The sequence below is a fragment of the Nyctereutes procyonoides genome, unplaced genomic scaffold, assembly GCF_905146905.1.
Source record: "Nyctereutes procyonoides isolate TBG_1078 unplaced genomic scaffold, NYPRO_anot_genome, whole genome shotgun sequence".
NCBI classification, from domain to species: domain Eukaryota; kingdom Metazoa; phylum Chordata; class Mammalia; order Carnivora; family Canidae; genus Nyctereutes; species Nyctereutes procyonoides.
The window spans coordinates 38459152-38747509 of NW_026575049.1; the positions used below are offsets into that span (position 1 = coordinate 38459152).

General features: G+C 44.2%; 1 protein-coding gene across 5 annotated transcripts; it reads right to left on the reverse strand.

The window, feature by feature from the left end:
- Positions 1–63074: 63074 nt before the first annotated feature.
- NCK2 (NCK adaptor protein 2) lies at positions 63075–213043 on the reverse strand. 5 transcript variants are annotated; one of them, XM_055328101.1, is made up of 6 exons: positions 212867–213043; positions 211831–211968; positions 136362–136547; positions 102068–102306; positions 81524–82245; positions 63075–64493 (listed from the first exon to the last, which is right to left on the reverse strand). In XM_055328101.1, exons 4-6 carry the CDS (start codon positions 102291–102293, stop codon positions 64299–64301), a joined length of 1143 nt encoding a protein of 380 aa, XP_055184076.1. In that variant the 5' UTR covers positions 102294–102306; positions 136362–136547; positions 211831–211968; positions 212867–213043; the 3' UTR covers positions 63075–64298. The 5 variants fall into 5 exon arrangements, with proteins under 5 accessions (XP_055184076.1, XP_055184071.1, XP_055184073.1 ...); XM_055328096.1 differs by having other exon boundaries at positions 102068–102309; positions 212867–213042; XM_055328098.1 differs by lacking the exon at positions 212867–213043 and adding an exon at positions 212256–212274 and having other exon boundaries at positions 102068–102309.
- Positions 213044–288358: the final 75315 nt, after the last annotated feature.

Here is a 288358-nt window from a genome sequence, read left to right on the forward strand (position 1 = left end):
ACCTTTAGAAATAACAAGGTGCTTCTTACATTTAAAACTGGCCTCAAATGCCAAAGCATAATCCCCGTCCCCCAATCCAATAAAGTCCCCTCCCTTTACCGATTCCATTTAGATTTTCCAAGTAACAAACAATGGAGAGTTGGCTTTGTCACACCCTAGATAGTGAGATTATTCCTTTGTTGTGAGGGATCTGGTTTACTAAAGGTGGGAGCATAGTTTCCCACTAGCTGTTAGGTGTCCTTGCTTTCCGTCCGAGGCTTGAGTTTTTTTGATTCTTTGCTTTCCTTGGGAGACCGTATTCTGCTCCCTTATCATCAAGGCGCCTAAAAACAGGTATCTACCTAGAACCTCACAAAAGAGGGGAAAGCATGGTTTGGCAGGCACTCCTCAGACACGTAACCCTTGTGCTCCACAACCACCTGCTTATTTAAGAAAAGTAATGTGAGGAACATAGACTCCCTTTATCTCTTGGCAGCCTCAACTGTGAAGCACTTTATTTTTCCTTTAATCTTTCAGCAGGGGCTGTTTCTGCTCTAAGTGTTGCCAAATTAGATTACAGCACAAACATTTCTATTTTTAGAACACCACAAAGTCTTCCATGTGAGTCAAGCAGTATATAAAAACTTTTGTTTAATTTGTCATTTATAGATTTCCATGCTCTTCTGTAAATATTACTTGACTTTTGTAACATTATTTCTTATTAAAAGTCATGTGTGTTCTAAGTAAAATATATGGAGTTTTTACCATGTTAAAATTAAGAAAATTAATTCTTCCGTAAGCTTACTACCTCTAATGGTGTATTCTGTTTTGTTTTGTTTTGCCTAAATATAACACACATGTCTCCTTTTTGCTAAGCTGTTATCATACCATGTTGGCAGTTTTGTAATATCTACTTTAGCTTACTTGATCCTCAGAGTGGCCTTGGGAGGAGGCAGAGAAGATATTATTAACTCCAGGTCATTAGAATTAGCTCACCCATGGTAACATTCCATGATGGTTCCTGTCAGTCCTAGAAACTCTTCTTTCTAGAGCCTAGTCCAGCACCTCTATGGGGACACTCAGGGGTGATGGCCAATTATTGTCTAAATTGTGCTACAAATACATAAGGATAAAATAGATTAATGGAGGAGAAGGGAAAAATTATTCCTAAATATTAATTGGATGAAATAGAATTTATGGAGAGCTCTCATCTTTAAAGAGGTGACTGCTGTCACCTACATTTCATTTTCATCCAGACTGGAAAATGACACTAGTCGGAAGTGTATTAAAAACAAATCTCCAATAAACACATTGTGGTGTGTGTACACAGTGGAATACTATAGTCTAATGAGAACAAATGTTCTAGAAGTACAGACAGCACAATGAATTAGTGCATTCATAAACATAGCATTGTGTGAAAAAAGCTAAGCACAAAAGAATGCATTTATGTAAAGTGCAAAAATAGGTGAAGCAAAGCTGTGGTGTTAGAGGTCAGGAGAGGGGTTACCACTGGGGCCTGTGACCAGATGGGACATAGGCAGGATTCTGGTAGCACTGGTAACATTTTGCTGCTGCTGCTGCTTCTTCTTTCTTTTTCTTCTTCTTCTTCTTCTTCTTCTTCTTCTTCTTCTTCTTCTTCTTCTTCTTGGCTATGGGAAACTTTGCTTTTTAATCATGTTATTGAGGCAAGATTGACGTACAAAAAGCTGTACATATTTAATATATACAACTCAATGATCTTCGAGATAAGTATACACCTGTGAGGCTATAAACCACTGCAATCCATGCCTTAAACATATCCATCACCTCCAAAAGATTTTTCCAGTCCCCTTTGGGTGTATGTACACATGATAAGAATGCATAAGATCTACCCACTCAGTAAATGCTTACATATTCAAAACACTATTATTAACCATAGGCACTGTGTTGTACAGTAGACGTCTACAACATTTTTGTTTTGTACACCTGAGACTTCGTACCCTTTGATTAACACCTCACCACATCCCCCCAACCCAGCCCCTGGCAACCACCATTCTACGTCCGACTTTTTTAGATTTCATGACCATGTAGTATTTGTCTCTCTGAGTCTAGTTTGTTCCACTTAGAATAATGTCTCCCAGGTTCATTCCTGTTGAAGCAAAAGGCTGAATTTCCTTCTCTTTTTTTAAAGCTGAATAATATTCAGTGTACTATATTATTACATTTTCTTTGTCCATTCATCCATCGATACTTAGGTTGCTTCCATGTCCTGGCTGTTGTGAATAATGCTGCTGTGAACAAGGGGGTGAGATATCTCTTGAGATCCTGATTTTGATTCCTTTGAATAAATACTCAGAAGTGGGATTACTGATCATATAGTATTTCTATTCTCAATATTCTGAGGAAGCTTCATACTGTTTTCTGCAGTGCCTGTATCAGTTTACATTCCCACTAACAATATACAAGGATTTCCTTTTCTCCACATCCTCACTGACACTTAACTTTTTTTTTTTTTAAATAATTGCCATCCTAACTGGTGTGAGGAAATTCCTTACTGTGGTTTAGATTTATTTGTATTGCCCTATTGATGAGTGATGCTGAACACCTTTCCATATACCTGTTGGCAATTTGTATGTCTTCTTGGATAAATATCTGTTAAGTTTCTTCAGTCATTTTTACAATTTGGTTATTTGGAATTTTTTGTTATTGAGTTGTGGGGGGTTCCCTATATATTTTGATTTATGGCTTGCAAATATTCTCCCCCATTCTGTAGGTTATATTGCATTTTGTTGATTTTTTTCCCCCCTGCACAGAACCTTTTTAGTTTGATGCAGTTCCACTTCTCTATTTTTGCTTTTGTTGCCTGTGTTTTGGTGTCATATCTAAGAAATTGCTACCAAAACCAATGTCAAGGAACTTTTCCCCTATGTTTTCATATCAGAGTTTTATGGTTTCAGGTCTTACATTAAGTCATTAATCCATTTTGAGTCCATTTGCGGTATGAAATAAGACATTAAATAAGGCTATAATTCCATTCTTTGGTATATGGGTTTTTCAAATAATTTCCCAAACACCACTTATTGAGGAGACTACCTTTTCCCCATTGTGTATTTTTGGTACCTATGACCTTTGTTATCAGTTGAGTAAAGACATTGAGACTAAAGAGAATTGCAAAGAATCTGTGTAATGTTGTTTCATGATATGGAAGAGATTTAATAAAGGGAAATGTCGTTTAACTAAAATGTGACTTTTTAAAATATTTTATTTATTTATTCAGGAGAGACAGAGAGAGAGAGAGGCAGAGACACAGGCAGAGGAAGAAGCAGGCCCCATGCAGGGAGCTGACGTGGGACTCGATCCCGGGTCTCCAGGACTACGCCCTGGGCCGAAGGCAGGTGCCAAACTGCTGAGCCATCCAGGGATCCCCAAAATGTGACTTTTTGATATTTCTCATTATCCAGTTAATTGACAACGTATGATGAGACTCCTGACTATGTCCACCATGTTGCTAGAAATTCACAGATTCAAATAAGCCGTCAACCTTCCTGTGGGATTTTCCTTTATGGGCAAATGGCAGCTCCTTAGATGTGGGCTGGCACAGTTTGTCTCTTGATCTGAATAAACACTGGTGTGTTTTGGAAATCCTTTGAGCTGCATACACTTACCATAAGCACATATTTCTGTGTATTCCATGTCACCAAAGAGTTTTTAAAAGCCTGTTGCTTTTAAAAAGGGATCCCTGGGTGGCTCAGCGGTTTAGCACTGCCTTCAGCCCAGAGCCTGATCCTGGAGTCCGAGGATCAAGTCCCGCATCCGGCTCCCTGCATGGAGCCTGCTTCTCCCTCTGCCTGGGTCTCTGCCTCTTTCTCTCTCTCTGTGTGTGTGTCTCTCATTAATAAATAAAATTTAAAAAAATAATAAAAGCCTGTTGCCAGCACTGGAGCAGGGGGGACTGGAGCTGGGGGTGGTGGGCCGCCTCGGTCTCTGGAGCTCCCCCTCCCGCTGGCCAGGCCACGGCGGCGGGTTCTCCCCGGGAACTGCAGAGGGCCTTGCGGGCCCACGCGCTTCTGCCCACCCTGCAGGGTGGCAGCCGGGCCAGTTCATCTCTCGGGGCCCTGGGCGTTAGGCCGCTGATGGGGGCGGAGGCTGAACCTCGTCTCGCCCTCCTCCTGGCCTGCCTGGCCTCAGAAGGGCAACGCAGGCCGTTCCTCGGAGACCCCTGTCGCCGTCCTAAGCCCGTCCGCCCGCGGGACCCAGAGAACCTGCCCCATGGCTTGGCTCCTGAGCTCGCAGGCCCGGGCCTTCTCCTTTCGTCCCTCCCCTGGCAGCGCCAAGCCTGTCAGGGCTGGTGGCCCGAAGGCAGAGGAGGGAACCCAGGCTCTGGCTTCCCCGAGGCGCGGCCCTGGGCCCGGGGAGCTCTGGTCGGCCGCGCCCGCCTTGGGGTTTGGTCCAGCCGGCCAAGCGCTCCGGGCCGGCGGCTCGCTGCTGGGGGACGCATCTGGTCTCAGATTTGCTAAGGGCTGCCCGGGGAGGGGCCAGCTGAGGTCATCGGAGAGAGGCCATCGGAGAGCTGCTCCGAGCGAGGGCCTTGCCTTGGGTCTTCAGCCGGTTTGAACCAGTGAGGAAGACTCAATGCGGCTCTAGCGTTTCTGTGAAAATTCTGTGAAAAGTGACAGTGGGGGCAGCCGAGCCAGACAGACCGGGGATCGGATCCTGGCTCTGCCCCCGGAAAGGCCGGTGCCCCGCGGCAAGTCACTCACCTCTGAGCCTGTTTCCCCAACTCTAAAATAGGGATAGGAAGCCCTACTTGGGGTGACGAGAAGAGCTGATGTACGTAAGAGGGGCCCATGCAGAGGGCAGACGTTGGCACAGAGTGGGCAGTTCATCAATTATCCCTAGAAGACTTTTCCCACTGGGCCTTCATCCATTTAGCAAGTACTTAGAAGCCAGACCCCCTGCTGGACACTGGGGACGCAGGGGACACGACGATGGAGATAGGCCATGTCCGGCCTCCTGGAGCTTCTGGCTGTGAAGGAAACAGATCCAGTGAAGAGACAGAGAAGGAGATGCAGGGTGGGTGGGGGCCTCTGGAGCCGTGGACGTGATTCTAAGACAAAGGGTAAGTTAGTCATGTGGAGAGTTGAGGGGTGTGGAGGGAATACACGGGTGACATCGGGAATAGAAAAGTGCTTGGCATTTGCGGGGAAGAGAGAGGAGGGCAGAGGGGCTGCAGAGGAGGGGCAGGCAACAGAGGGGTCACAGGGTTAGGCTGGAGCCAAGTAACAGGGGAGATGGGGCCTTTGCAGGCCATCCTGAGTCTGATTTTATGCGAAGAGCAAAGGGAGGCTACTGATGGCTTTCAATGGGGCACGTGGACTTGACTTACCTTCGAGAAAGATCATGTTGGACACGACGTGGGGAACAGACTGGGCAGCAAATGGGAGGGACATTGTAATCTGCCCAGGAGAAATGATGGTGACTAAGGAGAATCAGGGTGAAGGAGAGAAAGGAAAAGACATGAGCAGAGGGAAGAGAGATCTGGAAGCAGCACTACCAGGACAGATGGCTCCGAGGTCGTGGGGATGAGCAGGAGGCTGGGGGAGCCAGGGTCTGAAACAGGGAAGGGCGGCAGGTATGGGGCAACGGTGGAAGGACAAGCGCCAACATCAAGCCCAAAGTTAGACATCCAGGCTTGGAGCTCAGGAGGCAGGGTCGGACTTAGAAAGAGAAATTTGGAGATGGGGGTGCCTGGGTGGCTTAGCCAGTGAAGTATCAGACTCTTGGTTTCAGCTCAGGTCATGATCTCCCAGATGGGAGATAGAGCTGAGCAGGGGGTCAGCCTCCTCTCTGCCTCTCCTCACCACTGCACCCCCACCCCCCAAGCCTTCTCTGTCTCTCTGTCTCTCTCTCATAAGTAAATATATCTAAAAAAAAAAAAAAAAAGAAATTTTGGGACGGTTACCATATAGGGCTGTGAAGCCTGCCTACTGAATGAACCTGGTTTAGGGAGAGCTGACAGAGGAAAATGATAGGTCTCCTTTCATCCCGGAGGCTCTCTCCATCTGGAGTTAAGCCAAAGGGGGAGCCAGCAAAGAAGCCTGAGAAGGGGTGCCCATGGAGGAGGAAACCCAGGCTGTGTGCTGCCTTGGGGAGCCCCAGGGGCGAGTGGTAGGTGCCCGGGAGGTAGCCAGCGGTGTCCTCATGCGGTAGCCTAGAGGTCGCTGGTGAACTTGTCATGCGCCTTGCAGCGGTTGTGGCTGTGGTTGTAGCCACTGAGGCTGATGACGCATCTGGCTGGTGAAGCAGGATGCTGAAGTTCCACTACTGAATAGAAGCTACTTGAATTCTTAAGGTAGGAGAGTAAAGCTGTAGTGTGGTCGGCTTGAAACTGGGTTTGCAGCTGCTAGGGAGGCCTGGCACCTTCAGTTTTGCTTGGTGCACACCACTGCCTCTGTGGGGACCCGTGTGGGTTCCTGACCCTTCCAGGAGGCTGGAGCCCTCCTCCCACCACTGCCACCCCACTATTTCCCTCATCTTCCAACCCAGTCCACCCACCAGCTATGTGAGCAGCTCGAGAGCACAGTCACTCGCCCCTGGGCTCTAGCAGATGATGCTCCAACGGTTCACATTCAGAAAGTGTCCCCTTGCCAGGACGTGGTGGCAGCAGACACTGTAAATACAGGATGTGGGATGCTTACTGAATGCTAGCCTTTCTGTTTTACTGCCAAAGGAACATTTTTCTGGAAGCCATCGACCCTTTGGGTGGAACCGAAAGAAGGGAGGGACACGGCTTAGTTGTTTGCAGCAAATTTTTCCAGGTGGTGTGAAAGAAGTATTTATCAGGGCTGGAAGTGAAGACAGGGAAGAAAGGGCAGAGCTGTGATGTGACAGGAAATGTTTGTAAATGGGGGGCAGAGAGGGAAGTCAGTCAACTTGAAGGTGTCTTCCAATCTAGAGGGTCATGCTTGTAGATTCCATGTTTCTAAATAATGGAAAGTGTGATCACAAGGGCCAAAGGACAGTTGTGCATTCACTCATCCGATTGGTCTTTACTGAGGATCTCCAATGGAGAGGAAAACTTAAAAGGGAGTAAAGAAAGCCAACAATGTTTAAAGATATTGTTGAGAAATCTAAAGCCCACTACATTGTTTTAGAAGATGAGTTTAAATAAAACAGATGAGAGGCAGAGAGGCTGCATCTATAGGTTTTCTTTGAGTCACATGTCATGAAGAGTCCTGAGCAAGTATGACCTAAGTGTGCTAGATGTTCATTTCTCTTCTGCATAAAAGAGGTCAGGGTGGAGCATATAGCCTGTCCAGGACTATTTGGTGGCTCCACGAATCTGTCAGGGTTTTGTTCTATTGTATCCAGGCCTGTCCCCATCCTCCTGGTCCTTAAACTCCAGCTACTTTGGTCAAGGTAGTCTAAGAAGAAAGAGTAACACGTTGGCCCCACTGTAAAGAAATTTCCTGAAAGTCCCATAGGCACTTCTGATTGCATCTGATTAGCTAGAAAATCCATATATGGCCTCATGTAGTGGCAAGGGAGTCTGGGATTGTCTTTTGTTTGGGCTATAATGTGAATTTTGTTTTTTGAGAGAAAGGAAGAAAGGCTATGTTTGCCCCAGAGGCTAATGTATAAAAATCAGATATACAAAACACGTAACAGAGGTGATGATTCAATTTACAGATGATATTTGGTTTTATTTCAGTAGCAAAAAGAACATGGCTAAGCATCGGAGGCCCTCCACGGTAGTGCCCCAACCGCCCTGTCCACACTGTTTTCCACGACACTTCTGAGCAGCCCGATCCTTGTGTTAACCTGGTAACCCTAAGAGGTTCAGAGCCTTCATTTACTTTGTTGCAGTTTGAATTTTAATGCACACACTGGGGATTTTGTGAAGCCACTTTGTTAAATGAATGGGCAAAGAAAGAGCAATCTCCAGGAGGGAAGCTTGTGTGCGCGCGCACACACACACACACACACACACACACACACACAGACACACGTACATGCCTGTGCCCAAATGTAAATGACTGTGCCAGAAGGGGAGTCCACTGTGCACAGATTAGAGACGGGCTGAAGAGCCAGTGGACTGGAAACACAGCAGGTAGAAAAACATGGCTCATTAGCTGGTGCAATAGCTCCCCCAGTGAGTGAGGTTCTCAAGGGCTTGCCCCATCCTGGGGAAGAGTGGCTTCCAGAGGTGGCCTCACACACCAGTGGAGTAACTGGTCTTCTAATTACCTCCAGAGAGGGTTTCCAGCCTCACATCTTTATGTTCATCCAGAATTCTTCACAGATGCATTTCTTTGACCGTGGAAGTCTGGTGTGTTTGTAAACACATAAAAAGAACTGTCACTCTTAGTGCGGGGGCTTTTACTGGATCCCAAATGTCTCTCACAGGATTCTATGACGTCAGTTCCCTAAATTATATTGACATGGGTAGGTGGATGTATGTGTGTGCCTGTATTTAAAGGAGGAAACCCAGACTTCACTTTCAACAGATTTTCAAAGAGGTCTATGCCCCTATGATGTTGTGATTTATAATAAGAAATCTATATTTGGTCTCGGTCCACATGCCTGGCACAGGGCTCCTGAGTTCCTTGGGATCTCAAGTGGGAAGAGCTATAAAAAGTGTCTTTTGTTATGCTAATGAGGTGACTTTTGGAGAACCCCTACCTTACCTAAGGTTGGAGGCTCCTTGCTAAGGGAGCCACCAGGTGATCAGAAGGTCGGAGCCCGCAGTCCCCACCCCTGCCCAGCCTCCCCCAATATACAGAGAAAGGCTGGGGATTAAATTTCATCACCAGGTGGCCAATGATTTAATTAATCATGCCTATGTGATGAAACTTCTGTAAGAAAACCAAAAGGACTGAGTTAGGGGAGCTTCTAGGTTGCTAAATATGTGGAGAATCAGAGACAGTGGTGTGCTCAGAGAGCAGGGGAGCACCATGCCCCTTCCCACATACCTTGCTCCATATTTCTCTTTCATCTGGCTGTTCCTGAGTTATATCCTTTTGTGATAAACTGGTGATCTAGTAAGTAAGATGTTTCTCTGAGTTCTGTGAGCCACTCTACCAAATTAATTGAACTTTAGGAGGGGGTCATTGGAACCTCTGATCTATAGCTGGTCATTCAGGAGCACGGTAACACCTGGACTTGTGATTGATTGGCATCTAAAGTAGGTGGGGAGCAGTCTTGTGGGACTGAGGTCTTAACCTGAGGGATCCGATGCTGTCTCCAGGTAGATAGTGTCAGAATCAAATTAAATTGCAGGTTGCCAGCTGTCATCACAGAGAATGGCTGGGGGTGGGAAGGAAAACCATATGTTGGTGTTGGGTACAGAGACCAGGCAGCAGCAGGTCCCAACCGCCTTGCTTGGTGTCCCTCATGGAAGAGCCATAAGGGGCAAGTCTCCGGATCCAGTTCCATGCAGCCGCATGCATAACCATGCTGCCACCACCAGCACACGGTGTCACCAATGACAGATGCACAGAATTCTGTGTGGATGAATGAAGGTGATTTTGGAGGGTCTTCACTCTGCTCTTAGTGGAGCTAAGCTCCGACCTCTTAGCATAGAGCTGGGGGTGGAGGAGTAAAATAAGAACTTAGCCAAATGTTTTAAACAGCGGTCACTTAAAAACTCTCCTAATTGATTTTCATTGAGCCGGCCCTTACTATTGACTGGAGACTTGGATTTAAATGTGTGGCTTTTTGTAAGCCATTAGCCATGTGAAATGACTCCGGGTCAACTTACAGCTGAATAAAAGCTTGTATTTCAAGTGCTATTTAATAATTTGGTTATATGGAAAATTTTCAAGAGCCAGGAGGTCTGCAGGGGAGGAGAGCCTGGGCCTGCATGAGATTAAGTTAAATACACTTTGACTTTTATTGACATGGTATCCACATGGCACGGATAATACCATTGAATGCTGTGTGACCCAGGACTTTATTAAAATATGTTAACTTTACAGTATAAAAAGCCACTCTCCTGTCAATGGGCCTGCTTCCTTCAAATTTCCACAGTCCAGGAAAGGGTCCAAGAGCTATACCGAACAGATCATAGGGATTAGAAATGGGAAAAACATGTAAGACATGATATTAGAATTTATGTGTCATTCGTATGGCCATTTGTAAATATTTAGTGAATACCTATCTCAGGAAAAATTCAAAACTTGTAAATAAGGAATGGTGACAACATGTACTTTCAGTGTCACTCTGAGGCATTAACAGGCCTACCCAAGGAATTTCTCAGCCTCCAGGAGCATAAACCTCTGTTTGCCGTGGCTACTTACTGATTAGAGCTCAGACACTGCAAAGTGACTTGGCAATTTCTGCCCACTAGAGAAGCCGTGGTTTGGTCGTCCTATAGAACATTAACCAGTGATCTGTCTAAACCAACGTTCTGATTCTGGCATTCTGTTTTTCAAAATTCCTACCCAGACCCAATTCCTTAACTTGCTTTCTGAACCAGCATTATTAAATATCTCTCCCCTCATTAATGATCTAATAGATTGGGGAGGCATCATATTTTTGACTTTTTGAACTTTGCATTCTGTGCTGTGAAAAGTGTACGTGAACATAAATGACAATTCCTGCCCTCCAAGCCCATCCACTGGGAAAGGATAGAGGAAGTACTATAGGAAATCAAAAGAGAAGAATGAATGAGAGCCAGAAACTTGGGGAAACCTTTAGGAAAGCCAGAGGGTGCTTTGGCAGAGCCTGTGCAGTGAGGAGCGGTGGCGGCCTGCCACAGCCTTGTCCTTGGGGGAAATTTCATTTTATCCCTCTTACTTTTATCTCTCCACTTAATTTTCCCTTCACCATTTTAAATCCCAGAGGCTCTCCTCCTTACTCACCCTCACCTTCTGCACAGCAAAGAGGCTAGACAGGGAGCAAATGCTGCGTTTTGGGGCAAATACCCCATTGTGCAATGGACTGGGGCTCATTTTAAAGGAAAAAGCTCTGGGGGTCAGCAGCTGAGGAAAGAGGCTGGGGCGTCGGGTGAACTACATTTACTTAACAGGGTTTCATGGTGTTGGATATTCCCTCTAATAGACAATTTAAAATAGCATCAGGATTTAGGTGGCACTTATGCAGCTGGTATAACACAGCCCAACATCTCTATCTACAGGCAGCCAAGGGGTCTCAAGACACTGGTCTGATCCTTTGGATGAAGGGAATGGGAATCACTCTTCCAGGATGCAGGGACCATGGGAGCCCCCCACCCCACCCCAAGAAAGATGCTGTGCTCAGCAGTCCCTGCTAGCCCTGCCTGGTGAATGCAGGCCCCCAAAGCGGGTGACACCTTTCCCCCCATTACAATCCAGTCAGGCTCCTCATCCGTCTGATCAAGCCAGGTCCCTGAGTGCGGCTCAGCAGCCAGAGATTGTTCTCCTCGGCCTATGGATGAACAAACCGAAGCTGGGTTTGGGGGGGAGGGGGCGGTAGCAGGAACCAGGTCCAGGACTGAAGGTCAGTTGTGGGGCCCAGTAAACACTCAATAACTGGAAGGGACAGGCTCACTTTGCGCCCTCCCCTGCCACTGGGGATGCACTGCTTCGGTCCCCGGCCTCAGAGGGGTGTTTCAGAAGGAGTTCTGCTCAGGAAGCTAAGTGGCATCTGGTCAGGAGCCCCAAACAAATTTTCTCTTGATCTCCATTCCCAGAAGCAAACAGGAGGAGCTTTATTAACGCAGCAGAGGGGTGCCCATCCTCGGTGAGAAGCTCTTCACCAGCCTGAGCTCTGATGACCCTTTCCTTGATCCCCTGGGTCTCTCATCGCTCGCCTCCTGTGTCTTCCCTGGGCCTGAGACTTCCCAGGCCGTGTCAGGACTCGCAGGAGCGCACCGCAGCCTCCAGCCCCAGTGGAGACTTCCAGGCTCAGGCCGTAAGAAGCCCCTGCCCACAGCAGTGTGCCCGGAGCCCAGCCATGGACATGTTCCCAGGGTGGCGAGGACATGGGGGGGAGGCTGGAGAGAGCGGATGCCCACGTGGTCCAGGCTGCAAGCACATCGGGCTAAGGGCACACTAGCAACCAAAAGGCAATTTCGGAAGAATTGATGTTTGTCGCTGGGGTGTCTCAGGCTCTGTGAGGACATAGACCATGGCTTCCTTCTTTAAAATCTGTGGCAGGGGCAGCCCAGGTGGCTCAGCAGTTTAGCGCCGCCTGCAGCCCAGGTATGATCCTGGAGACCCGCAATCAAGTCCCGTGTCGGGCTCCCTGCATGGGGCCTGCTTCTCCCTCTGCCTATGTCTCTGCCTGCCTCTCTCTGTGACTCTCATGAATAAATAAATAAAATATTGATAAAAATAATATGTGCGGCAGAAGCCATCGCCCTGCCCCTGCCATCTGTCATGCTCACAGGTGGCCGTGCTCCCCAGGGCCCGCAGCCTCATTCCTCTGCCTGAGCAAGCAGAGGCGGGCGGTGGGAGCAGCCCTCACCCAGTGATTGTGGGATCTTGCCATCAGCACCCCCGCAGAGTCCCTGTCAGGACCCTGGCATCCTCCCCTGACTTCGGAGTTTCTTCCAGAATTTCCAGGTCCCCAGAGTAGTAACTGGCTATACTCTCCTTTCCTGGAGCCTTCCTTTCTCTCTCTCTCCCTCTCTCTCTCCCTTTCCATCTGCCATCAAGCGGGAAGTACCCTTGTGCTCTGGTTCTCTCTCAGGTCCGCCTGGGACAGCACCAAGCTGAGGCCCTGGGGGCCCTGAGGGGAACCCCTCCCCTAGATCCAGGCAAAGCCCGCCCCCTGCTGCAAGCAGGCAGGACGAAAAAGAAGGCAGAGAATATCCACATCTCCATTATTCTGCTGTTCTCACATAACCCGTCACATGGATCAAAGCCTGGGATCTAGTAGGGCCACCCTGCTAGCGGGGAGTTGGGAGCTGGATTTTGACCAACAGTAGTAACAGTTCATATGCAGGAGGGACCTACGGACATGCCAGGCCCGGGCTCACGCGGGCAACAACTGGAAGCCCCGCGCCCAGAATCCAAGGCTTCTGCTCTTCTGCTGCCCCGAGTGACTGAGCAAGGATCGGGGAAGAGAGCCGGGCACAGGGTGCCATGGGGCCCCAGGGGCCCAGGGACTGACGAGCTGCCACCCTTGTCAACCGGGGAAATTGTGTTTCCCTCAAACAGGGACAGGGCTTGTCTAGTCTCTGCTTCCTCAGCAGAAGTGATATTGAGGGGGTTTGTACCAAAGCGCCACCAGCGTTCTCCTGTGTCACTGAAAATGAAAGCGAAGCTCAGAGTCTTCACCTGGGCCTCCTCTCCCTGGTCTCAGGGGAGCTTCACCGCGGAGATTCAGAGAGGGGGGTCCCGTCCCAGTGTCTTAGCATCTGAGCTGCTTGTTGTCCGTCCATCCATTCGTCTCTAACCCCCTATTTCTGTCTCTTGCCATCTGTTCCTCTTCCTCCTGTCCTTTTGTCATTCTCTCTCTTCTGATGTTCTCCCTATGTCTTTCCTCTTTTATTTTTTTAAGATTTATTTATTTATTTGAGAGAGAGAGAGACTGAGAGCACAAGGAGGAGGGGCAGAGGGAGAGAGGATATGAAGCAGACGCTGTGCTGAGCATAGAGGCCAACACCGGGCTCAATCTCATAACCCTGAGATAGTGACCTGAGCCGAAAGCAGGATTCAGATGCTTAACCGACTGAGCCACCCAGGGACACCCCCCCCTCCGCCCCGCCCCACCATACTGCCCTGGAAGTCAGATATTTTAAAAATGGTATCAACTCTTAAAAAAACAGTCCTGAAGTGACATTTCCTTTTAACCAGGTTGCTGTTCTTTCTAAGGCTTGTTTTGTTTGGAAACCCAGTAAAAAATGTTAAGAATCGGGGCCTCCCCTAGGCAGACCTGTGTGGAGCTCCCAGGTACTTCCCCACAGAGATGGGTGGGCCTTGAGAACCCCTCCTCCGTGAAATTTGCTTCGTTCTCAAGGCTCCACCATCGTGTCAGTATTTAGTACATGTAGGCAAATTCTGAAACACATGGTCTCCACGGTGCAGTGGCCTAACACAATCAAGTTTTCTTTCTCACAAGCAGGTTGGTGGCAATGGGGACTGGGGTAGGGGGTCCTCTGCTCCATGCAGTCCTGCAGAAACCCAGGCTCCTACCAGCTATGGCTCCCTCTCTTCTAGAGCTATGAACTGCCCCCGGGTCTCCCACAAGTGCTCAGTAGACAGGAAAGGAGCCTGCTCATGCTGCTCCTTACCTCACCTGCCTTGCCTGACCGGAGTCTGGGCAGGAGGCCCCCTGGAACTGCTAGGGAGCACGAGCCACCAAGGAGGAGAATGAGGTGGCACTGGGTAAGCACTGTGCTTGGTGACAAAGACACCTTGGGCTGCCGTAAACCATGAACTCTAAGGGCCACTGGAAGCTCATCCACTCGCACATTGTCTGGCTGGAAGGAAGGAGGAAAGTTGGGTAGGTAGGTAGCCACAAGTCATCTTGCCTAACCCTGTAAATCCAGAAGTCATGGATGGATCCTCAATGTCAACCCCAGCTCAGTGTTACACACACACGTGGACGCCTGGCATGATGCCGCCTCCATCCCACCAAGAATTGAAACGTGGGCTGTCAGACTCGGCTAGTTAACTCACTTTACTGTTTGGGCCAAAAGGCTCTCACTAAACAAACTCCACTCTCCCATGGAACAAATGGCTGCACTTTCCCACTTGGAAACACGTTTTTGTTAAACTTCCTTTTTATAGAAACACTGAAAGCCCTACTATATCCCGAAATGGCTCAGCAGAGGGTGTTACGATATAAACGTTATCTTCCTCTCAAATTGACAGAGGCTCATTATCTTTAAATTGCTTCAAGCGCCACCAAGATTAGCAATCTTCCGGCGTCTGTGTTGATTCAGAAAGATGTGGCCTCTGAAGTCACAAGACACCCCATTGCCTCCAAATCTGTAGGGTCCCTGGGAGCCTCTAATCAGCTGACATTAGCCCCTGACCTACTTGGAATTGGGACGGGTAACAACCGTGTATGGTCTTGTAGAAATCGGCCTGGATTATAGGATTAGCGGGCGCTGCTGGAGGCAAGGGGCCCTTGGCTGTAAGGGACACCGCGGGGCCAAGGGGCCCTTGGCTGTAAGGGACACCGCGGGGCAGGTGTTTTCAAGCTTTTGTCAAAGAACAATCCCGCCAGGGACCTGCGGCTTGGGTCAAAGAGGCATTTTTGACGTTTCAAGACTCACAACGAGGCCAATTGGAGAGAAAAGGCAAGGCAATAAAAAAGAGAAGGATTGACTTCAGGAGAGGAGGTCAGGAGGGAAAGTTGGTTTGAAAGGCAGATCAGACAGCAGAAGGGGGAGGCGCGGAGGCCGCGCTGCGCTTCTCCGGCTTCTCTGAAGCTTTGGCACCTTGGCCTGACACCACTGCTTTGTCGCTAAGACCCAGAACCGGGACCGATCCCCACGGTTCCGCGCCGTCCCTGCAGATCAGAACTATCCCAGCCCCTGCGTCCCTCTGACGACAGTCCCTGTGTTTCTAACGACGCTGCTCGCTTTTCTCTACTGTCTAAAATGTAAGCAGCAGCAAATACCTTCCCTGTGCTTTGTTCAACCTGCCTTTTGTTCGTCGGGGGGGGGGGGGGGCTGGTGTGTTGAGATGTGTATTCGGATATTAGTCAGGGGTCTCCAGAAAGAACCGGACGGTTATGTACTATTGGAGGTAGATAGATGCCCACGCACTGATGAACTATGCACCTGTCCATAATGACGTACATTCTCAGGCCCCACCCGGACCTGCTGCATCAGACACTCTCGAGGTGGCCTGCAGACCTGTGTTTCCATCACTCCCCAGGTGACTGTGATGCCCGAGAGAGTCTGACAAGCATTGGCATGGGGACCAAAAGGCTTTCAGGGTGGCTTCCTGACTCTTGGAGCATTACGTAATAGGACCTCATACTGACGGCTATAGTTCTGTGCAATTTATTAAGGGCTCCCATATATATTTGATCCTGTTGGTGATTACATAACATAAAGATGATCTTTGCAAACGAAGAAGTAAAATTAAAATGACCTGGTTCCTCCTACCATTGTCATGCATCCTAATACAACCATCTCCTCAGTCCCTCCCCTCCCCCTTCTTGCCTTCCCTCCCTCCTTCCAATCACTCAGTCCCTCCGGTAGATGCAGTGTTGGGAAGCTCAGATTCCCTTTCGCCAAGGAAGGTCATATTCTCCCAGGTACCAGGAGACCCCCCTTGGCCGCCAGCCCTCTTTGGGACCCTCTTAGCCTGAAGGCAGCCTTCCCTGTCCAAGGTCACAACTCCTTCTCAAAGGCAGCCCATATCCCATATCCAGTGCCTGACTCACATGAGGGTATGAGTCTGGCCCAGCCCGTCCTCCCCGTGCAGGGCCATCTTGCTCAGAGCCCCTGGTGGCACTCTGGCTTGTGTCCCCTCCGGTCAACAGATGTTGATCCTGGTACACACACCCCTGAGCGTCCTGCACACTCTCCCCTACCTCAGAGTGGGCATCCCAGGGAACCCAAATGGGCCATTTCCTGTCATGTTCCTGGGCCCTGACCTGACACCAATTGCTCCTAATGACAGGCACGTCTTGGAGCTGCTAGTGTGCCACGCTCTACTCATACTCCCACACACGCTAAAAACCTTCTAGAAATCTGAGCTCTGCTTGGCAGACATCAAGGCAGCAGAGACTGAGGAATGCCTCAGAAGCTTACTCCAAAACACTGGTGGATTATGCAAAGTCTCTCTTCAGCAGAGACACTTGAGATGTATCCGGGTATCTTGAATCTGTTTCCCGGTTGCCCTTTGCAAATTTTTTAGGCATGCAAAGCTTTTGTTTCCCCTTGAAAATCTTCCCTTGGGGGCACCTGGGTGGTTGGGTCTCTTAAGCATCTGCCTTCTGCTCAGGTCATGATCCCTGGGTCCTGGGATTGAGCCCCACTTTGGGCTCCCTGATCAGTAGAGAGCCTGCTTCTCCCTCTCCCTCTCGCTCAGGCTCTCTCTCTCACTCTGTCTTAACTAAAGTATATAAAAAAAAAAAAAAGAAAGAAAATCTTCCCTTGACCCTCTGAAGTGTGCCATTTCTGAAGGGCCACGACTTGCATTGTTTCAGCCTTTCCCGCAACAGGCCAGGGGCACAACACAGCACAGACCTTTCCAGCTACCTATTATGAAGCTGTCCATAGGGAAACTGAGGGTTCCCCTCCCCACCATCGATTGCCTTTCCACGGAGCATGGGTCATCCTACCGGAGCCAAGCAGAAGTTGCTGCCTCCAGCACAGAGGAGTCAACTGTGTGTGGACTCATTCATATCTTCTTTTTCCCTTCCTGACAAAAAAAAAAAAAAAAAAAAAGATTTAAGACATGACACCCTTGGTGCCATATCTGACAGTTTTTCCTTTTTTTTTTTCCTAGAAAATAGATGAAGCTATTGTCTCCATGAAGCAAGTACTAATTAGCATGGCTGTAGTATTGCCTTTCTTTTTCCCGAAAATCATCATTTATTGAGAGAGGGGCAGACAAGTTAGAGTCGAGGGGAAAACATCAACCAGACCAAAGTGATGGCATGAGAGCAAAACGAAGTGAGTCCCGGCTTTCTACACCTGCAAAGTGATTTCACACTGCAGGAGGGGGTGACCTGCTGCCTACAGGAGCCAGAACTGGCATTTACCTTGGCAGGAAAGCTTTGGCTTTACAAGTGTCCATGAAGGAAGGACCATATCTAACCTAACTCATTTTGCCAAAAAAAAGCAGTGTTCTTACTCTTGGGGCGGACCCCTCCCTTTACAGATGATCCTGCTGAGGACCAGAGAGGGCAGGGGCCCCATCCAACATCACCAAGCCTTTGTAATCCAGGCTTCTGTTTTTGTTTTTCCCCTCTTTCAGAATTATTCTTAGCCAGGTATGCCCATATTGCTTATTTGGAAATGTATTTATGAATTTTACATTCTTGGTTTCAGAGATAGCTGAATTATTCAGAAAAAAAAATTGGCTGAACATCAAGGTTTTCCCCTGCTACACAGTTAACTTTTCATCAAAGCGTTATTTGAAAGTGTTTGAACTTAGTTTTAAAGCATTTTTTACATTCCCCAGTTATTTACCTTAAAATTTTTAAATTTTTGTTAAAGATTTATTTATTTATTCATGAGAGACACAGAGAGACAGAGGGAGAGACACAGGCAGAGGGAGAAGCAGGCTTCTCACAGGAAGCCCAATTCAGGACTCGATTCCAGATCCTAGGATCCCACCCAGGCTTCCCTGCCTTAAAATTTTTAAATATATCTTTTAAAGTGTGAGAAGAGTTATACAACAAGAAATTTACCACTTTAGTTATTTTATATGTACAGTTCAAGGGTAGTAAGTACATTCACATGGTTGTACAACCATCACCGCCATACAGGTAATGCTCTCAAGAACTTCTTCATCCTCCCAAATTCAAACTCACTTAAGAACTCCACAACCTCCTCCTGCCTCCCCTGGTGACCACCATTCAATGCTCTATCTCTATTAATATGACTATTCTTGGTCGCTCATTTAAATGGAATACTAAAATATGTTTCTTTCTGTGTCTAGCTTATTTCACTTAGCATAAAGTTTTTAAAGCTCATCCATATTGTAGCATGTGTCTGAATTCCACTCCTTTGTAAGGCTGAATAATATTCCATAGTATGTGTATATCCCATTTTTTCACCCATTCATCCATGCCTGGAGACTTGAGTTGCTACCACCTTCTGTTTATTGAGAATAATGCTGCTGTGAACATGGGTGTGCAACTATATCTAGGAGTTTAAGGGTGATTTTTAAAATTAAAATTTATTTATATTTATTTTTTAAAGATTAATTTATTTGAGAGAGAAAGAGCCTGTGAGTGGGGGAGAGGCAAAGAATTCTCAAGCAGACTCCCCACTGAGTTCAGAGCCCCCACATGGGGCTCAGTCACATGACCCATGAGATCATGACCTGAGCTGAAATCAAGAGTCTGACACTCAACCGATTGAGCCACCCAGGTGTCCCAAATTTATTTTTAGAAATAATGAAGTTGCCTTTCTACTGGTGAAGCTTACAACATTTGAACCAAGCTCTTACCATTTTATGGTCTGTTACTATTATATTTAGGCTACTTGGGTACCTTTGCAAACAGACTGGCTCTTTTTTTCATCTGGTTAGAGTGCATAATGATCAAGTGGGCAGCGCTGACGGAAAAGTGGTACAACTCTTCTAGAACATTTCCTCACCAGACTAGGGCTTCCTTGTTTCCCTGCTGTAGTTCTGCTGCAGTTCTGCTGCCTAACAGAAGAAGCTTTCAATTCATACTTGTTAGATTGATAAATGAAGAAACCAGATATTTTTCAACAATTTATTGTATTGACTTATTCATTTTTAACACTTTTATTTTTATTTTTTAATTTTTTCAAAAAATATTTTATTTATTTATTCATAAGAGACACAGAGACAGAGGCAGAGACACAAGCAGAGACACAGGCAGAGGAAGAAGCAGACTTCCCACGGGGAGCTGATGTGGGATCACACCCTGAGCCAAAGGCAGGTGTTCAACCACTGTGCTACCCAGGCATCCCTAACACATTTATTTTTAATCAAACTTTCCTTCAATGTATATCCAGTGATAGAGATTATTTTCTGTCCAACCATTAGATGGGATCATTAGATGGGATCAAGAAGAAATCCTTCCAGAGCTGTTAGTTTGTGAATAAATAGGTAAAGGCACTCCTTGAAAAAGAGAGAAGTCTCCCACTTTGCAATGCTGTTTGGCTCTCAAAGGAGCCTTTTTATTTTTTTTTTTTGCCCCAATAACAGGGATACCTTGTTGCTGTACTAGAGATATTCAAAAATATAAACTCTGATCTCTCAGCTACACCTCAAGTTTACAACACTTCAAAAGATTGTCAAACATGGATGTATCAGATGATCACAATTGTGAAACGCTGTGTAACAAACAACCACACATCTTGCAGCATACAACAGTAAGCATTCACTTAGCTTGTGAACCTCAGAGGTGACTGGGACTTGGCTGATCTAGGCTGAGTTTGGTTGGGCCAGTCTGCTTCTAACCATGAGTCTAATGAGGCATGGTTTCTCCTTGAGGTTTGGGCTCAGCTCTGCTCAATGCATGTCCATTCTGCGACCCCGGTGAAAAGGAAAGGAGCCATCTAAGGGAAGCACTTCTCATGGTTGGGCAGAGGCACAAGACAGCAAGTGGAAACTTCAAGGCTTCCAAAAGCCTGGGTTCAGAATAAATACACCATCACTTCTGTTTCAATTAACTGGCTAAAGCAAGTCACATGGCCAAAGTTAGGGAGGAGAATATGTTCTACATTTTAGGGGGAAAACTGTAAAGTCACGTGTCCAAGATCTGGGTACAGAGAGGGCAGAACGATTGCAGTCAATAACGCACCTTCTTAACTCAGCTATAGAAAAATAGCCAAGAATAACATGGCCTCTCCAAAAGAAGTGACCTGCCGACACCCTAGCATTTCAACATTCAAGTACGCTCAAACTGTGCAGACAGTGAAGGCTCAAGTCAGACTCTGCTAAAATCTGGTGGCAGAATAGAAAAGTAAGAATGACAATACCTTCTCCTTCAAGTGTGCTCCTTTGAGTTATTTACATGCCAGGCCTCGTGGCAGGAGCCATGGCTACTACTCTCCATATTCAGGCAGAAATCATCACTGTCTCAGAGTCTTTCCAAAACAGTTCTCTGACTACTGCAAAAGAAAATCTTCCTCTTTCTGTGAGAAAAAAAGGAAAGGTATGTCTTGCATGTGATTCCCTCCATGCAAAAATAATTAGTGCTAGATGTCATTTTGATTCCATTGCTCACCCAGCAGCTACCAGTGAGCACATGGATTAGTCAAAAGGTAACAGCGAGGTCCCTTCCAGATGCTGGCCCTGGAAATCAGGTATGATGCCAGGTAATTAGAGCAACATTCCTATAGGCTTCTCTAACTGTGGCAAGGCAGTTGCCATCAAAAACTTGACACACTGGAACAAAGTCTCAGTGGGGCTGTGCTCCTTTGAGATGCTCCAAGTTCTCATGAACATTTCTGACCACACTGTGGTCTACAACAGGCAAATTTGCAATGGGGCCATTGGGTCAGCCCAATTCTACCTACTGTCCAGTTCTGGTAAAAACAGGAAGTGTCAGAGACAGAGATGAAGAGAGAAACGAAGGGCTCCCTTGCATAGCTGGTCTGTTTCTGAATGATTCAGACGTGTGCATTTTTCACATCATGAAAGCCTTCCCTAGAGTTCCTTCTCTTTGATTAAGATCGAAGTGATCTCTTTTGTGAGGATGACTCAGGGAAGCTTGGCTCCTCTGGGAGGAAGCAGAGTTTACGTGAAAGAGATGATGGAGGTTGTAAAGATTTGATGAAAGTGGACAACAGAAGAAAACAGGCAGAGAGGCCTATCTGTGGATTGGTCTAGAAATGGTTGGAGAGAAACTAGGACTTACTAAATCTTATTAAATATACTACATTGCTAATCCCATGTGGTGCAGACTATAGATAGACTTGTCCATTCTACAGAAATGCATCACTGAAGATAGATAAATACTGAGACATGAGTCAGGTATATCATGGGTGTCCATGGAATGAATGTCCTGGAATTAATGAAGCCTGGTGACACCACCAAGGAGAGGATATGGTGTGCAGGGATTAGAGTTCCCTCTGAAGAAGAGACTTAGACATCGCATCTCTCCCAAATTTAGAGATAGAAGTGGCAGCCACAGCAGGTCACCTTGCCATAGGTGTTCTTGGGTTCATGAAGAAAATCTTTCGTGAATCGTCTTAGTTACGCAGAATTTCCTACATTCAGGATCTTGTTGACTGCATTGTCCTGGTGTCTTCTCATGTGTTCCACTTTTCTCTATATTTCCAGTAAATGTAGAGCTATAGGCTTGATTAGATTATGACTCAGTTCTTCTGGCAAGAATTCCTCATGAGTGCTGCTGTGTATTTCACATTGCACCTCATGAAGAGGTTACTGCGCTTCTGGTGATGTCGTGTTGATCAATGGGCTGTCAGCCTGCCCTACCTAATAAGAAGTTTCTCATTAATCCATCATCTAAGTGTTCTAGCACCTCTGGGGATTATCGCATAGATTCACTATTTTATGAAGGATAGTGTGTCTTTTCTGAACTGGCCTCAGCCTTGAGCCATGATCCCTGATTCTATCAAGTTCTCTCAAGTTTATGGATGTCTGTGGGTAGGGTTGGGGTTGGGGAGGAACAAACACAACAGAAGGAGGCCCTTATGATCAATGATATATTCCTTTCCAATTGTCAATCACTCTATGTTATTCAGAGGACCTTTTTAAAGTCCAGTGGCTTTCATAAGTGGTGAGGCCCAGTATCCCTACTGTTCTTAATGCAAAAAGATACTTCAGTGACCTGGACTCAGACCCAGGTTACATACCTCTGTGAGCTAGTCTGCTGGGTAATTTTAATTCATGATGTTATTGGACTCCCTGCTCCATGCTCCTGAACTGGGTCTTCTCAATAGAAAGGCAAGGTATCACTTCACTATACACCCCAGAGTTTATTGTCATCTTTGCAATAGCAGGTGATCCCAAATGAAACCTGTGAACTCTGTCAGTTACTCTTCTTTTCCCGTCTTATCTGTATGGAATGTGTAAATAGATTGGTTTAGGGGAGAATCTGGTAAAGACAGAGCCCCAGATCTGGGTGGTTTAGCATTTTAAAAGTTTATTTTTCACTTGTAGTGCACATCTGAAGTGGGCTGGTAGGGAACCTTGGCTCATACAGTCACATGGGGACCTAGGCTGACAGAGACCCTACTGTTTTAATCCTGCACCATCTGGAAGCTCAATATTCATGGAAAAGAGAGTTCTAGAGGTTCTTGAACCAGAGTCAAAATCTTTGACTGGAAGCAGCTTAAGTCACCTCTGCTCTCAACCCATTGGCCAAAACTCTCATCACTGGTCCCACCTAGTAGTTTAATCTTCCTAGTGTGTGGAATAAGAAGAGAACCAGATGTGGGTGGGTATGAAACATACCCACCACTGAATGTTAGAAATTTGTAGAATAAGGTCCACTATCATTGAAATTTGCACATTGCGATTTGTTAGATGTAACAGTTTCCAGGATTTTGCACGTTCTTTTATTTATTTGTTTGAAAAAATCTTCCATAACTTTACTACTTGCCAGACATGTATTCCAGACACCAGAAATAGAGCAGTAAACAAATAAGACAAATCTCTCCCTTTATGGTACTTACCTTCCCAGGTTGGCGGAAAACAGTAAGTGACTAAACAAATGAGTATACATCACAGTGTCAGGCAGTGATAAGTGCTGTGACTCCAAGTAAAGCAAGGTCACATCTAGAGAGGTAAGAAGTTGGGTACTGCTTCAGTGTAGGCTTCTCTCAGGAGTGGACCTTTAAACAGGGAACAGCATGGAGGCCAGACATGGCAGCACAGTACGGGCATGGAGAAAACATGCATACTGCCAGGTGTGGAAGTGGAGTGAATGGGTTCAAGAACAGCAGGTTGGGTTTGGGGGAGGCAGGATGGGAACAGTAAGTGCGGGTACACATTCCATTCCAGTTATGGAATCAATAAGTCACGGGGAGGAAAGGTGCAGCATAGGGGGTCCAGTAAATGGTACTATAGTAGCATCGTCAGGTGACAGATGGGAGCTACACTCATGGTGAACATAGCATAAGGTGGCAACCATGCTCTCACGCTGAAGCAGCTTAGGCTTTGTGAACAGGGCGCATTTCAAGAGCACGGCAAGAGTACCAGACAGAAACAAACTGCCCAGCAGACTGGAGCCCTGAACACTTGGCAAGATCCTGTAAATTCAATTTGGCTATCTGTAAGCTAGATTGTGTTTTAATCCTAGAAGTGCTGACCTTAGAATTTGAAAAAAAAAATTAACACATTTAAATTTAGGAATAATCTGGGTTATTCTCCCTGCTACTGAAAGCTCTGGGTAATGCCTAAAAACAGAGCCCACATTCTAGAACATATTAACTCTGTTTATCACCTTTGTCTTTACCTGAAGGCAAAAAATAAAATCTGTGTTCCAGTTGTCCTCAAAAAAAAAAAAAAAAAAAAAAAAGACATAGTGGAATCACTATGCCTTACACTTGAAACTAATATACCATCGTGGTCAGCTAAACTACAAAAAGAAGAAGAAGAAGAAGACGATGAAAGAAGAGCAAGTCAGATGCTCTGGTGGAAACACAACAAAGCAGGCAAGAGCTATCTGGATAAGGCTGGAGCAAGTGGCCAGGGACTGGGTCACAGGGAGAATTTTGGATTATATTTTAAGTGTGATGAGAAGCCATGAGGGGATCTGAGCAGGGCCATGACCTCATATAATTTTTACTTCTGAAGGATCCTTCTGATTTTCTGGGGGGCAAGCTCATTGGTGGGAAAGAAGGACATCGGGTGGAAGGTTCTGGGGTGAGCTCCGGAGACAGAGGGCTACGATGACCAAGACTATGAGGAGGCGAGTGGCTGGATTCAGCACACATTTTCAAGGTAGGGTTTGACAGGCCATGCATCCTCAGAGGTCAGTGATGGTCGCTCTCTCTGTGCCAGCACAGTCAGGCACTGAGAAGCTGAGTGATATGATAAAAAGTGGGAGCCCTGCAGTCAGGCAGACCATGTCAGCACTTCCACTCCATGAATTGCCAGCTGTCCTTGGGATAGGTTGCTTAAACTTGGGAGCCTCTGAAATGGAGGTGATGATACCCATCTTCCAGGGTTGTTGTGAGGGTTACAAGTAGAATATGAAAGTGTTTCCATGTTGCTTACTATTTACTTTGGAACATTCCACCATGGTAGTTTTAATCGACTCCCGATTTGTATTTTAAATGCATCTGAAAGGCCCTGACCAGGACCCCGCATCCAGCAGAGGTTGTGACCTGCACTTCCATTCTTCTATTCAAGTATGTACATGAGAACTTGTTTAAAATTAGCTTGAGAGATATCAGAAATAATTTCACTACTGAAATTAGTGGTGACTAGAAATGATATAAGAACAAGGTGAACCCAGCAGCCTAGCACGTTCTGGAATGGTGACTTCAACTCCCGATGTTCTAGCCTCTGCCATTTCATGGAGGATTCCCCTGCCATATCGAATTCTAAGATGGGAAGGTCCAGGCCCTGATATATCACCACATCTGCCTTCAGGAAACCCTTTGTGTAAGAGTTGTCAGAGGGCCCAGAGCACAGGGAAACGTGGACTTCCCCAAACTTGTGCCAAGAGCTCATCTGACTCCTCTGGGCTTTCTAATGAGGAACATTTCAGGAGTCAGTCTGATAATTGCCCTCATTATAACCTTCCGCCCAGTGGAAAAGATGAGGTGGGGCTGATTCAAAAACGCTGCCCTGTTCCTCCCACCCATCTTTGATCACCACAGTCTCCCTAGATCAACTGAAAACACCAGCAAGAATAAAAACACAACTTGACCCTGTGGATGGGCACTTTGGCCAGATCAGTTCTTCACAGGAGCTTAAGCCAGGGCCTGGCATACAGGAGGCACTCAATAATAGTGGGTGTTATTATTTTATAGGTGAGAAATCTAAGGCCCAAAGGTCACCAATCAGTGAGTGGCAGAGCTGGGAAAAAGGCTGAGCCCTGCTTGGTCCAGAAAATTCAGCCTTATTCACCCTACTACACAGCCTCAGAGAAGACAACGGCTGTTCGTGGAGGCCCCCAAGGGCCAGAGTAACCTGCCGAGTTACTCTCATGCTGCAGGTAATTGGGAGCCATCAACAGTTGGGTGAGAAGTAACTACAGATGTGAAATTTGTAAAACTCCTCTGATTGAACAGAGTCCTGGATAGATTTTAGTGGATAGAAACTAGGGACAAGGAAACCAGCTAAGATTCTCCTTAAATAGAAAACCAAACTTGGACGTGAATGATAGCAAGGGGCAAGCCTAACGACAGTGTGCCAGCATGCAGAGGAAGGCATAGCAGAACATGGTAGCTTCTTGTGGAATGAGAAGTGTGAGATGATCCTGAGCTCCTGTCGGCTCACTGGAAGACGACGGCAACATTGGCAAAGGTGACACTTGCTCCCAGGGTCTGAGAAATGTAAGACTGGGAATCTGTTTCTCAATTAAGCCGCTTGTTAGTTGGGTCATCCAAGCTTGAAGACATCTAGGAAGGTCTTACAAGGGTAACCCAACAAGGGGTTGGGATCATGGGGAGATGAGGTTGGGGGCTGTTCTTTTGGAAAGTATGTGTGTTGGAGGGGGGCAGTGTGTATTGGTAGAGGAATGCAAGTGTGTGTGAGAGTGTGCACATGTGAGTGTGTATGTTGGGTGGGGTGTCTGGACAAAAGACTTGATCCACATAGCAGGTGCATGATGATATCCAGAAGTGAATATCACACTCCATCGCTGTCAGTTATTGGGTAGCCGAACTTCTAAGAAAAGTATCTTGTAGTTGGACCCCTCTATTCCAAATATGTCACCTTCGCAGCTACAAGAAAAATAAAGTCCCCACATCTGCCTAGTGTGACGGGGATTTGCCCTGCAAGTAGCCATACATTCCTTGCCACAGTCAATGAATGATTTGAGGTGGGCAAGCATAACGGGGTTAAGCTTCTCGATCTTGACTTTCTGGTGTTCTCTGGGGTGAGCAGCAAGGGGCGGGGTGAGGCATCAAAACTAGAGGTGGCCTGATGTGAGCTTCTTCCAGAAGACCAGAAACTGGCTGTCAAACTATCGACAAGAAGCAAGAGAAGCTTTAGATATCATTTTGAAAGGTTTGACAAATGCCAATTATATCTTCAAGAGCTTAACTATAGTTGGTGGGGGAAGGAGAGGGTTTTTGGTTTTTTTTCAAATACAAGGAAATTTTTAGTTGAGAGGAGAAGGTGTGTTACTAAGAGTTACACTTAACCCATCTAACTGTCATTTCCTGAGAACTTCTAAAGCTTTCGGCTTTCAGGTTGGAGAGATGCAACATACTGATCTCAGGAGGAAAATCTGATTCAGGCTAGATTGAATCTAAGTTTATTCCAGTAACTAAGAGTCAGGGGCATTTTGAAATATCACATTTGCATCACTGACTGCATAAACAACTTTCTAATTGCCCTATTGTTTCTGAGCAGGCTTTTACATTTCTGATCCAATCTACTTTTAAATAAAATATTATGATTTTTAAGCTATTCTGTCTTTCATTGTCTTAAAAAGATCTTTATTCCATCAAATGGAGCTTGGGTGGAGATTTTTTCCCCCCTCCAGGCTGATTTCACTTCTCTAAGGTCATCAGAGAAAATCTTTGTTTCTGAAAGCTGCCTTCAAAATGCTGGCCCTGAGGGCGACAGTGGTGTCAGCAAGATCAAAGAATCGCATTCTCTCGGTCTGCAGTGGCATTTTTGCCAGTTTAGCAAAGCACAGTCTCGGGGTGTCGGGAGAGCCAAACTTGGCTCCTTGGGCCTTGGGCACATCTCCCTCACCCTGGATGTCACTGCACTCTTCTGTAAGAAAGGCAGGTGGCGGGTCAGGTGATGGACGGGATCCATTTCAGCTGTGAAACTTCCAGAATGCCCAGTTAGTGCCCAAGATGGTTCTTGAACAGACCTTATGATACCACCTTCCACCCCAATGCCTTTGGCTTTTTTTTAATGGAAGAGATCAGCTTCCATTGATCGCTCTGTATGACAAGCTGAAAACCTTTTTTAATGATCTCAGGATCCTTAATTTTCCCTTAATTCTCTATTATGGATCAATCGTTCCTGAATTTATCTAGAATTACTAAATTGGTAGGAAACTGCAGGTGTCCCCATCTGCTATTTTACCTTATAGAGGAGGCCCCTGTAGGTGTGGTTGCCTAGAGGCAAAGGCACTGCCCCTTTGTTCTCTGTTTGCTCCTTGCTGGTCTCGACATCTGGGCCAAAAACCAGGGTTACCCCACCCTGGTGCAAGAGGCTGGGGTCTCTCTATGCTCTATCTTCCACCTCTTGGAATAATGAAGTCTCAAACTGTTCCTCCAGCTTCATCACGTGCTGTTAACTATCTGTCCCCAAGCTGCCTCCCTCAAGGCTCCAGAGAATTCTAGGACTGGAGGGCAGATGTGATTTCTGACCACCTCCCAACCTGGAAGGTAAGCTTCAGAGGACAGTGTGGGGGCCTGGTTGCTCCCAACACTGCCTCCTGACTGCCTAGCACTTAGTCTGGCACACAAGCAGTCACTCAATGAATGCTCTAGAATAATGGATGAAGGAGGCGTGAGCACTCCCACCATTACGTGTCTTTCTCAAGCAACCTTCCTAATCTCCTTAGCATGTCTCCAAGTCCAAGGAATAAGTAATGGCTACGGTACTTCTGTGGCCACCAAGTAAATCTGTCCTTTCTGCTCCTTGTCTATGCCATCTCCATCCTCAAAGTGAGGACAGGCCACAGCGGTAGCTTAAGAATGTAAAGGCATCGGAGCCCCTCAGGCTGAATCCAGTCAAAGCTAGTACCTCCAGGCTTTCTAATTTCCTTTGGAGCAAATCAGTGTGTGGAGAAATTCCTCCTTGTCCTTCTACAGCCTCTTAAACCTTGCACACTTGGCCCCAGCTCCAATGGAGCTGGTCATCTGGAGTTGCCTTGTATTTGAATTATTAGTCTCCCCAAATCCACAGCCTTATTCTTGCAGTTGTTTTTAAGGACTCATGACCTGGATGTTGCTTTTCAGTGACATCCTCGCAGAACTTCAGAGATCAGGAGTTTTCTGTAACAGGTACTCCCTCTGGTGACATCAGTGGATTGCCTTGTTCTGTGGAGGGGTCGAGGGCAGGTGCCTCAAGATGGGTCACTTAGCTATGAAGACTATTTTGAGTTAAAAAGGCAACTGAAACCCAGCAAATTCAGGAAAATCTCTTTACCTCCCTCCACAACTGCCTAAAAGGAATAGAGATAGAGGACCTGTTCCGGGTAGGGAGATATCCCCACAGATCACTCCATCAGACTGTGAACGAGGTGTGGGAGACAGGGAGGAGGAACCTAGCAAGGCCTGTCTGATCAAGGTCCTCTGTGTCCCCTTGTTTCTGAGGGCGCCCAGCAAACACACGGTTTACCACACATTTACACATTTTCATCTCTCTGCTGAATTGCATTCCTTCCCTTTGAAGTCCCAGACTCCTGCCCTCCTTCTCCTTAGTTCAGGATGACATCAATGCCTCATTTTTACCTGTCTCTGGAGTTTCCACGTCTGTGTGGATGCCTAATATGTACGAAATTAAAATTTAGTTTTCTCTAATTATCTGTCTCTGTCAGTTTGATTCTTAGTCTGGCTAGAAGGACATTGAGGGGACCAGGGAATCCTTGCTCCCAACATCTGTGAGAACATCAGCTGCCAGCAGCAGGCATGGCACAGGCCCCAAGGGCAGTAGGAAGGGGGGCAGGCCGAACAGACACTGGCCAGCTCAGCCATATGGGCCTTCTTCCTCTTTTGGAAGGGGAAGAAACCAAGACCTATTGTTTTGGCCACATGCTCCTCAGGAGTATAAACCTGTGGGTCAGAAAGGAGGCGAGGGTGGGATGAAGTCTAAACAGTGGGTCCAGCTGTTGGTTTCAGGAAGTCACAAGGCTTTTTTATTCCTCCCTGCAGTTTGGTAGATGCTAGGTTCTTGGTCAGTGGCCATCCCCTCACCTGGCAAGTCTCTCTTCCAGATAAAAGAAACCTCTGTAATTCCTGGAAGTGAGATCACAGAAAAGGCTCTGGAAAAATCATGGCAGACCCAAAGAATTGTGCCCAGCTCACTATGGATTCGGGCCTTGACCAGATACAGCACGAAGCCGGGGCTTCTCAAGGGGAGCCAGTATTCCCAGGCCCCATGTTCGCAGAAAAAAGGAGATCATAAAAAGCTAGATAATGTGTTTTTAAAAACCAATCTCCCCACAGAAAAACACTTTCATATTGAAGGTGTGGCTGTTTGATGAGCAGATAGAGCACAGTGGTTGAGGGCATGGAGCCTCAGCCCCCAGCCCTCCTCCCTGCCCCTGGGAGCCCCTCAAGGGCTGGGGTGGTCACCCCACCCACACGAGCCCGAGCTAGAGCACCCCTTCCCAGAGTTCCAGTCGCGATTTGCTCTAAGACCACTTCTTTTGAAATAAAATTTTTTTCCGACATTAATTTTAGGCTCTTCACTCCAATACATGTTAAAGCCTGTCAGATAGTAGCAGGGTCACTCGGTTTTCCCCATCTCTCTATTTCCCTATCCTGCTTTCCTGAAGATTTGCTTAAAAACAACAGAAGTGGGGCGCTGGATTGGTTAAGCATCTGCTTTCAGCTCAGGTCATGATCTGGGGTCCTGGGATCCAGTCCCGTGTCAGGCTCCCTGCTCAGTGGAGAGCCTGCCTCTCTTTCTCCCTCTGTTAATTGCCCTGCTTGTATTCTCCCTCTCACAAATAAATAAATAAAATATTTAAAGACAACAACAACAAAACCCCAACAACAACAACTAAAGTAGGAGAAAGTAGTAAAATGAGCCTGAGACAGGGTGTGAAGCAGAAGGGACCTGGCGAGCCTGGGTGGGTCACCATGGTAGAGTTGACCATAGACCCTTGAGGCGATGTGGGAGCCCCTGTGTGAACAGTGGACATCCCCCATGCTTCAAAGCTCTGGGCAGTGGGGAAACTGTGTCCTGCTCCCCTGTTTCTCAGTGGGGAAAGCCAGTCAGTGTTTGCCACCAGGCCTGAACTGGAGCTCAGAACTGCTGGCCATGACTGGGCCTCTTCTGGCTGCTTGGAAGTCTTGCCTTGCCAAGGGAAAACCTTTAAGTCTGTCCATTGCACTTTGGTTCTAGAAAACAAAGAGCAGGAAGGGCTGGCTTAGGGCCTATAGGCTGTCCTTCCCTTTCCAGGCCACACCTGGACACCTCTATCTACACTGCCACTAAATAACTTCCTCCTGCTGATCGCATGTTTCTCTCCAAACAACCCTGGGAGGCTCAGGCAGGCCTTCTCCCTCTTGTTTCAAAAGGAAAGCTAGAATATAAATTGATCAGGAACTTGGTCTTGTAGGATTTCCGGGTGGTGAGGGCGTCTTGGTAAAAAAGGTAGAAAGCAGTGGTGGGAAATGGGGAGCATGTTTGGGTGACCTCTGTGCCCTCTAGGCAGCCATGAGTTTCTGCTCTTTGCCTAACTACATGCTAGGCCTGATGCCCAAAGAACCGTTCAGACACCCTTGGCTTTCTGTGGGCTAGTACTCCGCATAGCCAGGAAATCAGGCCGCGATCCAGAGATGTCGAGGTAAGGAAAGAGGTGAACAGCAGTCCTTGGTGTTGGCTGTGAGCTCACTGCTCTGAGCTGAGCCCACAGATGACCTACTGCTGGGTCCCTGCCTCTGCAGCAACCACCAGAGCAGATGACAGTGACTGGGTGGAGTTCCAGGGGCTTGGTCCGAGGGAGAACCATGGTTCCCCTGATGAGGCCCCAGTGAAGACACCAACACAGGCCTCTCTCCTCAGCAGGGCTAGGAAATGGAGGTCACTGTTAAAAAACAAAATTCAACTGAGTGATTGGGATATCTAATTGGCTTTCTTAACAATTCCTGAATCAGGCGGCATCCCACCTAGCAGGGGAGCTCCTCTGAGCTAAATGAAAGAAAGGTTTTTAAAGACAAAGAGAGGACATTAAAAAAAAAAAAAAAAAAAAAGAGGAAGAGGAAGGAGAAGAAAGGAATTTATTAGCAAGGAGTTCCTTGTTTAGGCAAGGTTGTCCTCCTAAGGGGAGAAGATGGGCCTATCAGCAAATTTCCCAGTATTGATCGGGAAATTCCATGTCAACTGGTTAAAGGTTACATTCCCTGAGAGCTTGACAACACTGGTAGGTTAGGTATTAAGTAAGTCTTGGTTTTCTGACTGGGGGCCTTAATCTAAGTGATGTCATTTGGGGCCTGCGATTTTCTTTTTGACACCACTAAATAAGTATCTGAGTAATGAAGGGGGCGATTTTGTCATATTCAAACATGCACCCCTAATAGGGCTCAGACCTGGGTCTGTCCAATTTTCAACGCCTGTTCAGTTTCCTGCATCATGCTGAAAACAATTCAGTTACCTCTGCTGCAACAGAAACTGATTGCCTCCTCCATGTGAGACAATCCTGGGTAGCCACAGTCCAGGAGACACAGGGAGTAGTTCAGGCAGAGACAAATCCCAAGTCTCCTCTTAAGAGAGGGTGCTAAATGCATATGTGCCGAGAAGCAGCAGGGCGTGCGGTGTTATTGAGGAAACAGAGATCACAAGATACTTTCTGAAAAGGAAAGAACAAAACAAATGTATGTATTTGATGAACCACATCTTGATAAAATGCCAAGGCCTAGAGGATTCTGTGATGAGTAAGAGTTCTCACCCTTGAGATTTCTTGTTTTAGAGGCTGTATTAGCCAGGGTTCTCCAGAGAAGCAGACCCAGTAGGATACACAGAGATACATAGATTGAGATTTGTTGTAGGAAGTGGTTCACACAGTTGTGGAGGCTGTGAAGCCCCACAGTCTGCTGCCTGCGAGCTGGAGAACCGGGAAAGCCGGTGGTGTAACTCAGCCCAAGTCTGATAGCCTGGGTACCAGGGGCTAGTAGTGTAGGTCCTGGGCCGATCGGAAGCACCCAAAACTGGAGTGCCGATGTCCGAAGACAGGAGGTGATGGACATCCAGCTCAGATAGCAAATTTGCCCTTTCTCCAACTTTTTGTCCTATTCAGGCCCTCAAGGATTGGATGATGCCCATCCACAGGTGTTGGTGACGGCAATCTTTTTTTATTCATCTACAAATTCAAATCCTAATCTCTTCTGGAAATGCTCTCACAGACACACCCAGAAAGAATATCTTCCAGCTAAGGGGGCTTCCTTAGCAAAGTCAAGTTGACACAAAATTAACCACCATAGAGAGGAAGTCAGAATTGAACCCAAACATTTTCAAACAGTGGAGCAAGGCTGGAAGCCAGTTTCCTTTCTTGCACCGACACTGCTGCTTGCTGATCTAGTGCTAGGCTGTCCCATACGGTAGCCACTGCCATGTGTGGCTCTGTGGCCAGCCTGGGCTTCCATATGTCATAAGTGTCAAGTACATACTGGATTTCAAAGACTTACTTTAAAAAAAAAAGCTATCTCAAAAAAAAAAAAGCTATCTCATTAATTTTTTTTATATTGAATACATCTTTAAGTAAAATATTTTGTTGATTTAAATAAAATATGTTATTAAAGTTAATTACAATTATATGTGGCTATTAGGAAATTTTGAATTCTATCTGTGGCTTACATTTTTTTCTACTAAACCAGCACTGGCCTAGAAGGAAACCTAAGATTCCCTTTCACAATTTTTCTTAAACCAAGACCCCAGGAAGAGCCCTGAGGAGCTTCCAGAATTGTCTTTTTTGGACTCCCCATGCTGAACCTTCAGGCTCTCTTGAGTCTCCAGAATCAGAGACCACCCAAGAAGATGCCACTTGAGTCAAAAATATTCCTCCCACAGGGACTCCTCTAAAAAGGGCTTTGGGAAGTGGACTCCAAAAATGACCTGCAGAGATTCTGCACGGAGAGCTCCTCACCCATAAACAGAGTCTAGGCACATCTTCCAATTGGCTGCTTCTCTTTGTGCTCTGTCGTATAATATGCAAAACCACGTGAGTAAACTTGATGCATGCTGGACCAGCCCAGGTTACCTTTTCCATGTTGCAAGAATGTTCAGAGCCTTTATGTATTAATAGATATTGCGACTACCTAAGAGTCAAATATATTTTTTAAAGATTTATTTATTTATTAGAGAGAGAGTGCATGCATGAGTGGCGGGAGGGGTAGAGGGAGAGAATCTTCAAGTAGGCTTCCCACTGAGCATGGAGCCCAACTCCAGACTTGATCTCACCACCCATGAGGTCACGACCTGAGCGGAAACCCAGAATTGGACCCTTAAGTGACTGAGCCACTCAGGCACCCTTAAGAGTGCCAACATTTTATGTGACTCTTTCTAACTCTACTGAGGACAACACTTTATGTGACTCTTTCTAACTCTACTGAGGACAGAGTCCCCACACCTTGTTTGAGCATCCGCAAACATGCATCAGAGAGGCTGTGTGGGCTCCGTGACTTCTGGCACCACCCGCATCCTCTCCTTCCCTGGAAGTGGCCAGGGTTACCAGGCACACCACTCTGGGTCTGAGAGAAAACCACAGCTGCCTCTAGCTTCTAGAATACTTTGCTCACTGGCATTTGGCAAAATGGTGCTTGATTTAATAGCGAGAGGAATTTGCTGTTATTCAACCAGGTAGGACCATTTTTCTCTGCCTGGTTTTGATATTCTGTCCCCCAGGCCTCAGGAGAACTTAATTGTCCTCTGATTTATATGATCACAGGAGATTTAAAAATATATATGTAATTTGTGTACTGGGAGTAAGCAAGAGAGCTTTATATCAATGCCTAATTCATTCGCCTCTGCGGAAAAATATAATCAATTTCTAACAGATAGCTTGGAAGATTTACAAACTGTTGGATTAAGGACCTTACTCAATAATCATCATTTCTATTATTTCATATCCAAGCTCTAACCTGCCCAGAGTGTGGGGCAGTGGAGGATAGAGCCTGTCTGTGGCCTGGTGGCAGTAAGCCACTGCAGGCTGGGGTTGAGGGACGGCTGGAAGGGGGCCAAGAAGCTCATTTACCTCAATCCATCTTGCTAACATTGGCTGCTATTATGTTCTATCCCAGTCCCTTTCCTCCACCTCACCCCTGAAACTCTGAGGCCCCTCCTAGTTCAGACCACAGCTAAACTTCCAGCTCCTGCCATTGGCTTCCCACATCTGGCTTACTTAAAAAAAAAAAAAAAAAAAAAAAAATCACCTATAGGTTGGTCTTGCCATCCCAGGTATTTTCTTTCTCTTAATTCAATCTCCCTGGCTTCATCACTTAACATTTTTCATAAACAGAACAGCAACACTGTGCCAGGCATGGGCTTAATGGGGGCCAGAAAATCGAGCTCCTACAGGGTCTGCATATACAAAATTGATGTGAATTTTATCTTATTTTATTTTACTTAATTCAATTAATTAACATATAGTGTATTATTAGTTTCAGGGGTAGAATTTAGTGATTCATCAGTTGCATAGAACGCCCAGTGCTTATCACGTCACGTGCCCTCCTTAATGCTCACCACCCATCACCCCATCCCCCCCACCTCTCCTTCAGTGACCCTCAGTTTGTTTTCCAGAGTTAATGACTTGGGTTTTTAAAAAAAAAAGTAAAAAAAAAAGAAGTCCTGGCCTTATCTGGTATAATTCTTTAATCCTTTTTGTTCTTTTATCTTCATAACAATGAAATTAATGTTTGATCCTGATTCGTGGAGGACCATGTCTGCCAGCTGTCTTTCCTTTGGAATGCTCCCTTATTATCCTCATGTTGGCAGTGCCCCTGTTCTCCAGAGGACTTGCTTTCTGCTCTCTTCCAAATACTGGAAACTCCTTGGTGGCTGGTTGCAGGGCAGGGCCATCGCTGGATGCCAGAGCCTTCTCTGCCTCTGCTAACACAGCAGAGACCCAGTTTCAGCTGACAATCTCATATTGCGGGACAGGAAACAAAAGAGCAATTCAGTCCTTGTGAAAACATGCCAGATTTCCATGCAACGATTTTCCTTCTTGAAATCACTTTTTGTGTTTCCATCACAGAAATGAATTCAAAGGAAAATGAGTAATTGCTGGTCTACTCGGAATCACTGGGCCTCCGCAAGTAAGTGCATTCCTGCGTGAATCTATTAATTTCCATTTCCAGGGCTTTCAGATGTAAAACAAATGTTTGATGTAATATGCACCAGTACTCTGCTATAATTAAACAACCTCTTACTGTCTAAATTGGCGAAGCACTTCATCGATCAGTATAAATTTGGTACTTAGGCTTTCACATTTTCTTGATACATGAGGAAATGGCCACAAGGCTTCTGTAAGATTTCTTGGATGCTGTTCTCCCCCAGGTTCCAATAATAGAAACGACTGCTTCTTGGTGGCCTCACTGTACTGTTCATGTCCTGTGATGGCTCAGTGCACATAAAGGGGAGTAAAGGGGGAGGAGTCTCCAATTGGAATCAGATACAAGGGCACCTGGATGGCTCAATGATTGAGCATGATTCCAGGGTCCTGGGATCAAGTCCTGCATCAGGCTAGGTCTCTGCCTCTGTGTGTCTCTCATGAATAAATAAATACAATCTTAAAAAAAAAAAAGGAATAAAATACAATTTACCCTTAAATAGCAGAGGGGTTTAGGGATGTTGATCCCCAGCAGTCAAAAATCCATGTATGGGGCGCTTGCGTGGATTAGATGGTTAAGCCTCGGACTCTTGATTTTGGCTCATGATCTCAGGGTCATGAGATAGAGCCTCACGTTGGGCTCCATGCTGGGTATGCTTCATATTCTCTCTCCTGCATCCTTTGCCCCTTTGCTTTCTGTCTCTCAAAAAAAAAAAAAAAAATCCATGCATAACTTTTGACTCTCTCAAAACTTAACTACTAATAGCCTACAGTTGATTAGAAGCCTTACTGGTCACATAAACAGTTAACACATAGTTTGTGTGTTATATGTATTACAATACTGTATTCTTACAATAAAGTAAGCTAGAGAAAAGAAAATGTTATTAGCGGTATCATAAGGAAAATACGCTTACAGTATTCTACTGTATTTACTGAAAAAAAATCTGCGTCTATGTCGACCTGTGTTGTTCAAGGATCGGCCGCATGTTTCAATCCAGGACCATTTCTCGGGGTTCTATGCAACAGCATTCTGAGCACAATGCACTGAGCACCTTGTGTGTACCAGGACTCAGTCACTGTTCAAGAAGGGGCCTCCCGAAGGTCTCCCGACGGCTTCTATCCTCTGCTTTCTTCCTCCGCAACGTGGGGAGGTGGGCTCCCTGCCGGGTCTGACAGCAGCAGGCGCCCCGGTTGCCGTTGCCGCAGCCTTCGTGGCCCGGGGCTTGGGGCTGGCTGGCTGCGCCACCCGGAGCCGGGCGAGGCCGGGCCCGGGCAGGGGGCTGGGGGGTCCCCGCCCACGGCAGCCGCCACATCCCCCCGCGTTCCTTCCCGAGGCTCGGCTGCCGACGGAGAGTGCGCTCGAGCTGGCTGAGGCCGAACAGGGTGTCCCAAGGGCCCTGCCTGGCGACCCCGGGAGGAGCTCCCCGGGCTCTCTCAAAGCCGCTCCGCAGAAGCAGGTCACATTCCCGGCCACCGGGGAGGGGCTGCAAGGTGAGCAACAGCCCCACACCCCTGCTCCCGGCACACACCAGCTGAAGTCGGGGCTCCGCCTCTGCCTTTCTGGCCACTTGGCTCTTTCCAAACTTAACCTCCCCCTTTGCTTCGGGACGGAGATCCTAAGTGATGTCTCGAGTCCTGCTTGCCAGGATTCGGGGCGGGCGGGGGGGGGGGGGCGGAGGACGGGGCTTTCACTTGCGCGCCCCTGCAGCCTGGGAGGGCACTGGGACACCGCCCGACCTGCTTTGGGAGACACGCGGAGGAGCCGGCGTCTGGCTTCCTCAGTTTACCCCTCCTGACTCCATCCACTTTTTTTTTTTAAAGATTTTATTTATTTATTCGAGAGAGAGAGAGAGAGAGAGGCAGAGGGAGAAGCAGGCTCCATGCACGGAGCCTGATGTGGGACTCGATCCCGGGTCTCCAGGATCACACCCTTGGCCAAAGGCGGCACTAAACCACTGAGCCACCAGGGCTGCCCACTCCATCCACTTTTATCTTCATAGTTGGCATAATCCCCCAGAGCTCTGGAAACCTATTTCTACTGGCTGAGAACCAGCTGGAACCAGCCACCTGCTGACAAATTTCAACCCCAGGACTGTTTTGTCTTGAGCGCTGGTCTTTGCCGAGGTCCTATTTTCTGCCGGGTGCCTCCCCGCCCCTCCACCCTCCACCCTCCACCCTCCACCTTCCACCCTCCACGAGGGACCATTTTATGAGGCGTCTCCGCCACCGAAGGCCACGGGTCGTTGCTCCAGGAATAAGCAGCTCCCTAGTCTGAGCCAATCGGGGAGCCCCTCTTGAATCTCTGGGCTGTAACCCAAGACAGTTGCATCAAATTTAGTGGTTGAAGCCATAAAAAAATATCCCAGGAGCTCTCAGAGGCCGTGATTTCTGTCACGTGGACAGCACTGACCACAGTGAGTGAAAAGGAAGCGGAGGGAAGCAGGAAGGGCATCCCCAGGAGAGGCGGTGCTGGGGCCCTGGGCACCCGGCCTCCAGTTTCTCTTACTTCCCGGCCCTGCCAGTCTCTCAGCGCCGGGGGTTGGCTCTGTACCTCAGGAGCGTTGTCTTTCTCCCTCTTTCGCCTCAGATTGAGGTGGTCTCTGTCCTCTGACACAGGGAGTCCGAATTAATTCATATTTATTGAGTGGTTTAAGGGGGACTGTCTGATTCTCTTTAGCGTACACACATACTGCTACTACTTCTAGCACACATGCACACGCGTGCATTCTTGTGCATGCACACATGCTTCCTGAGCCTGCCGGCTCTTAAGGCTCCAGCCCTGTTACTCTGCTCCCCTTCCTCACAAAGCCTCAGAAGAACTGTCTGTACTTCCCTCCCCACCTCCTCTCTCCCATCCAGTGTCCTCCACCCCACTGCTGGCCTTTATATGATGTGGCCCACTTAAGGTCATCTCTCAGCCCCTCTCTTGACCTCTCTGCAGCACTGAACACCACTGATCATTTCCACCTGCCTGGAATTTTCTTCGCTTTGCCTGCAGGCGCTGGGTTAGTGTGACTTCCCTCCTGCATCACCATTGTCCTTGCCCAGCATCCCTTTTGGTTCCTCCTCATATTCTTGACATCTTAATGTTTGTGCTGTTTGATGGCCCCTTTGCAATTATCTACCTCCTTTGTCCTTCATCTGCTTTTCTCTATGGCAGGAGACCTGGCTGGGAAGGCTGTTTGCTCAGATGACTACATCACCTGGCTTTTGCTGCACATGACCAACTGGAGGCTGTGCTGGCAGCCCAAGCAGGAGCCTTGAGTGTTGTCTCCAGCAGCAGCTTCTTTCCATTCTGTGTCCACCTCCTGGGGGCTTGATGGACTCAGGGCCCATCAGGTAAGCCCAGCCCCCAGGTTCTGGTAACCACCTCCACTTTATGTCCTAGATGACATGACTGTCTATATAAAAAATATGATGGAATCTAAAGATCAGCTATGAGAATTAATGAGTTTAGCAAGATTGCAGCATACAATATCAAGATACAGAAATCAGTTACCTATCTATATACTAGCAACAATCGGAAATGAAATAAGATCCATATGACTTAATGTCACATAAAAATATAAAAAGTGTAGGGACAAATCTGACAAAACATGTGAAAGGCCCCACACTGGAAACCACAAACCTTTATTGAAATTAAAGAGACTTAAACTGATGAAGATATATACCTTATTCATAGGCTGGAAGACTCACTTTTCCACCAAATGGATCTATAGATTAAAAACACATAGGGAAAGGCACCTGACAGGCTCAGTTAGAGGACCGTGAGACCCTTGATTTCAGGGTCATGGGTTTGAGCCCCACATTGGGTAGAGAGATTACAAAAACAAACAAACAAACAAACAAAACAACTTTATAAATAAACAAATTTAAAAAAACACATAGGGAATAGAGTCAATATTATTGTAATAACATTATATGGTGACAGATGGTGACCATGTTTATGGTAGTGAACATCGCATAATGGATAAATTGTCAATTCACTAGATTAGGCACCTGAAACTCATATATCATTGTATGTCAAAAAAAATAAAAGAACAGCCTCAAATCAAAATCCAAGTAGACCTTTTTTTTGTGGTAGAAATTAACAAGCTGATTCTAAAATCTATATGGAAATGCAAAGAACCTAGAATAGATGATAACATTGAACAAAGTTGGAGGATAGATGCTACTCGATTTCTAGAATTATTATAAAACCATAATAATCAAGACAGTCTGTTACCAGCATAAACACTGATAAATAGAACAGAGTTTAAAAATAGACCCACATATACACATATATAGACAACTGAGTTTTGACAAAGGTCCAAAGAGAATTCAAGGAAGAAAGGGTAGTCATCTAAACCAACAGTACTGGAACTATTAGATATTAATATATACAAAAAATAAACTTTGATTCATAACTTGTACCATATATAAAAGTCAACCCAAAGTAGATGATAGTCTGAAATGTATGACTATAAAACTTCTGGAAGAAAGCAAGACGAAAATCTTTGTGACTTTGGGTTAGGCTGAGATTTCTCAGTTACAACACCAAAAATAATGATCCATAAAAGAAAAAGTTAATCTTTGCTCTTTGAATGACACTGTTAATAGAATAAAAAGACAGATCACAGGCTGGGAGAAGATAATTGCCAATCATATCAGAAAAAGACTATTAGAATAAAGGATTCAAAAGCTCAATAATAAAACAAATAGCCTGGTTTTGGGGCAAAAGTTTGAACAGATACTTTACCAAAGAAGATATTTGGATGGCGAAGAAGCACAGGAAAACATGTTCCATATCATAGTCATCAGAGAAATGCATATGAAAACCACTGTGGGCTAACACTACACGCCTATCAGAATGTCTACAATGTAAGAGATGGGCCTCGCCAGCTGTGAGGCTGTGGAGCAACTGGTGGGGCTGCAGAATCGTACAACTACTTTGGAAAATCCACTTACCATATGACCCAGCCTTGCCAGTCTAAGCATATACCCATACAAAGGTCTGTACACCAATGTCAGACAGCGGCTTTGCCTGACATAGTCAAAGACTGGAAGCAATTCAAACGTTCACCAACAGGTAAAGGATAAATTTTGGTATGTCCATGTGATGGAACACTACTCTGTGCTAAAAGGGAATGAACTATGGATACATGCAACGAGCTGGATGAATCACTAAATAAATATCGACTAAAATAAACCAGAGAAGAGAGCACACGTGGTGTGATTCTATAAAATGCAAGGGGTGGAAAAGAGGTGAGTGTTTACTTGGAGGAGGGGTGGGAGGGAGAAAATACAAAGGGGCAGGGGTAATCTATTCATGAGCTTGATTTGGTGATGCTTTTGTGGGTGTGTTCACATGTCCACACATTAAATTGTACACTTACAAATATTTGCAGTTTATGGTATATCAATGATACCTCAATAAAACTGTTGTAAAAACGACGAAGTCAGGCCATATTTGCCCTCTGCATCAAATCCTGCATTTCACATGCCCTGAAACCCAAGATCCTTGCCGTGGCTTCACAGACTATGGCTTTCCCCATCTTCATCTCTCTCTGCTCTCGACACACTGAGTGCCTGTTCTTCACACAACTGTTCAAAGATAGCAGGCAGGTTTCCACATTAGGGCCTTCATGTCTGCTATACATCTGTTACCCAAATTTGTTACCTGAATTTCTACATAGCTGGGTCCTTACTTAAGCCTTTGTTAGAATATCACCTTGTCAATGAGACCCACTCTGACCACATTATTTAACTCCCCACAATCCTGAGTCCCTTTCCCTGCTCTGTTTTTTTCCTAGCACTGACCACCTTTTAATAAAATAGACATTTTACTCACTTACTCCATTTTTGATTTAATTTGTCAATTTGTCAACTCTTGCTAGAATATAAGCTCCATGAATGCAGAGGAGTTTTGCTGTTCCCACCCCACCCTGATGGATCTCAAGACTTAAAACAGGATCTGGCATATAGCAGATTCTCATAAATATTTGTTCAATGAATGAATGAGTAATACATGGATAACATTTGCTCATGACAGAGGTAACTTACATAAGTACAGTTATAAAATCGAGTCAGAATATGTTGACAAAGTTTTGACTTTCATGTCCAGAAAGTGCTTCATAATTTTACATGATCGTGTTTTGAGCAGTAGTATTCTCGATCAGTAATAATGCTCCCCAAAATGCTCACTGACTGTGAATGATTGCAAATACAGCTTGCTAACGTCTCCCAAGTCAAATCTATAAATAAAGACTCCCCCTTAATGGCTTTTCTCATAACACGCTGAGTTAGAAAAGCAGCAATTACGGATATTCCAAGAATGAATAAACTCATTTTTTGCACGTATTACCCTTTGAGACAATAGAGTCAGCTTGAGAAATTGAGTGCAATAGGCCACTTACTTGCTTCAGTCAAATCTGGTTTAGCTCTACTGAAATTTCATCTTCACACAGACAAGGGCACTGTTCAGATGCCAACGAGCTTTTAGGTAAAAAGTCTTTAATTTCATGACACAAAAATGCACATGTTATTCTTTCTGATTTGATGTTTCAAGTTCAGAATGCCTACCAGTTTCTGCACAAGAATTGTCTACAGCAATTGTTCTCAAAGTTTGATTGCTATTAGAAATGCAATTTTCTAGACCTCAATCAGACCGACAAGTCAGACACCTTGGGGGTGGGATCCAGAATTCTACAAACCTTCTAGGGGATTCTGATGGCTGCCAAAGCAGAACCAGGACCACTGGTGTTCTACACAATAGTGAGGTTTGGAAACAAATTCACTATGATGCTTTTACTGCCTGAGCTAGAATTAGTGCCCTGAAAGAAATCAGCAAAAAATTCCTTATTTTTAACTTGCTTTTTCCTCCATTTTATTTTTTTTAAAACAGACAACTTTTCAGGAGGCACTTTAAAATTTAGATAATTAAAAACACTATTCATTTCCAGTAATCAGCAGAGATTCATCAAGAACAGAATAATATAGATGCATTTTTTAAATCGGTTAACACAATAGATTTACTCTCCAGTGGTAAAAATGAAGCGCGCGCACATACACATACATGCAGTGTTTTTACTGATGTATTGTGGAGGAAAAGAAGCCAGATGCAAAATAATACAGTATAATTTCATTTATATAATGTCAAAAAACAGGTTAAACTAAACTGTACTGTTCAAGGATTTGCACTCGGGTGGTAAAAACTATAGAGATCGAGAGGGGTATTGAGGTCAGAATAGCGGTTGCCTCTGGAGGGAAGGAGGGTGTTTTGATGGAGAAGAGAGTTACAGGCAGGGCTTCTGGGGTAAAAGCAATGCTCTGTTTGCTGACCTGGGTGGCAGTTATGTGGGTATTTGCTTTATAAATATATTAAACTGTACATGGACTTTTTTATGCATTTTGAATGGGCATATTATATTTCACAATTCAAAACTGTCTTAAAAAGAAAGGAAAGTAAAAGAGTTGTACTGCTGTAGCCCCTTTGGCTTCAGGAATTAATGTTGCCAATACAGGTGGAGGGCTTGTGGGTTTCCCTGATCCAGTTCTGTCTACTTCCCTTCCCCCGCAGGAATTGTTCTGAATTTGTTATTAATCACTGGGACTCATTTTATCCATTTCTGTTACATATGTGTAAATGTACATATAAAGCTTTAACTATTGTGTATCACTGTGTTGCCTGTTTTTAAACTTCATATAAATCATCTTGCACTAAATATATTCCACTGCAACTTTTTTTTTAATTCAAATTGCAAATTCGTTGGATTCTTCTGACTGTGGTCATTCATTATTATTTGTTTAGCTAGTGCATTCATTATCTGTGGATGTTCAGTTGTTTATAGTTTTTGTTATTTATTATAAATGGTGTTGTTATGAGACATTCTTGTGCATATGTCACAAAATTCCATCTATATGTATGGAAGATGATATTGTTTTACAATTAAATAAACTATGGAAATATGTGTACATAGGCATATAGAGACAAATATGTAGAATATATATATATATGTGTGTATATATATATATATGGAATTTCCTGCTGTGTGTTTAATGGTGGATTTCTCAGCCGTATACTATGGTTACATTGACCTTGGTTAGATATTGCTGGTTGGTTCCCTAGGAGGTCGCACCAGTTGACCTTCCTCCCAGCAGCACAAGGTGACTCACAGCCCTGACACACCAGGACTGTCTTACGGGTCTGAAACAGAATCAAAATTTGGTTCTAATCTGCATTCCCCTGTTCCCTGACCGGATGACCATCCTTTTATATGGCCATTATGTTTCCTCTTGTGTAATTGCCTCTGTATATGTGCACCCTTTTTAAATTGAGTGTTTCTCTTTTCCTTTTGTAAGTTCTTATTGTTGAGAAAGTGTTGAGCATATATTCTCCCAGTTCATGACCTGACCTTATTTTTCTCTCTGGATTGTGTCTTCTGAGAAATGGAAATCCTGGTTTCTAGTGGAGTTGTCTTTGTTTATTATTTCCTTCAAGATTTCTGCTTTTTGTGTCTTATTTGTAATTTTTTTCCATGTCAAATGCATAAAAATATTGTTTTATAGCATCCTCTAAAAGCTTGGCTTTTATACTGATATTTGTCCTGTCATGTGAATGGGGCTGAGGGTCCGCAGCTGTGGGCTGGCTTGAAGTGCCACCAATTGTCCCTTTCTTTACAGACCATCACTCAGTATTTACTTCTGGACCAAATCGCTAAATATGATGCAGTTATACTGCTCTTTATCAGTTTTTCAGGTGTAGACATTTTCTACCAACTTCCTAGTATGAGGGATTAAATGTAGCTTTTTGACATGAACTTCTATCTCCTCTCCTTCACCTCCCAGAACTTTCTACATTGTTCTTCCCACCACTTTCCCCTTTTTTACTGGGGAAGGAATTCTTAATAGTTGATTGTTAGCTCTGGCATATCCTACAGTTTTCTTATCTCTTCTCTCCATTTCTAGAAGATTTCCTCAACATTATTACACAGCCCTTCTAATAAATCTAGTACTAAGGCCATCTTATTTGTCATTTCCAAGAAGTTGTTCTGTTCTGTTTTGTCACTGTTCATGTTTCATAGCATCCTGTTCTTGCCAGGGATACATTGTGTTCTGAAAGCAGGATCATGTAGCAGTCAGAGATGCGGGAGGGAATGCCAGAAGGGGACTGGGCTGGGGAACCTGGGAATTCAGGTGAGTAAACAGTCCAGACAAACATTGCCCCAGAGAGACATACTGCCACCCAATTATGTCTTTTTAAATGTTCTAATAGACATACTTTAAAAAGTGCAATGAAGGAAGTTGGAATTCATTTTGGTAAGGTATTTTATTTAACCCAAGATATTATTGTTTCAACATCTTATAGATTTAAAAACTTATTAATGAGATATTTCACATCATTTTTTTTGGTGTGTCTTCACAATTTGATACGTATTTAACACTTAGGTATGTCGTCATTTGGGCGTGCCATGTTTCAAGTTCTCGGCTACACGGCGCTAGTGGTGACTGTTGGTAGATCACGTCCACAGGGAGCTGGGTCAAGCCAGTAGGCTCATTTCAAAGCTGCCTTGACTCCCTCAAGAACTTCCTCTCCAGCCTGCCTCCTGTCTTTCTGGAACTTGCTCCTAGCACTCTGGCTCCCCTGGATGGCAGTCCCTAGAGCACTGCTCCATCCCAGACCCCAGTCTCGGCCAGGCCTCACTGGCACTTGCCCTCCTCTGCATTATCGCCTTTTCTGGACATCACCTGTGTTACTTCATTTGCTCCCACTTTCAACCCTTTGAAAGTGCTGGTATACCCCAGGGCTCACTTCTTGTCCTTCTCCCTCTACCAGGGCCTGTCACCCTTGGGCTCCATTTCATACCTCTAGCTTTGCCATATCAGCCTTGATACCCAGGGCAGTTGCCCAGCTGACTGGCCTTTTCATGTGGCTCAAAATGCTGCAGCCTTAAGGTGTCATGATGGGCTGGAAGGAGCTCATCCCTGGTATGGGGAGCACTGGATCCAACTGGCAATTAGCTCTGGGTGGGGTGTGAACTCCCAGGTGGCCAGCTCTGGTCATGACTGGCTCAAGAACTGGAGCAGGCCTGGGGCCTGGGCTCTGGCCTTTGCTCTGGTAGAGAGAAGGAAAGACTAGGAAAAATGCAGTAGGGGCCAGCAGGAGGCTGAAGAGATGCCGCTAGTGCTCATGGGGGCAGAGGCATGGACTAAGAGCCAGGGTTTGCAGGAAGCTCTGCCTGCCCCAGACCCCTGACGAATGGACCAGGCAGGTGTGCTTGATGAGTCAGCTCTGGGCCCCTGCTGCCCTCCCGATGACTTCCAGCTCACACAATAGCCCGATTGTGTCACTGCATTTAGCCATGGCTTGGGTTGCAACCCAGGGACTCAGCCCAGGGACCTCTAGGGACAGAGAGAAACAGCTATGAGAGAGGTCTTTGTGCAAACGCATCTTGCAGGAAGGAGCCCAGGGGTCACAGAGAGCATGGCTGTGGCTGAGGAAGGACAATGCTGGACAAGAGGAGACAGTCTCAGCAACTCTTTCGGACTGATGGCCTGTGGGTGTCAGAAAGTGGCAAGAGGAAAGCTTATCAAATCGGTATGGAATTGCTATGCATTTTAAGTGGGTTTTCAGAAAAAAGACTCTGGAAGTCTGAAGTCTAAGGAAGGTTAGTGAGGTCTCAAGATTCTGCAATGATTTCTAACCAAGTGAATCATTAGAATGCATTTGTCTTTTTTTATTTTTCTGTTGTCATCACATGCAAGGACCTATTTGACACTGTTTGTAAACAAAAATGAAGGGTAGCTTGGCTCTCTTGACACTGACAGCTCCAGTCTCCCCTGAAAAAAAAAATAGTTTAACCCATTTTGCAGAAGGTGAAATTTCTGAATGGTTATTCTCGACCATGCTTAGACATGGGACATATGGAGGCATCTGCTGCTTTCTGTGAAACAGGAAGTTAAAATGCTCAGAGATGTGGGGCTAAGACCAATGGAGCCAAATCCTTTGTCCAAGATGCCAAACAGTGGTGTCTTTTCATGGGCATCAGCTTACAAAGAGTGCTCTCTAGGCGTCAGCCTCTTGTCTTCTGGAGGACATAGGTGGGGGCAAGATTTTTAAGCTCAACATTGTGTTGAAATACTAACACACCAGCCTACAGGCTTTAAGTTGTGATTGTCCCAAGGATATCATTGGTTTCTCTACCTCCAATTGATTCATTAGTGCTGGGTCTTCAGCCCCATTTGGATTCCCACCTGATTCTTTATGGAAAAACTGGGTGAATCTCACCTAGACTTCTTTGCTCCTGTGTGGACTCCTCACATTCTTTCATTGTGGCCTTTGTTGCTGGTGTCCACTAAGTTGGCCTCACTGCATCTATAGAGACACCTTTTCCTCAGCTTGTGTGTCCTCTAGTGGGCTCAGAGGGAAACCCAGTATGAGGGTGGGACCATTTTCAGAGAGACCGGGTACTCTCTTTTTCCTTGCCTTCCCCATCCCCCTGCCCACACGGCTGCACATTCAATCATTCTGTCAGGGACCCTCATGCAAATTCACTTCTACTTCATCAACATTCACAGAAAAGTCCGAATCTAAATGATAACTTAAATATGAGACCTCCATTCTTTAATGAAAACTTAAATCCTGGGGGAAACTCTGTAAGGTGTGATAAGATACCTAACTTAGGCTCTTTTTACCTTGCAGTTTGGCAGGTGTCCCAAAGCCTGAGAACAAGATGGCAGGTGCCACCTCCTAAGGCAATATTATAGGCGCCATATCCTAAAACTAAGCACATGGAGTTAGTGGAATCAGTTCTGCCAGCATCACCCATCAACACCTGAGAGTGAGTAGGTTTTGGTGGGAGAGGTTGAGGGTGAGGAATGTTTAGGAGAGTGTTGCTGCTCACCCCCTGGGAAAGTGCTCCTCCTTCACCTCAGGCAATGGGATTTGGAGTTCATGAGGACCACTTGGAAATCTGGAGTTCATGAAACCCGGAGCTTGGGAAGAAGAGGGAGTTTTAATAGCTACCTGTTAAGCTTAAAGGCCCCAGCCGTTCTTTCCTGGGATTGGAGTAGACAGAACAGACTGCTTTGGGAGCAATGTGTACCTGTGTGAAGAACAAAGCAGATAGGTTCTGGAAAACAGTTCATAACTTTGCAGAAAGGAGCCAGCTTGGAGCTGTCGTAAAGGGGATCCCACCTCAGAGGACTGCCTGGGAGGTAAGGAAGCCTCCACAGAGGAAGCTCAGAGACTCAGGTAGAGTCAGAGAGAGCCAGCAGAGGACACATGTCTCGGTGGGGAGATTCCAAGAATTCACCAACTCACTCTTCAAGGATCTAAGCCAGAGGTTGTACATCCATACACACTCTAATCAGAACTGGACTTCTTGCCCTGACCCCACCTTTCTGTCTCATTCTAGATCCTTCAGTCAGGAGGAGATGAGGGGTAGTGCAGTGAGGAATAGGGAAGAGTCCACCATACTGTCTTCTACTCCATGGGCTTCCAGTCAGGTGCACCCAAGCTGGGGGAGTTTTCAAATGGACATTTCAGAAACACATTGGAGGGGCACCTGGGTGGTTCAGAGTTGAGTGGCTGCCTTTGGCTCAGGTTGTGGTCCTGGGATTCTGGGACCGAGTCCCATGTTTCTCCCTCAGCCTATGTCTCTGCCTCTCTCTGTGTCTCTCATTAATACATTAAAACAACACACACACACACACACACATTGGAGGGGAATTTTCAATTATTGAAACAAGACTGGTTTTGTGACTGAAAGGGCCAGAAATACCGTAAGACCTGCTCAAGAGTTCATGCATAGACAGGAAAGATGCAAAGAATAAGTTTGAAGGAATAATGGAAGAATAGAGTAGTTTTCTGCTTGCCCCAAATGGATCCGGCTACAGATAGCACAGTTGAATATAATTACTAAGAGTTAATATACAGACAGCAATTAAAAATATTTAGGTACAAGTCTATGGTACTCCTGCCATTAGAGGTCCATTCCACTTGAGATTTCCACTCACTGGCTCACTGGCTCATCCGCATATGTTTAGGACATCGTGTTTTACTAAAACTCTTACCTCTAAGCATCAGGATCACACTCTGCATGGTAGCTCATGCAGGATCTGGGACCATGTGCAAGAAGAGCAGTCTTCCACTTCCCATCTCACGCTTGCTTCCAGCAGACTCCATGCTCACCCCACAGCGGGGCCACCTATACCACACAGCTTCCTGCCCGACCTTTCTCTGTCTGGATACCACATACTCGAATTTTTGTGGTGATAAATGTGCATATAATGCAACTCCACCTTTATTTCATATATTTTTATATACTCTTATCACATAGGCAAGCTATCCTTTATTGTGAGAAGCTTGGGAACATGCCAGTAAAGACATAGGAAGAAAGCTCCCATAACCTCCGCCCCTTGTACTCTACCCTCAGGCAACTGACTTTTGTCTTTCATTAATTGGCCTATGCCACAGTTTCTAGATATATCAGTTTTGGGTATTATGAGATTTCTGCTAAGATGGATGAGAATCCAGTTTGCTTGCACTACATTCCACCTCCTCTTCTGATCCTTTCAGTACCTCACATCCTTCTTTTTGTTTCTCTGTAGGTCAACTTTGTGACTTTAAACAACTTCCACTTTTAAATACTATCTATCAACTACTGACAGGCTCTCCTGTGCTTTCCTTCATGCTCTCTTTTCCTCTTCTCCTATCTACTTTGTTATCTGGAATTTTATGTGTACACTGTCAAGGTGGACAACATTCCCATGATGTCAATAGCTGCATCATTTCCACACTTTTTCCTATTAATAACTGTGACATTCTTTCAGACCCGAGATTAATTTTGTTCACTTTAAAATGCTTGTTGAATTCTCCCTGTTTCCTTCAGTCGTTAGTTCTATTTTGGGGCTTTAGCATTTCTCCTCATATTTCCTTTAGTATTGATCATTATCGGTTTGGTCACCTGCTTGTCTATGCCAGTTTTGTTTACCAGAGCCTCCCTCAGGTGAAAAGTAGGCTACTTATGTACATCATTAGTTAACATTAGTTATCACAGGTAATGTTAGTCATTGCCATGTAACTTACCATTCCAGGGTTGGGACACAGTCACCAGGTAGCCCCATATCCGCTCATACACAATCCTATACAACTTCTATTCTGCAACTGTGCCTTGAGCACCAACAGATAATCTTCACAGTAGTGGAAACCTCTGGGGCAGGTCCTCTAGAATCAGGATATGCTGAGACTATGGTCTGGCTTGGGCTAATCTTGAGTACAACCAAGAAAGGCAATTAGAAACATCCAGGAAAGAACTTGACTCTATAAAAGTAGGCACAGATCACTAGAGAAGATGGAACCTGAAAGTCTCATCAGGACTTACTTAGCTCAGAATATGGCATATACTCTCTCAGCTCCATGCCATCAGTTTGTGTGTCTGGAATTAGTACTTCATTAAATATTTATTGAGCATGTAGTTTATGATAAACACTGTCTTAGTCTGTTCAGGCTGCTATTACAAAATACCATAGATTGGGAGGCTTATAAACAACCAAAATTTTTTTTTTATCACAGTTATGGAGGCTGGAAAGTCCCAAGAGGTAGGTGCCAACAGATTCAGTATCTAGTGGGAGCCCTCATCTTAGTTAATAGATGGCTGTTCTCTCGCTGTGTCCTCATACGGTAGAAGGGCAAGGGAGCTTTCTGGGGTCTCTTTATAAGGGCACTAATCCCATTTGTGAGGGCCCTACCTTCCAAATGCTTCACCTTCAATATCATCCCACTGGGGGCTAGAACTTTAACATATGAATTTGGGGGGATGCAATCCTTCAGTGTCTAGCAGACTGTGCTAATCTCTGGAGTCACAAAAACAAAGAGGACACATTCTTCACACAAGAAGCTCACCATCTCAGGAGAAAAGAAGAACGGACCCGTTATAGTACAGTGTGGTGAGTACTGCAGTGAAGATAAGCACAGATCCATGTGAGACCACACATGGTGGGTCCAAACCAAGAAGGAGACAAGCCTCTTGAATAGGTGATTTCAGAATGGAATCTTGGAGACATTCTTAGGTACGAGAGGGTGGCAACTAGGAATAGATGAATGGTCCAGGCAGAGGGAAGGGCAGGCACAAAGGCTTTGAGGCAAGAGAGAGCACAGCAAGACTAGATCTGAAGATAGCATGTATGGATGGAAGGTTGGCGGCTGAGGAAGAGGGAGCAGAGCATGAAGGGATGAGAATCTGGGAAATGGAGCCAGGACGTGTGTCCCCAGCGCTCTGGTAATCCATTGCTACAAAACAAGCCACCTGAAACAATGGCTTAGAACAATGACAATCATTTACGTTACTCATAAATCTGCAGTTTGAGCAGAGCTCACCACAGAGGGCTGGTCTCTGTTCCACATGGAGATCAACTACTTGGCTCAGCTAAGGGTGGAGGGATCTGCATCCAAGATCCCTCCTTATGTAAGTGCCAGCCAGCGCTGGTGGTTGGCTGGGAGTCTGGCCAGTGCTGAGGGCCAGAAACCTTGGTTCCTTTCCATGGGGGCCTCTTCATGGGCCTGGTCTCCCTCGTGGCATAGTGGCTGTGTGCCCAAGGTAAGCATCTCAAGACAAAGAGCCAGTGGAAGCTGTACTGCTTTTTGTGACCTTGCCTCTGAAATCATGTAGCATCGTTCTGCTTACTCTATCAATTGAGACAGCATGAAAGGCATTCAGTTTCAAGGGGAGGAGACTTAGCCCCCATCTTTTGATGGCTGAGTGGTAAACTTCCATAAAAGCAGGTGGGACGAGCTATTTTTAGAAATGCAATCTCCCACCTGCAGTAACTGTATGCATGGCAGTGCTGGGGGCTTGCTAGTAGTGGAAAGGATATCCACTAGGAGATGGTTCAAGTGAGCAAAGAGCAGCCTGGGGAGATGGAGATGTATTCCAGAGTCTCCTAGGTTCTGGAAGTCAGGAAGGGAGGCTCAGTAATTAGGGAGCAGCAGTGGCCATGACTACCTTGCCAACTGGACACTGGGGTTTGGATTGGGGGTTTGGTCCGTGTGTCTCAGCTCTCAGGTCCCTCCCTGGTGCCAGTTCTAGGCCATGCTGTGCAGGGCTGCCTGGGGAGTTGCTGGTGTGTGCTGTCACCACATCAGTCGGGGCTGTGGTTTCTGTGGTCCCAGGGAAGGCTAGGGTGCCACTCACAGAGGCCTACTCTTGTTACCAGCTGATAATAACTTGTTAACCTTGCTGCCCACAGAGATAAGCCTTCCCCAGACATCTCAGCTGAGAGAGAGATTTTCTCCTGGGACAGAATGAGAAAGAAGGTCTGGTCCACTTTCAAAACATGGAAACACCTCATAGTGGTCTGCAGAGGAGGTAGAGGACCCTGACCTCCAGTGCCTGGCCACCCGTTCAGTGGGGGAACAAGAACATTTGAGATAACATTCTAGAATGCTCAGGAACATTCAAGATGCTTCTGAGAAAGTGCTTATTTTCAAGTCCACATACCTTCAATGGTCAGCAACAATAGGACAGAAAATAACACTACTCAGCTTGCTTGTGAAAGACAAGAGTACCTACTGGTGACCAATGGTCACCTATCTGTGTCTTGTTCTTTGAGTAGCACATACCTTCCTCTCTCCCAACCTTGGGATACATCTGTGCTCTTCCACCTGCAAGATGACTCCTTCAATTCACTCCCACCAGCAATGAGCAGGAAGTCATTTCTGGGCTCAGAAGTGTGGCCTTGGCTTTGGCCCAATTATCCTAGTGTTGAAACCCAGCTGGTTGGCCAGCAGAATCCCACCATCTCTGAGACCTTTGAAAGTGCATGAGGACCACTGAGATGGACTCACAAAAGGAAATTGTACCTGGCATCAGCACTGAAGTTGTCAGGCCTGGCTGTCACAGGCTTTTTCTTCATGCTGGCAAGATGAATCTTCAAAAACTCAAGAGTCCCTCACATGGCATGCCTCATGTGAAAGGTGGCTCATCCCGGCCATCTGTTAGAAGAAGCCTATGGCTACAGACACTGCTGATCAAACACTCTTCCCATGTTACTCCTACAATCTGAGGAGTAGTGTTATTGAGCCTCAGTGTTATTGTCTGTAAATGCAGTGGGTTTGACCATCTGTGTCAGTGCAAGCCTTTGAAATACATTTTTGTAAGAGCAAGAATTGGCCAAGGTCATCCAGATGAATCCAGCTTCTTGACTTTCTTCTCTTCGGTGATGTTTCCTTCCTCTCCTTCTTGGTCATTCACTGCAATTGACAAGTCCTATTTGGCAACCACAACTGATTATCCTTCCAATTTGGTTACTTAATCTTTCAATATCACATAGACCTCTGAGTCCATGGATGCGTAGGGGTCTTTCTTCCTTCATCACTTTCTCTTTACTCTCCCCTTTATCCAGTGTAGATCATGTGGTTTTGCTTTATAACTATAGGAGAAGATATTTTATCCAATGTCATTTGTTCTGGCAATCAGTAATTTAAGTAAAAAAGCATTTCAAAAGTAAAAATATTAAGTTAAAATTGGGCAGGCCAAAAAAATAACACCTACACCTTGAACAAGTTATTGTGGCTTACAACAGATAGATGGGCATTCATTCACCAGTCTTTGGAGTTAGGCCCATGCCTTTCCTTTGAGAACGGGTCTGCAGATGGGAATTCTGTACTGCTTCTCTTGTATAAGTCACTGTAAAGCCTCCACTACAATTTTGTTTGGTTTTCTTTATAATGGAGTGAACACCAATCAACACCTGAGAAGTGACCTGAGTGCAACTGTGTTTTTACAACAGTGTTTAAGCCTGGAATAAACAGGTGCTAAAACATCTGTGAGCCTCAAACAAATAAAACCACTTCTTGTTACATAGAAGAAAACAGTGGACAGAGTCAGTGCTCAGGAGTGGCATTTGTCTGCCTCCAGTGCTCACCATCTGGTGGGGTCCAAGTGTGTAAGGTCAATAAAACCCTTGTACTCTTTGAAAGCTATTCCTCAGCACTTCTTCTCTCCTCGAACCCTAATCCCTCAGTCTCCTTAGGCATCTTTTTTTTTTTAAGTTTTATTTATTTATGATAGTCACACACACAGAGAGAGAGAGGCAGAGACATAGGCAGAGGGAGAAGCAGGCTCCATGCACCGGGAGCCCGACGTGGGATTCGATCCCGGGTCTCCAGGATCGCGCCCTGGGCCAAAGGCAGGCGCCAAACCGCTATGCCACCCAGGGATCCCTCCTTAGGCATCTTTATCAGCTGATGGCCTTGCCTCCATCCCTGGAGTGATCTTAGAGCCAGGCAAGGCCATTAGAGACTCAATTTAGGGGCTAGATGTCTATTTAAGAGTTGTGGCCTTAGAAGAAGGACGTATTTGACAAGAATCCCTTCTAGAATGGGGATTCTCACTACAGAGATTAACTGCATCTGACAGAATGGAAGCAATTGCAGGCCTTCCTGCAGAGGGAAACAGCAGCAGGTTAGGCTGGGGACCATCTACGGGAAGGGGATGACAAAACCACAGGCAAAGTCCACACGCCCCTCCCCTGAGGGTCACAGTAAGAATTCCATCACTGTCTGGGCTGGGACCTCTCTGATCATAAAAAATCCCTGCAGCTGAGAAGGTAATCCCAGAAACCTCTTAGGAAATTTTGGCCAACATCATTGGGGATGGCTATGATTGCTTTTTTTGTTTGTTTGTTGTTTTCAAAAGATTTTATTTATTTATTCATGAGGGACACAGAGAGAGGGGCAGAGACATAGAAAGAGAAGCAGGTTCCCTGCAGGGAGCCTGATGCAGAACTTGATCCTAGGACCCTGGGATCACTACCTGAGCCAAAGGCAGACACTCAAACACTGAGCCACCCAGGTGTCCCTACTTTTGTAGGTAAATATTTCTTTAAATTCTAGAAATGTTTGCTGGGATGAAGCTACAACATTGACATTTTTGAGGTAAGAAAATCTGTGTGTATTTGGTAACTTATGTATTTATAAAATTTAAGAGAATTTGGCCTATTAACTTAAAAAGTCTAAATGAATTTAGACTTCTGAATTTAGGTTGGACTCTCAGTACCTGTACAAACAGCAATGGAACATTTAAGAGAGCTTAAGATTCACTGTGTTTGTAAGCTGAATTTATTAGATTTCCAAGGATTACTTAAGTACTTGGAAAGGTTTGTTTATTAATTAGATCACTGAAGTCCTTAAACAGGAAATTGAATTAATGGACATATAAATGCAATTTAAAATGCTTAAAGGAAAAAAAATAAAATGCTTAAAGGAGTTTAACTTCATGTTAATATGGACAGACACATTAATCAAACTAATTAAAAGGATTGCTTCGTGTTTGGTTTATAAATAAAACAAAATTTGTAAACTGAATTAAGAAACTTAAGGAAGAACCAGGGTTTGGTAACTGTATTTTGTTTTTTTAAACTCAAGTAACTTCCTTTCAGATACTCTTTCCTATAGATTCAAACACCATTTTTTGAGGGCACAAAAAAATCTTCCACTGATGGCCTCATACTTCATGGGGAGACAGAAGCCATTGGACAGACATCCCATTACTGTGTGATCACCAAATCCACAAGCCATCTGTGTCCACTATTCCCTCTTCCTTCCAGGTAACAACAGAGTCTTGTTCCTTCTGTCATTGCTCAGTTCTCTTTTGCTCTCCTGTCCCTCCCACTTCTGCGTGTCCCCTTTCCCACACCATCAGCTTTGCACTAGCACGTAAACAAGCTACCAGAGGGACCAACATGCACTCATTGGTTAGACCAAGAGCTACATATATGAATGGAAGAGGATGGGTGTCTAAGAGGTACAGAGACAGAGCTATTTTGAATCCAACTATACCAGGCAGGTTGGGTAGCCTGTCTCCACCCTGAGGGATTCAATTCATTTATTAAAGTCATAGGCAAGAGGGGAGTGGTAACTGTTGGAACAGGATTGCATTCTTTATTGCTAACTTGGCTGATTTTAAATGTTAATTATTTTCAAAAAAATGTTAATTATTTTCTAGAATCAATTTCCTTTTAAGACTAATCTCCAGTCTCACAATCTCTTGCTTTTAGATTTCATTCTTTTTTCAAAATTAGGGTAAACTGTACTCTCTGCATTGCACCTATGAATTAAGATACATAAAAATTAACCTTTCAAAATAGTATAAAGTAAGTTGAATGTATTTGTTAGTGCCAGAAGATGTGTGGGTCTGAGGACGCAGACACTCAAGTTTAAGCTTACACATGCAGTTATGAACGTGAAACTCAGCTATAATGATGTGTCATTTTCCTCTAATCTTTACAAAAATGTCACAGTAATCATACCCATTAGTATGACTACTATTGAAAAACCAAAAACAGCAACTGTTAGCAAGAATGTGGACAAATAGAAAGTCTTGTGCATTGTTGGTGCGGCTATAAAGTGGTGCATCCATTATGGTAAACATTATGGTGGTTTCCCTAAAAATTGAAAATAGAATTACCTGAGCACCTGGGTGGCTCAGTGGTTGAGTGTCTGCCTTTGGCTCAGGTCATGATCCGGGGGTCCTGGGATCGAGTCCCGAATCGGACTCCCCACGGGGAGGCTGCTTCTCCCTCTGCCTGTGTCTCTACCTCTCTCTCATGAGTAAATAAATAAATAAAGAGAAAATAGAATTATCATATGATCCAGGAGTTCTACTTCTGAGTATGCATCCAAAAGAATTAACAGCAGAGACTTAAAGAAATATGTGTATGTCCATGTTCATAGCATTATTCAAAATAGCCAAAGGTGGAAGCAACCTAAATGTCCACTGACAGATGAACGCATAAAATATAGCATATACATACAATGGAATATTATTCAGCCTTAAAAAAGGAAGGAAATTCTGATACAGGCTACAATATGAATAAACCTTGAGGACATTATGCTAAGTAAAATAAGCTATCAGCAAAAGACAGATGCTGTATGATTCTACTTATAGGAGATGTCCAGATTAATCAAATTCATAGAGTTAGAAAGTAGAATGATGGTTGTCAGAGGCTGAGCGGAGAGGGAATGGGGCTCAATGGGGACAGAGTTTCAGTTTCAGAAGATGAAAGAATTCTGGAGATGGATGGTAGTTATGGTTGCACAACAATGTGAATGTACTCAATGCCACTGACTGTACAATTAAAATTTATAAAGATAGTAATTTTTTTAAAAAAAGGTTTATTTTTTAAAAGATTTTATTTATCCATTTGAGAGACAGAGAAATTGTGTGATCGCATGAACAGGGGGTGGGAAAAGCAGACTCCCCACTGAGCAGGGAGCCCGACAACGTGGGGCTCAATCCCAGGACTTCAGGATCATGACTCGAGCCAAAGGCAGACACTTAGTTGATTGAGCCAGCCAGGCACCCAGCCCAAAGATTTATTTATTTATTTTAGAGAGTCAAAGAGATAGCACGCACGTGCAAGCAAGGGGGAGGAAGGAAAGAGTGAATCTCTACCGAGCATAGAGCCCAATGTGGGGCTGGATCTCATGATCCATGAGAGCACAATCTTAGCCCAAATCAAGTTAGACACTTAAACAACTGAGCCATCCAGGTGCTCCAAGATAGTAAATTTTGTTATGTGTATTTTACCACAATTTTTTAAAAAGTCACAATAGGTCACAGGGCACATTTGGTGTCCAATTTAAGGTATTTTCCAGAAATTCTATGGTAGATTAGACAGATAAGAAAATAAGAAACAACAGTTCTACCGAATGAGACCCTGACTCAATTTCAGACACCATATGACCTTTTTCAGACAGGGAGACACAAGAGCCTGAGAAACACAGGTTTCCTTCTGTGGTTTACATGTGCAAACTCAGGATAAATCAAAATACCACTGGGTCTTAGAATATACTCTTTATAGCTAACGTTTGATTACGTCAAGGCTTCCTTCTAGTGTTTTAAGATGGTTTGTTTTAATTCTTATTAAACTAGAAAGAAGGATGTTATTTCCCCTTATAGGGTCTCTTTTTCTGTTGTTAATCAACCAACAAATATTTGTTAAGCATCTACTATGTATACGGAGCATAGTATTAAGCACTTTGAGAAGAATTTTTAGGTTGAACTGTATGAAATTGCCACTATTCAGTCAGTTATGACCTGGAAAAAGAGGCAGTTTCACGTGGTTCAACCTAAACTGAGTTGTTGATAGTCTGAGGGGAGAGAAAAAGATACGGATGCCAGAGAGGTTGGCCAGCAACAGCCAGCACAACAACAACCAGGAAAACCACTATGGCCCCAGACCCGGATAAATGCTGTAGGTCTCCTGGAGGGGAGGCAACAGGGTAGAGGGAATGGGGGAAGGGGCTGAAACAGTGGGGTCTGATGGACAGAGGAAGTTACTCATTTACCAAAATGGCCTCCTGACAGGTGAGCGGACTCAGGGAGACACGCGTGCCTGGGTTCCGTGTGGAGTTAGGAGCAGTGGTGAGGAAGCACTGAGGAGCTGAGGCTGGAAGGGGAGTGGGAGTATGTCAGCAGTCTAGTCTGGATTTCATCATCTCCGTTGGACAGGAGGGAGCTGCTGAACACTTGGGTGCTAAGATGGAAGCAGAGGTTCAGGAAGAGAGATGGTTGAGTGATGACATTAGGTGAAGACAGTGGGCAGAAGTTGCCATTTAGTATAGCAGGTGCTGTGAGAAAATAGACCAAATTCTTGGTGGTTGAGAATAGCACGTGGTGTACTAGGGGCAGATGACGACCTCACAGAGGAAGCAGATGCTGTGGGGTTGAGTGAGGTGGGGCTACACCAGAAGGGCAGGAACAAGAGATATCGGTGAGGAGGGGATGTTCCTATCATGGATGAAGTAAAACTGGCTTAACTAAATCCCACAAAGTGACAGAGCTTCATTTAGAATTTTGGAAGAAAAAATTGTGACTTGTGAACCATATCCAGCCAAGCAACCATTCTTTTCCACGGGCAACAGGAAGGCGTTTTTAGACATGAAAGGTTGCAAAGCACATTGTTCTTTTCTCTTAGGTTGATTCATTCAGTGCCATTAAACAAATACTTACTGAGTACCCAGTATGTGCCAAGCAGTGGGCTATTCTGGTTACACTAGGTAGCGAGGCAAATATCCCTGCCCTTGTGGAATTGAATTCTAGCTGTGAGGTCATTCCTTATTACTCTTTACTATTCACACCACTGGAAAGGAACTGCTTGTCTTTGTAGAAATGAATACCGCTGGCATCTGAATCCCATCTGTGACTAGATGGGAGTTCGAGGTAGAAATCCTTTGAATACGGTGCCTCTGTGGTTCTACAAGCTGATGTGGCCTGGAATCTAGGGTTACAGTAGTAGGCTTCGTTTAGAAAATAACTTGGCATATTAATCGATTTCCTCCTTTTCATTAAGATCATTTAACAAGCTGTACAAAGGTTCTAGCTATGTTATAGTATTATGCAAAGCAGTTCACCTTATCTACATGTATAATAATGTCTGACAACTATAATATCATCCTTAAATGGCTGTGTACAAAGTGCAGCTCTGTGCCAGGTTTCTGAGGCCATGAAGGTACCGAGGTCTCAAAACTTTGATGTCACACTGCTGGAGAGGGGCAGGCTTACTTCGAGGACAGATGCCAAAAGGGTTTGATGCCCATGAAGATCAGACCATTGCCTCTTTGGACTTGCAGTTTCCCCAGGCCATGACGTCTTCTTGGAAAGCCAGATGCCCTCATCCATCAGCGGGAGCTAGAGTACAAATCTTGAGTCCTCTGGTTCCTCACTTTGGCTGCAGAACCTGGTCCCCAAGCTGAAGAGTTGGCCCAATGCCCACTCCCTGGGGAGGAGGCCATGCATTTTAAAAATCTGTCAAAGTGAGCTTCTGTACCAGCTGTCAGCCTCATCCATCTTCAGTAATAACTTACTGTCAAGTAACAAGATCCTCCAAGGATACAGTGAGTCTTTCCAGTTAGCTTGCATGGCTAGGAGCTGTGATATGAGAAACCTACATGGAGGTTGAGGCGAAGAAAGATTATTCCTTAAAAAAGGACCACTCTAGTCATTCAAGGTCTGATATTTCTCTCTATATGATCCAAAAAAAGGACGTGCTATAGAAGGTGTGTGTTGTCAATAACGTGAGCACAAGGAGGTGGGAGCAGGTGGTTTTTCCAAAGGTTTCAAGTAGACTAGAACAGTATCCAAAGTGTAGGCCCGAAACCATCTACATCAGAATCTCCACGGAGCATGTTAAAAATGCAGATGCCTGCCCCTTGCTCCCTTCAAATTAGAATCTGATGGTTGAGTAACTGCATGAAAGGACATTTCTGAATGGTTGGAACGATAAGCCCTCTAGGTCTGAGTGAGCTGTATTTAGAACAGCAATGGCCAGTTTCCTCAGAGCAGTGGGGTTACCTTAATGTCGTCTTTAAGGATTGATGTTTGCACTGCCCCTAAATTCATGTTAACATTTAATCCACAATGTGATAGCATTTGGAGGCGAGGTCTTTGGGAGGGAATTAGGTGACGAGAGTGGTACTCTCCTCACAAATGGAACTATCCCCCTTATGAGGCCAGTGAGATAGTTGGCTCTCTCTCTACCATTTGAGGAGACAACATGGTGGGTCAGATGTCTGCAACCCAGAAGAGGGCTCTCGTCAGAATCTGATCACACTGGCGCCCCAATCATGACCTCCAGTCTCCAGAACTGTGAAAAATAAATCTGTTGTTTATGAGACATTTGGTTTATAGCATTTTGTTATAGCAGCTTGAGCTAAGACAGGAGGCAGAGGTTTTCTGGACATTGGTTGGCCTATGCAACATTTGCCCAGTACTCAATGGCTCTTACTTACGTTGTCGGCTCAGGCTAAGAAACAGAAGAAACGTGGAGGGTGTTCTGTCCTGCTCCCCCCCCCCCCGCCCCCCACTCCTGCTAAGAAGACAAAGATTTTTGCTCCTCAAGGGAGGATTTTTTTTTTTTTTTAGGGATGCAAATTTGTCAACTACCTGAGGTAAGAATGTAAGGGGAGTATGGTGCTCAGTATGGTCAAGTATGGTTTGGGGCCTGGGGCTTCTAATGAAAGATAGGTCACATATTTAGAATGAGGAGTTTCTTGGAACACACGTCCTTGCATACTTGAAGAGTCTAAGTTCTAAAAAGTGGGGCTGGGTTGGCACGGACATCTCCGGTCCAGACCACATGGAGCCAGACCTCTGCAGTGAAGAGGAAGCCTGTGGCTGGTGGGGGCATCAGAGTTCCAACAGATGAGGAAACATGTTAAGTAGATTATGTGACATCCAGTTGGCCTGACCAGCACCGATTAGCATTGTGTAGCATGCCCTACAAAGTTGGTCAAGTGCTCCACCCCAGAGAATCCTCATAAAGTCCCATGAATCTCAAAAATGGCGATGAGCCCCGTTTGCCTGTAGACAAATACACTCCGAGAAGCTGGCTAATTCTCTTGAAGGGACAGAGCTAATGAGGATAACCAGGCGCTCCTACCACACTTGGCTTTGGCAGCAGCTCCCAAGTCTGGAAGAGGGATACTGCTTCGGGGCGGGGGAGGGGGGGTGACAGCACCCCTGAAAGGTGTCAGGCCTGAAAGTACACAAATGGTAATTACATGAATGACACACCTATGGCTGAGTTCTAGTGAGAAAGTGGCCAAGATGAGACCTGTATTTACTGAAAAGTTTTATTTCAGAAGAATACTTTCAAGCTTTTCTATGCTCTCATAGTTTTAAACTTTGGTCTAAAATTAATTTGGCATTCTGGTATCGGGTGGTGGAAACGGTAGAAAAGGAGTTTATAAACCACTTCACATATAGAAACCAAAGACAAAATTGTACTGGCACCGAAAATACTTTGTTTGGAAATGTCAGAGTTTCAGTAGACCTAAAGAGTCTAATTATAATTTAAGACTATAATTTGTGATGCACTTTGGGAGAAAACATGGCCAGTTTTAGCTCCTGAGAAACATGATTTAATAGCATCTGGTACACGTCACGTGTGCGGGCTTGGTAGTTCAGGGTCGTAACTCAGCAGGGCTGTTTCTGAAAAATGAAGGCACATTTAATGCAAACAAATGAGCAGAGTCACACAACTATAAAATGACTGACCTTTATTGTCCTTTGCTATCTGTGCAGGGTCAAGGGAATGGCAAGACGAGATCTGCCCAGGAAATCTCGGACACGTAGGAAGGTTATGGCAGAAGGGCCACCTGGACGGAGCGTCTGCGGTCCACACTCCAAACCCCGTGGGACCCTGCCTTGACTGCCTTCCCTACTGTCAAGAGGCTCACACTGGGGGCTGTCAATTCACCCTCCACTGGATGCTGTAACTTTTATAAATACGAATCCTGATCTGCCCCACACAGCTGGAGGACTTCCCATGGTGGTTTGGGACAAGATCGGGAATGACGGTCAGTTTTAACTATAATCCTTAGAGAAGTTGCTGAAGCCAAAATTGTGTCCTTTAATCACTTGTTTCCTTCTTAATTGCTACGTGTAAATCCAAGTCTTTCAGCTATCCAGACACTCATTATTTAGAGGGATTCTAACATGAAGTCAAAATGGAACACACAATAGTAACAATCTGAAAATGTCCAAAGGCCTTGTAATTTCGAGGGAGAAGGTATAGATGTGCTTTGTCTAAAGTAATGATCCACGTCACTCACCTGGATATATAGTCTGATGTAACTGGGTATCCCAAGTCCAGGTACCAGGCCCCAGACTTCTAATTTGTATCAAAGGCAACAAAGAGATACCATGAACTCAGAGAGAACCAGAATGGTAGGTTAAGTGCAAACAATCACCAAATATCTTCTTTCTCCTGGAGGCCCCTGTGGGCTGGTGCTGGGAGGGGGTGGCACCAAAGTCGGCTCTCTGGGTTCACAGCCCGGCCCTACCACGCACGTACCAGCCACATGAACTTGTGCATTTATTTTGTGCATTTTCTCCATCTATATAAGGGGCATGAGAGCAGGACCACCTCACAGGGTTGTGATGAGGAGTAAGTGAGCACGCTGTGTCAGGCATACGTGGCGCACTAAATATACATTCCCTGTCACGGGCCCACGAACCACAAATCCTGTGATGTGACTTCGTTTCCAGTGCCTGGCATGTTGCCACTGTTTGAGGTTCACTTACCAATCGAGCAAATGAAAGTTAGGACATAGGTGAAGAGAGAAAAGCTGGTGCTGAGCAGTGTGACTGACAAAAGTTTAGTACAACACTTTTGAACAAATAATGTCCAAAGAGTAATGTTACGACCAAGCTTGAGATTCTGCTTTCTCTTGGAGTTTCACTAATTAAAATTTATTATTTCAGCATACAAAATACGTGGTGGTAGAAAAAGAAAACACGCAAATAATAAATTTGTTAAACTCCTCTCTAAAAATTGTTTCCCCGTAGGCACTGAATGTCCAGTAAACGCTAGAGCAATTAGTCTCCCGTAAGGGAGTCTGAGTTTTACCAAAGATAAATACACACACAGTCTTGTCATAATACTTTTTTTTTTATTACAATATCCAAAAAACTGAGTATGCAAGTTTAGGAGGTCTCAAGACCCCTTCTTCAGTTGTAGGAATGTGCCATCTCAAGACTGTAATATTTAAACTATAAAGAAGTTCAAATGTAAAGAAAAAAGAAAATGCAGTTTCTTCATAAACATTCTGTGTGTCTCTTGCTACCAATCACAATATTCTCTTGTAAACCCTGAAAAATTCCCTGTAAAGCAAATAATATATATAATATATATATTATATATGTATAATATAATATATATATATATATATATATGGTGTGGCTGCGTGTGTGTGTGTAAAGTGTACGGTAGCTCCCCTTCCCCAAAGATCAGCTGTTTTCCTTAATCATCTGTATTAGTGTCAACAAATGGCTACGGATACATATTACTTTGAGAATTAAATACATAATTGTGAAATTTAAACAAGCCAAAGGGCGAGAGGAAAAAGCACTATGCGGATGGCACATCTGGGGGTAAATGACCACAACGTCTGTCTTTCTGAGTCACGGGTCTCGCTTCTGCAGACTGACTTTCAAGGAAATCCTTTTATTGCAAGCATAGCCCCGAAGGCACTGGACTTTCCCCACTACTCTCTCATCTGGTGGTTCTGGTATTGCTACCAGCAGGCGCGTCCACTCCCTGGACAGTCTGGGAGCCAGGTGAGGGCAGAGGGCACAGAGCGCGGCTGCCAGGCCCAGGGCCGGGGGCCTCTGCAGAGCTCCCGCCCCCGCTTTCTGAGCTGTCCTGGAGTTCTTAGTTGACCACGGCAGCCGCAGTGCGTTCAAGCTGTGCCCGGTGTGTCTTTTTAACCTTTTTAACGAGGGGTTGTGTCTGCACGAACCATGTGAACAGGCTAAGGCTGTTCTCAGCGGAGCAGGAATGAAGTGAACCAACCTCCCCTCTTCCACCTGCCGTTCTCTAAGCCCGGGCGGGAGTGGGGGGCGGGCCGGAAAGTGGGTGTCAGGGCCCGGCCAGGCAAAGGGGAGGCGCGCGGCAAACAGACCGCCCCGACGCACAGGTCAACGAGGCAAAGGAAGCCAAGGACCGACGAGGCGCCGGTCGCAGCGAGGCCGCTGCAGGAGGGCCCGGGCCCAGCTGAGCGCGGCTTCCTCCTGGATCGCGGATCGCGGATCGTGGCTCCGGCTCCGGGGAGCGAGTGTGGCACCGAGGCCCGCAGGCGGCAGGGGCCGGGGCCGTCACTGCAGCGCTCGGACGAGGTAGAGCTTCTCCCCGTGCTCACTGGTGAAGATGGGCGCCTTTTTGTAGTGTTCCACCAACTCGTCCATGGTGTGAAACCGCCGCTGCCCGATGCAGTAGACATTGTCCACGAGCTGCACCTTGAAATGTTTGTTCTTCCCTGATGCTTTCAGAGACACGGAGAAGTCACTGGGCTGGGGAGGAGAGAGAACACGAGTCAGCAGGGCCGTGCGCAGGGCACGCGGGGAAGTGCACGGACGTGCACACTCGCCCGAGGCCGCCCCAGGTTCCGCGTGTCCTGCATCCAAGAAAAATTGCCCCTTGCTTAGGACAGCTTCTGTGCCCCATGTATCTTAGTTATTCGAACACTGGGGACTCCACGGCATGTAGGATACTGGTGTTAACCTGATGCTGAAGAAACTTAAATTTTTAAATTTCCCAACCTACTCCGGATCAACTGGTAGTTTTAAAAAAGTGATTTGCATATAGGCAGCAGCTAGAAATTTCCCTTGTTCTATTAGAAATGAAGCCATCAAAAATTTCCTAACTCTAAGCTATTTAAAAATAAATACTTTAAGAGCAGTTGAAAACTCTGGCTGCATGTTAAACATGGTTTGAAATATCCCAGGGGGGCAGCTGTACCATGGTTTAAGCACAGATTCTGTTGAGAAGTGTCTGAATTTGTGATTACGTCCATGCCTACTTCTATTTGAATAAACTTTAATATCATTATTTTTATTAAAATTGGTCCTGCTCCTTCTGAGGCACTGACAAGCCAGCAGAGTTGATGCGGAGGTGAAAGGAGGCTGGCCCCACTCAGTGGCTCCAGAAGAAAAGCCAACCTCACGCCGTGGCTCTTCAGGGTGTGCCACCAGGCCCCTGCCTGACAGATCTAATCAATGAGACAGAAAGTGTGTCCCACCTCCAGTTCCATTCTCACTCCTGTTCCTGTTGTTCTTTGAACCATCTTGTCTCTCACCTTGGGTGACCATTCCTGCAAGGCTCAGCTGAAAGGTTTTCCACCTGAAGAAGCCACCTCATCCTCTCTTTCAATCAAGATAAGTTCTTCCCCTCCCTGGCTTGCCATATTGCAGGGGGCTAACAGCTTCCAGTGGCAGGAGCAGAGTGTAGTCTAGTAACTGCTCTGTAATAAATACTTTACACGTATGTCCTATCCCTTCACTATGCATTAGGCCAGCCAGACCACATCCTCTCCACTGCTATATTCCACAGACAGCCGTACAAATGGTGGGAGCCCACTACAGTTCTTAACTGAATTCCTAAAGCAGGTTCAGCACTTCTCAACATCCAGCAACTTCCTGCTGCTGAGGACCCATCCAGCTTTGCGTCCTGCCCATGGGTACAAAATTAACAAGGATTTCAGCCACTGTCTATAGGCTGACTTTACAAACATTTAATCCAAAGTGTGCAAATCTCACAAAACAAGTAAAAATTCCATAAAACCAATGACATCCCAGGGAAATGGGTATCTGAGGACATTTAACTCTGTAAAAGCACGGTGGGGCTCACCCACCAGTCATTGCTGCCATGCAAGAATCAAGAGACAACTGTATTCAGTTTGTATTTATGTATCCCTCTGTCCCAAACAGACCAAAGAGAAACAAATCTTTGAGGGAAAAGCCTCCATCTTATATCCAGACTAACCCCAGGACCTGATGCCCTGGAGGAGACCCTGGAAGCACTGGTGGGATGAACTTTTGGGGGGACACAGAAAGATTGATCTCTGATTCAACCTCAGGCTACGTATGATTTTCAGAATCATGGCCACAAGAGGGTCAAGGGGTGGGGAGGAGGACATGGAACTTAAAAATTATTTCCTCCACTAGACTTCTCAGAAACACATCATCACAAACCCTCATGTCACAGATGACCTGCCCTAATAACATAATGTTCTAAACAGCACAAAACATCATTCTGGGTAATTTTAAGTAATCATGTGACTGCTCAATTCTCAAATCATGACTGTTTTCACAGGACTGAACAAGATGGATATAACCTAACCTTGGGATCCTCCATATTATTATCCAAGTTGGTTGCTGTGCATGGCTCTGAAAAAAGAACCAGGTTAAACAGGTACTGCCTGACAGGTCCTCCACACAGAAGCAAGGCCTGGAGCACTGGCATCACTGTTGCTGTCACAACAGTTACTGGTCCTAGTGCATGAGGACGCCTCAACCATGTGTAATCGTACATAGAAGTTATGAACACTCAACTCTCTCCTGAGGGCTTCAGGTTTTCCTTAAAACAGTGTTTAGTTTCAAGCTTCTATTACATTTTATAAATATATAAGTTCTGTGCTAGAAGCTTGTGCCTTTTAGATAAAGACAGAAGGCGATCTGATCTCACTGTTCTAGTTTAGCACAAGCCAGGCACTGTGCTAGTTTTATAGAGACTTTAATCAATTCACAGATTAAGCAGCATCATAGTGGAGGTAGTATGCGAGTCAGGGTAAGTACATGATATACCCAATTTTAATTAAGCCAAATGATCAAAAGATGACTTTCTGAACAGGGAAATGTGCTTTTAATTTAAGCTCCTTAATTTAACATCATGGTGCACCATGTATATTTGTGTGTTACACTACACCGATGCAGTGAAGGTAATTTTTAATTTCATGGGCTCTTAAGCAGAAACCTTAAAAGTTAAGGATGTAGAACGAACCAAATTTATGTCAAGCAGGAATGCTGAATGCTTGGGGAATTCTCGATTCATCCTGAGTAGATTTTCCAATCTATATACTAAAATGTGGATACGTGTTATCACTAACAAGTACTAAGTGAAGCCTGAAGATGAGCTAGACCAGTGGTTCTCAAGATGTGCTCCCAAGACCAGTACCAGCAGCAGCATCACCTGGGAACTCGTCAGAAAAAGTAAATTCTCAGGCCTCGCCCCAGACCTGATGAATTAGAAACTCTAGAGTAGGGCCCAGCCATCTGTGTTTTAACCCCGACCATCTGTGTTTCATTGAGCCATCCAGGGGATGCTGATAAAGTCTGAGAACAGAAACGAAACCTGGGCCAACTACCAGCAGTGTTTTCAAATGTTCAGAGTCATGAGAAAAAGATACAAACATGACTGATGGGCTAAGTAGCCCCTTGGAGAGAGCTCTGCGGCCACCCTCACTTCCAGGTGTGGATGCCTTTCGGATTCTGTCCTAAGGAATCTGGCCCTGTTTGACGTTCCCCTGTGGAACTGCCTCAATGAACAGCTAGGATGCTGGTGGACAGAATCTCTTTGCCTCCCTTAAATTGGGCCAGTTCCCTGGGTCTGACAGAGATGGAGCAGCTCCAGACCCAAAACAACTCTGCCTCCAGAGAAAGAGCATGAGCCAGGGGAAGATGCTTTGGGGAGGCGATGCCACCAGCCTTACCCACATCTTGTCCATTTTCTGACTTAAGGGAGTCGGATGAAAAAGAACCATTCCACACTCCCCTCGACTAGTAGCAGTGTGCTGATACTATGACTGCACTCTAACTTGAAGCTGGTCAAAGAACCTTAACGGGGTTTTGTTTGAATACCTACACTGAGAAAGAGGACCCGAAGAGACTCCAGCCCCCCCTTCTCTCTCCACACAGGTTTTTGTTTTAGAGTGTTACTGACCTGAAGACACAGGCCCATGTGAGGTAGTTAATAAGCTTTCCATGCTGGGGCCCAGAGCTGAAGTCTGTTGAGTGTCCTTCACTAGGAGGCCAATATGCCACAGTGATTCTAAGGTGGAAAGTGTGCTGGCCTGGGGGACTCTTCATGGTTGGTGGGGGTCCAAGCCAGTACTGTTTTTGCATCACAAAGAAGTTGAAGATGGCATTCTTTTTTTTTTTTTTAAAGATTTTATTTATTTATTTATTCATGAGAGAGAGAGAGAGAGAGAGGAGAGAGAGAGGCAGAGACACAGACAGAGGGAGAAGCAAGTCCCCCGACGTGGGACTTGATCCCAGGACTCCAGGATCATGCCCTGGGCCGAAGGCAGGCACTAAACCTCCTAGCCACCCAGGGATCCCCGAAGATGGCATTCTTAAGAACTCTGCAATTTCATTGCAGGGATGTGCCCTAGAGGAGCATGCACATGTGTCCTAGGGTACAGGTTTAGGAATGTCCAAGCATTATTTATAATGACACTGAAGTGCAAACATTCTTCACATCCACCAACAGGAAAATGGATAAACAGATGAGGTATATACTTCCTCAAACAATGACACAGATGCATCAACATGGACTAAATAAATCCCACAGAGTATGGACCAAAATAAGGAAGAAAAGAATAGCTACAGCAGGGTACCATTTATAGAATTCAAAAGCAAGCAAAGCTAAAATATACTGTTTAAGGATACACACATAGGCTTAAATAACCAAGAAAATGATTATCATAAAATTAGAGGTAGCAATTACCTTTAGTGGGAGGTGTGGTACAATCAGGAGGCTAATCTGGGAGTGGGCAGTAGCTTCTAGAGTACCGGCAATGTCCTATTTCCTGACCTGGACCTGCTTGAACATGTACTTCTTAATAGACATTTCCTGTGGGGTATATGTCACTATGAAAAATGTTTTAAAGGTGCTAAATTTGAAAATAGGAGACTTGGCTTGGCAATCCACTAGTCATGTGACACTGGCATTTATCACTTCAAATACCTCTTCTACCCTCTTGCTGACCTCTCCTCCTCCTCATCCACTCTTTTGGGACACCACTTGCATGTATGTTAAATCACTTGGGTCCTATAAATCTCAGTTCAGCCTTCTATAACCAAACACCATAAACTGGGCGATTTAAAGACAAATTTACTTCTCACAGTTTTGGAGGTGGGGAAGTCTAGATCAAGTAGCTGGTGGATTTGGTATCTGATGAAGGCCTGCTTCCTGCTTCATAGAGAACAATCTTCTCATGGTGTCTTCAAACAGCAGAAGGGGCAAGAGAGCTCTCCAAGGTCTCTTTTATAATGGCACTAATCCCATTCACGAGGGCTAATCCCATGCACCCACCTAATATGATCACATTGGGTACTGGGCCTCAGCGTGTGAACTGGCCGAGGACGAGGCAAGACATGCATTCAATCCATAGCAAAACTTCTTATGCTCTTTCTGTATTTTCTGTCCTTTTTTGTGTGTATCCTAAAATCTCTAATTCCTCTGGGCTACCTTCCCATTTACTAATCCTTTCTTTAGCTGCATTTAATTTACAGTTAAACCCATCAAGTTCTTTATTTCAGTTACTGTATTTTTTAGTCTTATAATTCTCACTTTTGTTCCTTTATATTGCTTCTAATTCTCTACTCAAATTCATCTGGCTGAATTTCTTGAACCTACTAATCCATATATCTTAAAGACCACATTTACACATTTACAGTCTGGGCTTCTATGAGTCTGTTTCTATTCTCTCCCTCCCCCCCTTTGTTTTTGTTAATTCGGTCTTGTCTTTGGTATTTTAAATTTCAGGTTTGCCTTTGCGTCTAGTATGTAGACTTTGGGGAGTCCATACTAAAGGCCTGGATTTTCTTCTGGGGCCTTGCCTCCTTGGTGGCTCTGACCTCCAATTTTTACCCCCAGTACTGTAGGTTCCTGAAAGACTACTTACTTCTTGGTTGCTTTTGACTGTTTCAAGGTTTCACCAGCTTTTTGAGCTGTTTTTGGCAGAAGTGTTAGTCTATGAGAAATTAGTCCACCATGACCAGAAGTGGAAATTGGTCAGGTAACACTGGACAAGTTGTCATTTGTTCAGACTCCAAGTCTCTATTACAGTTACACTACTGAGAAGCAGGACAGCTGGCTGTATTATGGGCTCTGGAAGCAGGCTTCATGGTTTCATATTCTGGTTCCTTTACTAACTAGTGTTGTGACCTTGAACAGATTTCCTGATGGTTTTCTGTCTCAATTTTCTCAACCACAAAACAGTGATAATTCCTGAAATTGGGAAGAGACTGGAACAGTTTAATGAACTAGAGTAATGTCAGGAGTACAACATTTGGGAAGATATTAAGCAAACACTCATTTAGGGCTTTTCCTTAAATTCCTTTTATGAAACTTTATAAAGATAGCAATCAGCATCTTGTCAATTTTTAAAAAGATTTCTTTTGACTAGAATTTCTTGAGAACACTTAACTTTCCAAACTAACTAGAAGAGGTCTACTTCCTATTGCAGAAGCACCACATTTTGCTCCACTCGTGGTCACAGTGTCATCTCTACTTGTTGACAACTGTCTCTCCTACTAGGCTCCAAGCTCCTTAAGGAAGAGGCTCATTTCTATCTCATTTTTATATATGTAGGAGAAAAGATGTATCTGATATGTAATAAGCGCTTGATAGATGGACACCGAACAATGTGCCACCAAGTGTCTTTGAGGTCTCCTCCTGATTTCCAGCAGAGGGAAAATAAACATTACCAACATGATGTTTGCTACTTGTTTGCTCTTTCTTTAAACAACCAATGGTAAAACTGTGTCTCTTGAACTTTGTCATCTTCTATTGTCGCCTTTCTTTCTATCCAAAAATACTTATTATTTGTCTACTGCTGTGTCACAAATCACCCCTAAATTCAGTGGTTTAACCAACAAACACTTATAATTGCAGGTTCTGTGGTTCAGGAATTTGGGAGTACCTTAAGCCTTGAGTTGAAACCACTCAGCTCCTGTTGGGTTGTAGTCAAGACATCGTCTGAAGTCACAACTAGGGATTCAGGAATTGCTTCCAAGAACCAGGTTTGTTCACATGAACCACTCAGTAGGCCTCTGTTCCTGGTCTTATGGGCCTCTCCACAGGGCTACTGAGTCTTCACAAGCTGGCAGGTGACTCCCTCATGATCAAGTGATCCAAGAGAGAGCAATGCCAGAATGTCTTTCACAATCCAGTCTTGGAAATCACCTAACATCACTTCTACCACATTCTGCTCAATAGAAGTGAGTCATTAAGTGAAGCCTCTCCTGAAGGGGAGGCAGTTGGGCTCTACCCTTTGAGAAGGGCATCAAAGAATTTGCAGACAACTTTTTAAGCTATCACAGTCACCATATTTGTTAAACTTTCTCTGGCTGCTCTAAATCTAACTAGACTAAGTCCTGAAGCTTCTCTTCCATTTTGAAACACCTACTTTCAATTCCTATTGCTGAGCTTCCTCCCACTATCCACATTTTCTTCTCTTTTCTTCTCCAAAGGCTATACTTATTGGTATCATTTCTCTTCACTGAACACTGTGTAACTTTTCAAATTTTCTAACATGAGACCATGACTTCTTGTACTCTCTTTCTCTGTTCCTTAAAGGAATGATTTTTCTATTCTCATAGCTTTTGAACTGGAGATTATGAAGAATTATCAATTGGGATAACCTGTTCATTCTACTCCTCCTTCCCTTTTCTTTCTTTTTTTTTTTCCTCCTTCCCCTTTTAAGGAAGTCATTTTCCAAGTGGAATGGGAGGACAAATAATAGATTGGCAGACAATCAACCTTTCTCAGGGCTTTTACTAATACATCATTTTTTTTTAATACATCATTTTGTTTAGGTTTTAGATCTTCTATTTGAATGTAATCCCTCTAAGTATAAGAACTTGATTTAACCCTGCATGTCCACACTGGGATCAGAGTAGGTGTTCAATGAATGTACTAACTTATGAATCTCCCACTCGGACCGTCTCTTCCATTGTTCATTCCTTTAGGTAATTCTGACATCTTTGCAATTTCTGTTCACAAGTGACACTTTTAAAAGAGAAAATCAAAGAACACCCTCTCTGATAGTATTTCTATAGCTTCACCTACTTGATCCACTGTTATAAATTCTGCTGTAAAGCACCTTTGCATTTTTAAAAACAGATGACTTGGTTAAATATTTCTCTCCTTCCTCAAGATTTAATCATTATCTTCTCATTGATGGGGGAAAATGGATGCCGAGAACAGTCTGTAATGTCCTTTATTTCTTCTTCTATCCCTGATAGCTTAAGTATTAATATGATTATCTTCTAAGCACATGGCTGGGAAGAAATAACAGGAGAGGGTTTGACCTTGCTCCCAGGCACTCCTGATTCTTCAAACTTCTACTTATCTTTCACTTTGAAGAGTAGAAATGTCGTTTGTGTGGTTTGCCCAGCATCCCGGGTAGACTGGATGGATTTCCAGTCTTGCAGGTTTTTGAACATCAACTATTTATGCATATGTATTTTTTCTTTTAAAAACATATTTTATTTAAATTCATTTTGCCAACATATACAATTTATGCATATATTTAACACTCCCTCTACTTCCAAATAGAGGTCACCTTGTTGGTTTCTTGTCAGTAGCTGAATCATTCTTTCCTTTTGTTTGGTAAAATGGATGTCTCTCTTTTTTACTTAAGGAAGGGGCTCTTTGTCTAGAAGTAGTTCCTTTAACCAAAAAAAAAAAAAAAAAAAAAAATCTGAGAACCAATGATCAGAGGCAAATTGTATTCCACTGATCAATACTCTCTCTGTTCTTATCTCAAAAATGCTGCTTCTTGGTTTTATCATTCTTAGATCACCTGCCCTAGTTGTCCAATAGGCCTTCTTTTAATCAAAATTGACTCACTGTCTATACTTAGGCCACTAGCTGTCAGCTGATACTATTCTCTTTGTTTCTACATCAGATCTCTTCACTGGCATTTTCTCTTCTTCTACATATGTGTCTTTGAACTATTTCTTCCACAGGCCTAAAGCCAATTCATATATGACATCATCAAATATTATCATTCTTATTATTTTCTGAAATGAACTTTTTTATGTAACTCACTTGTCAACCACAGAACAGTCCCATCTATTAATCTTCAAATGACAGTGTTTACTGTCCATTTCCAAATTGGTAGGTGCATGTGTGTTTATGCCTCCCTGCCTTCCAAAATGCATTTCCTAAAGTTAAATGTAAATACCTCACAGGCTAGTCTTCAGAATACCTTTTTGCCATGGCATGCCCAGTGCAAATGATCAATAATAAATGATAGTAATTCAATTCAGAATCTTACCATAAAACATGGTGCTGTTCAAAAGGGCTGGAACCAATTTTATATGCCACAGTTCAGTGGTTCCCAAATCTCAATATCTGAATTGCTGGGAGACCTTCCTCACACTGAGGATGCAGAGTGCCACCCCAGAGACTCAGATTCAGCAGGTCTGGGGAGAGGCCTGATAATCTGCATTTCTAGCAAGTTCTGGTGACACTGATGCTTGTCCAACAACCACACTTTGAGAATTACTTCCATGAGGCTAAGGAAAATTTTACATGTGTCTTTTCCCATTTGCTTGCAGAACTAGTTAGATTTGTTTCTGTAATATTTCCAGTGACTATAATCTAGTGGGAACTTTCAAAAAAGGTGAAACAAGGGATGCCTGGGTGGCTCAGTGGTTGAGCATCTGCCTTCGGCTCAGGTTGTGATCCCAGGTCCCGGGATCAAGTGCTGCATTGGGCTTCCCACAGGGAGCCTGCTTCTCCCTCTACCTATGTCTCTGCCTCTATCTGTCTCTCATGAATAAATAAAAATAAAATCCCTTAAAAAATGAAACAATACAGTAAGGAAGAAGGGGGTGAGCAGGCCGTTCGCATACAATTCCACTCATAGTTACTACCTGCGGACCTAATTCATAATGAACTGCTTTCTGTGTTATACACTTTGCGGGGGTAACTATATTGTTACTCTACCTGGCTCTTGCCATGCTACAGAGGCTATGGGGAGGAGTTGCTTAGTAATAGTGCCACATGAAACATCCCCAAACAAGCAAATAGTGAAGCTGAGAGTAAGAGATTACGTGCTGATGCAAATCAAAACCACAGTGAGCTGTCACTTCGCACCCATTAGGATGGTTTTCGTGAAAAACAAAACCCCCCAAAAAACAGAAAGTAACAACTGTCAGCGTAGATGTAGAGAGACTCTGTGCATCACTGGTAGGAATGTGCTATGTGCAGCCGCTGTGGCAAACTGACAGCAGGTCCCCCCCAAATTAACCAGTGATTACCATTTGACCCATCCACTTCTGGGTATACACCTAAAAACAGATGGCAGGGACTCGAAAAGATATTTGCACAACTATATTCACAGCAGCATTACGCACAACGGCCAAAAGGTGGAAGCAACCCAAGTATCCACAAACAGAAGAATGGATAAGCAAAATACAGTCTATACATATAACAGACTCTCTTTCAGCTTTGAAAAAGGAAGGACATCCTGTCATATGCTATAATATGAATGAACCTTGAGGACATTATGCTACATGATATAAGATAGACTACAAAAAAACCCATATAAGGTTCTCAGAGTAGTCAGATTCACGGACAGAGAAAGCAGAAGAAAGTCACCAGGGGCTGGGGGAAGAGGGAAATGAATGGGTAGTGCTTAGTGGCTATACAATCCCAATTAGGGAAACTGAAAGTTATGGAGATGGATGGTCGTGATTGTTGCACAACAGTGTGAATGCTTGTAATGCCACTGAACTTAAAAAGATAGTTAAAACAGTAAATTTTATATGATGTACATTTTGCCACTATAAAAAACATCTCTTAAGTAAGGTTTCTGTGCTGGTCTAAAAAGCTTTGTGAAGTTCTGGTGGAAACAGGAATGTGACAGAGGGAGCCAAGGCATCAGGACGGGCAAGGACATGTGTTCTTCCTGCCATGGAAGCTAACATGCAGTAGTCTGAGGGCGTGGGGTGCAGTCTCAAGCTGCAGGGGATGCTGAGGGGGGTGGAGAGGCCACAGGGTCCAGTGCACTGCCTCCTAGTGAGGGCACAGTGGTGGTACACCGAACTCGACATTTCCTTTAGATCATCTCCAACACCTGGTGACCCTAGTTAACAGCTTCTCCTGGGAGCAGGGGGATGGGGTAGTGGGAGACATGGCTCGGATACAGTTCCTGAACTAAAAACGGTTGCTTTCCTTTGGCTTGTGGTCAGGTGACAACGATTCCCTAAAGTTTACTTTTTTTCTATGAATCACTTTTTCTCAACCTCCCAAAAATGATACCGTGATACTGCCTGGCTTAGGCTGGGACCCCCACTGGGCTCTCTTGGAATATTTCAACATTGGTGGTATTAGTAAGATACCCTTGAAATCACACGTGCCGGGCAAGTGCTTATCTTGCACACATCTTAAAACTAACGTATCCACTTCTTATGGAATTCCTTCTATAGGTTGCAAAGGAATGGTTTTCAAGGGACACCTGGCAAAGACTCCTGGCCGGCAGTATAGGGTACTCAGTTTAAGAAGAAAAGACATGTGAGCTTGCCTTCCAGGTGTTTCCTTACATACAAGAATATCATGTTTATGTTTACCAAGTGTCAACCAGAGCCAAATTTAAACACTTCTCCATCTGTCCCGGCTCCTTGGCATCTGTCACTCCGTAATCTTGAAGGCTGGAGATGGAACTCATAATCGTCCTTCCCTAGCTCAGAAACCACATCTTCAGCAGGAAGCACCCCGCTGGACTGGCCAGTGTACACCTGCTGGGGCCTGCAGCCTCACCTGCCCCTCAGTCTGTGTCTATGCACGCATGGGTTGTGAAAAACAAAACAGAAATGCACAGTTCAAAAAGATCCTAATAATTCCTATGATTTTCTTTCATTGCTAATTTAGGGGAGCAATCGTTGGATTACTGGGAAGGTAAGCCTAACTTCTTTCTACCTCTTGTAGAAACCAAACAGAAGTCTCAGTCTAGAAGACAACCACATTTAGTCATTTCTGTAGCCACAGCTAAATTTTGAAATTGGGTTTAAAAAAAAATACCCAAAAAAACCCAGAGGCCTACACTGGTACTGCACATGTTTGCCATATAAGCCTTTCTAATAGATTAAGTGCTAAAAAACTTCCCTGACCCAGTTTTTAAAAATTGCCATTACACCTTTAAATGTTTTTGGGGAAAACCATTTCTTAGTACTTGTGATTTTCTATGAGAGCAAATATTTAGATAAGTGGTAGCTCATGATCCAAGAGATTTTTATGAAAATTTTCTGAATATGGTCATGGATAAATTATTTACTTGGACATATTTTTTTGTATTGCTTTCAAAGACTTGTTCTTCTGTTGCCAGTGGTTACTGGATGAGCATTTCTTTCCTCATTGTGTTTGCAGACCTGAAGACAGGGTGTCTGGACCCCTCTCGTGGCAGCAAAAAAGAAGCCAGAGGCACGGTTCTGATTCAAGCTCAACAGTGCATTTAGCACAAGCCCCAGGAGAACAGAGGCAAAGAGAGAGAACTTAGGAATCTCCAGCATGCTGCACTGGTTGGCTGCTGATTCCCTTACTCAATCTATCATGCACATTCTGGATAGTCAATTCATCAGTTAATACAAATACTATTTCTTGGAGTCCCACCAAGATAGTAGGATTCAATGGCCAACAACATGCCACAACATGCACGCTCTACGCTGACGCGGCCTTTGAAGGGGGCAACATAGCCAGGTTCAGGAGGAATGCTACCCTAGCACCAGACTGCCCAATGCCCCCAGGAGCATGTGGGGAGCACGTAGCCCAGGCCTGCCTGTCAGAAAAGGCTTTGTAGGCACAAAGGTGGCTGGAATGAGACTTGAAAGATGTGTGCACATTACATTGGTGAGGGGTGCAGTGGAGGGGAGCTGTATTCTAGAATTTTCTAGACCTGTACAAAGGTCTGGAGGAAGAGACAGCCCAGTCCAAGAACCCAATAGCAGGAACAAAGGTGCTAGGACCTGGAGAGACACGAGGCACAAAGAGCAGGGAGGCCACTCAGCAACTCTCAGTGACACGATGGGAAGTGGGCCCTTGCAGCTTCGCCTCCCAGGTTCATTCAGGTCAGGGTCAGCATCAGGAACTCTATGGGTGGGGCCTGACAGTCTCTATTTTACCAGGGCCTCAAGGAGATGCTGGCACAGAGCAGATTTTGAGCATCACTGATCTACAGCGACAAAGGGATATGACCCAAAAACAGAGTTTTGGCACACACGCACACACGCGCGCACACACACACACACACACACACACACACAAAGATGATTTCTAAAAGAAATAGAATTCAGAAACTGTAACAAGGAACTATACTAATTTTTTTCTTCTGCCTCTCCCTGGCCAAATAATCTTAATGGATTTTTCTTAAAAAAGAGTGAGGACTGGAACATATGACTGTTAGTGTGGCCAACACGTACATTAACATTATCTTTAGCGAGGTAGTTGGTCTCCATCAGAAACGAATGAACAGAAATTAGTATCCACATCCTACTGTGGAACATAAAACATGTGAGGCAAAAGGAGATCTCTCTGGACTTTTAAAGTCCTGCAGGGGAAAAGATGGAGACTGTACAGCTAGCCCCTTGGCAGACTGCACCCCAGGTGAAAGCTGTCTCTATCCGAATGATCTTTTCAAGGACGAGGAGGGCAGAGCAACTGAAAAATTAAAATATTGCCAACTTCGACTGCTTACCAGAAACCTCGTTGCTGGTTATTCTTAACTGTGAGCATAGCTTTCCCACCATATCCACAAAATAAATGTGGGCAAATATATAAGCAGGTATGATGAGCACAAAGAGGGCAGGTAAGAACTTCGAATTTTCTAAATTTAATGAGCTAGGGGTTTGCAGGTGTAGGCAGGATAAGAGAATATGGAGAGTGAGAAATGGTGCTTCACCTCGCGTTTGCTAAGGATAAATGACAATTATAGAGTGGGGAGGAAGGGAGAGAAGATGGTAGAAAACACAGAGGGTAGATATTGAGATTCAGGACAGGAAAGAGAGCCCAAACAGGATCATGGGGTTCGTCCGGTCATTCCTTGAAAACACATGCCTGCCAGATACCTCCCCAAAATACCCAGGACATCACTGACACTGGATAGTACAGGATGCGGCAATATTTGTGTTTGTTTTTCCAAAATATGCACTTCTCCTGCAAAAGCACACATGTCCTAAGGCTCAGCGCTGGGTATATTTTTATTTTTCAAAACAAAAAAATACTGAGTATTTTTAAATGCAGGATAATGTCAAGCAAGAGCCTAGCTTATTTACATTGGAATCACTCAGGATATCTTAACAAGATATATCTTGAAGCGGGGCTCTAAAAATGCTACTGTGCTTATTCAGAAGTCAGGCGTCCCGTGGTAACCTCGATCAGAGGACGGTCCCAGGCCCAAAGATGGCAAGAGAGAAAGAGGAAGTGAAATGAAGATGCCCCTGAGTCCTGCAGGAATGCAGACCCCCTCAGCAACCTTTCTGGCCCTAGCATGAGACGATATGCTGCAAGATTACAGCTGCTAGATTGAGGGCTCCCATCGGTCCGGTGGTTGCTTTGAAAGCCAGGCTCTCATCCCAGAAATGGCATCTTCAGAGATGAATAGGAAAAGAGACAAAGAAGGAGAGCAAAGGACAGGAGAGCACTGGCAAGAGGCAGAGGCAGTCAGTGGATGGTGGAAAATGAAAACGGAATGGATCTGTCTGCCTGTCCATCTACATAGTTCCGCAATGACCTGGATGTGAGTGAGAAAAGCAGACTTAGGTCTGCTGTTGGAAGAAATAGAGCAACATGCCTTGGAGACTCCAAGAGCATCCCTTTGGCACAAGGCAGGCATCCCAACAGCAGAACAGCAGAGTTTACGTGTAATGGCACAAGCCACTGAGAGGCAGCTGTGCATATGGTCAGGTCACATGGTGCTCTTTGGCTGAGCTAGTGCTAGCGAGGGTGCAGAGCTGATGCAGGTCCTCCTGTCTCCATTCCCCTAGAGTCACACCATGAGTGTGTCATAGCTTGATTTTCTGAGTTAAAATCCAAAAAATTTGTAACGGGTCCTATCAAAGTAGTTAAAATAGAATGTAAACAATTAATGTTTCAATTATTTAGAAAGTCAGTATATTCTGTAATAATCTGAGACAAACAAGACCCTGGAGCTTATTCAAGGGTTAAGATGGAACCCAAATAACATAAACTCAGGTGTACCCCAGAGATACTTTAGACCACCGCAAAAAAACCCAAATCAAGTCAAATGAATTCTTTGGTTTCCCAGCGCATATACAGGTTATGTTTACACTATCCTGCAGTCCGCTAAGTGTGCGATAGCATTATGTCTAAAAAAATGACGTACCTGCCTCAATTAAAAAATACTTTATTGCTAAAAAATGCTAACCATCACCTGAGCTTTCAGGGAGTCAAAAATCACTGATCACAGATCACTGTAACAAATACAAACATAATGAAAAGTTTCAAATACCTAGAGAATGACCAAAATGGGACAGGGACCCGAAGTGAGCAAATACTGGAGGAAAATGGTGCCAATTAGACTGGAAACAGTATCTGTGAACCTCAATAAAGAGAAGCACAATGAAAAGAGGTATGTCTGTATCTCTCCCCATCCAAAAGGATTTGGTCTCTGAGTCCAGAGAGTGATCCCAGCTGGGTGTGTTTTTCCTACAGAAAAGCAGTAGTAGATCTACTCCAAGGCCAGCAATCTGGAGGGTGCTTTACTTACCTACCCTGTCCTCAAGCCCTAGACAGGAAGAACAGTGAATGGGGCTGAGGCGTACACGCTGTGGGGATTGCTTTAGCCCCTCTCCATTCTAGAAGTATCTTCAAATTCAAAATCAAAATTTGTTTCAAATTTTTAAGTAGTCTCTACACCCAGTGTGTGGCTTGCTTGAACCCACAACCCCACAATCAAGAGTCGCACAGTTCACCAACTGGGCCAGTCAGGCACCCTTAAAATTTAAAATTTCTAAATCAAGATTATACTTTCTAGTGCTGGATTACATTTATCCCCTAAGTACTCTGGACCAATCACCTTATGCTATAATTGGTTTTCCAGTGATTTCTCTACGTTTCTGCTCAAAAGAGTTAAAAGCGTGGCATACTGCATTCTCCTAAGCCTCCAGCAGCACGATCTAAAGGAAGCTATGCACAGAACTTACATCACGTGAGACCGATTCAATCTGATGTCCTGCCAGAAATGATAAGCTCTGGCGGCTGGATAAGAAAATCTCAGCATTCAGATTTCAGATGTAGTTAATACCCAGGTCTGGTGCGCTAGCCCCAGCACGTCTAAGGCAGCCGCCAACTCTGTGACTTGCTGACACCGTGAGGGGTCTGGTTTCTACCACCAGGATGCTTCTCCTGTGTCTAAGAAGAGCAGATCACAGCTGCCTTTCTCTCAGAAGAGGAAAAACATTTCTTGTGGCCTGGAATTGCTCTCAGATCAGTCTGCAAGAGTCTTGAATATGCACTTATTGTGGTATCAACCTTCCCAGAGGATATCAATTATGGTGCAGATCACATATTTACCAGTCTTACAGTATGCATTTAAAAAATTAAACTGAAACCTGCCAGAACCAATACAACGTAACCACCATGGATTCTATCTGCAGAAGTCATGTTTTTTTTGGGGGGGGGTGGGGGTGGGGGGTGGGGATCTTATTATATGGAAGGCATATCTGCAAAGAGATCAACAAAATCCATAACGTACCCATGGAAAGGTTACCGTGCGTGACAACTGGCTCAATTCTTCCAGACAGGCTCAGCATACCCAAAAATTCAAACCCCCAATCCGCCTATCCCTGGAAAAGGATCTGCTGCAAGTCAGGCGGCCTCATACGTCTGATTCAGTTCACACACACACAAACTCATCTCTTTCAAGCCCTGCCTTTTTCTTTTCGATTCTGTTCATAAGTGCTTTAAAAGCTTCTTGGAGATGAACTCCCTGATGCCGCCTGCGGTCGGTCGCCGTGCCCTTAGGATCGTCTGGTTCCAAAAGAAAAACAAACCGACCAACAAAAGGCTGTGTCAGAACCAGGTGCCCCTCCCGCTGTGACCAAGAGACATGCCTGGGACCTAGAGAGGAAACAAAGTCAACCGCAGGAAGTGGGGTCACTCACAGAATGGGAAACCTGGAGAGAAACTGATGTCGGAGTGTGTAGAACATCGAGGGGGGAAAACCCAGGGGAGCGGCACAACCGCCTTCGGCAGCTGCAGGACCACGCTACCTGCCGTCCCACCTGCCAGAGTAGGTCCCCAGGTGGGTTCCTACACCCACAGGGGACCGCAGCCCATCACAGTCCGTGACAGCAACCCCAAGCAGGCTTACGGGCCGTGGGATTCCTCTAGCTGACCTGGAGCCGCAAATACGTGGGGCTCTGTGAACAGGAGCTGCCAACATCCTCCGGCTACCTGCCGTGTGCGTGGCGAGGGAACGGAGAGCAGCAGCGCGCCTGCCCTTGCACACCCCCCCCCCCACGCACACGCACACACGCAGCCCGCTCGGCCCAGGCCCCCCGCAGGCACTCACCGAAGACTCGCTGTCCCGAATGAGGAAGTCGCCCTCCACGCCCCGCTCGTTGAGCGCGCACTCGGCCTGGTGCCGGGTCACGTTGCCGTAGTACCACTCGCGGCCCGCGAAGCGTCCGCTGCACGCGGGGCCCGCGTAGCTGATCTGCGGCGCGTGGCCGGGGTGCAGCGCCGGCCCGTCGCTCAGGACCACCACGTAGTTTTTGGGGACCAGGCCGACCTGCCCCCGGGCGTTTTTGCACTTCCACCACTCGGGGTCGTTCTCGGGCTTCTCGATCACCTCCATGGTCTCGCCCTTCTCGAAGTTGAGCTCCTCCTCGGTGACGGAGCTGAAGGGGTAGAGCGTCTGCACCACGTGCAGCACCCGGGCGCCCTGGCCGTTGCTCAGGGACGCGCCCTTCCGCAGGCTCAGGAACCTGGGGGACTCGGCGGCTGCTTCGTCCATCTCCTCCAGGACGTAGTTGGAGGGAAACCAGCCGATCTGCCCGTTGTAGCTGCCTCGCCACCAGCCGTCGCTGCACTTCTCCATGACGGTGACGCGCGACCCCTTCACCAGGGACAGCTCGTCCTCCCTCTCGGCCACGTAGGCGAACTTGACGAAGGCGGGGATGTTGAGGTCGTAGATGCGGTCGGCGCCGCCCCCGTTGGCCGGGTACTCGGCGTCCGTGCTGGGCGTCGGGGACGCGTCGCGCGCGCTCGTCTTCCTCTTGGTCTTGCCGAGGCCTGCGGAGACACAGCGGGGCTGAGCGCTCAGGGCCGCCCTCCCCGCCCTGCCCCTCCCCCACTTCGGAGGTGCACTGCCAGGGCACCGGCGCCCCCCAAGGGTGGCACTCCTGGAGGACTCCCGCGCCCCTCGGAGAGGAGCGCACCTGCACGTGCAGGCTCAGCCCGGAGGTCTTCCGCCTTCTTGCAGGGGCGGGCGGATGGACTGATGGACTCAGACCTGTCCAAGGCCAGCCCGGGGGCCACTCCGGGGACACCCGCGACCCTCCGCTGGCTACAAACCAACACCCTCCCCTCCTTTATTCTCTTCCTGTGCTTCTGTCCTTCCAAAACGGGGGGGGGGGGGACACACACTCACTTCCCACATGTTGCAATGAGCCAATTGGAAGCAATCAGCTGATCTGTTAGGTCGAAGGCAGAATTTTTTTGTATTGTGCCTCAAAACCCACTAGTGGATCATAAAATCAATTTACTAGGTTGTGACCATCTTGTCTGTGTGTGTGTGTGTGTGTTGTCCTGGTTTTATTTAAGTTAGTAAGATAGAAAAACCTCCCAAGTGCATCAAGCGGTGTGTGTTGCTTCAGTTATGTAAGGGAGCCAGTGCTGAGCTGCAGTGTGAGACTTATTTCTTCCTGTGTGGGGGGAAACCAGCGTGAAAAGCCCTAAGGTAAAAATGTTGCAGCCTGGGTGGAATGCAGAGAATTCTGGAGCCTTCTTGAGAGGGGAGCCTAGGGGAGAAGGCACATCAGCGCTCAGAGCTGTGGCGTGCCACTAGACCAGTAGGGCGGGCCATGCTGCCCAGCTTTTCCTTAGATGGCTGCCTGCCCGCCAGCTCCACACAAGCTCCTAACTTGGTCAATGTGCAGGTTTTGATGGTACGGAGACTGGCCATTTGCAGATTCCCCACCCTTGCAAAATGACACCAAAGCACTTTTATGGTAGCTTATCTTATTTCTTCAAATAAAATACCTCTCTCTCATTTTATTTCTTCAAATGGAGTAAAGACAGAATGATCCCAAGAATTACCTTTGCTTCTACTCCTTTGTTGAGGGGGCAAGGAGTTCAAGGGGGAACAAAACGTTGCCTTGTGATCATCCTTGACTGTGGAGTGCTGTGCACTGCCTTCTAGAGCAGACCCATCCCTGGCCTAAGACTCTGCTCCCCTTGGATACGTGCCCAGCTCAGCACCACCAGTGTGGCTCCGTACACTAAAAGGCACTTGGATAGCAGACATGAGGGGACAGCACACAGGTGTGAAGTGACTGTTCACAAGGTTTTCAAGTGAACATACCAATTCTTCAAATGAATGGCTTCTGTGTTTTTATAATACACATTTTATTCAAGCATATAGGAAATGGGAAAGTAGACCAGGATACTAAACCAAGTTAAAATTTTAGACTTCTTCTTACAAGTTAACTCACTTTACATAAAAACACAAACCTCTAAATCTTTGAACGAATCCTTTCATGCGATTTCAAACCTACGTTAGTTTAGCTATGCGTGAGAGCACTGTGGTGATTCACTAGCTTCAGAATCCAGAAGGCAGACCGTACATGAAAATACACTTCTGTCCTGAAGGCTCAGGCACCAGGGTATTCTAAGCCTCATCAAGGAGTCGGCATGCTAACGTAACAGGCAGAGGACAATTTCTACTGGTAACAAGACTTCAAGAAATAACACAAATAACTTTTTTAAAAGATTTATTTATTTATTTTAGGAGACAGAAGGCACGTGGGAGAGGAGGGGCAGAGGAAGATAATCTTTCAAGCTGACTCCCTGCTGAGCATGGAACCCAGTGTGGGGGCTCCACCTCATGACCCTGAGATCATGACCTGAGCCAAAACCAAGAGTCAGACGCTTAACCCACTGAGCCCCTCAGGCACTACTACAAATAACCTAATAGACCTTTTCAAGTTTGTGAGTAACGAAAGTTACTTGAGAAAATACCTACAGAAGAGCAGGATTTAGACTACTCATGGGCACAGAAAGATGTCAAGATCAGCAGAAAAGACAGTAGACCTTAGACCTCATAAAACTTTGTTGAAGACACTTCACAACTGACTTACGAATATGCCACTTTGCCGACTCTTCAAGCACAAAATTACATTTGCCACTGAGTTTTTACACCGGGCACTTTTCTAGACTTTGGGGGAGACCAAGAAAAACAAAGTAGGCACATTCCTTGCCTGTATGGAACTTAAATTTCTCTGTCAAGACGGGAACATTCCACATAGCAACCACACCACAGAAAATTCACCTGTTTTGCTTGAATGGGACCCAAATAGTCTTTGAGGCAACTCTGTAAAGGGAGGGGGTCATGGAATACAGCAGAACAACTGAATCCCAAGGAGGCCACTCATTAGCTATATGCTCTTGGGCAAGTTACTCAATTTGCATCTTAGCTCTCTTACCCATAAAATGTGGACAACTGTGGCACTGTTATCAGTGTGCTAGGGCTGCCAGGACAAAGTACCATAAACTTCAGGGCTTCAACAACAGAAATTTATATTCTCATAGTCCTGGGGGCTGGAAGTCAAAAAAGATCAAGGTGTGGGCAGGGCTGGTCCCTCCTGAGGCCTCCCTCACTAGCTGGCACATGGCTGCCTTCTTGCTGTGTCTTCACACGGGCTTCCTTTCATTGTAGGTCTGTGTCCTAATTTCCTCTTCTTATAGGACATCAGTCACATTGGATTAAGACCCACCCTAAAGACCTCATTGTAACTCAATTACCTCTTTAAAGAGACCTTTACCAGGTCCAGTCACACACTGACTTCCTGGGGGTTAAGACTTCGACATACGCATTCTAGGGGACATAATTCAGATTGTAATATAAAACAGGAAGCACTCTATGAATAGCTATTACTACTCTGTCCAAGTCAGGCCTTTGAATTTCTTTTTTCTCAGACAGGTATTTTACCAGCAGAGGGCCAAAGTCCTTTCAACAGTCTTGGCAACAATGTTACCAGTGCCAGATGGCCACCAAAATAGAAAGCTTGCCTGTCAAGCTTTTGGCACCTGAGAAACATTATTCCAAGGGAGCAAAGTCACATGTAGCTGCTGATGCAGTGAAATTCAAGAGACAGGTGTCTGGGGATAGGAAGGAACTTGACTGTACTGACATTCATGTGATCTGAACACAACAGTCCTGTGACAAAGTGAGCACCTCCCTATTTCTGCAGATGGGGAAACTGAGGCTGAGGAGGTCAGGGAACTGGCTTAACATATACACAGCCAGTAAAGTGGCAAAGACTTGGCACACCAATAAAGGCCTATTTAATCCAGAAGAGTCAAGAAATGCAGTTCCATGAAGAGGCTGATACGTAGCAGGCTTTCCATGGCTAACACATCATGATTTGTACCATGATTACTTTTTAAATCTTATTTTATGTATTTGACAGCAAGTAAGAGAGCACAAGCAGCGGCAGAGGCAGAGGGAGAAGCAGACTCTCCGCTGTGCAGGGAGACCAGTGCAGGGCTCGATCCCAGGACCACGACATGAGCCGAAGGCAGATGCCTAACTGACTGAGCCACCCAGGCGCCCCTGGGTCATGGTTTCTATGAGAAATGTATGAGGACCATGGAGTGTCAAAAGTCCATCCTCACTTTCCATTCCAACCCTCCAAAGCAGTGAGGAATGCTTCCTCTAATCCTAGGGAATGGAAATGGCCCGTGTCTCCAGGCGGAAGTGGGGCTGGGGTTCAGGGAGTGAAGATCTGGGATAAGAAATGTATCAGGAGTGAGCATGAGGCCACACGGCCACTGCCATGTGGCAACTATGAGATCTCGAAGGCTCCCAGGGTCATCTCTGAATGCAGAACATGCAGATACTTCACGGGTGTATCAGAGGATGGCCGTGCTGCTGTATCTGCCAGCCCCAAGCCCCACGCCACCCCGAAACATCCAGGCTCCAAGCAACGTTTCTAATTTCAAGGCAAATGTGTTATCCCTTCGAGGGAAGCAGGTAGGGTGGGAATTCCACAGTCCCCCCTCCATTCTCTGGGGCTATTTTCCCCACACATCTGTTCCATTACTTCTTCTTTCATTAAAGTCATACCACCTACATCTCCCAGTTGTAGCAAAAGCTCCTTGAACTCCAATGTGTGTTTTTGATTTTCTAACAAAGATACCATGATTTTTTTTTTTCTTTCTCTTAAAAGTTTACATATTTCCCCAGCAGGAGAGGCAAATCCTCACACTCTTTTGCAGAGTCTCAGGCAATTTTTACCTACTATAAATGAACAGTAACTAACCAAATGTGGCAGATCGGAAGCCCTCGTTAACCAGTGTTTCTGCTCACACTCTCTCCCTGCCATGTTTTGGAAGACACACTTTCCCATGGGGCCTGCTCACCAGGGCCCAATCGTGAATTCCTGGAGCAGCCTGGGTTGTAGACAGGAAGAGCCCAAAAGCAGCACCCTGCCCATCCTCACCACAACCCTCCCGCCTGCCACACTCCTCCCCACCCACCCCTCTTAGGTAGGGGAGCTGGAAATGTGCAGGATACCAGGCAGTTCCAGACCCTGCCAGGTGAGACCTGAAGCATGGGGGAGTACTGGTGTGTTATCAGCAAGATCTGGCATGACTTCAAATGATGGGTGGCTCTTCTTTCCGTTGTCAATCATAAATTCCAACTGCACAGAATTTATCTGGTGCATAGCGTTTTGGTTGGAGGTTTTGCTGCACTGTGCTCTGCATGAACCGTATTATGGATGATAATATCTAGAATGGGATCATCAGAACATCTCTACAATTGCTGGCATGCTGTATTAGGTGATGTTAACATTTTTTTGCAAGGTAATGACTCTCTACAGCTTGTTCAATAATGTATAACCTGCAACACCTTTGCACAATGAAAGAACAAAGAACTGAAATCACTGTTAAAAAAGGAAAAAGATGGTGTCTCACGTGGCACGTGCTCCAGAGTGACCAGATTTTAACTTCTACAGTAAAGATTAGGCTCTCAGAACAACTGTGGTCTGCTCCCTCCCTGCCCCCCCCTGCCTAGTCGCTCAATCTCCCCCTGCTCCTGCCCCCACCCAGCAGCTTCAGAGCTCTTCTTGCTCCACCAGGGGTCCTGGGCAGGTCGGTGCTGGACAAGGTGCTCCACATATCAAGATGGGTAAAACCCTTGGAGAGAGCCTGAACACTGGCCGGGGCTCCGGGTCAGTTAGCAACCCGGCTGGACAAAAGGGCATGGAACCCTGAGCACGGGGCTGCCTCGGATGGATTGGTTTTATAGCTAAGGAAGGATGTGAACGAGCTCCTTGACAGAGCTGCCTCCACAGCTGTCATGTTAAAGACCAGGCACAATTTATTCAATGAGCTTTATCTGCATCTAAAAATAGTAATAAAAATATTATTTGAAGTGGCAAATAGGGGAGTTGGATCTAAACATAAACCACACTTTTTAGCTTTTGTGATGATTTTCTTGCACTAAACCCCAGATCTCTGTTCCTGAGTTACAATTTCATTGACAATGAGCACATTTTAACTTTCTTGAATAAAATTACATACATTAAAGGCGGGGTTCTAATAAAAGCTTAAATATGTCATACATTATTAATGTTGGTGATTTTCAAGTCAAAATCTTTTAAATACTCCTTTTAAGATAAAGAGATGTTATAACAGATGACTTCAAAATATGCTGTAACTGTCACCTGCCAGCTGGAGATCTGGAGACGTAAAGACAAAATGTCAAACAAATTTGATAGTTCAGAAATATATTCAAGTCAATTCATTTAAATGGTGTGCACTCAAGTTTTAGGGGGTCTATGGAAGAGACATTTTATTTTTGTTACTTATCGGATCCGCAACATAAACCAGATTTAACTAGAAAGTTTCTTTGTACCTAGAATGCCATTTACAATAAGACTGGAGGTCAATAATTTGTGGGGATTTCCCCCATTAGGGTTAGGACCTATTATAAGAGTGAACTAAAAATTATGAAGGGTTTTTATCATTAAATGCTAAGGAGCTCTGACAAGGTTTAAGGTATAAAGTGTCCAAAGTAACTTTTCATAGAAGGTGAGGATCTATTAAATGTTTGGCTTCTAATAGCTTCCTGTGCTGTTATGTATGCATTCAATTTGTGTCTAGTGTTCTAGCTATACCAGATTAGCTTTCGCCATTCAAAGAGTAGCCAGTGTTGAAATTTATGATCAAAATATTTGATATATAAAGGGGAAAAAACCCTCAAATTTATTAAACTTCTGATGTTTTGAAGGGTGACCATTTAAAAATCAACGCAGTGGTCATCTGTTGTTACTTTAAATTGTTCAGTATCCTTTATCCCTTCTCTTATTCAATAGAACTCCTCTTCTTGTGGCTTCTGCAGAGCCATCCCCACCTCATGGTGCCATCTTTGGAAGACCCAGGACTCACATCTGCTGCAATTACAAGGGGGTACCAGCTCTCGCCATCTGGAGCTGCCCAAGTTTGTAGAAGTCTGTAAGAATGAAGGCCAGAGCAGGGATAAGGCCCAGAATGAGAGAAAGAACCCCTGGATCCAACCATACTTCCCAGTGATGTGAGCCAACTGATTCCCTTTTGAAATTTTCCTCTTCTTTTGTTCTTTTTTTTTTCACCTTGTCTACTTTTTGGTTTGTCTTTGTCACTTCAATTAAGAGTGCTGAAAAATACAACTGCCCATCCCCTGCTCTCACTCCTTTCCCAACCTACCTTCTTCAGTATGCCAAGCTGTCGACTCCCACTTAGCAAAGTGGTATATTTGGGTGAGTAAGTCAAAGAGAATACAGTTGTAGACTGGGAGCACCCAGGTTTGGGTATGGGAGTGGAGGTGGGATGGTGGAGATGGGGACCGGCATCTCTACCGTGTCAGGGTTAGCTGCCGGGCTGGTGTGCCTGCTTCCTAAGCCCAGAGAATCCTGGGCTGAAAATACTTAACTGTAAGAAATCACGAGAAATCTGTGACACTGGTGGCCATAGACATCGGGCTTAACAGGCCCACACAACTGAACCTCCATCTGATGAAGGCCAGCATATCTGACTTAGGATGAATGAATTCAGTGTGGCCAGTATCTTAGGCATGGGCTATCAGAGAAACCCCAAGGGCAGCTCAAGAGAGGGGGACAGGCTCTCCAGTGCAGCTTATTTCAGACAAGGCCAAATCTAAGTCAAAATAGACTGAAGCATAAATGCTCTCACTCAGCTGTTTCAGTTAGCATCTGTCCCTTTTGTCATACAGAGGCTCAAACATGTCACCAACTGCTGATCACGGATGAGCTCGGGAGAGAAGAGGCAGGGTGGGGGCAGAGGAGACAGACTGCCCGGGGCTGTGAGCAAGGCGTGAAGGTTGGGGCCATGCTCTGGAAAACGAGCAGGATGTGGGCCCAGAGGGCTGGGCCGGGCTGGAGTGAAGAGATGAACAGTTGAGGCGGGCAGAACTGTGTTGGGCAAAGCAAAAAGCTTATCAACTCCATTCTCTTCTTAGTGTCCCACTGGCAGAAAAAATTCCACCTGGCCATTAGGGATTGGATATGCTGAAAGAAGGGGAAACCCTAGGTCTCTAACCACTTCTGGGACAAAGGACTAAATGCATCCTTGGTGGCTTTTGTCTCTTTTTGGGCAACAGCTTCATTTGCAAAAACTCCCAGCTTCACTGTCACTGCTGTTGGGTGCCACAGTTCCACCCTTCTGTAAGGTTTGACAATAGGAGAGAATATAACCTTCTGACAGCTGGGCTGTGCTAGAAGCAAAGGAGGCTGCACTAGAGTTGGCCAGGGAACTTTCTTCCTCTAGTTGATGGAATGTAGCTTTTAAAAATGAAAACCAAGGTTTTTTCCAGACGCTTAGTCAGTCTGCATGGCCAGACCACAGGCAATATGACCCACGGGCTCGTGGACAGGACTCAGGGTCGGTGAGTAAGTAACTTCCCATGGGCCTTTCCCCCTCAGTAAAGCAAGGGCTGATCACAAACACCTGCTCAGCAGTAAGATCTGTAAACACTAAAATAATGTCACGTCACCCTTACACCCTCCTTATAGTGCTCACCCACCTCGATTTCAGTGCCCACCTCACTGTGCTGAGAAAGACGGTGTTTAGTTATTTTGTGGCCTCAGGGCCTGATATTCAGTGTTTGCTCAGCTAATAAGCTCCACTTCCCATCTCCCCACCAGTACTCCGTATGTACTGGTAAGTCGATGATACACTCCCATGTTGCCAGGAGTGTTAACACATTACTGAGAAGCAGGCCATGATCACAACGAGCAAGCTTCCCAACGTGTAGATGGAAGGGGGCTGTTACACCCGAGGTAAACCCCCACCGGCCTGGGTAGGGCTTGCCAGCTGAGGGAGAAACAGAGTTACTACCGGCCATCCCTCCACCCCGGTGCTCTCTCTTCCAATGGGCGGCCATCCCAGGAGCCAGCTTAGAGACAGGTGCCAGAGCAAAGGGCCTAGCATCACCCGGGGCCACGCGTCCAGGGCTCTGAACTGGAATTTCCATCTTTGGGCATAAGCAAGCCTGCCCATGTGTGAGCAGCCAGGCAAATAACATGATGGAACACTGAAGCCTGAAAAAACAAATCACTTAGAGCATAGGATTTTCTATCAAATGTGAAAGTCGGATGGTAACACAGATGCCCATGAAAAGAGTTTTTAAAAATTTTAATTATAATTTTTAATTAAAAATACATATGTAGTACCTCTCAACACATACTCCCGACCCATTAGCACGAGCATTTCTGAATATGCAAAGGGATGTACGAGACGTGGCATGGCTCAGCTGCGGCAGGCTGCCACGTTACTGAGAGCGTCAATCCCCTGGCAGAAACCCGGCACACATGCAACTTTTTAGGACCGTACCTGCTAATAAGTAAAATGAAGTATGATAAATAAATGCAAACGAGTAAAGGGACGGCGCATTCGTGGGGGAACACGAAGGTGGCAAGTGGCTGGCAAAGATACTGAGCCATACTTCACACCGCCTTCCAAGCCTGGCTCTCACACCAACTAGCTTTCAACCTCTAGCATCTACATTCTACAGCATCGCGCTATCCTCGGTTTCTTCATCTGTAATACGAGGGTATCGGCGGCCCCTGTGGGCGGGTAGGAGGGCCCAGTACCTGGGGAGGCACATGAAGCACACGTAGCGTCTAAGACATCACAAGACACCAAGCAATGGCTGTCACTGTGTTTATTGCTATTATTAAACATCTGTTTCCCTTCCTGGTTGAGGACAAAGGAACAAGTGGAGAAGAGCAGAGGTGGTGCTTTCTCAACAGCGGTGTACACATACCTGGTTTTTTCCTAAAATGCTCTGTGGGGACCAGGCCTCACACTCGCTCCTGCTCTCCAGGTCAGGAGCAGCTATGTCATGAGGGCCCCCGTGATCAGTCAGAGAGAGGATGTGCAATCAGTGCAAAATGAACCTTCGCAGAGGGTGAAAAAGGAGCCCCGTTTTCTAAGTAGGGATGAGCAGAAAGGCTCAGCAACTCACATGCCACTCTGGACAGGACAGGCACCAGTTACTAACATGCCAGGTGGTACCTGGCTGTGCTCCAAGAAGAGATCTTTGAGGCTCTTGGGCTCTGGCTTCCAGGCCCTCCCTCATTTCTGGCTTCCATCTCAGTGCCCCACCTGAACCTGGAGAGACCTGGCTTTGCTGTGAAGGAGCCTCACAACCTTGGGCAACTTGTTTGATTTGCCTGATTTTCGTAGAAAAGCTTAGGCCAGGCTATCTCAAGCCTCAGGCTGGTGTTCAAGCCCAAAATCTACAACAAACGCCACTTTTTAAACTTAATTATATGCACTAGGATAAGAAAAAATAAACCCACAGAAGAACCACAAGGGGTTCAAATGGTCACCACAGCATTTTTCTTACCACCTCGGGTTAAGCATTACGGATTTAGCCAAGTTAAATTACCAGCGTAAGAGCAACCACAGTTTTACTACTAGTTCATGCTCCTCTTATAAACACCCCAATTTTCTAAGTCAGACAATCAACTGTGTTGCTCCTTGAGAAACCCAAAATACAAAATCAAGCGAGATTCCCTGCAAACATCCACCACAGACTGTTTGGCTCTGAGGAAACACGTTGTCCCCAGCCTTAAAAGCGGATGAAGAGCTGCCCTCCAGGTGGCTTCCCAGCTGCAAGAACCAGTGGGGTGACCGGGGGTGTTTGCGGAGTCTGTGAGTTCACTGCAGAGTGGAGGAGGCGTGGAGAGAGGGCATCAACAGCATGGAGGGCTGCCCGAAGCCCACCAATTACACTCCAGCCTCGTGTGGGTCAGGCAGGAGCCCTACAGGTGCCCACCTGCCCCCTGGGGTGGGGCGGGGGAGGTCAGCAGGAGAAGGCACCAGGAGGAGGTGAGCCTGGGCCTTGCCGGGATCCAAGGGGCTCAGCATCAAGCACTGCAGTACATGGGAGTAAACAAATACCCTCTTCTGCACTCCATGCCTGCCCCCAGGGGACAGACTCAAAAATGTAAGAGAGAAGGAACACTTGAGACATATGGAGAGGATCTAAAAAAGAGAGCGTGCCATATGGGGAAACACAGTTGGAAACATGCTTAAGAAGATTTTACTTTAATTCCTCGGCATTTTTAGTTCATGTTTCTCCGTTCTGAAATTTAAGGCTCCCACACGAAGAACTCTATAGTCAAGAAGGAGTTCTCTATGTTCTTTAGAAAACCCAAAGCAGAAAAATGGTCATTTTAACAAGGAGCAAATGAGACGTCGGTTTCTGGGAACTACTTCACCTGTGTTCCTGTCCTGCCTCAGGACACGAGGGGGCAACGGCTGGCCCAGGAGACAGAGCAGTGTGACTCTCACACACCTGCCTGGGGCCTACACATGCCAATGCTGCTCCTGATTTTCTGGGGGTACAGACCCCTCCTCATTTCCCATCCCCTCTCCTGGTTTTTCTCTCGTTAGCGTTCTTTTTTCACAATCTGTCTCAGCTCTAATTAGCCTCCCACTAATCTGTTGTGAGTTGTTTTACATTTTTGGTTCTAAATACTTGGACGCTTATGAGATACAAAAACAAATCCAAGTTTATTTTGGGTCACTGGCACCACATTTGCCATAGAAGCTTCCATATTATGTGGGCAATACGTTTGGCAGGTCACTTTGGGAACGAGCTCACAAGACAGAATCCTAAAGAATTCCAAATTATGAGAGTTAGAGGTGACTTAGGTTCATAACTGGTAGATTATGCACCAGAGACCAGAGAGGTAAACCTGATGTGTTAACTGTAACTCTGAAAACCCAGACTCCATGTTTTATTACCATGAGGGGATGATAATTGGCTGGAGGCATCCAATGTTCAAAATCCAAAGGAGCTACTACGTGACAGGGATTCAGGAGCGCACCTGTCATGATGAGCACTGGGTGACATGTGGAAGTGCTCAATCACTATACTGCACACCAGAAATGAATACAACACTGGATTTTAGCTATACCAAGATTTAAAAAAAAAAGCAAAAGGAGTTACCCTGATCTTTTCATGTGTTATATACAAACTTTTCATGGGGAATGGTTTGGCTTTGCATTTTCTCGAAATGAAGAACTAGTTCCTCATGACATACAGACATAGCTTAGGAACCATGTTTCAGTGACTTCCAGGAACGTTAACAGTGATTTTCTTTACTCTTGAAGAACATTCCATCCAGGAAACACACTACTTCTATGACAGATGTGCCATAAAGAATCAGCTTCTCCTCTTGCAGGGTTGATAGGATATCCAGAACTCGGTGAGCGTCCCCGCCACCGACCAGCCAGGAAGTAGATGTCAAAACTCACTTGGCCAATCTCCTTTCCAGCATGTGCTGGGACCAGGAATATAAACCTTGGAGAAAGAGCTCGCCACCTCTGGACTAACAGCAGGGTGATAGCTAGTATTAGTGATGGCAAGAAGCCACCCACGCCATGTGATTTTGATTACAGACGTGTCTCAATTCTGAGAAAACAGACACACATGATTACAGACCCAGGGACGGGTTGTGGCTGAGGAGGTCAGGGGTGATTTGTATTTTCTCATATTTTCCAGGCTTTTTAAAATAAGTATGTGGCGTCAAATGGTAGTTGTAGAAAGTCTCGGCATCTCCGAGGTCACAGGGGCGAGGAATACCTGCGTCCAGTGAGATCGTGAGTGGCCAGGACGGCTGAAACGTGCGTGCGCAGCGTCGGCGGCACGGGCCTGCTGCTGGCCAACCGCTCCCGAAATAAAAATCAACGTACAGACAGGAGACACGTTCCCGTGACATTCTGCCTCTAAATCATTTTAGTTAATGGCTCTTGCTCACCTCGACATGAAGGAACTGGGCAGAATTACTACGTGACTCCCTGGGGGTCAGGGAGAAAACGGTGCTCACCGAAGGGAGCTGGTCCCGAGCACTTGAGGCCGGAGCAGGAGCCGCAGGAAGCCCCAGGGCCGGGCGGGTGGGGCCGGGGAGAGGGGACTGCACGGGCACCGACGCCAGGCACGCGCGCGTGTCCCCCCAACCCTGCCCGATCGGAATCCCCCATTCTAGCAGCCGACGGACAACAACAGAGCTGGGAGTCAGGCAGACGTGGTTTCAGTTCCAACCCCGTCCCTCACGGCAGGCTCCTGGGCATGTCGCTTAACTTTTCAGTGTCCGTGTTTTCACAGGGGAAACCAGGACGTCATCACGTCCCTCTTCGGGTTATCGTGAAAATGAAAACAGAAACGCGTGCAGGCACCTAGCGAGGTACCAGGGTACAGCGAGGCACTCAGAGGGAGATGGTTACTACGGTCCACTCGCTGGAAGCACGCACACAAAATCCATTTGGGATCCCGGTTTGAATTTTTTGCGGCATTCGCTTTTGGTTTGGCTGCAGGGTGTGGGGTGGCACTTCTTTGTAGGGACTGTTGGGAGCCGGGGGAATGTTGGCTCAGGGAGCCTGCAGGCTTGGGCCAGCTATCACAGGGCCTCCCGTGGGCCCTCTCGTCATGGCAGAGCTGTGGTGACAGCTTTCCAAAGGGGATCAGAGGCCTGGGACCAGTCCTTGAGACAACATAAATGCTGAAAGCCTATCTGAGGTCCCTACTACATTGGCTGCAGACATGTCAGGTCTCCACTGTGGGCCCTACATAAAAATATCAATATATTAGTCCAAAACTAAAATGCACTTAAAAATAGAAAGCACTGGGACGCTTGGGTGGCTCAGCGGTTGAGTGTCTGCCTTTGGCTCAGGTCGTGGTCCTGGGATCAAGTCCCATATTGGGCTCCCTGTAGGAAGCCTGCTTCTCCCTCGCCTATGTTGCTGCTTTTTTTTTTTCTCTCTCTCCCTGTGTCTCTCATGCATAAATAAAATCTTTAAAATAAAATAAAAAAAGGAAGCATGTTATCCCAAACATCTGGATTTTGTCTCCTGATGTGGACATTCATGCCTGAAGCACGCTACTGAATGCTTCCATGGATGTCCTGCCAACACCTCAAACTCTCAAAAGGGTGTTGCCTTCACGGCCCCATTTCTCTTTCTACTGCCTGAATTCTCTACTGGACATTCATTCAGGCTCAGAACCCTGGAGTTGTCTGTGGCTAATACTACTACTTCTAGCTGCTCCATACCCAGTTAACAGAGAGTCCTGGGGTTTTCCTGCAAAATCCCCCTCCGCAGCTCAGCTCAGGACTTATGACCTCACTCCTGGGATGCTCTGAAGCCTCATTCCCAGCCTCCTGTGGACAGATAGACCCTTGCCAGTCTTTTCCTGAGGACCAGGACCAGGTTGCTTCCTGTATGCCCTGATGGTTTTCTGTGTGCACCATATATAAACTCTTGGGGGTTCCCTTTTCAAATGGTTGCAGGCCTGGTGTTCAGGGCCTGCTGTGTGGGGCACTCGGATCCCTCAGGGAAGCTCTCCCTCACTCCAGTCCAGCTTGCTCCCTGAACGTCCTCCAACACAATGTGGCTCCAGCCTCCAAATCTTGTGGCTTATGTTCTCCCTTTGCTCATCTGAAGCTCCAGCTGCTCTCCCAAGGGTCCACTCAGCCTGGGTATTCTTTACCCAGTGACTTCATTCAATTCTCAGCAGGAGAGAAGGAGTCACTCATCCCATTTTACAGATGACGCATTTGAGGCTCAGAAAATTCAGCAGTTTGGCAAAGACGGGATCTGAACGTAGTGGAGTCTCTCTCCTAACCACTATTCATCCTGCCTTGTGAAGGGTAGGACAGAGGCCCTCACTGCACAAACCAGCCCAGTTTCCAACGAGACAGGCAGAGACAGTGCCACTGCTCAACTGAGAACTGCTTATTTGTGCCTGCTTATTTGTGTCATGTTCCCAGTTGTCACAAGCTTCAGAAAGTCAGGGACTAAACTTTGTCCTGTCTTCATATCCCACTGGATGAAATGATGTCCAGCCAGGCTCCCCCTCCTGATCCAGACAGACCCTGTTACACCACACTGATCCCCACAGCGTGTTTACATCCCTCTTTCAAAGGCTTTGTTATTGTTTTCAAAGGTCATCCAGCAGGGGATGAGGCTGAGGGCTCAGAAGGGATCTTCCAGGGACAGACAAGGAAGGGACAGCCCAGACTCACCTTGGCTCCCGCCTCCACAGGCTGTGGCGTTCGTTACTGCTCAGTTTTAACTGACCACCAGGCCTGGCTCAAGCCTGCCGAGCACATTTATAAGCACAATCCTATGGCCTCTAAACAGAAATTCCTTCATATTCCACACAATCCCAGAGGCGGCGAGCCCAGGAGATCCCTTGCGACCATCACTCTCCCTGCCTCCAACAGAAAAGCATTCACTGAACTGGCTCAAAACAGTCCGGGCTGATCCAGTAAGCAGCAGGGATTTCCTTACTCGCAAGCTAGTGATAAGGAGAAGACTCTGGATAATCACAGAAGTATTCTGGGAAACTATTCTTATGAAGAATCAGTTGGACACATTTCCACCCAGTGTTATCCTCATGTTTTAGGTCCAATGGCAGCAGGTGCTCAGTGATACTCTGATCTCTGAAAGGCTGATGCAGAATGTAGGGTAAACAGATGCCTAGACGAAGGTGGAGGAACCTGAGTTATATCTCCTCTGCTACGAGCCTACTTCAGAGCCCTGGGGTGGCACCTAAGCCACTCGTTTGTCCATTCATTTGAATGTAAAGTTACAACAACAGCACAAAAATATTCTTTTCCCTGAGACATTGGACAGCCGCTTCCCTGTCTATATGATGTTCCACCAACCTAAATACTCTGTGTACGTTGCTACTTACAGACATTCTCCTCCATAACCGGGATACAGCCATCAAATCAGGAAGTTAACATCAGTACGTTATTACTACCTGATTCTCTGAGCCCGTTTAAGTTTTGCTGGTAAGTTTTTCATCTCTAAATTCAAGGACTTGGTACCAGTAAAATCTCCTCTAACATTCTGACTGCCTGTCTCTGTTAACAGAATTCTATCAAATGCCTACCACTAAACCAGGATATTGGACTAGGTATAGAAAAAACAAAACCCCAAGTTTGTGTTGAAGTCCCATTTCCGTCACACACCAGGACCAGTAGTGTGTTCCTGTGGAAGTCACTTAGCCACTGAAGTAAATCCCAGTGACTCTGCCTCTGAACCTTGGGAATTTCACCCATGGGAACCACCTCCTCCCTAGCTGGAAGCATTAGCTCAAAAGGTCACAGGGACTATTTTACAGATCGTTAGCATCAGGGAGTCTCCCTCTGCTCCCAGGTCTGGCTTGGAATCAGAGGTGGGAGTCCTGGTGCTAATCCCTGGCAGGCTGTTAACTGGCCTCAGGTGTGGTCACAGTGAGACAAATGCTACAGAAACAACAGCAGGGGGTGGGTGGCTTCTGGCTCCAGACACCCAGGAAGGTGGTCAGCAAAGGACCGTGCGCCTTGGAAAAAACTCTCTCGAGGAGCTTATGAATAGCTTGTAAGTGGAGCTACATCGTTTTCCGTAACCCGAGTCAGCACGTGGACTCAAGTGAGCTACTGAGAAGGGAGCTAACCTCAGGGGGCTTTGTGGGTCCCCAGGGCTGTCACGAAGTTGTAACAAAAACTGCTCTTCGGTATTCTGAAGGAAAATCTTTGAAAAATACCTCCCTGGAAGCAGCTTCCCTCATCTTAAAAGATGTGGCTCAGTAAACACCTAACCTGCGTGACTTAATAAATCAGGCTGCAATGTCAAGGCCAGACTGTAGACCAGGAATGCTCTTCACCGCTGAGCCAAGAGCTGCACGGTTTGAGCCCTTCAAAATATCAACTGGGCTTTGCCAGCAGAAAGAGTTCTTAACAATTGCCCCTTGTTATCTGCGGGAAAGTTCTCTTTGACTATTCATGATCATAAGTTGAATATGAGAGGAGATCCAGTATATAAATGTTTTGCTCATGTGCAAATAAGAGCCCATATTGTTTTATTCGATTATAAATTATTAGAGAAAAAGAAAGAACGTTAATCCTTTCCTAACAGAGATCTTTTTGTCAAAGGTACTGCTTTCTAGAAGTTACTGTAACAAAGTATTGCATGTGACTAAACTGAATTTTCCACTGACTTCAACAGAGCAACTGAGTATAAGAAAGCAGGAGGGAGCCCCACAGAGTTGCGATTCTCTGCTTTGGAGACCGAAACACATTCATAACACTGTGACTTTGCTGGGGAGTCCAGTGCTATTTTACTCCAAGCCAGGCATCTGCCAGGGAAATCCTACTCTGGATTTAGAATCAGGTGGATTTCCATAGTGTAAAAATCACAAATGTGCAGGACACCATGAGTAGCTACTGGAAGGTCGACACATTGCCCTGTGGGTTTTAACATAATTTCCACTTCTAATACGCAGCAGAGAGCATTCCTGCTGGCTGCATAACCAACTAAAGTGACACTGTAATCGTGACAGCATGCTGGGGACAATCAGTTAAGCAGGGAGCCACAAACACTTGGCTCCAATCTTTGTAGCCACAAGGACGGTGGGAGGCAGGCTGGGCTGCACAAAGTTTTCTCACCTTCCTTGATGACAATGATGCTGTGTCAGGCCCGGCTGTGGGGGACTAAGAAGTCACGCCACTGTGGTGATTTCTCGCCAGGGGTGCCTGCCTTCAAGAGGGCAATGGAAAGCTCACGCTGGAATACCAAGGTCTCCCTTTTTGCAAGAAAAGCAAGCTCTGGGTCAGCGTGGTGAGCACAAAATAAAAAGATACACAAAAACATGGGGGAGGCACTGCCCCACAGATACGGATGGTGAAAACAACTGTATTCGAGCTTTTAGCCGCTGGAAAGGTCAGCACAACGCTTCCGCCTGAACTGTGCGTGGGGCCTGGCGGCGGAGGCACACCTGGCGGCTGCCAGGACGGGGCCTGGGCGCTCAGCAGCTCTCAGGGCGCGACGAGGGCCCAGAGGGAGAAAGTTAAAGAAAAGCAAACTTTGATTCTATTTAAGGAAGAGCTTTCGAGCAATCTGTGTTCTCTGAAAATGGAACTGGCTGACTGTTGAGGCAGAAGTGTTCTGGCGGAGCTGGTGGCCATCTGGGAGGGGGGCCAGAGAGCCCAGGGCCCCACGGCACCCAGCACCCGGAGGGCTCCCCTGGGCTGAGGGCCCACAGCACCCCCGGCACCCGGGGGCTCCCCTGGGCTGAGGGCCCACAGTATACCCGGCACCCGGGGAGACTCCCCTGGGCTGAGGGCCCACAGTACCTCCAGCACCTGGCACCTGGAAGGCTCCCCTGGGCTGAGGGCCTACAGTATGCCCGGCACCTGGAACCCAGAGAGGCTCCCCTAAGCCTAGAGCCCACAGTACACCCGGCACCCAGCATCTAGCACCCGGAGAGGCTCCCCTAGGCTAAGAGCTCACAGTACCCCTGGCACCCAGCACCTGGCACCCAGAGAGGGTTCCCTAAGTCTAGAGCCCACAGTATCCCTGGTACCCAGCACCCGGAGAGGCTCCCCTAAGGCTGAGAGCCCACAGTACCCCCAGAAACCAGCACTGGACACCCAGAGAGGCTCCCCTAAGGCTAGAGCCCACAGCACCCCTGGCACCCAGCACCTGGAGAGGCTCCCCTAAGGCTGAGAGCCCACAGTACCCCTGGCACCCAGCACCTAGAGAGGCTCCCCTAATGCTGAGAGCCCACAGTACCCCAGCACACTGGGCAGATTACAGCTCAGGAAAAAGTAAACACCGAGTGAGACACCTGGTTAATATTTTCAATTTGAGGCTTTGTCTTTTCTCTTTCTACCAAGTAAAGGAGGGAAAAAAAGACAAGGTATTCAAGAGAATTTCTAGATGGTTCAGAGCAGAGTGCTTGCTTTGTCTCATTTCCCTTCTGATCAACTCATTCAATTTCTCAGTATTTCATTCTTTGCTATGGTATCAAGAATACATTTAAAATGGACAAGAAATAAAATAAAACTAGTCAAGAATCTGTAGTCTCTCCCAAAAAAAGGCACTTGGGTGGGCAAGAGGCTGATACTGGAAGAAAATAAATAAAAGTAAGCTCAGGTATTTATCTGTTCACATACCTGTGTTTCTACAACAGTCAATTAAGAGTTATAGGTAAAGGACAATAATGTTTCTTTCAAGTGACTTGCTTGGAGGAAAAATAAAATGACAGGGGTATCAGGTTAGTGGAAAAAGAATCAGACTGCTCATGCAAAATGAAATTTCTACATCAGCCTCAGAATCTGCAAAGGCTGGTGTGATTCATACTCAGGCCTGTGTCTCATTTCTCTTTCCCCATCGCCCTGACATCAAAACACTACCCAATAAATGAAGTCTTTAAATGGGTCTGAAGAGAGACGTAATAGACTTTTCAAGATTGCATGAAATGTAAGACAAATATTTGGCAACACCCACTTCATTCGGTGTATCATTTTCTTTCCAGTTTTCCCACCTGCTTCCCTCCCACCCAACGTGGAACAAATTCTCCTGTTAAAAATAAAATGGAAAAAGTCAAGTAAATGTAACACAGGTGATAATATTGACTTATTTCATAGCAAACTCTTAAGTGATAATCAGCATCTCAGGTACAGCCCACACGATACTCATAGAAGGAGGCAACACTCACGTTTATAAACGGCAGCGTGGCTCATCCTGCAACAGCAAGGCCCTCACAGTTACTTCCCCGCATAATCTGAAGCAGTGATTACTATAAGTAGGTCGGATATGCAAGAGGGGACACCATTAACTTTAGATGATCCAAGGTGGCCTGTCTCACATTGGGATACTGGGTGTGCGGGAAGAAAACCGGGTGACAAACCCACTGCACTGAACTCCCAACAGTCCCCACCTGTGTGACCGCCAACAGCCCCTGATGTCACACTGGTGCACGCCTGTGGCCACTTGAGCAAACACTGGCCAGGACCATGGGATGGACGTCATCAATCGAGGAGAGGGGAAAAAAATCCACCTGGCTCAAAGTGCTTGTCACTCCTTCCCACTCTATGCATGAAGGCCAGGTGGACAGGGTTGTGGAAGACACAGAAGGCCTGGGCAGGGAGGAGGGTGATGCAGGCCGTGCGGCAGACACTTTTGGAGGTGGTGACTCCACTTTGGGAACAGACTACTGATGCCAGGAGACAGAAAACATGGGCAGGGATCCCCAACATGCAGAAGTATCAACTTACATAAGACTCCAGACTCTTAAGATCTCTAGGAAATGACAAGCATGGTATTTCTCCATCTTGGTCTCTTCATTTCCAGAGATCAAAAATAAAAAGACAACTAGAAAGATGGCAACTTAGAACAGACCTTAAAAAAAAAAAAAAAAAAGACACACACACTCACACACGAACTAAAAAGATGAACACTCGCCCCTCCAAAAATACAAGGCTTCCTCACCTTCGTAACAGGAAGTGGTTCAGCTCTAACCTGGGTCCGAGGGCAGGGGCACACTCACCTAGTGTGTCCTTCAGATTCTTCACGAGGGAGCCTTTCTTCAGGCTGTTCTTCCTCTCCACATAGTTGGACGGCACGTAGCCCGTCCTGTTGGCCGCGTTCCTCACCCGCCACCACGTCTTGGAGTCATCCAGTAGCCATAGGCGCTCGTTTTTCTTGATGTCCAGCTCCTGGTCCTGTTGGGCAGTGTAGTCCCACTTTGCTATCACAATAACTTCCTCTGTCATCTTTCATGGAGTCCTTCTGCCAGCAAAACATTTGGAGATGCTCATTAGAGAACCAACCAAACACTTCATCCTGTGCATCAACTTGAAAAATTATGCATTGACAGTTTTTATTACAACTTGGCAACCGGTTTTCCTCCTGGGTCTTGAAATAACCTCAAAATGACCTTCTTTCAACAAGCTTTAGCGTTTTGTTTAGAAACAGCAACCTAGTAAAAACAGATCCTCATTTTGTACACTGGGAAATCTGCATGCTGTGCCAAAACCAGAAACAAACTTTCAAAAAAATTCTAAGTAACAATGTCATAATTAAATGTGTTCACTTGATTAAGTAACAGCAGCTCCTTGTAGCTGCTATGTTTGTATCCACCGTCTCAAGATATGCTGAGTTTTATGAACGCATTTAACGGACACACACACCCAAACTGTTCTTATAAATTAAAACTAAAATAAATCTAGTATCCCGGTTCAGCTCCTGAAACAGAAAAAGGAAATTAGCGGAAGCAATGGTGAAATCTGAATAATGTCTAGTTAACAGTAACATATACCAAGGTTCAACTCTTAGTTTTGACAACAGTACCATGGCCGTGTGACACGTTAACACCACAGGTTAAACTGAGTAAAGGAGATATGGGAATGCTCTGTACTATCTTTGCAACTTTTCTATACTATAAAATTACTCTTGAGGGGTGCCTGGATGGTTCAGTATTGGTTAGGCATCTGCCTTCAGCTCAGGTCCTGGGATTGAGCCCCACATTGGGCTCCCTGCTCAGTGGGGAGTCTGCTTCTCCCTCTCCCTCTGCCCCTTTCCCTGCTCCTTCTCTCTCTCCCCCAAATAAATAAAATCTTTTTAAAAATAAAATAAAATTACTCTTGAATCCTGCACAGTGTTTAAAACAGCTTCATTCACACTTGGAACAATTTGGAAGTGATCAAGATGTTCTTCAGGAGGTGAATGGATAAACTGTGGTACATCCAGGTACTGGAGTATTACTCAGTGATAAAAAGGAAATAAGCTATCAAGCCAGAAAAAGGGATGGAGAAACCTTACTTAAATTCTCTTCCCAGACTAGGCCTCAACACCTGTAGTTCCACATTTGTCTCTGCGTGTCCCAATTTTAGCAGGAATCCTGCTGGGCTGGTTTAGCCAGAACGCTCTACTCTTGCCCAGGCCATGTGCCCAGTTGCCTGGCCTGCCTTCCGGGAGAATCCCGTCAGGTCAGTTTAGTCAGAGTCCCTCCTTTACCCGATGTTTGCTCTCAGTGACTGCATTCTGTGGCCTACCTTACTCCTTGGCTATAAACTCCCATTTTTCCTTCTTCTATTTAGAATTGAGCCCAAATGCAACCCCACCATAGTAACGCCTCTCAGTTAAGTCTGCTTTACCCTCCTTTAAACGATGTCATGAATAATTTTTTTCTTTAACAATGCCAACTATATGACATTCTGGAAAAAGCAAAACTACGGAGACAGTAAAAAGATCAGTGGTTGCCAGGGGCAGGGGAGGAGGGTGGGATGAACAGGTGGGGCATAAGATTTTTAAAGTAGTGAAACTGCTCTGGATGATACTTTAATAGTGGATACACATCATTACACATTTGTTGAGACCCATAAAATATCAAGAGTGAACCATATATAAAATCATCCCAAAATATCAAGTTTATTAAAACAAGAAATAAATATAGTATATTATACATCTAGTTAAGTCACTTTTGGAAGTAATATATAGCAAAGGCGTATCTGAATGACTAAACTGAATACAGTTATCAACAATGTCAGCAGCTCCATACTTTTTAGGTGCAAGATGGCTCAGTATTTTTTCCAGCAGAAAAATTCAATATCCAGTCCTTCAACTGAGTCGGTTTCCTTAAAACCTGAAAGGAAGGGATAGTGGAAAGACTCTTGACTAACACCCTCTTTCTTCCCCTCTGACAGAGACGATTTCTCACTACTTTCTAGGGATGACTTCAGGATTATAGAGGGAACCAATGCACGCTGATGCCATGGAAGCATGAATACCATTTTTAAATAACATGACACTTTCTACTAGATGCTAAAGAGACTTATAAATAATACATGTTCTGTTTCTTGAATTAACTTCCAACTGTAGAGATAACAAACCTTTTGGGAAGGAGGAAATATTTAATAAACCTCATGCATAATGTATGCAACATCTAAGAGGACAGAGTTTATACAATGCTCATTTCCAAACTGTAGACCATTTTGTTACATACTATTGGAGATCTCCAGTCCATTCTATGTATCTCTCTCTTTCCAGACTTTTCTGTTAGGGTTAAACTTTTCAAAGTCATAAAGGCCATTTTTCTTTTCTTTTTTTAATAATAATGAGAGCAGTAATAGGACTGGGGCTCAGAGAATATTCCATTTGAATACCAGGTTTATTTCTTTATTACAGAGTTTTCAAGACTTTTTAATAAGACCAGCCCATCGCATAAGACCAATCGGAGCAATTTATTACTTTCCTGCGTGACTTAACTGCATGAACAGTTGTTAGGTAAGGAGCTAGCTGGGCAGGGTGTACTTCAGAGTACGTCATGTGGGAACATCATGTGGGAGCTTAAACAAATATGGTGCCTAGGCTCTACCACAGACCAAATATATCACAATCTTAAGGAGTGAGGTCTGAGCAGCAGGTGTTCACAGTTCATCTTTCTGGTAGGCCTTAGGAGGGAAAAACCAAGTAAGGGGGATCTGAGTCACAGAATGCCACCTCAGGATGCTTTCCTTGGGTCCTTAGACCTTGGATTATAATGAAAATTTTGTGTGTGTCTTGGGTACCTGACACATATCAACCTGTTTAATCTCCAGAACATTCACCTTTCAGGGAGGTGTTATCTTTTAGGAAACTGAGGATCACAGAGATTAAGCGATGAGCTGAATGACAGAATCAGGATTTGGGCCCAGATCTGTTGACTCCCAAATCTATGCTTATGTGTCCACTTCTGTGGGTGCCTAGGTGAGGGTCTACTGTGTGATCTATATTTTGATGGGCTTATTCCAACCTAAGAAATTTAGGATTCTAGGCCAGGTTTAAATAAAAAGTTCCCTTGCACCTAGGAAATGACAGCTATGGGTTTCAAACCTATTCTAACTGATTTGTGACAGCTTTTCATCAATATAAAAACTTCACAAGGCCAGCCAGTCAATACCTGCCTCATTCCAGTGAAGTCTGCCAATCAACAGGTGCTTCACCTCAGTGCTTCAGAGGGCTAGCCAATCAACAACTGCCTCACCCCAATGGAGTCCACCAATCAACAACTGCTTCACTCCAGTGCTTCTGAATGCCAGCCCCACTAGAAAGAAGCTGAAAAGGGAGTAAAAGTAAGGGGATGGAAGGAGGTGATGCTGAACTGGGTCTAGGGCAGTGAGCGTAGAGAAAGGTGAGGAAAGCAGGATGGGGGGGGGGAGAGAAAAGAGACTGATTTTCATCTTAGAAAATGGGTGAGACTGGGGGGGGGGAGTGGGGCAGTGGAGTCAGAGGTGAGCTCGCCAGGCCTGAAAGGTGTTAAGAACCAGAGGACAGGAACACATCACTAAGGAAAAGAATTAATAATAAATGACTCCAGTAAGTCATTTAAAGTAAAAAGTAAATAGAATATATATCTCTGATATCTTTAAGTTTTTTTTATTACAGTTAAACATACAGTGTAATAGTTTCAGATGTATGATACAGTGATTCAATACGTCCATACAAAACACTATGCTCACAAAAAGTGCCCTCCTTGATCCCCATCCCCTATTTCACCCATCCCCCCATCCACCTCCCCTCTGGTGACCATCTGTTTGTTCTCTACAGTTAAGAGTCTGTTTCTTGCTTTATCTCTTTTGTCTCCTTGTTCGTTTTGTGAAATCATTTGGTATTTGTCTTTCTCTGTCTTTCACTTAGCATTATACTCTTTTGATCCAGCCATGTCATCGCAAATGGCAAGATTTCACTCTTTTTTTGTGGCTGAATAATGTTCCATGGTGTATATATACACCACATCTTCCTTACCCATTCACCAGTTGATGGACCCTTGGGCTGCTCCTGTAAGTTGGCTACTGTAAATAATGTTGCTATAAACCTAGGGGTGCATGTATCCCTCTGAATTAATGTTTCTGTACTCTTTGGGTAAATACCCAGTAGTGTTATTGCTAGATCCCAGAATAGTTCTATTTTTAAGTTTTTGAGGACCCTCCATACTCTTTTCCACAGTGGCTACACCAGTTTCCGTTCCCACTAACAGTGCACGAGTGTTCCTCAGGATATCCTCTGGTTTTGCTTTGTTTTGTTTTAAGCCATTTCAATGTGAAATTGAGTGCCCTTCCCCCACCCAACACATCACCCTAGATCTTCCTTCTCTTTGCCAACACAGGTTGGAAAAGCCACCTGGAGGCCCATCTGGAGGGAATGGCAAGAGTTCGGATTCTACCTCTTTTTCTCAGGGGCCCAACAGGAGGACACATTAGTTTCAGTGAAGGGCCAGGTACTACAGCATGTGGGGATACATTGGAATAGAAAGAGATGCAGCTGAATCAAGATTATTCCATAATAAAATTAAATTTAATCTCCTAATAGCGAAAAGCCTTCACAGAAGAAAGTATGAAAAAGTACACTCTAACTGCTGAATGTTAAGTAAGAGACAGTGTTCTTATTTAATCTAAGAATCACAGAGGTCAGATCCCAAGAATAATGCACGTTTATCACTCCAGCCTAGGTGGTTCAAGAAAAATCTCATCTTTGCCTTTGTTAACTACAGCTAATTATGTTATCATGTAGGTCGAACCCAGAGAAAAAAGAGTCACATACTTGATATTATACAGCCAGATCCTATCTTAAATGTCACATGGCCATTCTAGAATGAAGCTTAGCAAGAACCTCATGTTATACTGTATAAGAGAAACCCTCAAAGAACCTAGCAAATGAAGATACTTTTTCAAGATTTAAGTGGGAGAAGATTAAAAAAAAAAAAGTCTAAAATAGCTAAAAAAGTTTCTTGGCGTAAAAGTTTTCACTAATTCCTAAAATAAATTGATCCTATTCTAGGACCCTATTTTCTTTCTAAAAACGATCCTGTTAACTGCATCCTCCTGGGTTATGGCGGGGTTACACACTATTCATAATAGCCCAGGTTCCTCCAACACCCAAAAATGATCATAGATGTTTCCGAAGAGGTCTCCAGGACCAAGGTGAGTCATGATAACAAAGACATGAGTCAAGGGGCTGTGATGCTAAGCTTAGCCGAACCATGTGTAGGTCCACCTCAGACTTCAGCTTATTCTGTAAAATGGGAATAACAGCACTTCCCGTGCCTCATGAGATACTCTTGATGCTCAGGAGAAACACAATAATGTAGTGTTTGAGAGGGTGAGGTTTGGCGTCAGACAGACATGGGCTGGGGTCCCACTATGCCACATTACCCCAGCTACTTCATGTGCAACATGGAATAATAACAGCACCTCACTTGGAAGCTTGCGAAGAAAGCCATAAACACACCACCGAGCAGAGAAAAGATTCAAGGATAGGAGCCACAGGATACAGAAGATGTATTTATCTACAATAGGATATTTCTCAGCCATAGAAAAGAATGAGATCTTGCCATCTGCGACAACATGGATGGGCCCAGGGGGTATTAAGCTAAGTAAAATAAGTCAGGGAAAGACAAAAAACATATGATTTTGTGAAATCTATAAAACAAAACAAAAAAATCCAGACTCTTGAATACAGAGATCAAACTGGTGGTTGCCAGCGGGGACATCAGTGGGGAAATGAACAAAATAGATCAAGGGGATTAAGTGGTACAAACTTTCAGTTATAAAATAAACAAGTCAACGTTTAAGTACAGCATGGGAAATACAGTCGATAATACTCTAATACTGTTTTATGGTGACAGATGGTGACTACTTCTCATGGTGAGCACTGAGTAATATACAGAACCATCAAATCACAATGTTGTACCCCAGAAATGAACAGAACATTGTAGGTTAATTATACTTCAAAAAAAATGAGAATTACAGTCATGATTAAAATCTTCTGTACACTGCAGCATACTTTACAAAGGTAAGGTGGGGCTGTGTTCTAATGACTCCTTCCTTCAGTCAAGATTCACTACGCACTTCCAACACAGTAGACGTTCTTCCAAGGCATCAGGGCTCCTTGCTGAGTAAGACAAATCTAGGTGTCTGCTCTCTTGTGATTTCAGCTCTGATTCAAGGAGCACCTCCGCAGAGACACATCCCCTGGCCTCCCCATCTAAAGCAGGATCACTGTTGGGGCATCTCCTCTCCAGGAGTCAGTTAGTGGACAATTTACTGCTTTACTTCCTCAAGAGCACCACCTGAGATTGCCTGTTTGCCCATTTCCTGTCTGGGAGGTCCCACTGTGTGACAGGAGCTTAAATTTAGGCTTCAGCCACCTGGTTTGATGGGGAGCTCAAAGATAAGGCAGGCTGATGATTCCAGGTTAAAAATACATCTGCCTCATGGGATGTTTGGGTGGCAGAGTAGGCTGGTTGAGCATCCAACTCTTGGCTTCAGCTCGGGTCATGATCTCGGGTTGTGAGATGGAGCCCTGAGTCAGGCTTTACCCTCAGGGCAGATACTACTTGGGATTCTCTCTCTCCTCCCTCTGCCCTTCCCCCCCATATTATCTTTCTCTATATATAAAAGCAAAATAAATCTTAAAAAAAATTAAAAGCAATATATATATACATCTGCCTCATTTACCCTTCTACCAACAAACCAATTTAGCCCACTGCAGAAACGACCAGAGTCATAGAACTTTAAAAAAAACTTCCAATCCCCCTTTGCAATGTAAACCTTACACAGACAGAATAGGATTCCTTGAACTTAAGTCAAAAAACATAGATAAATAAGTAGACAGGCCAGAAAGGTGTGACTTTTTACCTCTTGAATATTGGAATTTCAGAAAAATACATATGTGCAACACATGGATACAGACCTATCGAAATCCATGTGTCTACGGGCAAAATAACTGGTCTAGAGAGTAATCATGTAGGAAAAGACACCAAGACTACATGAAAAAAATTACTGCCTCCCTACCTTTATGTTCAACATATAGTCTGACTCAAATAATACAACCAGCTTCACTATGGGTATAAAGTTGTTTTTTTTTTTAATATTTCATGCCTTCAACACAGTCAACCAATTATTATAGAGATTCACTCAACTATAGGCTTTTGGCAGATGGGGTAAGAGAATAGCATCCCCCCAAAGGTATCCCGAACCTAACATCTACAAACCTGCAAATGTGCTAGATTATGTGGCAGAGGGTAACCGAGGGTGCTCATTGGCTCATTTTGAGAGGGGGAGATTATTCTGGATTATCTGGGTGGGCCCAATGCAATCATAAGGGTCCCTATCAGCAGGAGAGAGAGGCGGAACAGCCAGAAATGTGGAGATACTGCAGTGTTTCATTTGAAAACACAACTCTTCCTTGTAAGCCGAAGGAAGAGGACCTCTTTAGAAGCTGGAGAAAGCAAGGAACAGATTTTCTCCCCTAGAGCCTCCAGAAGGAACATAGCCTTGTTGAAACCCAGATGTTAGCCCTGTGAGCTCAGGTATCAGATTTCTGACTTCCAGAAATGTTTAAGTGGCTAAACCTGGACTGTGTTAAGCCACTGAGTTTGTGGCAGGTTGCTATAGCAGCCAATAGGACAGCCGTGCAATGAGTAGTTATGTGAAGGTTGGTCCAAAAAGGGAACAAAGGGAACGCCGTCATATGTTCCAGAGCCTTCCTCCGTTGGTGTCTACCGGCAACTATTTAAAAATAGTACATTTGCATTAAGAAGATCTACTCAAAGAAACTGCCCCAGAAAGCAACCAAAATACCTTCTAACTTCCTTATTAAAGTTTCAAGTTGGGTTGTAGCTAAAAGACTTGCCGGATGCCAACTCATTTGACAGGAGTTGGCGGGAACCTGTGGTCTCCTGTGGGGGAAGAGAAAGGCCAGTTGGTGGCTTTTTCCAAGCAAGATCACTAATTACAGCTAATATGCTTCAACTTTAAGTAGGACAAAATATGGAATCTGGTGGCTGTTCCAACTCTCGGTAATTAAGCCACGACAAGAGTCAAGGTCTTACTACTTCCCCAAGGCACAAAAATGCATCACATGTAAAAGAGAAAATAAACAGGAGTGCTAGGCTCACTGCACCTTTTTGCCACAGAGGAGGAGAGATGCCAGTGTAAGCTGCCAACTGAGTGCTTGAGGGGTGCACGGCTGTACCTGAGCAACCACATTCACCTGGTCCCCCCATGACACCGTTTTGTCAGTACTAGCTTGGCCGGCAGTTACAGTGACCATCTGAAATACGAGTTCTCTACAGATAAAGCCAATGAATGATAATCCTGGGGTATAATTAAATAACTTGTCCAAATCCACAGAGCTGTAAAGGGCCTAGGCAGGAAGCTGAAGCCCCTGGAACAGTCTAACAACAAAGCCCAAGCTTTATATCCATTATGCCCTACAACCTGGGAGCGATTCCTGGTAGAATGTTGCAGCATGGCTGAAGAAGGAAATGCCGAAGGTCAATGCTGATAAAAGAGTCTTGAATTTTGAGTTCTTTTTGATGATGTGGTAAGTGAGAGTCCTCTGGGAGAAACAGACAGCAGGAGCTCCCAGTCTTCCAGGTGCGACCTGGGAAGGCCTTGTGGGCTTTTTAATATCCCAGTGGAGGAGGGGTAAAGGAAGACTGGACCAGCGGCAAGGGACGTTCCCCGATTCCAAAACACAAAGCTGAAGAGTTCTGTTCCCCTCCTGATGCAGGAGCAGGCCCATCAATCGGTACTGTCATTACCCTGAGCAGACTGCCACCACCTGCAGCTGCTCCTGCTAAGTGTGGCTGAACGGCACTGGGCATAGGCTTCCGAGGCACAAAGAGCCTGGTGGCTCCATAGGTTATTTTGGAGAGGATTTTTTAATGATTTGTTTGCTCATTTTATTGGATGATAGTCAAAGCCTGTAACCTGTAAAGTCTCTTCATCTTTGAATTTGCAAAGGTTTCCTTTGTGATATTCCTCTCCGGCTAGAGAAGGCCAGGGTGTGAAATCCAGTCTTACCATCAACCAGGCGGGTGATGTTGGGGAACGTTGCCTAACCTCTCTGACCTCCACAGCTGTGCTTGTCGGTGGGCTTGGGGCTTCTGTGAGGATGAGATGAAATAATCCACAGGAAGTAGCCCCTACCTGGTCCGTGCAGGGTAAATGTTAGACATTTTTGCTTCCCTAGTACCATGTGATGCCAAATCACAAGACTTGCTAGACTTCAATGTAGCTTTTACAGGGATTAAAAAATTTATTGCTCTGGATTATGAGAGTGTCATTTAAAAAGAATGAGAGAATTTAAAATAACAATAAAACCAATGCTCTAGGGTAGTGTCATAAAATTGAGATGCCATAGCACCAATGATCTTATTTTAGAAGTCTTACCAAGAGGTCCCAATGGGTCTTGGGTACACCCCAGTTCCCGCTATGGCTAATAGGAATGATATCTGCCTGCGTTCAGCCTAGGGAGAATTTTCATGTGCCCACAGCACTTACTACAATACATTTTATAGACAAGTAGACATAGCCAAGATATTTCTAAAACGTAAATTTAAAGTATTTTTGATGTTTATTCCAGAGAGCCAAGGTGAAAAAATACCCAAGAGTGGGGGGGATTGTTGGATTTTCTTCTTCTTTAAGGCCTGCTCTTTCCTGGTGCTCCTGGCCCCTTTCCCACCCCTGGGGCTCTGCAATGGAGTTTGCTTCCCACTGCTGGCTCCAGAGCTCTTGTTCCCAGGCCTCTGTTCCTCGGGGTGCTGGCTCTGTTGCACATTGGCACTTAGCCCTGCTGATGGCACCCTCATGAGCCAGAGAAGCATTTACCACTTTTTAAAAACTGATACAGTATTAGCAGAAGCTCAAGCACACAATATGCCACACAATTTCTTTTTTAAAATTGTGGTAAAATACACCTAACATTAAAGTTACCATTTTAACTAATTTTAAGGATACACTTTAGTAGCATTAAGTACGTTTACACCGTTGTGCAACCTCCACCTCCAGAACTTTTTCACCTTCTAAATTTAAAACCAGGTATCCATTATACACGAAGTTCCTATCCCTCCCTACCTCACCCCACCCGAAGCCAGGAACCACCTTTCTTTCGGCTTCTATGAATGTGACTACTGGTGTAAGTAGAATCATACAGTGTCCTTCTGTGCCCAGCTTACTTCACTCAGCATCAGATCCTCAAGGTTCATCTACATTGTAGCACATGTCAGAGTTTCCTTCCTTTTTAAGCCTGAAAAATATTCCATTCTGTATACAGACCACATTTTGTTTATCTATTCATCCATCGAATGGCCATAGTAGTTTACTTCCGTCTCTTAATTATTATGGATAACACAGCTGTGAATGTGGATGTGCAAATACTTCCCTAAGATTCTGTTTTCAATCCTTTAGGGTACATACCCCAAAGTGGATGGGATCATTCTATTTTAATTTTTTTGAGGAACCTCCATACTGTTTTCCATAATAGCTGGCACTATTTTACATTCCCACCAGCAGTTTACATGAGGGTTCCAACTTCTCCACAGCCTCAACAGGCATTTGTTATATTTGTTTTTTTGATAGTAGCCATCCTACTGGGTGTGAGGTACACATAATTTCTTGAGGGAACCTTCTTTGTACTAGATCCTTTGAACAGGATTTGTTAGTGGATGGCAATTCTCAAAAAAGAGAAAGTTTTATACTTTATAATGCATCTCGGGTTTTCTGTTATATCCCCTCCCCATCTTTTTTTTTTCTTTTTAAGTGAACGTTATTAATTTATCTCTATGACAAAGATCAGACTCTTCCCCAAATTGAATCATATTAAGAAAAATACTTCAAAATGTGAATCTGCCCAAGTTCATCACCAAGCAGCTAACTTTGCTATGTGAATTCCAAAGACTAGACTAGTAAGTCAATTGGACTCATTAGTGCCTAGGAAATTTCCCAGAGGAAATATAATACTGGGAGCTCTGTTGCTTCAGTAGAATCTGGGAAATGCTATTTTTTATGGTATTTTTATCCATAATTTACCACTCAGGCCCCAAGAGTATCCATGTTGCTAACGTTTGCTAACCGTTCTCAGCTTATGAGTGTCCTAGACATTCGTAATGCTGAGAAGCAAGTTATGAATGTTAAGGCCTGAGTACATCATTTTGGAGACTCACTGTCAATGCAATAAGCCAATTTCATTTTACAGTATTAATTGTAAAACACAGAATTCCAAACACCTGCACTTCACTTGGAACCAACAGACACTACCTTACACTGACCTAGAAGACATCACAGTAACAGGGTCATGAGACAAAGGAGAACAATGGAAAAATACTGCCCCCTCCCCACCAAAAGGGCAAACTCATAGAAGCAGAGCAGGAAAGTGGTTGTCAGTCACTGGGAAGGCCTGAGAAATGGGGAGTGGTTAGGAGAAAGGATATAGGCTTTTAACTGAGATGAATATGCTCTGACATCTCCTCTAAAACACAGTGACTACAGTTGATAACACTGTATTGGATAACTGAAATTTGCTAAGAGAAAACTTATTTTTTTAAAGATTTTATTTATTCATTCATGAGAGACACAGAGAGAGGCAGAGACACAGAGGGAGAAGCAGGCTCCTTGCAGGGAGCCTGATGCAGGACTCAATCCCAGGACCTCAGGATCACATCCTGGGCTGAAGTCAGGCACTCAACACTGAACCACCCAGGTTCTCCAAGAAGACAGAAACTAAATGTTCTAACCAAAACAATAAGTAAATGATGTGATGGATCACATCTAGGTGGGAAGAACCCTTCCACCATGTATACAGTAAGTCACCATGATGCATACTTTATATCTTACAATTTTATTTGCCAATTACACCTCAATAAAGCTGAAATGAAAAAAAGAAAAAAGAGAAATACTCATCTATGAAAATGGACATTGATCGCTTTGGTGAAATGCGACCCTCCTTCACCATGCTGAGAGAGCGTGAAGCATTTTCAGACAACGCATACCCACTGCTCCCAAAGTAGACACATTGCCACCAGTCTCCATTTTTAGGAGTTTATTAGGCATTGCTAATTTCTTCCCCAGAAAAGTGATTTTTAACTGTCATAATTTCAGTATCTATTTCATAAACCTATCAAAATGTAAATGTCATGAGCGTCCTTGGTTTACTAATGAATTCAGCTACACTAATCAATACTTGACCTTCTTCCTGACCACCTTATTATTCAAAATCCTCTGCCTAATTCTGAAACAAACACGAGTGAAACAAGAAGCACAGTGATTTCGAAAACACTCCATATTATCAAGGTCTCATAATGTTCAAATATAATTAAGCTGCCAAAGTTATTTTAGTTCTTCAGGTATACAAGGCTTATGCCCACATTCCTAAGTATTCTCTGCTTTCAATTTTCCTATTTAATGGGGAAAGAAAAATTACAGAAAGCCCCTCCATACCTGGCCACGGGATGGGGACCCTCACTCTTCATGCTGAGGACCAAGCCTGGCCCAGGACAGGGACCCAGTACACGAGAGGAGACCAGGCTACTCTGGGTTTACTCACTACACAGTTGTGCCTACAAATGGTTTCATAAAGATAAACACTGATGTTTATTCCAAATGTGCAACTCTTTTAAGGATGTATTTCCCATTAAGAAAACAGAAGGAGGAAATAAGATTTTCTAATGTCCATGCCTGACTTTTTGAAATAAATTTTATTTTTTAGAACAGCTTCTGCTTCCCCTACTATGAACATATTACATTAGGATGGTATATTTGGACAATTAATAAACCAATATTGGTACATTATTAACCAGAGTCCATATTTTATTTGGATGTCCTTGGCTTTTTATCTAGTTATCATTCTTCTTTAAAATCTGCAAGCCTGCCCAGAAGACCACATTATTCAGTTCTCATGTCTCCCCAGGCTCCTCTTGGCAGTTGCAATTTCTTAGATGTGGCTCATCTTCATGACCTTTCCAGTTTTGAGGGATACTTGTCAGATCTTCTGTAGAATGTCCCTCAGCTGGGATGCACCTGGCGTGTTTCTCCTCATACGAGTGGTGTTAGGGGTTTGGGGAGGAACAGCACAGAGGCAGAGTGCCGTTTTCATCACGTGACATCAAGGACAGTTACTATGCACCTGACTCATCACTGGCGACGCTGACCTGGCTCAGGTGTGTGTGTGTCTGTCAGGTTTCCCCACTCCTGCGTCATTCTGTCCCTTCTCCATGCTGGGCTGTTTGGAAGGACACACGGGGGTGGGGCTTCCACTCTGTCTCCCTCAGAGAGGGGGGTCCACGGACATTATCTGGCACCCACACAGGAGATTTGTCTCTTCCCGTTTTATTTATTTTTCTTCCCGTTTTAAAATGTATTCACTTATTTATATCAATGTAGACTTATATTTATTTTATATTTTGGGCCACAATCCAGTATTATTTATTCTGTGGCTCAAACTGTTCTAACTTTGGCTGTTGGGAACTCTTACAGCTGGCTCCGAGTTCCTTTGACACTCCACCATCGTTGTGAGTGTGTGCGTGTGTATGAGAGAGAGAGAGAGAGAGAGAGAGAGAGAGAGAGAGAGAGAGAGAACATGTGTAGTGTGAGTACATCCTTATGTTCTGGCCTCACCAGATACTCTAGGTTGTCCCTGTACATCTCCTGCCTCAGCTCCAGAATCAAGATTTCTGACCTGAGAGTAACCAGCAGGACCTGCATCCCACTGCATGTGCATTTTGCACATGAGCATTCTCCTGTGCTGCCTCTAGCCCAGCTCCTGGGTTACAGTATCGTCCAAGAAAGTAAGGCAGCCACTCTGTGGGACTCCTGCTCTCGGGCTCTGGGCCTTCCCGCCTGTGCAGCAGTGCTGTTAGGAATGCCTCTCCTGCTTCCCACATGCCCTCACTGCGGCTGCAGCCAGTTACCACCTTCCCCCGCCGCCTCCCCCAGTAAGCAGACCTCCCCGACCCCACCTGTAGGCCGCTGCACATACCTCACACTACCACAAGCACAATTATGTCCCTCCTTGGTTTAGGTGAGTCAAAACTCGGTGATGTATGTCAGGAGCACCTCAGGAGATCTCAGCTGCTGTAAACCAGGGGTGTGACATGGCCACCCAAAGTCGCAAGGGGGCATTTAGAAAAGCCTGGTAGCACCCAGCCGCTGCTGCCCCAGGGCAGTGGAATGTGCTGCCGCCCAGTCCCACTGTATACTTCTGATCGCCGGCCCAAGTGAGCCCTGGGTGCTTCCCAGCAGCTCGCTCCACACCCCAGGTGAACTCCCCACCCCCGTAAGGGGTCTCACTCAGATCGTCCCTCTCCCTCCACTAATGTCCCCCACCCCTTCTGCAGTCTCAGGTGATGAATGACCTTGGCTCTTATTTCACGGAGAGAAACAGAAGCAGTCAGAAGGAGACGCCTACCTGTGACTACGAACACACCACTGTCCCTTTGGTTCCCGAGGCAAGCACCTGGGCCCCCTCCTGAGGCCTGCCCTCCTCTGTGCCCTGGATGCCACCCCCCTGTGCCTCTAGTGAGCTCCCACTATACTGTGTCATAAATACTCCTCTCCTTTCTGGATCATCTTACCTGCACGCTGACAGCTGACACTGTCCATCAGCCCTTTCTTGAACACACCCCTCACTTGGCTTCCAGCCAATCACGGCCTTGCTTTTCTTCCTCCCCGACTACCTCTTCTCAGTCTCCTGCTGCCCGCTCCTTTGTTTCTGACACAGGGATGCAGCAGTAGCTGGCTGTCTGCGAGCCCCTACTCTGTCTGCTTGCTGCCTGGAGGCTTCCATCCATCCTCCTGGCTCTGAGCGCTATCTCCATGCATGTCGCTTCCAAAAGTTAAGTCTTCACTTGTGTTTGATGTTTTTTATATAGATTTATTTATTTTATTTTATTATTTTATTTATATATTATATTATATTATATTATATTATATTATATTATTATATTATATTATATTATATTATATTATATTATATTATATTAATTTGTGAGGGACACAGAGAGCAAGGCAGAGACACAGGCAGAGGCAGAAGCAGGCTCCCCACAAGGAGCCTGATGCGGGACTTGATCCCAGGACCCCAGGATCACGCCGGGATCACACCCTGAGCCAAAGGCAGACGCTTAACCACCGAGCCACTCAGGTGCCCCTTCACCCCTGCTCTAAGCCCTAAATGCCAGAATGTTCCAGCCAAGTGCCTACTGAATGCGTCCACCTGAATGTCTAATGTGGTTCTCAAACTGCACAAGCCCAAGGACAACTCTTCATTCTCCCCAAGTCAACAACAATGAAACCCTCCTGTTTCCCAACATCTTCCCTTCTGAGTAAATGACATAAAAGATATCCATTCATCCAGTCACTCGTCAAGTCAAAAATGTTGGAGCCATCCTACAGCCTCTTCTCCCATACCACCCACCCAACTCAGCAGACACCGAGGGCTCACTTTCAAAAAATGTCTCCAACCCACCCACTCCTCGTCCCCTCCACTGCCCTGCTCAAGCCAGCAGCCCCTCTGGCCTGGACTGTCTGACTTTCTCCTAAATGGTCTCTCTGGGTCCACCCCTCCCCCCAACCCCACTGTTTCCCTAAGTGGCCTTGCAAGGCCTATACACAACACATGGCGATCTTTGTAACTCCTTTGTCCAAACCTCACTACAGCTTCTCATCACATTAAAACAGAATCCGGAACCTTTACAAAGGCCTCAGATCCCTTGACCTTGGGCTCTTTTTCTTGGCGCTCATATCCTCCTGCTCCTCACACTTTGCTGTTTCTCAGAACAACCCACCAGGTGAGCTCATGCCTTGGGGCCTCTGCAGGGTGCCCAATGCCTACAAGGCTGTCACCCTGCTATCTGCAGACTCTTTGTCCCCTCACTTTGCTCAAACCTCTGTCCAAATGTCATCATCTCCCTCACTGTGCTATACAAGACCTGCTTGCCCCACCTTATCTAAAATAGCTGCCGTGGGGGTGCCTGGGTGGCTCAGTGGTTTAGCATCTGCCTTCACCTCCTGTCGTGATCCTGGGGTCCTGGGATCGAGTCCTGCTTCTCCCTCTATGTCTCTGCCTCTCTCTCTGTATCTCTCATTAATCAATAAATAAAATCTTAAAAAAGATTTTTTTGAAATAGCCACTGCATTCCCTCCATCCCCTCGGTCTGTTTTCTCGTTTCCAAGGCACTTGCCAGTAGTACTTCATGAATGTCTTTACTGATTGTTTTCTCCCATTGAATATAATTTGTTGAGGACAAGGACTTTGTGTCCTTGTAAACAGAGCACTTAGGAGGGCCTGAGCCTATGCGTGGAGTCAGCATGCATCTGAAGGAGTGAGTGGATGAATGGCCCATGGATGCTCTTTATCAGCAGCTGTCGACGGCCTCCACCAGAAGAATCCACTCGTGGGTATGAGGTACTGAAAGGCGGCTGTGTCCCATACCGGAGTCCTGGTTTGCAGTTGGATTCAAATTTAAGATGCCTCATCTAAAACAATCTCACTTTTTGAGACAGCCATTGTTATTCTACATAATACAGGCTCTTTACTCATGATGGAAGCCATAGAAGAATTCCAATTAAAATTTCAAATTTTAGGCTATTCAGCTACTTTGAGGAAAAGGATAAAAGTACATGGAATAGACATAAATATTCATGAAATGCAGATCAATAATGAAGAGTGAATCTTCCAACTCTTTCTAGCAACTGATTAGAGCAGCAACAGATAATGAAAGATGCCAGTTGAGGCAAGCCCAGGAAACGTCTGAGAATGCACAGTCCAAGACCAGATTACACACTTGGCTAAGATAATGTGAGTACCGGTAATCAAATTCTAGACCGGAAAAACTTTATATTTATCCTTTTCAACCCCCAATTTCAAAATAGACAGTTGGACACTGAAACAACACAAAATGTATGTGGCCCTTTCAGCGGAACTAGAAGAATATAAGGTTCCCTTTTACATGTAAGCATTAAAGTTTAAAACTAGAGGTATCCATTGCTGGCACAATAAAGACTCTATTCTAGTTTTAAAAACGTCTGGATTTTCAAGTAGGAATTCTTGATTTCCACATATTAAAATCTGATGAAATATACTTGTAAAGAAAGTGTTGTAAGTACCGCACATAATGACAAAGGACTGGCATTTAGAATACATAAAAACCCTTACAATTCCAGAAGGAAAAGACCAACAGCTCGATTGACAAGCAGGCAAAGGACACTGTCATTGCACAGAAGGGCGGCACAAATGGTGAATACATACACACAAAAAGCTCTGTTGCATTCATAAGTTGAGATCATAGTTAGTAAGACGCTGTTTGAGTCCGATGGATAAAAATGAAACAGGTTGATGATACAGGTGTTAGGAAGGCTGGAGAGACAAAAATGGAATGACCACTATGAAAGATGACTTGGACTTTCCCTTGAAGCTCAACTGGGCATACTGTACAAGGTGGCAATGCCACTCCAAGTCACAGGTGGTAGAGAAACTAGCATGAGTATATCAATGCTCACAGCAGCACTGCTACAACAGGTAGGGAAGAGAAAGAGCCTGATCAAGGGGAAAAGTGAGTGTGCAGTCACCAAACTTTGTATTACACAGCAGTGACACGGAAGCAAGCCTTCCCAAACCTCGTAGATGACTCCCAAAACCATGCCGAGTAGGGAAAACAGTCAAAGGACATCCTACACGGTACCATTTTTGGAAAGCCCTGAAACCAGCAGACTAAACAGTGTTGTTTAGGCTTATGGTGTGTAGTGAAATGAGGTTTAAAAAGCAAGGGAATGGGGGACCCTGGTGGGTGCAATCAGCAGAACATGCAACTCTTGATTTCAGGATCAGGAATTTGAGCCCCAAAGTCAGCGTAGAGATTACTTAAAAAAAGAATTTAAAAAAAGAATAAAAAAGCAAGAGAACAAGAGAACAGGCAATGGAGTAAATAAATGAGAGATGGGCAGCCCGGGTGGCTCAGCAGTTTAGCGCCAGCTTCAGCCCAGGTTGTAATCCTGGAGACCCGGGATCGAGTCCCACGTTGGGCTCCCTGCATGGAGCCTGCTTCTCCCTCTGCCTGTGTCTCTGCCTCTCTCTCTCTTGCACTCTGTGTCTCTCATGAATGAATGAATGAATGAATGAGTAAATAAGCAAGCAAGCAAGCGAGAAAAGACAAATATCCCTAGAAGATTTCCAAATAAATAATGTAGCTCCTCCCCCTCAAGGAGGGGAGCTTAACTCCGCTCACTTAAGTGTGAGCTGTACTCAGACCTCCTTCCAAGGAGGACAGCGTGTGAAGGGCATGAGGAAGAACTCTGGAGCCAGCAGGTCAAGGCCTCCGTCATGCTGAGAAGGATGGACAGTACTTACCCTGGATATTATGTGATGAAAAATGGCACTTTCCCCCTATGGTCTTCCTCCAAAAACCCATGACCCCAGTCTACCAATGAGGATAAAAGTCAGCTAAATCCTAACAGAGGGATGCCTGACAAGTGCTCAAAACTGTCCAGATCACCAAAACTGGCAAGTCTGAGGAAACAGCATAGCCTTAGGACACAAAACATGCTCTCCTGAATGGGACCCTCTGTGCCTGGGATTTTCCATAGTCTGAAGTGTACTTTGATATTAATACAGTCATTCCTTCTTTTCTTTTGATAATGATTAATGCTTGCATGGTATAGATTTTTCCATCCTTTTATTGTCAGCATATACACATACACGTAAGAGGTCTCTAAAGTGTTCCAGGATATGACAAGAGAGACAGAAGCTCCGCAGAGGTTAGACACATACCTGGTTGGTTTGTGCTAAGAATGGAGGGGTACTGTAGGGATAAGTCAGGAATGGGCCAAACCCAGGGGTCCTAGGACCACACAAAAGAGGTCAGAACCCTATACTAGGTAATCCAGGTGGAATCTGGCTCTGTGGGAATAAGAAATTTCTGGTTTCTTTAGTTATATTTTTGCAGGGGAAAAACCCCAAGTAATCAGGTGTTCTCTACAGTAGCCTCTTTGAGTTTTCTATTCCTGAGACAGTCAAAATGACAAGCTTCCCCACAAGCATCCTCCATACTGCCAGCAAAACAGCCAGGGAGTCAGAATTGGGCCTCATGGGGTCAGCCTCCAAGGCACACAGAACATCTTCAAACTCAGCTCTAGAGTCACAAAGGACATAACGCAATCATCTGGTTTATCAGCCGATCTGTAGGGATCCTGCAGTACCAGGAGCTCCAATCCTGGTCACCAGGACACCGAGATGTACGGGACTTTGATCCTGAGGCTAGAGGGCGTGGGTCGGAAGCCAAACATGTCGTGTGCCATCACTGACAGCAGAACCGACTTTGGGTATGCTGCCTCTTATAAAGTGGTAACTATTTCACACGTCTCCCGGGTTCTGCAGGTAAACCAGATATTGGTTCCACTGAGCAAAAGGGCGGGCTCTGTAAAAAGCCCCTAGAAAAAAATAAACTATTTTCTTTCAAACTAAATAATATAGGCTCTGCGGTGTGATTTCTCCACTGACCCTGAACCACATTTTGCAGGAACCATCATCCCTCGGGCTGAAATCTCCAAAGTAGAGAACATAAGGCATGGAGAGCAAGGACTAACACTCCTATTTCTGGTATGTTCTAAAGAATCAAGGTGCCCCGTGCCTGCTCCCTGTATCTTTGTTATATTCTGCTAGATTTCTGCACAGAAGATCAGTTTCCCTCGAGGGATAGCTCATCTACATTCAGAACGGCCAATAAACACTGTAATCAGTCATGGAATGGATTCTTTTTTTAAGGTTCACGAATTATCTACAGTGTGAATACATGAAAATTCTCAAATGGAGGACTTCAAAGTAGAAGGTCTCTTGTAGGAAGATGGATGCAAAAACATACAGACACGCACGCCCAGCTCATTCTGGGTTGGTCTAGTCAAGTCTGAGCATCCTAGTGGCTCTTCGAGGAAAATGCACATTCCAAAGTGGCCCAGAGCATACAGGGGGGGCAAGCCTGGCATGAATGCAAGTCCGGCTCATCTAGGACACAGGAACACTGTACTGGGACACCCACCTTACCCCTCTTTTCTTGCTTTCACTATGCTCTCAATCCCAAATTTGCCCTTTAGCTCTCTAGGGCTAAAATAAAATCCAGAGTCCACATTAGCAGTTTCCAAACTGGCTGTCGGAATGACTTGAGAAGCTTTAAAATAAAGCAAAAAAAAAAAAAAAAAAAAAAAAGTCCAGGCTTTCCTACATCGAAGCCCCAGAGCTAGGACCTGGGCCTGGGGTCTGTGTTCTTTAAAAGTGCCTCCATGAGGGGGAAGCAGGTTTGGGAAGAGTTCTGCTGAAAACATTTGCACCAGCGATTCTCCCCTGTGTCAGCACATCTGATTCCCTGGAAAGCTTGCAGCATGAGATGCCCAGGCCGGTCTGGCCCTCCAGGTTGGTGGCTCCCTTATGCACCCAGCAGGCACTGACTCAGAGCTCCCTGAGGCCTGCGTGCTTGCTTCTGGAAAGAAAGTAGTGAGGCAGAGGCCGTGGCACACCTTCTCCTCCTATCCCCAAGCACCTTTCAGGTTACCAGCCCCCTCTATGCCTGGCCCACCCAGCCTGCGAAAGTCAGCAGCATGGGCAGCCTGTACTCCTCGGGAATCCCTGGTCCCCTGTCCTGGAGGTGAAAGGCACATGCGAGATGATTAAGAAGTTTTTCCTGCCAGATGGGGCCAGAAGGGGGCCTATGGTGGCTCACACACCGTGAACATTTCTTCCCACAGAATTCTGTGGGGTACTGGCCAGGATTGTAGTACAAAACTATCCACGTGGTACTGTCCCCGGACTCCAAAATCACAGCCCCACACTCCTCTGGTCCCTCCATGTCACTGACCCAGAAACTAAGGCCTAGATGTGAACACATGGCTGTGAAAAGCACAACTGAAGAGATGTCAGTCCCTCTACCATACGCCTGAGCACACACCACTTTCTCCAGAGGCCTCTGCTTGGAGCACAGGTCAAAGAGGCTTGGAATCTAACCACCAAGAGAATATGAACAACATTTAACAAAACCGTGCTCAATATGGAATTTTGGAATTATACGATGTAGTCATTTGAAGATGGCCAGCATGCAGCTTTTCCCACATAAGAGGTGGCCACTAGAGCCAGGCTGCTGACAGGAAAGACGTCTTACCTCAGGCTCCTGGGATCAACAGCTCTCCCCAGCCCAGCTGATCTTGCTGTGGAAAGGCTCTCGTAGTCTTTGTAAGCACTACAAAACCTACACAAAACCTCCAGGTAAGATCATAGGCAGTAGGTCCCCAAACCTTTTAAATAAAAAAAAGTCTGAAGGGGGCAGTGTCTCAGATTAGATGGGCAGCCTTCTGCAGAAACATTCCACCTGCACACTAAGCATTCTGCTTCCCCTCTGGGCTTCGGTCTGGCCGGGGTCCATGGTGGCCCTGGGATACACCTGACTAGGGCCTGCCCACACTGTGGCTGGCACGGCGTTCCACGCAGGAAGCTCGGAGAGCCCAGGGCTCTCGGTAGGGAACACCACCACAAGGGATTCAACAATTAGGATGGATCTCCCTTACTTCTTCCAGAAAGCAGTCAAACTCAAATCTCACCAATTAACTTGCCAGTGTTTGGTCAAGTTCAACTCTCAGAGAGGCCAAGAAGAAATATAATTTCACAGTGAGAGGCAGGGTGGGCGTCCAGGGCCATAGAGCTGGCAGGTGGGCAGTTACCCACCGCCCTCAAAAAGCACTGGGTGATCCTACTGCTTTTGTTACTATCTTGCTCATTAACACTGTACCAAAAATCATTCCCCTTAAACTGTGATCTTCTATGCTCTGATGTAGTCATAAAGGTTTGTTTTTTTTTTTTTTAAAGATTTTATTTATTTATTCAGAAGCAGAGACACAGGCAGAGGGAGAAGCAGACTCCCTGTGGGAAGCCCAATGTGGGACTCAATCACAGGACCTGGGATCACGACCTGAGCCAAAGGCAGACACTCAACCACTGAGCCACCCAGGTTCCCCAGTCGTAAAGTTTTTACTTAACTTCTTGGAGCCAGAACTGTTTGCAAAGAAAACGTTTACAACGTGATAATAAAAGTCAATAGGAGAAACCATTTTGACAGGCAGAAATCTTAAAACTCGGGTTGCATTTGTACTCTCTACACTGAAGCACACCAGTGACACAAGAAGGTGGAAGTTCAGAGATCCCTAGGATCGTCCCCACCGCCCCAATCAAGTGTTCCAGGACCAGACACACTTCCTGTGCGAAACAGCTCTGCAGTCTCCATACCCATTCAGATCACCACACAATTCTCATACTGACACAGCAACTTATTTTTCAATTTTACTAAGGGATACTTAATGTATTTAAAAAGCCACACATATTTAATGTGTACAATTTGATGAGTTTGTACTTATGCATACACTTTGGTATCATCACTACCAACAAGGTAATAAACATATCCACCACCCTCCAACAAATTTACCTGTTCCAGGTCTACACATGGTCCCCAACTTCCAACAGTTCAACATAGGATTTTTCGACTTTATGATGGCATGAAAGTGACATGCATTCTATAGAAACTGTACTCCAGGGTTTGAATTTGGATCTTTCCCCGGGCTGGCGGTATGTGCTACAATCCTCTCTCATGATTCTGGGCAGCGGCCACAGCCCCTGTCAGCCATGCAATCATGAGGATCAACAACCAGTACACTGACAACCATTCTAGCTTTCACTTTCAGTATAGTAGTCAATAAGGCACACAGGTATTCAACACTTTATTAGAAAATAAGCTTTGTGTTAGATGATTCTACCCAAGTGTGGGCTAATGTATGCGTTCTAAGCATGTTCAACATAGACAAGGCTAAACTATGACGTTCACAGGTGCATTAAATGCTTTTTGGCTTAATAATATTTTTCACTCATATAGGTTAATTGGGACGTAAACGCATGTAAGTTATGGATGATCTGTAATTTGCTAAAAGCCTACATCCCCCTCCCCTGTGACACACATACATAGCAGCAATGTGTTTTTTGTTTTTCTGTAGGAAGGTCAAGAAAGAACACTTTCCTAATTTTGGAACCTTGCCTACAGCAATGTTCTCATTTAAAGCTCCGTGTGATCTGTTTCTTAGTATATTGATAGTTGTACTCTATCGACATTCCCGATCCAGTGGCTCTTAAAGGAAGTGTGCCGCTAGGTCACTGTACAATCCAGCATGCAAACAAGCTACGGGACACTATACAATGCTGTGCCATATTTGGCAAGTAATTATAACCCGCGATCTCCTGGCTCATTTCCTTCTTCTATAAAATGGTGGTGGTGTGAGGAGAGAAGGGGGAGCCACATCACCTGCTTTTAAGGAGAATTTATGAATGTTTATATGAAAATTCCTTTGTAAACTGTAAGGTACAATTCAGAGAATAGTGGAAAAATGACAGGAATGCCATGAATTCAGCTTCTACAATCTGTCAGAGAGAAAAGAAAGGGTATGTGGGGAGCAAGGACTTTTTTTGTGTTTTTAATTGGTTTGTCCAGCTTTCTAAGAAGCCACACTGCTAGGGCATGTGAGGTAAAACAGAAAAGAAAAATGCTTGGTTAAATTTTGATCATCACTTCAACCACTAGAAAATGATGATTCCATTAACTACATAAAAAAACATTAAATTGCAATTTTGTGAAGCTTCTCTCTGTACAAAAGCACTGTGGAAGTTGAACAGACCATGGGCAGGGCCTAACACACAGCAAGTATTTGAGGTCCTCTTGCTCCTACACATAACTTTTTTCAAAGGTCTGTTCATAAGTTAGGAGTCACCAGTACAAGGTGACTCTGAATGCCATCTATGAACAGCACAAATGGAAGTTCAAGGCACATTCTGGCCTCAGTTTGGTCCTGAGCGACTGAGCTCACCCTGGGGACTTCAGGAGGTACAAGGACCTCCATGGGATTCTGGTTCTTGTCTCCCACCCCTCCAATCCTCCCCAAACCTTTTCTTCATGTTCCCTTCCTTAAATTTCCAGAAGAAACTTGCTTTCAAACTATACTTAGTTGCTGGGAACTCTTCTATGAAAAAAATTAAGTAAATAAATAAAGCTCATGGTCTAATAAGAATGAAAAGCTTTGGGTCAGGAAGATGTGGGTGCACAGCCTGCTCTGCCCTTACAAGCACTGAGCTTTGGCCAAGCTGTTTAATTTCTCAGAGCATCAAGTAGTCCCTGGTTCAGGTGCTCAGACAACAGGTGGTTACTATGTCATTGTCAGGGTATGTCAGGACATGGGGAAGAGAAAGAACATGGACTTCTAAACCATGACCTTGGTCAAAATGCTATTATCCAAGTTCAACTCTATAAACACAGGCAATCCTTTTAACCTCTCCTGAGGGTCAGTGTCTCTTCCTATAAAATGGAGGTAATAAGATCTGCATTTCAGATTAGAGATAACAATAGAGATGGCAAGCCCTGTGCCAAGTACCAGGCAAGTGTCTTCACTAGCTATATTACCAGCTTAATTGTGGTAGAATCAACAATGCAATATTTTTAGCAACTGCCAATACTTACTGGGTATTTATTTGATCAATTATTACACATCTAGCTGCTATAAAAACTAGAGCATCAAAGGCTATGGCTAGCCCCACTCAATATCCCTTAAGGAAGACCCAACTAGTCCAGCTATAGAATCCCTACCTCAGATTCCTCAAGAGTCCCAGTGAAGGGGAGAGTAGCAGTAAGGGTCCAGGATGATCCCTTCTATTTTGGCATAAATCAACAATTTACTTCCAGATATCTCCACCTCCCAATATCAGCCATAGACCTTAAAACTTAAAGACTGAGAGATGGGTCTTGTATGTAAAAGATCTTTCTAAATAATCCCTGTGGGGACCAAGTGAGTTATCAGCCATCTCTAAAATATTTTTAAAAAAATGCTGGGATATGGTAAAAAGTGACCAGAAAAGTTAAGGGAACTTTACAAAATATATAAACTACTCAGAAAAAAAATTATACAAATTGAGGTTGATATAAAGAGAAGAAATAAAAACATCCCTTTACTAAAAGAAGTATTACTGGATAGGATTTTTATGAAAGTAAGAGTGACTAATATGGTTAGCTTTTAATTTTCTTCTGTCCAATGTGTGATTAAACAAATCATTGCTGCTTCTGTAGTAGAGTAGAAAATAATGCATACAGACATGTTATCAGATGCTTAAAGTAAGCTGTTTACTTTACTGAAGATGTTTTATATAAGCCTCCTGGTAACCACAAAGCACAAACCTCTAATAGATACACAAAAGAAAGACAAAGCAATCTAAGCATACCACTTGAGAAAATCAATTCACAAAGGAATAGACAAAGAAATAAAAGAATTACAAGAAGCAAGACAATTTTTTAAAATGACAATAGTAAGTCCATAATTATCAATAATTACATGAAATATAAATGGACTAAAATTTTCCAATCAAAAGATGGGCTAAAGAGTGGCTGAATAGATTAGAACTATAAGACACATCTATGTGCTACCTGCAAAGAACACTTTTCAGATGTAAGGACATACACAAACTGAAAATAGAGGGATGAAAAGCTATTCTATGCAAATGGAAACCAAAAAAAGGCAGGGGTACTTATATTTATTACCGGAGAAAATAGAATTTCAGCCAAGAAATGTAATTAAGAGACAGAAAGTGTAATGATGTAATGATAAAGGGGTCAATCCAATAAAATATATCACTTGTAAATATTTAAGCAACCAATATAGAAATACCTAAAACATATAAGGCAAATATTAACAAACAAAAAGGGAGAAATACAGAACAATACAGTAATGGTGGGGGGTTTAAATACCTCACTGACATTAATGAATAGATTATCCAGACAGAAAATCAATAAGGAAATTTGTACATAAAATACATAGACTAGACCAGATGGACTTAATATTTACAAAATATTTCACCTAACAGCAACAGAATATTTTTTTCAAGCACATACAGAACATTCTCAAGAATCTATCATATGTTATGCCACAAACAAGTCTTAATAAATTTAAGATGGCTGAAATCATATCAAGCATCTTTTATAACTTACAACGGTATGAAACTAGGAATAAATTGTAAGACAAAAACTGAAAAAATCTACAAGTTATGTGAAGACTAAACAATGTGCTATTGCACAACTAATGGCTGGAAGAAGAAATCAAAAGATAAATAAAAAATTATCTTGAGGCAAATGAAAATGGAAATACCATGTATCAAAAGTTATGGGATGCATGCAGCAAAAGCATCTAAAAGGTAAGTTCATAGTGATAAAAACCTATATTAAGAAAAAATAAAGATTCCCAAATAACATAACTTTACACCTCAGGGAACTAGAAAAAGAACAAATGAAACCCAAAGTTAGTACAAGGAAGGAAATAAAATAGAGATTAAAAAGACAGTAGAAAAGATCAATGATGCTAAGAGCAGGTTGAAAAGATAAAATACATAAATCTTTTGTAGACTCATCGAATAGATAAAATCAGAAATGAAAGAGGGGACATTATAACTGATACCACAGAAATAAAAGATCATAAGAGGTAACCATGAAAAACTGCACACCAAGAATTGAATAACCTAAAAGAAAGGGACAAATTCCTAGAAATACAAAACCTATCAAGACTAAAATTTACAGAAATAGGAAAATCTAAACAGACTGATTATTAGTAAGAAGATTGAATCAAGAATCAAAAACCTCCCAACGAACAAAAGTCCATGACCAGATGGCTTCACTGGTGAGGTCATAAAGCACTTAAAGAAAAATTAGTACCAATCCTTCTCAAACTCTTCTAAAAAACAGAAGAGGAGAGAACACTTCTAAACTCATTTCACAAGGCCAGCATCACCCTAAAATCTAAACCAGACAAGGACATTACAAGAAAATTACAGCCCAATATCACTGACAAGTATAGAAAATCTCTCTACAAAATACTAACAAATTCAATAGCATATTAAAAGAGCAGATACCATGATCAAATGGAATGTATTCCAGGGATGCAAGAATAATTCGACATGCACTAATCCATGTGACATTAAGAACATGAAGAATAAAAATATGATAATCTCAAGAGATGCAGCAAAAGCATTTGAAAAAAATTCAACATCCACTATTAAAAACTCTCAACAAGCTGGGTATAGAGGAAATGTACCTCTAAATAATAATAAAGCCCACAGTTAACATCATACCTAATAGCTTTTCCTCAAAGATTAGGAAAAAGGATAGGATGCCCACTCTTACCACTTTTATTCAACATAGTACTAGAAGACCTAGCCAGAGCAATTAGACAAGAAAAAGAAACAAAAGGCACCCGAATCAGAAAGGAAAAGGTAAAACTGTCCTTATTTGCAAATGACATATTATATATAGAGAACCTTAAAGACTCCTCCAAAAAACCGTCAGAACTAATAAAGGAATTCAATGAAGCTTCAAGATACAATATTAATATACAAATATCAGTTGTGTTTCTGAATATTAACAATGAACTATCAGGATGGAGAAATTAAGAAAACAATTTTATTTGCAATTACATCAAAAAGAATAAAATACCTAACAATAAATTTAACCAAGAAAGCAAAACATCTGTACCCTGAAAACTGTAAGACATTGATGAAAGTGAAGAAAACACAAATAGGCTATCCATTGGAAGAAAGACAGTCTCTTCAATAAATGGTGCTGGGAAAATTGGGACATCCACATGCAGAAGAATGAAACTAGACCACTCTCTTGCACCATACACAAAGATAAACTCAAAATGGATTAAAGATCTAAATGTGAGACAAGATTCCATCAAAATCCTAGAGGAGAACACAGGCCACACCCTTTTTGAACTCGGCCACAGTAACTTCTTGCAAGATACATCCACAAAGGCAAAAGAAACAAAAGCAAAAATGAACTATTGGGACTTCATCAAGATAAGAAGCTTTTGCACAGCAAAGGATACAGTCAACAAAACTAAAAGACAACCTACAGAATGGGAGGAGATATTTGCAAATGACATATCAGATAAAGGGCTAGTTTCCAAGATCTACAAAGAACTTATTAAACTCAACACCAAAGAAACAAACAATCCAATCATGAAATGGGAAAAGACATGAAGAGAAATCTCACAGAGGAAGACATAGACATGGCCAACATGCACATGAGAAAATGCTCTGCATCACTTGCCATCAGGGAAATACAAATCAAAACCACAATGAGATACCACCTCACACCAGTGAAAATGGGGAAAATTAACAAGGCAGGAAACCACAAATGTTGGAGAGGATGCGGAGAAAAGGAGACCCTTTTACACTGTTGGTGGGAATGTGAACTGATGCAGCCACTCTGGAAAACTGTGTGGAGGTTCCTCAAAGAGTTAAAAATAGACCTGCCCTACGACCCAGCAATTGTACTGTTAGGGATTTACCCCAAAGATACAGATGCAATGAAACGCCGGGACACCTGCACCCCGATGTTTCTAGCAGCAATGTCCACAATAGCCAAACTGTGGAAGGAGCCTCGGTGTCCATTGAAAGATGAATGGATAAAGAAGATGTGGTTTATGTATACAATGGAATATTACTCAGCCATTAGAAACGACAAACACCATGGGATCCCTGGGTGGCGCAGCGGTTTGGCACCTGCCTTTGGCCCAGGGCGCGATCCTGGAGACCCGGGATCGAATCCCACATCGGGCTCCCGGTGCATGGAGCCTGCTTCTCCCTCTGTCTGTGTCTCTGCCTCTCTCTCTCTCTGTGACTATCATAAATAAATTTTAAAAAATTAAAAAAAAAAAAAAAGAAACGACAAACACCCACCATTTGCTTCAACGTGGATGGAACTGGAGGGTATTATGCTGAGTGAAGTAAGTCAATCGGAGAAGGACAGACAGTGTATGTTCTCATTCATTTGGGGAATATGAATAATAGTGAAAGGGAATATAAGGGAAGGGAGAAGAAATGTGTGGGAACTATCAGAAAGGGAGACAGAACATAAAGACTCCTAACTCTGGGAAACGAACTAGGGGTGGTGGAAGGGGAGGAGGGCGGGGGGTGGGGGTGAATGGGTGATGGGCACTGACGGGGGTGCTTGACGGGATGAGCCCTCGGTGTTATTCTGTATGTTGGCAAATTGAACACCAATAAAAAATAAATTTATTGTAAAAAAATAAAAAATAAAATTTGTATGGAACCAGAACCTGGATGGCTCAGTGGGTTAAGTGTCTGCTTTGGCTCAGGTCATCCCAGGATCCTGGGATCAAGCTCTGTGTCAGGCTCCCCACTCAGCAGGGAGTGCTTCTCCCTCTCCCTGACACTTGGGCTCTCCTTCTCTCTCAAATAAATACACACAAAAAATCGTATGATAGCAAAGAAACCTTGAGAAAACAAAAGCCAGAAGCATCACACTTTTGATTTCAAGCTATACTACAAAGCTATAATAATCAAAATAATATGGTATCTATATAAAAAGAGACATATAGGGGATGCCTGGGTGGCTCAGCGGTTGAGTGTCTGCCTTTGGCTCAGGGTGTGATCCTAGAATCCCGGGATCGAGTCCCATGTCAGGCTCCCTGCAGGGAGCCTGCTCCTCCCTCTGCCTATGTCTCTGCCTTCTCTCTGTGTCTTTCATGAATAAATAAAATCATTAAAAAAAGAGAGAGAGAGAGAGAGAGACATACAGGCCAATGGAACAGAACAAAGAGCCCAGAATTAAACATATATATATGATGAATTATCATATATATGATCAAATATATATATATATATATCAATTAATTTCCAACAAAGTAGCTAAGAATACACAATGAGGAAAGGATAGTCTCTTTAATAAATGGTGCTGGAAAAACTGGACAACCACATGTAAAAGAATAGCTTATACTACAGATATAATTAACTCAAAATGGGTTAAAGGCTTAGTAAGACCTGAAACCATAAAACTCTTAAAAGAAAACTCAAGCAGTAAGCTCCTTGACATAAGTGTTGGCAACAACTTTTTGGATTTGACACCAGAAGCAAAGGCAATGAAAGCAAAAATAAGCAAGTGGGATGACATCAAACTTAAAAGCTTCTATACAGCAAAGGAAACCAACAAGAGTGAAAAGTAACCTATGAAATGGAGAAAACTATCTACAAATCACATGTCTGATAAAGGGCTAATATTCAAAATATACAAAGAACCCATATAATTCATAGCAGAAACACAAAGAAAAAATGGGCAGAGGATCTGAACAGTTTTCCTAAGAAGACATCCAATTGTTCAATAGGTACATGAAAAGGCACTCGACATCACTCATCATCAGGGAAGTGCAAATCAAAACCACGATGAGATATCACTGCACACCTGCGAGAATGGCTATTAGCAAAAATACAAGAGATAACAAGTATTGGCAACTATGTGTACAAAAGGGAGCACTTTCTCACTCTTGATGGAAAGGTAAGTTGGTGAAGCCACTATGGAAAACAGCATGGAAGTTGCTCAAAAAATTAAAAACAGAACTATCATATGATCCAGCAATTCCACTTCTCGATTTATATCCAAAGGAAATGAAAATGGGATCTCGAAGAGATATCTGCACCCCGTGCTCACTGCATTAACCCAACAGCCGAGATAGAACACCCTAAGTGTTTGTCCAGGGATGAATACCCACGACAGAATATTATTCAGCTGTGAGAAAAAAGGAAATCCTGCCATTCTTGACAACACAGATGGACCTCAAGGCATTATGTTAAGTGAAATAAGCCAGCCAAAGAAAGGCACATACTGTGTGAGACCACTCATATGTGGAACCGAAGGGGGAAAAAAAAAAAACGAGTAGCGAAGTGATTGCCAGGGGCTGAAGGTGGAGGAAATAGGCAGAAGTTGATAAAAGGGTACAAAATTTCAGCTGTAAGATGAATAAGGCAAAGGATCTAATGTATAACATGGTGACTACAGTGGATAGCACTGTATTATTTAATTGCAATCTGCTAAGAGGAGTAAATTTAAATGTTCTCACATACACAGACATGAAGATAAATAGGTGAGGTGATGGATGTGTTAATTAGATGGTCAGGATTCTTTCATGGTGTAAATGGTGTATCAAAAGCACCACAACATACACGTCCAGTATGCTACAATTTTGTCCATCATACCTCCATGAAGCCAAAAAAGGATCCTTTGCTTCCCTTTTGCTCCTAATTCTTCAACTAAGCCATGGTCTTTCCTCCCCCGTAACATCCTCCTACCCCTTGGGCTTCCATCCTGAAAATGTCTCCAAATAGTTTTTCAAAAGAGAAGAGATTTTTGGCCTGGCGTACAACGCCCTTCACATCTTCCATCCCCAGGAAACACTACCCAGCCTCCAATGACAGTGAATTACAGTCACTTTTCAATTATACATGGGAAGAATTAAGTGCAGGCTCTACATTCACTGACGTGGCAGTGTAAATGGAAGGACTTTGCCACCATGCTTCTCCTGTGGTCTCCACGCCCCACAGCAGGCAGGGTAGGGCTGGGGAATTCCCAAGAATACAGGGCAGGCAGGTGCACCACCTGGAAGCAGTGACCTGGGCCCTGTGAGATGCAGCTTGGACACTCCACTCTCCTCAAACTGCGCTCTGCAGCCCAGCCCTCGGGGCAGGTCTCAGCTGGAACAGGACAAACTACAAGTTCCAGTAACTGGGAAATGCATCCGAGGCTAACATCCAATGTACCACTTCACTGGACTAGTGCAGCTTTCATTTCTTTCCAAAATATACCCTTCGATAAAATCACTATTCCCACTAGTGCTTGAAAGACCACTGACCAAAGAGCATGCTGGGTCTCCACTCACTATTGCTTAAACGATGTGGAGACTCTGAGATCTATTACCCAGTGAATTGCCTCACCTGTCCTTGCCATGGGGATCCACTATGTCTCTGCACAACACTCCCTCATTCTCTAAAACCCACTCCAAACATAGCATCCCATGGTTTTTCCAGACTCCTCTCTAAGGGTCAGTTCACCCTGACTTAGGCACCAGGGACTCACTGTAAGAACCTCAACCAGAGCTGTCAGGGCCCTGCCCCATCCCACAAGGCCAAGAAGAAGGCTGATAAGAACTTGTTTTATCTATTTTTGTAGCTTCTAAAACTCAGTGCTAAAACACTGTAAGAAAAATAGTCTAGAATCCAGTTGGTGTTCATAATAAATAGTTATTATATGAATGGATACATCTAATGATTTTCCCACTGGACATTTATCTAACCACAAAAGTAACTTTAATAAGTTAATCAGGATTTTGGCCATGGATGTCATGAGCTTATTATAAAAATTAATTATTTGAAATGAGTATGGATATTTTTTAAAGTATCTTTTCATGGTTAAGAATGATTCTCTACCTAATTGTACGCACGAATCAACCATTTGCCTAACAGTACTGGACACCTGCCCAGCACTTGTGCAGAATACACTGCTGGGAGTAAGCATGTTACTTTCCTGCCTTACCACTCTCCGAAAGAGAAACTTTCAGAAAATAGGAATGATAAAGTGTGTTACTATCATTAAGTGTCAGATGCTGATACTGATGAATTCTGATGATCAGATTGGAGGGTTTGCACTAATTTCTTGCTTATTGCCATGAAATACATGACTGTGTTATAAAAAGACTAAGTCTTAAAAGGTTCCACTTCGATGAGTATTAAAAAATTGATTTGCGACGGGTAAGAGCTTTCCTGTGTAATGGAAATCTCCTAGGACTGGATGTCTAATACCCCAATAGTGTTCATCCTACATGAGGTCAGCGAAAGAGACATGGGAGTGCCCCATCAATGCAGGAGAGGCTGTAAAGCTGGGAAGAGACACATCCAGGATGCAGAATCAGGATAACTCTGAGCATGGCGAGAGAAAGAAAGCAGGGTGTAGAATCAGGCTGCACAATATGACCTCCAAACTCTCAATTCCAAACCAGGGCCTAGATCTGGAAATCACAATTAACAACACTCTAAAATAAATGAGATGTGTCATTTCCTCCAAATGAAACCATAAAGGGTAATAAGGTGAAGACACCCAGCCACTTAATCCTACCCTTATGAAATACCTCATATTATTTCTGTGCTGTTCTGCTTACCAAAAAGGAACATCAGTGAAGAAGCTTCCAAAAAAAGAAAAAAAAGGTGGGCAGAGGGGAAAAAAACCCCACACTTATAGGAAGTTTAATAGTAATTTTAGAGCAAATGAAAGACAAGTTTAATTTCTATTACACTAATAAACTTACAGATATCATATCAAGAGATTTATAGTCCAAAGTTACAGATCTGAGAATAGTTTAAAATGATTTGTGAATAACACAAGCCACATAAGGGTTTGAAGGACAGTTGATGAACTGGGTACTGTCCCTGCTGGAGATGAAATCACACCTTCTCATAAAGCACTCCTCACCACCCAGCCAGATAGAACACCAGACCAACCAGACTGCAAACTGCAAACTGCAACTCTTATATTTAAATCAAACGTCCCAAACGATTTGTTAGGGCTGAGAAACATTTCCGTCCTATGGACACACGTTTTAGTCCAGCATCTGTTATTACAGGACCCCTGGATGTGGTATTAGCGGGTACAGTTTTAACACTCATGAGCAGACTTCTCATACAGACAAGCCCAACATTCCCCAGAATGCTTTTATCTGTTTGCGTATCTTCACATAGACTTATCTTCCCAACAGCAAAGTCGGAATGAACCTTTACTAGACTATAAGTAGCCTGAAGGCAGTTCTTGTGTATCTCATCCTTGCAAAGCAGCACATAAGAAAGCCACCCGCTGGGCCGCAGAGCCGGGTCACAGGGGCATTTTACAAGTCCAGGACACCCACCAATCTGCTTCCTACCTAGTCAATGTCACCACGTGCTGATGCAGGGACGGCAATCTCATTTTTGAACCAGAGCCTTTGAAAACTCAAGTCTGATGTGGCTCAACCAATCAGGGCCACATTTACTGCCGTTTTACTAATGTAAAACCTACCCAGCAAATCGAGCATTTGAGGCAAAAGCACCAACTTCTCCCACCGGTTTTGAGCAGGAGCCTGCAGACTCACCTTTGGCACTCAGTTATAAGAGATGATGGGCAAAATGCAGAACTCTTCAAAAGGTGATGTTCTCAGCTGGTCACACTCCTGAAGTTACACAGCTGCAAGAATTCTCCAAATTCTCGAATCCAACCCAAATCTCAGCAGAGAATGATGATCTGGGAAATCACTTGTATACAAGGGAACATAGGAAATCTGAAAGCAGAAAAAAAAACCAAAACATGTATTAGGGCCGCTTGCTTGCTTTTAAGTAACTGCATGATTAGTTATTTGTCTGAAACCAGTATCTTTAATACATCCCAGAAGAAAATTGCTTTGTACCTACTGACCTCTACCCAAACAAAACTTCTCCTCCTCTACCTTCTCTACCTTGGGGTCCCTGTTACTAGCTCTGGGGCAGGCAGGTACCTCTGTGGGGAGAAGAGATAGGGAAGGTGGGGACAGGTGGTCATCAACAAGGCACCTGTGTTCCCAAGATTCTTCTAGCCCTCCCCCCCACAACAAGTCCTCCCCACATCCCTGCCAAAAACAAAAGAAAGGGGTGTGAAGTAGAAAGGAAGCAAGTCTGAGAGCCTAATTAAGGGAGCCGGGTTGCAGAGAGCACGGATATTTACATTTAGAGACTCATTCCTCTTTTGGAGGTTTCTTCTGCTATTTATTGAGAGCCTACTGGACCCATAGCATCCTCCTAGGAAATCAGAGAAAAATATTCCAAAACTACAAAGAAGTTGAGACAAGAGAAGCCTGACAGATGAAGCCAGCAGCCTCTCCCTCCTGCTTGCCAAGAGTTTGCTGCTGCCTTAGGTTCTCTGTATTTGGGTGACTATTTCCTGTCCTTGCCCAGCATTGCTGAGGGGACCCTGAAGCTCCGTGGGCCTCCAAGAGTTCACTGACATTTTTAATTACATTTCAAACCCAGAGGGGATCTGTCCTTACAGTTCACTCAGAGAAGATCTATTAATTCATTCCTGGCATGATTATGACCCAAAACGTTAAATACCCCATAGAAAAATCAAATTCTATTTTAGTCAAATAGAAAAAGATAATTCAAGTAGGACTTTCATAAAAATGTTATACAGCAAGTTCATAAATTTTGATTAAAAAATTAATTCCTCTTTGTGCATTCCTAGCATTATTTTAAAGGCTGCATGACTTTTTTTTTTTCAAAGATTTATCTATTTGACAGAGGGAGAGAGAGAGAGAGGGGGGGGGGGGCAGGGGCAAAGGGACAGAAAGTTTCAAGCAGACTCCACGCTGAGTGTGGAACCCAATGAGGGGCTCAATCTCCCAAGCCTGAGATACAGACCCAAGCCAAAACCAAGAGTCGGATGTTTAATGGACTGAGCCACCCAGGAGATCCAAAGGCTGCATGACTTTTAAAAAAATACACGACCTAATGCAGGGGAAAGGTTATGCCCAAACACAACAGGAAGACTAGACTGGGGCAAGACAGTAAATGTGTACTAGGAGAATTACAGCCCTCTCTCTGCTAAATGTTTACAATAAAATGATAGGGTTTCCAGAAATAGAAGTTTGGTGTCTGGACTCAGTTCCTGACCATATATTCTTATTTCATTTTATAGCACCTACTGAAGAAAGCCACCAACTAATAAACACAGCCATGCCCACAAATACCACTTCCATATTAGTATTTTCAGGAGTATAAGCTGGACTTTTAAAATTTTAATTGAAAAGTGAATTTGCCTGGAGTCGGATCCCCCTAGAGCACTGTTTGGGGGTGTCCATGCAGCTACCGGAGCTATCTGCATATGGGCCTTCCCTCTGGACCCACCGTGCTCTCTCACCAGTGAGATTTTTAAATTCTCACAATAACCTTCTACGAGTGTTACTAACACCCACTTTTTTCATGAGTTAACTTTCTCAGGGAGGTGAAGGGTTTTCCTTAACAGGCTTTACTTAGGAGCACAGGCCTCCCAAATTCTAGACCAACCACAGCAATGGTAAGCTTGATGCCACAGCAACTTATTTACTAGCCCAGAGCTAAAGGACAATGGGCGGATCTGGAAGCCCAGTCCTTTGATACTCAGAGTGGTGGGCAAGGTGGAAAAGCCAGATGAAACAGAGCAGAATTTGAACTGATAGAGGAGCTCCAATCAAAGGGAGACCATTTTATGTTCATTTAAACATGCCCGTGGCTGTCTAGGATTTAAGCACAACAATGAGGTGTTTGCTTGGAGAAAAGCATTTTGTGGACAAACTGTCAATGGACTAAGCATACACCTCAAGTGGAAATAAACAGAAGGATCAAAATTTGTCCAGCCTGGGGGTTAAACATAGTCTGCCTACTGCCCATGTTTAATGTAGTGGAGTTATAGGCATACTCAAAACCTCTGTTAAGGACAAACATTTCAAATCAGATCTTAAGTACAAAGATCTAAATAAACTCCAGCATCTGGGTGGCTCAGGTCATGATCCTGGCGTCTTGGGATTGAGTCCTGCATGGGGCTCCCCAGCTCTGAGGGGTCTGCTTTTCCCTCTGCCCGTTCCCCCACTTGTTTTCTCTCTCTCTCAAAAAAAAAAAAAGTAAAAATAATTAAAAAACAAAGATCTAAACTCATCAGGAAAGCAGACACTCTTGTGCAAAAACCACCTCAGACCACAAACACTACCAGGTACAAGGTCAGCTGGAGTGCAGAAGGCTCTCACCCAAGAATTCACTCAAGGATGGTCTACGCAGTGCACTTCAGCAGATGCAAGGGTACGAAACGGGTCTATGTTTGTTTTTGAAAATATTTCTCCACTAGCTCCCTATGCTTCCACCTTTAGAAATAAGAGGAGAGGTAGGACTAGAAAGGAATTAACACTATTACCAAATAGATCTCCTTCCCTGCGTTACTGTAGACCTCTAATAACCACAAAATTTTATCATTGCGAAATCCACGGGATTATCTGAATTCTCTGTAACGCTGACATTTTCTTCAACTATGTCTTGAAAGACCCAAGCCACAACTGGGGGCTCCTCCCCATCTTTTAGGGGTGGCTGGCTGCGGCATTTGCTTCAGCTGTGAGGGCATGCTCTGGGCTCAAGGGCCTCCGTGGCACCCTGCAAATCTGGGAGCGCTACAGGTCCTGGGGCCAGGGCCTAAGCACTAAGATGCCCCAAGTGGCTATCTCAGTTGAACTTGAAACTTCCAGTGCCTGCTGCAGCACCAGATGCGTCCTCTGGGAGGTCCCAGGCAGCTTCCTGGGCACCTTAGTCTGCAAGGAGACCCCATGGTGATGTGATCATGTCTGTCACTGATGCGTTTCACTCCAGAGGAGTCATTAAGGGGTAATAAGGGTGTGTGCCGGTTCTGCTGATGGCCCATCAGCTAGTGCCAGACCACTAGAGCTCTACCCACTTTATGTTGGGTGATGTTCCTGGATAACTCAAATCTCCCAAAGGCTCAGTGCCTTGGGTGCTCAGGTCATACTGCCTCTCCTTCTCCTGGATTCACAGAATAGAGTAACAGGCAGGGAGAAGAGCTGATGGTGGTGGTCCCAGTGAGACACTGCACTGTGCTCCACCCTCACAGCAACTCTGAGATAAATCTTACCATTCAGCTCAGAAACTAAACCACCAGATGCCCCACAGCCAGAATCTGAACTTACCCCAGTCTGGTTTCAAAGCCCAGCCTTCCTTTTTCTTCTTAAAAAATAGATGACCACTAGCAGGTCAAACCTTGAGACTCAGGCAAATATTGTCTGTGGTTGCCACCTGTCTGGAGTACCTGCTACCCTGGGAGGCCGGCTTCAGCCCCTCAAGTAGAGGAGGGACAGCATAATGCTGTGGCAAGGAAACAAGCCATGAAGGCATAAGACACTTTATTTTCAAAGGAACGGTTTCTCTTAGATGTTAAAGCAGCAAAAAAAGAATTACTGGAAAACATCATCTGACTGGGTCGGGTACTGCACACAACCTGAAGACGCACAGGCCACATCAGGCATGTACTATAACCTAATCTTACATATGCCAAGCACACCGAGAGAACCCCCCTCCAACCCCTAATCCAGGTAGTGGCTTTTTTCTTTTATTTCAAAAGTAAAAAACAGGGGCCCTTGGGTGGCTCAGTGGTTGAGCATCTGCCTTTGGCTCAGGTGACCCCAGAGTTCTAGTATTGAGTCCTGCATCAGGCTCCCTACATGGAGCCTGCTTCTCCCTCTGCCTGTGTCTCTTTGCCTCTCTCTCTCTGCCTCTCTCATGAATGAATAAATAAAATCTTAAAAAAAAAAAAAAAAACCAAAACACCCACATGACCATCCTAGGCCTCTAGGCTCACAAATGCCCCAGTGTCATCTCTTCCTTTCTTTCCCTCCTCGTCGTCCCCACGAGACCCCCTTCAGAGCATGTAGCCCCGCCGCAGCCTCTGTGGATGTCCAGGGCAGAATGAACACGCAGGGCCACCGCCTGACCAGAACAACACAGGGCCGGGCTGCCTTGTGGCCTTCTGGCAGAACTAGCTAGATTTCATTCCTCCTGAACTACTTGGTGGAACACTTTATTCCGGTGGGAAAGGGCTAGTTTCAGACGCTGAACAAAGCTACACACAGGTCTCCTTGAATGGCCTGGCTAAAGTTCAAGCCTGGTTTCTTCCCATGTGGCCTGACACCACGTGCTGTGGTTCCCAGTCAGGGCCCAGAGAGCACCGAAGGCCATAAGCTAGTTTCCAAATTTCAGAAAGTCCCACGAAATGAGGATTTTTACTCAAGATGAAACAGTCCTGAGCAGGACAAATACCAAGTTCCTCTGCAGTGGGCTAGATTTCTACCAGTTCTAAATGATAATGCTGATTCTCAGTTGATTATATCTATTGACTACAAGTTGGTTAATGAAAATAGAAAAAAATAAAAAAGGACTGATTTATAAATCTCTGAACAGCCTCCAAGAGACATCACATGTGGCTAAGGCAGGTGTTTGGGGAAGAGGGTAAATGGTGAGATTTTCAGCTCTGAGGTTTCTATGTTCTAAAATAACAGAGATTTCTGCCTTCTGGGACTGAGGAAAAGAACAAAACTACAGGCAGTGAGGTCAACCACATATAGAGAGACCAGAAAAAATGGTATGAGGCCACGGATCAGGAGAACGGGGTTCCAGGCCTGGTTCGGCGAGCCAAACGCCCTGTGTGACTCTGTGCCTGTTTCCTCCTCCATGACAAGGGTTCCTCCGCCCCAATTCTGCAGCTTTGACATGCAAATGGCTTTAAGAATTATCAAAAATTGATGATGCGGTACCAAAAAAATTATTAAAGCTTATCTAAAACACCATGACAAAAAAGTCCTAATGTAAATCTTAATATGAATTTAAATTTTACAATCCGTTGCTGGAAAATTCTAATAGATAGGAATGTGATTAGTAATGTCATTTCTGATGGTTTGTAAAGATTTTTGTTTATAGAGTTGATGGTAGCCTCTCCAATACAACAATACTCCACTCTCCAAAAGGTCTGATAAGATGTTACTCTTAAGATCTTCCCACTAGTCCAAATCAGTTTTCGAAATCAGGAGAAGAAGCCTGGCTACACATCTCAATGCCATAATGAGACAATCTAATTACATATATGAGTATAGCTCGGAGATACGGTGGCTCCAGGTCCAGATCACTGCAATAAAGTGAATATTGCAAAAAAGAAAGTCATGAATTTTTTGGCTTTCCAGTGCATTTAAAGGTATGTTTTCACTAGAATGCAGTCTATCAAGCGTGCAATAACATTAGGTCTCAAAAAAACAAGGTACATGCCTCAATTAAAAAATACTTATTGTTAAAATGCTAACCATCCTCTGAGCTCTCAGTGAGTCATGATCACTGATCCCAGATCACCATAACAAATGTGATCATAATGCAAGAGTTGGAAATACTGCAAGTCTCACCAAAATGTGACACAAAGACACGAAGTGAGCAAATGCCGTTGGATAAATGGCACCAATAGGGTTGCTGCACACCTTTCAATTTGTACGAAACCCAGTATGAGTCAAGCACAACAAAATGAGGTATGGGTGTAACATGTTTAGAAGGCTCGCTAGCATCCTTCATGACATGGGGTTTAGCTGTTGTTCAGGTAGTTACAATGCCAATAAAATGCATACTAACAAAAGTAAATACTAAGATGCACTACTGAATAAAACTTGCATAAACCCCTCTTTTGTTTAAAAAGAAGGAAAGAAGGAAGGAACGAACGAATGAACGAACAGTGGGCAGATACACACATAGGTTCCAAAATCTTATAGAGATAATTCAAGTACGCTCAGTGATTCAAAAGATTTAACTATGAATGTGTGTAAGAATTACTTTGATTATTTTGCTGAAGTTCATATCCCTTACCTTTTGGGAATAAAGGATTGGAAGAATGAGGGAAAAGCCAAGGGCAACAGATAGGGTAGGGGTGAGCAAATCCTCTTTCTCTCTCCCAACCCCCCGCCTCTTCACTCTCTCGCTCACTGGCATGTGTGTACACACACTCACATTTCACTTTTTTTTTTTTTTTTTGGTAGAATCTTTAAAAGGAGGCAAGGCCAAGCACAGGCTGTTGGTGGAGTAGAAACAGGGATGAAGAGTATGATTTTACTATTAACTTTATTCTTTTCTGTAACATGTTTACAACTGTGTCTTACTTTCTTGATTCTCCTCACTGCCTGGTCTTCTGAGAAGCATAATCTGGTCACCCTAGGGAAGGGCTCTTTCCCTCCCTCTCATCCATGCCCCACCAGGCACTAAACCAGTCCTCACCATCCTTCTTGGTGCTGCCATTCAGATCCCCATTGCTATAATGGCTGCTCACCCTCTCGGTCTGCAAAGCTCTCTCCCACCTTCACCTCATCTTTGAGAACTCCCAGTAAACTCTCGGCTCCCTCCCATCCTGACCCCAGCACTCAGCGAGGGGGTGAGATCCTACCCTCTTTCAAGAGATTCAAGGCACCTCCTCTGGGAAGAGTTTCTAGATGCCTCCAGGGTCAGTTAAACACTCTCCCTCTGGGTTTGAATTTTATCCAACCCCCCAGAATTCGTATGTTAAAGTCCTAAACCCCAGTACCTCAGAATGTAACAGAAATTAGAGATGGGATCTTCAATGAGGTCATTAGGTTAAATGCAGACTGGTGCTAATCCAATATAACTGGTGTCCTTATAAGAAGAGGAAGAAACACAAGGGATGTGCAAGCACAGGGAGACGGCCATGTTAGAAGGCAGCAAGATGGCAGCCATCGACAAGACAAAAGGAGAGGCCTTGGGAGAAACCAAATCTGCCAGCACCTCCATCTTGGACTTCCAGCTTTCAGAACTGTGAGAAAACAAATTTCTGTTGTTTTATTCCCCAGTCTGTGGTGTTTTGTTATGGAAGCCTCAGCCAACCAATTTACCATCTCCTTCACCAGACTGTCAACCCATGAATTCTCACCACATACAACAGGAACCTGAAAAATATGCCCTAAAATGCAGGAATGAACGAATGGAAGGAACCAGCCAGTAACCAGTTCACCAGAAAATCCACAGAACATCTCCTTGCCTCCTTCCTTCCGGGCACAAAAGAACAGATTCTCCAGTTTTCATACTTTCTTTAAAATCTAGTTTAAATACTGCTACCTCTGGGAACACACTCCCGATTCTCCTACAAAGAGACACAGAACACACTTCTACACAGAACATGCTTCCTTTCCTCCTCAGTGCAAAGTCTTATTGCAGCATTCACCACACTGTACCATCATTATACTTTGTATTTTAACATAGATATTTAACCACTGACAAAAATAACCAGGATATGTCTCCCCAGGTACCTTAACATTCAACCTTGGCATTTATGGACCTATAGCCAATCACCCAGTCCCAACTCTAAGTGATTTTAAAGCAAATCCCATAGAAAAATTATTTTCTCTGCACATATTTCAGTGTATCACCAACAGATAAGTACAACTCCATTATTACACCTAAAATAATCATTTATTCCTTAATATAAACCTCTTATTTAGTGTTCTAATTCTCCCAAGTTTCTTGTGTCATTTTATAGATGATTTATTTGACTCAGGATCCAAATAATGTCCATAAATTACAATGTCTTGTATGTCTTTTAAGTCACTTTTAATCTATTTTATTTGAAGAATGATTTGTTGAAGAAATTGGGGCATTTGTCCTGTAGAATAAGTATCCAGCATTCTGGACGTTGTAAATCTCATCTCCCTGATGCTGTTTTACATGTTCCTCCACCCCGGCATTTCCAGTGAATGGGCAGTTAGCACAAGGGACTCATCTGATGGGAGAAGACTTTCTCAAGGGCAGAGATTCAGTGCTGACCCCATACTTGGTACCAGATAGCAACCCAATGAATCAATGATTCAGTAAATAACAAAACAAATTGGAGGTACTAATGTATCAGTGCAGTTCTCCACTTTTATCCTTTCTTCTGGTCCCATTTTTACACATGATCCTCCCTGGGATCAAGGGTATGACGCTTCCCCTCCACTTCTGGCCCCTGCAGAAAGAAAAGGTGCCACTCTACTTCTTCAACTGAGAATAGGTATCTAATATTTGAGACTAAAAGTTAAAAAAAAAATAGTCTAAGCATTGAATGAGATGTTCTGCTGGGTTTTAAGAAATTGGTTTAAAAAGAAAAAGCATCTGTGGAGCAGATGGGCCCTGAACAGTGGCTCAAGGTGTCATGGTTTCACTGATGGACATTCTTACACAACCCCAGAAAGGCATTCATGCCCCCAAACTACCCTATTGAAAATACTGCCCCTGTATTTCTCCAAAACAAGAGTCCTTTTTTTTTCCTACAAGGAACATTTCAATTGTTTTATATAAATCTAAGCCCAGAAGCAAATTAGAAACCTTCAAGTTCAACACCTCGGCATTGTTTTAGCACCACACATTAATTTTAGGAGAACAACAAATCCTCCAAGCCTGCAGCTGATATGCGTGGGCATCACGAGACAAAAACATCCGGAGAGAGCTTTCAGGTGAGGGCCTGGGTTCTAATTAACTCAGGATTAAATCGCTGCATCCCGAGTGAATGAGCTACATGTACAGAGGCCGACTTCAGTATTTCAGGGATTTGAAGTGTTTATGCAAGACCCTATCTTTGTTCAAGGTCACATCATCGGGCTTTTAAGAAATCCAAACAGGACTGTCAATATGAGGGTGAGGGGCATGGTTTTTACTGCTACCTGATGAAGGTAATGACTTAAAAAACATTGGGAACTGTCCATGACCTTTGGCATCTGAGAATTCCCTGGAAGCACAGAGAACAATTAAGTTCTGGAGAAACATTTTGTGGGAAGGTTGTTTGTTTGTTTTAATTTTGTAAATTACTGGTAACTGAGAAGCCTCCCACAGAATGAATTTGCTACTAAGAAACTGCAGGGAAAAACATTTCACTGCATATTATCCTATTTTACTTCTGATGGGTACTAAATAAACTTGTTTTCCCCACTTTTAAGTAGAGGTGATGTTCATATAGATATTATAGTATCCCTTAAATGTATTCCATAAAATTTCATAAAATATGGAATGAAAAGGAAACTAAGTTAAATTTTCCCAACAACAAAAAAGGTCTGGGTGCCTAGGTGTCTCAGTAGGTTAAGTGTCTGCCTTGGACTCAGGTCATGATCCCCGGGTTCCTGGAGTCAAGCCCACAACAGGCTCCTTGCTCTCAGCTGGGAACCTACTTCTCCCTCAGCCTCTCCCCCTGCTCGTGCTTGCTCACTCTCTCTCTCTCTCAAAAATAATAAATATTTTTTTAAAGGGCTAATAGTTAATAAAGTTTAACCTGTAGAGAACAAATTTATGATTATTCCAAATTAATAGAAATTTTAATACTACTGTATTCTGAAAGTATACTTAGCTACTTTTAAATATTCCTACAACAGTGAGAGTATGTTTCACCCACATTTTCCCCAAATGCCAGATGCTTTCACAATTCTGTGACTTATGTATACTATTTCTTCCCCCATATTGAGGTAACTTTATCGCTCCAGCTTCCCAAAGTCATTGTCCAGCTAAATCAGCTCATTTTTCAGAAATGAACTCAAACAGTTCCCTTTTGGGGGACATTCTATAAGAATGGAAGACATTCCTATAGAAACCATTCTTATATAATCATAAACTCCCCTATTTAAAGGCTATCTAAACAGGAAAAGCCTCCAGGAAGGGACCTCCACATGCTGAGGTCCATATGGCTTGGCCACATGGCAGGCGCTCAGTAAAATGATAATATCAGACATTTATCATCCAATAAACTTTCACTTCTTTAATTATATTTGTAAGATCTGTTGCAATTGTCTAATACCCTACAGCATTCAGTGCCATCTGGCCCAGAATCCTCTCCTCCCAAATTGCAAACCAAGAGACCCTGAATCCCTTATACAACTGTCTGTGAGCCAGAGTATAAGGGTCAACACAGAGCTTTAAATACAGAAAATGACATAACTATGCCAAAACCAAATGATGGTTCTACTTATAAACCATATTTGATTGTATTGCTCTAAATTATTTTTTCCTGAGATTTTCATTTGTTAAATAAATTACCAATGAACCAATGAGAGGGTATGAATCAAAGAGTACTTTGAAATTCTAGAGCTCAAAAAATATATATATATGACTTCCTATGGCAGCTGCCCAACTAATGCCATCCATAAAGCCATTCAAATACTGTGTGTGGGCTGAAATCCAATTAAGTCATTTCTGTCTGAATATCCCCAAAGAGCCTCCTGGTGAGCTGGAAGTGGAAATAATCACAAATGCCAGATTAGTTGTGTAAGCACTTCCAAGGCTGAAACCAGACGAGAGCGTGAAAATCTACATGCCCAGCCTTTCAACTGGGCACAAAGAAAAAAAAAAAACATTTCAATGACCACCTGGCAGAAAGTCAAGCCCATTTCCTTGGTTTGCCAGGTCTTCTCAGATAATCCGCACCCAGTGGGAGTATCAAAAAAAAAAAAAAAAAAAAACAGCTTGATCCCTTCATTTACACTCATTATGAAATGACAACCTTCCACTCCACAATGCAATTTTGTGTACAGAGGAAAGAGAGTCAGGAAGAGATTTCAAACTTTCTCTGAATTCACCATTTTATTCAACCAACCCCTTATGGAGTATGTCTTGAAATTAATAAACTCTGAAATTCACAACTGCCTCTATGCTGTGATTTGTCCCATTAAAACATGCAAGCAAAGCCAAACCTTTTGAGTGGCTGAGGAACAAAACAGACTCAGCTCATGAGTTCAAGTTCTCCTTCACCTTACAATCTATCACTTTTAAAACTCTGCAGAGTACACAGTATCTTCAGCTTATGCACAATAGCTCAAATCTTGAGCGTTCTAACCATGCTCCAGAAATGCAAAGGGTCCTAGCTTGCCAATTCGTTCCAAACAGATCCCACCTGAGACCTACTGAATTAGAGGATCTACAGTTTATGAAAGCTTCTAGGCGGTTAAAACGCCAGCTCCAGGTAAAAACCACTACCATAGAGAAAAGAACAGAAAGTATAAAAGGCCAGTTCAAGAAGCCCTATTCTCTTAATCTCTTAATCCTAAATATTTGAATAAAGGGTTATCTGAAAGAAGATTAATCCAGGTAATGAAGTTTGCCATGCCTCTGTGCATGATGTAAAGGATGCAAAGACTTTGTTTTAAACTAGATGCCAATTCCCACTCTACGTCTTACTAGCTATAGGATGCTGAGGCTGCTACTTCACCCCAAGCCTCGGTTTCCTTGGAGGCAGTATCAGTCACCTCGCTAGGAGAATCAAAGTCACACTTACTCAATGAAAATGTGTTGCACATCTGCTATGTGCAAACACTGTACATAAATAAGGCACAGCACAGATGCTGTCCCTCCTAAGGAACTGGGTCTGGTCATGGACCAAAGTCAAATAAGAGATGACACAGCAGTGCTTCTTTATTTCATTTGCAACAAGAAAACTCACCTATATATATAAAAAAAAAAAAAAATCGCCTGAACTGTGCTAGGCACCTTCTAAAACTGATGTGTGCTATTCAAAATATTTGCTTTAAAATAAAATTCTAAGGAGACAAGCAAATTGAGTATATGTGTGTGTGTGTGTGTGTGTGTGTACACACACACATATACATACATATAATAGCTTTAGGTAAAAAATAATTTTTGGTGGAAGAGAAAGTAAGTCTCATCTCACTACGGTGTATCTTGGGAGTCTCTTCTCCAAGCAAAACCTTCCTCACTGGAACAATGCTGAGGTTCTCTGAAACCTACCATCCCAACACCATCTTCACTTCTAGATAGACTTCATGTTAACTCATCCAACAAGTATATTTTGAACCCCTACCAGTACTGTGCCAGGTCCTAGACACACAACATACAAGGCAGATTATGCTTTGCCCCATGAGGCACATACAAGAGACAACTGGGAAGAGCCAAAATGTGGATTCTGGATGCTACCGATCATTATCAATCACCTCTGTAAGAGGCACGCAAACTGAAATGAGGAAGTCACGTGGGAAAGGGAAGTGCTGGGCTACCTTGCAGAGTAACCATGCCTGACCCTGCCAGGCTTCTTGGGCAGCATCACACCCACACCGTAGTCCCAGCAGGTATATTCTGAGTGGCATCTGCTACCTCACTAATCCTCTTGTTCCACCTCAGCATGCCAGTTTTCAGTTCCAGCTCTGCAAGTGTTCTAGATTCTAATTCAGTCATGGACGATCTCAATCACTCCATCCGATTACCATCTGAAAATTTGAAACGCAAGCTTACAACCATGCTCTGGCACAGATCATGGCCAAGGACATACACATCTGAGACCTGAACTCAGGGAAGGTCAAGCTAGCAGTCCACATATTCTGCGAGTATGGCCCTCCAAAGAGCTACTTCCTGACCCCGGGGAAGATCAAGCTGGCAGTCCACATACTCTGTGGGTACGGCCCTCCAAAGAGCTACTTCCCCTGACCCCAGGAAAGATCAAGTTGGCAGTCCACACGTTCTGTGGGTATGGCCCTCCAAAGAGCTACTTCCCCTGACCCCGGGGAAGGTCAAGCTGGCAGTCCACACACTCTGTGGGTACGGCCCTCCAAAGAGCTATTTCCCCTGACCCCGGGGAAGATCAAGCTGGCAGTCCACACGTTCTGTGAGTATGGCCCTCCAAAGAGCTACTTCCCCTGACCCTAGGGAAGGTCAAGCTGGCAGTTCACACATTCTGTGGGATGGACCTCCAAAGATCACTAATCTGCATAATAGTTCAATAGGAAAGGAGAAGGGCCTGTTACCTGATTTGGTCAAGGAGCTTCAGCTTTGGAATGAAATATAAGCTCCACTCCTTCTTGGCTCTTTCGGCCAGATGGCTTACTATGTTTAAAGCTTAAGTTTTCTCATCTATAGAGCATAGAGAGATAGGATTACCTTACAGATGCTTTGTACATACTAAACAGCATAACAAGCACCCAGCAACACTCCAGGTATGTAGTAGGCACTCAGAGAAAACACCACTTTGTTCCCCTTACGAGACACTGAAATGCCTCTTCTCATAGCGGGGGAACGAGCTGGGGACCATCCTGCCCCTAGCCCCCAACCTCTGAATTGGGCCAGCCAGAGAACACCACGAACAATCCTAGCAGCTGTTATCAGAGGAGACAATCTGAGCCAACTGGGAGATGAGAGGATGACGGATGGAGTTGAGAAATGTCCTTTCTCTCCTTTGGTCCTGGCACTTCCTACCGTTCCTCTGTGCCATGAGCCACTCCCCTCCACGCCACTGAGTGTGACAAACTACCTCTGTCTCATGTGCCCTGTCCCTCAGGTTTTCTCCTCTTCTTTCTGCTGATGTTGTGCACCCTTTTTTTCTTGTGTAAACAGACTCTGAATGTAAAAACCACACAACTGTCCCCCAGCCATGTCCGGTGTGCGCAAGATGGTACAGGAAGTCAAGGCACTGGTCAGCGGATCGGATTTGGGGGAACAGAGCAGGTGACCACAGACCAATCCTCAAGAAGACAATGTCCCAGAAAGGCTCCTCTACAGTGACCAGGGTCCGAGGGGAGGGCCCCACGGGAGAAGGTATGTTAACACTGAAGACGTAAGTGGGTCTGACTTTATCCAGACACCCTGCTGACATCCAGCCACACAGCATCAGGGAGAAGAGATGCCGACAGGCTCCCCATTGCCAGCTTTCATCTCCATTCTGTAATCTGTTTAAAGGTCCCTTTCCTGATTCTGCTTTGTTTCCATTTAGAAAATTAGAACATTTGCAATCTGTAGCCTCCTGGTCGTTCTCTCCTTCAAGGCCACGCCAAGAATATCCACAGGGATTCTGCTGTCCACCTGTGAGCGCGCATACTTAATCAGAACCTCGGTGTAGGAACGCAACGCGGTCAAGTACTCTCCTCCCAGATGAACTTATCTCTTTGAGAGCTTTAATTCCTTCTCAGCGATATTTGTTGGTACTCTCTGTCTTGAGGATAATTCTTTTTGCCAAAAAACAGCAACCAATACATATATGAAGGTTGATGCATCCCGTTCCTGCTACTGGTCATATATGACACCAGGCACCACGCCTCCACTCTGGGTCCCTCTTTCAGACAGACCAAGGGCAGAAAGGGCATCATCTTGCTCTAGACCTTCGAATGTTAAGGCTCACCTGAACTCACCTGGGGTTCGGCCTGCCATGTGCTACTCACACATGTACATGCCGCTCTCTCATTTACTCCAGAATCATATCCTATCTTCCCACAGCTTGCAAATCCAGGAACTGCATGCCTCGGAGTTTCCCCACTAACAAGGAACGGAAACAGACCAGTGCAACAGTAATCCTTTACTCGGTGTTTACTGGGTGTCACACACTAGGCTGAGCACTTGTCCTACATTATCACATTCACTGCTGACACCAGGATGCTCCATTGACCCCCTTTGCAGCAGAGGAGTTAGGGGATGCACTGAGGATCTCTGAGTGCACAGGTGCTGAGACAATTTGGAGTCTGCTAACCTGAGAGACCTTGCCCTTGACCTTGTGCATGCTGCCCCTGGAGCTGGAAACCAAGGACAGCCTGACTCAATAGTGCACCTGAGCAGAAACCTACACTGAACCCCCTTCCAAAGGAGCGTGTGCTAAGGGAGGAACTAGTTATGTTCTCTGTCAAACACTGGTGGAAAGAGAGGCTTAACTATGTCCTAGGAGCACCGTGGTTCTAAATGATACAGATTTCCCAAAGACCAGAAGCTAAACTTATCCAGGAAAGCTCTTCAAGGAACTCCTATGCTTTCCCTCTCTCTCTTTAAAAAAAAAAAAAAAAAAAAGTCATTAACTATTTTCAATCACAATTCTCCCCGTTCATCCTTAACCTGTCTCCCACATCCAAGAATACAGCTGGTGAGACTACAGAAGGGCCTGCCAGGTAAGGATCATCAATATGCCTTCTTGCAATGGATTATTATTTTACCCACTTCTGGACACAATAGAAGGTACCATCTGCCTTCTACCCCAGGCCAAAACAACTTGGTGATCTTTGGGCCTCTGCTGTCTCATTTACTAATATGCAGGCACAGTAATTAGCTTTTTAGAGACTTTCATAGAATGCTATTTTGTTTTGTTTATTTAAGATAAGAGAAAGTTTTCAAAAAACTCATCTCTTCCAGTTTGGCATGTCATATATTGCAACTAGCAAACAGGAACATAGAAATAGACCCAAGTGCTTCTGGGAATTTAGTATATCATAAAGGGTGCTAGCTCTAGTCACTGCAGGAAAGACAAGCCTTCTCAATAAACAGTGATGGGATACTTTGGTAGTCATCTGGAAGAAGATGGAGCCACACTTCACATCCTACAACAGGCTGAATTCCAAATGCATCTAAGGTTTACCACGAAAAAATAAAAGTATACAAGGACATATGGAAGAAATTCTTTATAACCTTGAAGGAAAAACTTTTTTAAATCTACAACTAGAAATCCAGAAACCACAAAATATGTTTGAATTCATCTACATAAAAATAAAAACTTTTTTTTTTTAACATGGCAAAATACACCCCAGGTAAATTCAAAAGACAAATAAAAAGAAAAGAGAGTTTTGTTTTTCGTGACACAGACCAATACCTACTCTTCCTGATTTGGGGAGAGCTCTTTAAAACTGCTTAGAAGACCAGCAAATCAAGAAAAGAGGCAAAGGAAACTGGGTAGGAAAACATCTTGCTTTCAGATAAATGCTGGACTTCAATAAAATAAAGTCATATGAAGATACCATCTTGCTTCTATCAGACTGTCAGAGAACAGAATATATGGTAACAACTCGGTGTCAATGTGAACTTCCCATTTTGCCCACTGTCTTATGGTTACTTAAATGTTAACATTTGAGAAAGCTGAATGAAGGGTATACAGAAATTTTTTTGTGCCATTTTTGTAAATTTTGGTAAGCTAAAGTGTTTCAAAAGAAAAGTGAAGACTTTTTTTATTTTCGTGTGATAAAATGGCACATAGGTGAGGCTACAGGGAAGCAAGTATGCTTGTGCACAGTTGACAAAAACGCAAATTGCACAACTCTGTGAAAAGCAAGCAATTGGGTAAGACGTATCAAAATAGCCACAGCCTAAATGTCCATCACTAGGTAAACAGTAAAATACATTACATCTGCATACAAAGTATTATTCACAAGGAATGTCTCTAAGTTCTAAATAGGAAAGAGTTCAAAAATTGATAGTTAATTCAGAAAAATATGGTAAGAACACTTCAGATTATTTTCCCCAAATGCATCTGTCTGTAAAGAAACTTAACTACCACTTGGCTGCCTAGTTAAGCTGCCTCAAGTATATCCCGGCAGTTTATTCTCATTATATTGAGATTCATGACCCATTTGAACTTAATTATCAGTAACCTTGGTGAGCTCACTACAGGCTTCTCCATTGAAATAACCCATAAAAATATGTTTTTAATCCAAGCTACAGGGATCTCTGAGGAACCTCACCATTTGTATCTGATGATATGAAGATGAAAGCATTTCACCCTTCATTTCTTCCCTCTAAAATCAGTCTCCAAACTCTAAGGTAACTTTCCATTAAATTGAGATATAATTCACACACCATAAAAATTCACCAATTAAAATGTACTATTTAATGGTTTTACTTATTTTTAAAAGTAATAATGAAATTTATATTATAAGATGGAAAATGGGGGGGGGGACAGAGGGAAACTAATGAGTTGAGTACCTATTATTTAGATACTTTCAAAACATTGTGGACATACAAGAAACCATAAACCTTGCCTCTGGTGAGCTGGTGAGGCCATCTGGCGCCTGGGATAGGAGGTGGGCTTCCCTCCATGTTAGATTTCAGCTGCCTTTTGCTTGTTTGGGGTTTGTTTTCCTATGCATTACTCTCTCAAATAAAAACTTCTTTCAACAAAATGATAGCAGATAGAAAACAAATCTTACAACAAGCTAACCTTAACGCCTACTCCTTTCACAGAATACTAAATCCTATAGATACTTATGTTCAACAACACATCTTCTGGAGCTGGGAGATAATTTAATATTCACCCTGAAATAGATGGATCACACCCGTAAATTAACGAAAATGTAGTTATAATTTTGTTCTCTTCGGAAATGAACTGAATCAGATTAATGCAGCTAGTCATCCTCCAGTCAGACCTTCCTTAGGATGATTAAACTCTTTAAAAATCTGCAGTTAGTGCCAGTAGCTTTAAAAAAGTTATGAAACCATAAATTAATGAGTTCACACCAAAGTGTTCAGAGTTCTCAGTGCCAAATTTATGAACTGGTTTTGTTTTCTAGAAGCATCCTGCTTCCACGGAGAGGCAGAGGCTGACTGGCATCCACAATATAAGGTGCTTTGTTTTAACTGGGGTTACAAAACCCCAGCTGCTGGCTGCAGCTCCCTCATTCTAACTATGGGAGAGTCATAATGCATTTCATCTTGGTTGAGAGTTGCTGCAAACCCAAGGACTTACTGACTGTGACTATGCACCCCTCTCCCAAGGGCCTGGCAGGAACCCTAACAAGACGAGGCCAACACTAAACTCCCTCCCCACCGACCCCGAAGTCCTTAAATCCTCAAGCCCCTGTCCTGTGTGTGGTTTCCTGCAGTGTGCACAGGACTATTTAAAGACTTCCTTCCACTTACCCACGCAGACTGGTAGCTTGCTGCTCAAGCACGCCAACTTTTCTTCCTTCGAAGATGCAAACCATCTTTTGCCCTTTACATCGAACAACACGGACTTATATGCTGGTGGTACCTTCATTCATGCTCTAGAACCGTGAGTGCAACACTCAACACTCAGAATAGCACAAAATCTTTTTTTATTTCTTTGCAGGGGGAAAAAAAATTGACCCACGCTTCAGAACCCTATCAATATTTAAGGGCTGCCCCCTAAAAACTAGTAGGAAGGCTGAAATAGGGGTATGTTGTAAGGTTCTGAATTTAGCAAAGGAAAAAGGCTTATAAATCAATGTCAGCTTTTCTCCTGTGGGGGCCAAAGATGCAGACAGAGAAGGGTTAGTGGTATAGGATGGGAGTCAAAGGCCTAAAAAGGATAATAAGCGTTTTTATTTTCGGGCCACAAAGTTAAAAAACCAAAAAGGAGTTTTGATGACTCAATTTATTTCTGAAAGACCACCCTCCTAACAATCCAAACACTCTTTCACACCTGCCAGGAGCATCGAAATCCACTTTCACAAAGTGTTAAAGCTCACAGGTAAAATGTTAATAAAATTTATCCTAGAAAACCAACTCCTAAGAGGGCTGCCAAACCTGTGAACTGTCATTGTTAATGTCTTAGCTATTCTAGTGATAGATATTTCCTTTCCCGGAATCGAATTTGTATCATATTTACTTGTGTCAAGGAGTAATAATGATGTGTTCCCCCCCCACCCCACACACACACAAATCATTTAATTTACTGGATACAAGAGTGGGGAAGTGTTAAGGGGAAAGAACAGTGATATTAGGAACTCCTGGAATAACACTAAACTCCTGGATACTCTTCATCGCCAAAGGCAAAAGGTGGACAAGGCTCTGAAACCATCAAGGACCGGACAATGTCCACTTTCAACATCCAAACATCAAAAGGCTCCTACACCCTGTGCTCTGACTCCAGGCCCTCTCTGGGAACAACCAAGCACAAATGACCCCACTGTGCCTTTGAATGACAATCTTTTTTTAAGATATTATTTTTATTTTTTTGAGAGGGTGACAGAGCATGAACAGGGTAAGGGACAGAGGGAGAAGAAGCAGACTTCCCACTGAGCAGGGAGCCCAACTCAGGGCTCAATCCCAGGACGCTGAAGTCAAGACAGGAGCCAAAGGCAGGTGCTTAACTAACTGAGCCACCCAGGTGCCCCAAACAACAATCTTTCATAAATAGATAGTACGGCAAGACCAACCTAGAACCCACAGTGCCCGGTACACTGTCACCTCACCAAAATCTCAACTTCAATCACTTTCAAACACCTGGTTCGTGTTCCACATGCCTACACCTGCCATCCCCCAAAATACTTGGTTACACATATGATTTATACCAGAGAAAACTAAACTAGAGCTTTCAAGTACTAAGTTATATTTCTTTATACAATCCTTGTCAGGTAGATGTCATTAATATTCTCATGTCTTGTCTTTTCTTTTAAGTTTGTTTGTTTATATACTTATGGGGAGGCAGAGGGAGAGAATCTCAAGCAGATTCCCCACTGAGCACAGAGCCCCACACAGGGCTGGGTCTTAATTATGACCCTGATATTATGACCTGAGCCAAAACTAAGAGTCAGATACCTAACCAACTGAATCACCCGGGAGCCTCTCGTCCCCTCATGTCTTTTCATTTTAAATGACTTCTGGGGGGCCCTGGGTGGCTCAGTGGTTGAGTTTGTCTGTCTTTGGCTCAGGGTGTGATTCCGGGGTCCTGGGATCGAGTCCCACATCGGGCTCCTTACAGGGAGCCTGCTTCTCCCTCTGTCTCTGCCTCTCTCTCTGTGACTCTCATGAATAAATAAAATCTTTTAAAAAATAAAAAATAAAATTTTAAAAACTGACTTTTGTTTTCCTAAAGTCCTAGACAAATCTATTCAAGAAGAAGAGCTAGAAAAGAGAAAGGGAGGATGAGTAAGGTGACACAAGCTCTCAGAAGCACTGTTGAAATAGAGCATTTCTCACCAGTGGCACAGTGACATGTGGGGGAAGATCAATCTTTGTTGCAAAGTCCTCCCGAGCACCGTAGGATGGTTTAGCAGCAATCCCCATCCTCCCTGGGGTGGTGACAATCAAAAATGTCTCCAGACCCTGAAGACATTGCCAAATGTCCCCTGAGGGACGATATCACTGTGCTGAGAACCACTGAACTAGAATATATGTAAATTAAATAGACCAAGTGGCAGTGGTGCTGTTGTTTTTAAACAGCAAAAATAAGAAGGAATATTCATGTATTTTCTAACTATTTCAGAATGTGATTAAAATATTTAGATGGCAGTTGCTATAATTACCCCTTCCAAAATCACTGAATAAGTAGGCACATTCAGTTAAACTCAGTGTCATGATTAACTAAGTCATAGTATGCCATATAATTAGAAGACAATCTCTCAACTCTAGTTTGGGAGAAGTGGGTGATGTATGCTATTGCTTATTTAAGAAAATGAGAAATATTATAAACAAATATACAACTGTGAATTGTATGATGAATATATGTCTGTGCTTGCATTAAAAAGCAATAGGTAATAGGGGGAAGGAAAAAGTCATCCTTTTACAAACAGCAATGAAAAGGGCTGGAGAGAAAAGAGCCTCAAGACCCAGAACGAGACTTCTCTGAGCACAATTCCTCTAGCTCTGGAACCATCTACATGGTTTACGTAACTAAAAGCCAATGCTAACTTTTTTTTAAGTCCTAAATATCAAAAAGCAAATGGAAACCAATTAGCTAAATTATATATTGAGTTGGTGGCATGAATAGAAAGAAAAATTATTCCAAAAGACTTAAAAGCATGGTAATTTGACTGTATTTCTTTAGTAGGATAAACCCTAAGGACAAAGACATCTTCTGCTGTTTCCACTACTCACATGGTTGGTAAAAATGTTGATAGTTACTCTAAACATGTGTTGTCAATATATAAGATAATCAAGCAAATAAATGCTCATGCCAATGTTCCTAGGGATGAAATTTTCAGCATAAGACAAAAGCGATAAAAATATAAAACCACATAAGTTGGAGATCCCTGGGTGGCTCAGGGGTTTAGTGCCTGCCTTCAGCCCAGGGCGTGATCCTGGAGTCCCGGGATCAAATCCCACTTCAGGCTTACTGCATGGAGCCTGCTTTTCCCTCTGCGCCTCTCTCTCTCTCTCTCTCTCTCTCTCTCTCTCTCTCTCTGTCTGTCTCTCATGAATAAGTAAATAAAATCTTAAAGAAGTGAGATAGCTAGTAATTCTAATTTTGAATTAGAAATATCTATGTGAGTTTACAGAGGACTATGTCAGAAAACACACCAAATCAAACAAATAAACAGACCCACCTCTGTCCACTGAAAAGGCCCAGATCCAACCACCAGCCTGGAAGCAAAGATTCCCTAACTCCAAAACCCCCGTCCCCAAATTCCACTTCCTAACAGGACCATGGTCTTTGAAATGTGGGGCCCCCGCCAGGGGAGGGCTCGGCTGGAAGGACCCGAAGCACAGCAGCCCCTTGCCTTGGGTCGCGATGTCCCGGGCTCTGGGCATGAGAGCGGAACATGGAGCAGCCCCAAGCAGCCCAGGAGGCTGCAGCCGGGCCTCTGAGTGCAACAAGGATGTTAGCTGCAGTGATGAAAATACTCCAGAAATGCCTTACATCATGAGCTCCCAACACCTCTAAAAACATACAAGCAAACCACCTCGCTGGTGCCTTCTGGAACCAGAACTATTTATTCTAAAAACTACCGAAGAAAAGGCAAGACTTTCCTGTGTCAGCGGACCTCGGGATAACAGCTGCGCGTTCTCCTCGTCTGGCTAGGAGCGGGGAAGGGATGACATGATCAGGATGGCATCATTTTGCAAGCCTGGTGAATTCTGGACGGAGGCGGTGATCACCAGGGCTGCCTGTTCTCATGCCCTCCTCCTGAAGCGCACACACCACCCACGATGTAGCCTTGCCCGAAAATCAGAGCCGAATGGGCTCCAGACCTGACCAGCAGTTTACAGGAAACGCGGGCTGAGGGGTGTGTCAGGGAGGGGCGGGTTAGCGAATTGCAGCCCTGGAAACCCGAAAAACTTGCTTTCTCCCACAAATCAATCCCCGTGAGGGGGGGGGTTAGGGATGGGAGGGGGGAGAAATCACACAGACTACTCAAGAGCAGTAAGTTTTTAAGATAGTTGGGGAGATCTGAACACGGTGATGGGTGTGGCAATAGTACGGAATTAGTTCCTAGAGGACTTACTATGATATGTACAGATGAACCGGTATGTCGGATTTGCTTCAAAAAGAAGCCACTGGGGTGTGCAGGAGTTCAGATGGACCGACGTTAGCCATTAACGGGTAACCGTGTACTGAAGTTCTGATAACGGGTATTCATGAGGGTTCATGCTATGATTTCTACCTTTAAAATCGACATGGACTATGATTATCCTGTAAACTAAGAAGTCACAGCTTAGGGGTGCCTGGGTGGCTCAGCTGGTTAAGCATCTGCCTTTGTCTCAGGTCATATGCCTGGAGTCCCAGGATCAAGCCCGGGGCCAGCTCCTGGACTCGGGGAAGTTTGCTTCTCTGTCTGCCCCACCCCCACTCGTGCTTGCGTGCTCACTCATGCTCTCTTTCTCAAATAAAGTATTAAAAAAATAAGAGAAAATCACAGCTTACAAATGCCCAAAAATAGGGCCTTCAGGAACCACCAGGCTCCAAACCATCGCCTCCATAGGAAGGCCAGTAAAACAACCCCAGAGCCCATCGCGAGGAGCCAGTGAGGCGACCACAGGCCTCGTTCCTGTAATCTCCTTGGTCTCTCCGTGGAACATGGCAGGACTGAGTAGAGGAAGGGACACCAGCAGGTCACAGGTGAATCTGGACACACTCATAAGCCTTATTTTTTTTTTTTTTAATTTGAGTGAGAGAGAGAAAGGGAACAAGAGAGAGTGCTCCTCACTGAGCAGGGAGCCCAACACAGGGCTCAATCCCAGGACTCCTGAGCCAAAGGCAGACACTTAACCAACTGAGACACCCAGACGCCCTGTAAGCCTGCTTTTTACAATCAACTGCTAAGATATTAAGGCTCTTCCTTTTTGTTTGTGAAGATACTTCAAAAAAAAAAAAATAAGTTTTTGGTAATTTGAATTCCATCCCCCACAAAGAAAAAGAACAATCGGGATCCCTGGGTGGCGCAGCGGTTTGGCGCCTGCCTTTGGCCCAGGGCGCGATCCTGGAGACCCGGGATCGAATCCCACGTCGGGCTCCCGGTGCATGGAGCCTGCTTCTCCCTCTGCCTGTGTCTCTGCCTCTCTCTCTCTCTCTGTGTGACTATCATAAATAAAAAAATTTAAAAAATAAATAAAATAAAATAAAAAGAAAAAGAAAAAGAACAATCAATTCATTCAATTAAATTGAGAATTTATTCAGACGTGGAATATACAACAGGCAATAGCACCTTTAGTGTCCCGTGAAAGCACAGCAACAGCTGCTGAGTCATCCTCACACTGATCAAACTACAGACACTCTTCCCAGCTCACAGGCTGCAGTGAGAATGCGTGGCACTGGTTTGTCTGAATTGTGAAATTATAAAAATTAAGACATTTATCAAAGCACCCACTTCGCCAGGTCACCATAATCCGTCGTTATAAAGTGAGTCCATCAGAAATGTCCCTTACTCTGAAGAAGTTAAGCCCATCAGAGAAACTCTATAAACACATAATAAACTGCTGACATACATGTAGAGAGTAAGGACATCCCAAGGACATTAAGCCAAGATAAAACTGCTGGGAAATGCTGGCTGGTGAGGACCGAGGGAGGAGAGAAGGTACATTCACTGAATCGGTATTTTAAGCACCCACATCTCATACAACCCCCAGCCCCAAACAGCAGCACCCTGAAACTCACAGAGCCTCCATCCGTGCCCGTTCATTGTTCTGTGGGGCAAGGACAAAGAAATGAAGGCATAAGAGATTAAGTGAGGGAGATGAGAAATGACCAAATTCTTCTCAGCGTGGCTATAATTGACATCACTTCCCCAGGGTTCTCCAGATGAAATTCTCTTACATTCTCTTACAGATCATTCTCTTACAGATCACTAGAATTTAAATCCTAGTGGGGGAAGGATTACAGATGGGCTCTAAGCCCTTCACTTAACAAATGAGAAAAGAAAGGTATAGAACAGCTGAGCCCTGGGATTTCAGGGTGTTTCCAAGGATTTCACCTGGGTTTCGGGGTGACTCAAGCACCCTTCCAGTTGTGTTACTCTAGGGCATTTCCAGAGCCCCAAAGGTTTCCTGGCTGGAGGAAACAGCACCCAAGCTATGTCATTCCAATTCTTGTCAAGTTCCAGTGACAAGAGAATACGCTAGTGGTTTCTGTGTGTCAGCATGAAAGGGAGCACACTTTCATTCTGGTTGATTCCTTCTGAAGTCCTGTGGGCGAGAGCTCTCCTCGTCGGCCACATGGGGCCTGGGCTGACCATCCAGACTCTTGCTCTGGTAAGAGTCAGAGAGGAGAGCACAGGGCTGAAAGTGTCTCCCGTACCTTGCCTGTGCACATCGGCTGGTGGCAAGAGGCCCACTCGGACAGCAGCCTTAAAAACAGAGGTGGAGCCCATCAAAGACAAGCTCTACAGCTATTTACACTTCTTGGCAGGTGTGCTGAGAACAGAGCCAAAGGCCAGGGGTTCCAGGAGACCACCCTGGTGCTGACCCCTCTGCCCGAGACTAAGATGGGCCAGAAGGTGAGAGGCGGTGAGATGTCCCATCAGATGGTGAGACACTTGGTACAGCACTTTGCACAGTTCCCAAGCCCCCAGACTTGGGACTCCATCTATAGCTCCTCTCAGGTATGTGAAATAGCAAGAAGGGGCAAGGGCAGGTGGCCAGGACCCACTTAGTAGCACACCACCTGACCTGGTGCCCAGGCGTATAACCTTACCCATCCTATGAGCCTGGCTACCTGCCAGCCCACAGCACCGAGCAGCACAGGCCGTGGCACCGGGTACCACTCTGAGTCAGCAGTGCAAAACCTACTAAAAATAGGCAGCAAGCAGTTACACAAGCTGCAGGAAGTGAAGAAATAGAGTCTGCAACTGTAATCCGATCAACAAATTCTAAGGACACGAGCACTGTTTCTTCATGGTTTGCTTTTATGTCTAAATGTGCAGGCCTATTTATGGGCTTTGACAAAGACGTAGCTTACCATATTTTTAGCTCACAAATCAACTTTTAATTCTTCCCATTCTACAAATGGGAAATAACATTTCACATAGCACAAGCAATAAAAATTAAGATGTTTTGAAGATAAGCCACTTCTGTGCATTTGCATTTAACACATGACTGACTCTACTATGCATTAGACTGTGATTCTCTGCTCCTCCTCCATGCCATGAGTGAAAGGCAGAAGTCGACATCCATTTGTGGAAATGTAGTTAACTGCTGTTTGTCAAAGGCCAATACTTTCTGGGCCAGGGCAGTGGTTCTCCCCATGTGCCCTGATTAGCAGCAGCAGTAGTAGTAGCACTTGGAAGCTTCTTAGAAATGTAAATAAATTACTGGGGCCCACTCCAGACTGCAGAGGCAAAAACTGGGGGCTTGAGGGCAGCGGTCCATCTCAACAAGCCCCCTAGTTAATTTGGAACAAACTCAAGTTTCAGAACCACGAACCACAGGGCAAGATCCTCATAAGAGATCATAATAGGCAATAAACGTTTTACAATGCGTGTCGCCGATATGTTTTATTGCCCATATTAGAATGTTATCTAGCAAGAGAATCATTTTCATCAAAAAGACTCTGCAAAACAGTTCTTCAATTGCAAAGAACTCTCTCATTTGGATCATAAGAAACAGGATAATTTTTTCTCACTGAAAAAAGTTAAGAAACTTTTTTTTGTGCACATGGGTCAAGTGCACGTTCGAAGGCAACCTTGGCCTGGGCACACACCCACCCCCACAAGGTCGCGGTCAATCCACTGAGGAAGGAAGGCGAATAAATGGGAGAATTGGACAGCTTCCCCCCAGCCTGAGCACAGGAGATGGGCCCGAAGAAGGAAAGCCTGGCAGAGACGCGTGCATTAGATACATCACAGTCGTCATATATTTTAAGTTGGAGCTTGTCTACATCTGCTTAGCATTCTGAGATTAATGCAACAAGAATACATTTTTAAGAACTCAAGGCAATAAATAAGAGATCCACTGCCCTGACTGCCGTCTCCCTCTGTCAAAAACACATGAAATTAATACAGATGGCTTCTGTCTTGAAGCACAGAGCAGTGAATTACAATGGCTCATAATTGATTTAAAGCTATTTAAGAATTAAAAGAGGGAATAGAGGGAAAGTAGAAAAAGGATGTATTTTATGGATAAAGAACTTTTAAAGAAAAGAAACAACATCTAAAAACTAGGGAAGAGGAGGTGTCTCGGGGAAGGTAAGATCTGCCCTGGCCAACAGAAGATCTCATACGACGTATACAGTTCTCGAACAACCTGAGATAACACCTTCCCATAGAATGAGATGATATACACGTACATGTAAATACTACTCAGAGTACTTGTTAAGAGATAAACACGAGCAATAGTTTCAGAATATCTATCCCCACTGATGAGAAAAGTTAACTTGGACAAAGGATGAGTCTGCGTGTATGAACCAGAGAAGAAACTGGAGCACCAGGCCAAACAGTCATAATCTAAATGGTGCGGACAGAAATGGTGGCCAGAAGAACTTCCCTCTTTTTTTTTTTTAATTTTTATTTATTTATGATAGTCACAGAGAGAGAGAGAGAGAGAGAGAGAGAGAGAGGAAGAGACATAGGCAGAGGGAGAAGCAGGCTCCATGCACCAGGAGCCCGACGTGGGACTCGATCCCGGGTCTCCAGGATCGCACCCTGGGCCAAAGGCAGGCGCCAAACCGCTGCGCCACCCAGGGATCCTCACTTCCCTCTTTTTTGAACCTACTTTTAGGCTGTGGCTTATTCCACCACAGGAATAACCAATGACAGCGACAGCGTCTCATTTTGACCTCCAACTCACATAGCTGATGAGAGACACTTACTATATTCAGATCTGTTCTCCTTCCTCCCGCTTCTAAACCCCCAAAATTCCAATCAGCTAAAGTGGAAAGAAAGGCAGCATTTTGCAGCTTTCACAATCCTGGTCCTCATTTCTGCACCCCAGTGCGGCAGGTGCACCCGAGAAGGGTGGGGTCCCAGCAGAATCTGCCCCTGGGGAGCAGGATTCCGCTCAGCCCCCGGGGGCCTGCAGGTGGCCAGCGAGTGACCTGGGAGCCAGAGGTCCGCACACCTGCCTCATCATGGAGAAGCCGGGCTCACACAGGAGGACAGATTTCCTCCTACAGAACAGCTAGGGGTCCAGAGTAAAGAAAAAAAAAACCAATAACCAAAAAAACCATCATCCTTGATCTTCCCATTCCCACCCCTCACTGCTATCCAGGCCAGAGAGCAGGGCCTCACCTGTCGCCCAAGGGAAGCTGCAGGCATGTGAAGGGGCTGGGGGCAGTGGTCTCCCCAGCAGTGCAGGGCCCAGTGAGGCTCACTGTGTTACTCTGCTGGGACGAACGTAAGAAAAGACCACAGAGTGGGTGGTTTAAATAACAGAAATATACTTTCTCATAGTTCTGGAGGCTGGAAGTCCCGGATCAAAGTGTGGGCTAATCTGGTTCCTGAGAACTCTGTTCCTGGCTTGCCGACAGCCGCCTTCTCGCTGTGTCCTCACATGGCGCAGAGACGGTTCCGGATGCTCTCATGGGGAGGACAAGCATCCCATCCGTTCAGGGTTCTACCCTCAGGAACTTACTTAACCTTGATTCCTTCCTTACACGTTCTATCCCAAAAGAGCCATGCTGGGTGCACATGGGGTGGGGGTGCACACTTCAGCCCAGGTTGGGGAGCTGTCCTGAGCAACAGCAGCAACTGGATCAGAGCTGGGATTGAGGTGTCCACACCTTCCACAGCCCTGAGCTGATCCTCCTTCCAGATGAAGGAAAGGACCCAGGGAAGGGAAAGATGGCTAAGTGGTGCACGGCCATGGGCTTCACAGATAAGGAGGGCAGAAGGACCAGGCAGCTGTGTGGCTGCCACCACCCCGCAGTGGGGCAAGAACCAGATCCCAAGCACAGTGTAAGCAAAGCACAGTGCAGATGCAAGAGGCAAAACGTAAACCACCACGCTCATGAGGCTGAGGGCCTCCGAGCTCTGGCAGTGTGCCGGGCCCCACTGAGGCCTGGCGGGGTCACCTCCTCTGCATCTGATGACAGTAGTCTAGGGCCGGCACTCAGAGTATCACTCGTGAGAAATGAGAGGCTGAGGGGCAGAGGTCAGGAAAGCTGCCCAAGGCCACTCAGCTATACAACCAGGCAGGAGCTGGCACCAAGGCAGCGGGCCCAGAGGGCAGCCCTCCTGGCCTCCGTGACAAGTGGGAAGGGAGCAGACCCAGGAGGGGGTGACGCTGGTGTGCAGGGAGGGTGGAAGGAAGGAGGGGCAGAGGCCAGGACTAGAGGACACAAAAATGAGAGACAGTGGTAGAGACAGGAATCAGAAGGGCTGTGAGCTGACACACATCATATCCCTCACGGCCTGGTGAGAGTGGCAATTCTTCCTTTTCCTAAACACACATGCAGGACTTGAGCTGAAGGAACCTCCCAGCAGCCCATGCCTGAGAGGAGCAGATGCCAGACCCAAGCGGAAGTTCAAGGCCAAGCCCAAGGCTGGAGACAAAGTGTCCAGACCCAGAGACCTTCCCGACATGCCTGACCCCACTGCCTACTAGCTATTCCCAGGGCCAGGTGAACCGAGCGAGCACTTACAGCCAGGCCTGGCACACAGCAAGTGCTGCGTGGTTAATGGTAACGGTTGCTATTACACAGACTCAAAATAAGTGTTTTGTTTGGTATCAGAGCCATCTGTATATATTTCTCCATCTTCCCTGTATCAGGTGCGGAGGCTGTCTACTAATCGTGGAGCCCTCCACAGAAGAGATGATCGATAAAAGCCTGGAAAAGGGAATTAATTAACTGACAGGGAAATTGTACAATGGTAGGGACATGAGAATAAGGCAAATAAGGCAGAAGGCAAATGAGAAATTCGACAGATGGGTGAAGAGTGGACACACATAGATGAAAAGATGAAAAAAATAGGCAAAAGATAATAAGTGTAGGGGACAGAATGGTCTGGGTTAAATGATTAGTGTCTCCCTGGAGTGTCTTTCTAGACCAGAAGGATTTCACCACTACCAGCTATGATCATCTATTTTCTTCAGCACGCCAGATAAGAATGAATAAATAAACAGACATGCACTTACTAGGAGGAATTAAGCACCCTACAGCTAACCTCCTGCTAGCCTGGGGGGGGGGGGGGACATCGGGCATGGGACTGAGTCCTCCCTGGCTTTTTCAAACAAAGCACAATAGCAAAGTTCACTGTGCACCTGGCAGGGTGACCCCAGCCATGGCAGGAAGGCTACTAACACCTGAGCTGACAGCGACACAGGCTGGTCCGACGAGCTTGGTGGCCTCCCCTCTATGCCGGCTGTTTTACACTCTCCCCCATGTTTCATGTCAGGGAGACCCATTGGTGGGTCCATTCCGGTTAAGGACATACATAAACCATGCAGAATGAGAATTCAGCTTCCTACTGGATGTCTTTGGATTGAGTCACTTTTACTCCATTTTAATTTTATCTTTGTGATTAATAGGAATTACACCGCTATGTCCCTCCGCCCTGACAACACCATGACTGTTTTATCCTGTGGCTACAGACGTCACAGGAGAAGGAAGCTTCTAAATGGGCTCCTCTGATGGGGAGCGGGGACCGTCCTCTGCTCTGCACCCACCGACACACAAACACCACGGCCCCCTTGGGCTCCTGGCGATAGCCATGCCTGCCCCAGAAAACATTTTGAATTGTGAGATAGTTAATCTGCATTCACAATTTCTTACCTGTAGCCATATATCCTATACAATCAGTTCTATAGGATGAAACACCTATGTATATCACCAGAATGCTGAAATGGGAAATGTCAGAAACCTAGTGACCCGGAGGGCTCACCCTGCCCACCGCCCTGGGGCCTGAAACAGCAGCTGGACAACCAGACCCAGAGCAAGGAGACAGATGTTCCCTCCAAAGGCCAAATTTTCATGCCCTTTGTTCACAATTTTTAAGGTGCTATAGCTTTCACTAGATTAAGTGAGACTCTTATGGAAAGCACTTACAATGGCCTGACCCATACATGTGCTGCACATAAACCTTAGTGATTAGCATTACTATAAATGAATGATAATTGTGCATTCATGCTCACTTAATGCTGTAAAAACCCGAAAACCTCTTCATATTGTATACTTCTTGACCCTTCCCCGCTGGGACGTGGGAAGGCCAGAGTGATGTGCATTCCTCCGGGCATTCCTAGCACAGCTCCTGGTACACAGTAGAAACGCATGTAGGAATGGTCCGTGCATGTCACATGCCCCTTCATTTCAGTGGAAGCAGGACCCACAATTCCTGGCATGAAAAGGAAATGAAATAATTTGCTATGTAAGCAAGTGAATCTCCTCTCCTCTTCACCCAAGCTCAATCTGCAGGGGGAAGTACTTCTCACTGGCTATACAAATTAGCACGTACCATTCGGCAAGCACAGTTTCCAGCCAGCGAGTAAGGCCAGCTCAGAGCCAACTTTCTACCCTCGAGAGCATGCTCTATGTAAGCGACACAGCAGGACCCCACACAGGGGCATCGTTCAACCACTAGCTCTGCCCTGTACCTAAAGTTCTACCAAAGGCAACTCACATGGACATCTAGGTAAAATCTGACAAGGCACAAATTAATACAGAGACTGCTAACCATGCCTCCATCCAGGTGATCATAAGAAGGTCAGTCCTTGTGCACTGGGTTACTTTTGCAATTACAACAACAACAACAACAACAAAAACCTCACTAATTAAAAATGGAAAACCAACCAACCAACTAAATGATCACAAGGCCCCCTGTGGCTCCTAAGTATGTCACTTAGCACACTGTGACTAGCCAGGAAGTTCTGACATCAGCTAGAGAAAAGACGGAAACTCAAAAGCCATGTTTTCCCAAGAGCAGAGTTACATTTTCAATAGAATCAATGAGCGAATTACTAGTTCAGAGCTAAAACTGCTTTCTACAAAACCTGTAACAAGGATGACTTCAGTTCTGTTCACGCACATGTGCTGCAAAGTCCAGATGCACAAGAACATATATTTCTGTTCTTTGTCAGAGAGGAAACAGGGCTGATGTGGTAAAATGCGTGGCCCGCAAGTAACGGAGTTCTCTGTAAACCTCTGTTACCCAAACCATGATCAGATGAAGGGGACACAGAATTCAAGGCGGTGGGTCATGGAATATATGTCAACTTTTACACTCTGCATTTTGCTTCTGGAAAGTAAAATAAGACAAAGTTGCCTTTTGCTAAGTGTGATATTTTAATTTATAGGAAAGGGATTTATCTTGAGAAACTTTGCAAAAGGTTCATGAATTGTTAAACGTCTTCTTGTCTCTTAGATAGGTGGCTAGTCTTCCACAGATGCCACCATGTTCCACCTGGAGTGGCCCAGCATGGTGGTGGTGTCCTGACTTACCTGTCACACGGCAGCTGGACAAGCCCCTTCCAGCGACAGGCCAGCACCTAACAAGTGAGCCAAGGCAGAGCCAAGACAGCCACTGATGAAGCTCGCGTTCATGTCCTTTTCCACCTCCCAACAGCACGTCACAACAGAGTGCGATGGGCAGGCCCCTGGCCCAATAGGACTAGTGTCCCCATGAGAAGGCAGAGACTCCTGTGGGCCACCACATGATGACGAGGGCAGGGATGGCAGCTCCACAGCACCAAGCCAAGCAATGCTGAAGCCTGAGGTGACCAGAAGCCACAAGAGGCCAGGAAGGGTTCTCTCCTCCAGGTGCAGAGGGAGTGTGGCCTGCTGACCTGGGCTTCACACTTCTAGCCTCCAGAACTGTGAGACAATAAACTTCTGTTGCTTCAGGCCACTGAGTCTGTGGCACTTGGTGGCGGCAGCCCCAGGAAAGGTATACAGTCTGCTTCTGGGAACATGGGGGCTGCACAGCTCAGGCCAGACAGCCGCCACCCTTCCCGCAGGATCCGGCTGTGGCCGGGTGGCTTGTAAGACTCAGCAGGGAGCCAAACCGAGGATAAGGAACCTAATGAACTTCTCTTCAATGTTAGCCATTTGAGGGCTTTTAAAATGGTTGCAAAGTCATATACAAAGCAAGAAAAGTCTCTTCTAGAGCATGATCAAAGACAAACACCTCTGACAACTGCTTGTGTATCTCTAAGGAAAGAAACATAGTGCAATCATCAGTAGACTCAGTGACCACAAAACAAGGCTCTTCAGAACTTAAAATGCTCTGAAGAAAGAACAAAGGAAATTACTTAATCATTTACATAAAATTTAAAAGCTTCAATGGAGAAAAGTCAACAAAAAGTCACTCCCAGGGGGTATGGGTTTGTATTAAAATCCAAGCATCAACACCACCAAAACAATATATATATAACAAAACATTATAGCACCGAAACAGTTTACAAACACACAAAAACAGTTTCATACATGAACACTTTACAAAGTACCAAGTGCCCTTCAGAAATGATTAGCAGTTGAGGCAAACTCAGTGCATCTTACTAAGTCTGGTATCAGACAGGTATCAGCACTCGGTAATATGACAGCAAAGGGCAGCCAAAAGTAGCATTACCTGTGATGCCATGCTGTGCCCCTTCCCACCCCCACCCCCAGCTCCTTCCACCTGTGCAAAAGGGAGACTCTGCTGGGGACTCAGATGCCCCAGGATGTTGCAGATCTTAGTAAACTACTTGTCTCCCACAGCCCTCATCCTCCACAGGTAGAAAAGTACCTAGTGCATGACCAGGTCATTGAATTGTAATAAAAATATTCGTGCGAGGCACAGACCTAGGCTCTTCGTTTCAAAAGAACCTATCAAGGTCCCCAGCCAGCTGCTCCCCGACATGGCCATCAGCATCTCTGAGCACATGCTACACAAAGCAGGGCTAACCAGGCACGAGCTCAAGTCTGTAGGGGGAGGCTGTGCTTCTCCCTGGTTTTTGGAAGGCCTGGTCTTCAAAGCACACGTATGCAAGAGGAAAGTTCAGGAAAGCCTCTTTCCTAGTGGCAATCTATGAGGCTCCCCAAGGGGACAGGGACCAACCAAGCCCAGGCTAAGTTACAAATGGCCCTTTGGGCACTTACAAGTTTAGAAACACCACTCAGCATTTTCGTTACCATCACTGTTCAGTTTTCAATCATTGCATATTTTAAAGAAAAGGGCCCGGTACGGCCTGCTGCAAGCCCTTTTGGCACTAATTCAGCAGGCGCTAAGACTCCGGCTCACTCTGCTTCCCCTGCTGCTTCAGCAGAAAGCACAGCACATCTTGAGAGGATTTTAAAACCACCTTCCAGGGAATTTTAATGCTACCTGTTTTACTCTCCAACCCGGTAAAAAGAAAAGTTCAAAAGCTAGACACTAGCTACTAGCAGAATTCAAGAGCTGGCCACACATCTATACAACATGATGTGTGGCCAGCATTCCCCAAGTAGAAACTCATGTGGAACTTAAATTAACTTTCACAGTTAAGAGTGCTGAGTATGTAGGGCATGTCCCTTCAAGTGCTCAAAAGGCCTTCGGCCCAACCGTCACCTAAGGCAGAGATGGAAGGCACGGGACTAGTCTGAAGGGAACACTTGAGGCAAGGGGATGATCGGCACCCACTCTGGTCTGCGGGAGGCCCCTAGGGATGTACCTGGCCCCCTGTGCCAGAACGAGAGCCCATCACTAGTTCCCAGGCCTGTGCATCCTGTCTGCCGATGATCAGACCAGGAAAGTCATCCTCCCACTCAAACCATTCAAAACTAGTGATGGGAGGAGCAAGAAACCATCTAGTGAAAGGCTCCCACTCAGGGAGAAACCTGATAACAACTTCTTCCAGTTGGGGAGGGGGACGCTTACAACCTGCATCTCTAAGCTACAGGCTTCTTCTCTTTAAAATAGTCATAGTTACAGGGTAGTATGTGGCCATCCTTCCCTTCCCTTGGCTTTTCTTTTCTGTGGCAAGAACAGAATAAGGAAGGGGGCAGGCCCAGGGGGGAACTGGGTCTTTATCCTGGAGCCCTTCCCTTGGCTTAAGGGACCTGCGGGGCTCCAGGTCTTCACTGTCACACTGATACCAATGAAACTAGCAGCTCTAAGTATTTAATGTCAATCCAAAGCATTATAGCAAGAAATCAGCAGGGTCAACTGTATACTCACAGGCACCGATCTAGTTGGCAAACACCCAGTGGCCCCAACTACACAGCCAGAGTCCTTCTACTTATGGACTCAGATTGCAGCTGGAGAAAGAGACATGGGTACAGAGAGTGGACAGCGACCACCGGTCACAGACAACCGCAAGGTCATCACACATCAAGGGATGGGCTCCTTTCAGGCGCTGCTCTTTCTAAACCTTACTACTATCCTAGGAGATAACTATTTCTAGGGTCCCCATTTCTTAGATGGGAAAACTGAGGCACGAGGAGCCCTACCAAACCAAAGTCACACAGTGCCGAGCAGAAGGCCACGATCCACATTAGGGGATCAGATCTGTACGACCACGTTGTATTGCCTCTCGGGGTAGGGGGAATGAGTGTTCAAAGACAGATGTACAGGAGAGGCCAGGAGACCTCCTAGGAAGGAGCCACTAGTTCTAGTTCTGGGAATCCAGACTCACCAAAGGAGAGATGCCCCTGCAGTCCTGCCATGTGCAAGGAGGTGAGTAGTGGTGGTGGTGGGGGGAGGCAGGCCAAACATTGGCACCAGCATGGACAAAGAAAGGCACGGTGTGTGAAAGCTCATGGCCTTGTTAGAAGTAAACAGTGTAATTATGTCCATAAAACTTAAACATTACTAGATGGTGGCAGATGAAGCAAAGATCAGATTTTTAGGGCCCTTTAATAACACTAAGGAGCCCACTCTTATCATGAAATGGGGACCCCAGACCTCACAAAGAGAAAGTGAAACAAGTAGATCTGTGTATTAGAAAATCAACCCTGGTACCAATAAAAGAGGATGATGAGAGAGAGAAAAATCCAGAAGCAGGAGGACGAAAGGACTATGGCCAGGTGAGGGAGAAAGGCTAGATCCCGGCAATGCAAAGAGAGGAGGTCAATTTTTCAAGGCTTGGTGACCACACGGTACCTTCTGATCTGTGACTGTTGGCTCAGCGTCATTATTAATAGCACCCCTTTCCACTCGCAGAGGCATCCTGGTGTAGCCAGAACTATGGTCACTTTATTCCACACCCATTTGGACACAATGTAGGGCCTGAGGGAGAACCAGGTTTGAGGATGAATGTAAGAATGTTAGCCCAGATACCAATTAAAAATAAGGGTGTGTGTCTTTTAGATACATTTACATAAATGAAAACCATGTTATGGAAATACGGTGACAGATCTAGATATTTATGACAATCCTGCCCCCACCTAACCTACACACTGTGAATGAAACTTTTTGCACTGATAATTTCACTTCAAAAACCTTTCAAATATTCTACATTTATTATTCTTGATTAATCTCACAATCAATTTTTTTCTAGTAAGAAATGTATGCCTTGTTTCCAGTGCATCCTAAATACTCATTAAAGTAATGCCAGACCACAAGGGGGAAAAAAACAAAAAAACAAAAAACACCTAAATAAATGGGAGGAGGAAGAGTTTATAAAGAGGGTAGAAATGAATTAAATGATCGAGGAACAGCAAAGTCCAGAGAATTCAGTCAGTTGTAGAGTGTGTGGGTGCATGTATGATATTATGTAAGACGGCAGAAGGGAGTCTGATCGCACCCACCCACGTAGGCCACGGTGTCCCCACGCTGCTTTCCTCATGTCAGCTCCTCCTTTCGGTACAGCTAAGAAAATTAATCCCATGAACTCCACCAAATAAATCCACTGCTAGGGATGTATGTGTGCATGTGTGGGAGTGTGGGCTTTAAACCACAGATGAACCAAGAGGTCCAATTCAAACGCTGCATTATTAGTGGAATACATCTATACATCTAGCTTCCTTTACACACACCCTCCACTCACCCACCGGTGGGTCCTCTACACTGTCTGGACTCAGGGTCTCTATTCTGAGCCAGGAAGCCACGTTTTGCTGTCACGCTGCAACCTCTCACTTAATAGGTGGTAAAGGGAAACGCCGCGATTCTCTGATAGGTCATGGACTAAAAGGTTGATGCAATCAACCCTGTGCATCCCCTTTAATTAAATTAATGCAAAAAGATGAAAAGTTCTGAGTGTTGTCTTCTTGGTGCTCTTCAGGAATGATTCTAATAACAAACACATGTACTAGCCATTCCTAATCAAATTATTCTCAATAATTTCTCAATTTTGATATTTCATGAAAACCAAATTTCTGACTTTAAAAAAATACATTCTTAAGCAAGTTCCTAAGGCTCTTTCTTAAATAGCCCTTAGACCAACTGATGCCCACACCGGCAGTTCTAAGGGCATTATTTCGCACAGTCCAAGGAGACATGAGCAGGGGCTCCAGCAGACAATGCCCCTGTCACCTGCTGTGGCCACAGCACTGGCATAACTCTGGGGAAGCCTGCCCTGGATGAGCCCCACCAGGAGGCTGCCCAGAACCAATGACTTCCCCTCTGCCCTCAGCAGCCCTTCTCCCCATGCCCAGGTGCATACAGTAAGGGCAGTCGTGTTCTCCAGGCCATCTCCTCCTCCCCCAGAGGGGATGGCCCTCTGCCTGGCTCAGGGTGGGTATCTGGCCAACGTGGACCAAAGTGCCCTCATGAGAGGGGGACACAGAGCAGCACCTCTGCCAGTCACACAGCCTCGTGCTGTTGCTGGTGACTGCCCAGCCCCGGCCCTGGGGGAAGGACAGCCAGTCTGCAGGGTGTGGGGAGGGGCAGAGCACAGAGGCAGGAGGGCTCTCCAGGACCCCGACGTGTCCCCAAAGCCCTGCAGACACCCCTTCCTAGGACAGCCTGTCCTCAGGACAACTACGTCTCAACTACGTCTCTTGCTTCAGGGAGCTCCTGAGGGCTTCCGGCCCTGCCACCCTGGCCCTGCCACCCTCCCATTCTCTGAGCACTATGGGGTGCACGGGAGGAGGGGGGCAGGGAGGAGCTGTTTGCTGAGCTGCATAAAGTCATGGTCTAAAACAAGAAAGCTTCCTGTTCCTGGCAGACGGAAATGGCTGAAAGGGTGAGCAAAAGCACCATGCAGTTGTGTGCACCCCATTACCATCACCAGCACCGAGCTGCCCTGCAGCCAGGCTGTGCAGGAGGGGCCACTGTCACTTCCTGCTCCTACTCCGTAGGAGCTCAACAGTCTGTCCCAGGGCTTCAGATAGGTCCTGCCCCCCGACGCAATACCCCAGAGGGAACCGCAGTGCCTCACTTGTCTTTGCACAGCAGCACCTGGACGTGCAGTGCACACGTGGACGGCTGGTAACTTCCCCGCCGTGCAGCTGCGATGGAATCATCTATATTCATTTCTAGTAGTCAAAGTGGTCATGTTCAGCTTTTTGTTTTGGTTTCCCTCCCATCCCGAAAGTAAAGTCTGCATGATGCACAGCTGGTGGATTATCAATAGTCTGTTTCTACTGATCCCCGCAGAGATGAAACAGCAGCCCCCGCTCCATCCCCCATGTGCCAGGTGGTACCGGGGCAGCTCATTGTGTCCGCCCTCTGGGGAGTCCTGTGCCCAATGCACCCTGGGACCACCACTCGGCCGTGCTCTCCTCTGTACCACAGGAGTACGTTTCCCAGGCCCTTGCCAGCTGGATTCTCAGGTTCTGCGAAAGACAGGCCCTGGCGCAAAATTAAAAATCAGGAGGAGGGCGCCAGGGTGGCACCGTCGGTGAAGCATCTAACTCGATTTCTGCTCCAGTCATGATCTCAGGGTCCTGGGATCAAGCCCTGCAGCATCACAGCACTGCCTCCCTGCTCAGCAGGAAATCTGCTCGAGATTCTCTCTCCCCCTCCTTCTGCCCACTGTCCTCCACCCTGAGCTCATGCTCTCTCTCTCCCCCTACATAGATAGATATAGACAGAGAGATAGATAGATAGATAAATGAATAAATAAATAAATAAAATCTTTTAAAAATTAAAAAAAATAAAGGCAGGAGGGAGTGGGGAAGACTTGCCCACCCCCCACCCCAAGGCAGCAGCAGGAGCGCTAAAACAGCATCAGGACAGCAGCAGCAAGTGGCTGAGGCTCAGCCTGTGCCTTAGCTCCTAGGGTGGGACCAGCAGTTCAGGCTTCCTGCTGACGAGAGTGGGGTGGGGGGGTGGGGGGTGGACGGCGTTGGAGAGCACCTGCTCCTGGGCCCTGGGGGACTCCCATGTCCTTGTTTCGTTCCTGCAGACCCAGATGCTTGCTCCGTTTCTCATCTTTGGGTAACATGCCTTCCTTTTTGGTTCCTTCAGCCTTTGTACACTTTTGTAACCATTCCCTGAACAAGACCTTGTGCATCTGAAATACCTAAGAGGTTTCTATTTTGCTATCGGAGAGGCCCCGAAGAGGAAAGAAAGAACCCCACAGCAGAGTGAAGCAGAAGCCATCTGAAAAATTATGGCTGGCAGTTAAGGCAAAACAGAAAGAAACCAGAGGGCGGTGTCACTCCTCACTGTCACCTGTGGTCTGACTACTAAAGGTCCCCACCGCTTGGGCAGACCTGACATCACTCAGTTGGCACCACGGAGCTCAAACCAGCTGGGCAGGCTGGAGGAGGAACAGCCAGTCAGCCTGCATCAGCCACTCAAGCATCCAAACCAAAAAGAAAATCCACAAGTTCTTTTTTCTGGTCATGCTCAAAATGTCATAAAGGTTTTATGCTGGGCCAGGGGATAACCTGGGACTTGTGTGGTGCAGCAGCCCTCCATGGATGGGGAGGCGAGGCACAGGGAGCAGCCCTGACCACAGCTGGATGACCCTTTACCAGCCAGCCAGATGGCCCACCTGTCATACACCTGGTGACACAGAGCCCCAAAGCCCTCCCCCCAGCTTTCTTTGGCTGCTTAATACTGAAATTTCAAGATGTTTGCAATGCTTCAAGAAGTAAGGGACAAAAGGCAAGTAGCTGATTTTGTCAGAGAAAATCCAGGGGGTACGACAAGACCGACAAGACCGTGGCTGGAACAAAAGTTGGGGATCTTCCACCACCGCCCCTTCAGGACACAAAAGGGAAGCAAGTGACATGAGACAGCAGAGCTCTGAGATTCCCTGGGGAGGACCTGAGGGCCACAGAGGGCCTGTCCATACCACTTCTGCCCAGAGGTGGCCCACGGTAATGGACACAGATGGTACTATGCCAAAACAGACCAAACCAAAAGTACAACAGGTGCATTTTCTTCAACTTATTCCTTAGGTGGAAGTCATTCACTGCCTAAGCAACTGATGGTCAACAATTATTGCCTTCTGCTAGATTTGGGGGTTTTTTTTTATAACCACAAAACCAAAAGAGAACTCTGACAAGCAGCAATTCCAACCCTACCGATGAGGAAATTATGAGCATGATTAGTGCATTAAAAAAAAAAAAAAAAGTTCCATATTAAAAGAATCCAAGTGAACCAACATAGCTCCTAAAACTTACACTCAGGGAAACATGGTGCCTTCGGTTAAGTGAAGCAGGCAGAGAGGTCAAGAAGGAAAAAAAACCTCTTACTTTCAAAAGGGTATAATTAGCTGGATTATTCTTCATGTAAAGGTAGGGTGAGACAGCAACTTTACCTACAGCAGAGGTAACTAAGGTCCAACCATAAACTCATAAATAATGTTTAAAACCCAAAAGAGACAAGAAAGAACTTACATATAAAGCTCTGATAATGACAATGAGAAAAATAAGCAAGTCGGAGGAAAAGCAAGTTCTAACACACCAATTTAAAGTTAAATTTGGGGACATCTGGGTGACTCAGAGGTTGAGTGTCTTGCCTTTGGCTCAGGGTGTGATCCCACAGTCTCAGGATCGAGTCCCACATTGGGCTTCCTGCAGGGAGCTTCTCTCTCTCTCTCTCTCTCTCTCTCTCTCTCTCTCTCTGTCTCTCATGAAAAAGTAAATAAAAATTTTTAATAAATAAAATTAAATTTGAACATTACATCCTGGTTAAAAATAATCCCAAGAAATGATATATATCTGGAATTCACTTTACAATCATTTAGCGGGGCACATAGGGGAGGGAAGGGAGGGGAGCAAAGACGAGTCCTGAGCTGCTAAAGCTGAGTGATGGGCTACAGTATTCTCTGTGCTTCAGAATTTTCCATTGTGAGTTTAACATCTAGATAAAACTGACAAATTCTCATCAGATATGCACCCCTGTGTCACACACAGTACAAATTATTTAGGGTAGGACTGGGAGATCAACACCACTTATTATTATTTGTTACAAAATAAAGTTAAGCCAAAATCAGATCACAAGGTATTCAGAGGATATGACATTAATTTCTAAACAAATCAATCTAGTAATGTTGTTTAAAAGCATTTTTTTCAATTATACATCACATGACTTCTTTGGCCTGATTTCATTAAATAAGCCTATAACTCAAAAGGTTGCTTTAGAGATGATATATATTAATCAGTGTCTCAGAGATGCCTCCCACAAGTTGCTAAATAAATGTGAGTTAAAACTGGGTCTGCCTGTGGACCTAGATTTTCATGATGCCCGGGCCCCAGGCAAGCTGAGACCTGCCCCTACCTCACCCATGAGGGAGGACAGGCCCTGCAGTCAGGTTGGTAAGTGGCCATGGCTGACCAGTCCAGCAGTGGACACCTGCCCTAAAAGGCAAATGAATGGGCTCCAAGACCCAGAAACACCACTGCAGAGACTCAAACAGAAAAACAGTGAGCATCGGTCAGACCATCATCACACCGCATAGAGGCCGGGGTCCTGAGGCCAAAGAGAACTCAAGTACCTAAAACATCCCTCCCTAAGACACCTCTCATGCCAGATTTCTAGAGGCACAATTCATTTGATGTCTCTGGTATCTTCCTTATGATGGAGGCTCTGTTTCTTTTTTAAGCAAAATAAATCAGTTACACAAATGATTACTCAACTACTCAAAAGAGTACATAAGAGCAAAGCAAAAGGCCACACTACTGGCACTACCTAAGAAGCTACAGGGCACACGTTCATGGGAGCAGGGGCTTGCACCCACTTTTTCCACTGCAGGATCACCAGGGCCTAAATCATCATGTGACACCTAGTAGGCCCTCAAATACTTGTTGAGGGAGTGACTGATGCTTGAAATCTTTCAAGGAAAAGATACACACCCTAGAAGCTACAGCATTCATGTATGTGTCAAAAGGATGCCACTGTGGCTAAATGACTGTGTCCCACTCCAAATTCTTATCTTGAAATCCTAACCTCCAAGGAGATGTATCAGGAGGAGAGGCTTCTGGGAGGGGATTAGGTCATGAGGGGGGAGCTCCCTTGAGTGGGATTAGACTCCTTATACAGAGACCCTGGAGAGCATCTTTGCTCCATTAGGATCCAAGAAATCTGCAACCCAGAAGACAGCCCTCACCCGAGCAGCCCTGATGGCACCCGGACCCTGGATTTGCAGCCTCCGGTCCTGTGAGCAACAGATGTCTGCTGTTTCTAAGCCACCCGGTCACAGGTATTATGGGACACCAGCCTTAACAAATTCACATACATTATGGCCATGGTACTGGGGATGATTATAGGAGAGATTTCTTTTTTAATTTTATTTATTCATGAGACACACAGAGAGAGGGGCAGAGACATAGGCAGAGGGAAAAGCAGGCTCCTCACAGGGACCCTGATGCAGAACTCAATCCCAGGACCATGGGATCACAAACCTGAGCCAAAGGCAGATGCTCAACCACTGAGCCATCCAGGTGCCCCTAGGAGAGATTTTACATGAAATGGCACAGACTACAAACACCTCAGGAATCTTTCTACTGAACTTGAAGTTCCCTGTTCAGCAGGTTACACATACATTGTACACGGTCACAAACACCACAAGAAACAAGGGAGAGTTCCAGGGAGGAAGTGGCATGAGCAAGACAAGATGCATTCGGGACAGGGAGACAGGTCTGCCTACAGCCTATGGCTGGAGCTCAAGGGATAGGGGACTAATGCCACTGGAAGATACAAGAAACTGCTGCGTTTAGTGGCAGGGAAATGACCAGGACCGTCCTTGGCTTGATTCGGGAGGACGGCAGAGGGCACATGGCAGGATCAGGAGACCAGGGACAGGGAGCACACAAGGAGGGCTGCTGGTTCCAACAGGACACCTCTGCCGTACCCGCTGTGTGAATGGAGTGGGGACAAGCGGCCACTTCCAGAAAGAAGCCCTTAGGACACAAAACGTGAGCAGGAGGCTGTAATGCCTCAAGCTCCCTGAAGTCAGAGGCAACACAGCTTTGCTGTGTCCTTCTATGTCCGCTACGACAACGACCCCATGCTGACCTGCAGGGACACTCAAGTCCTGGCTCAGTGCAGCCGTGTGTCACAACACGAGGGTGACCCCAAGCTGGGCTAGTGGGGGTGCCGGTGGGGATGGGAGGAGAACTGGAGACCCAGTTACTTCTGGAGACTCTGAGACTGGACCAGCTGCCTGCAGCGGGGCTCAAGGGCACCCCAGGATGGTGCCCACACCCACTGGGAAGGAGGCAAGCCGTGCTTCCCTTGTCCTAGGCCCTGCCCTCACTAAACACAGGCACATGCATAAGATCTTTAGTGCTATTCATTCCATGAGGTTGGAAGGTTGTCTCCGGGGACTAAATAAGTGAACTGTTTTAGCTGATCCTTGAGAAAATGCAAATCAACAGTCCAAATCCATGGTTCTCAGACTCAGGGCCAGGAAGGTGAAGAGTTCCCAAGAGTCTCAGGGAGGCCGATGGGAGGATCCTGAAAAGAAACCGCTAACCAACCAGTGCTCCCAACTCTCCACTACTGTTTTGAGGCCGACCATCTGCCTCCGGAAGGCCAAGACTCCCGACCCTCTCCACCACGGGCAGCCTGGCAGACGAGGGGTAGCTTCCCTGCTCGAGTCCCCAGAGCCTGCAAGCCTTCTCTGACGCCTCATCTTTGCCAGTGGGAGATCCGAGGGAGGGAACGGAAGATTAGGCCCTCCAACTGCACCAGGAGGGGGAGGCCGCCTGAGAAAGCTTCTGGGAACAGCTGTAGGGGAAAAATATAGATGTGAGTGACAGGCAGGCCCTCACATAGGAAAGGAGCTTTGATGCCAGAAGGATTTTTTTTTTTAAGATTGTATTTATTTATTCATGAGAGACACAGAGAAAGAGGCAGAGACATAGGCGGCATAGAGAGAAGCAGGCTCCATGCAGGGAGCCCGATGTGGACTCTATCACCGGACTCCAGGATTATGCCCTGGGCCAAAGGCAAGTACTCAACTGCTAAGCCCCCAGGCGTCCCATGCCCAGAAGGGTTTTTAATTCAGATGGAGAAAAAGAAGAAATAGTGGCAAGTAGTTTTCAGCCAAAGTACATGCTATTTCTAAAAAGGTTTATGAAGTCAAAGGAAGTCTCAAAGCTTCTGTTACTGAATAAGTCTTCTCAAAATTCCTACTGGCCAGGGTCATGGTATTGAGAGGTGATTATAGGTCTATCTATATGAGATCATGAGGGAGGGGACCCATGCTGAGATAAATGTCCTTATCAGAAGAGGAAGGGTCATGGTTCTGGGGTTCTGGGATCGAGTCCCTCACTGGGCTCCCCATGGGGGGTCTGCTTCTCCCTCTGCCTGTGTCTCTGCCTCTCTCTGTGTCTCTCATGAATAAACAAAACCTTCTAAAAAGTGGGGGGGGGGGAGGAACAGACCAGAGCCCCTTTCTCTCTCCACATCTCAAGGACTGCAAGAAGGCAACTGTCTCCAACCCAGAAAGCAGACCTCTGAATCAGCTGGCACCTGGATCTCAGACTCCCACCCTCCAGAATCGTAAGGAACAAGTATCTGTTGTTGAAACCACTCAGTCTACGGTATTTAGTTAGAGCTGCTTGAGCTAAGATAAAAGATAGCCTCTGTTTAAGAAACATGAGCTTTTAAAAAAATATCCTCTAGTCATTAAGAAAAGAACATAGTTTTCACTTAAGCCATATGATGAGAATGAGAAACCAGTCTTGAAAAATCTGTCCAAAATAGAACTTAGATTCCGGTTTCCTACTGTAAAGTCAGAATGAAAAATAGGGAGAGGGCAGAAATGATATTAACGTCAGGACTGTCAACAATGAAAACTGAAGTTATAAAGAATTTAAAAAACAATGTAATGTAATAGAGCTTACTTCCCTGAAAGGACTTTCTTGAATATTTTAAGTATTTTAAAAGGCTAAAAATACTTTTTCAAAAATGTTTTTCTTGACCTGTTAAAATAAAGATATCTACATGAAAATTAATAAACACACCTCAGACTACTATCAAGGTCCACATCCTTGGCAAGATAGCTTCCTATGACTGACCACACGGATCAAACTCAGAATCACGACCTCACTGTTTTAAAGACAACGGCCTATGTTTCTGGAGCACAACTATGATCCCTTAAAAATGACATCCTGTAGCCTTCTATTCATTTGTGATCACACACACACACACATACACCCCTTACAGTAAGCTTCAGCATTCACAAAGAAGCACAGTATTCTGATACCTCTTATCACATATATCTCTAAGAAAGATAAAAGCCAGAAGTGAACACCACCCTTTAAAAAGATCTTTAACATCAGATAGAGCTGCTGACCCTACTTCCAACTGAGTCACACTAACAGAAATTCTAATCACGCCCTTAAAGTTAAAAGAATGTTGACTGAGCCATGTCCAAAAAATTACATTTTAAAAAATTCTGATTCTTAGAAATTCCTCTAGCAACCATGCCCCACTTACAACGGCTCCCATTCTGTCACCATCTCCTTATTCCTGCAATATACCTTTTCTTTACTAGTTAGTGCTTTACGTGATGAAATTAAACAAACGCAAAAATACTTATGTAATGTCACATGTCAGACACTGTTCTCAGTGTTTTTGCACATTTTAATCCTCATAACAGTCCATTTTCCAGTGAAAGCAACTGAGGCACCAGAAGGTGAGGTTACTTGTCCAAGTCCCAGTCCTAGTGATGGACCAAGATCTGCCCCCACCACTCTCATTCCAGAACCCTGGATTTAAAATTGCAAGAGCAAGCTGAATTAGTAAACATTAAGAATATAGACATATCATGCAAGCAAGGGAGACCAAAGACTACATGAGGAATAAAAATCCTAGTTTTTCCTAGTCTTCCTCCTGAACCAGTTCTTTCAGTGATGCCTTAATGCACATGGGCCACACTATGGAGGTGCCTGAATAGCCCAACTCCTCAGGACGGGAGCTGTGAGGACTGGTGGGCCTTCTCGGCCAGATCTAATTTACCCTGTGCTTCCACATGGCAGCAGGTGGTGTGGTGGCTTCACCCACACATCCCACTTCTTAGAAAACCTGCACCCTAGATGCCTATTTGCTACAGTGGAGTTATTCTTCTGTAAGTTATTGTAAGTAGAGTCACCATTTTCGTGCTACATTTAATCAGTTTGTGTCTCTAAGCTTCCCTAGAAATGTTACTGTATCTTTCCTACATTTGCTTCCTGAGAACCAAGAACTGGGGGAGTTAGCACAGTCATGATTAGTCAAGAGAGGATGGAGAAGAATGTAAAATAAGAATGCATCAGCTGTTTTAGAGAGGAGGAGTGTTCTTAAATAGGGCACAGCCAGCTGGGGAGGAAGAAGGGAGGGAAGGCATTCTAGGGCTGTCCTGGTGTGGTATAATAAAAAATATATTTGGTCCTGCTCCGAGGTTCTGGCACAGAGCTCCTAAAACCCCTGGAATTTCCTGATAGGGACATCTTATTATTCAGATCAGCCCCTTACGACCACACCCCAGTTTATGCTAATGAAGTGACTCAGGGTAGCCCTCCACTATCTTCAGGATGGGAGCTGGCCACAGAAAGACTAACCACTCCATTAGGATGGTGGGAACTTTCAGTCCCAGCACCCAACAACTGAAGGAATAGGGCTAGAGACCAGGTTATAAAAACTCTAGAGCAAGATTCAGGGAGCTCCAGGGTTGGGGGACACACTGATGTGCTAGGAGAGGATGGCAGGCCTGGAGAAGGTATACCTCCCCCTGCCCATCTTTCCCTATGCACCTCTTCCATCTGGCTGTTCCCGGATCCTTTGTAATAAACCAATGATATGCAATCCTCGCATCAAATTATCCTTGCATCAAATTATCCTTGTGTATCCTTGCATCAAATTATCAAACCTAACGAAGGGGTTATGGGAACCCCCAATTTTCAGCCTGTCGGTCAAAAGTACGGGAGGGTCAGAACTTGAGACTACCATCTGAAGCGAAAGGGAGCCTTATAGGACTGAGCCCTTTCATCTCTGGGATCTGAGCTAACTCCAAGGAGTTGGTGTCAGAATTGAACTGAATTAAAGGATGCCTAGTTGGTGTCAGAGAAGCAGAGAGCTGTGCAGTTCAGTAGCCCCTAGCCACATGTGGATGCTGAACACTCAAGATGCAGCAGGTCCATCTGCATCCTTCTATTAGGGTAAAACATTCTGGATTCCATAGACTCATGCAAAACATAAAAAAGGGAAAAAATAAAAATCAAATATCTCATTAATGATTTTTTAAAAGATTTTATTTACTTAAGAAAGAGATCAAGAGAGTACAAAAGCAGGAGGAAGGAGCAGAGGGACAGGGAGAAAGAGACTCCCCGCTGAGCAGGGAGCCTGACACTGGGACTCGATCCCAGGACCCTGAAACCATGACCTGAGCCCAAGGCAGACACTTAGACTGAGCCACCCAGGCACCCCAGCATTAGTGATTTTTTATATTGATTATAAGTTGAAATGATTTTGAGCTAAAGAAAATACATTACTAAAAATAATTTCATCTACTTTTTCAATGAGATTAAATAGGAAATTCCAAGTTACACATTTAGCTCACATTGGTGGCTTGCATAATCGTTCTACGGGATAGTGCTGTTTTAAATGCTTTCATTTCAGAACACACAGGGCCTGAAAGGCACTTTTCATCTCAAATTTTCACAGGCAAAGAAAGCAACTACCTGAGAAAGGGAGTGAGGGATGTGCGTAATCAAGGGGAGAAGGAATCAATATTCATCATATGCTTCATTTGTGCTGGAAACCACCCAGTACCTGGTATAATTTCACCCTAACTCCCATGGATGATGAGAATCCTCTTCCTACCAGAGAAAAAGGCACCAAGCCTCACTTGCACCCATGAAGTCACAGAGCAAGGACTCTGCTGCACTCCCATCCTTCCTGCACAGCAGGGCTGGCAGACTTTTTCTGGAAAAGGACCAGGTAAGTATTTTAGGCTTTGCAAGTCATACAGTCACTGCTGTAATGACTCAACGCTGCCCTTGTATCATGAAGGCAACCACAGACCCTGTGTAAATAAAAGGGGCCTGGCTGTGTTCTAATAAAACGGTCTTCACAAAAACAGGCTGCCAGATTTGGCCACGGGCCAGCATTGGCCAACTCTGCTCTGCACAGTTAAAAACAAGACAACAGGGGCTCCTGGGTGGCTCAGTGGCTGATCGGCTGCCTTGGGCTCAGGGCATGATCCCGGGGTCTGGGATGGGTTCCACAGCTGGGTCCCTGCAGGGATCCTGCTTCTCCCTCTCTCTGTGTCTCTCATGAATAAAATAAATCTTTTAAAAAAACAAGACAACAGGTCCAAAATGGAGTCATGCTAAATCTGGGGTCACCAAACCGAGACTTAGCTGATAGTTTCCACTCTCCCAGAAACGGAATCTTCACCAGTCAGTGAGGAATTGCCTAAGAAGCACTCCTTAGGTAATCTGCCTGCCAGCCCCCTGTCCACCGCCCCTGCCCTGCCATCCCCTAAAGGAAAGTGACCTTGTCAGGACCGACCTGCTTTTTTGTCTGGTATAACTTCTTGTTCCCATCCTTCCCACCTACAAAAGCCTTTCATTTTGTACAACTTCTCAGAGCTCCTTTCTAGCTGCTAAGTGGGATGCGGCCCAATTCACGAATCGCTGAATAAAGCAAACAGGATCTTTTCACTTTACTAGTTGAGCTTTGTTTTTTCAAGAGCTTGGTGGCAGTGGTAGGATACAAGAGACTTCTTCAGGGAGAAGAAGCCTTCAGGGAGCCAACCCTTTGAGTTCTCTTTCTTGCCATTTCCAGGGTCCATGGATAAGGTTCTCTGAGCTCCGCTCCGGAAGAATTCCTGAGGTAATCGGCTTTTCAATCCAGGGCTGGCAGGTCAGTCTAAACTGGCCTTGACTGGTCCCCTGGTTGGTCCACGGTCCCAGTCCAAGCTTAACAGATCAGCTTGAGCTAGCAGATAGATTCCCCCCTGGATCCCTAGCCCCTGGTTAGTTCCTAGTCCCCATCTGTTGGGATCTGCTCATTTGGCCTATAGATCCACTGGGAGCTGCTGGTGCTGCACACCGAAGGTCTTCCCTTGGCTGGTCCACGGTACCATCTCTCTGGTTAACTGCTAAAGTCCACAGCTGTTTCCTTGGTTACTGTTGGTCTGTATTACTGTGCAAGTGAAGTAAAGGAGTAATAGATCCACTTTTAACGGGAATCCCAGAAGCCAAAGCTGCAAAATTGGTGGGCACAGCAGGCCAAGCAGTGAACAGCTGTAGGAGTGCTTGCCACGTAACTCTAAGGCTCTTGTGCTAGGATAAGCTGGTCACAACACGGGTTAGATGGACTCCAGGACACCTGCCCACCTCAAGAAAATTTCCATGCAACAAGGTACAAGGTAAAGAGCACCATCCAATCCCCAACCCAGTGGCACATTGCTCTTAGGTATTAATTTGGCTCCAAGGGACCAAAGGCTTAGCTAAGGAATGGTATCCCTCTAGTCTCAAAGACTTGAGCATGCCAACTTCTGGTAGACCTGCTTGTTTTATACCTAAGAACTGTGGTCTTGAAAGCTGTAGATACCTCCAAGAAATAACAAAAATCTCATGAAGACAAGCTAGAAGTACAATGGCCATCATGGAGAAGACAACATCATTCAAGATTTCATTTGAAAGCAAGGGTTCCCAAATCAAACAGAATTGGATACCTATTTTGATTGGCATGCAGAAGCCTCCAAAATTGCTTCATTGAAAGATTCTTTGCAAAAGGTTAATAAAAAATCAAAGACATAAGAGGTACCTAAAACAAAAGACTAAGATGTCACTCCTACTGCTCCTCTCTAACCTTTATCTGAAATACTGGGTCTGCAGATCCTCTGCCTGAATTGCCTTTTCACTAGGCAGAGACTACAAACTGTAAACAAAAGTTGGCCTGGGACCCTGGGTGGCTCAGTTGGTTAAATGTCTGCCTTCAGCTCAGATCACGATCCTTGGGTCCTGGACTGAGCCCTGCATCCTGCTCCCTGCTCAGCAAACAGCCTGTTTCTCCCTCTATCCCTCCCCCTGCTCATGCTTTCTCTCTCACATGTTCTCTCAAATAAATACATGAAATCTTAACAAAAAAACTGAGGTCAGCCAAACTAGTGGCCTTACAGACACCCCCATATCTATCCTTGCAGACCTTTCATATGGGCCCCTCCCAGGGTTAGCGGGACTCTGAGAGATTTCTCTGGTAAATTACTACCAGAAAATAACTACCAGTTATTCCCTTCAACAGCCAAGGGGAAACTAAAATTGAAATGAATGGAAATCCTTACCAAATTGTAGTAGATACTAGAGATATACTCCTCTCTACTTTAAACCCTACTCTGGAGCCTCTAGATAAACTGTGGGAAAACTGGCAGAAGTTGGCAAAGGGTGATCTGTGTGTCTCATTCTGTGTCCTGAGAATTGTCTAAGTCTTCTCCCTTTTGGCTGGGGGCGGGGTGGGGTGGGGGGTGCCAGTAGCATCCTTTGCACGCCCCCCCCCCCACCCCGGGAATGCCTCTTGTATCCAAGGGTGGAGAGGGATGGTTTAGGACTGCCAGGACTATTCTTTCCAGCTGTTTTTCCCAGCTGAAACCTGACAAGCTATTTAAAAGGATTTTTTAAGTAGCTCTGTGGTCAGAAGTTGGCCAAATCGGAAGATATTCAGACCTGATAGTAACGGTTTTTAGCTCCCTCCTCTCAGCTAAGCTTACCGAAAGAGGGGAAGGAAAACATCAGGGAGACAAACCTCTAAATCTAGAACATAGGAATCTTTTTCAAGATTTCCATCTTATTTGAATATCTCCTCCCTGTATAAAAAGACAGGAATTGACAATAAGGTAGTTGGGCAGGAGGGTCAGCCCTTTTGACTTTAAGTCACAACCCGATCCTTTGAGGAATTAAAGCCTTTGTCTTCCAAACTGAGTCTTTACAAGAATGCAAATGCAGCTGTGGAGGCAATTCAAAATCCACTTATCCTTTTAACCAATCCCCAAACCTCACCCATTCACCTCAAAAGGCTCACAAAATTCAAGATTTAAGAAACAGAAATCCTTAGAAAGAGGAGCTTGCATTCTCTCCCTATGCTTGAGATGTAAATGTTCTACATGGTCTCTCTAGGAACTGAGGTAATTCTTATCAGAAGGCAGGGAAAAGTTGCAGCAAGGATATTCGAAAAGGAGGGAAATGAAAAATCCTGAAACTCTTCTCTACAAATATTGGTAAAAAGTTTAAACCATCAGAATGGGTAACCTTGACTTATTGCAACTTCTAGAAACACAATTTGGATCTAGCTGTTCTTTTAGAAACTAGTGAGTTACTGTACCCATCTTGTGCTTAAAATTATAAAACAACAGCTGTAAGGTCTGTTTGTGTCTGTGTGTATGTTACATATGCTGTAGATGTGTGATTTTTTTTAAAAAACCTCTGGATGGTACTGCCAAAATTAATTTTAAAAAAGAGTAATTAAAGAGAAATAAGCATTTACCAAATTAAATATTCTTAGACTCTTAGAAATAAAAGAACTAACCCAAATATTTTTCAGGTTTACCTGATTGGGGATAGTCTTTGGCTTAAAAAAAAAAAAAAGCAAGTCTCAGTTTGTTGGTTTAATTAAAACAGGCATGTATTTAGAGCTACCAGCATTAAATATACTACCTGTATTCTACCTGGGTTTTCTACTCAGACTGTTCCCTCTGTTACAAAGTCTGTCAGCAAGAAAAATATCTTAGTGTAATATTAGAGTTAACTTTGTTTAATGTTTGCAAAATTTTCATGGGTAATTTAAATGTTAAAAACAGGGGTTGGTTATATGCAGCTGCCTTTGGTTCAGGTCCTGGGACGGAGCCCCAGATCAGGCTCCCGGCTCAATGGGGAGTTGGCATCTCCCTCCCCCTACCCCCCAACTCATGTTCTCTCTTTCTCTCTCTAGCAAATAAATAAAATCTTTAATAATAAATATATTAAAAACAAGTGATTTAGATAGATGTAAGTAGGATAAAAGTTTTTAGAATTTTGCTATATTGAATGATGTATAGTCACTGAGTAGATCATTTTCAAATAAAATAAATAATAACACATTAATTCTTGATCATAGGTGTATCTAATTTTACTTTTGGCTTAATATAGAGAAACTTAAGGTATGTGGGTATGTTAGTAAACATGTTTCATGCAACACTGAGAAATCCACTATGAGAAAGAATATACCCCTTCAAGTTATGAAATGTCTTTTACGTTTGTTGATCCACAGAATGGTAGCGTAGGAGACAGTCTGTGATTGCTTACTTCTTAGTTTTTGCTAGGAAATAAGGATTCTGTGGATTAAGAATCCTAATAAATAGAAGTACCTGAACCTCCTTAGAAATAGCAAGGGTGAAGGAGAAAAACTATGTATGTATTAAGAGTAGGTAAGGAAAGTAAAATGACTGGTTGTTTCAGAAGGAGAAAAAACATACATATGGGACAAGATATGAATGGATATAAAAACAGTTGTAGGTTTGTGGAAATGGAATCCTGCAGAGGGATTTTCCATGTGGTCAAATAGGCTAAGATTGGAATGGATTTATTTATTAAGTTTTTCTAATGAGTTTTAATAGCAAAAGTGCACTGGTACAAAATTAGAATTTGATTCTCTCCCTGCTAAACGGACCGTGTTCTCTTGGATCTTTGGTATGCTTTAGATCAGAGATGGTGAAAGTTGCCTTATCTTTTAAGTAACCTGCCTGGGGATCCCTGGGTGGCGCAGCGGTTTGGCGCCTGTCTTTGGCCCAGGGCACGATCCTGGAGACCCGGGATCGAATCCCACATCGGGCTCCCGGTGCATGGAGCCTGCTTCTCCCTCTGCCTGTGTCTCTGCCTCTCTCTCTCTCTCTCTCTCTCTCTCTCTCTGTGACTATCATATATAAATAAATAAATAAAAAATTAAGCAACCTGCCTGGGCAGCAAAGATTTCATGTTTTAACCAAAATAACTTCCTATGCTTCACATTGTCATCAGCTCTTGGGTTACTTAAGAAAATCCAATCTTCTCAATACTAAAAAGAGCTAAATTTTGTTCACAGCTATGTAACCATCTGCATTTGCCTTTAACATCATTTTCTACTGTCATTTTGGTTAAACAGATAATGAAGTATTATTTCATAATGATCTGTGATCCTATTTAGTCAAACATTGAAACTGCTTGACGTTTTGACAACTTCCTAAAATCAAATTCTAAATGGGGGTTTTTCTCCATCTTCAAGTAACTCTGAAATTTCCCAGAGGATCCCTGGAAAATCTCAAAGGATTTATCTCTCATCTGGTAAAATATCAAACTAATTAGGTTTATTTGCTATTAAATTATGTGGGAAGCATTATCAAGTAAGAGATACTAAACCTCCTTAGCTTATACCTGTATGAGCAAAGGTCATTAATACAAGTGTTCTAGAAAATGTGTGATACTCCTAGATATCTGATATGTCCCAGTATAATTTTATCAGTCATAAATGCAATTATTACCTTAAAATGTTGTGCATCGCACAAATAACCAAATTTCCTTGTCATTTCCATTACGAAGAACCCTAACGATGAGCATCTTTTAAGTCTTTTGACATTTACAGACTACTTACTGTTTTACTCTGATGCTTTTGCAGAAGTGAGACTCATGACAAGGACCCTACCAGGAACTCCGGATCACTGACACGGCTGCCATATTACAAGGTATTGAAACGTGGGGTGCATATTTCACAGCTGAAGAAGGCCCCACCTGACATCTGGTCCTGTGCAAATGCTAGAGACCTCAAAATCAAATTGGCTACGAAGAGAAACAGCCAACATCAAGGTAGACTGCTTCTGCCCAAGACATCAGACCAAGTGAGTTCCTCTCTATTCCTCCTTCCCTCCCTGACCATCCTTTTCCTAATTCTTAAACAGGAAGGCCTTTATGATTCATTTGCCCATATTTTGCTCTGCTCTGGCCTGAAAGATAATGCCACTGTTCATATGCTCAGGCTGCTGCAAACAGGGATAGCCCTATCCCCAAACTACTGCTGGACTGGCCCCAGTGCTGCCGATCCTGTAGTTCTGCCAATCACATACTTCTCTGATTGCCAAACACCTTGATTTCTCTGGAACTAAGTAATCTCCCTCTCTATGAGGTCACGTCCCTTTCCCCTGCCTTAGTTTAACAAGCCCAAACCCAGGGAACCCTGTATCTGAGCTCTGTACCAAGAAGGGGACATGAGAGTAACCAGAACAAAACTGCCTGTGTGGTCTACACAGACTTACATTTGACTGGCCTCCTCGCTGTCACCTTCCCAGCCCTGAGCCACAAACTCAAGCAGGAATTACCAGGGGGCATTCGTGACTACCTAGATAGCTTCCTTTGGTAGATCACTGGCTCTTGGCAAGGGTGAATGCAAAAGAAGCTATTGCCAGAACCTCACCTTAACCCTTAAAGTTACGTACTGCAGAATTCCCTGTGAAAGTCATAGCTGCCAACAAAAAATCCCTGGACTCTCTAGCTAAAGTTGTTCTTGATTGTTGTTTCAGCAGAGCAAGGAAGTGTCTGCACTGTGGTCAATGTTACTTGCTGCACTGAATGGACACTTTGGGGGAAGCTGAGCTCAGCTGCATAAGACCACTGTACCCAGCCAGCGGACTAAAGAAAGGGACTCCTTCAATGGGATTTGATCTTGATGGCTATGGGTTTTGGGGACTATGGCTCTGAGGTACTCCAGACATTGGGAATTGTCCTGCTTATAATAATCATAGGGGCATCTGGGTGGCACAGTGGAGTAAGCAGCCAGCTCTTGGTTTTGGCTTGGGTCATGTTCTCGGGGTCCTGGGATCAAGCCCCTCACTGGGCTCTGTGCTTAGCAGGGAGTCTGCTTGGGATTCTCTCTCCCTCTGTCCTTCCTTCCACCTGCGCCCCCCCCCCCCAAAGTGTGCTCAATAATAAATAAATAAATCTTTTAAAAAATCGTAATAATCTTCCTGGTTCACCGTATTCTCTCACAAGCTTTAAATGCATGTTCAATGTTCTCAGTCTCTCACAAGCTTTAAATGCACGTTCATGTTCACAGCCACTACCCACCAAGCAACTGATCTCATTGAGAATGGAACGTCGGGATGCCTGGGTGGTTCAGCAGTTGAGCGCCTACCTTTGGCCCAGGGCATGATCCTGGAGACCCGGGATTGAGTCCCACATCGGGCTCCTGCATGGAGCCTGCTTCTCTCTCTGCCTATGTCTCTGCCTCTCTCTCTGTGTGTCTCCCATGAATAAATAAACAAAATATTTTTAAAAAGAGACAGAATGGAACGTCAGAAAGAAATGAAGAGAGGGACTGAATGTGAACATGAACCTATAGTCATGACTTGTGAATAACACACCAAAAGTCAGCAAAAAAACACCATCACCTGTGAATATCAACAGATTTGGCAAAACTCAACTTCCAAGTGGTGACTGTGAGTAGCGCTAATGCCATAAACTTTGATCACATCTCTCAGGTTTATTAGCGTCTGACCAAAACAGGGAATTGGTAAAAATAAAAAATAATGAAATAAAAATTAAAACAAAACAGGCCCAGGTCACCAAACTTCAGTTTCCACTCTCCCAGAAATGGAATCTTAAGCCAGTCAATGAATAATTGCCTCATCAGCACTAATTAGGTAAACAGACCCCTGCCATCCCTTAAAGGAGAGTGACCTTGTTACTAATCGGCTTTTTTGTCTACTATAACTTGATTGTTCCTTCTCCCTTCTTCCATTTTCTACAGCTCCTTGGAGCTCCTTTCTCTATGCAGGATGGAATGCTTCCTTGTTCACAAATCATTGAATGGAGCCAGTAAGATCTTTAGAAAATTGACCCAGTTGAGCTTTGTTTTTTAACAACACCATGAAGGGAAATAGCTACTCCTAAATGATTCTATCAATGCACCAAAATATAACATTATAAAGGATCCTTTTCACAAAATAGTAATTAGGTTATTGTAACAAGGTTGACCTGGGGAAGTCAAATTCTGTAAGTTACTTTACCAGTCGGCATCTAAGCTTTTCTTAGACACCACAAGTAGGCCATTTGGGCACTGGCACTAGAGGTATCTAGTTAATACCAAATTACAGGGCAGCCCAGGTGGCTCAGCAGTTTAGCGCCGCCTTCAGCCCAGGGCCTGATCCTGGAGACTTGGGATCGAGACCCACGTTAGGCTCCCTGCTTGGAGCCTGCTTCTCCCTCTACCTGTCTCTCTGCCTTTCCCTGTGTGTCTCTCATGAATAAATAAATAAAATCTTAAAAAAAAATTACATTTGATTCGATGTAAATGATGAATGTGGCAAAACTCTCAAGGGAATGAAGATATAGAAATACAGAGATATAGATATGGATATGGATATAGATATAGATGATATAGATATAGATTATATAGATATAGATATAGACAGTGGAGGACATGAGATGAAACACAGGGAGGGTCTGGGCATCCGGGTCAAAGTCAGCCCTATTTCTGACCAGGAAGGGGTAAACACCATAATCCTGGCATCGATTTGTGTGTATCTGACCTGGCTAACTTCACACATAGAGGTGATGCACACCTGGGCAAATACTCCCTGACATGGGAGGAGTCATACTTGACCATGTCAGGGTTCTCTGTGAGACCTACTTCATCCCCTCTCTGACTCCAGGTTTTAACCATTGCTCTATAGGCAAAAGCAAAATGGAAGAAGGCAGCTCAAGTCAGTCATTAAACTTATGTGAATACTTTCAAAAATATTAACTAATAAATCATTACTCACTACAAATGGAAATAGTCTGTGGGGTGCCTGGGTGGCTCAGCCAGTTAAGAGTCCAACACTTGATCTCAGCTCAGGTCTTGATCTTGTGTTGTGAGTTCTGGTCCCCATGTTGGCTCCACTGTGTGTGGAGGCTACTTAAAAAAAAGGTGGGAAAAAAATTCCTGCATGCCTGTCAGGTGGAAGGAAGGCCAAGAAAAGCATAGGTTTGGAAATTAAACTGAGGTTAGCCAGGCTGTTCACCTGGAGAGGCCCCTGCTCCCCGGTTTCTGACCACCCTGAATGGTGCCTGATACATAAATATAAAGGGGAATATAGCACTAGAAAAAATAACATCTAAATGAAATAAGAGAGAAAGACATCTATCAAGTCTGTCCCACATTATGGTCACTCCCAGTACCACCCACAGCAAAGACATCTCCCAGGTGGAAAGGAGCACCCACATTCCATGTCTCACGCTATGATCCCCACACATACCTTGCTCACCTTTCTCCACTTAACTCCTGCCAACCCCCCCTTCATTCTTTCATCTTCTTTAAAAAATCTTTTTAATGGGCTTACCATAAAGTGAGTTCTACTATATCTTGAGCCAATTAGGAGAAATGTCATTAAAACCTAATAAAGAAGTAGGGTTTTAGTTTTGCAGAGTCCCACTTGACAGCCAGAAAGTCTTAAGGAAGTCTGACTGTGGAGGAGTCAGGACAGCTCACACTTATATGCTGTATTAGTCACCTACAAGTGGGTATCCAATCACCACAGACTTAGCAGATTAAAACTACACGTTTATTATCTCTGTTTCTGTAGTTCTGGAGTCTGATGAGTATGGCTTACCTGGGCTCTTAATTTGTTACTCAACCACACACATCTGATATGAATAATAATATGCACATGCGTGCACACACACACACACACACACACACACACATGCTGGACTGGACCCTTGGGAACTGATCTGCCTGTTTGAAGTGTGGCAAATTCACTAAAAACATTTGCAACTCCTGAAAATGTCTTCAGAGATAACAGAAGTCTCATTCCCTTGGGCCCAAGTGGCCAGGGACCAAAGCAGGATAATCCACTTCTGTCACCCACTTCATGCCCCAAACAAGGCTCCAATCTATTATTCACAAAAACTAAATTCACCCTCAAAGGGAAAAGATGTGCTACAGCTAAACAGCCCACCAGCTAGAAAGTCCAGTCCAAGAGCCAGTGGCAGGGCTGAGCCTTGAGAATGACCGCGTGGGTGTTCTCAAATCCATGAGCGCCTGTGGAGCCCCTGACATTCAAGAACTGTGTTTACACCAGGCCTGTTTGAAAGGACATGGTAGTCACTGTATTAACAAATTCTAGTCAACCTGTTTTTAAACAGCAGCAACACTGTTTTAGGATCTCTCAGAGATAAGGTTCTCTAGACTACATGAACTCAAAATGCCTTTATGGAGGGGCCACTGACACGCTTTCAAAAGCAGTCTAGTTTGAGTGACACTGACACTTTCCCACTGTTGAAAACTGACACAGGATGGCACTGGGTGGCTCAGTGGTTGCGCATCTGCCTTTGGCTCAAGGTGTGATCCCAGGGTTCTGCGATTGAGTCCTGCATCGGGCTCCCCACAGGGAGCCTGCTTCTCCCTCTGTCTCTGTGTCTCTCACAAATAAATAAATAAAACCTTTGGGAAAAAAAAAAGAAAAGAAAGAAAACTGGCACAAGCCTTTAGAAGGGCATTATGGTGACATATATCAAGAACCAGAACAATGTCCCTACCATTTAACTCTGTAACCCCTCTTTCAGGAATGGATTCTCTAGAAACAACTCAGTGGAAGAAAAGAAATATGCTCATATGCACAGAAGCACTTTATCTCCTGGAGCAAACACTCAAATGACCAGGTCAACAGGCTGCTTTTCCAACTGACAAAACTCTCAACTCTTTGGGATATCACTCAACAAGCAAACAGTACAAAGATAACTAATAAAGGCAGGAAATGTTTATATTAAGAAAAATATGAAATTATACACAACATGTACAATTTACAGAAACTACAAATACTTCCAAGGACTAACTACAAATATGAACTTTCTCTCTTGGGATAAGACTGCAGGAGGCATCTTCATCTTCAAATACCATCTTTAAGAGTTAGTATGTTGTTATCATGAAAAGAAACTTCACCAAAGAAACAAAAAGAAAAGAAAAATTAAGAGAAAACACGGCTGTGCCAAAAAAGAGAGGTCTCAGGAAGTTAGTCTCAGTAGGGCATGTGAGCGTTGGTTCACCTCTTCTCAGACCTGGCTGGAGCTGCAAAGCCCCCCTCGGAGGAGCAGAGAGCAAGGGAGGAGGCCCAGTGTGCTTCCTGGAGCCTTGGCCTGGAGGGCAGGGCCCCTGAGTCTGGAGGCAGCTCTGTGACTGTGCCTTCAGGCCCAGCAGGACTCAGGTGCCCGCAGATGCAGGAGGCGGCAGGGAAGGAGGTTCAAGTCCCCGTGAGCATGGAGACCATCAGGAACGTGGACCACGGCCTGCCCGCACTGCACCCACCTGCACACGTGTGCCAGGAGAACACGGGCCCACACGAAGACAGAGAGCTGTCGGGACTCACACTCGGATGATCCTTAGCTTCTCTAAATGCCTTGCTTCACCTGTTACACAGGTGAAGGGCAGCCTGGAAGGTGGTGGTGAAGATGGTGGTGAAGATGGAACGGGAGCCTGTGTCTGAAATGTAGAGTGTTCGATAAATAGTAGCCACGGTCACATTAACACTTCAGGCATGTTCCTCCACACCGTCCGTCATTTTACGGGCATGTCCAGCAGCTTGTATTTATAATCCTATGTACAGGGAAGCACAGTGCAAGCTATGCGCACATTGACTCTTCTTCCAAACTACTTTTTATGGCATTTTTCTGTGAAACATGGGGTCAAAACTCTGGAAACCATTTTGCCACAACGCTGCTGAGAACCACAAAGTCCAACTCTTTTAAGTGAGAGATTTTTAAAAGTCATTGACATTTTCCTGATGCTGGGAGTTACTAGAAACCCACAGGCACCAAATCCACAACCCACTCCCATCGTTCTACTAAATGATCAAAAATCCCAGAGCACTATTTATATTCATTTTTCTTTTCACTAGTAAACCGAATATATATATATATTTTTTTTCCTACCTTGACAATTTAAATGACTGAATCTACAAAACATGATTAGGCTTTTTATCTAATTGAAATTAAATTCTTTTTAGTTTGTTTTTGTTTTTGTTTGTTTGTTTGGTTTTCGCTTTTTGCAGAAAAGATCCTTTTTTTTTTTTTTTTTAAAAGCCCACCGGGGAGGTGTCCTGTCATCTCCCAGGTGGAAATGGGACTGGAAAGTGCTCTGCCAGGCAACAAAATTAAATCACTTTTTTGCAGGGCCTGTGCAGACCACCTCTGGCCTAGGGCTATGAGACATAAGTGAGAGATGCTGCCTCCTATGCGCGCTGCCTACCCCCAGTCAGAGCGCTGAGGCCTCGGGACTTCTTTTCATAATGCCTCCAAATGGTTTTCAAATTATGCAACTGAATTAAAACACAGTTATTAAAATATTATTTAAAAAACACATTTGAGATATTGTAATATATGTGCTTCTTTATTAACTCACTGAACAAAAGGGTGTTGCAGCAGATCTAATAACTACCATAATTTCAAGTAAGAGTAGCTCAAATTTCAAAGTATCTGCAACCACTTTGACGCTGTTATGAAAATCCCAATCATTTCTGGGAGACTGTGAATGTCAAGGATTGTGTTACCTGCATCCACAATGGAAGGAAATACTAAATTTCAGTTAAAAACTAGTGAACATAAAAATGTTACCTTTTTCCCCACCTCATGTGCTTGGATACCCCCCACACACACACTGCAAAGTACATTCACTCACAAAGTGGGACCCTAGGTTCAAGATTCCCACTTTGGGGAGTCACTTGTTACTTCATATTATGCCATGAACCTGGGCCATCAGATTCAGGAAATCCCTAGACTTGGCACAAGGAGGCTACAGGAGGGACCTTTTGTTGCTGTAAATAACGGGAAGCCTAAAAATGTGGGGAGGGGGAGCAGCCCATGGCCTTGACACAGCCCCCAGTCCGATGCTCTGCCTAGTACGTAGGACCCATTTCCTAGGGCAAGGCCTCTGCCAGCTTGAGAACTGGAAAAAGAGAGATCTCTTTGTTCAACTCTACTCTTACATATGGAAACTATGCTCTCAAAAATCTCATATGTTATAAGGAAAACCCAAGGCCAGCCAATTCCAGAAATATTGCCCTTAAATGTTTTCCAACAAAGTACGAGTCCTTGTTTTCATATCAAGTAATTCTTGTACAAATGGCCACCAAAACTTCACAAAAAATGGATCAAAACAAAAATGCAGACAAAAAGACAAGATTTTTTAAAAATTAGAAATCTGTAGGTCAAAATAGAAATTGTAAATTATACTTTGAACACAGAGGCATGGATTTAAAAGGAAATCATGTTCAAAGAAGCCACTGCAGATGCTCACATCCAGTCAATTTTAATGAACAAACGCACTAATACAAATTATATTTGTGTAAATGAGTACAACCGAACCTCTCTTGTCCATGTAGCTCTGGGGAGAGTGGAAAAGTAAGGAAGCCTTCCACCCCCTACCCTCAAAATCCTACCACTGCCGTGAGAGAGAAGAGGTATAAAAAGGAAAGTGAAATGGGCTCCTGGCCTTAATTCTGACCCTTTCTGCACCCAAGAGAAAGTCAACCACTCTACTCGCTCTAGAGAAAGATCCTCTAGAACCTTCAGTCAGCCACTAGAGAAAAAGGGGTCCTCCCAAGCCCTCCTCCCACCTCAAGCCAGCTGCTGAGCCAGCTCCAACCTGGGCCCAGACCTCTGCTCCTACATACACCTAGAGCTGTGTCATAGCACCTGGGCAGGTGGTAGGGACCACCAGCACATGCTTGGGGCAGCAGACTCTGGCCTGTGTCTACAGGAGCTCCCTCTCACCAAGCACCTCCTTCAACAGGAGAAACCACTTCAGGCCACTGCCTTCCCCCTGCAATCAGGGATCGCCTAAGAGATAGATGGTCATTGCACAGCAAGAGGCATGGGTAATACAAGGAATCATGAGCTGCTGGCCGTTCTTACTGCCCAAACCTGCATAGTGTCCACAGGCTTCCCCCACTGTCACACAGTCTCTTGCTTATTCTCATGTGCACACACATAGAACAAAACCATTTAAGACAGGTCTGAGGGATCCCTGGGTGGCGCAGTGGTTTAGTGCCTGCCTTTGGCCCAGGGCGCGATCCTGGGGACCCGGGATCGAATCCCACGTCGGGCTCCCGGTGCATGGAGCCTGCTTCTCCCTCTATGTCTCTGCCCCTCTCTCTCTCTCTCTCTCTCTCTCTCTCTCTCTCTGTGTGACTATCATAAAAATAAATAAAATTTAAAAAATAAAAATAAATTAAAAAAAAAGGTCTGAGCATTTGAGGGCCTCCCTACTGCCACCCAGACTGGCCCTGCTCAATGGGCTCTCAGTTGCAACTCCACTACTTCCCCTCTGCTGGAGCTCTGAGGGCATTGCACTGAGGCAAGAATGATCTTGTGTTGACACAGGGAACCACTTATATAGAATATCCAGAAGGGGTTAAAACTGTGGGGGTGGTCAGGACAGAGGCCCTTTGCAGGTGAGCCATGGGACTAGATGCTACTGCCAGAAGAGAGGGTTCCAATGGAAATACAGAGCATAGTTCTTGGCCAACTGGTTCAACAGGAAGAATTCCAAACCAGCACTTCCCAGAAGACTAAGGCAGTAGGGCCAAAGCAGGCCCTAGGAATCTGTGTTCCTAATATGTACCCTATGACCATACTCTACAAACAGAGTGGCTCCTAACTTCCCTCCTCTGGAACAGCACCAAGGGCAGTGCTACAAAGCCCCTGTGACCAGCTGGAAACCTTCCCCACTTGTAGAAAATAAATAAATAAATAAATCTCCCATGCAGAATTCCTCTCAAGGACGTAGAATGTAATTCCTCCCTGTTTAAGTGACTTTTTCCCAAAATTTTCTATATGGACAGAGGAACAACAGTTAACTTTATGGTGGGGAAGCCTGCAAACGGATGATCAAGGTCATAGTAACAGTGACGAGTCACATTGACAGTATGTGCCACTGAGACAATGCACTGCAAATGGCACTTGACTTCTATGATCTTCCTCCCCAAAACTTGGAACTCCAATCCAAGCATGAGAAAAACATCAGACAAATCTCAATTGAGGAATGTTCCATAAAACACCTGATTGGTATTTCTCAAAACTGTATGGGTCATCGATCCAAGGTTACCTCGATATGCTGTCACAGCCAAGAGGAACCAAAGTGACATGATGACTGAGTATCACATGGAAATCTGGGTGGGACCCAGAAAAAGGACAGGAGGTAACAATTAAGAAAATCCAAATAAACTATGGGATTTAGTTAACAATAATGTAACAATAGGACCTTTAGAATAGTAAATCTAGGGGGATCCCTGGGTGGCTCAGCAGTTTGGCGCCTGCCTTTGGCCAGGGTGCGATCCTGGAGTCCCGGATCGAGTCCCGCGTCGGGCTCCCATGCATGGAGCCTGCTTCTCCCTCTGCCTGTGTCTCTGCCTCTCTCTCTCTCTCTCTCTATGTCTATCATGAATAAATAAATAAGATATTTTTAAAAAATATAGTAAATCTAAAACTATTCTAAAATCAGGGGCACATGGCTAGCTCCATTGGAAGAGCATGTGACTCTTGATATAGAGGCTGTGAGTTCAAGCCCCAGGTGGGTGTAGAGATTACTCAAATTTTTAAAAACTTTAAAAAAAATTAAAACTATTCTAAAATTAAAGGTTGATTTGAAAATATATACACACTACGCATATGATACTAAATACACATATGCAAAGCATTAATGTGGATGACTTTCAAGAATGACAAATTGTACTCTGGAAAAGTGGGTAAAAACTGGAGTAAACAAAGGAGATAAATAAACCCAATTAGCTTAACACAATAAAATAAGGTTATTACATGGTTGGAATGCAGTACAATTTTTGTGCTGTTCTTTGAACAGAGAGCACACTATATGTACTTGAATATGCAAAATAATAGACTGCATTAGTTTGTAAACAACAACAAAAACTTCCTCCCTTGAATGAGATCCAGAACAAACTAATTGAACATATGTTAAACTCTCTCCTACTCAGGCCCCCAAGAACCAGGAATCAATGTATTCCAACCAATTTTTAAAATTGCATCACGTAACTCATATCTCAAGCTACATTCTCATTATTCTCAAATTAAGTTAATTCGAGCACTAAGCATTAATTACAGTGTATCACAAATTAATTACAGTATATCATAAAAACTATTTTACACTAATCCACATCATCAAAAGTGAAACATAAACTGGTTCCATATGAAATGGAAGACAAATCACTAATTATGATTTTAATTGTTTGGAATGCCAGCATTAAGTTATTTCCAGATGCTAACCAGAGCTAAACAGAAACACCAAAATTGGCCCACCTTTAGAAATTAGTTTCATACCAACGTGCTGTCATACGGCACAATGATTTGAGTAGTAGAAAAAGCAGAAGTCAACTATCTGAAACACTGTATTTAAAATACTCAAAAAAGAACCTATGACAAAATAGCAAAGAGTTTAACCTTCAAAGAAAACACCCTTCAAACTAGACTATCAGTAGGATACAAAATAAACCTGGGAAATGTCTGGACAGGAGTGGGTTTACAATATTCACTACTAACCCAAGTGAAGTAATAGTTTGGCTAAATAAATCTTTTCTAGGTTAAAATATAAATGGTGCAAAGCATTTATGCCATTATCAATTTAAAAAAGGGATAAGGAGGGCAGCCCGGGTGGCTCAGTGGTTTAGTGCTGCCTTCAGCCCAGGGCGTGATCCTGGAGACCCTGGATCAAGTCTCACCTTGGGCTCCCTGCATGGAGCCTGCTTCTCTCTCTGCCTGTATCTCTGCCTCTCTCTCTATGTGTGTGTCTCTCATGAATAAATAAATAATCTTAAAAAAAAAAAGGGAGGGAATAATGAGCTAGTAGTGTGCTACTTAATGCCAGCATTCCCTTAAAAGCACTAAGAAGTAGCTTTACTAATTTTTAAGCTCTAAAAGTCTCAGGCAAATAAATAACACAGAAGTAGAGTTTACATTCTCTGGAAATGATGGATTAGTTGCCCCCAAATTCAAGTGTTCATCCTAAGCAAACAGCTGGCTAGAGCCTCAGCCAGGCCCTAGGAGAACAGTGGCAATCCTGGGAAGAGGGGGCTGGCCCAGCTGTGGTGGCGACAGAGGTTGACTCCTGGCAGGTGAGACCATCTCTGCTCAGCTGGCATGTCATGGGCTCTTTGATTTCCTGAAGATCTCAAAGAAAACATGATCCTTCCCTGGAATATGTGAAATGAGTTACACCTGGCCTTGGGGACTTCCCCTGCATCTTTCCCTGTATTCCCTACAGGACCCCCCACAGAGGTAACAAGCCATCCTTTTATACACTAGCTAACTGGGATGAGAGCTGGGTGGGCGCCTGTTGCACCACCTGGTACTGGGTTACAAGCTCCGGGAGGGCGGGCTTCTGTACCAGAGCACCTGGCAGGGTGCCTCTCACGTAGTTGGTGCTCGAAAGTACTAGGTGTATGACAACAGAGCTACAGCCAAACTGGGCCAGCGGTCCAATTTGTAGGTCAGAGCAGGATGAGTAACGCAGCCTTTTCTACCTTTGCACACACGTGCCTTTTCCATCCTCAAACCCGATTCACAAAAAAAATGAAGAGCAACAAAACGGGCCACAGAAGTCGGCTCACGCCACCCTCCTTTGAAGAAACTTCTCTGAAAAGGCGCAGTAGCAGTACGGTTCAAATTTTTAAACAGGGAACAGCAGGCCCATACAAGGTCTTCAAAAACAGGAGCGCTGAGGCCTCGTTGCAGGGAAGACAAAACAGAGGTCAGGAGGTTACAGACGCGCTGCCCAACCTATGCCAAGTTAGCAGCAGGTGGAAAGGCGTCTGCACCCCCACTCCTCAGACGCAGCAGTGCTATTTTTGCAGTTCGAGTCTAGACTAGCTGCTAATGAAGTTCAGAATGATACTGTATTATTTCAGCTCTTATTCTAATTAAAAGTCAAGATGTCACTGCAGAAGGGCCAACATTTTATTTTGAGGGAGGAGACAGCCTACAAAGTCCAAAGGAAGTCCAGGGTTTGATGGCTCTGGACTGGTTTGGATGTCCAGGAGAGCAGCTCATGCACACCCCAGGCCCAAAGCATTGCTGACAGCGTGGGGCTGGGGCGGCTCCTGGGCCAGTCACTGCCCTGTGTCCTGCACTTTCCTCATTCACACAGGGCTTCCCGATAATACTGGCCTCCCTCCACACCCAGGCTGTGAGAACCAAAGGATACTAAGCCTGGGCAAAGAACAAGGAGATATGTTACATTGTTTTAGACCTAGAATGTTCCAGTCTGTCCAAAGAGTGACTATGAACTTTGCAGAGGCCCTTCTCCAACCACTGAGGATGGGACCACTTTGGAAAAGAAAACACTGTACTTTTAAGGATCTTCACCAAGAGAAATTCAAAAACTGAAAAAAGTGCTGATTTTGTGTTTATCCCCCTAACTGAACAGGAAGAAAGAAGCAACAAAGTAAAAAAGGAAGAGCTGTACAGCAGGAAGTGATTTATACAAAACAGACCTAGATAAAGTCAAGGAAACTTTTAATTGATAGCCCTCTTAATTTCAGGGCTCAATATCGGACTTTGTCAAGTGGGAGACTATGTCTAAAGAAAAAAGGCACGGATATCTACGTCATATTCCAGGCCGGCTAATAGGCAGCCCTGCCACTAACCTAGGCAGAGACTGGCGGCCAAATTAGAATTTTCTCTTTCCGATTCCCTGGATAAGGTCTAATTTGTGGTATTTTCATGCGCTCTCCCCTGAAGTGTTTATTTTTCGGAGCTATACAAAGATGGGAGTGAAGCACTTGAAAGCTAACAGATGTGACCAGCTCAAAGATTATCAGGTTGAACCTAGAGTCTTATGAACTTTAGTAATAACTTTTTTTCTTCCTATGCACAATCACCAATTGAAAGGATTCTGAGCTACCAAATTCTGAAAACTAATTACTTATTAAAAGCAATTAAGGGGCACCTGGGTGCCTCAGTTAAGTGACTGCCTCTTGATTTGGGCTCAGGTCATGAACCCAGGGTCCTGAGATCAAGCCCCAGGTCAGGCCCCATGCTCTGCGGGGAGTCTGCTTGAGATTCTCCCCCTCTGCCCCTCCCCCCACTTGCTCACTTGCTCTCTTACATACATACATACATGCAACTGAGAAGTGACCCCATTACTTTTTTGTAAGTGGACATTCTAAGGGGCGTTTGTTTTTATCACAGTTCAGCCAGATTTCAAAATATTTCCTACAAAATGACATTTTATACTTACAGGATCTAAATATGTAGACGTAGAAAATTTGAAAAAGCAATGTATGCCATATTTTACCATAAAAAGTATTGCAGATAAACCATGGTTAAGTCAGTTATATTAAAGTAGGTTTCCCCTTTATATAACTGTAGGATGTATAAATAGCATCTCTCTAAATAGATATTTTTCATGTTTATAAAAATGGATGAAAAAAATGATCTCCATATGGGCAACTGTGTGAAAGAATATATGTGCCATTAATTTAAGGGTTTAAGTAAAGTAGAGAAGCATTCACTGCCATCAAGGTTGCTGAAACACTGAAATTCTGGGCCAGTTAATTTTCTGTGATGGGGGCTGTCCTGTTGCACGGGAGCATGGTTGAGCAGCACCCTTGGCCTCTCCACCCACTAGAATCCAGGAGCACTCCCCAGTCAAGATAGTTCAAAAATGTCTCCAGAAATTGCCAAACGTCCACACTGGCAAAACCACCCCAGTTTAGAACCCCTCCTCTATACGTAGGACTGCAGGGTTTTTTTGGTTTTTATTTAAAGATTTTTATTTATTTATTCATGAGAGACAGAGAGAGAGGGAGAGAGGCAGAGACACAGGCAGAGGGAGAAGCAGGCCCCATGCAGGGAGCCCGACGTGGGACTCATCCGGGTCTCTAGGACTCTAGGATCACGCCCTGCGCTGAAGGCGGCACTAAACTGCTGGGCCACCGGGGCTGGCCAGGACTGCAGGTGTTAAGTCTCAATTAAGTTTTTAAAAATATTAACAATTAAAAAGACATTTCTATATTTGCAAACATAATTGCTTTTATTTCTTAATCCATACCTAACAGCCGGTGAGATCCAAAAATGGATGGGAATTTGCACGTAGTAATGTGCATTATGCTGAAAACATATCTTCTTCCTTCAACATGTAACTCTCACCAGCCTGAGACACCGAGGAAAGGACAATCTACCTCCCTTGTTTGGAAGGTGCAAACAGCTTTCCTGGCCAGTGCTGCGTGTGGGGCACAATCAAGTTTCAGCAGCGATGTAGTGAACACCTGAGCCTTCATCTGTGATGCATCAAGTGAGCTTCGGACCTACCCATGCATGCTCCAAAATGGAAATTATGGCAGCCAAGTGTGTGTGATCCCTGGTCCCCTTTTTCCTTTGAGAGGATAACTGCAAAGTTTGTTTACAGTCACCCCTGGGTCTTATCTACCAAACCATATAAAACAGACTAAGAAAAGTCTGGGAAGGCGTGAATACAGGAGGATGGCTCAGTGAAGAGGTAGCAGGGACAGCTTCTAACTATAAAGTAGGGGAGGCCAAGGGAGGCTGCACCAGAAGCATATGAAGCAAAAACCATGAGTGTAGGTACTGGAGACAGATGGAAAACAGACTTTAAAATAAATGGTCAGGGTGGCGGCGTACGTTAAGTAAATCACATGCAAAGGTGAAACATGGATGGGAGAACCAAAAGAATAGAAAAACAGGCTTTTATATCCGTCTTGCCAGATTCTGTTCCTAAATAGGTTTTAAGTGGCTTGAAAAAAATTCACTACTCACCTACATCAAATTCCTGAAACTGTGTCTAAAATAACTCCCAGAACCCCTTCTTCTTTCTTGATCTCTTAAAAATTCTCAGTTTGCATTATGTCCAAGCTGGCTTCCATCACTCAGAGCAGCAGAAGGGCTGTTTATCACCGATTCAGACCTCTCCCCACCATTCCCACCCAACACAGACTTGTAAACCAGGAAATAAGCTTTTAGAGAGATTGTCCTTAAAATGGACACAGCTGGCACAAGAGAAGGGGACAAAGCAACTGTTCTCTTCCACAGCCAGACTCATAAGTGGCATAATTAAAATATTTGTTGACTTGCAGACATCCTTAAATATTCAGCCAAAATTCATAAGATATTAAACTCAGGCACATCCTCTAAGGAAAATCAATGTTGACACTGATGGGCTTTGTCTGTGAAGACAGCCACGGGCACTTTCTAGGCATCTCGCTGTGACCTCAGCTTCTTGTAGCATTTCTTACTAGCTGGCCATCCCCACCCCATGCCCACCCCCACTGGGAGAATTACTAAACTTGTGTAAGTAAATAAATCTTTGCTGCTACTCCTGCCAGAACAGGCTCCATACAGAGCTGGCCCCAGGAGAAACACTTGACAGCAAATCTAAGCCTGTGAATTCAAAGCAGCTGCCCAAGGTGTATTCCATCCCAAACCACTGTGTTCCCGAGTCCTGGAACAGACATACAGACGCCTCCCCCAACAGAGACGCCAGACTCTTGGTTCTACCTCAGTTCTATGTGCTCTGGGAGAAGGCTACCCAACAGTCCTAAGGGTCTCCCAAAAACAGAAGGGTAAGTTAAGAATCTCACTTGAAGTGGCAACCAACATCAATGCTCCCATAGGAAGCCTGTAACAGAAGCCTTCTGGAAATCCAGACTGATGCCCAACCTGGCCTATTCTCATGATCCAAGCAGTGGATTTTCAAAGCCATGTGGGGATTCTTTAAGACCTGCACAGACATGGGATCCCTGGGTGGCGCAGCGGTTTAGCGCCTGCCTTTGGCCCAGGGCGCGATCCTGGAGACCCGGGATCGAATCCCACGTCGGGCTCCCGGTGCATGGAGCCTGCTTCTCCCTCTGCCTGTGTCTCTGCCTCTCTCCCTCTCTCTCTGTGTGACTATCATAAATAAATAAAAATTTAAAAAAAAAAAAAAAAAAAAGACCTGCACAGACAGCATAAAAGCACCAAAGAAAAGGGTTTTTTGGTATGTTGGGCTCTAGGGCTTCAAGCACCTCCCTCCCTCCCTTCTCTTTATGACACAGGAACTCACTGAGCAGCAGCTAACAACGGCCTCCCAAAAGGTATCCAACAATACAAGGTCTTAGGCCCTAGGTGGAAGAGCAAGAAAATCCTCAGTCCTCCTTCCTCAGTCCCCACGGTGGTAGAAACTGGGTGAGGACCCGCCACACAGCCACTTAGGAAGGGGCCAGTTGAGCAGACCTGCACAACAGGGCCTACAGGCAGGCTGGCAGGCTACTCTCGAATTACAATGCTGTTACTACCCAAGAGAGAAACCTTCTCACTCTCCTGGTGTCATAGAGCAAAGTCCTTGGCAGTGGTTCTCAATATGTGGTGCCCATCCCAACACACGTAACCTGGGAACTCAGCAGAAGTGGGCGTCCTCACTCCAGACTTCCACAGTGGGTCCAGCCATTTGAGTTTTAAGGTAAGCCCTCCAGGGATGCTGATGCCCACCTGAGGAGCACTGGCCTACAGAACACAGCAAGGAGAGACTGAGAGGAGAAGCAAGGCCAAGAACCAAGGCCATCATCAGTAATGCTCCCCTGTGACGCCACACAGCTAGCCTTCCAGGACCATGTGAGCGGCTCTAACTACTAAATCTGTCCTTCCCAAGCTCAGGGCTTCCTCCATTGCTTGGCTGCTAAAAGAAGTTCCAGAAGTTCCATTGCTGCCCAAGCTCCACTCTTTATTGATGGTTGTCCATCAATGTTTCTCAAATATTTGCCTAATAAAAGTTTATGGTTCTGTTTATCTATTTTCAGATACATCTTAATGAAGAGACGTGGCCTAGGTTCATGGATGAGAGCAGACTCAGAAGTGAGAAAGTCTGACTCTGAGTTCCAGATCTGCCACATGCTAGCTATGGAACACGTAGGCAAGGTAACCTGCTATTTCTCCGAACTCTTATCAGTAAGGACAAAAACAGGAAGTATCTACACTTAATTTTTGAGAGGATTCAATGTGTTACTACTTTGTATGAAGTGCTTAGAACAGTAATTATAATATGTGATTTTGTAAGTCTTAATGATAAACTCATGATCACTACAGAAAATATTTTAGCTTTTGTACTTATAAATCAAGTACTTAACATACATCAGTATTATGTTAAATACTAATACCCAAAAGTTATTTTAAATTGGTAATTTAACCTCTAGAATCCAAAACACATCTTAAAATCTTAGTAAATGTCCAAAGTATTTTAATTACATGTAATCGAATGTGATTTTTATACTCTAAAACTGAGTGCATGAAATATTATATTACTGTCTGTAACTACACAGATCATATCTGTCCCACTAAGGAATAATAATAATTGCCATTACTATTATTCTAAATTGTTTCCACTCAGTCTTTTTAGCTATCTCAACTCTGGAAACTACAGAATAAATGAAGCTGACATCATAAAAAGTATATCAACCTGCATTCTGCAATAAGGCAGCCACTAGCCTCACAGGGCTCCTGGACACTTGCAAGAAAAAAAGGAACGTGATGGGCTCGGGGCGGGGGGGCAGGGAGAAACAGTGAAGGAGCTCCATCATGCAGACCCACCCATGCCACAGTAAGGACTTGGGACACTGATCTGATGTGGACCACAGCCAGTCTGGAATGTAATAGCACAGTGAGCTGGTCGGATTGGCAAGGGTGGTCAAACAGGTATTCTGAGAGTCCATGAAGACGAGGAAATCAAGTATCGCAGAGCTAAGCGATCTTTTGGAGGCAAAATCACTAAGTTCGGGATATGAGAGAAAGGGAGAATTCAGGGATGATCAAGTGAGTCAATGATGGGGATAAACTGAGAAGGCAGGCAGGTTAGGAGATGGTGACATTAAGATGTCAGCTTGTGGCATTCAAGAGTTTTAGGCAGGCATGATGGGTAAGAAGTTGGATAATTCATATAAAAGATAGACTAAATGAATAAATGAATGAACCATACAGATTTGGAGCTAGAGGGCTGCCCATCCCACAGACATCCCCCTAATCATCTTACCTAATCATCTTTCACAACCCAAACTGGCCTAAGTCATGGCCACAGAGAATGCATACAGAGCTCAGGGTGGACCTTACCAGACTCTGTCCTGTATGAGTACTAAAGGGACCCTTGCTCACATCGCAGAGACCACAGGGTCACAGTAACAGCAGACCCAGAGTGGATGGCCTTCCCTCCCACTTTGCTCTTCACCCAGGGCCAGGAAACACTTTCTTTGCCATACAAAACCCAGTGGGCGCTTTCCCTGTATCTGATATTTTATCATGACCCTAATCCAAAAAAAACCTACCTACACTGAGGAGAAGCATCCATAAATGCATCAAGTCAGCACTGATTTCTCTCCTTAATCATCCTACCTAGAACCCAATCAGCATCTGGAAGCTCAGTGCCAAGGATCCTTCCCCATTTTGAGGCTGTATGACAACTAATGAGCTGCCATCCCCTCCTTACCTCTGCCCTCTAACCATCTTTGGCAGGTGTCCTCAAATAAGCAGTTGCTAGATCTGGGTGAAGGAAGCAAAAGGACTTCCTACAACAATCAGCCTTGTTTCTGAACACAGAGTTACACACTGGTATGAACTGAACTCCCCCTCCCCCCCAATATGTTGAAGCTCTAACCCCCAATGTGACTGTATTTGGAGACAGAGCTTTTAAGGAAGTAATTAAGAGTCAGTGAGGTCATAAGGATGGGGCCAAAATCCCACAGGACTGGTGACCTTGTAAGAAGAGGAAAAGCCACCAGAGTCTCTGCAGGCATAAAAGAGGGGACACACAAGGACACAGCGAGAAGGTGCCCTTCTATAAGCCGGGACGAGAGACTCACCAAGACCTGAATCTGCCAGCACTCTGATCTTGGACTTTCCAGTTTCTAGAACTGTGGGAAAGAAATTTCTGCTTTACGGACTGTGCGGTACCGTTACAGCATCCAGAGCAGACTGATACACATAGTAAGCAAGAGTAAGCACCCTGTTGCAGGCTTCCACAGCCATGCCAGCTCCTGGCAATGAGGCAAAGACAAAAGTTCACGGAAACTGCTCACCGAAATGGTCTCCTCTGAAACGGCTCATCTTCAAAGAGTCAACTCACACCAAGAATCTGCTCCCAACCACTATTTGTTCACATCTGCAAATGGCAAAGGGATCCACGGCTGCGCTACATGCCTGTGGATCAGGAGCCTCACAAAAACGTCGATGCAGCACCTTCTGGTGTTCCTTATCTACCTCCTGCTTAGCAGGGCCACAGGGCTCAGATGGCAAGGACTTACCTCAATTTCAAGCTCTGGTCTCCTCACACAGAATAAGGACTAGAGCCCATTTTACCTTGCTATTTTTTCAAATATTAAATAGGACAGCACTGGTGGAAAGCAAACTGTAAACTATAAATTAATGCACAAGTATTAATATCGATTATTTTTATCTGACTAATGGCACTTTGGATCTTCACTAACCACTAACCAGCCGAGCTATCAAGAGGAAACTGCAGTATTTAAATTGTGAATATACTTGAAGTTTCTTCCCTTAAAAACATTAAATATGAAGGGGATGAAAGAGTAAGGTGGTGCTAACGAACTAACTAAGCCAGGGTAACAAATGCTTTGCCCCAAGTTTCCAGTTGGTGTTGACACCCACAATCTACTGAAAAGTACTATGTAGAGCCAAGCCACCAGGTGGTTTATGCAACTGGATTTGTTTTTTGTTTTGCTTTTTGTTTGTTTTGTTAAGTTTAGCTTCAGGACTATAAATGATTCATGTGATTGAGAATTTACTCAAGAGAGAGGCCATCAGACCACATTTGCCCATTATCTGGACATCCTAGGGACAACATCTTCCACCATGTCACAGGTTCTGAGCAGAATGTACAAAGATTCTGGAGAGCTTCTATTATATCTCAGTGGGAACCTAGACCCCTAATAACTCAATAGGCTCAGAACTCAGCATTCACGTGTTCAGTAAGAATTTACGGCAAACCACGTGTTTAAGATACAAACACAGAAACCACAGGGCAGATTGTGACACGTAAGTGTGCGCGCGCGTGCGCATGAGAGGGAGAGAGTGTGCGTGTGTTGGGGGGGTGATATAACTTGCTAATGTTGATTACACCTTCAGAAGTATACACACGTTTGGATCTGTTCAACGTAAAATGTAGGAAACGAAAGAACAGTCTAATTGTTAAAACTGTGTTACTAAAGTGACCTAAAGAAATTGGAAACTATTTTTACTTTAGCTGCATACTTTTGAGAACCGGTTAGAGGGCTGTCTTGGCCTCCTTCTAAGTCACCTGAATTCAAGCACTGAACATACATGACAGCATTTTTAGCTTAGGCCCTTTGAAAGTATGTCATGAAGGGTTTCCATCACTCATCTGAGAAAAGAGAAACAATTTGGAAGTGCCATTTGCTATCCCTCTGGACGGGAAAACTAATTCCCTAAGCCTCTGGGGTGAGTGGTGGGGAGTTTCCAGTTCATTTGTGAAATAAAGTTCAGCTTACTAGTTTTCCCGAACATTGTCCACTGCCCTCCCCTGCAGATCCAGCAATTTTCAGCTCCTTAGCTAGCCAGCCTCGTTCTGAATGATGGAGAACCCTCTCTCCCAAGCACACGCTGCTGCAAGTCAGTCTGGGCAGTTAGAAGCATGTGTATCCCGGAGAGCAAAACAGCCTCATTTAGCCAGGGCAAATTAAGCTAATGCAACTTATCAAGTAAAGGACTCCAGGTTATTCCAGGCAATCAGGGAGTCTTTGGGGTATTTCAAAAGGTTATCTAGTTTGCGCACACGCAAAGAAGATTTCCGGTGTATTTAATATGGATGATAGTGCCTTTCTCAAATACTGTGTACATAAGATCGGCTGTCAGTTGGAAAACCTCAATAATCCCCCAATGCAAATGACAGGGCAGGGTCACAGATATCAGGGATGAAGAGATGTAACCACGGACCACGTCATAAAGCAAAACCCAAAGCCTGGAAACTGAGCACAGCTATTAGAAATGCATCTTACGCAAGCCCCACCCACTTAAAAAGGGCCAGTTTCGGGGCGCCTGGCTGGCTCTGTCCAAGGAGCATGGGACTTTTGATCTCAGCGTTGTGAGTTCTAGCCCCACACTGGGTGTGGAGATTACTTACAAACAGAATCTTTGAAAAAAAATCAACCAATCAATCAATCAATCGGGGCCAGCTTTTCCACGAGTGGGCAGAAGTGGGTGATAGAGCACTCAGTTCTACGGGTGGCAGTTTGCCACCCAATTTCATCCACAGTTCCCATGATCAATACCGTTGTGTGTTTAGGTAACAGCTGAGAAGCTCCGAGCTGAGCCCAGGTGAGGCCTATCGGAGAGGAAAGGGAGCCAAACACCTCCACAAGCTCCCGGCTGCTTAAAGTTTTCAATTTCAGCCTCCAAGTAGCTGCAGCCAGAAGACCACAAACATCCGGTCTTTTCCTGCCATCCAAAGTGCGTCTAAGCAACCTCAAGAGGAGAGATAATTAAGGGAGGATTTTCCCATGTTGGTCACTGCTTCACTAGCCTGGTTAGCACCCATTTCTCGGGAAATCCCTGTTCCAAACACCTAAAAACCTCCATCAACAGCCTCACCTCCCCAGCCAGTCAAGCCCATCTCTTCTCTGGCGTCCGCTGGCGACCATTCTTTTTATAAAACGCCGCACATGCCTGAATCCTGTTCACTCACCCACCCACCCAGGAACGCCTGGTAGGTGCGTTAAGAGAGTGTTCAGAAGCAAAGTTTAGATCTGTTTTGATAAGTTATAGTAGCCCTGGTTAATTTCATTTTCAGTCGTTTTAAGACTTGCAGAGCAGGGCTGCTAAGGATATACCAGCAGTGGTATGAAACACACCCGAATTACTCTCATTCCTACCCAAATCCCTTTCCAGAAGCCAGGGCCTGAACCAGGGAGGGCCTCTCCTACCTGCAGGTCTGGGGCTAGGCCGTGGCCGCTGGCCTCCGTGGTTCAGTTTCTGTTTGGTTCAACGGAAGGAGGGGGCCCAGCGCTGGGGCCTGCTCATCCCCTTATACAGACACAAAGTTGGCAGATTCAGCCTTAAACCTGTTGGCAAAATAAACGAAAACAAATAAAGGGGAAACTGCCAACCGCAATTGTCTGAAGTGACAGAGGCCTACCGTCCCCGTCCCTGAAGCCCTTACAAAGCTAGTTAAGAGTCAGGTGCCGGGTGTTCAGCGGCCGCCGCCCCCCGCATCCCCGCAGGCCCTCCAAGGCGATCGTTACTGTCCACGCACGAAAGCGTTTCTGCAAAGTGGACGCCTCCACGCAACGCCACACTCGGTGCGCTCACGGGGGAGGTGCCTTCAGTGCCTTAAAACCCAGCCACACACCGGTTTCTCGCAGAACCACTTGGTGGTTAGATCGCCCCGAACGAACACACCGAGAGGGCAGAGCGTCGTGAGAAACTTTCTTTCAGGTGGCGGGAGGTCCTGCCCGTCCGGGACGCGGCGCGGAGCCCGGCGCCGCCCCCGCGCCCCCGCGCCCCGGCGAGGGCCTCCCCCACGCGGCGTGACAGCAGCTTTGTGCGGGGTCACGAGAGTTGCCATAAACACAGCAAGTTCTCGGGCCTCCCGCGGCCTCCCGCGGCCTCCCGCGGCCCCGCGAGCCGCGGCGCTTCCTCCCGGGGCCGCTCGTCCCCGCGCCCCCGCAGGCCGGGCCCCCGCCCCCGCGCGCCCCGGGTCCCCGGTCCCGGCAGCGCCGCCCTGCCCCCGCGCCCCCGCGCCCCCGCCCGGCCCGGTCCGCACAGGGGGGCCCGGAAGGCGGGCGCGGAGGTGCGGAGCCGGGAGCGGGGGGGCAGGCCGCGGCGGGGCCCAGGGCGGCGCGGGGCGCCCAGGGCACGGCCCCCGCCCCCCGCCCCCGGGCGCGCGCCGCCCCCCGCGCGGCCCAACTTGGCGGCCCCCGCCCCGCCCCGCGCCCGCCCGCCCGCCCGCCCGCGCCTTACCTCCTGCGCCGCCCGCCGAGGCGGAGGGCAGCGGCGCGGGTCCCGGGGCGGCGGCCGCACCGCGCCCGCCCAGGCGCCGCTCTTTGTCTGCGCCGCTCCCTCCTCCCGCCGCGCGGCGGACGCTGCCGGCCCGGGCGGACCCCACCGCCGCCGCCGCCGCCACCGCCGCGACCTCCCGCCGCGACCTCCCGCCGCCCGCCGCCCGCCGCCCGCTCGGCCGCGCGGCTCCGGCCTGACGATCCCGGCGGCGGCGGCGGCGGCGACCCTCCCCCGGCGCTGCGCCCGCCCCTCCGCGCGCTTCCTCCTCCTCCTCCTCGCGCCGCTCCTCCCCGGCCGCGCGCGACCCCGCCCAGGGCCGGCCCGGGCCGAGGGGGGCGGGGGCCCGGCTCCCACCTGGGGCGGCGCGGGCGGCGCGGGCGGCGCGGGGACCCGGGGCTCGGCCGGGGCGCGCGGGGGGCGCGCGGGGGGCGCGGGGCCGGGCGGGGGTCCCCGCTGCCCGCTGCCCGCTGCCCGCGCGGGGACTGGGGCAGCGCTGGCGGCGAGCGGACGACAGACGAGAGAAAGGCAGCAACTTCCAGCCCCCAGTGACTGCTGCGTGGCCTTTCCATCCTCTTTTTGTTTGATTTTCTTATCGCGACGCTCTGGTTGTTTGGCGGCCGGCCCCCTCCCGGAAGCATTCCCACGGCGCCCTCGGCAGAGCAGGCCTGGGGTCCATCAGAAAAGTGACTTACATAAAAATGTCACTTCCTCTCTGTAATTGCCTCTGGGCATTTTTATTTATTTGCCTTGTATCTATTTACTTTCCCAAACAGACACTTTTGTGCTCCATCCTTCCCGTCGGAAGCACTTCTGGAGAGCAGAGAGGACACGCGGCCCCGCGCCGCCCCAGCCTGCGGTCCAGCCCCCCGCGCCCACCGGCCGAACCTGGCAGGAGCTGCCAGCGACTGGGCCCCGCCCCCCAGGCCTTGTCACTACTAGTGGGACTGGTCCGGTCACCTGGCCACACGCAGGGACTTACCTGTGAACAAATTCGGAAGATTAAAACCCAGGAGGAAGGGGAAACACCAGTTCTCCTCTAACAGGCACATGCATCCAGCTGCCTGCGCTCCAGGCTCCTTCCCACACGGCTTCCCAAAAGGAAACCCGACTATTCAAGTGATTCTGATTTCCTGGCGGAATAGCCTGGATCCATGTTAATGAGATTCTTTCTTAGGCTCCTGGCTTCTCATTACTATTAAGGGCAATAATAACTTACCCAAGGTGACAAGGCTGAATCATTGATCCTCTCTGCCTTGTTCACAAGAGGAAGTATCCAGGTTGGGTAACCAGAACCGGTATACCTTTGAAGTCACAGTACAGCCTTTGACTATCTGCTTTTTCAACTGCGGAACCTTGCACAGGTGTTTCTTAACCGATCTAAAATTTAACACGTGGAGAGATCATATTTACCTAGCCCCCATGTCAGTCCCTGGCACCCTTCCTGCCTGTAGGGCACACTCTGTAGGTCACTAGCTGGGAGTAGGTACAGTGTACTGAGCAGGGATGGATCCAAGATCAGGGAATCTGGATAGCCTCCTTCTCTTTGCCCTTGGGGAAAGAGCTGCCTCAGTTCATCCTTCTGTCTTACTCATAAGGAAGGCAGAATTATAATAAATGGTCTGACCCAATTTTAAATTAGTATACCCAAAATCCATATAATAACATTGACCCAGTTTTTAACTTGTCTGCTTTGTAAACCATCACTGAATCACGGTTCTTGAATTCCTCTTCCTTCTTCCTTCCTTTACAAAGGTAGAGTCCCCAAGGACATTCTCTATCTAAAATCCAATGTCGCTTTCTTAATCTTTATCCTATGCAGTCTTCAGAAGCACATGGCATTTCTGCTATTACCTGAAATTCACTTATTTTCATTTATCTAACACAGCTACCCTTCTGAACTTCCTACATCATTCTCTTGGAGGGCATATTGACCTCTAACAGTAATATTCCTGATGCAGAATTTGGCCCTTTGTTTTTATAATGATTTGTGCCTTTTTTGTTTTTTTAAGAGAGTTGATCATTTTTTTGTATGCCTCCAGTCTGGATGTTCAGTGATTAACTCTCAGATCTGTAGCCTTAGAGAATTCCCCAGCTTGTCTGCAGTCTCTCTGGGCAGCTCATCATCTCTTCAATATCACCAGGTTCAGAATGAAATTTATCCTCTTCCCAAAGTAGCTCCTCCTCCCACGGTCTCAGGCTTGGCCAAGAATCCACCAGACATCTCAGCTCCTTGGAGAAACTTCACTGCAATCTCATTTCTTCCTTCCTTCCCTCTCTCCAAGATCTCCCCAAAGGCAGTGAGGAGAGAGTGCAGGATGACCTTGGGATCCCTCTCAGTCTAAATCCTCAAGATTCTGAGTCCTGGTGTCCTTGAAACAGCTCTTTGTATCTTCTTTTCTCTTTCCAGTGACACCATCCAAATTTTTACATTGTTACTGATGACACTTATGAAACTTCTTTTATATATGTGTGTGTATCTGTGTGTGTGTATAAAATAATTACATATAATATATATAATAGTATCATGTGTGAGTTACAGATATACATATACAGAGTATTATCCTCATATACATATGAAAAAAAAATGGAAACAGTAAGTGAAGGAACTGGGGGTCAGAACTAAACATATTTGACTTTAAAACTCGTGTTTTTTCCAGTACACCCCATTGCCTTCCAAGTAGCCTCCTGTCGCTCACTTTCACCCACCTCCCAAATTTATGTTGGATATCATTTTCATAGTAACCTTCCTAAAAATTGCTTCTATTTTGTCCTGCCCCTGCTCAAGAAATAACCGTGGCTCCCCATGGCCTACCAGAGTTCCCCAAAAGTTCTCTGACAGCAGAAGATGAGCATTTGCTCCTGAGAAGCCTGAGGAACTGAGCCTAAGGCAGACACTTAACCACTGAGTGGTTAATGTTATTATGTTCATTATTGGAGGCCTATGTTCATTTATTGGAGCTGTCTTTTTTTTGTTTGTTTGCTTGTTTCATGAGAGACACACAGAGAGGCAGAGACACAGGCAGAGGGAGAAGTAGGCTCCCTGCGGGGATCCCGATGCAGGCCTCGATCCCAGGATTCCGGGATCATGACCTGAGCCAAAGGCAGACACTTAACCACTGAGCCACCCAGGTGCCCCTCCTGACGCTGTCTTAATAAATTACCTCAAATTGTATGGCTTAAAATAGAGGAGTTTATTCTCTCAGTCTTCTGGAAGCCAGAGTCTAAAATCAAGGAGTCAGCATATTCTCTCAGAAGTCTCTAGTGGAGAATCCTTCCTTGCCTCTCCCAGCTTCTGGTATCTCCAGGCCTGCCCTGACCTGTGGAAACATTACTTCAATATCTGCCTCTGTCTTCCCATAGCCTGATCCCCTTCTCTCTTGCCATTGGATTTAGAACGCACAAACACACACACACACACACACACACACACGCACGCACGCACTCATACCCTGCCACCATCTAGGATGATCTTAAGATCCTTACCTGATAACAGCTACTAAGACCCATTTTCCAAATAAGATCACATTCACAGTTTCCACATGAACATATCTTTGGGGGCCACCATTTGACCCACTGTGAGACCCAACATGGGCGAGACATATCTTTTCAGCTGATGCTGTGTCTGAAAATGTATGTCTCTGCATTCCACTGTTAGTATGCTGTTAATATTGAAATGTCTTCCATAATGAAATATTGAAAGTGAAAAAGTACAAACCTTGGGAGCCTGGGTGGCTTAATCAGTTAAGCTTCCATCTCTTGGTTTTGGCTCAGGTCATGATCTCAGGGTTGTGAGGGCTCTGCACTGGGTATGGAGCCTGCTGAAAATTATCTCTCACCCTTTCCTTCTTCCTCTCCCTTCCTCTCCCTGTCTAACAAAAAGAGAAAAGAAAAAGTATAAACCTTTCCCTCCAAATCATTTCAACGTTAAATCCTAAGACTTGTCTTTCTAACGGTTCTTAAACTTAGTCCTACCACAACAATCTCATTGTTGCTCTGTCGCAATCTAAGCTATTTACTCTGGTCACTCTGCTCCCCACCCTGTGTCCCACTTAGTCACACCAATTTCTACTTTGACCATATAGACATAGACATTTCTCACCCCACTCTTTCTTCAGAGCTCCATTCAGAGACCCCTCGTTAGACTCATGGGAAATCCAAGGTAAAGTTGAGGGTGTTGGGTCAGACTTCAGAGGCATGCAGCCTGCCTACAAGCCCGTGACTTAAGATCATTTAACCTCTTTGGGCCTCAAATACTAATAACACTACTCTTACAAAAAGCTGTGAGAATAAGTGAGATAATGTAAACATGTTTAACTGTCTGTCGGCACATGGTAAACACTTGTATCAGCTTTTCTATGACCTTCTATCTTAACATTCAATTTAATTAAACATATCTTGTATATGTCTATTTGCATTATAAGAGATAATTCAGGAGAAATAAAAATAAGTGGAGATTTTGATCTCAGAGGAAGGATAAGACCAGGATACAAATAACTCTAATATAAAACTAAATATGAAAAACCCCAAGCAAAATATGTTCTGGGAGTCAGAGGAGTCTTTAGATTTCATGAAAGGTGGTAGCATCAGGAATGGACCTTGAGAGACCTTGGTGGCCCTCTAGACAAACCCCCTTCCTGGTTTTAAGGCAGCCCCTGGCTGACTGTGGAGGGGAGCAGAGTGGGTTTCTCCATCTCTTCCCTCCCCAAAGCCCTGTAAGAATGAATGGTCTGAAATTGACCAGTAGAACCTTCTCCCTCAGGACTTTGAAACTGAAGAGGGTGGCAGAGGGGAGGAAGAAGAGATACAGTTTGCTTTTACAGGAAGGGTCCTAGAACCTCCTTACGGAGGCGTTAAGCTGCTTGGTTCTCACCCCTTCTCCCAGCATCTCCAGCCCCACTGCAAGCTACTTGATATTCTTCCCATAAATCCCTGTTCTGTTTAAGGCCACCAGAGGCACTTCCCCTTCCTGCTACCCAAACCCCTAAATGACACAAACTATAAGAAATTTTTAAAGATTTTTTAAAATTTTATTTATTTGAGAGAGAGAGAACACAAGCAAATGGGAGAGGCAGAGGGAGAGGGAGAAGCAAACTCCCCACCAAGCAGGGAATCCAACGTGGAGCTCCATTCCAGGACCCTAGGATCATGATCTGAGCTGAAGGCACCATTTATCAGACTGAGCCACCCAGGCATCCACAAACTATAGGATTTTGAAAGTTAAGAGACAGGGAGGAAGTTCCAGATGGAGGAAACTTAGAACCCTGAGCATAGAGGGGAAATGTGGCAAGATTCCATGGCAACAGGGAATGCCCCTATTTGCCTCAATGGAATGGAGGATGCCAGCCAAGGATCCAGGGGAGGTAAGACCAAGGAGATATGGTAATTAAGTGTGGACATCATGGGAGCTTGGTCGCAGGACAACTCATTTGGCATGCAAACCAAGGAACACCTGGAGGTAGGAAGAGTGGTGTTATGTTTGCATTACTCAGATGTAATAATTCAAATTAGGGTGGAGTCAATGGAGGGGCATCAGTGCAGGGGAAATTAAGGGGAAAGACAAGGAATTGACAAGTGATCGGATATGGGGAGGCAGAGGGGGAAGGGCATCAAATATAACCTGAGGGTTCAGATATGGATGTGTACAAAGATGATGGTATCAATATCAGTAATCGGAAAGCAGGATAAACTGATCTATTAGGGATAAACAGTTCTGGTTTTGTCCATTTACTTAAATTTAATGCACATTATTGCCAACTTACTACACAGAGATTGTTCTACAAAAATGAGCAAAGCACAGTTCCTACCCTTGAGTGACCTGTGGCTGGGAGAGTAGCTATTAGTGCTCTCGATCTAGAATATTCCACTGGGGTAACAAACCACACTGCTCCTTAATTGTGACATCCATTTTAGCATGGATGGAAACACCCTGAGGGCAGGGACTGAGTCTAATTTTCTTCTGCAGCTCTAGCACCTTATTCTTTGTACCCAGTAGGATCAGACACTTAATAGATCTGTAATGATGGATGAAAATTCCACACCTCTGTGAGTTTGCCAAAGGCAACACAGGACTGTGAGCATTAGTGAGGAGATCTAAAAAAGAGGCCTTTATGATCTCACCATAAGAATTTCAGAACAAATACTGTGGACTTACAGATTTCGGTATTTCATTTTACCTACATTAGCAGGGGTGGGGGGGGTGGAACAGAAACATGAGTCTGAAGATAGTGTGGTAATTTCTTACCCAAACTCCTGAGTATTCTTATTACCTCTTCAGATTCAAGAGGAGACAGGCTAGAAACCCATGAAATTCATCTCTCAGCAACTGGCAGAATTAAGTTTCTTAAAAAAAACACACACACACACAAAGAGTAAGGTTCATAAAACCCTACCTGTCCCCCCCCCCCCAAAAAAAAATGTTTTCTGTGTCTTGTCAATGCAATTATCCTGCTTCTAGCTCCAAATTATGATCTGGACTTCAGGAAGTGGTGATGCCTTGGATAATTGTTCAAATAAAAGAACACAGGTGAGGCGATAGTATAAAGCTGGGTATGATTTAGGGTTAAAGGAAAATTAAAAACAAGTAAGCATGCTCACACACTGCCCAGTCTGTTCTATGCAGTTTGTCCAGGAAAGCTTACTATAGTAATAGATCTATACAGTATAACTTTCAAACTTGAAGTTGGCTTGCTCTGAAATATAAAAATGATCAAAGTTCAAATTGTTTGTGATTCTTAGCAGCAGGGAAGAATTCATTTTGATAGGAAAACTTTTAAGAGAGCCCCATAACTTTAGAAAAGCTAAGAGGATTTTACTCAAATTTCCATTTTGAAATCTGCCTTGAGGGGAACATCCCATATGAAACATTTCTGTTAGATACAATAAACCCTCAATTAATCAGAATGCCTCAGGAGGGAGGTGTTCTGCTAAATTAAATTTTCATTTTGGGTAAGGATTAACCAGAAAGCCCCTTCAGCTGGAACATAAGTTGAAATTAAAAAAAAAATACTTGCAAGCTGATATCTTACCTTAAAAAATGCAGTCAAGTATGTGAAATGAGTCTTGTCTTTGATGTTAGGGTGCACACGGTGCCTCAGAGTCATCATTCTGAGCATGCATCCTCATTTTCCAGTGCTAAATGTAGGGAGTACTGGGTGGAATCTACACAAAGTCAGAGCCATGTGCCAAAATGACTTTAAAAAAATTGATGAAATTCATGTGTTTTCCTGCATTTGTTACTTTTTTCCCCAAAAATGAGGGGTCCAGTTACCTCTAGTCTAGTTACTCAGTGTGTTACCTGCATATTTTAAAAGAGGAAGCTTCTAAAATATAAAGCAATTCTCAACTAGAGTATTGGTGAAGAGAATGGTGCTTTTATTAATCACATTCTTTACTGAAACACAAATAAGTTAACAAGAAAGTATGTTCTGGAAATGCTATGATGTAATACCTCTTTTGTTTTGTTGTGTGTGCTGCACCGCTCGGCGCAGCTCTATGGTCTGTGCATTTGATGGAACATTTCACGGAAATGGCTGTTTGAGAAATGATCCTGAGTAGTTTGATACCTGGCAGTCTGGGACACCCACCCTTCCCGAAGCATTCTCCATTCAGGATTCTATAAACTCTCTGCTTGGAGTATCCCTCATCCCCACATTGCTCCTGGGCCACTTAGCCACAAATGCCTTGATTTATAATCACTTATGTCCTTATGATACTTAAACATGACAAATCGATTAAAAGCAAGAGAGATTTCTTTGACTTCCCCAGAGTATCTCCTACAAAGTCAGCAGTTAATAATGGTTTTTTGAAGGAATGCTGTGGGATAAAACCATTTCAAAGTATTGTTTTTAATGCAAATGTTTACCTATGTATATGATGAGTAATTATTAATGCTATGATTATTCATTTATTGTGTTTTTACCACTGGCCAAGCACATTGTCTGATCCTCACAACCCAGTGAAGGAAGCCTGATGACCCCCATCTTATAGGTAAGGCTTAAAAAAGCAAAGGTAACAGGTGGTTGTGAAATTTTTTTTTTGTGACTTCTTGTACAAATATTGGCTCACAGGATGCCTGTGAAATACAACCAATATTAATAAACTATACTCATTTTATTTTCTCATTAAACCACTTGCATGGTGAATTACTTCCCCCCCACCCCATGACTTGTTTATTTTATAACTCATGTTTGTATCCTTGGTTCTCTTGAACCACTTTACACACACACACACACACACACACACACACACACACACCACCATCTGCCTCTGGCAACTACCAATCTGTTCTCTGTGTCTCTGAGCTTGTTTTGTTTGTTTTGTTTTTGGGAATCCACATATAAGTGAGGTCATACAATATTTGTCTTTCTCTGTCTGACTTATTTCACTTAGCATAATGCCCTCAAGTTCCATCCATGTTGTTGTAAATATCAAGATTTCATTTTTTTATATGGCTGAATAATATTCCATGATACACACACACACACACACATACACACACACACACACATCACCGTTTCTTTATCCATTCATCTATTGATGAACACTTAGGTTATTTCCAGATCTTAGCTTTTGTCAATAATGCCACAATGAACATGAAGATTCACATATTTTTGTTATTGTTTTTTTGTTCTTGTTGGATAAATAACCAGAATTGGAATTACTGAATCACGTGTTATTTCTATTTTTAATTTTTTGAGGACTTCCCATGCTATTTTCCTTAGTGGCTGTGCCAGTTTACATTTCTATCAGCGGTGCACAAGGGTTGCCTTTCTCCACATCCTCACCAACAATTGTTATTTCTTGTCTTTTTGATAACAGCCATTCTAACAGGTTGAGGTGATATCTCATTATGGTTTTGATTTGCATTTCCCCAGTGATGAGTGATATTGAACATCTTTTCAAGTACCTGTTGGCCATATGTATGTCTTCTTTGGGAAAATGTCTATTCAGGTCTTCTGCCCATTTTTAAAATCAAATTGGTTTTTTGCTATTGAGTTGTATGAGTTCTTTATATATTTTAGATATTAACTCCTCATCAGATAATTTGCAAGTTATTTTTTCCCATTTAGTCAGTTGCTTTTCCATTTTGTCTTTGGCTTCTCTGGCTGTTCAGAAGCTTTTGAGTTTGGGGCACCTGAGTGTCTCAGTGGTGGAGTGTCTCCCTTTGGCTCAGGGCATGATTCTGGGGTCCCGGGATCGAGTCCCACATCGGGCTCCCCACAGGGAGCCTGCTTCTCCCTCTGCCTGTGTCTGCCTCTCTCTGTGTGTCCCTCATGAATAAATAAATAAGATCTTTTTTTAAAAAATGAAGCTTTTGAGTTTGAAGTGGACCCATTTGTTTATTTTTTCTGTTGTTGCCTTTGCTTTTGGTGTCAAATCCAAAAACTTATTGCCAAGACAGAAATGTCGAGGAGCTTACTGCCTATGTTTTCTTATAGGAATTTTATCGTGTCAGGTCTTACATGCAAATATTTAACCTAATTTGACTTGATTTTTGGGTATAATGTAAGATAGTGGTCCAGTTTTATTTATTTGCATGTGGTTGTCCAGTTTTCCCAACACCATTTATTGAAAAGACTGTCCCCCATTCTACATTCTTGGCTTCTGTGTCATAAATAAAGTCACCATAGGTGAGTGGGTTGACTTCTAGGCTCTCCATTCTGTTTTTGTGCCAGTACTGTTATGATTTGTAATATTAATTCCTAATCAGAGGGCATGATGCCTCCAGCTCTGTTCTTATTTCTCAAGCTTGTTTTGGCTATTCAGGGTCTTTTGTGGCTCATACAAATTTTAGGTTGTATTTTTTTTTTCTATAGAAAATGTCACTGGAATTTTGATAGGAATTGCACTGAATCTTTAGATTGCTTTGGGTAGTATGGACATCTGAACAATATTAGTTCCGCCAGTCCATAAGCATGTAATGTTTTTCCATTTATTCCTTGTCTTCTTCAATTTCTTTCATCAATGTCTTATAGTTTTCAGTATACAGAAGTTTTACCTCCTTGATCAAATTTATTCCTTGGTATTTTATTCACTTTGATACAATTGTAGTGGAATTTTTTCTTAAGTGATCTTTCTGATAGTTTGTTATTAATGTGTAGAAATGCAACAGATTTCTGCAATTGACTTTGTATCTGCAATTCTACTGAATTCATTTATTAGTTAAGGTTTTCTATGTAAAATATTATGTCATCTGCAAATAGTGGCAGTTTTACTTTTTCCTTTCTAAGCTGGATGACTTGTATTCCTTTTTCTTGCCTAATTGCTCTGGCTAGGACTCCAATTGCTCTGGAAGTGAATAAAAGTGGTAAGAGTGGACATCCATGTGTTGTTCACATGGAGGAAAGGCTTTCAGCTTTTTACCATTAAATATGATAACTGTGGGCTTGTCATGTATTGCCTTTATTATATTGAGGTATGCTCCCTCTATAATACTTTGTTGAGGGTTTTTATCATAAATGGATATTGAATTTTGTCAAATTTTTTTCTGCATCTATTTTGATGACCATATGATTTTTACCCTTCATTTTGTTAATGTAATGTATGACATTGACTAAGTTACATGTGTTGAACCATACTCTCATTCCTGGAATAAGTCCCATTTGATCATGGTATGTGACCGTTTTCATTTATTGTTGAGTTTACTTTGCTAATATTTTGTTGAGGATTTTTTAAAAATCTATGTTCATCAGGGATACTGGCCTATAATTTTCTCTTCTTAGGACAACATTGTCTTGTTTTAGTATCAGGGTAATGCAGCCTCATAAAATGAGTTTGGAAGAGTTCCTCCTCTTCTATTTTTTGGAGGAGTTTGAGAAAGACTGGTATAAATTCTTCTTTGAATGTTTGGTAGGATGCACCAGTGAATTGATTTGGTTCTGGACTTTTCTCTGTTGGGAAGTTTTTGATTATTGATTTAATCCTTACTGTAATTAGTCTGTTCAGATTATCTATTTCATCATGACATAGACATGGAGGATTGTTGTTTCTAGGAATTTATTCATTTCTCTCAGTCATCCTATTTGTTGGCATTTAATTATTCAAAGTAGTCTCTTATGATCCTTTGTATTTCTGTAATATCAGTTGTTGCTTCTACTTTTTCATTTCTGATTTTATTTATTTGAGTTCATGTTGAATTCTCAGCAGAGTTCCTGATTCTCCCCCACCTCACTGATTTTATTAAACACTTTCGATGTCTGCATCACACCAGGATTGGGGAGTGTGTGATACCTTCACCCTTCACCTGGGGAATTAATTTCTTATTGCTGCCGTAGCAAATTGTCACGATGTCAGAGGTTTAAAGTATGTACATTTATTACCTACAGTTTTGTGAGACAGGTCTCATTAGGCTAAATTCAAGGCATTGGCAGAGCTGTGTTACCTGTAGGCTACAGGAGATAATTTGTTTCCTTAATTTTTTGACTTCTAGAAGCTTCCCACATTCCTTAGCTTGTGGTCCCTTCCCCATCTTCAAATCTACCTCAAAAACTATCTCTATCAAGCCTTACCTAAGGCTAAGGCTGACCTTTTAAAAAAATTTTTTCCAAACTACCCTTGAAGACCATTTAAACCTTACTTCACGAATACACACATAATTGCCAGTGTGATTTGCCTTAGACCTCAAAACCCAATTTCTGTTATTCATAGGTTGATTCTCAAGATTCAGTAGGAAGCAGGGTGCACTCCAAACCACTTTTCCTAACCAGTTAGTATAGGTGGGAGAAAAAAATGTGATGTTATTGAAGAAGTTGGTGTAAAACCTGTACTAATTTTATAAATACCAGGGCAACCTAAAAGTAGATACTACTCTTTAATCCAAATGACTGTGGTAGATGCCACTATGGCCTCTCCAAAGCCCAGTGGCAGTTTAATTGGACAGATCCCCTTCTTCCTTATAGGCTGGTGTCTTCCTATGTCAAGTGAGGGCAAGGCAGAGTTCTAGGGAGTTAATCCCCTCAAGTAACCCAAGCAATGGGGAGGTACATATGTAAGTAGATACCCTACCTTCCTTAACTCTTGGTAGTTCTACAAGGAAGCCCCCATTGCTCATAGCAGTGACCCATTGGTTATGTTCCTTTCTTACCCATCTCACATCCCTATTCCCTCTCTGTACTTCCAGAAACACCAACTCATTTAGTCTCCTAGAACTGCCATAATAATAGGTGGCTTTCTCACAGCTTTGAGGACTAGAAGTCTAATATCATGATGCCCACAGGGATGGTTTCTCTTGAGGCTCCTTTCCTTGGCTTGCAGATAGCCACTTTCTCAGCATGTCCTCCCATGGCCTTTTCTCTGTGCATGCATCCCTGCTGTCTCTTCCTCTTCTTACAAGGACACCAGTTGTATTGGATTAGGGCCTTACCCTTATGACCTCATTTAACCTTTTACTCCTTTAAAGGCCTTCTTTCCAAATACATTCACATTGGGGGTTAGTACTTTATCATATGAGTTTAGGGGGATATTTAGTTACAAACATCTACCAAATAAATTACTTGCACTCAAATCCTTATCTCAGGGTATGAGCCAAAATTAAGGAAGTCATATGCCAATTTGCCTTAGACCCTGAAAAAAGTTGTTATAAAGAATAACACACATGCGCATGCACACACACATGCAACTGACTTGACAAAACAGGCATTCCTGCAATCAGAGAATGCCACTGAGCATCCCAAGCCAGATTCCATGTAGGCTTGGATTGCATAACCCAAGAATAAAAGTTGCATTTATGTAGGGATACTCCTTAAAAAAATGCACTTATGGATTTATGGGATTTTGCTTTTTCTGCACCAATTCCTTTCTATCATGCCATTTACTATTGTTCTGCATGAAGGTAGATTGGGTACACAGCTAATCTTGACTCATAGGAGGAAATTCAAGAGACAGATTTCTCAGCAGTGTGGGGTGAGTCTCATCTCAGGAAGGCCTCATGCAGTGTATTGCCTTGGCACTTATCTAAAACAATTTCATGGTAGACTTTTCAGAGACCTCCCATTATGACCTCTTTTCAGACCTGGCTCACCTTCATCTGGAGGGTCACCGTGGTCTGTCCCTGAGCCAACCAGTGGTCTAAGCAAACCTTATGTCTTGCACGTCTTGCACATGCATAAACTACTATTTTTCAAATGCATACAGACACTATGGTGATGAATAAAACACATGTTCATTTTGCAGTGCTACCGAATTCATTCTAACTTTCCATCACGTGGTTTTCTAATCAAAAGGATATTTAAACTACTACCACTAACGCATGAAGATATTTTTTAAAAATTATGTAAAAAGGAACCTTCCTACCCCAAATTTTGGAGTCATTGTTCTAATCTGTAATAAAGACGTTTCTAACTCAGCTGCCCCTCCATGGACATGGTCTAAGAAGAGAGTCTGTAATCTACTGCCTGTTTACAGCCCTTTGTCCCTTGAAGAGCTCCCTTAACCAGAATTGCCCAGGCCTGTGGGTCTTCTGTTCTGGCTATCTTTGTTTTCTAATTCCTTTTGTTTGTCTTGCTATCTTCTTCTGCCAATATTTTTAATTCTATTCAGATAGGCTTTCTTCCTCACCCTGATCAATACTTTCTGTATTCTTTAATCCCTTCTTTTAATCACCAGTTCATTGATAAGGCTTCTTAACCCCATCCAGAAGTATTTCCATTAGGCCTGAAGAACTTCACCCAAATGCAGAGAGGGAGAATTTAGGCCATAGCAGAATCACTCAAATTCACACCGCTACTTAAATGTTGGCTGCACACAGTATAGCAGATGCAGCTGGTATCCAGCCACATCCCCTTGGAAGGCAGCATTTCCCTGCCCACAGGCCTGGCTTCCAAATGCCAGTACCCACCATGTTTTGCCTTTAGGCTCTCTCTGGCCAATAGTGTCTGTTCTACCCCAGTGCAGGGCAAGGAATAAATGCTAGGACGTTAACACCATCCAGAGTTCTGGCAGCCAATGACTGATGGGAATTCATTGACAAATACCCAGCTTCCTCACCCCTCTAGAGAGATAACTGAAGTGCATGTCCGTCCTACACCAGTTCCCAGGGTTCTCTGGGTGATTAAGCCCCAGATGTCCATAGTAGTCACTGGATTCCTAACAAATCTCTTATGTCTTTCTTCCTTATCTTATCACACTCCCCTGCTCCCCAACGCTGTTTCCTGGGATCTCTTCTTGCACTGCAGTCCTGTCTCTGTCTTAATGGGAAAACCAAATCAGGATGCCCTGGAATGTTCTCTGCCCTTATACATTTTAAACAATCTATTTTTTTAGATTGAAGAAAAAGATAATCTGGCTGTCATCTATTCCTGCTTGGATTTGTAGTTTCATTACCTGGAGTTGACACTTAAATATCTATGACTTGGATAAGTCACTTTTGTGCCTCACTCCCCTGATGGTAGAATAAGGGTTTGGGCTGTGATTTTCAAAGTGCAGGATTCCTATGAAATAACTTTGAAGATTCTCCAGAAAAAAAGCAAAATCTGGAAATGAAAAGGCACTCATAGAATCATTTAAGTTAAATTACAAAATTTCAGGGAAAGGGGAGAATATGCTGTTGGGTATTGAGAGACAATTCTCCATGGGTTTCTCACGTTTTTGCCTATCTCACAAACAGAGGCCCTGACAACTTTTATTTCAGACAGTTTTTTCTTTGTCATATAGCAAAGACCTTTGGAAATAAAGACAATGTCGCCCAATAACCAGCAGCAGGTTTGTTGACCATCCAGTATAATAAAGATAATGCTTCCCTCCATGGCCATGGTTGGCAGATTCATTGACTTGTAGCCCATTGTAAGAATTCGAGTTCCCTGAGCTTTGGGTTTCTGGGCACTGATGAACATCCACTGCACACATAACATCTTCTGGGCCACTGATATTCATCCAAGGAGACTTGAGAGGGAAGGGGAACATGAAGCAGACATGAAGCTCATGCCACTCGCTATCTGGGAATATGAAAGCCCTTTGTCTCTGATCCGGGAATTTCCTGTCTTCTGCCAGCATTCATGAAACTATGGCATGATAACTTTTTAGCTTACAAGTTGGGTAAAATCTCAGACCCCTCACCATACTTAACATGTGGAAAGTGTTACTGAATCTTCTGTTTGTTGGTATTACCAATGAAATGTAGGCTGATAGAAGGTTTGTATGACACAATAATTACCATTGTCCAACAACATAGTCTAAAATAGAATCCAAGAGTACAGACCCAAGATTCTGAAATAATTGGCTTAAAATCTGAGCTTAGTAAAATCTTTACATTTGAAATAGGCAAGTGTGTGGATGTTGGTACTCTCTTTATTTTGATTGTTTTTTATATGTTTTTACAGGCAAATAAAAGGGATATTTATCGCTTTATAAAACACTCACCACAGACAATGCAGAGAAGAAAATTGTAACTGCTTAGGACTCAAATAACACACCACAAATAACCTCATAAAAAATGTAGCAATGTCTGTATAATGAGTGATAGAAAAAGTATTTGCATAAAAATTATTGCTGATATGTATGCAAGTAGTATATTTGCATAACAAGCCCTGGCTGTTAACAAAAAGGCAACTTTGTTATTTAAGTGTTGGATAACATCCTATAAATTGACAACTTTATTAAAGGATTGTCTTCCCATTGCAAACTTTTCAGTTATTTAGAGTGATAAATGCGATGAATTCCAGAATTTACTTTTCATATTGAAGTTCACTGGTTATACTGAAGAGAGGCATCAGGGCATGTAAATACTTCAAATGAGAGAGAAAATTACTATTGTGTAATAGAAGCATCTTTAGCTGAAACTCTCAAATATAGCATAACTGTGCTGTTTGCATGCATTGTGGATATTTTTAAAGAACTAAATTTGGCAATGCGAGGCCCCTATGTTACCATGCCTAAAATTACAGTTAAAATGTCAGCAGCGAAACTGAAAGCTAATGTTTTTACTCAACATGCAAAACAAAGTAAATTAGACTATTTAGAAACCTCAAATTCTTATCTGACAAAGAGCTGTGCTACTGTGACTGATTTTTAAAATATTAATATGGTTTTATATTGTTGGTGGTTATGTTTGAAAAGGATTTTCTACTCAGTGATAATTAAAATTGCCTTACTATTTCTCTGCTCTCTTACTATTCATCACATTTCTGAATTAGCTTAATTGATATGTATTCTAGGTTGCAAGAAAGTGGTTTTTAAAACTTGTACAGCTTGGAACTAGTTGTGTTTGTGAATTTTAACTGTTTTAGTTCTGTACACCTAAAAGCAGGGGAGGCAGCCAAAAGACTGCACCTGACATCCCTAAGTCCCAATTCCCAAATTTTGTGTTCATATTATTGTTCTTGATGATTTACTTTTTAAGTACATGTTATGGATTTAAATGTGTAAAATAAATTTATGTTGAAAAATGCCATACTTTCTGTTTTACACATGAGAGCTTTACCTAAGATCTTATTTTTGTGAGAAGTTTGGAGGAGTAAAGAATTTGGTAAATCACTAGACTAATTGGTTTTTCAGTTTCTTTTCTTTCTAAAGACTTTGTTCCTCTAACTTGAATTCAAAAACAACTTTTCTATTTTTCAAAATTATTGAAACAGAAGACTGAAATGCTATCCAAATTAGACATACACACCCCCACAAGCATATTCTTGTCTCACTGTCCCAGCATTTCCTTCTCTGGTGCAATCCAATTGCCTTCCCTCGTCATTGTCTGGATCATATGTGCCAACTTTTCTGATTATTTGGTTTGTAAGTCCTCATTTGTCTTCCCTCAAGCTGGTTTCTTTTGGTTTCATTCACTGCTCATCTATACTTTTCCAGAAAGATGGATGGAATAATTTACATAGAACAACAAAAATGGAAAGCAGGTCATTTTGGTATTTTGTCAACTCTGATAAAAAGCTTTTAGTGGAGTAAATATTTAGACTTATTGGCTGGGACAATATTTTAGTCTTTTATGCTGCCATATGAAGATGTCTGTATGATGAAAGATTCTGGAGAAAACCTTGTATCACACAATTGAAATACTCTTTATCTCAGATTATGGTGATGTGCCTCAGGCTATATATTAGTTCTCTTGCTGTGTAACAAATTACCCCATAATTTAACATATAGAGCAACATACACAGGTGATCTCATGTTTCCTATAGATCCAAATTCCTGGTGCAGTTTAACTGGATGCTTCTGTCAAGGTCTCTCATGAGGTTACAGTCACACTATTTGTCCAGGGCTGTGGTCTCATCTGAAGGCTCTAGGAGGGGATGGAGAGTTTGCATCTGCACTGACCAGTATGGTTGTTGGCAGGATTCAGTTCCACAGAGGATGTTGGACAGCGGCTTATGTTACTCACTGGCTCTTGGCTGGAGCCTCCCTCAATTTTTTTCCACATGGGCCTTGCCATAGGTCAGTTTACAACCTAGCAGCTGCCTCCCATCAGTTTGAGTAGGAGAAAGACCAAGAGAGGGAGCTCAAGACAGAAGCCACAGCTGTCTTGTGGCCATCTCAAAAGTGGCATCCTGTAGTTATTTCCATATTCTGTTTATTAGAAGCAAGTGACTGGGTCTTGCCCACAATCAAGAGGGAGGGTATTGCACGAATATTACACCAGGATGTGGATCTCTGGATGTGCTCTCCGAGCCAGCTGACCACAGGGTACTCTGTAGAAACCTCATACCTCTCCCACAACCTAAGTCATCCCAAATCACATAGTGAGTAGGACTATGTGGCTGACATCACTCTGTTCCTGAAATTGAAAAGAAATGACAGCTTCCCTACCCTTATGTGGCCAGCATTTTGTAACCATACAATTCAGAACAGGAGGATGTTGGTGGCAGTGGTGGAAGGCACACTCACTCCATCATCACAGACACTGAGGGTCTCATAGTGTGCCCACCAGAACAGGAATTGGCCAGCCAAACTTTTCCATGAGAACCACAGGACACACCACACAAGCCCACCATGCCTCTCTTCCTCTGTAATCATCCCTTGTCACTACCTGCCAGCTTGCCATCACGCCTCACTGCATATAAAGTGACTTTTTAAGGTTAAAATAATTCTTTCCCCAAATTGGGGTTGACAAACAACAGGTATACTGCGGCTGAGCCTTTGCTGCCCTGACTAGCTGCTGTGGCAGTTTCTGGAACTTGCTAATTGGCGTGTGCCCAGATTTCAGTACTGTGCCTGTTTTAGCTACTACTCAAAGTAGGAGCCAATGGTGCCAAGGTCTCTGCATGGCCCAAGTCCCTGCATCACTCATAGCGACAACTGCACGGAGAACTACCTGGGTGGAAGCTCGATTGCCTGTCATTTGCTGCTGCTAATAAGAAAGAATTTGTGTGATGGGTTAAATAAAGCATTGGATATATGTGTGAAAAAAATTATATTTACACAGAGAAATTTGTATGAAGGGTTAACTCATATCCTGAAATGCAGAGTAGACAAGAGGAGATAATAATCCCAAATTGAGGACAAAATGGAGTGTCACTCATCTTGAGAAACACCCAAAAGAAGATGATCTAGAACAATGAGTAAGGAAAGCTCTAGTTTTCATCAATTAGTACTATAACTCAAGATATATATGATTCCACAGTCATTCCAAGTGCAGATCGTGTTTGGGTGAAAGTTATTTTGGGGTGCATTCTTGTCTAACCTTGATGGAACCTAACTGTTGGAATGTTCTGAGCTCTGCAGGAAAGCTAGGGATTGCAGTGGCAGTAACAATTTGATTTCCTGAGATCTCAGCTGCCCCACCTCTCCTCAGTAAGATTGCCGAGGGAGGAAGGAGTTATGCCAAAAACTATTTTAAGGCTCTGTACATTAACTAAAGAGGCATATCTATTTTTAGCCCAAATGTATAGACATTTACCATCTTCACCCTAAGACTGAAGATGAGGATGTTAGTGGGTCTTCCTCTTCCATCTCAAGCATTATTTTTATTTTTATTTTTTTTAATTTTTTTATTTATTTATGATAGTCACAGAGAGAGAAAGAGAGAGAGGCAGAGACATAGGCAGAGGGAGAAGCAGGCTCCATGCACCGGGAGCCCGATGTGGGATTCGATCCCGGGTCTCCAGGATCGCACCCTGGGCCAAAGGCAGGCGCCAAACCGCTGCGCCACCCAGGGATCCCCTCAAGCATTATTTTTATGTCTTTAGAAATCATTCTTGACCTAGAATGTGATGAATTCTGAAATATGGTAATTATCTGTTTATAATGCAAACAATTGGCAGTACATCCTTGATCAGATCCTCAGTAGGGATCCTCAGAGATATTAGAATTCTTCCCCAAGCAGCTCTTGAAACACACATCAGTTTTGACTTATAAACTTTGGCAGTGCATAGGAGACACCCAATTCTCCTGTTCCTTGCCATAAGCTCAGGGGATTTGTCTTCCACTTTGAATGAAGGCTGGATTGACACAAGCTCAAGGAAAAAGCTTAGTGGTAAAACCAAAGAGATAATTAAAGAGCAGGTCTGTGATAAAGGGAGTTAGGGCAACCAGAAGGTAGACACAGAATTCAGATGGGCTACTGGCATCTGGGTTGCTTCCTTTATGCCTAAAAATGATTCCTAAGTGTCTCTATTTTCTATCATCAAATTTAAAATAAATAAATGGTACAGCCACAGAAAATTTTCATTTAATACAACTATATTTCTTCTTAAGTGAATGCTATGCACCAAACTTCAAATTTTCAGAATTGGCAAGATAAAGAATTATTATTTTTTTAACTGACATTTCTGACTTACGTAATTTTTAGGGTAGTCTATTGTTACGTGTTTACATTGTTTCCCATCAAATGTCTTTCAATCAATATTTCTGTAGATCTTTCTTTCTGTGGGAACCTATCTTAATGTGACTTGATGATGGAGATCAATGTAGTTTAGAATATAGACATTTGCTCTCAAAGCTATTGAAATAAAATTTATCTGTTCCATAGCATGAAAGAGGCATGGAAAAGCACGTGCATTCAACTGTTTATCACAAGTTAATATCGTGAAATACCACCCAGGCTCCTGTGATTCCTCTCCCCAGGAGGTGCCAAGACCTTCCATTTAGGGACAATCGAATGGACCTTCCATTTAGATCACTTCTAGATCCTTCCTAGAGCCTGAAGGAGTGCTAGAGTGTCCAATTAGCCCACCAGCAGAGGACAGCATGGCCAGTGCAGCCAGACCCAATGTGACCCTGTGGAGGTTGAGGTGGGACTCCATGGGAACCCATGGCAGTCTGACTTGACCAAAGAAGATTGACATCCCTGGAGTACCAGCCAGGATAGATGTCATTACCCAGAAAGGTCTCCTGTCTGTTCCCCTGTCCTGCCACTGTGGTCTGACACTACATATGCAGATCAACCTCAGGAAAAGTGTTAAATGATTATGTTTGTGTGTCTGAGAGGACACTGAAGTCATTAAGGTTAAGTTTCTGTCACCAGGGGGTAGGGAGGGGGTTGTACTCCCCAAAGAAAAGAGTTATAGATGAATAGACTCCCTTGGGTTCTGGAATGCAAGTTTTTTTACCTTCAGTTCCTATAGACTTCAATATGATGCTCAATTTACCTGTTTACCAACTTTCTCTCTCTCTCTCTCTCTCTCTCTCTTTTAAGATTTTATTTATTTATTCATGAGAGACACAGAGAGAGAGAGAGAGAGGCAAAGACACAGGCAGAGGGAGAAGCAGGCTCCATGCAGGGAGCCCGATGTGGGACTTGATCCCAGGTCTCCAGGGTCACGCCCTGGGCTGAAGGCAGCGCTAAACCGCTGAGCCACCCAGGGATCCCCTGTTTCCCAACTTTCTAAAATAATCCAAAACTAATTCCAATGGACATTTTCAAGTTTGCTCAGAGAATGCTCATCATGTAGGCTGCAGTGGACTTTATTTTTAACAGTTTTATTGAGGTATTATAATTGACATTTTGCAAATGACACTTGTTTAAACTATACAATTTGATGGATTTTGACAAACTTACATACCAAAGAAACCATCAACATTGTTAAGAAAAGTCAACACATTCATCATGGACTATAGTTCTTAATTCTTCAACATCTACAATGGCAAGACACAGTCAGGCTGAGTGATGGCCACCAAGACTACCTTTATCTTACATGGAAAAAGGGTCTTTGCAAATGTGATTAAATTAAGAGTCGAGTTGGAGAGATACCCTGGCTTATCCAGGTGGGCTTTGAATGCAATCACACATACTCTTTCAAGAGGGAAGTGGAGGGTGGCAATTTGGGCAGAGAGAAGAGAAGGTCAGGCAACAGAAGCAGAGTCAGAGAGAGGATGCTGTGTGCTGGCTTTGGAAAGGAAGGAAGGGACAAGTAGCCAAAGAATGGAGAATGAAGCTCTAGATGATGCAAAAGGGAAGGAAACATTCTCTCCCTGGGCTACTAAAAGGGAACTCAGCGCTACTGACAGCATGGTTTCAGCACCATAATCCACCTTGCTAGCTTCCAGAACTGAAAGAGAATACATTTCTGTTGCTTCAAACCACTAAGTTCATGGTAATTATTATGGCATCCATGGGAAATAATGCAGGTGTCTTTTGACTTGGAGTGGATCTGAAGATAGAATGGATCAAAACATGGGTTTAGGGTCACTTGAGATGTTCAGGTTGTCCTTCTCAGCGCCAGCATATGCTCTGATTACCCGCATAATCAGCACCTCTCTTCCCTGGAATTTCCAGGAATTTTAAGGAATCTATGACATAAGTCTGTTTTTAAAAATTAGATGTCTTATAAATTTTACCCCCCCCCCAATTTTTTTAAATAAAGAAATTTCACATCATTCCATAACCACAAACCAGATATGATTACCTTTTTGGCATATTTCCTTCCAGGCTTTTTTTCAAATGTACATTTTACTTTCATGGTTGGTTGTATTTTTTTATTGCCCATACAATTTTTCACAGCTTGTTTTATTCAATAATATTTTCTCCATGTAAAAAAAATATTTTCTCCATGTCGCATTATAATTTTTATAATTACTGCTTGCAATGTACAGCATACCACTAGTGAGCTTGCAGAATCCAGCTGTTGGTTTTTTGACTTTTTCATGGGAAGTCTTTAGTAATTGCCTTCCTGTATATTTTTCCATATTTAGGGATATTTCCTTAAACTAGAATTTTACAAGTAGTGTTGTTAGAGCAAAAGAAATGAATCTTTTTTTTTTACCCTTTGTACACATTTCTAAATTCTCTTTAAGAAATATAAAACAGTAACAGTAAATGAACAAGTTTCACTACACTCTGATTAAAATTGGGTAGTATTTTTAATTCAACTTAAAAAGTGAAAACTGTGGCCACTTTGTTGTTTTCATCTACATAATTTCAATTACAAGTGAGAATCATTGGTGGGGATCGTATTTTGGTCATTAATTCTATTTCCCTGATCTTAAATGACCTGCTCGTGTTCAAGGTTTTAATGTTCTTATTTATTCACATGAGCTCCTCAGCTAATAAATATATTGAGCATTTTTCTACTAAATTTGTCCTAGTCTACAGATTCTCATTTACGTGCTAAATATTTATTCAATCATATCTTTCTTTTATGACTTGCTGTGCTACTTCTGTGCTTCAGAAACTATCCCTCCTCAGGGTTTTGACAAATATATTATTTATTTTATACATAAGGGTTTTCTGTGTTTAGGTGTTGAAATTTTCTGGCATCGCAGATAAAATCTCAAATAAATGAAAACACAATGAGTCTTTCTCAGACTATAATCCCAGTTCCCTCCCTCGCCCATCCGGCTGGGCCTCCAGCAGCCACACTGCTCTTCACCTCCTCCACGTCTTTGAGCAGAAAGTGGAACCATCTTGTGGCAGCAAAGCTAAGGGCTCACGGGGGCACCATCCCTTCCTCTGACTGCCTTCCTGATCTCTGAGAAAACGGAGCCACTCACCTCAGCCTGGTTACACCAGAAACCACTGAGCAGCTGAGATGTGCCAAACCTTGAGATTGCCTTCTGATTTGACATTAGGAGAATGTCAGCCGCCTGCTGTGAGCATCCCCCTTGTGGACCTGCGGCGTTAGGGGCCAGTTGGCCCTTTCACTTGAGGGAAGGATACAGCAGGAAAGTCTTCCTGAGGCCATTCAGATGTCTCAAGACTTTTCTACAGCTCTTTTTCCTGCCTGTCTCTCACTCCAGCTGCCTGGAACCTTATGCATTCCTAAATGTGGAGCTGATACATCAAGATTTCCTGAATTCCCAGGGACAGTGTACCCCCACCCCCCACCCCATGCAAAGATGCTCGGAGTCCACAGGGATGAAGTTTTTCCTGAGCTGAAGAAACCACTCCCACAAGAGACAGATGTGGGTCCTCAAACCTCAGGAGAAACACGATTTTCATTTTCTATTAATTTTTTATCATTCTTGACCACTTTGCCCCAGAAATTTCAAATCTTATCAATCCCCCACCATTCACTCTGAAGCATTTTCAGCACAGAAGGAAATGAGATTGCCATTCTCTCACATTATAAAAATTATGTTAGCCTGTTTGTATCGTGTCTCTGTTTTGATTCCAGTACACTAAGGTTGTGTTTTGTTTTGTTTTGTTTTTGTCTTTTATTAAGACTTGCATAGAGAATCTAACGCCCACCCTAAACATGGTCCTACATGTATTTTATGAATGTTATTCTTTTCTTGGCAAGATGGATTTGGAATCTTAAGATGTCTTTCGAGCTTGTATTACTACCCTTGAGCATATAATCATGCTTTACTTTTATTAATGCAAGAAGGGGTAAATGTTTTCTCCTTGTAAACCTAAATCATTTCATTTAGGTGACTTAATTGACAAACAATATGTCCTTTTAGTAGATAAATATTAACGAATAATTACAACAGCATAATGAAGATATGTAATGAAGATTCCTATCCAGGAAACAAAACTTTTATTGGAATAAATGTTATATCAAGAGGGGCATCATCCCTAAACAATGGGGACAGGTGTGTCTTATTTAATAAATGGTGTCTACATAGATCAATGGAACAGAATAGAGAACCCAGAAGTGGACCCTGAACTTTATGGTCAACTAATATTCGATAAAGGAGGAAAGACGATCCATTGGAAGAAAGACAGTCTCTTCAATAAACGGTGCTGGGAAAATTGGACATCCACATGCAGAAGAATGAAACTAGACCACTCTCTTGCACCATACACAAAGATAAACTCAAAATGGATGAAAGATCTTAATGTGAGACAAGATTCCATCAAAATCCTAGAGGAGAACACAGGCAACACCCTTTTTGAACTCGGCCACAGTAACTTCTTGCAAGATACATCCACGAAGGCAAAAGAAACAAAAGCAAAAATGAACTATTGGGACTTCATCAAGATAAGAAGCTTTTGCACAGCAAAGGATACAGTCAACAAAACTCAAAGACACCCTACAGAATGGGAGAAGATATTTGCAAATAACATATCAGATAAAGGGCTAGTTTCCAAGATCTATAAAGAACTTATTAAACTCAACACCAAAGAAACAAACAATCCAATCATGAAATGGGCAAAAGACATGAAGAGAAATCTCACAGAGGAAGGCATAGACATGGGCAACATGCACATGAGAAAATGCTCCGCATCACTTGCCATCAGGGAAATACAAATCAAAACCACAATGAGATACCACCTCACACCAGTGAGAATGGGGAAAATTAACAAGGCAGGAAACAACAAATGTTGGAGAGGATGTGGAGAAAAGGGAACCCTCTTACACTGTTGGTGGGAATGTGAACTGGTGCAGCCACTCTGGAAAACTGTGTGGAGGTTCCTCAAAGAGTTAAAAATAGACCTGCCCTACGACCCAGCAATTGCACTGTTGGGGATTTACCCCAAAGATTCAGATGCAATGAAACGCCGGGACACCTGCACCCCGATGTTTCTAGCAGCAATGTCCACAATAGCCAAACTGTGGAAGGAGCCTCGGTGTCCATTGAAAGATGAATGGATAAAGAAGATGTGGTTTATGTATACAATGGAATATTCCTCAGCCATTAGAAATGACAAATACCCACCATTTGCTTCAACGTGGATGGAACTGGAGGTCATTATGCTGAGTGAAGTAAGTCAATCGGAGAAGGACAAACAGTGTATGTTCTCATTCATTTGGGGAATATAAATAATAGTGAAAGGGAATATAAGGGAAGGGAGAAGAAATGTGTGGGAAATATCAGAAAGGGAGACAGAACATAAAGACTCCTAACTCTGAGAAACGAGCTAGGGGTGGTGGAAGGGGAGGAGGGCGGGGGGTGGGGGTGAGTGGGTGACAGGCACTGAGGGGGACACTTGACGGGATGAGCACTGGGTGTTATTCTGTATGTTGGTAAATTGAATACCAATAAAAAATAAATTTATTATAAAAAAAATAAATGGTGTCTGGATAAGTGTTTGGCAGGTTTTGGCGGAAAAAAAAATCTCCTTAGTCCCTATAGCACTGATTGGTTATTTCCCTATGGATCCATTCCCTTCTTCCTCTTTATTAATAACCACCCTGAGCTTTAGAGGAGCACCTCCATCACTGCCTGGCTGTGTTCCCCAGCTCCCTGGCAAGTATGTAAATGGTACAACTTCCAGGGCACTTTCTTTACCCAGAACACTGCATACCCTTCATCCTTTCTTCCTTCCTGCAGACCAGAATTCAGACTTGCTGGTGGCAAATCATTGGTGTCTGCAGGAGAGAAAAACAGCCTGGGGACTACTGCAATTGGAGGGAAGAAGTGTGGGTCCCAGGGTCCCCACATGATCTCATGGAACAGAGTGTCCTATACTCATTGGCCCTGGACCCTTGACAACCATTGGTTATCATATGAGACTAATTATCAAATTGAATGAATAATTGAATATTTAAAACACAGGTAAAGACAAAAGATATAAAATATTCATAGGACAGGAAATATGACAAGCTCTTGGACATATGAAACAATGCTTAATTTACTCCTAATAGGAAAAAGCAAATTAAAATAGCATTTTTAAGCCTCTCAGCTTGGCAAATCATTAATACAAAGTGATAAAAACAGTAAGCTTCAAGTGAATAAATAAAAGATGCAAATAAAAAATCATACAGAAAAAGAAATATATATTGAAGACAACAAGCCGACTTTTCCATATATTAATTGGCAGCATTGCCAATATTATGGTGTAATGGGTACATTCCAACAATGCTGAGATGAGGAAATTGGGTACAGTTCTTATGCGGAATCTTAAAACTTGTTTTTTGCTAGGCTTTGACAGTCTATTCAGTGAAATGACCCAAAATGCATATAGCAAAGGCTGAATACATGAAGATATTCATTGCATTATCATTAATAACAGTGAAAAATTAAAATCAAGATGCCCACAGAAGAGAGATAGTTATTATGTAACCACTCAGTGAAATAGTGTAATCATTTCAAATGATGCTTATGAAAACTGCAACATATGACAAGAGGATTGATATATTTTTTAAGTGGAAGAAGCAAGAGTCAAAACTGCATATACATTACTTTTGCTGTTGCATTTTCTATGCCTACATTGTCAGGCTCGGTATCTTCAGCCCAGATCTGTCTCTTCAGCATAATCCTGAATTTCAGATGGCTATCTCCACCTGTCTACTCCTTATCCCTCTCCAATAAATCTTCCTTGCTTCTGCCAAATTAATTCATCCACTGTTTATTCAACAAATATTTATTGAGTGCTAATCACTAGGCAGGAATAGTTCCAGGAGCAGGGGATACACCACTGAACAAAACAAAGAACGCTGATCTCACAGGGATTATGTTCTAGTCAGGGGAGACAAACAATAAAAATAAGTCAATAACTATACAGTGCATTAGAAGGTGGTTAGTGCCACGGGAGAAGAGATAAAGGGAAATAGAACACTGCAAGGTGGTTGGCTGCAAGATGGGGACAGGTCACAGGGTGACATAGAGCTCTTGGAATAGGAGCTCATTGAGAAGGGAGATAGGATCAAACACCAAAAGGAAAGGATGCAGTGAGCTGAGTGGATATTTGAGGCAAAAGCATTCCAAGCAGAGAGGACAGCTGGAGCTGGAGCTCTGAGGCGGGTTTGGTGTGCACCACGTTGGAGGCCCAGTGGCTGTTGTGATGGACTCATTGGGTAGGGGATGTGGTGGGAGAAGGGCCAGATCACACGGGCCCCTATGAGCATCACAGCTCTGGTTTGAGTGAGACCTGGCAGCACCACAAGGTCTGAGCAGGCGAAGGCGCATGCTCCGATTTGGATTTTAGAAGAGTTCCTGCCTGGGCTGGGAATGGAAAGAAGGGGCAACGGGAGAAAGAAGCAGACATCAATTTAGGGGACTCTTCCAGTCATCGGGTGAAAGATGAGAGGATGGAAGGAAGTGATAGGATTGCTGGCATCTGTTGATGGTAGAGCTACAGGATTTCCTGACAAAGTATTAAAAATGAAAGGGAAAAGCCAGGGTGCTTCCAAGCCCTGGGCTGGATCCACTGGAGAGACATAACTGCACCATTGGTGGTGGACGTGCGGCATTCAAGATGTTTGCAGAACCTCCTAGTGTTGGTGCTGAAAAGAGAATGTAGGAGTCTACAGCATGGAAGACACAGCCATGAGGCATTTAAAATAAGACTTAATATGAATATTTGCCTGTTGGGAAATGGAGCTCGAGTTGCTGTAAAATCGCATGAAGTTATGTTGTTCGCTTCCTTTGCAGGTGTTATTTTATTTTATTTTATTTATATCTTAAAGATTAATTAATTTATTTAGGAGAGGGGGAGAGAGAAAGTTAGTGTGAATAAGGTCAGGGGCAGAGGGAGAGGACCTCAAGCAGACTCCCTGCTGAGCACAGAGCCTGATGAGGGGTTTGATCCCATGACCCATGAGATCATGAGCTGAGCTGAAACCAAGTAGTGGATGCTCAACCACCTGAACCACCCAGGTACCCCACTGTCCCCTTATTTTAGAGCTAATGATTTTTGTTCAGATCTCAAAGGGCCTGATGGGTCTATAGGCCTCTGGCACTGTGTCTATGGCCCTGACACTTTCAGCGGGCCAGCAGGGTGGACTGTGCCCCTCGCCCATGAGCCCAGAGCTACCTTTCTAGTTCAGTTTCTGCCACTGTCCTTTCCCTCCCCTCCACAGCTCATCCAGACCCATCTGTATTTCTTCTAAACAGCTTCCCACTTTGAGTCTCTGATGCTTCTGCTCAGGCTCCTCCTGATGCTGGGTCTCACCTCCCCCTTCCCATTACATGTCTGTTGATGGAAGTACTAAAGATTCAAGAAGGCAAATAGCCCCAAAAGATCAGAGCTATGCTCTGGCGATGGGTTTCTGACAATTTTCCCTGTACTTTTGAGAGAAATTCCATAGAGTTATGTTCTTCAAATGACTTTTAAATTTTGTCCATTATTTTTCTCTCCTTCAAAATTAACTGCAGAAAGATGGATTATAAAAAAAAATCCCATGGATGTTGGCATTTTAGTTTACATGCCACCGTGTACATGCCACCTTTATAATAAAGGTACTGCTGTGATTGTCATCCTACCCCGACTTCCGTGCTTGTGACTCAAAGTTCTTGGTGCATTTGAAATGAGCCAGTTCACAAATGAATCCCTAAAGGCAGCAGTATGTTTTCTGCAGAGCACAAGTAGTACCTGAGCAGGGACTTTCAGTTCTTAGACAAGAAACTCCATCCAAGTCGGGCTTGAAAGGTCACGGGCAAGTTTGTTTCTGGTGAAAACAGAAGTTTTGGCTCCAGTTTCCATATGAGGGGCTGTGGGCCCTCACATGGGGACCTGGGGTGGCAATAGTGGGCCCGGGGGAAAAGCTGGACACCTGCACGTTTTAGTAGTTCTGGACTCTCTAACATGACAGGACCTGGAAGTGCCAGCACGAGGGAGCTGTGGGCAGAGCAGGACCGCAGGCATCCTGGCCTCCCGCTCTCATCCTCTGTGAATCCTGACACATGTCTGAAGGTTCGCATCTCTGTTGCTTTATTCATAACCCAAGACACTAAAAACTATGCCATCGGCTTTAGTGCGGGTGTAAGGACTTGGCAGTTTGGAACGCACGAGTGCTCCAGGTGCTCTGTTCTCAGCAAATATGAATTTCTCTTCTTTTTCCCGGGATATAATACCTGAGGTGGCATTGATCTAATACATCCGCAAGCTGAAGTGGCTTGCAAAGGTTTTGCTGAGATCCAACATGTCTTAACCCTACCCGGGCTCCCCAGTAAGCACGAGGATTATTTATATAATAATCGCTGGAGAGCCAGCCAGGGGCCTGGGCATTTATGTCTGTTTACACACCAGCCGTGTGAGGCAGGACCTGCGACCGTGAGAGTCACGGAGAGGGGAGGCAGGGCCCCCTAAGGTCACAGACAGCAGCGGGGAGGGGCAGGTTTTGACGGGGGGGGGGGGGGGGACGCCTTTCTGCGAGCGGGGTCCTATCAGCTGAGCGCAGGCTGGGAGCAGCCCTATCCAGGGGCTCCCGCATCCCACATCCACAAGTAGCTCCTGCTGAGTCAATCCTGCTGACGCGGCTCGCACAAAGATCTTAATTCACTGTGACTCCAGCGCGGCTATTTTCACTCTTCCTGTGTGCTGATTCTGCTCACAATGACATTGGCAAAGGCGTGACACGGAGTGAGACAAAGCATTCCTGGAAGCTAGATTTCCAGAAAGACCGTCATTGTCCTCCAGCTTCTCTTATCTACCCCCCCCCCCCGCACCCGGGAAGCCCCCAACCCTGGGGAAGTGACTCCTTCAAATTTCATCATTTACACTCTCTGCCGAGCATCTGCTCAACTCGCTCCTGTCTTGCCTTTTTTTTTTTTTTTAGATTTTATTTATTTATTCATGAGAGACAGAGAGAGAGAGAGAGGCAGAGACACAGGCAGAGGGAGAAGCAGGGTCCATGCAGGGAGCCCGATGGTGGGACTCGAACCCGGGTCTCCAGGATCAGGCCCTGAGCTGAAGGCCGAGCTAAATCACTGAGCCAAAGTAGGCAGGTCGGTGCCTCGAATCCTTCAACTGAAGAGTGCCGGGTGTCAGAGTCTGGACTGGAAGGTGTTACATTTCAGTGCATTCCTGCAAGGACTCCCGTCAGAGCTTTGCGGCCTTGAAATGTCAAGGCCCCATTTTCATCTGTTTTACCACTGTTGACATCTGACTGGCTGAAAATTGCCTGTGAATCTTGTTCAAACATTTGAACTGTTCCGTCTTATTGTTTCTGGTGCTCACGGGAGTGTCAACAAATAGCGTGCAAATCAGATGGCTGGATTGTAAGCTCCTGTGCATCATCTCCTTTGCTATGACTCCGCCTTAAGCTCCATGCATAGAAAGAACCAAAATCTTGGGGTAAAACTGCAGCATGCACGAGCACAGGAAAAGACAGAAGGGAAGTGTTTGCTGATGAAATTTCTCAAAGATGGAAGGTAGTATCTGTTCAATAAATGCCAGGCGCCTGAGGTAGTTCACTGCAGGAAGTGACAGCTGGGGCGTGGAAAGAGAGAAGGGTAATTGGCTAAATTAAAATTGAGATCAGAGTTAACACTCTTACATGTGTGAAACTCAGAATGCAATCTAAAATGAGCTAAAACTTGTTGGGATCAAAATATTGTCTGGCCTGTATTTGAATTTCACTACCCACTTCCAATCCTTGCCATTTCCACGTACCTCTTCATTCTGTTACCTGGATGATGTGAAAGAACAGATAACCCCCTGCTCCCCTTGACTGGGAATTATCTGTCCAGGGGCTCTCACACTGGAAGGGACATTGGAAATACCCTCCCCCCCCACAAGGGGCTTTTAATTAAGCACAGAATGTTCTGTACACCCCCCCACCAAGCATCTTAAGCCTGGAGGATGGACCTAAGAATTTATATCTTTCAAATTTCCTGGTGATGCTGATGCTGCTGGGCCACAGACCACACTTTAAAAACCACTGGTCTATCTAATGTGGACTATGAGTTTTTCTCAATTTCTGTAAATCCAGTAGAACTGGATTAAGGATGGGAAAGGAATTGGTTTTGGATTAAGACAAACCTGGACTAGACTTCTAGTTCTGCCAATTACTGGCTGTGTGAACTTGGAGATACTGCTTTAACCTCCAGGAGCTTCAGTTTCCTGCTATGCAAAATATGGATAGTAAGAACTGCCTGATAGTCACTGCCAGGATACAAGGCTGTATAGATTTCACAAATAAATATATTAGCTAATAGGATCTCTGTCCCCCAGACCTTACTCTCTACACAAGCCTGGATTGCATGTAATAAAATCTTCTAAAACACTAATGTGCTATGCATTAATCCACACCCCAATAAACAGGAATCTTTGCTCTGGAACATTTTGGCTTCTTATTTACATTAATATTGTCTTTTTGCTTGACCAGCCCACAACATGGGAGGCTCCAGTTCTGCATCAACTTTGTTTTTTTTCAAAGAGAGTATCAATGCAAATGATAATGGTAAATGGCCTAGAATCACAAGACAGACACACTGAGAATCTTATGTCAAATATGTCATGTGTTAAAATGCTGGTCTAAAAGTTCTCAGGATCTCACAGGTGGCAAATGTGACCATGCCTCTCCACTGTGTTTCCAGCTGATTCTGGCATTTGCTAGTGTGGGAGCCTCCTGAACAGACATGCAATCCAGCCTCCCCCATAATTCCCGCCTATGATAATTTCCAAGAGAAAACTGGGACCAGGCCAGTGATGAGTCATCCACAGTGACTAAGAACAGAGGCTCAGCGATCTGAATCCCTTCCCACTGGTCCTGTGAGCTCATTCATTTCCAGATCCCATTTGGCTAAGTACTGGTCACTCGAAAGAGTTTTTTAAATGTTATTCAGTTTCACTCATAACTCAGATGACATGTTCATAGCAACATTACTCAAAATAGCCAAATCGTGGAAGCAACGCAACATGTCCATCAATGGATGAATGGATAAACCATGTGGCAGATACACATAATGGACTGTTATTATACCACCTTAAAAGAGAAGGAGGCTGACACTTCCTATAATAGAGATGAACTTTGAGGACACTATGCCAGTGTAATAAGCCAGTCACAAAAAGACAAATACTGTATGATTGGACTTATATGAGGTACCTTGTAGTCAAATTAGGAGACAGAAAGTAGGACGATGGCTGCCAGGGGTTGGGAGGAAGTGAGGAGATAGTGTTTAACAGGGACAGAGTTTGTTGGGGATGATGAAGTGTTCTGGAGCTGGATGGTGGTGATGGTTGCACAACAAAGTGAATATTCTGAATGCCACCAGACTGTACACTTAAAAATAGTTAAACTGATTAATCTTATGTGTATTTTACTATAATAAAAAAATTAAATAACAACAAAAAAACCTCAGTGAGTTCAGCTCAGCATTGGGGCTGTCACTCGATGAATTCTGAAAATGAATGGAGGCTGGATCTACCAGCTTCTAAGTGACTTTCTAACATGAAGGTTAAGCCGTCCTGGCATCTGGAGGCTGCCTTGACACCCCCCCCCCCACCACCTCTAAAATTATACCACAACCAAATTGCAGAAAGAAATAACTTGAGGAAAGGGTACTGTTCTTATGAAACCAAAGGGCTTATGAGTATGTCAAATAAGAGTGCCAGAATATTCTCCAGTGTCACTGACATGAGGTAGCCGTTGGGAGGCCATGGGAATTAAATCGTGCATTTCCCACCATGCAGCTGAGACACTTTTCTTATATTCACCAGCAGATTCTATTCCACATAATTGAATCTACCAGGAGTCTTGGGACGTTCTATAAAATGACTTTTATTGACAAATTCATTTTGCAAAAGCAATGAGAGAGAGTCTGCTTTCAACTCTCCCCTCTGCTCCTCTAGGCGGACTGAGCTTTTGAGCAGAGGCAGTGGGACCTCTGAATCCCTCCCATTGTTCTCAGCCATGATTTCCCTTCGGCTTAGCCCTGCCTGCACAGACTTTTCTTTTCTTATACATGCTCTAACTTCCACAGATCTGGGCACAAATGAAAGCATATGGAAATGCATTAAGCACCTAAAGCATTGCAGAGGCATGACGATGCACAAAGGGGCATTTATGAGGGAGCACACATCAGGTGCCGTACCCAGAGTTTTCTCATCAATTCTTTACAGCATTCTAGTTTTGTTACCCTTATTCTATAACTGAGTAAATCAAGGCTCAGAAAAATAAAAACAAAACAAAACCAAAAATAACAATAATCCAAAGAAGATCCTGTAGCTAGTAAACAGACAAAGGTGAATTCGAAATCAGATCCATTGCATTTCTTATTACCACTAATGGAAACAAAACAAAGTGAAACAGGGTCTTTGGTTGGTCTCCCTTTACTGTCTCTGATCAACTTTGAAGACTGAGCAATTGAAAAGAATAGACTGGTCAGTCTTGCCCTCACTTCAGTATTTGTATTTAAATGTAATGAGGCAAATAGGAAAGGTGGAGGGAATTGTTGGTATGACTTAGTATTCAGAGAGGAATGGGCAAATATGGGACATGGACTGACAATGAGGAACCAAACAAAGTATGGCCAGATTACCTGTAATGTTTGAGTGGTACAAAAGTAGAAATAGTAATAAAAAGTGAACTCTTGGGAAGGAAAGTAATGTAAAGACCAAGATACACTCTTTGGATATAATATTTTTTTCTATAAAACACAGAATGGCAGCAAGTTGTAAGATGATGTCAAAGATATATATCTCTGCCCCACTTTCCTCTTGGAAATCTGCCCAAAAGGACAAGAAATAATATATAAAAAAGTAGGAAACACTAATAAATCCCACTTAAAATTTATGATCAAGAGCTACAAGATACACTAAAGGCACACAAGGGGGTGGGATAAGAGTGAGGCATGATGTCTAGCATTGGGTCTTTAGGCAAAGTCAACAGAACATAATTCTCCAAAGAGACACACATAAAAAGGGAACTGACCATTTCTTGCTCCAACTGCATTTGTTCCAGATGGAGGCAGTGACAGAAAAAACACATAAACATACCATCTTTGTGGGGAGCAATCTGACAGTGACACTGGAGCTCTCCCATAAGACTCTTCTGCAAATAACTTATAAAATATAATTTTAAAAAAGGAGAGAGAGAGAGAGAGAAAGGCAACATATTAGTCTGTTCAGGACATAATATATGCTCATAACAGAATATCACAGACTGGTGCCTAAAACAACAAAAATTGATTTTCTGACAATTCTGGAGGTCGAAGTCCAAGATCAAGATGTCATGAGGGTAGATTTCCAGCAAGACCACTCTTCCTACCTTGCAGATGCCCCTCTTGTTGCTATGTTCTCATTTGGCCTTTTCTCTCTGTGTGCACACGCCTGGTATCTTTCCTTCTTGTTTGTTGGACACTAGTACCACTGGATTAGCTTCCCATTCTACTGACCTCATTTAACTTTAAAGGCGAATGCAGTACAGTTCAGTACCATCTCCAGGACAGTCACACTGAGGGTTAGCGCTTCAACATATGAATTTGGGGGCATACAATTCAGTCTGTAACAGATAATAAAAATATAAATTCACCAAAAGCTGACCTATAGAAAACTAGAATGATCTTATTAAAGAAACGGAAGCAGCAGTTAAAAATGTTCCCATAAAATAAACATTAATTCCATATTTTTTTCTTTAAAGATTTTTATTTATTTATTCATGAGAGACACACAGAGAGAAGCAGAGACATAGGCAGAGGAGAAGCAGGCTCCCTGTGGGGAGCCCAATGCAGGACTCGGTCCCAGGACCCTGGGATCACGGCCTGAGCCAAAGGCAGATGCTCAACCACTGAGCCACCCAGGTGCCCCTGATGATTTTTACAGTTAGGTCCTACCATGAATGGAATTATAATCTTATATAAACTTTTCCTGAAAATTGAAAACCAAAACAGAACAAACGACCCCTAATTCATTTTTGAGGTAAGCATAAAATTGATACTAAAATTTGACAAAGATAGTACAAAAAAGGGGAATTATAAGCCAAACTGATTTATTAACATAGATGGTGTTATTTTACTATGCTAACAAAGCGATTATCTTAATACATGAATACGAAAGCATACATTTAGTATTTTCCTAGAAAGTATAAAAGTGATTTACCTGAGTCTATTCGGTTTAATAGCATTTAAGGTCTAGGGATTGTTGAGAGAAAAAGGAATCTGGTATTGCGGGAACTTGCAGTCATACATCATTGCAAAGGAAATCCAAAAAATCAGAGCCACTTGTAGATTTCAAAACTAACAAGCCCCCAAACTTTGAAAGGATATGCAGGCTACCATAATAAGCATTGTATCAGTCATCTATTTTGTCAAATACATGTCATAACTTTTCACAATGGCCCTGGAATTTAGGCATTTTTACCATGTTTAATATATGAGAACACCGAGATTTGACAAAGTTACCCCTACGAGGCCTCAAAGGAAATAACAGCTCTCGGGGCCTCTGGCATAGGTGTTCTGGGGCACCCACTCATTGGTGGTGGAGGGTCTGTGGGCTCACGACCGACAGTTCTCTTTATGTTGTCTGGTTTCTCAGTCATATCACTCCCAGGCTACTTCCCTCTTCCTTCTCAGAGTCTCCGTCTAGCCCACATGTGTCCCCTGTGTGACTCTCATCCAGGTCTTCTATTTTTCCATCCAGTTTATTGAGGCACTCTCAAGGCCTTACTCTCTATGGGCCTTCCCTTTTGCTTCCCAAGAGTATTTTCTTGAACAAAAGCCAGTGTGGTAAATCAGAAGTTCTGGCTTTGTTTTATCTAGAAAATGAAGAGGCGGCATATTACGTGGGAGAAAATACTTGCAAATGATATATACGATGAAGAGGCTAATATTCAAATAAGTAAAGAAAGGACACAATTCAAGAACAAAAAAAATCTGATTTAAAAATGGGCAGTAGATCTGAATAGAGATCTTTCCAAAAAAGACATGCAGATGACCAACAGACACATGAAAAGATGCTCAATGTCAGGAAAATGCAAATCAAAGCCTCAGTGAGCTATAACCTCACACCTGTCAGATGCCTATCATCAAAAATTAGAAACAAGTGTCGGCAAGGATGTGGAGAGAAAAGAACCCTTGTGCACTGTTGCTGGGAATGGAAACTAGTACAGCCACCGTGGAAAACAGTATGGAGGTTCCACATAAATTAAAAACGAAAGGACCATATGATTCAACAATTCCACTTCTGGGTATTTAACCAAAGAAAACACAAACTAATTCAAAAAGGTATATGCACCTGCATGTTCACTGCAGCATTATTTACAATAGCCAAGATATGGAAGCGACTTAAGTGCCCATTGATGAATGGATAAAGAAGATGCGGTATAATATACATTAAGATGGGGACGCCTGGGTGGCTCAGTGGCTGAGGATCTGCCCTCGGCTCAAGTCTTGATCTCAGGGTCCGAGGATCGAGTCCCATCAGGCTCCCCACAGGGAACCTGCTTCTCCCTCTGCCTATGTCTCTGCCTCTTTCTCTGTGTCTCTCATGAATAAATAAATAAAATTTTAAAAAATATATACATTAAGATGGGAAACACATACACAACACGTATATATATGTACACACATATATATTACACAGCAATAAAAAAGAATAACATCTTGCCATTTACAACAACATGGATGGATCTTGAGGCTATTATATTATGCTAATTGAGATAAGTCAATATACGCTGAAATAAGTCAGAGAAAGATAAATACAGTATTATTTCACTTACATGTGAAATCTAAAAAAAAAATAATAAACCAATATAAAACCAAAGTCATAGATACAGATAAGAGCAGGTTGATGGTGGACAGAGGGGAGGGATGGAGTAGGTGAAATGAGTGAAGAGGATCTACAGGTACAAACTTCCAGTTATAAAATAAATAAGTCACAGGATGGAATGTAGAGCATGGTGACTGTAGTCAATAATATTGTATTGCGTACTCGAGAGTTGCTGAGAGAGTGAATCTTAACAGTTCTGTCAAAGGGAAAAAATCTGTAATCTTGTATGGTGTTAGAGGGTAACTAGACTTACTGGGGTGATTATTTCACAAAGGATGCGAATAACAAATCAACATGTTGTGCATCTGAAACTGATACAATGTTATATGTCAGTTAGGCTTCAATAAAAAATAAACAACTTTTGTGAGAAAGAAAAACACAAAGATTAATATTTCAAAGCAGTGTCTTCACTACACAAAGAGCAAGATATTTTTCTCCCCAGAAGGAATCGTGTTAAATTTCAGTGTTTTAGGCATGGGGCTACACCAGGGGAGCAAACCAGACCAACCTCTCCGCCTGTCCTTCTAGAGTTTATGTTCCAGTGGGAGACACAGCAAAAACCAGTTAATAAAACATTTAATTACAATTGTGACATATGCCTCAAAGGGGGCACATGAAATGAAGCAAGCATGTGAAATCAGGGAGCTTTTCTGGATTGTCTGGATTTTTTTCCCCCTGGATTCTCAAGGGATGGACTCCAAGATCTCAAAGAGGAGGAAGGGCTCAGATGGAGAGAAGAAAGAGGAAGCAAAGAGGCAGGGGAATGCCCTCTAGCTGAGGCCACAATTGCAGATTTGTAAACTGATGCGTTTCTTTTTTCTTTCTTTGTTTTATTTTATTTTATATTTTTAGCTAAAATGGGGTTGACACACTGTTACATTAGTCTCAGGTGTACAGCACAGAGATGCCATTTCTCTGCACATAATGCCATGCTCCCCACGAATGCAGCTGCCACCCGTCACACCCATCACTGCACGGCACTATTACACCATTGATGATGTTCCCTGGGCTGTACCTTTCCTCCCCGGGCCTTGTTCATCCCAATCCTGGAAGCTCATGCTCCCGCTCCCCTTCGTTCAGTTCGCCCATCCCCTCACTACACCCCACCTCTGACAACCACCAGTTTCACTCTGTGTATTTGCAGGTCTGTTTCTACTTTTTGTTGTTGTTGTTGCTTTGTTTTAAACCACTTCCTCCCCCCCAACCCCCTAACTAACACATTGTGACTTTTTTTTTTCCTGCTGCCAAATACTTTCTGTAGCAGGATTTTTTAAGTGGCTGAATAGTGTTTCTATATAATTTATTGAACCAATTTCTTTTTATTGTTGCAGATTTAAATAGTTTCCTGTCCCCCCTCCTATTTTCAACACTGTTTCAAAGTCCACAGGTCTCTGGGTACATATGTATTTATTTCCTCGGCGGACATTTCTAGAAGAGGAACTGTTTTGTCAGAGGGAGTGCAGAGGGTAAGGTGTTTGATACATGTTGTTAAATACACTCTAGGGGGGGGGGGTCGGGTGGCTTAGTCTAGTTAAGTGTCTGCCTTTGGCTCAGGTCATGATCTCAGGGTCAGGGTCCTGGCACCAAGCTCTACATGGTCAGCAGGGAGTCTGCTTCTCCCTCTCCCTCTGCCCATCCCCCTCCACTCATGTTCTATCACTCACTTTCTTACTCTCAAATAAATACATAAAATCTTAAAATAAAATATACTCTAGAAAGTTTGGATGATTAACATGCCCATCAGAGCACGGGAAGTGTATTTCCACATGCCTAATGCTATTATTATCTCTAAAAATCTTGCCAGTTTCATGATGGACACATGGCAGGTATTAATTTTATTTTATACTGCGTGTTTTATTTCTGGTGAATGTTAACATATATTTGCATGGCTAGCAGGTCTCTAAATTGCTTCTTAATTGGATATTTCTATTCACCCATTCTTTTTTGCAAGATGTATTTATTTATATTTAAGGGGGTCAGAGGGAGAGAATATCAAGCAGACTCTCAGCTGAGCACAGAACCCAATGTGGGGCTAGATCTCACAACCCTGAGATGATGACCTGAGCCAAAATCAAGAGTTTGGGACTTAACCGACTGAGCCACTCAGTCACCCTTCACCCATTCTTATAATATGGTATTCTTTCCTTGATTAAATTTAAATTTAATTTAAAATAGCACTCCTATATTAAGGCTATTCAATCACTTGCACCACATTGTATTGCCTTAGATTTTCTCTCTGGTGCTTTTTTTCTCATACATAAGTACATGAAGTATTTCCATATGGTAGGCATATATACACGTGCATATATGTGCAATTGCACCAGTATATCTGTAATATAAATTCCTACAAAGTTACGGGGTCAAAGAGCAGATGCATTTAAAATATTGATAGCTGTTACTAATCACCCAGCACATTTAATGCCCATCGCAACCCTCTGAGATGGCTGTTCCTGTCGCGAATGCAAAGATCAGGAAAAGGAGGCTCTGAGGGTAACTTGCTCAGTGGTGCACAGCTAGTAATTGGAAGAGCTCAGAATGGAAGACACATTCTCTGATTCAGCCAATATGCTCACTGTCTCTGGTATGTTATACACACACACACACACACAACACACACACACACACACACACACACACCAGGAAAGACTTTATTTCCAATTTCTCAGACTTCTCCCTTACCAGAAATTAGGATTGTAGAGACTAAATTAAACAGTTTATTTTAAACATCAAAAGAGAACATGACCTAAGTTAGGAAAGGAAAATCTAAATTTGCTGCCAAGTGATGGTCTCAGCCCTGAAGCTTGCTCCAGAATCTTCTGCATCATGTTGCTTAGAATAGGCAGCAAGGTCTATTTTTATAGGGGTGGCCCCTCTATGTCAAATCACTGAAAACACATTCCTATGTCCTCAGTTCTTTTGTTTTAATGTCTCTGGGTTATTTTAGAGCTGATGGGAAATCTAAGAAAAAAAAATTGCAGGTATTGAAACGAATAGATTTTTCTATTATATGCTGCACAGTAGAAAAGTTTAGATGAAAACGGTTGAACCTAAAAAATGATTTCAGCTCGTGGGTGAAATGAAAATATATACAACATTATTTATTACTCTTTGTCGACTGAGAAACAATGTGGCATTTCAAAATGGTGTAATGTAATGAACTTTTCTGGCACAGTAAATAACTTTAGCTACTGTCATTGAAGTAATTGACTGTTTCAGAAAAGGCTCCCAGAAGGATTGATGGAGGATACCAATGAACTAGACTATTTGCAAGACAATGTCTTCTGGTTCTTTACTGTGCTCTAGCTGTACACGAGAAAAGCTTCTTATGCCAATAAAGTCTCCCCTCTTAAAGAATGGAACTGCCTGTTTGAATGCAAAGGAATCTAATAAGAAACGATAGTGGTAAGAGAGGAAGGGATGTAGCCACGAATAAGGATCATTGATCTGCTATTGTGAGCCACTCTGGACAATCACAGGTGGTGGAATTGGGATCGATGGGCAGCTCACAGTGAAGCCAGGATTGGCGAGGAACATCCTGTTTCACACACCCTATGGTACACAGCTTTTCATATTTTAACACCTCTCTCATCAGGATGTGGGGCACAGTCAGTGGCATCTTACCACTGAGAGCTTGCCTGTATATTTATCCTTGGTGGTACAGTAAATAATGGTGCACCTCCCCTCGTTCCCCCAAGGCTGTCCTAGAGTCACTGAAGTAGGGCTGCTGATGTACAAATAAGCAAAGCATGGAGGAGGTGGCCGTCATTTGCACCCATGGTCGGCAGTTAATTGCAATTACGGTATTAGGGGCTAGCACACAAGACTTTAAGCAAGGTTAAAGGGATATGATGTGTTGTGGGGAAGAAGGACAGCAAAGAAGTGTGATGAGGCTGCTCATTTACCTAAGTAAGACGACAGCCAGAGACCCGTATGGGAAATTGCCACATTACTTCATCTCCCAGGAGCAAAGAAGCAGTTTATTTTTAAAGCATGTATTCTGGGTATTAGCATTAGAGCCTGAAAGCCAAGTAAATTAAGGTTTTTATAGAAAATATTGGATTGTTTTGAACACAGTTTTTGTATCTATTGATTGTGATTTGTAACAATTAATTAATACTCAGATGTAATAACCAAACAAAACACTTCTGTTCTACAACGTGATTATAGCATTGATTTTATACAGAACATTTTCAGGTGAGGTGGAGTTACATAGCTAGGGAGGTGTAAGGAGAGTAGGCTTAGAATTTGAATTGAAATCGATTCTAGCCTTTTACATTTGGAAACATGATAACAGGACACCAGGCTGTGATACCAAGACCCCAGACCCAGTATGGTCTGGGCCTTGCTTCGTCACTGAGGGCAAAGTTGGATGATCTCATCTTGGACCTTGAGGTCCTTTCCAAACACATGCAGTCATTGTGTGAACAAGGCCCAACAACTGTCATTTAAGGCCCAAGAGAAAGAATAAATACCACGAGTGTTCAAAGGACTGAGATGTTAGCCCTGGTTGGGTGGAGATGAAGAAAGACTCCATGGAAAAAGCCCACTTGAGATGGGGTTTAAAGGTGGGATTTCATGATGTGATGAGAAGGCAGATGGGGTGTGTCCCATGGAGAACAGAGGGCATGTGCTAAGGCAAAGTGGCAGGGAGTAGAATACTTAGCACAGTGGATCTCAGGCCTGGCTGCATATTAGAATCCCCAGAACACTTTCACCAAGCAGTGCCTGGCCTAGCGCTATTCCTGCCCAACCACATGCTCACCACCTACCTCTGCTCTCCCTGGTACATGGCCACACCAATCTACCTCACCAGGCCAACAGAACCAGAATCTCTGAGAGTGGATGTCTCAAAACATTTTCTTAAAGATTTTATTTTATTTATTTATTCATGAGAGACATAGAGAAAGAAGCAGACACACGGGCAGAGGGAGAAGTAGACTCCCTGTGGGGAGCCTGATGTGGGACTCGATCCCAGGACCCCGGGATCATGACCTGAACTGAAGGCAGATGCTCAACCACTGAGCCACCCAGGTGCCCCTCAAAACATTTTTTTTAAGTAATTCTGATGTTCAGTCTGAGTTGAAGTCCTTGGATTTTTGGTATAGCAGGTGGAAGAGTTTTATTAAAGTTCAGGGTAGGAGTCAGGAAGGTCAGAGAGAATGGAGAAACAGGTCAGGATCTTTTCCAGAAGACACATCGTGTTAGCAGGAAAGAGAATCCAAGTGAGACAGGTAAAAAGGCTTCAGGCAGTGGTAAGGGGATCAGCAAGAGATGTGAAGACATTGATCGAATCATTCCCAGATCTGGGGAAAGAAGGAGCCCAGGGAAAGCCAGACCCTGGAGGAGGGCAAGTCAGCAAGGGGCTGGGGTCTTGGAGTGGCCCTAAGCAGGCAGGGAGTGGGGAGGAAAACCACCCCCTCTCTCTCCCCATCTTCCAGTCTCTTTCTGCTTCCTCCCATTGTCCGGACCCAACCAGAAGCCACTAGGCCAGCATCCTGGAGTGAGGAGCCTGGAGTGAGATGGTGGGGATGGAGAGGCAGATGACACATGGAATATAAGTGGCACAGGGTTAAAGGCATTTCTACAAGTTTTACCTGAATTTGCTAGGCAGTGGTGAGACGCTCGAGGCTTTGGACCAGGAAAGACATAAATTAGAACTGTATCTTTAAAATGCTTAAGCTGCCATGATATTAAAACTTCACATGAATGGGGAAAATACTAACGCATAGGTTGGTTATGGCCAAAAGAAAGCAGGAGATGTCCTGCACAGGTGCTGGCCTTGGCCTGCCCCCTCCCCCGCTGGGTCAGAGGCTCCCCCTGGGGCTGCTCGCAGTGGGTGATCTGCTGGCAGCTGCCCTGACCTTGGCCTGCCTGTACAATTTTCGCTTGCTGCAAGTATTCCATTCTGAAGAACAAAGGCCTGTCTGTTCATAAACCAAATTTACGGGATTGATTCATCCCGTGTCAACATTAAAGAACTATGAAAATGTTGGCAAACCCACGGGAGCATGTCGATTCTGAATTCCTGCGTGGAACTGAGGCCTCGATAGTTCCTTGGTGGATGTGTGGGAGGGAGTGGAGCCATTTCCAACTGTAGCCACCCTGGGAAAATACAGTGCGGAGAGAAGGATCTCTACCTAATAACTTGGCTCTGCACTCTGACGTGAGAAAGGACCTCTCCAGGCTGTTCACTCTCCCGCAGCTCTGACTTGGGAATGAGATTGTTCAAACTGAGTGCTTCAGTTGGGGTCCAATAGAGGCATCTCCTCTGCGTGCTGTGGGTGAGCAGCGAAGTTGAGTCTGTCTGTAAATGGAGAGCTCACCCGTGGCAGAGAGAGCAGACCTGCTGCCTCTTGCTAAGGAGACATTTAAAGGATGATTATTTTAGTTCAACATGTGCAAAAACTCTACCAAAAGGAATGGGCTTCCCTGTGACGCGGTGAGTCCCAGCTTCACAAGTACTCCAGCAGGGCTCTGGTGGTACAATGATGACTGATGTTTTGGAGGATTTTCCTCAAAAGGACCAGAACAGAGGTTAGATCAGGCGACGCTCTGCTATGGGCTGAATTGTGTTGCTCTCACCAACCCCCAATTGTATGTTCAAGTCCTAACTCCCATATTTCAGAATGTGATTTACCCGAAGATGGGGTATTTAAAGAAGCAGGTAAGTTGAAATGAGGCCATTAGGGTGGGCCCTAACCTGATATGACTGGTCTCCTTACAAGATGAGAATATTTGGAAGCAAATATTTGGCCTACAGAGAGATAAGACCACGTGAGAAGGTGGCCATCTGCAAACCAAGGAGAGAGGTCTCAGGACATACTAATCCTGACAGCACCTTGATCTTGAACTTGAACTTGCTCTAGGATTTCTAGCCTTCAGGAATGTGAGAAAAGAAATTCCTGTTGTGTAAACCATCCAGTCTGTGATCACTGGTTATGGCAGCCTTAGAAACGAATACGCCCTTAATCTTTCTGAGACTCTACTATTTGATGTGAAAATTTGAAGATGAAAAAAGGTTCACTGGAATGCAGAATAACAGTCAGGATAACAAGTCTTGGCATTTAGTAAAGCAGCAGGGGTCTCAAGCTGCAGTTGCACATTACTTAGCTTAAATAATTGAAATAGGAGGGTATCAAGAGGAGGAATTACAGGCAGGATATATTCATTCATTAATGAATATCTGTTGAGGGCTTTCTGTGTGCCAAGAACATCAAATCAAACCTAAAAGCAGTCAGCCAGCATGGTTGCAGAACGCAGGCTACTGCAGAGGCGACTAGGACTTTCCCTCTAGCTGGGCAGGTAGGAAGCGTCCAGGTGGGTAGACACTGTGTATCTGGGTTCTAGAATGTAGGGCCAGATGGCTCTTGGGTGGGAGAGAGAATTGACTTTCTCTGCGCTCCCATGACTAAGAGCAAAGGGTGGAAGTTTCCGAGAAGTAGATTTTAGTGCAACTTTTGGAGACTTGTCAGACTCTCAGTTTCCCTGAAGGTGAAATAGGTTTCCACTAGAAGTAAAGAATGTTTGTAGGAATGTTCCAGCAGGGTTCAAGCACCAGATGAACTGGAACATGGGCAAGAATTTTCCAACCTTGACCTCCCACTGTTTTAGGAAGGCTGAAGTGGGAAAGCCATCAGAATAATTCAGTATTGAGAGGCTGAATCTTTGTGAGGCTGTCAGGGGAGGGGAAGGAAGAGCTAGACGTAGTGAAAGCAAGTATCCAGAAAACTTCTGTTTGCTCCTCTGGTTCTAGCTCCACAATCACCCTGGCTCATCCCCATCAAGGATGATATGTTTGGATTTTATCAGCCGACTTCCTTGTCTTCTGGAGACTGGTTGAGTTTAATCAGCAGGAGATGGGAGGGAGGGAATAGGAGGATGGGGGTCAGAGTATTTCCTGGTTCCTCCTTAGGCCTCAACAGAGAGTCACTGGCCCTCTCAAAGTAGGCTACCCTATCCCATTCTCTCTCTCTCTCCATGTTGCGATAACCATTCCCTTCTCTCTTCCTTCCAGACGTAGGCACAGTGGCAGTTCCCTGCTGTTGGCCTGAATTCCTGCACGCCCCTTTATGATTCCCTGCACTGTGCCATACCTTTGTAAATAAAACCCCTTCCAATTATCCAAATTCCTGTGTGCCATCTATTCTCTTTCTTCTTTTCCCTGACCACACAAACTGCATACCTGGATTTAGTCAGTGGTAAGTTTTCTGTGAATTAGGGCATCTCCGAGTGTGCTGTGAAGGTGGGGGGAAGTGTTTTGTGCATGGCCAATCAGCTCTGTTTACCTCTCCAGCTTCTCCCTAAAATTTTATTTGTATAAAGGATTTCACAAATAAGACTCAGTTTGAAAACCTCTGGAAAAAAAGAAAACAATGCCCTAATTTTGAGCATGGATCATGAACTAAAGCTCTCATACAATCCTTGCTACAGACCTCAAGCAACCCACGACCTCGTCCAAGTCTCGGGCTGTAACTTCTCAGTACAACATCGGACAGAGTCTTGGCATTTTTCCATTTAATTTGATAAATGTACACCACTAGCAAGGTGGAGTGGCTTAGTGTCTAAAGGAATCCACTTTGCAGTCTAAATTATTCAGGTAACCTGTCTATATTAATCAAACCAGCTGGATCACTGCCAAATCTCCACTCCTTTTTGTATTATTTAGGGCCAAGACAAGATGACAAAGAAGGGTGGAGAGGGCAGGGAAGTCGGTGCTACCTATATCTTCATAGAAATGCTGTAAGATAAAGACTACTTTGCTGTGTCTAACCTGCCCATGAGACTCTGGCAGCAAATACTTGTTTCCAAGGTGGCTCTAAAATGTGAGCCTCAAGACAAGCTGTGCATCCTCAAGAATAGACACTTTGGTAAGAATGTACTCTAGACATCCGTGAGGTACCAAGTTATGGAGACCAAGAAATGTCTCCCCCCAGTACAGGTGCTCTGTCAAGTGTAATGTAGACAGTGCCTGTCAGCCGAGCACCTGCACTCAATGAGGAAGCCAGAACAGAAGTGAAAACTAATTGGAGAGGCAGATGTCAAGAGTCACGAAATGAAATACTCTGACACCAATTGCTTCGGGACAATGTCAAGAATTGTGGAGTATTTGCAACTGTTCGGTTCCATTTGAGATTTCAGATTTCTAGAAAATAGAGATGTTTCCATCTTACAAGGTACAAGGCTGGTGAAATGTGGAGGTCAAGGGAGGGAGCATGCTGTCCCATCGCAGCAGATGTAATTGCTCCCTTTTAGGTCTCCTGGCAGTTTATGGGACAGGGAGCCCAGTGTGGCTCTTTAGAAAGAAGGCCTTCACTTGTTGAAGTTCTGCTCATGTCTGTTTACTATTTTTTTTCTCAGCAAAATGGTAGTTTGGATAAAGCTTTGAAGGGAGCTTCAGAATTGCTGGATGAAAATCCCACCAAGCATACTAACCAGGAGTAAGATGTTAATGGCACATTGCTCTGGCAGGATCTATGAGAGGGGAAGGTGATGGGCCATGGTGGGGAGTCTCTGATCTGGAGAGAACTTAGTTTGTAAGCCAATTTGAGCATGGAGGCAGGGTGAGTCCTCTTCACAAGGACTGATCCTCTTTGGATGGGTTCCAGGATGGGCCTGAGAGTGGAAATATGTTGGTCCATGGAAGAGGTGTGTTGTGTGGGAGAACCAGTCTCACTGGACTTCAGTCCCTCTGCTGGAGAGAAGGGCTTGGATAGAAGATTTTGTCATTTCTTCCATTCCTGATGCCCTATAATTTCATATCTACTCATCCATGAAGCACCAACTCTTCTCTCTGAACTAATTGCCCAGAAAAAATTGAGTTCTTAATGTACTAAGTAATCTTTCCTCTTCTTTCATAGAAAATAATAGAAAATTAAGACATAGATGACTGGTTTTCATATATAGCTGCTCTCGATTTAGACACTGTTTTTTTTTCTAACCAAACTTAGTGTGTAACTTTGTGTTGTGGTCTATACAGAAAGCAGGTTTGCTTGTTTGTTTGATGGATGGTATTTATCCCAGATAAGCTAGAAGGATTATCTTCTATGCTTTAGCAATTCTGAGGACATTGGAAAAGTTTCTAGTCTGTTGGGCTGATCTGATCAAGAAATTTGAAGATCAAAATTCACTCAGAATCCTCAAATCTGGATATCCTCTTCTAAGGTAAAAAAAAAAAAATACTACCAGGTGGGACTGTCAAAAAGATAAAGACAGGGGTACCTGGGTGGCTCAGTTGGTTAAGCATCTGCCTTCAGCTCAGGTCATGATCCCAGGCACTGGGCTCCCCACTCAGTAGGGAGCCTTCTTCTCCCTCACCCTTTTCCTCTCCCCCTCCCCCATGCTCATTCTAGCTTTGTCTCTCTGAAATAAATAAAATCTTTAAAAAAAAAAGATAAAGACTGTTTTACTTCCTTTCTTACAAGGATCTTTCTAAGGTCAGTCTGACAGAATGTTAGTCAAGAGCTGATTTGCTGACTCAGAAGTTTATGTTTTCTGCTTTCTAGGATCAAAGGCCAATGGTGAGAGGGACAATTTAACATGGTAAAGAGGCACAAGACTCTGATGTTAGAATTTCAGTATCTAAATTAAAGGCCAAATCAGGAAATTCAGAAATTTCTTCTAAAACAGTCTTTATAAGACTAAGCAGATTCTTAAGTAGTAAAAGTCTGTAACTCCAAGAATTTAAGGCATCTGGGTGGCTCAGTCAGTTAAGTGACTGACTCTTGACTTGAGCTCAGGTCATGGTGAGATCAAGCCCAGCCTTGGGCTCCCTGCTGAGCAGGGAGTCTGCTTGAGATTCTCGCCTTCTCTTTCTGTCCTTCCCTGCTGCTCTCTCTAATACATAAATCTTTAAAATAAGAATAAAACTCATCTCCAGATCTGTAGCATCTGTTTTTTTTTTTTTTTAATTCCTTGAAATTTAGATCTTTCCTGGGCCGGTTTCTCAACGTGATCATGTGAAGACTAATGTCTCTTGAGCTGGAGCAATGTGTCATCAACCTGGTAGAGCAATCTAAAGGACATCAGAAATTTGCAAACCCAGGACATCTGGGTGGCTCAGTGGTAGAGCATCTGCCTTTGGCTCAGGTTGTGATCCCAGGGTCCTGAGATCGAGTTCCACGTCAGGCTCACCACAGGGAGCCTGCTTCTCCCTCTACCTATGTCTCTGCCTCTCTCTGTGTGTCTCTCAAGAATAAATAAATAAAATCTTAAAAAAAAAAGGGAAATTTGTAAACCCAACAACCCAGGGAGGGACATGTTGGGTGTTGCGGTATTAATGACGTTCGCTGAGTTGGGAGGGGTCCCCAAGTCCAACAGGGCGACCTATCATTATTTCAAGTGAACAGCTAAGGTCAAGGCTATGTCAAGTTATTAAAAGATGTCATTATTAAATTGTCTTTTAAAGGATGGTTTATTGTGACAACATGACATAATTGGAAGTAACTCCTTCTGACATGGAGCATTTTTAGAGTGGTGACTTGCATAAAAACAAGTGGTGGTTGAAACACACTGTATCCACAGAATGCACTGTATCAGATTTGGAGGACAAATGAAATGCACCCCAGAAAGTCATGCATTTATTTATAAGTATACCTGATTATAAGTATACCTGATAATAATATTAATTTTACCTTTTTATTGCTAACACTGAGGCAGTGTCTTGTTGTGTTTCGTTTTGTTCAACACAAAGGAACTGAGGGAAGTCCTAAAACTTATTAAGCCTCAGGGACGAGTCTGGCTTAACACATGCATTTGTTTTCGTGGGAGAAGCTGCATGGCTTTGTCAAGGTGAATGGATCCCTAGGGCTGCTCAGTCATAGGCTGGACTCCTTTCCTCAGGCTGCAGATCCTTGTTACTTTCTTCCCAAAGGGAAGAAGTCATATAGAAGGTCATCCCTGTGGGCTCCAGGCTGGGCAGCCAGTCATGTAACTGAGCACTTCACATAACCCTGAATCCTGACTTCCCACTGCTAACACAGAGGAGTGGACAGATGTGCTTGCTCCCTGGCCAAAGGCTGATATTTCTTCACAAACAGAGGCCAGCATCATTCACTCCGTGTTCTGACCACAACTTCCTGTCTTTGCAGGTTTCTCTTCTAGTCCCTGAAAAATTCCAGATACCTTCTGACCCTACCAGGACCCGCACCATTGATTCTAACCCCTCCTCCTCCATTGTCCTTTACCCTACATGTCCTCCCTCAAATTTAGGGTTTTATCACTGACTGTTCCTCCCACCTGAACCATTCTTTTCTTGGATAGCCATATACTCACTTTATTCAAGCTGCTGCTCCAATGTCACCCTGAAGCCTATGGTAACCCCTTTTAAATAATTACAACCTACATCTATGTCTCCATTCCTAATCTCCTTTCTGACCCACTATATAAAAAGGTTCTCCTACTGCTTACCACCTTTTATAATTGTTGTTTATCCTCCTTCCCCAACCAAAAGGAATGTTGCATGAATGACAGGGAACTTATGTCTGCACTGAAATACACTGGACATCAAGGACAGTCCCAGTCACTCAGCTAGTGCTTGTTGAACTAAATGCATAATGGGATCCCACAGCGATGCAGTAACACTATAGTTCTTCTTTTAGAGTAAGACTCTTGGATGTATCCAAACTCTGAACTGGAAAAACGTGTGAATTTATTCAGTTTTTAGTGAACACATTTTGACTCTCCTATTTCAGAGTGTCAATCACATCACTTTTTAAAATTTTAATTTATTTAAACTAGAAAAACCAAAAACCATGAAGAGTTCACACTTTCTCTCCCCCCCCTCCCCCTCCCCTCCCCCTCCCTTACCTCTAGGAACCATTAATCTGTTCTTAGTATCTATTAGCTTGGTTTTTGTTTTTGTTTTAGGTTCCGCACATAATTGAGATCACGTGGTATTTGTCTTTCTCTGTCTGGCTTATTTCACTTAACATAATGCCCTCAAGGTCCATTCATCTTGTTACAAAAGACAAGACTTCATTCTTTTTTATGGTTGAATAATATTCCTGTGTGTCTGTGTGTGTGTGCGTGTGCACGTGTGTGTGTGTGTGTGAATTTATCCATTCATCCATTAGTGGACACTAGTTTGTTTTCCATATCTTGGCTATTATAAATAATTCTGCAATAAACGTGGAGACGCATATATATTTTTGAGTTAGTGTTTTTGTTTCCTTTAGGTAAATACTCAGAAGTGGAACTGCTGGGAAACAACAAATTTTTGTGTATTGATTTCTTATTTTACAACATTACAATTCATTTACTAGTTCCAGTAGTTTTTTTTAAAGATATTTTATTTATTTATTTATTCATGAGAAACAGAGAGAGTCATAGACATAGGCAGAGGGAGAAGCAGGCTCCCTGCAAGGAGACTGATGTGGGACTTGATCCCCAGACTCGGGATTATGCCCTTAGCCAAAGGCAGACACTCAAACGCTGAGCCACCCAGGGTCTCTAGTTCCAATAGTTTTTGATGGGACCTTTAGGATTTTCCATAAATTATATCCTGTCATCTGTTTGTCCTCTATATGTACAGTGACAATTTTACTCCTTCCTTTCCAATTTGGATGTCCTTATTTCCTTTTCTTGCATAGTTGCTCTGGCTAAGATTTCTTAAAAAAAAAAAAAAAAGAACTTATTTATTTATTTGAAAGGGAGAGAGCACATGAGAAGGGGGGAGGGCAAGAGGAAGAAGAAGACTCCTTGCTGATGCTGGGCTCGACCTCAGTACCCCAGGATCATGACCTAAGCCAAAGGCTGATGCCTAACTGACTGAGCCACCCAGGCATCCCATGGGGAGAAATAATATTTTTTTATTTTTAAATAAAATCCTTAAAAAATTTAAATAAAAAAATAAAATATCAAAAGTTTATAGAAAGGAGATAAATAGCAGCAAGAGAAAAACAACTTGTTTCATAGAAGGGAACCCTCAGAAGACTATTAGCAGACCACTCAACAGAGATTTCACAGGCCAGAAGAGAGTGGCATAATATATTCAAGGTACTGAGAGAGAAAAACACTTTCAACTTGGCAAAATGATCATTCAGAAGTAAAGGAGAGGCATGGAGTTTTCCAGACAAGTAGCTAAAGGAGTTCATCACCACTAAGCTGGCTGTAGAAGAAACATTAAAGGAATTTCTTTAAACTGAAAGAAAGGACATTAATTAGTAACAAAAGCACAATGAAAAAAACCTCACTGGAAAGGTAAATATCTAGTAAAGGTAATGCATTAATCACTTATAAAGTTAGTATGAGGGTTAAAAAATGAAAATAGTAAAAATAACTATGATTACAGTAACTAGCCAAGGGACATATAAGATTAAAAAACATAAAATATGACATCAAAAACATAAATTATGGCAAGGAGCATCATAATGTTGAGCTATACAGTGGGACCAAATTTAACTCATTACCAACTTAAATAAACTTGAATAGATAATAGTTCTTTATGTAAGTCTCATAGTAACCATAAAGCAAAAACCTATCATCAATACACAAAAGATAAAGAGAAGGGAATATAAGCATACCACTAAAGAAAGTCATAGAACTCCAAAAGGAAGAAAGTAAGAAAAGAAGAAAGAAACAGAGAAGAACTACAAAAGCATCCGGAAAACAATAAAATGTTAGTAAGTACATACCTATCAATAATTACTTTAAAAAAAATGGACTCAATTCTCCAATCCAAAGACAGAGTGCCTGAATTGTTAAAAAACAAGACCCATCTATATGCTTCCTACAAGAGGCTCACTTTATTTAAAGATTTGTTTATTTGAGAGGGAGGCAGAGAGAGAGAATGATAATGTGAGTGAGAGGGGCAGAGAGAGAGGAAGGGAGAATCTCAGGCAGACCCAGGCAGAGTGTGAAGCCCCACGCAGGGCTCAAGCACACTACCCTAAGATCATGACTTGAGTGGAAACCAGAGTCAGATGCTTAGCTGACTTCCACTCAGGCACCCAAGAGACTCATTTTTAGATATAAGGAAATACACATGCTGACAGCAAAGAGACGGAAAAAGATATTCCATGCAGATGGAAATCAAAAGAAAGAGTAGTGATACTTCCATCAGACAAAACAGACTTTAAAACAGACTCTAATAAGAGATAAAGAAGGGTGTTAAATAATGATGAAGGGGTCAATCTAATAAGAAGATATAACATTTGTAAATACCTATGCACCCAACAGAGGAGTACCTAAATATATAAAGCAAATATTAGCAGACTTAAAGGGAGAAATAGATAGCAATTTTATCTGCAATACAATAATAGCAGATTTTAATATCCCACTTCATCAATGGGTAGCTCATTCAGACAGAAAATCAATAGGGAATCATTGGCCTTAAATGACACATTAAACCAGATGAACTTAACAGATATATACAAGACATTCCACCCCAAAGCAGCAGAACACACATCATTCTCAAGTGCACATAGGATGTTTTTCAGCATAGATCATATGTTAGGCAACAAAACAAGTCTTAATACATTTAAGAGGACTGAAATTCTGTCAAGCATCTTTTCTCACTTCAGTGGTATGAAATTAGAAATTAATTACATGAAGAAAACTGGAAAATTCACAGATATGTGGAGATTAAACAGCATGCTACCAAATAACCAATGGATCAAAGAAGAAATTGAGAAGTTAAAAGTGCTTTGAGATGAATGGAAATGGAAATATAACATCCCAAAATGGATGAGATGCAGCAAAAGCAGTTCTAAGAGGGAAGTTTATAGAAATATAAAGGCCTACCTCGGGGGAAAAAAGAAACAGCTCAAATAAACAACCTTACTTTACAACTGAAGGAACTGGAAAAAGGAGAACCAATGAAGCCCAAAATTAGTAGAAGACAAAAAAATAACAAAGATTAGACCAGAAACAAATGAAAGAGAGATTTAAAAGACAATAGAAAAGTTCAGTGAAACTAAGAGCTGATTCTTTGCAAAGATAACAAAATTGGGCTAGGCTCACCAAGAAATAAAAGGAAAGACTCAAATAAAATCAGAAAAGGAAAGAGGAGATGCTACAGCTGATGACATAGAAATACAAAGGATCATTGGAGACAGCCATGAACAATCATACACTGACAAATTGGAAAACCTAGAGGAAATGGATGCATTCCTAGGAACATACAATCCACTAAGACTGAATCATGAAGAAATGAAAAATCTGAACAGATGGTTGACTAGTAAGGAGATTGAACCAATCATCAAAAACCTCCCAACAAACAAAAGTAGCAGGACCAGGCAGTTTCACTGGTGAATTCTACCAACCATTCAGAGAATGGAATGTCAACTCTTCTGAATCTCTTCCGAAAAATAGAAGAGGAAGGAATTCTTCCAAACTAATTTTATAAGGCCAGCATTACTCTGATACCAAAACCAGACAAGGATATCGTGAGAAAATTATAAGCCAAAATCTCTGATGAACATAGATGCAAAGGTCTTCAACAAAACATTAGCAAACTCAATCTAATAATTTACTGAAAGGATCATATAAGACAATCAAATGGGATTTATTCCAGATATGCAAGGGTGTTTCAACATCGGCAAATTAATCAGTGTTATACAATACATCAACAAAAGGAAGGGCAAAAAAATCAAACAATCATCACAATAGATGCAGTAAAAGCTTTTGAAAAAATTCAACATCCATTTATGATAAAACCCTCAACAATGCAGGTGGAGATACAATATACTACAGCATAATAAAGGCCATATATGCTCATCACTTTTTTTTGTGTCCCAGTTTCTTTTTATTTATTTTTTTGTTCTTTTTTTTTTTTAAGTATGGAAGCGTAAGTATAAGATGTAGATTTTTTTTAAGCTTTACAAAAAAACAAAATAAAACAAAAAACTTTTGCATTCCATAAAAATTGACAGAAAAGCACCTGGCCAGAAGAGGAGACGGTCAGCAGGCCCCACTCCGCACCCCCACCAAATGGGCTCCGGCGAACAGGGGCCAGTCTGTGCAGGACGACACTGAGGGCCACCTCCTTTCTCCAGGAGTTGTCTCCTGTCCCCCTGGCCCCAACCCCAAGCAACTCCCAAACACATGTGGAATCAGATCAGTCATTTCAAATCAGTTTTGCTATAGATAATGGGTTAGCACAAAAATCTCTATCAGATGTTATGTAGCATGTGTACAATTTCTATTAAGAAAGATGCTTAACATAAAGTTCCTTTATGTTAGATAGTTTTGGGAGACATGAGACAAATTACATATTTAGTCATTAATTTTATGTATACAGTCCCCTTGAATAGGCTCATCTTCCTGGGCGAGTCTTTTTTTTTTTTATTTATTTACTTATGATAGTCACAGAGAGAGAGAGAGAGAGAGAGAGAGAGAGAGAGAGAGAGGCAGAGACACAGGCAGAGGGAGAAGCAGGCTCCATGCACCGGGAGCCCGATGTGGGATTCGATCCCGGGTCTCCAGGATGGCACCCTGGGCCAAAGGCAGGCGCCAAACCGCTGCACCACCCAGGGATCTTCCTGGGCGAGTCTTATCCCATTGCTTTAGACTTGTATTAAGATGAGGGAAAGATCTCTCCTTTCTCTCTCTCTCTCTCTCTCTCTCTCTGTCTCTCTCTCTTTGATTTATTCACTTACTTGAAGTAGGAAGAGGCAGAGGGAGAGAATCTTCAAGCAGACTCCCTGATAAGCATGGAACCCAATTCAGGGCTTGATCTCACGACCCTGAAATCATGACCTGAGCAGAAACCAAGAGTTGGACCACTTAACTGACTGAGCCACCTAGGTGCCCCACACTCAGTTTTCTCTTAAGCACAGATGTGGGAGTCACAAAAGCAGCACCTTGTCATGAGGATCATGGCGGAGCATCTAGGCCCCCTGCTCCCGGGACATGTAGAAGAAATTGAGTCTGTGCTAACAGTTCTTGGCCACAGAAGTCCTAGCTGATTTGGCATCATCTACACAGGCATGTGTGTTAGGCCTGGGGCTGAGAAATTTGGATCTGATAAGAATCAATCTGAATTTGTTCTGAAGACACATGGTGAAAGACGAGCACAGACGCTCTGAAGGCTTTTAGAAAACCATACGCAGCTCTCATCTACTGCACTGCGATGTAGTAATTTTGGCATGTCATTTAAAAGATTTTTTTAATGAGAATAACTCTCTCTTGTCTACATCAGAGACATACTGAAGTAAAAATCAACACTTCTGATGTTCTAAAAACAGTCTTGAATAAGCAGTGCTTAATACCTATTAAGTGAGACTGATATTAAAGTTTTCTTTCCTCAACAATGACTGAGTTAAAAAATAAATATACTCAGCAGGGATAAAAGCATGTAGTGTCTACCTACAAAGCCATATACAGAGTTCATTAATTTATCCATGCATTCATTCATGGGTAATCAAGTGTTGGGCACTGCGTGGAGTGGGAGCATCCAGTGGAGGAGAAACTGGCTGCTGTTCTTATCCTCTTGCAACAAATAGGGGGAATATGCCCAACGAATTAACATACAAAGCGACACACAACTACCAAGTGTGATAAAGAAAGTGAAGATGTTTCAAGGGGATGTGAGCTGCCTGGTGTCAGAATTAGAAGCTTGAGTTAGAGCTGAAAGCTGAATAAGAGGCAGGACACCCTCAATCCCCTCTACACACACTCCTGCACCCACACAACACACACGCACAACACATACAACAAACACCACACATACAACATACAGAGAACACACATACAAAGTATGCACAGCATGCACACAACATACACATACAACACAATATACACACACAGCATGTACAATATACACAACACACGACATACACGTATACAGCATGCACACAACACACACACAGACACACACAGCACACACACACACACACCAGGGCCCTTTGGGAGTACTGGGCTTGTCTTGAGAGACTTGTTCCTAGTCTCCGTATGGGGATGTGCTTCCAGAAAATCTCAGGTAAGATTGGAGGGGGCCTTTGAGGGGGATCCGGGGGCCTTGTTCCCTGTGTGGAGTGTTTAAGGGAGCTGCTGTGGAGGCCACCCTCTCAGAACAGCTCGGCGTGTGTCCTCTGGCAGAGAGCCCAGAAAGAGCTGGAAACCACTCCCCTCGGAGGACTCACACACCAGTGCTCTGCGACTCACTGCTGCTCTTACATGTTCCTCTTCCTTTTGCATCAAGTGGAATAGCCGCTAAGAAGGCGATTCCCAGCCCTCGTCAGTATTGGCTTTTAAAGTGAGCTGTCACCTCACTCTCTTAAACACATCCGGTGGAATTTCAATGCACTGTGATTTGACAGCTACTTTTATTCATTACAAAAGCGCATGGACAAGCTCTTAATTAATACGCTGAAATGTAAAGCCTTTCCCACATTTCCTCCAATTTCCATTCCACTTTCCTTAAGGAATATTATTGTCTGTGGTGGTATATGCTCCCAAGGCTTTTATTGCTATCTCCATCATGTTTATCTGCAAAAAAATAAATAAGAAATAAAAGCACGTAAATTGAATTCATTTGACTTCACTTAAGTGTTAAAAAGATCCTTCTGGATTGTGCTGTTGTCGCAAGGTTTGTTAGCAGGGATTTGTTTACAAGAGCAAAACATATAAACTTTATTGCCTTATATATTAAATGGAAGCAGTAATATTTTGAGGGGAAACAGTAATATTTTATTAAGCATGCATCTAAATGAGGTGTTTGTACCCCGGGAAACAGAGATTCTGCAAGACATGAGTGATCAGAGGGACAGTGTAGACCTGCTACAGAGGCTGGAATGGAGACTGATCTAGGTGGGATGGGCCAGCCAGCCCCTGGGAGGCATGGGCAGGTACCTGAAGGGGGAGGCGGACATGTGGGGAGAGGCCTAGTCGTTACCACTTGGGGCTCCTGGGAGCCTCCTTAAGGGATTTAGTTTTGCTCCTTGCACCATGGAAAGTCTGGAGGTTTGAAACAGAAGTGGGGAGGCACAGTTGGGTCCTCAGATGAAGAGATCAAGAAGGACCCCTAAGACATGTCATGATTAAGTCCCTGGGTGGCTTCTACACTATCACACATCAAATTGTTTGTGTGTGTGTGTTTTTTTTTGTGTGTTCTTTAAACGATTTACAAACTGGAAATAAATATGAACGCTGTTCTAATCACCCCATGAGAGTCATGTTCTGCTTTCACGGAATCCAGCAAATATGTTCTATCGGGCAATAGAAGTTTAATTTTCCTGCTTTTGCGGAGTTAGTTTAATGATAACATACCTGTTTAAATCTCCATCATCCTATATCTGGGGTAGGCCTTGAGTTAGAGCTGATTGGAAAGAGATATGAGGGATGCCTGGGTGGCTCAGTGATTGAGCATCTGCCTTCGTCTCAGGGCCTGATCCAGGGTCTGGGGATCAAGTCCCGCATGGGGCTCCCCGCATGGGGCTCCCCGCAGGGAGCCTGCTTCTCCCTCTGCCTATGTCTCTGCCTCTCTCTCTCTGTGTCTCTCATGAATAAATAAAATCTTTTTTTTTAAAAAAAGAAAGAGATATGAATGAACGTACAAATCTAAAGCCTGCTGTTACCACTGTGACCAGGATTTTTCTGGAGAAAAGAATCCAAACCATTTTTCCACCCACAAAAACAGATTAACTACTATGTGACTTCATTCAGATTCAATGTGAGTTAGTCACTAAGGCAGTTGAAGCATATTTTATCAGAATGTATCATAAAACATTTATTCCAACTATGCAATTGTATCTTTGAGTCATCGTGGAATATATGAAGGTTAGGGCTTTTTCAATAATAATAAAAAAAATTCAACAGACTACCTGAGTTCAAAATAAAATAGAATAAAGAGCTGGTAAAAAAAAAAGATATTATTTTCCTGCTCAACTTTTTCTAACAGAAGATTTAGACCTTTATAAATTTTAGGTACAATTATTTTTAGAATTCATAATACATATAAAAAGTATTGATAAAATAAGTCATGGGGATGTAATGTACAGCTTGGTGAAGATAGTTAATATTGTATTTTATATTTGAAAGTTGCTAAGAGAGGAGATCTTAAAAGTTCTCATCATAAGAAAAAAATTTGTACCTATGTATGATGATAGATTTAATGGGATTTACTGTGTGATTATTTCTCAATATATACAAACACTGAAGCATTATACTGTATGCCTCAAACTAATATAATGTTAAGTGTCAATTATATCTCAATAAAAAATAAAATTGAATTCACATGTCTAGAAAATTAATTTTTTGGCTCTAAAATTTGAAATAATTTTGTCATTCTACTCTTGAAATCATTTGCCTTCAAGTGACTCCACAATCACGGTACCTGCTAGGGGATTTTTACAAAGGGTCAAATCCACAAATTGTTTTCAAGTGTCTTAAAACATACATATATTTTGAATTTAATAACTAATGAAGTTGATATAATATGTTTGGTAGACATTTACAGAGTCATTTAAAACTATTAATTTGCTTGCTTGCTTTCTGATTTTTGTTTTGGTTCATTTGAAAGCAGAGCTCAGGGTCTGGCATCCTCGACTCAAATCCTGGCTCCTTCTCCCCCTAAGGGTTGTGACCTTGGACACTCTGAGTGGGTTCCTAAAAACCCAGAGTCCAGTTCTCTCTCTCTCCCAGCCACACTGCCCCCTTGAATTACTCTCTTTTGCATTTTTATGTGGCTATCAACACATCTCTAAATCATCGGCTTTGACCAGAATTTCTTTAACTACTAACTTAACTATTCGCGACTGTGACGAGCAAGGGTTGCGCTCGCTTACACCACAACCTGCCTCCCTCTTTCCTCTGTTGGCATATTTCTTGTTCACCAGCTGCAGGCGCTGTGTCCAGTCTCCCACTTTGTAAGATGAGGGATTGGTGCTGTGCGGCCTTCATCTTTTCTCTAGTCTTTCACCTCCCCTAAGGGGGGGCTGGGGGTTTAAAGGTGAAATGTGGGCTTTGTGTGACTAGCTGGTATTTTACTCCTCAACAAAGCAGTATACATTAATTTTAAAATTTTAACTGTGTCTCTATCAGAACAATGGTGAGACACTAGTGTGTGTATGAGATGCGGAAAGACCAGACATCATGAAGAAGGCCTGCGGGTGACAGAGCACCGGTGCTCTGTCACCACGGGCAATTCCAGTAGCTGTGACACATTCAGGCTCCTAATGAAAATGAATCATGTGGTTTTTGAAGCAGAAGTAACCACTTTTGTTCTGTAGACGAAAAAACTGAAGTTCAAGGGAGTAAATTGAGGTGACGTGAGTCACGTAACCAAAAATCTTTGGTAAGAGTGGACCTGGGGCTGGATGCTATGTCTCCCAAAGGCCAGTTGTAACAACCCCAGCACCATCCTTCCTCTTCCCACTGGCAAGAACAATGCTTGTTCAGCTGGTAAGCAGATCTTAGGGATTGTGATGCATTTTCTGGTGCAACTGCCCTTCAAAATATAACTGCCATGCAACTACTTTTTATGATCTTTCTGGACACACTCTGGTGCAAGCCACTCTCTTTGTCTTGCGGGAATTAATTTTTTAAAAGATTTATTTATTTATTTTTGAGAGAGAGAGAGAGAGAGAGAGAGGATGTGATGGCTTGCATGAGTGGGGAGAGGGGCAGATTGAGAGAGAGAGAAAGAGAGAGAGAGAGAATCTCCAGCAGACTTCCTGCTGAGCACAGAGCTTGATGCAAGGCTTGATCCCAGGATTCTGAAACCATGACCTGAGTTGAAATCAAGAATTGGCTGCTTACCTGAAAGTCACCTGGGCATCCCTTGCAGGGAATTATTATGATAGATTCCTCAGTGGTCTCTTTGACCCTTGTTCCCTAAGGCATATTCTCAATGCAGGTGGTCCCTGTACATTGTGCATCAGAACATTTCTCTGTTGTTCTCAAAGTCTTGAAGTGACTTCTCTTCACTCAGCGTGCAAAGCCAGGGTCTCTTCTGTGTCCCATGAGCCTCTATTCCCAGTTCCACCTGACCTGTTTTCCTACAATGCTTGCCCTTGCTCACCAGATGCCCCCTGCACTGATGTCTCACTTTCCACTAGCCCTTTCAAGGGGAAGTATAGCAAATTCCACAGTTGGCCTGACCCATTCCCTGGGGCTTATCATGGGCACCTTTGGTGGCCAATTGTGATACCTCCATCTCCCAGCCTGAGGACTTTCTCTGAACTCCAGAGCCCTGGCAATCAGAAGACCTAGAGAATGAACACCCCACCACTCAGCAACCATCAACCACTGACCTGAATTGATAGATAAATATCCCAACTCCCCTGTGAGGCACATGTTCCAGAATGTCTCTCAGAGGCCCCTAGAATTGACTGAGTACAGCAGTTGTCCTCAATAGGAATTTGCTGGATAGTAAGGTACAGTCTTAGTTAGCTCCAGCTGCTATATCAAAACTATCATAGATTGCAGGGCTTAAACAACAGACACTTATTTCTCACAGTTCTGGAGGCTAGGGAGTCCAAGATCAAGATGCCAGCCAACTTGGTTCCTGGTGAGAGCTCACTTCCTGGTTTGTTGATAGCTGCCTTCTTACTGTGTTCTCACACAGTAAGGAGAGAGTCATCTCTCTCTTATCTCTTTTTACAAGGCACTAATCCCATCATGAGGGCTCTACCCTCATGATCTAATCACCTCCAAATGTCCCATCTCTATGCCATCACATTGGGAGTTAGGACTTCCACATAATGAATTTGGGGAATGCAAACATAGACAACATCCATCCATCCCATATAAGTTCATAGATAACATCCTTTGTTGACTTTCTTTTCTCCTTGCCCTATTTCTCTAGATCTCCCTTGGGACAGCCTTGTATATAGATTACTCACCCTAGACATTTCAAGAGTCTACTCTGGGGAAACCTGAAAAGACAGGGTAGCCAGGATGGCTTCCAAAGTTCCATTTACTAAAGCCAAGGATTCTAGAAAAATGTTAAAACATAAAAGGCCATGTTTTAGTGGGATGCTCTTCTCTTTCATAATGATAAAGCAATTGTCTATGAATTAGTTGCATTTACAGGATCATTGGTGGAGAACCTTCTCAAAAGAAAGTGCTTAAGAGTTGGTTGAATGATCTGTCCCAGGAGAAGGCTGCCCAACAGCATCAGCAGTGAATATGAGGGCTCAGGGTGGCAAAGCTATGAGGTAAAGCTGGCACATTGTGAAGTTCTGTGGATTCCTCCCCCCTACGACAGCCATGAGCCCCCCCATGAGCAGCTTGGGAGGTGTCACATGGGCTCAGGAAATGCTTCTGCTATTAGCTTTCAGATCCCTGGTTGGTTTTCTTGATGTTTGAAGCAAGAGACTACAGGATCCTGTTTTCAGAACCTCCCTGACCCACCCTGTTCAGAGTGACTGCAGCCTTGGAATATGCTCCCTGTTCTCAGATTTCCTTCATATGAAACTAAAGACCACTCTTATCAAGACACAGACACTTACCTTCCAGCTGGAGAGTTAACAAGCTGTTTTTTGATTCATGAAAAACATCCTTCAACTATTCAAAGTTCAGGGATTATCCTGACTAGAGCATTCAAGTACAATCCCTAAAAGAGTTTCCACACTAACAGCTTGGGAGGCAAAACACAGGCTCAGGAAATGCTTCTGGTGTTAGCATTCAGAAGCCAGGTCAGTTTTCCTGATGTTTCTTTTCAAAGAAAAGAAAGGGGGAAAACTCAGTGTCTGTGCACCAGACAAAGCATTTATTCACTCTGGTGGGGGCTAGACGACTGCAGCTGGCACAGGCAGGGGTTTTGTGGCCAGAGCCCAGGCCTCGTGCTGGGTGGCCGGGGTTAGCTCATGTGGATGGTACCCTGTACACTAGAGCAGAAATAAAATGACAGGATGGCAGGTGATCAGAGTTGTAATGTCCTTCAAATGCTCCCCAGGAGTCCCCTCTGGCCACTGGCAGCCTTGACTATCTCCTTGCAACTCTGAAAGGAAAAGTCGGCAGAAAAGAAACAGCTGGGGTTCTAGATTTATTAATGTTGGTGATAAGGAGTAAGACCTATTTATTTATTTTACACTCCTATTTACACTCCTCTCCCTGGCATTTAGATAATGATTAGTTGAATATTCAAGAGGAAGCTAAAGTTAAATGGAAATGTGTTTTTTAAAATGCCTCGGGGGAGCAAGGAGAAAATCCTAGGACTTAACAGACTTTTGCTGCTTATTCCTATTCTAGAATGAGTGATTAAAAAAAAAAGTCTCTTCAGGAATGAGGATCATTCTGTGGTTAACAAAGTAGTGGTGGGTGATTTGAGCAACATGCCACCCTCTCCACTGGGGGCTTGCATGGAAGCAAGGGGTAAGGTCAACACCCAAGGGGACCCTGCTCTGGGAACAGGACAATTGTGGGCTGGAGAGTTCAAAGATCTGATTGGGAGATGTGTTGCTCCACGTGTACATTGTAAAATACCAAGTGGCAAATCCAACATGACCAGAAAAGGAATGGTTGCTCATACTCTCCTGCAAACCCCGAGTGGCCATCACAACCAAGTGTAGCAAGACCTGTGAGAAGTTATGGAGCTGCATCATGGATGGATGGCAGGTGGGTGACGTGGTGTCCTGGGTCACCGTGGAGCGAGCAGAACACAAAGGTGGGTGAAGGAGTGGTGGGGGCCAGAAGGTGCATGTTGTTCAATACAAAGAGGCCATGGCATTGTGGGAGATAGGGAATTAGGCAGGAAGGACATGTGTAGTAATAAAGAACGGGGAGAGATGGAGACCACAACACACATATGCAAAACTTGCCCAGGGCCCCCATACTCTAGGGGCCACCCCAGTAACACCATCATCCAAACTCAAGGTACCCCAAAGTGGGCTTCATTATCTTCTCTCTGACAAAATTTACTTCCCCTCCAGTTCCTTAGGGATGTTGCTATTCACTGGCTCTAGGAATCTTGAAAATAAATTCGATTTCTTTGTCACCCCTAATGCCTTTCCCCATCACCATGCACACACACACACACACACGACCCCTGACTTCCCTTGCCCCCCTCTCTCCTCACCTTCACTTCCACTGCCTTGGCTCAGGGACACATTACCTCTTGTCTCGAAAGAGCCAGCTGGACGGTCCTCTGGCCAGGGAACCCGAATGGTTCCCTGCTCCCTCCCCATATTTAATTTTCTCTTTAACCATAATGAACTGTTTGTAGCGGTAGGATGAAAAGTGTTTCTGTGCCCTGGTGCCTTGTGCTCACTGCTCCATCTGGACAGAATCAGGATGCCTTCCTCACTTGGCCCCCCAATGGCCCTCTCTGCTCATCTTTTAAGACTACACGTCCTCTACGCGTCTTCCTACAACAGCCCAGGCAAAGGACATGCTGAATCCTGTCTCCGACTACCTCCTGATCCCATAATAGTATTTATCACAAACTACAGTACCCGTTTGCTCACCCATCTACCCCACTCCCACCTCCCACTGACCCTGCAAGGGAGACCATGTTTTACATTGAAAATACAATTTGGGAGACAGATTGACCTTAGCGTTATTTTTTTTCTTTTCATCAAAAGAATAAAATATTACTATGTAAATAAAGGTAGATGATGCATGATAAAGGTGAGTAAAGTTTTGGGTACAGTGCTTAGCCCATTTAGATGCACTGTGGATAGTAGTTGTCATTCTGATCTTTTCTTTCTTGGTTCCTAGCCCAGTGTCCACACGAAGAATTCTCTCGGTAAAAAGAGAGTGCACAGGGAGTGACTGTTGGGTCAGACTCTGCCTGCTGGGGGCAGTGAGGGTGGCAGGGGCACCAAGTTCTGATGACATGGAAGACCACAGGATGGGGTTTCAGGGAAAGCCAGTGGTTAGGCTCTGGCATATGCCTTTTGCCTTTGCCTTCCTTCTTGTTCCACTTGCTCTGTGGTTGAGAAGCCAGGGCTTGAGTAGCCATCTTGTGAACTCTGAGGACAAAAGTGTAGAGCGAGAGACAGTCTTGAACAGCAGCCCTGGACTACTGACATTTGGATTCTTTGTTTTCTGAAAGAAATAAACCCCTCATTTGTTTAAGCTGCCATTTGTGGGCTTCTTTTCGAGTTAACTCCCCCCTGAGTTCCATTCATCCTGCATCTCAGACTCATTATGGACTCAGTTGAATTCACCATCTTTATCATCACCCCCCTGCCCTGGGCCTGTTTCCTGTATTTGTGTGTGGGCAACTGGGATACGGACCATGGTCATTCCATGGTTTCATATGCTCCCCCTTCTGTCTTTGATTCCCTCCATCTCTATCACATCGACCCCTCTCGCCTAGAATGAGCTTTCCACTCTGAATTCCCATGGCACTTCAGGTCATATTGTCCACACTTGAGTAGGTAACATTTCATATTATTATTTTTGTATATGGACAGCTTGGTTTTATATATATTCTACACTTGCCAGATAAAGAGCATGTCTAAAACTTCTGTATCCCTGCCATGAAGGTTTCACTCTGAGCTGGCCATGGAGTTGGCACGTTGTAATATCCTCTGGCTGATTCTGCGGTGTCTTTTCAATTAACGAGTGCAGTGGATGTCATGGCTTGGGGCTTCTCCATGCGCATTGATCAGTGAGATGATCAGAATGGAAGCCAGTGCCAGGCAGTATCACATCAAGGGACACATCCTTTGTTTTAGAAACTTCTCACCTTTTTTTCCGCCATTGTCACTGTGGTTGGGATCTTCCTTGGATACAAACGTGTTTCCTCAGGTCTCCTTCCTGGCTGGCATGTTGCAAATGCTCAAGCCGTGCAAAACCAAAGTGCTCTCAGGGATGAAATCTCTGTGTTCCCACATAGCCTGCAACAAAAACTCCAGCTCTGGGTGCCTACCATCATGGATGGCGAGGCAAAAGCAACAATGATTCCTCACTACTCCAGGAAATGGCTTCAGGAGAGGATGAAAGGAGAACATTCACTGCAGGACAAAAAGCTGTAACTTACACAACAAACTGAGTGTCAGCAAGAGGAAAGACAACAGGCAGGATGGGGATAAAAAGGTAATCGCATTCACCTTCTAGGATAGCATATTTGGGAAGATCTTCTTGCATGAGGTGCCTCTCAGAGCCACCCATTTTGAGCACCCCCACACCATCTGACACAGGAGTGGTCACGGTAGAGTCTGCGGAGTGATGTGACCAAGGAAACACGGGCCACCATGAACCAAGTTGGCAATTTCTTCTGTTAGCCTATATATATTGCCAAGTCATAAGTTTTAGGGCAAAGACACACTGAATAACCCCTATTTTCAGAGTGAGAACAAGGAGCCAGTGCAGCCGGGGTCAGAATATTGGTCAGAATATGTTGGCCATGTGTGGGAATATGGTAATCCCTGAATTGGATTTTGACTGTCTCTCTGAAGTTTACACAAGTTCTGGCTGTCACACATTTGCCTTATAATTACCGAGAGTGTCTAAGGTGCCCATTTCTAGGCACCCACCCACTCCTCTTTTATGGGATCTCTAGAGGTGGGGCCGCGAAACAGGCCTTTATAAACAAACCGTTTGGGGATCTGGCAACACATGCAGGGTGAAGAAACACTTTTTCAGGTGTGTACGTCTCAGCTTTTGAATTCACTTAGGAACATAAAATAAGAGTATATCAGGAGGCTCTGATGGACAGAAGGAGATCTGGGGACGGAAAAAGTTGGCAGATGAGGGAAACAGGAAGAACAAAAGTCAAATTCCCACAGCATTTCCTTTCAAACAGAGTATCCTCTATCACACTGAACCTTTGAACATGCACTGCCTCCCCTGCCTCCTGCCCCCATCAGCCAACGCATAGTTTCTGCAGATGTTCTGGAATGTTCCAGCCTTGGTATAGGTGGGCTGGTTGTGCAGAACATTTGCCTGAGGTTTGCTTCCAGGCTCTCCCCTCCCTTCTCACCACTGAGATGCACACACAGCTGAGCCGAGAAGCAGGAGGCCCGGGGAGCACTGGCTCCAAACAATCCCTGGCAATCTGGGGTCCTGAGCCACCAGCACATGTCAGAGGGAAACTCTGCATGCCCTACTAAATGCATTGTTAAATTTTTAAGAATTTGTAATGTTAATATGATTATTGTAAAGAAAAAAAAATCAAGCAATACAGAATGATATTAGCCACATACATTCCCTGTTCTTTCTTCTCTGATGTCCAGGGAAGGCATTCTTAGCATGGTGCACATCCCCTTCTGATCATTTCCTATGTATGTGGAGTCGATACAGAGCCAGCTTATACATATGTCAGTGTGACGGGAGAGCTTGTGGTGCCTCCCCTCTATCCTTGCACACATGATCATGGAGGCAGTCACATTAGCTTTCATTCTAAGCTGCCCTCATGTCTACCATGCTGATTCCTTTGCCAAATGTCCCTCAGTTCCAAGCCCAGCCTTTGTTCTGTGATACTGTAATGGGGACTCAGCGAGTGACATCCTCCAGATGCTCTTCCAAACACACATTCGTAACTTTCTCAAAAATTTCTTTGGCAAACTAAGGAGCCTGCTGGTGGAAGTGTGGTTGAAGGGTGTACTAGGGATCCTATAAAAGGATTGAATTTTTTTATAAGTAGAAGTTTTGAAATCAGACATAACCCCTCCCGAGACATCGATCTAGATTCTCTAGTGATACGGGATGTTTTCTGGGCAGAGCTGTCTGCAGAGGTTGGAGTGCCCTGGGGTTCTCATTTCCCTCTCACTGGTTTGGGATGGCTGCTGTCTTCAGTGCTAATGCAGCCTCACAAACTCCCATGACAGGGGCCATGGATGGGGCACATTGCCTGAGATGGACACCCCTGATTCATAGTGAAATGCTGGCCTTTGAGATAAACATCACCCTGGGTCCTTGAGGACCACTGAGTTAGCAACTTTTGCGTACCAATTTTTCCACTATAGCCAATATTCAATTTCCTTGGGAAGGAAATGGACTTTGTATTTTGTCTAGTGCATCTGTTTATCTGGTGACTTTGAGAATAAATGCTGGCTTTCAGCAAACCTGCTAAGGAGCTGTGTCTTGGTGATTTCTACCTTGCTGTTCATCCAGCTTTCCTCCTTGCCTTTTAGGAGAGCGAAGACCTACTCTGAGAAAGCTACGTGCTAAGTCCCTCAGACAGCATTTTGAATTGTCCGCAGAACAACCTTAAGGGAGAGGTATAGTATTGTCCTGCATTCCGTAATGAAACAGGGTATGAACATTTGAAGTGCCTGAGCCCAAGATGATGGTAGGCATCTGGCTTTAACCCCCTTAAGTACTGCTCCATCCTGCCTCTACTTCCCGCAGTATCCCATTCCCACCTAACTGTGGGGATGTAGCAAATATTTATTGAGCAACCTCTGTGTACAAGCCACTATATTGGGTGCAAAGATGAATAATACAAAGCTCCTTCACATATGCAGTTCAAAATCCTGGACTAGCAGCATTGATATCATGTGGGAACTTGTTAGAAATGCAGATTCGCAGCCCTATCCTCTGGACCCACTGAATCAGAAGCCAACAGGGGGCAGGGAGGAGGGAATGACCCTGCATTTTTACAAGGACTCCCCTTCACCTCCCTGTGATTCCAATGTCTGCTAAAGCCTGAGAACCACTGTGCTGGACTATTTGGTTGCCCCTCTGGGATGCTGGACTCCTGGATCATTCATCAGTTTAATGAATCTTTACTGTGTGCAAAGCACTTTACTTTTCCCATTTTATGACCATAAGTTGGAGGTTTGAGGGACATTTCATGTTGCTGGCAGAATGTGGGGAGGCCCAGTCAGGAGCAGACCCTGGAAGCCATTGCTCTAAGTAATTCTAATCATTTGGCACCAGTGGCTCTCTTATTGTCCCTGGGGCAGACCTGAAATTCAACAGTTTAGGACCTCAAATAAATGAGAACCACACTTGCTCCAAACAGACCAGTCATGCTCCCCACCTAAGCACAAATTTCATTAGTCTGAGAATGTGTCACAGCTCACTCCCACCCATGTTTCCTTCTGAGCCTTGGGTCTGGGCACTCACCTTGTGGCCACTCCTAGTTCCTCTGGACTGGGTGTTTGGACTCTTCCTTCAGGCACTGGGTTATCCTCTTTATTCTGGATCCCCAGTGCTCTGGCCCCTGCCTCCTCCCAGCCGCCTCAGTAACATATCCCAAACCAGGGTCCAGAGGACAGAACTCAACCCTCACACCTAAACTCTAAAAGCACACTTAGGAAGAACTTCTGGTAAACTGTAAAGTAAAAAGTAAAAAAAAAAAAAAAAAAAAGTGATACCCACAATGTAGGTACCTTGAGATTAGAACTCTAAAATTGCATGCATTCAATGAAAAAGATTGGAAGGGAGTATATACAAAATAAAATCTGGGATAACTGATTTCATGTTGATCCATTATAAGGGCACCTGGGTGGCTCAGTCTGTTAAGCATCCGACTCTTGATTTTGGCTCAGGCCATGACCTCAAGATCATGGGACTGAGCCCCAAGACAGGTTCTATGCTCAATGGGGAGTCTACTTGAGTAGACTCTCCTGTTGCCCCCCGGGAGAGAAACACATCCTTTAAAAAAAATCCATTCTATATACAATGCATGTTTTAAAGTTGCATTGTTAAAAATTGTGATAAAATACATGTAGCATAATATTCACCATCTTGACCCTTTTTAAATGTACAGTTTAGCACTGTTAAGTGCACCAAACTGTTGTGCACTTGATCTCCAGAGCTCTTTCCATCCTGCAAAAAGAAAACTCTGTACCCAATAAACAACTTCTCATTTCTGTCTCTTCCTGGCCCCTGGCGGTTGCCATTATTCTTTCTGTCTACAAATTTGATTACTCTAAATACCTTATACAAGTGGAATTATATAGTATTTGTCTTATTATGAGAAGCTTATTTCATGGAGCATAATGACCTCGAGGTTCATCCATGTTGTGGCAGGTGGCAAAATTTCCTTCCTTTTTAAAGGCTGAATAATATTCCATTGTGTGTATGTATATGCCATATTTTGTTTATCTGTTCATCTCTTTCTGGCCACTTGGGTTTTTTTTTCACCTTGTAACTACTGTGAATAATGCTCCTGTGTATTCACTCAGAAGTAAAATAACTGGATCATATGGTAATTTTACATTTAATGTTTTGAGGAAGCATTATACTATTTTCCCTAGCAGTTGCACCATTTATATCCCACCAACAGGGCATGAGAACTCCAATGTCTCCACGTTTTCACCAATACTGGTTATATTCTGTTTCTTTGACAGTAGACATCCTAGCTGGTGTGCAGTGGTATCCTATTATGATTGTGCTTTGCATTTCCTTAATGATTAATGATATTGAGCATCTTTTCCTGTATTTATTGGTTACATATATATCTTCTTTGGAGAAATATCTATTTAAGTCCTCTGTTTGACTGCGTTGTCAGGTTTTTGCTATTTTTATTGAGTTATAGGAGTTTTTCCTATTTTTTGGATATTAACCCCTTATCAGCTGTTGGCTTTTCATATATGACCTGTATTATGTTGAGGTAGATTTTTTTTCTAAGATTTTCTTTATTTATTCATGAAAGGCACAGAGATAGAGGCAGAGACATAGGCAGAGGGAGAAGCAAAGAGAGAAGCAGGCTCCCTGAGAGGAGCATGATGTGGGACTCAATCCCAGAGACTGCAGGATCATGACCTGAGCCAAAGGCGAATGCTAAAACACTGAGTCATCCAGGTGTCCTGATTTTTTCTATTCCTAGCTTGTTCCATGTTTTGTTTTGTTTTGTTTTTAATCATGAAAGTTTGTTGAGTTTTGTCACATGTTTCTTCTGCATCAATTGAAACGATCATGTGGGTTTTGTCCTTCATTCTGTTAATACACATCCATTGATTTATATATGCTGACTCATATTTGCATTCCAGGAATAAATCTCACTTGGTCACGGTGCATACTACTTTTAAAATTGTATTTTTTAAAGAGAGAAACTCTTTGTTGAAGACAGTGGTTACTGAGAAAACAGACTCTTGAAACTGTAGAAAAACAAATCTACTTCCCTGCTAACTAAAAGGTTACTGTGAAGTGGATGGTGAAGACACATATTCCATCCCAAAAATATGGGATGCAGGACCTCTGACCCTAACATCTGGGGGTGCTGGTTGACTTCTTTAGTTTTCTTGGTACAATACATCCTTCCTCGCATAGACTCTTGGTCTTTCAACTTTCACCTTGGGTTGGGAAGGTTAACCTCTAACACATTTATCATAGATACAAATTAATGGCTTAGAACTTCTTGTTCAGTTGTAGGTTGGTTTGCAACTAGATTCACTCTATTGGTTGTGGTGATTTCAGATTTTGTCTATTTTGAAGTAGAATAGAACTTTACCACTGGAAAGACCCTTGGGGACCATCTACATGTGTTACCTCATCCTCCAGATTAAAAAAAAAAAAAAAAGATTCCCAAGGAGTTAAGTTCTTGCCCAAAGTCATGTAGATAATTAAACATGAGAAAAGGAACTAAAATTCGGGTCTTCCAGCTGGATACTGTCCATATGCAGCATCAGGGCTCGATTACCTCCTGCCATAAAACAAGAAGCTGTCTAGGACCTCAACAGATTTGCAGAGATTTGGGATTCTGGTCCAACCAGTTCTACCAGAGGCAACTCCCTGCCCTCTGCATTGGCTGGGGCTGATAGTCAGAATACCACACGGCGTCTTCTCACCTCTGCCACAGCCCAGACCACAGCAATGACACACACAGGCTGTGCCTTGTTGATTGTTGTGTTCCACCATCTCATAAATGAAAACTTCCAAGTCCTTGCCTGGGGATGGGGAGATTGGGGATGATGCCATTTGATGCCATCTTACACATTTTCCAACTTTTTCTTGAAAAGACAAAGGTCTCTCAAGCAAGTCATTCCAGAGAACATGGACTTGGATTTTCTTTCCTTTCCCGACCTAATCAATATACCAGTACTCGCCACCCATTTCTATTTGCATGATATTGTGGAAATGTTAAATTAAAATACTGTCCTAGTCTGTCATGCCTGCCAAAGCAAAATACATAGACTAGGTCACTTACCAGCAACAGAAATGTATTTCTCACATTTCTGGAGGTCAGAAGTCCAAGATCAAGGTGCCATCAGATTCAGCATCTGGTAAGATCCACTTCCTGGTTCATAGATAGCTCTCTTTTCATAGTGTCCTCACATGGCAGAAGGGGCAAAGAAACTCTAGGGTCTCTTTAATAAGGGCAATAATTCCATTCATGAAGACCCCACCCTTATGACCTAATCACCTCCCAGAGGACTCTACTTCCAAATACTATCTCAGTGGGGATTAGGATTTCAACATATAATTCTAGGGAGACACAAATATCCAGTTCATTGCAAATACAGTTTTAATGCCATCCATCGAGTCATCCAATTGTTTTTTACCTTAAAAGTGTTAGTCATTTTTTCTGTGGCAATAATTTTCTGTAATTATAAGATTTCTGCTTCCTAACAGTCTTAATTATAATGTTCAGGTAAATTTCTTTTTCATGAGAAGAAAAAAGACTAGACTCTCCATGTTATTATGATATTTTACTGGCACCGAATTCCAGTAAAGTAGATTTAAGTTGTTTTGAAAAATATATTATTCTCGATCTCAGAGATTTATTTTATTTAAATGCATTCTATATTTATTTCCTTACTGAATTAAAACATGGCATTCCATTTTTAACTGCCCTTCAAGGAAAATGTGGCAGGAAATTTATGAAGGCAATTTTACTTCATATACATATTTCCAAATATTTAATTATATGCTCATACCAAATCCCATATGTAATTGATCTTTTAAGGCATATATGAAAGTGTCCAGAAAATAAATGGGACATGCTATAGAAAACATTATTTATCAAATACTTAGTTAAAATGCAATATGGGGAGCCTGGATGGCTCAGTCGATTGGGTGTTGACTCTTGACTTCAGCTCAGGTCATGATCTCAGGGTCATGAAATTGAGTTCTGCAGGGAGTCTGTTTGAGATTCCCCCTCTCTCTGCTCCTCCTTCTGCATTTAAAAATGCAATACAACTTGGGAAGCTAAGTTTTTAAGGTTAGAGAAAACAGAAGTCAAATTGAGATGAGGTCCTTCTCTCCTTAGGACAGATGCTAAAAGTCCATGGAAATTTTTACATCGAAATTCCCATAGCCACAATGAAAGCAAAGGGACTCTCTTCTTTGGTCATATAATCACAAAGACCTTCTCTAAATATTAAGATTTGCACAGAGGAGACATCTTACAAATTCAGTTTGGAGCTCTACTGATAGTGTCACATGACTCTCTCATAAGCCAGTTACATTTGTGTATACAGAAAGCTGGGTTCTAGTGTCTTCCTCAAGGCAGGTCCTCTCACTTCCCAACCAACAGCCTAGTGTCAGCACCCAGATTTTTCTGATATTAGTCACCAAGAATGGATTTGGCTTTTGTAGACTTTCCCTTTGGAAATCAAGGGGAATCTCTGTAAATACACATTACAAAAAAAGTACACAGTCATAAACAAAATACCTTCTCACTCATTGTGTGAATTTCTATCACCACAGGGGTATTCTTGCAATTTAACTATGGAGTTTTATTTTTGATAACATTTTACTTCTGAATGATGAGAGTACCATCTAAAACTTGACTAAAAAAAAAGTGGGGAGGGGGGGCCTGGGTGGCTCAGTCAGTTAAGCATCTGCCTTCCACTGGGTATCCCAGGATACGGAATTGAGCCCCACACAGCAGGGAGCCTGCTTCTCCATCTTCTTCTGGTCCTCCCCCTGCTCTCTCTAGTAAATAAATAAAATCTTTTAAAAAAATTAAGAAAAAAAGAGGTTCAGACATTTTACCCCTGCTTTGGCAGGGTGGGTGCGTGTGCTTGTGTGTGTATGTGTGTATGTGCGTGCCCGCAAACTCAGGACATCTTTGCCTGTTTCTCCTTGTGGGTTTTTTTTTTTTTTTTTTTAAGCCAACCAACTTCCTCCTGTGCAGATTATCTCACGGAGGTCATCTTGTCAGGATCTGGTTTCATTTATCCACAGAAACCACATCTGCTTCCATGTGATTGGCTACCTCAAGAGCATATTCAATTTGACACCTTATCTTTTTAGGCCTAAGGCCATTGCAACTTTCTGGCAGACAAAGGTCTCAGGTTCCAGCAGGGAATGTGCTCTCAATTACAGAAACCCATTTCCCAGGAGACACGACACCTATCCTATATCCCACGACCCAACTATCCACATCACGCACACACATCACACACTCTATAAACCATATAACACACACATATACGCACACTTACACACACTATGTAACCTATAACACACACACACACACATACACACACAGTATGAAACTAAGATCCATATGTAGAACACCCTTCCCAAGTGCTGCAAACATAATAGTAATCCTCAAGTCACCTTTGGAATGTGATTTGGAATCTACCCACTCCTTGCCTTTTAAATTAAAATAGCATTTAAGAGTAACTCAGAGTGTACATGAGTCATGAACTTGTCTCCTTTAATGGGCCATGAGTCCTTCCTCAATGTTTAGTCTTAGGACGTGCATCTCCAATAAGTTGAAACTTGGCAGAAATAAACCAGTGAAGGCATCATGGTGCAGCAGGAGGTGGGAGATTCAAGGGGTGTAACCACAGTGACAGAAGTCGGCAGTGGTCAAATGGCCAAACTTTGGTGACAGAGGAACAGGGACTTCAGCAGAAAGGCCTTTAAAGAATTAATATTTCTGCCATAGAGATATTTACACTGAGATAGGGATGATGGGAGCCGCCATACCTGATATGTTGGGAGAGGGGTGGGGGTGTCTGGTGAGAGGGAGGAGCTAGAGATCCAACTCACATCAGATCCCCCAAGTGGGTGGGAGGCTCTTCGGGGTGTTCTAGGGGAGAGCCAGGCTTGGAGGGCAGGTGGACCAGACCAAACCACCCCTGGGAACTAGGGATCTCTGACACCGGCTCTGCTTAGCTGATACTTCAGTGCACAGAGGTACCTCACGAGTCCTTGTGGTCCCAATCCACATCCCCAGCAGGCCTGCTCGCTGCTGTCGCTTTATGTCTCATATGAAGGAGAGATTTTCAATCAAGGGAATGCCACTTTTTAAGACATGTCAGATGTCTGGGTGGCTCAGTCAATGAAGTGTCTGCCTTTGGGTCCTGGGTTTGAGCCCCACATCGGGGGCTCCCTGCTCAGTGAGGAGCTTGCTTCTCCCTCTCCCTCTGCCTGCCACTCCCCCTGTTTGTGCTCTCTCCCTCTCTTTCTCTCTGTCAAATAAATAAAAATAAAATCTTTTAAAAAAAAAACAAGACACATCAGATATGTTTATGCTGACATTTTATAGGAACTCTTTTCTCTCCAAGTTGAGTAAACCACCCCCTCCTTGGACTTGCGGTGGGAGGAAGACCAGAAGCAAGTATTCTAGCCAGGATTGCCCGTCCACTGCGCAGTGTCACTTGTCTGGGATGAGCGTGGAGAGCTCTCTGGGTGCCCAGCACTCCCTGGTCAGGGCCAAGAAGCTGGAAATGTCCACCTTAAGCCAGAGGGCTGGAGACAGGAAGCTGAGCTGAGACCGGCAGCGGCAGGCCCCAGGCTGCACCACAGAGGGTGCCCAGGTGGAGGCCCAGGCTCAGGGTTTCAGCTCACCTGGTGGATGGAGAGAAGTGTGGCAGACCCAGAGGATAACCTGGGGGCAGGGTGGAGACTGGGAGTTGGGAGCCCTGCCTACTTAACTTGTCTCTGTTCCAGAAGGCAGGGGGCCCCCTGCAAGTAAGAAAACCTCCCTGGGGCCCCGAGTCTGCTTTGAGAAGGAAAAAGCTCAGACCAGACCCACCTCATAGGCCCTTCCATCCTGGGCCTGTGAAGGCTGCCGGGAGACCGTGGAGCCTCACTTAACACCCCTGTTGTCCTCCTTCGGCCTCGGGCCCAGCCGCTTGCCACTTTCTACTGCAACTGAAAGTGAACACGATGGTACACTCTATAGACCACATTTTCATGACAAAAAAACTAAAAATAAAAACTGGGAAAGAACTTTCCAGAACAATGCAAAGACAAAATCCAAATGCCAAAATGTACCAGCTAAGACACCTCTCAAAAAGTATCAGGAGTTGGCTAAACCACCTGAGATGCTGTTTACCCAAACCACAAGGGAGAGGCAGACAGACACACAAGAAAATACAGGTTAGGTCTGGTGGGAATAGACATTCTAGCTCTCTGCTCAAACGGAATCATTGTCACGGCCGGAGGAGACACTCTGTTTACAGAGAGGTGCCTGGCGACCTCATTTCCATCGGGCTCCAGCCAGTGACTCACTGTCTGTTTACTCAGTACTCTGTCATAAACCTCGGCTGCATCCCACGGAGACAGCACTTGCCCTACACACGGAGCAGCGGCAAATGCTTCTGGATCTTCCGCTATCCCACCCAGGCCCAGATGCCTTTATGGAACAGAGGGCTGCTTTTTCTAGCCTGCGGAGCTACACCTCTGTGTCACCTTGAGCACGTTTCTAACCCTCTCTGGGCCCCAGTTTCCATATTTGTCAAACGGACTCATATAGCATCCCCTTCATGGAGTCCTTGTCGTGATTAAATGAGATAATACATGCGGAGTGCTTTTAATGGGAACACAGGAAAGTCCACCATACATGTTAGCTATTATACATCGTCTTTAAAAATACACTTTATTTTTTAGGGTAGTCTTGGAATCACAGCAAATTGAGTGGGAGGCACAGATTTCCCATATACTCCTGCTTCCACAGGTCCCCATGATCAAAATCCCCTTCCCGAATGCCACGTTTGTTAAAATAGATGCCCTACACTGACACATCACTCTCACCCCAAATCCACCATTTAATTAGTGTTCATTCTTGGTACATTCTA

Coding starts and splice junctions, on each gene's coding strand:
- NCK2 (XM_055328101.1), bottom strand. CDS start 102,293: ATGACAGAGGAAGTTATTGTGATAGCAAAGTGGGACTACACTGCCCAA. Junction 82,246..102,067: donor GAATCTGAAGGACACACTAG/GTGAGTGTGCCC, acceptor GTGTCTCCGCAG/GCCTCGGCAAGACCAAGAGG. Junction 64,494..81,523: donor TTCGGGACAGCGAGTCTTCG/GTGAGTGCCTGC, acceptor TCTCCTCCCCAG/CCCAGTGACTTCTCCGTGTC.